Below are 288,358 nucleotides of genomic sequence, written 5' to 3' on the forward strand. Positions count from 1 at the left end.
TCAGAAACATTTTCCTGTATTATCAGTTTTGTCTTAAGAACTATCCATTTCACCATAAACTAGGTTATGTACAAGAACATGTGAACAGAGGGAACAAAACTAGAATATTTGTCCCATTAGGTTTGAAGGGCATAGACTTTATTTTATGGCTTAACCAGAGAGCAACAAATCTAGTTCTAGTCAGGGAATTTAATTTGCATCTCATGAACTAGCTTGGCAGAATTCAACATTAGCCTAGAAAGGCTCATTTGATTAAAGAACTAGTGGACATTACTTCTCACAGGCTAATCAAGTTAATTTTAATGGCTGTAATAATGTCTCCCTGGCAAATTACTGTGAAAATGAGATAAGCTACCTCACATATTCTAGGTGATTTGTAAATTATAAAGTGTTTAAACAAATATAGGCATTTCAGAACTGTTTATTCCTTTGTGACAGTCCCTAGGTTCCATTTTTTTCCCCCGTACATATTCCTAAAGAGATATTACATCACTATTTAACCAAGGGGAACCTAAGCCTGACTTAAAATTAACCATGTTTTCAACTGCTAGGTTATTTCAACAAGTATATTTAGAAAACTATCACAGGCCAGCGATGGCCAGCCATGGCATACGCATTGAGAACACAGTGGGTATGCATGCACATGTACACACACATATGCACACTGATTTTGGCAGACCTGCCTGAGAAGCAGCACAACTATTTAACTCTTGCCACTACTGTGTGCAAAGGTTGGGAGCTGTAGACCATATCTTAAGAGGCTATAAGGCATTCCAATTCCAGAAAAAAAAAAAAGTGGGAGATGCAACTCCCTCTCCCCCTAAATCAAAAGCAAGGCTCCAGGGGAAACAGGATTTAGATGTGAGTTTCTGGACTCACTTTCCCCCTAAACTGAATAAAGGGTAACAAATGGAATGCATCACTACAAAGCAGTGAGCCAGACACAAAATGGGCTATGTTGATACCAGGATCCCACAGTTTGTTAACTGAGATACTGCAAGTCATGCTACAGAAGAGCCAGGATACAGCAGCCTGAGGTCTCTTCCAAAGGGTTGTCTTAGGGTTTCTATTGCTGTGAAGAGATACCATGACCATGGAAACTTTTATAAAGGGAAACATTTAATTGGGGTGGCTCACTTATATTTCAGAGATTCAGTCTATTAAATTATCACCATGGTGGGGAACATGGCAGCATGCAGACAGACATGGTACTGGTAAAGTAGCTGAGAGTCCTACATCTTGCAGGCAACAGGAAATGGTCTATGACACTGGGTGATATCTTGAGCATAGGAAACTTCAAAGCCCGAACCCACAGTGACACACTTCCTCTGACAAGGCCATACCTACTCCAACCAAGCCACACCTCCTAACAGTGCCATTCCCTATGAGCTTATGGGGGCCAATTACATCCAATCTACTACAAGGGTACTCCATTAAAGATCACAGTGACCATGATCAAGCCTATTGAGCCTCCACAATAAAACATGATTGCAGAAAGCACTCATCTGTTTAATTAGTTATCCAGAGATCTCAAAGATGCTGGGTGATTCACAAAATATCTCTGGAAGATTCCACAGCTAGACATGTCTAACTTTTTAGATGGAAGAGACTTCAAGCATGTCACACAGATATACCTGAAGAAATTACTATTGGTATTTATGCTTATCCTGATATTTGATATTAATATGGCCTCCAATAGCCAGGCAGGGTAGACACTGAAAACTAAGAATAGGACTAATTAATTCCATACTAAACTAATATGATATAGTGTTTTTGAAAGATCTTTAAGACTTTTTTGAGATCAAATATATTAATTTCATCTTATGGAACCACCACGGAAAACTGTATAATCATATTAAATTAAAGATAAATGATCCAAAAGTAAGCTTAAGAAATGACAGATCATAGCCTATATAAAAAAAAAAGGAATGTTAACGTCAAAGAAACCAATCCACTGATTAAACCTCTGCTTAATTTCCATTGATATACAGCAGGCCTTTAGAGAGTACAACCATAAGAGGAAAGTCTTTCAACTTAAACCTACTACCCACTGGTAGCCCCCACACCAACACTGTACTCAGTGTACAGCCTGTTCTTCTCATATTGTACACACCTGTCAGAGGCCAGGCCCCACACAGAACTCAAGAACCACAAAAGCTGAATATATACTGTGGTGGCAGGTGACAAACAAAATGGAAGACTTGGAAGCTCGTTTACAAATACGCTGGAGGGAAACTGACTTAGGTATAAGCAGAACTCAGGGCCAGGGTACCAACAGAATGTTCCCTCCACAGTTCCTGTGTGTCAGCTCCTTTCTTTGCATTTACAAAGCAGTAGCGTGCATTCATATGTATGTGTTTATCAGAGGACTGGGTGCTAGTGCCAGATCACATTCTTCCAGCTCCTGGAGAGAAGGCGAATAAAACTCTTTTCTCTCACTGTGTTTGAACATGGGAGAAATAACATGATTGGTACAACTCCTGGACAGAGTGGACAGAGGGGAGCTATAAAGAATGACCCATCTTAGAAACCTGTCCCCTTAATCCCAGTACTTAGGAGGCAGAGGCAGGCAGATCTCTGTGAGTTCGAGGCCAGCCTGGTCTACAGAGTGAGTTCCAGGACAGCAAGCACTATACAGAGAAAACCTGTCTGGAAAAACCAAAAAAAAAAAAAAAAAAAAAAAAAGGAAAGAAGAAAGAAACCCATCCCCAATTCTAGGATTTTGGCTAGGAAGAAAAGACTGTTAGTAGAGAGGCAATGGTTTACAAGAAGACATTTAAAACTGCAATAAAACTCAAAATGCCACTTGATTAATGGAAATGTACCATAAAGGAAAATGTGAGATAAAGCAAAATAAATAGATAAATAACATATGAAGGTTTGTGTAGCCCTAAGTTTTCTCAGGTCCCTCCCAGTCCTGTGGTCCCAAGATCCTCCAGTTCTGCCCAGCTCCAAGGTCCCTCAGCCACTTACAAAATAATCATCCAGAGGCTTAATATTAATTGCCAACTGTATGGCCTATGGCAGACTTCTTGCTAGCTAGTTCTTTCATCTTAAATTAACCCATTTCTATTCATCTGCGTTTTGCCATGTAGCTGTGGCATTACCAGTCTGCTGGCATATTGCTGCTCCTTGGGTGGCAGGGTGGCATCTCTTCTGCCTCTGCCTTTCTTCCCCTCCCTCTGTCTTGGATTTCCCATTTGCCTCTAAGCTGCCTTGCCATAGGCCAATGAAGCTTTATTTATAGTCAATGGGAGCAACACATATTAATAGCATACAGAAATACAACCCACAGCAGGTTTGAAAATCAATTTTCACAGACATGACTGGCTGTGATAGGAAGCAAGGCACAGCAGAATTCATTTAGGTAATGTTTCTTTTGCTCTTCCTAGAATATAAATTTATCTATTTGGTAAGGCAAAAAGAGAAGTTAATGCCAGGCATGGTGGTACATGCCTTTAATGCCAGCATTCAGGAAACAGGCCGGTAGATCTCCATGAGTTCATGGCCAGCCTGTCTACATAATGAGTTCCAGGTCAGCCAGGACTACATAGAGAGACCTTGTTTCACCAACCCCCACCCCCTGAAACAAAGAGGGGAGGGAGAAAGAAACAGTAATGACTTGATTAGAAGTAAAGGCATGCTGACTTAATGTTTGGCCATTCTACCAACCTTTGTTGTAATTCCCCACGTGGAACCATACCATTGCCAAGTGAAAAAAGAAAACAAACACAATGATCTCTGTCAATTTGCAATCTTTATTGTATCACTTAACGGATTTTTAAAAATATCATGGCACTCTGAGCAAGAATCTTAAGTCATCTATTCACGCGTTGACAATGTTTGAAACATTCTTAGAATCCCCTTGTCTTAAAGTAACAGACTGGAATGATAAGCAAGTGCATCTGAAGACATATCAATATCAACAATAATAATATTTTCAAGTGTTGACTCTAACATAGACATATTTACTCTCATGGACCTTGTGCCTTCTAAGAAGGGTTCTTCTTATCAGTCCTGGCAGTGGATGCCTTCAACCATGAAGCCGGACAGAAAAGCAGTACTACAAAGAGAGTAGTAGTATTGGGGGGAAAGCCTGTCTTCTCCTTCACAAACTGTACAGGTTAGCTGTGGCTACACTTGAGGAGAAGTGAGTTTTAATGACAACCACCACCTAAAACATGCATACATTCCTATAACTAGTAACATAAGAACGGTATATTTCACCACATAGACACCAGCTGTCCAGCCTGGCTTCAGGGTGCCTAGACTTTCACACATCTGATACCGAGGGAGCTTCTGAACTGACGCTTCTGGGCAACTGTCTGGTACTGAGGCTACTTCTGAGGAAGCATCCCTTATAAACCCAAGCCACCATGTTCATTCCCCAGCACAAAGAGTTTGCTGACTACTCAGATCTGAGACTCTCCCATCATTTTCCTACTCACATAAGGCTAGAGTAACAGCACTCTGGTAAGAGAAGTAAGTAGCTTAAGTAGAGGACATTCCAGGGTTCTGTAGAAAAAGTCATTCGCGGTTTAGAATCTTTGCTGAGCAGAATGGAGAGCCCAAAAGAGAAATATCTTGGAAGAACTTTTTTTTTGTAAATACTGCTGTCATTGTGATTTAGGACTCATGATAAATTGCCCACCGTTCTTCTTTGCTTAGGTGATGTTGTATAAGTAAACATCAGGGCTTACTAACAGAAATAGAGTCTCCTGAATACAAAGGCATAGCATGTGCTTAAAATAGAAGAACTAGGTTAAGTATGTCAGTATGTTTCTCGACCTCTTCCCATAGTTAGCCTCAGTTGTTAGTGCACATAGGTAGACAGTTGGTTGTCTATAAAGGCAACATCGGGTGGGATGCCAGCACTGGTGGATCCTATGCCTTGTTCTTTCTTCTGCTTACTTCTCCCAAAGACATCCCTGTTTGCCTTCTTGGGTATCTATTTAGATATATTTCACTATAAGAAGTGTGGAGGTAAGGAGGATGTTCTAAAGAGGCAAGCATAATCACCAAATCAGATCTTTCTCTCAAAAAGAAGAGGAAAGTAAAAGATACATAGTTATCAAAAAAGTATTCTGCCTAATCACAAATTCACATGAAACTTTTCTTTCAGGACTACTAAGTCACGGTCTAGTATATACAGCATAAAAGATGAACATACATCCAATGTGAGCACCAATAGTGAAGACAACCTTCTTAGCACTTATGAAACAAGACCACAATGAAATGTTTTCCTTTTCTTTTTCATGGAAATGTTAGCACACACTCAAAAGAACAGTCTAGGGCTGCACAAATCCAGAGATACTAGAAGAAAACTAGTCAAAACTTTTGTTAAATATATAATTTTGATTATGACATCCTTTCAATTAAATCCTATGTGTTCAAAATGAAATCTTAGCATCTTGGGACAAATGTCTCCTCCACATTTCAAGTTGAGATCTGCTGCATTGGCATGAGTTTTGGTGAAACCTGGCGAAAGAAAGAGGAAAAAAATTAAAGTTTATTCTACCACAGGATGTTCAAATGTGGCTTCAATTCATTTTAAATTTTTTTAAATTAAATAATAAAGACTGAAGGAAATATTAAGTTTCAAAAGTGATCAACATATATAGAATAAAGAAATCCTATTTTGCATAAATTAAGTGTTCATTCAGGAAATAAATAAATGAATAATCAATTTAACTTAATATACACTGCAAATGACATTTCAGAGATAATGGACTTTAAATGCTAAGAAATCACTCCCCCCTCCCCACTTTGGCCCATCAAGCACACAATGACTAATACAAGCATAGACAAAATTAAAAGTATCAGTGCAGGAGGTCAAGTCAATCACATTCCCACATGGTTAGGAGAGAAATTCATGAAACTGCACACCTAGCTGAAAAACTATTGGCAATCGATGGCTGTTGGGCAAGGGAAGTCATTTTTCTTTGGGGTTGTGGCCCTTGGTGAGTAGCCCAGGTTAATTACTATTTGATAAATATTTTGAAAAATCCTTCTTTCAAAATGTGAGCATAAGGGGAAAAAAGTAAACAAGACTCTTTAGTCAGGAAAATATTGGGTCATGGTGTCACAAAAATAAGCCACTTACAAACTTATCCAACTTACAAATTTCTATATGTCAAAGACAACAATCAACTAAGTCATGTATCCAAAAAGGGGTTTAATGCTCAGAATATATAAGGATAGCTTATAAGTCAGCAAAGAACAATAACTTTATTTAAAAGTAGGCAGCTGAACAGATGATTCTTCAAAAAAGATACTCAGATGGCCAGTATACAAATGATTCTGTAAGCCAGTGATTTTAAGAGAAATGCAAATGGAAGCCCTGAGAATGGTGGTTGGAATACAGCCATTGTGGAAAGGGTATAGAAGTTCCCACAGAATTAAAAATGGAGTTTGCATATGACCCAGTCATCCTACTCCTGGGGACATGTTCAAAACGTTTCAGAACAGGATCTCCAAGAAACACTGTATGCCAGTGTCTATCACAATAGTCACAGTAGTGAAGAGGTAGAGGTAACCCAATGTCCAAGCAGAGAGGAACACTATAATGCCCTAAAGAAACCGAATATGGTAAAAAGAAATGGGAGGCTAGCATATGCTCATGGATTGGAAGAACAAATATGGTTAAAAATGTATACCCTATTCAATGTAATATAGAGAGCCAATGTAGTGCTTTATAATAAAAACGTTGTATGAGTGTTTTGCCTGCATGTATGTACATGTACCATGTGTGTGTACAATGCCTGTGGAGGCCAGAAGAGGGCAGTGGATCCCCTGGAATTGGAGTTACAGAGGTTGAAGCCACTATGTATGTGGGTGCTAAGACTGAAGTTGTCTTTCTCAAGAGCAGCAAGCGTTCTTAACCACTAAGCCACCCCTCCAGCTATGAAGTTCTTTTTCAAAATACCAGTCACTTTCTTCACAGAACCAGAAGCAACATTGTAATTTAAGTGGAACCACAAAAATTCTTGAATAGTCAAGGTCGTTTGAACTACAGGGGCAAAGTAGGAAGCATTTCAATATTTGAATTTAAAATATGCTGTAAATCGATGGCAACTAAAATATTGTGGTGTTTTTAGAAAGCAGACATAGACCTGTGGAAAAGGACAAAGCCTCGAGTACTAAGTACTCGAGTACTAAGTCCAATCATCATCTAAAGTCACCTGCTTTTGACAAAAGCACTAACAATAACAGCAAACTGAAAACACCGAGGAAAGCCAAGCTTCTCGATACATGGAGCTGTGAGATCTGGATATCCATGTGCAAAATTGAATTAGACCCTCCTCCCCCAGTCTGTCAATCACCAATTACAAAATACAAGACTCTTTAAACTATAATACCACCAGAAGAAAGCAAGGCAAAAGCTTCAGGACTTTGAAATTTGCAAGGATATTTCCTTTTTAATCAAGGAGAAACTAAGGCACAGGAGGAAAAATAAAAACCAAAACCAAATGAGATTGTATCAACTAAAGAGTAGAGGGAACGAACCACAGAGTGAACAAGGTACAGAGAGGCAAGACTCCATGCGGTATGCTCTCACAAAGGATTAACAGCTAACACACATACAACAAAAAGTTAATGTCTAGAATGCATATGTGGAATTTGAACAACTCAATAGCAAAAGCATTTCTCAAATAATCCAATTAAAAGTGAGCAACATGGCTGGGTGTGGGGGCACCATATCTTTAATCAAGAGGCAGAGGCGGGAGGATCACTGAATTCCAGACCAGCCTGGTCTACAGAATACATTTCAGGATAGCCAGGGATACACAGAGAAACCCTGTCTCAAAACAAACCCATGTACAGGCAAACAAAAAGTGTATAATATATCTACATAGACATGAAAGGGAAACATAGAACAAGCTAACAGGTTATGAAAATTCTCAAAATCATTAATCACGAAAGAAATAAAAACCAAAGCCATGATGACAGCAAGCTCAACCAGGTAGATTAGCTATTACCAGAGAGACAAAGATGCTCTGGGTCTGTCTGCTAAGACCAAGCATAGCATCATGAAGGAAAAAGTACTGGCAAGGATACGGCAGGGACACTTGTAGGAACAGAATGGCAAAGCCACTGGGAAGAGCACTGTAAGATTTCCTCAAAAATTAAAAATGGAATCACCCCATGACCTAGCAATCTCACTATGAAGGAGCTAAGACCATCACACCAACGATACAACTACATTCCCTGGTCATAAGAACCAAGAAATCGAAACAACCTGAACGCCTACCACCTAATGAATGGATATAGAAAATGGTATCCATGCACAACGGAATGCTATCTAGTAATAAAAAAAATGAATCACTGAATTTTGGGGCAACGTCCATGAAACTGGCAGTCAATGTTGTAAGCGAAATAAACAGGCAAGCACGTTAAAATGAGTATTGCATGTAGAATAGAAAAAAAGTGTGAAGTCAGAGAAGGTGCCAGTAGAATGAATGAATGGTGGTTCCCAGACGCTGGGAGGAGAACGGAGAGAGGGATCAGCTGGATCAACACTGCGTACTGAGCTATTGTTAGGAGTGAGAATGCAATGTGCCACTGTGCAGGGGCGTGACTGCATATAATTATAACAGCAACGTGCTATGTACGTCCTAACATTGGTAGAAAGGATTTTAAATGTTTCTATCACAAAGACATGCCTGAGGGCAGGAATGTTTATCCTGACTTGAATACAATCCATACAGATATTAAAACATCCAAATATACCTCTTAAAGAAGTCAATTTTCATATCAGTGTAGTAATAGCAAAAGGAAGGGATGATATTGGAAAACAAGGACCATGGAGACGTTTTCCTATCTATGAAGATAGGAAAACTCGCAGAGTGTGCTCAGTTGGCCCTCCTCCCCCATGTGTGTGTAACAAAACAGCAACATTTTCTTTCTGATTTACCCACATGGAAAACAAATAGCTAGATAATGAAGGTCTTGTGCTGTATATTCTTTTGCAGCAGAAACCGAAATTTCTGCGGATCTCTGAAGGTGTTACCTGACAGAGGGTTCCTATTCCACACAGAACGGGGGAAAAAAAAAAAAGAACAGCTGATTAAGAACGGTTGGCTTGTTTCACTGGAGTAAGAAATCTTAAACAGTTCAAGTATAAATAAATCCCCTTTCTTCTCCCTGAGGTTATAAGAAAGCTAATTAAAATTTGCTTTTGAAGCAAGGTATTGCTGGGAGGCTGCTTCTTTTTTCCAAAGGGAAATTCAGAAAAGGTTAGTAAACAAAAGACCTTGGTACAGTACCGGGAGTGGTTACTATGTACATAATGAATTATGCAACAAAGTCCTTTCAAAGAAATTTGTTATGCACTTGCAGATACAAGCCAAGCCTGTGTGCACAGGAAGTTAAGTATGAAATCTATGGGTAGCATATCAAATAATTTTTGTAAAACATGGGCTTTCCTAACTTCATCTCATTATATTTCATTGTAATTAAAAAGGGGTTCTGTCCTTCACTGTTTTCGAGACATATCTATTCCTTTTACCTTCGACTAACTTTAGGTTAATTGCATCCAGCTGTCAACCCCAAGAGGAAGGTGACTGGTGATTTGCAATGCACACAATAAATAAATAAATATAATTTTAAAGTATAAATAAATAAGTGTAAGTACAAAAATTTTAACAGGAACCCTCCTCCCTATATATTTACTGGGTTTCCAACTCTGAGTTTTCTGTGCATTATTATCTTCCTACAAGTAGAATACAACGAGTTTGTACTTTTTACATTCTAATATCTCTAATGGATGGACTATAAGGCACAGAAATGACTCAGTCAAGGAGGATGTCATCGTCAGATGAGTGTAAGAATAAGGAAGTATTGCTTTTCCACAAGTGGCTGACATCAAGATTAGCTACACATCAAGATTAGAGAAAGAACAGATGGCCCCCAGGACTTCACACAAGGCAGATGGGCAGGAGCTTGTCCTCTGTAGCTCCTGCTGTGTCCTCCTGCTCCAATCTCACACCTGACAGCCCTGGCCTGAGTCACACACTTACTGTTCTACCAGCTCTCACAGGAGGCGCCCTTTCCTAGGGCTGCTCAGATCAGCTCCTTACACTCTCAGAAGCGTACGGTTTGTGTCCTGGAACCATTTATTCACCCAGCCTGTGGTTCTGTGGTTCGGCGCCAGGCTGGCTCTGTTCACAGAAACACTTACTGCGAAGTCACAGCCGGTGCTCTTCTTTATGTCGTCAACAGTCAGGCCCTCCCAGAGCTCAATCAGTGTCAGCCCGTTCTTCTTATCCACGTCAAACACACCCTGTGGGAAGTCAAGAAAATGACAAGGACCATTTCCATCGTGAAAACTGTCACACACAAAGAGATGGACTTTCAAGTTCCTAGAAGAGAGGTAAGATCAAGGATCAAAGACTAAAAAGCAACAATGAAAAAAAAATGTCCACTATAACTATTATAAATAATACCAACTCCTTAACCAGCCTTTAGCTGGTAGCTACAGTTGGCATCTTCTAGCACTGTAATCAGTTTGGGGGTTGTTTGTTTGTTTGAGATAGGGTTTCTCTGTATAGTTTTGGTGCCTGCCCTGGATCTTGCTCTGTAGACCAGGCTGACCTTGAACTCACATAGATCCACCTGGCTCTGCCTCCCGAGTGCTGGGATTAAAGGCATGCGTCATCACCGTCCGGCTGTTTGTTTGTTTTTAAGCTGTCTTCCATTAGTTAACTCTAACACATTGGGTGAAGGCCAGAGAGGTGACCAACGATCTGAAGAGGGAAAGGACTGAACAAAGTGGGAACGAGGTAGGGTGGAGTTGGAAAAAGAAAGAATGGGGATGATGGGAAAAGGCTGCTTGGTAAACGACTGAAGGAAACAAAAGAAGACACTATAGTACCCAGGCGTAATTATGAAATAAAAGTTGCCCTGGCCCGGAAAGCCCAGCCAACTTCACAAAGCAGCTGTTCAAATTCTCAGTGGTAAAGCTCTTCTTCAACCTCTAAATTCCCAAGAAAACACATGGGTCTCAAGAGGAGGGCATGAGAACCCACAGCCTTTTGGTGAGCACATCAAATGGTAGTGGTAGTGTCTAAGGCAGACAGGAATGCTCACCCCTGCCTGAACAATCCATCACCAACGTCATGGCCACAGTACCAACTCGTCATGGCACCACCATAGCCTCACGTGACTTCAGTGGAAGGGGTCTACAAAGCATTCACTAGAGCTTCCTACTTGAGAATTCTTCAGAAGTCTTCTCAGACGATTTCTGGGACCTGCTTAGTTCTGGGGTACTTACTTCTTGGGGAAGATTGTCTGCTGGTTAAAAAAAAAAAAAAAAAAGCTTTCGTTGTGAGACCCAACTGCTTCTCTGGTGCTTCAAACCCTGTTCTACAGGTCTCTCTGTAGTAACATGGTCCTCTGCCAGCTCTCATAGGGAGTTTCCTTTCTCAGACTTAAAGGTTTCCCAGGTTTTCTTCCACGGATGTAACTTAAACTTGCCTATCATTTGCAGTCTTTGGTCTTTATTTTCAACTGCCTTTCAAGGCAAACCCTAAACTGCCATGTTTAAGTACACTGTGAGCGAGCAGGCGACATGCAGAGAAACAGCACCAGCTTTTGAGCTGGCCTGTCACACAGCTCTGCTGCGTAACAGCTAAGCGGCCTGGGAACCCTGTCTTTGCAACCGTGGTCAGAGAGCTCGGGAATGCCTCCCTGCGGCTGGGGTGCCAGATACAGGCAGGAGAATAATACATTCTTGGGACCATGTCCGGGCCACAGCATGGGCGTGTTATTATCCCTTAGCAGACTGCCTAAGCCAAGTCAAAGGCCTAAGAGAATTACTGTCTCCAGTGGGTTTAGAATTTTCTTCCAGGAGGAACATCGCAGGACAAAGGGATGCTTACTTTCCACGTTTGTTTGATAACGTGGTCGATGTTACTGAAATTTAAGAGGAATTAGGATTCATTTAGTAGCCTAAGGGGCAAACAAAAATTTGATAAAAATAGAGAGTAGAACCTAAAAGTTAAATTGTTAACTTGGAATCAAAAATGATACTGAAACTACCTTGTCTTACAGATAAGTAAGTTAATTACTTTATTACCACCATAAAGGCTACATTATGGATCCGACAGTTAATTATAGCCAGGTGCTGATGGGGAAGCTATCTTTTATAACCTGATCCATACAACAGGAAACAATTCTAATTACTTTCAAAGGGCAACCTAATGGAATTCTCCTTGGTGCTGATTATGGAATTCTGCTTCCTTAACTGCCATTGCTTTTAGTGGCATTGCATCTTTATCCTCTCATCCAGCAGCAGCATCTATGAAGCACTGCATCCTCATCCTCTCATCCAGCAGCAGCATCTATGAAGCACCACATCCACTCATCCAGCATCTACAGAGCATCTGTTCTCTATGACTCATGGAGGTAAACAGGCAGCTTCCTTCCCTGAGATGCCAAAGATTCGGATTAGCTGCCTTGGGTTTCCTTTCTCACTTGTGTCCCAAGTTCATGTTCTGATTGTGGCCACATGCTGAGGATCCTCAGTAGCTTATTCCAGTACTGACTTCTCCTTTGAACCCTAGATCCAAATCTCCCATTGCCTCTTTTCAAAAACTCAGGAATGTTAACATTGAAGGTGTCAAACTAAACCTCTCTTTTCCCTGCCTCCCATTGCTCTTCCGCCTCCTGCGTTCTCCAGCTTTGCCAGGGACACAGCAGCTCAGACATTCTCTCTTGCTAGAAAATGTAGGGCTCACCTGTCTTACCAGCTGTGCCCTATTCATCCAATTAGGCTGAGTCCCATCTCCTAAATCTCTCTGGACTCTCTCTCTGGTTTGAGATTTGGGATCCTTTGTGTTTCTTATCTAGTCCATTGATGGGCCCTTTTAATTAGATTTGTCTCTTCTTCTCCTCCTCTGTTTTTTAGAAAAAAAACAAAAGTTACAGTGCTCTGACTAATGCAAAATGGTTTCCTAATTAATAAGAGAATTGCTGAAGGGCTCCCTATACCTCTCCTGAGAAGAATCATATTTTTAGGAGAGCATCCACATCCTTCCCTGACCTGATCCCTCACTGTATTTTCTGCTGGAGTTCAGAATACAACTGTACCCTTGCTCTAAGCTGTCCCGTTTGCAGGTTCTTAAACAGGCTGGGCTTTCTTCACCCCTGTGAGACTTCGCCTGGGTTTCTCCTTTGCCTGTGATGTCTTCTTTGATTTTCTTTTCAATCATAAAACTCCCATTTGTCTTTCAAGACTCACTGTTCCACTTATCAGTTTTCTCAGCGGGATAAGTATGACGCCTCTATTTAATGAGATGACTGAGTCCAGATCAGTTACCACTCGAAGTGTTGTAGGAGCAGCAGGCAGGGGTTTGAGGTCATTTCAATACAGCGGTCAGTGTTAAGTTAGGGTAAGCACGGGATTCATGGTAGCACTCACAAGACATGCAGGGAGGGAGAAGAGATACTTGACAGAGAACCAGAAAGATGCATGTCTGAGACAAAAGACAACAGGAAGCAAGGATGGATGGATGGATGGATGGATGGATGGATGGATGGATGGATGGATGGATGGATGGATGGATGGATGGATGGACATACGGATGTACGGATGGACAGACAGAACATTCCAGGGAGGGGTAGAGAATGTGCAGGCCCAGAAGCACATGGTCCAGGGGAGAATGCAACAGAGTTCCTGGCATTTTTAATGCTGCTAAGGCAGGAGAGTCTTAAGTCAGAGAGACTTGACTATAAAAGGTGGCACTTGGGGAATGCTGAGTATGATGCCATCCAAAAGCAGTCCTTAGTTACTGCTGGGTTACCGTATGAGTTCCTAACATGGCATCTGGTGTGTGCCACACCGTGACTTCTCTGGAGTTTGCTATTCTGGCTGCTGGAGATGCTGGATGCCTGCTGTCTCATCCTATGGAATGGGTCTCCTGATGACTGACTGCAACCTTCCCCTCCGTTTTGTAAGTCACTGTTAGAAACGGTCTGGTTCAGAGAAGGTCCTCCAAAGAAAAGTTTACTGAATGAATGAAACAACATGCAAGAACAGAGAAAGTAAGTCCAGAAGGGGTCTGAAGTGTCATTCAGCTTTATCACCCATAAAGGTTATATCATAGGTATCAACATGCCAGAGTGAACAGTGGGGGCAGTGGTCCACTCTGAGGATGTGATCACTGTGTACTAAGAGGATGAGAAGCCCCTTTGTGATGCAGGAGGAAACTGTAGCCAGGCTTCAAGGATGGGTGGAATGCAAGAGAGGAGAATGAGGAGTAGGAGGCTCTGTAGGTAGGAGACCTGGAAAGCCAAGCGCAGGGCAGCAGGGAGAGGCTTACTGGGGTGGGGGATGGTGGGGGGTGGGGATTGGGTCAGAGAACAACAGTGCTAGAAGACTCCTGGTCAGGGCTACCTTGTATTAAAGAAATCAGGATTGAGGACGACTCTGTCTTAACTGCAAAGCAATGGTTCTTCTCAACAGGCCCTGTCCATAGTTTAGAGGAGACTCAAGAAATAACAATGACTTTGGTGCACTTGTTCTCCATAGAGCACGTTTATGGAATTCCACACAATCTCAGGAATGCATGACCAGATGGAACCTGCCTTGAAAATGCAGCTTCTGGGGGTGTTGTATACCTAACCTACCATAGAGCATGCTTTAGGGTGTTTCTTCCCATCCTGTAAAGAAGGCTAGTGAGACAGACACTGTGAGATACTACTGCCATACAACTCTGGTCAAAAAAAAAGAAAGTCATCACTGAGAAGGGGGAAAAACTCAAACAGGCAATTTTGTCCTGTGGCTTCATCAAGAAAAACACTTCCCCAATGACTTGCGGGAATCATGCCATTCCCACTTCCTAAGTTCAAATCTGGGATAGGAATCTGGCTGTGCACAGCTATCACAACTATTTCTCTGATACAAACAGTTTTAACTGTATAGCTGGCCAAAGTTTTCCATTTATGAAACAAAATACAGAAGCATAGAGGTGGTGGGTGTGTTCTGAAGTTCACTTCATAAAAAGATCAGAAACCATGTAAGATGCAAAATGTTTGTCTTGACCTATTGTAGGTCTATACTGTACCTCATGCCCAAGTAACTCAAACTCAATTGTGTGTGAATTTCCTAAAATCAAAACCCAAGAGTGTATTTGTGTGATTTTGGCAGACAAGAAAGAAAGAAAAGAAAGATAAGTACACTCTGAACTTTATATAGATCATCCATCTTGACATCTTAAGAGTCCAAATTTAAGGCTCAATAAAGCTCTTCTCTGATTAGAGCAAACTGTGAAAGCTACCCAGGATAAGAGTTCCCATTTGTGTGTGTAATTCCAGAGAGTTGTACATGAGCAAGTCTACATTTAGATACATTAATTTTCACATTTCATAATTTAGATGATAATTTTTAAAAAGCCTGAAATGTGTCTCTAAATAAAATAAGAAAGACGGCAGTTGATGTGAGTAGAATCAAAAGAGGAAGGTACTTTACCTTTTCTGTAATAATGCGGTTGACACACTGCTTTCCCGTCAGTGGTAATGTACACTTCTCCATGATTTTATGTGCATTTCCCTGTTTCAAAGAACAACAAGAAAACATCAACAACAGTGTTTAAGGAGCAATTCTTACTTAGAATTGGTGACTACAGGAAAACCAGGAACTATCAGAGACATCCACTTTTAAGCATAGACTTCTTTCCAAACCTTTGCACAATCAAGCTCTCCTCTTTCTCAAGGCAGCTTCCATGCCTGGAATAACTTAGAGAGGACCCCTACAACTAACCAAATGCTTAAGAGATTTATTGGGAAGCCCTGTTCCACATATATTAATTCCTCAATTCCTGTACTACCTAATGCACAGTTCCAAGTCTCATATCTTAAAAACATCTGTACTTATTTGCCAAGAGTAGGAAGTATGTATGGAAAATGAACCTGCAACCCAGCCTCCCTCTTCTAAAACAGATTTAATATTATTTGTTAAAAGAGTTACAGATGCACAGAAAATAGCAATGCCTTGCTTCCCTTTTCAATAGGAAAACACCTCAATTTTCTCCTATATTTTCATGCATTTTCTCCTACATTTAAAGCATTATATTTAGCATGCCATTTATTCCTTGATGTCAACTTTAGAGATTATGTACTGGTCTATTTTTGTGGTACATGAGCACCTAATTCTCTTACAAGTTCCATTTGCAGCCCCAAAGTCCCCATCATCATTTTCAGTCCTCCCAGTCACAATTTGTTGTTAATTTCAGCCATCAGAACTGATTTTATTCTCACCTAATGCCCATGCAAAACAGACCACTGCTCAGGCAGCTGGACTCAGTACACTACGTTTACTCTCATGACTTTTTCCCCTTGAGAATGAGCTCTAATTTGCTCATTAATAAAATACATGACCTGGCTTCAATGAACTTTTTCTTTTTCAGATTTCTTTTAGCCACAGTGCCCTTTCTTCAAACATAAAGCAAAAGAGGGATTGCGAACAAAAACCAGGTTTTACCCATTAACTCCCTTCCCCAGCCCCATCGTGACCCCAAAGGTAGAAATGCCTTCCCGGGTGCTTCTGTGGGGCCCAGCTGTAATATCAGCTCTGACCTCTCCCAGTTATGATTCAGCTCCCTTTTAGCTACAGAGCACTAGGAGCATAAATGAATGGGTCGAAGGCTGGTCTAGCACACTGAGGGTCTTTTCTTAAAAACACCAAAATGTTTCAGCTTTCTTTTGGACTTAAACACACCAAATACAATGATGTCACCACCATCATCAGCCATCTGCCTATTTTGTCTGCTTAAACATCCACCTATGAATTGGTTTAGATATCTCCCCACACTGGTATCAAACCAACCACATGTTGAGAGGCAATGAATTTCAGGTATCAGGGTCGAATTATGATTCTACTCTTTGTAGTAACTTGTCAACTTTGCAATGCACCTGTAATTAAGAAGGCTTCAGTATATGCAAGTCAGTGCAAGGCATAAAAGGTCTTCTGTTTCTGAATGGATGAACATATGAATGAATGATTGAATGAATGAATGAATGGGGATGGACAACTTTTATAAATCTTGGATGGGTTGTTCTTTAAAGGACAAACTCTATAAGCTTAACTTAGTCAAAACTAGTGTTGACTACATATTACGTAGCTAGATATTACACCTTCAAGACTAAGTTGTTTCTAGATCTTGCTATGTAAGAAAATTTACAGATGTAGAACGAGAACCTCGTCCTTACTTCTCTTCTACTATCGCCTCCCTTGTGAGAGTTCACATTCTGCATGTCATGGAAGCTAAATTTAACAGCTGAAATTAATGATGAACATTGAACTTCTATAGTTGTCAGGTTTTCTTACATTTAATATAGCTCAAATAAGACATGTCACAATGAATCCCAAGCCTGACTTCAAATGAAGTGAATAGTTTGTAGGCCTCTGAGGAACACAACCTGCAGGGAGCTCTCACTTTGTTCTCGTTATTTGACAAAGAGCTGCATTTGCTGTGAAGGCCACCTCATGGATTGTAATGAACAAGCAGCCCTGTTTTAAGGGAAATGATGAATTTTAACTGACAACTGCTGTGGGATGGTCTGTATGTCAAATTACTCTGATTGGTCAATAAATAAAACACTGATTGGCCAGTGGATGGGCAGGAAGTATAGGCAGGACTAACAGAGAGGAGAAAAGAAAGAACAGGAAGGTGGAGGGAGACACTGCCAGCTGCTGCCATGACAAACAGCATGTGAAGATGCCGGTAAGCCATGAGCCACATGGCAAGGTATAGATTTATGGAAATGGATTAATTTAAGCTATAAGAACAGTTAGCAAGAAGCCTGCCACGGCCATACAGTTTGTAAGCAATATAAGTCTCTGTATTTACTTGGTTGGGTCTGAGCGGCTGTGGGACTGGCGAGTGACAGAGATTTGTCTTGACTGTGGGCAAGGCAGGAAAACTCTAGCTACCGACATTAATAGTACCCTACCAACAGAGACGTTTTATAAACTATTTTCTGCATAAATAATATAACATAGATAGGAAAGGTGTAGACCTCTCACCAAAGAACTTTTATACAAAGCCTGGACCTTCTCACATTGTCTGTGTGAGGTCAGTGTGTCCATACTTTCTTGCCCACCTTACTTCACAGTATTATTAGATTTAAACTAAATATAGCCATCCAACACTTAGTAAGAAGAAATGTTAACTGCAATTGCTTATACAACTTACAATTAAGATTCATATAACCTACCAATAAATTATTTATGAGCTTGTAAGTCCCTACATGAAGTCTGACATAGAAATAAGCCAAAAAAAAAATGGCCTAAATTAATTTCCTAAGACCCACAGGAGAAAACAGTACATATCTGGAGACAAACCATAAGGCTTGCCTAGGAAACCAGCCCCTGGTGTATTTGTGCAGTTAGAACAACATAGCTAGGTGAATCCATTCACATTTAGCTCCAAGACAAAGCAGAGATCAAGGAGAGAGCAAAAACAAAATGCAGACAGATGAAACAATGTCACCGTTGCAATGCAACAATAGGTTATCTCTCCAGCCAAACCATGACTGACTCCCACTTGAGCACGCTTTCCTAAGCACGCCAGGCTGAGCATCAGTGCAGCATGACAGCTGCATACATTAGCGATTCACAGAGCAGGAACAATTGCTGATTTTGAACGTTTAAAAATAAGTTCTAATAAAGACTGTCACTATAGTATGGCAGCATCCAAAACACTAGAGAAGTCCGAAGACCTGGCATTTATTTATTTGGACGTTCAATCTCTTTGGGTTGTTAATCTCCTATTGCCTAGATCTGCTTTCTCGATCATGATAAGAACTAACTGAAATGTTGAAGGTGTACTGAACGAGGAGGGGGGTTAAATTGATGCTTAAAAATAAAAACAGGATTTGGGCATGTGTCCTCATCATTCTGCTTCTTTTCTATGTTCTCCAAAAGGCAGTTCAGAAAAGGCAGAAGCATGGATACAAAGCATAAGAGTTAAAACGTTTGGAGCTAGATGAGTGGTCCACGCTTGCAGACCCAATGTCTCAGGAAGCTGAAGCAAGTGGGTCACTGGAGCAAGGAATTCAGCACTGACCTGAACAACTCAGCAGGCCTCCAAAAAAATGGTTTTGACCAATCCTGAGAGCTCCCAATTTCACTACACTTCTTTACTAATTCCCAAACCTTATTGCTTCCAACTATTTCCCTGACAGCTTTCTCCTCTTCTGTACCTTAGGTACTTCACGTTGTTTTTCAATGACTTGGGCCTCAGAACTTTCCAGTACTTGCTTCCCTGTGAGCTCTGCAATTCTTTAGATCTCTACATGACATCCAAGAACTACACTTTGCAGTAATGAACAACTCTGGTTAAACGATAATATCTCCTGCTATCATGACAGCACATTTCAGGGCATCAAAATGCACTTAGTCTCATGGAACCAGCTCTTTTGGCATACAGCAGAATGTTCTAGGAACTGGTCATTCCCATGCCACCAGCTACCGGGAAAATGAACCAAATCACATCCCATCACCTCAGAGTCAAATGACCACAGCCTTTCTAGTTTTAAGAACAACTTCTCCAATATCCCTTCCATAGTATACACTCCAGTGTCCCCGGGCACCCCCAGTACGATGGCCCTCTTTGTTGCTCTGTGCCTCCTTCTCCCCACTACCCATGGTATGTTGTTCATCTCCTATCAATTCCCAGTAGCTTCTCAGCGTGCTCAAAGTTAAAACCATTCGTCTCTGCATTTCAGGAACAAGAAGAACACTAAGTAAACCACAGTGACCAATATATGCTGTCTGGATATTACCATCTGATTCAGAGAACTCTGACAGAATTGGAGCTATCAAATACCATGTGGCTAAGTACCTGTGGACTGCCTGGGGTGTCTTTCTGGCTCTCAGAAGTACACTTGCACGCACAGTCCCAGTATCTCTGAGCTCAACAGAAGTTCGTCTAACAGAAGCACTTGAAAGGGGATCACAAGATTTAGGGAGCAGAGGGCAAAAGGGGCGGAGCAAAGGCACATCAGGCCTGTAGTGTGAAACAGAACTTCAAAAGGAGAAATGAAACTAGTCTCTGTGCCTTCCACTTGCTCCTTTCTAGCCGCCAAAGCTTGTCATAATCTACCACGGAGGCTGAACTCTGCTTTCCATGTTTAATATTAGAAATTAAATATTCTCTGATATTCAATTTTTAGTACACGGTATCACAGAAGCCTGTTTGTCAGCATGCAGTGCCTTCTCCCTGGTCACCCCTCACCATAATGATGAACGCAAGTAAATAATCTTCTACATGCACATGCACCTCCTTGGGGAATGCTGTGTTTGCTACCAACTACATGACTGTCAGGTTACTAGGATGAGGGATGTGGGGCATGATAAAAATGGATTGCTAAACAAAGAAAATCGGGTACACAGGGTACCACGCCAGGATGAACTTGCTCTCACCAAGTTTATCCTCATGGGGCCTTTTGGTCTTTCCCTGTACCTGCCTGGTGGGTCCTAACCATTTGCAGGGCACTGGTGGAGACTCTCAGTTGGCAGAGAACTTCTGCTACTGTGACTCATCTTTATATAGAGATGCAGTGAGTTTGTGGCCACAGGGACACTCTCAAAGGAGGGAGCAGCTGACTGAGAGGATGGACAATGGCAAGCCATTTCCTGTGAAGAAGTGCTGAGGAAGTTTTGAGGTCTTGGGGTAGAAGGCCCCTCTTCTTCAACCAGATCATCATTGTGGCCAGGCTTTCCTAACTCCGTAAAAGCCAAATCCTTAACATCTGGATAGCGGAGTCCAGGAATAAGTAGGAAAAATTTTTTCCCACTCACAAATAGGAGTGGTAATTTAGTTTTTCTTAGTATTACCTTTTATTTTCCTTTTAAAAAATACAGGGTTTCATTGACAAACTCAAACTTATATAGTTTAAAATTATTAGCTTAATTAAATTCCCTAAGACGTATTTTAAAGCTATACTGGATGTTGGATTGTGTTGTGTCTGTTTTTTCTACATTAAAGTTTTTTGTTTGTTTTTTCAAGGATCTCTGTCACAAGAGAGAAATAAAAGGGCAGAACAATGTAAGCATGTCTATGTTCTTAGTTATATTTTTGGATGGTACCAGGACTTTGTGGGTGCTAAGTGTACATTTCACTACCATGAGCCCCTTATAATTTGTTTTTTTAAAGGTAGACTATTTTTCTTCCAAATTATATAGACAGTCTAGAAAAAAATAGAAACACAAGCATATACTATCATTAATTATGAATTAATCCAAATAAAGGGGTACTTTATTTAATTGGGAGTGCTTTTCAGTGTTGCCAAAGATCACCTTGTTGCTTTTGGTAACACATCTGGTCTAAAATAAATGAGATTAATAAACTTCAGGGGGGGAAAAAGCAAGGAGAAGATAAAATAGGCATCCAAATCGCTACACAAGACCTTGCTACCAGATAGATTAGACTAAATAGGAAAAATCATTCCTGAAGATTTAGTCTCAACGTCATAACAACATATTCTGATTCATCATTCAGAACCCAAATCTCTTACTGTAATAAAAACAAAATATACCTTCCTTAGAAACAGAGCTCTCTTTTGTGTTGTTAAAAAAAAAAAAAAAAAAAAAAAAGATGCTCTGCTTTGCAGGTTTACAGTAAATGTTAAGTGCAACTGAAGTACTTTGCCCCGGCGCCCTGCCCCCAGTTACAGCCCTGGGAATAGATTTCAGCACGCAGTACCGACAAGGAAGCTCGTGGTACACGCTACTAGCTGTGATGGCGTTATCAGAAAAGTTTCTCTCAAGGGCGAAGGAGATTTAGGAGAAGGCTACACGGATTCTGGGCGTGGTCTCACACTCCGAGCTCCAATCGACTTTTACTGGCATATTCAGTTTCTATGGAATATGGTTTGTCTATCTGTGGAAGGGAAATAATAAGGTCTCCAGTAATTAAATGGAAACAATAAACATCAGCTACAGGGAAGGCTTAAGAGAGCTCGACGTGCTCAAAGCATCATGATCCAGCAAGAACTTGTCGTGCTTGATTAATATGGTTTACATTCTAACAGAATGGCACCATCGTGTCCCATGCTCGTAGCACGCGCAGAGTCCTTGCTCTTATGGAGCCTCTCACCTTCTACTGCAGAAGGTGCAGGAAGGTCTGCAGAAGAAAAGCGTCGAGAAAAAGCCTGTCTGGTACCTTGAGCCTGAATGAAGCGTGGGAGTGAGCTGTGAAGGTTATCTAGGGGAAAACATTTAAAGCACAGAGAATACCAAGTGCAAAGGCCTTGAGGCAGGATTCTGCTTGAAATGTTCCAGACTTTCCAGAAGGGAGTACAGTTGGAGTTAAGACAGAGAGAGAGAGAGAGAGAGAGAGAGAGAGAGAGAGAGAGAGAGAGAGAGAGAGAGAGAGAGAACGAGAACACAGTAGCAGTGGGGGAGGGGGTGGAGTCAAGCCGTATACCATGTACGCTCTAAGAAACAACAGTAAGAAACTGAAGTCTTGAGTCTAAAAGAGATGGGAAGTTACTGGAGGGTTTGGATTGAGAACGAGGTAGCATGGCTCTGTGTGTGTGTGTGTGTGTGTGTGTGTGTGTGTGTGTGTGTGTGTGTAATGTATATTTAGAGCCACTGTGTGCGCCTGCTCCTACCTAACTCTTCCATCTTTGCTCTCCGACAAGGACATACTCAATCCCTTGACAAACATTGTCCCAGTCTCACACTGTCTTAATGTCCCTTCTATTATAACACTGAGGTCCCTGTCAAACTCTGCCCCAGCCGTCAGATGTCCCTGAAAATGCTCCATGGGAAGAAGCTTGTTGTTGTCCCTCAAAATGAACTTTCCACTCAGCTGTGCAGCCCATGAAGGAAGAACCACATCTGTTCATTTTTACTTCCTCAGTCCCTATCATTAGTGCCCACCACGTAGTCGTCCCTGATAAAGATTTGACGCCTGCATAAAGAGGTGACCCAACACATCCACATAAGGCTTTCCTACCAAATTCCAAGGCAAAACATCAAAGAACACTCCTTTGGCCATTCATAGAAAATGGTAGACACTCTACCCTCAGACCCATCAAGTCTTATCCCATTCACCCAGAACTCTGTACAGGCGGTTGTAAGCCAAAAGTAAGACCAAAAGGGTGAGGCAGGAGAGTAGGATCACTCAAGGACAGGAGCCACACCATGGAGCAGAACTGAAATCCTGGAAACAAGGATGAGGCAGGGGGATTGGGGACAGGGCAGCGACTGTAAAAAGCAGGCAGGCTATGGTAACCCAGGCAGGGTTGACTGTATCAAGACGTTAAAGAGGAACTCCTTGGTCCATGTACTTGATGACGAGGAGGGTCTCAAGCAGTTGAGGACCTTTTGGACACTTCACCAGGGACCTAAATATGTGTAGAGAAAGGAAAATAGAGAGCAAGAAGATTGTGGAGCACTACAGATCCACGTTTATGGAGATGGGGTACAAAGTGAATGGAACCAGGGTGATGGTTCAGGCAGGGGTGAGGACCACGGTGATGGTTCAGGTAGGGGTGGAGAGGTCAGCATTTCTCTAGCTGAGGCAGAAAGAGGATGAGGCTGTTTAAGGGAAAGGGAGATAATTTCATTTGGGAGCGTGTTGTAACTGAGGTGGCTCTGGAACATCCAGCCAGCATCCTCTAACAGGAATTAGAAATACAATTCTAGCGCTCACCAGAGAATTCCAGTTGGAGACAAAGGCTTTTGGGAACCACTGGGTGAAATACAATGGTTGGTACAAAAAAAAAATGTTTTATATAATACCCAAGAATAGCCTAGGAGATGTAAGGCTCAGGGGACCAGAGATGGAGCTCCATGTCTTGCTGGGAACTCACAAAGGAGAAGACTAGACATCTGTGGGCCCAAGGTGGCAGAGTAGCAATGTAACTCAGCCCAACTTTTAAGGCCTTTAGCAAATAGAATGAAGACAAGGGCAGCATACTGTAACTGGATTTATCTTTAAAATTCTAACTTAAACATCCCAGAAATCATAAATGTTCGAGTAGCACTGAGCCCAGCCTAGTGGCAAACAGGAGAGGTTATAAAATGCCATCTGTCACTGGGGTACTAAAGTATCTAGTGAGGAAAGATCATAACACAGAATCCGAGGAAATAAAAACAGAGAGATTGCTTTCTCAGGTTTTCTTTCAAGGTCTTGATGGCTTTCTCACCAAAGCAAAAGGAACTATGGCCAGGGTAAAGGGGTGCCAAGGAGTTTCTCTGAAACCTGAAAAGACAAATCTGGGTCTGTGAGAGTGAGAAGGACATAGGCTGGCAGAGATGGAATCAAACTACCAGCCCTGCCACTTTCCTATAGTTGCCTGCCTACATTCTGGACTTACTCAGAGGGTCTCTGAGAAAGTGAGACTACGTCCGTGCAATGTTAGGCACATCTCCAGCTGCTAAGGACCCAAACTCTTCCTGCTTCCCTTTCCAGTTGTAAGAGACAGAGGAAGGACTAGGTCCAAAGATGGAAAGAAGAAAGGTGAGCATGTAAGGAATTCTCCACAAGCTAATCTTTTTTTAAAAAAAAATATTATACTTTCAAAAATGAAGAAAGATGGATGGACAACACAAAAGCACTATCTATACAGTGAGATACCATTATGTCTCAGCCTCAACCAAAACCACCTTCCAGTCTGGTGCTTGCACCCACTGTTGGCTCCAGAAATTGCCAGAGGGCAAGGAGCCACTCAGGAGCAGCACCAGCAGGCAGCCAGTTTCGAAAAGTTTCCTTTGTTCTTATTAAAACAATAGAAGCATGCTTTGAAGGTCAGCCAATGCACCTGTAAACCTACAGGTGAGTAAGTAAGAGAAAAGATGAAACTCTGGTGGGCAGGTCCAGACACTTGTGGAAACAAAAGTACCACCCAGGAATATGGGATTACGTTTCTCTCTCGTGTTGGAATCCCTTTGTGAGCTCTGCACCCTGAATCAATAAACCGGGGCGTGGGGCTTAGTTCACTTGGCTGCCCGTGTGTCATATAATACAGCAAGTGCCAGGCAGGCCTGAAAGGACAGGTGGCTGACTGGAGGGGCTACTGGGGATGGGAAACCATTGTAGAATATTAGTTTAAGATGTGTTACTTTTGTTTATGTTGCGATTGTTTAACTCTGTGAACCTGTGTTACTGTGCCTGTCTAAAACACCTGGTGGTCTAATAAAGAACTGAACGGCCAATAGCAAGGCAGGAGAAAGGACAGGTGGGGCTGACAGGCAGAAAGACTATATAGAGGGAGAAATCTGGGAGGGGAGGAAGCAGCCAGAGAAGGAGGAGGCCTCCAGGGGTCAGCCACCCAGCAACATAGCAAACCACAGAGTAAGAGTAAGATTTACAGAAGTAAGAGAATGGAAAAAGCTCAGAGGCAAAAGGTAGCCGGGATAATTTAAGTGAAGGGAAGCTGGCAAGAAACAAGCCAAGCTAGGGCTGGACATTTATAATTAAGAATAAGCCTCTGTGTGTGATTTATTTGGAAGCTGGGTGGAAGGCCCCCCAAAAGAACAAAAACAACCAACAACAGGAAACCCCCACCTGTCCCTTTCCAGCCTTTACCCAAGTAAAGGATTCAGGGAGGAAGGGGTAAGGTTCACATAGTGCCATTCACAGCGAGTTCAGAGTAGCAGCCCCAAGTAGAATCATACATCCTAGGACCACAGATGAAATGTGAGGACAAGTGTTCTATTGATGAGTATTTGGAAGTTATCTAACAGTTGTGTGTGAAGAGTCCTTTATACTTATTTTAATCACACCTGTGTATGGTGGCTCATACCCGTAGTCCCAGTACTCTGAGGCAGGAGGAACTCCACGAGTTTGAGGTTAACATTGGCTACAGGGTGAGTTCCAGGCAAGCCTGGACTACAGAATGAAACTGTCTAACAAGTCAACCCCTTCCTCCAATTGTTTGAAAGAAAAATTAATCACAAATAGATTTTTCTGTTGCTTTGTTCAAATGAAAGTATCTGTGGCAAACACTCCAACTGAAGTGTGAAACAACCCCATGCCTCACTGAGAACAGAAGAAAGGAGGAAGGGAGAGCATGTGATCTTGCATCTGCGGCAAGCTTTCACAGGGCTCCAGGCAGCCACAGGTTTAAAGTACCGTTTATTCTCCTCTACCAGAAATTCCAGCTGAGGAGAAGAAAAGACTTGGGGGAAGAAAAAAAGAGAGAGAGAGAGAGAGAGAGAGAGAGAGAGAGAGAGAGAGAGAGAGAGAGAGAATTTGTTAAACACAGGCCTAATGTTTTGAAAATGAATACACAAAAATAATCCAAAACAAGCCAGACTCCACTGCCTATGCGTCAACATTAAAGTAACAACCAAAGGGGAGCTGGACGGAATTTCCTCCAAAGAGGCATTACGTTCCAGAGGAGACTTGGAAGCTTGGTGTTCTTCCACCTCTGGAATGAACATTTTTGGATGCTGTGCAAAGGCTTCTCACAGCAGTCACCTGTGCTGGTTCCTGCTGTGGGATGTTCTGTATGTCCTGTGGGAGCCCTTCTTGGGTTCTTTGTGGCGTTACCCAGCAGGTCCACATAGAGGATGATTAGGACCATGGGCCTGAGTGCAGGTGTCTGAGATGGTCTGCACTTGGCTGTGCTGGGGGATGGTCTGTATGTCAAGTTGTTCTGATTGATCAATAAATAAAACCTGATCGGCTGTGGCTAGGCAGGGAGGATAGGCGGGACTAACAGAGAGGAGAAATAAAAGGACAGGAAGGCAGAAGGACTGACTGCAGCCGCCGCCATGACCAGCAGCATGTGAAGATGCCGGTAAGCCACCAGCCACGTGGCAAGGTATAGATTTATGGAAATGGACTAATTTAAGCTATAAGCACAGTTAGCAAGAAGCCTGCTACGGCCATACAGTTTGTAAGCAATATAAGTCTCTGTGTTTGCTTGGTTGGGTCTGAGCGGCTGTGGGACTGGCGGGTGACAGAGATTTGTCCTGACTGTGGGCAAGGCAGGAAAACTCAAGCTACAGGTTCCCTTCCTATTATTTCACGTTCACGCCCCACTGCTCACTTCCCACCCACCATTTACCCAAACAACCTATGCAAATCCACTCTTAGGGCAGTCTCCACAAGGACAGCCTTCACAGCAGCACACAGCACCAACAGACACACACACACACACACACACACACACACACACACACACACCCCGCCAGCAAGTGAAGGGCGAATCTAGCCCCATGCTCTTACACGGGGGAGGGGGGGGGTGTGCATCCCTAAATGAAGCCAGGCATGCACACCACCGTTTCACTCAGATTAGTGAGCCTCACGGGGTTAATAAAGCAAAATCGAAGGCCATACCAAGGGAGGAATAGACCACCCGACACCGCCTTCACAAATCACCAGAGATCAATGGGTTCTGGACAGCAAAAAAAAAAAAAAAAACATTAAGAAGAAAGCAAGTTATAACAGCGGCTCCATTTGTTAGAAGACTGGGCTCTGCAGTGAAGGACTTGAAGCAAGTGACTTTACCACTCCAAAGCTCTGCCTCCTGAACCAAAACACAAACAGAAGAGTGGGGAGGGGGGCGGAGAGCAGGGGAAAACTATTCTTAGAGGCCAGTGAGATGGCCCAGTGGGTAAAGATGCTTGATTTCAAGGCGCTTGCTTTCAAGGTCCACAGCCTGAACTTCATCACCAGAACCTGAACCAGCTCCTGCAAGTTGTCCTCTGACCTCTACACACATGTTGTGGCAAGTGGAGGCAGGGGTGCATGCATGTATACGCAAACACACAATGGATCAGAAAACAAATAAATATAATTTAAAAAAAAAAGAGAGACCTGTTATCCACTTTATGGGCACGCACACACACAAACACACCAAAATGGCTGGCATGCAGCGAAAGCTCACTAAATGTTAGCTGCTTTTATTTATTATAGGATGAAAGAGGGTGGAAGGCTGAAAATGAACTCCCTTAGATAGGTGGCTTTGGCTTACGTGGGAGGGGGGGGGGGTCATTGCCAAATCCAAGCTGTGATCACCTAGCATCTTAGTAGGCACTCCATAACTCTGTGGTAATTTGTCAAAAATAACGCTGTTCAGAACGAGAACGTTTGCTATCACCACAGCACAGCCATCATTCTCTCATAACGTTCTGGAAAGGACGCCACCGCCTTGGGTAAGGCCAGACTGTCCAGCTGAAAAGAACTGCTGTTGAAAACCGACATGCAATGCTATTGGGCTTTTCATTCGAACACAGTGAAGCCCAAAACTATAATCACCTTACATCAGGAACCAATACATCTGCCCCAACATCTTTCCACTGACTTCAGAGACGGGAAAGCCTTTACTTCAGATGCGCATGCGAGACAGGTGTTCGAAGAATACCCTGATACCTGGAGGCCCTCGAAGTTGAACAAGCACCTGGCCAGGTAATAAATTACCACCTCTCTGTGTTCCTTCCCACTGAAACCTAAGTGCCATCACCTTCCGTAAGCCAGAGGAAAACTAAAAACCACAGTCACAAGACAGGGCACAATGGGGCTCAATGGCCTGTGAGTTTTTCAGAACGGTGAGGAAAGAGCACGTTACCTTTGCAGAATGCTCCATGGTGACCACCACTTTGGTCTTGGAACTGGACACTAAATCCATAGCTCCTCCCATTCCTTTCACCATTTTCCCCTGTAAAATAGAAACAGAAAATGAGTAGTCACGTGAGCGTTCACTTCCGTCACAAGAGGAAGTATGCCGTCAACTTGCCGGAACAAGCCACTGTGGGAAACACTTCCTGACCATCACTACTCAGTCCTTGAAGCTTTGGAACCTAAAACTTGTAATTCCCTTAGCCTGTGGGTTGAAGGAGAAAGTTAAGAATGATTTTCAAAATATCTTTATTATTGTTGTTGATGTTGTTATTGTTAATCGTGTGCATGGGGGTGAATGACGCGGAGGTAAACGTGACATGGCACGCACGTGCAAGTTAAAGAACAACTCTGTGAAGTGTGTTCTCTCCCTTCCACCTTTTGATGGGTTCTCAGGATCAAGTTCGGCCCACCAGGCTTGTGCAGTAGGCACTTAGCCTGCTGGTTCAACTTACCAGCCCCCAGGATGGATATTATAACCTCATTTAACTACTAAATGCTACTAATACAATTTTTGTGGACAATTTATTAGTAATAAGACAATCCGTGAATAAGAAACCAATGTAAGAACCTTTGTAGAATTCTTGCAAAAATATTTGATTGAAGCCTGACTCCTATGCCCTCCATTTCTTTCTTTTAAACAAGCAGTTGCTATTACTGATTTTTTTTTCCCACTACAGACACTTTCTAAAGCACATCTGGGTTTCCCATGGATTCACATTAGTAGGCTGAGGCACTAAAGACACTCTCTAGTAGTGACTAATCATGAAGGTGGTTCTGTCTGTCTATCTTTCCAGCTCTGGGCTTTCATCTTGAGCTTGGAAAAGAGAGAGAGAGAGAACAAAAGGAAAAAACACATTTCCAGTCAAGCAAAAGCAGAAACTAGAAGCTGCATTCAGAACCATCCTGCCATCGCCCATCTATCCCTCCCCATCCCTTCAGCTCCATTCATTATTCATTTATCAACCACCTTCTCTGTGCCATGATGCACAGGCAAAGACTCCCACTGCCTGCTCGGTCTCCTGGATACAGAGTTTTGGAAAACACAGGTGTTTCCAAAGATGATGAAATAAATCCTCCCACGGCTCAGTGAAGATATGACTTCTAATGTGGAAACGTTTTATTTATTTATTTTTAAGCTCAGTCCTGTTGCTCATTTGTCAGTAAATACTCTCCAATCATCTCAGAGCTCTAAGGAGATTAAGATGGGCACCTGGATTTAAAATAGGACCTCAAATCCAGGACTCGCGAGACATCTCCGAGGTAAACAGCATGACGCCAGCATGAGTTAGATGAACAGCAGGTAGGAAAGGAGGAAGTGGCTGGGCGCTTTGTGGCTTAGAGCCTGCCACCAAAGAGGTGGGGAGCAGCTGGCAACAGTGGAGGGGAGAGGTGTGTGGAGGACGCAGGATCAGGTGGCTTCAGACAGGGAAGTTGGAAACAATGCAAAATAGCCACATGGAAATGTGCAATTTTAACTTCTCCAATCAATGCTGTGACCCTTAGTCAGGGGGAACTTTAACAGACTGGCCATCAGGTCATCACATTTCCACAGAAAAGACCAATGTCCTTACAGCTCAATAAATATGGGAAAGCCACAGACAGAAAACAGAAAACCAGAAATCAAGTTAATGTGCTATAAATCCCTTGAATTAAAAAAAAAAATTCTGGCTTAGAGTACACCACAGGCAAATTTTGAGACACGATGATGACCAAGATTTAAGAACTTATGACAGCCTCTAACAGGAAGCTTGCCCAATTTAACTAAACCTAATGTACATATTTGAAATCACTTCAATTAGTTAAAGACTTACAGAGAACCTCCTGAGTACAGAATACAGAGCTGGCAGACACATAGCATGTTAAACAATTCTAGAAAAGCCACCTGTTTGCTTCTATTAAAAAGAGTCCTCTCTCCACTCACTCACCATAGATGGGGTCCTGCATCGCTCAGCTAAGTGAGCTGATGTTCTCCAGCCCCCAAAGCGCAGGCTGGAAATTTCACAGCACCATTTTTTTTTATTAAGAAATTTTTTATTCATTTTACATACCAATCAGATCCCCCTCTTCCCTCCTTCCACCCCTCCAGCCTTCCCCCTCCAAGCCATCCCCTCATTCCCTCCTATAAGAAGGTGAGGCCTCCCATGAGGAGTCAGCCGAGCCTGGTACACCCAGCACCATTCTTAACCCTGAAATGCCTGCTTCCCAAAGTGAAAAACCGCACAGGACTGAAACAGAACACCTGCATCTGTTCTGTTAACCTCTGTGTGGTACTGACAAAATAGCAAACCTCTCGGAGTTTCAGTTAAGTACCGAGATGCCTAAAATAAGACTGTTTATCTCTGCCATAGAGCTGTGGTTAACCCTGCATAAGACAATGTATGCAAGTGTATGGTAAATAAAGTTTACAAAGGTACTCATGTAGATGATCTTCAGTCAGGCAATTCAACGTGTTGAGTACCTAGTGTAAGCTTGATACTACTCTAGGAATCTTCAAAAATAGGATTCTTTTCTTTGAAATGCTCATTGTCTAGTTAGAGAAGAGAAACTGTGAGTCATTTTTTAAAAAGCTTTAGATGGAGAGCAAGCTTTCTTTCTCGGAAAGTGGCATTCCCCACGTCTCCCTCATCCCCAAGACGCAGCTGAGTGGCCTTTCACTTTGTCCTGTCTGAGTGTAATTCTATGATTACAGGGGTTTCCAGCTTTGTCCTTCCCGCCCTACTGGCTCCTTTCCTCCTAAACCATAAATAACTGGATGAGGGGATTAAAGGAACTCAGACATGTTCAAGTCGTCGCAGAACATGGAGGGTGCACCTGGTAAGTGTGCCTGGAGAAGGGATGGAACGAAGAGACAGCAGCATTCTTACCAAGAGGAGATTTCAGTACACTTATTCACCAGTTGAGGCAAGTAATACTGAAAAATAGTAGAGCGGCGCTCTCAAATCAAAGTGTTTCCAGTAGTAGCAATAAAATGTTCAGGTATCTGGCTTTCTTCCCTTTTAGTATGCTCAACACATTGTAAAAGGAAAATAGAATGTTTCCTACCATCTAAACTCCCCAAAGACTTCTGAAACAGAATCAATTACTGAAGGAAGACAAGTGATTCTATCTAGACTGGCGTGAGAGAAAGAAAAACAGTTATCTAAGGCATACTCATCGTTCCCTTTTAACCCGGCTTATCAGCCTTCATTTAAGACCCAACCACTTGCATTTCCCAGCTCTGCTGCAGTTAAGAGTAGCAGTGAGCCTGCATTCCAGATAATGGAAAAAAAGAAAGGTGATATTTGTGACTTCTAGGTGCTGGCCTATAACAATCCCTGTACACATTCTTCATGTTCTTTCCCCTTCTGCAGTATGGACATGGAGAGGCAACATGACAGAATATGGATGAGCTCTCTTCATCTTGGGCCCTTGCTTGACTGTGTACAACAAAGCCCACTTACTCAGAACCCCATTCCACTATTCAACATCCAAGGAAAAGCAAATGTTTTGGGTGCCAAATCACTGGACCTGGAAGACTTATTTGACACAGCAGCTAGTTAGTATTAACTAATTCAATGAAGTGGTGACCAAGTATGTTGAATGGATAGCAAAGAACTCAAGGTAGATTGACAGTTAATTATATAATGGGGCAAATGCAAGGGGATTAGGAAGGCTCTTCAGAGGCAAGAGGAAGATGACTCTTCCAGACACTATACTGGGTACCGTAATTCACTGCTCTATCCAAAAGTCTGGCACATATTCTTAAGAAGGCACAGTATTCTTTCTCTGTGAGTGAGTGAGTGAGTGAGTGAGTGAGTGAGTGATAAGTGAATAGAATGGATCTGTCAAGAGAACAGCTGAAAAGGAATATAGGTTCTACTTCCACACTCATCTTCCTCCACCAACTCAATATCCTATTCAACATGCAAAACAAAAAGCTGAAAAAAAAAAGGGAATTAAGGCACTAAAAATATAGTTTTTTAAATAACTCATGAGAGAAAATTGACACTTGCAGAAAAATAGGCCTGTAATGAAGAAGAGGTTTGGGGCATGAGTTGAGCATTGGGCAGAGCGACACCAAGCACAGCCTCTTTAAAACTCTCATCAGCAAACGCATATTTCTTGAATGGTGAACTTTAGATCTGTAATGTATCCCCATCTAGCATAATGGGGAGATGATTGCTGGATGTTCAGCTTATAGCCATCTCATCATTTTTTCATTTAAAGGCTGACCCTGATATCAAGCATGAAAAGAATGCAATAAAATGAGCTAGAAATGTGGTATTCTCCATTACGACAGAGTCACACAACACTTCTAAAATGATAATGTTCCAACTATGATCCTTAATCCCTAACTGTTCACCCAGGGTCTGCTATACAAGTACCATGGCAGAAATCAGAAATAAAAGACCATTATTTGCCTCTGTGTGTTTACTTGGGTCTGAGTGGCTGCAGACTGGCTGGGACACAGGAAAACTTTCAGCTACAATTATTATTTTCAATAAAAATCCAGGAGATAGACTTCAATTATAAATCAATATCTTCAATGTATTTCATCTGCTTTGTTTCTATTTACTAATGCTAGAATTTTTTTCTAAAAAGTAAAACTATTAAGGTATTAATATTAAAAATGTTAATGCATCAAACTACAAATATTCAGCTACATGTAAAAAGAAAAATAATAAACTAAGCTCTGAACATGATCATATAATTTTTGATGATTTTTGCAAGGAGTTTGAGTATTTTGGAGAGTACTGCAAAATATGCTTTAAATAAAATTTAAAAAAAACATGCTGAAAATTATTCATGACACCATCTTTTTCATTAGGCCAGAAATAGCAACAGATCAGTTCTAGATTTGTTACTTTTCAGTATTCTGGTCTGAAGTGAGAAACCATTGAATCATATATAGAAACAATTTATAGCATTTTTAAGTGGCGGCATGTGCTGCAGTAGGAAATGTGAAACTCCTTGGAAGTCCAAGGGAAGGATGGCTGTGGGGCGATTTATTAATAAAACTGGCACTTGCTGCTCAATATTAAACACCAGAACATGAAGTACCCACCTCAATCCAAATATAAGCCTCTTTATTTCTGTCTTCCCCATTATTAAACAATGCTCAAGGGAAGAAAAGTTCTCCTTCGCATGCTCCCAGCTAAACAGTAGGAGAGAGGCAAACTATGATGATTAAATAATAACATTTGTTGAAACACAAAGAAAGCAGGCTATAACTGCTTTTCTTTACTGACGATGAGGATTTTCAGTTTGTCTTAGTTTACAATGAAGTTACAGCAGAGTGCTTTCCTCCTTGCATTAGAGTTTTCAAAACCCTAAAAAGACAGCAACTTTCCTTTCGCAGATTTCCTTCTATTTCCCAGGACAGGTGAATTGATCATGTAAATGAACTAGCGTGGGACTGGAAATATAATTATATTCTCCATTGCTAGGTAGGTAAAATTGCTTATGCACCATAAATATCAGTTATCCATCATAAAATGGCCTTTCCAGAAGCAAAATGCAATAAACTTGACATTTCATTTTAATAAGCACTTTTATTCTTGTTCTTGCAGGGACCTGTTTCATCAGTTACAACCCGCCCTGGGGCTCCTCTGGATTTACTCCTCTGAGTTGAAACTTGGGTCCCTCCTGGCCTGTGCCTTTACAAGTGAGAACTGGACTCAGTGAGCTCTCTGGCAGTTGTCCGATTTGAGAGGCCGCTTTGGAGTTCACATCCTCCAGGCATTTTACAGTGTGTTCCACCAACTGCTTGAAACTATTCACTCAAAAGTTTCCATGGCACAAGCCTGGCCTGGTTCTTCAGGCCCCTTTGGGAACTCCGAGGTTCCTTGGCATCCTTTCCCCAAACCATCTTAGTGGGATGGTCAGATTTAAGAGTTCTCTCCTTGGCCAATGGCTCTTGCCTCTACTTTTTCTCCAAGAGTGACTTCATCGGCTCTCCTGAACATAAATTGCCTTTGCCTCTGCTGCTATTTCCAGTTCAGGTCCTCTGAGCTTCAGACTTCAATGTCTAAAATGCTTCAGAGGTCTCTGTGGCAGCCTGATGGCTGATTCCCCAGTTTTTCCCCTAATTCCTTGGCTCATGTGATAGATTTTTCCAGCCTTCATTAAAGTCATACAAGTAAGTTCTGGCCAATGAAAGTGATGTACAGTATTTCAGGGCTGGACCATAAGACTTCCCAAGAATGATCCATGTTCCTGAACCTTCTACAAAGTACAAGCTGGAAATGGCCAAACCTGAATAGAGGAATCCCAATCCTTGAATCATTGTGCATAAGCCAGTAGTTGGCAGTCACAGATACTCATTTTAATTCTACATGCATGAGAAATAGAACATGATTGTTTATAGTGTGTTAATTAACATATGCCTCGGCTCAGTGTGTTCCTAATGAAATTAGGTGTTTTCATTGAGGCAAATCTTGCTTACCTGTTAACTTCCTAGGTCATCCACCTCAGGATCCAAATCAGAAATGTTTTTATCTCCTGCCTCTCCTTTATGTCCCAACCAAATCAGTCATTCAATCACTGAGAACGCAAGCTTTCCCAACACTTCTTAAACTTGACCTTTTCTTGTCCAAGCCAATGTTCTCACAATTTCTCCCGTCATCTGTGTCCAGCCTTGTGCCTCCCAAACATCCTAGCCAATGAAAATGGGAACTGATCTAAGTAGCTGATTACACTCATTCTCTGCTTTAACCCTCTAAGTGGCCGCAAAGTATATCTGGGTAAAGTATAAGCAACTCAGCTTGAAATGCAAGCCAATGAAATCCTGACCCATGCCTTCCTCACTTCCTGATTTCCACATTCTTATCACCATGGCAGGAACCGTAAAGTGATCAGACATTACGTATGGCTGTTGAGTGTACTTTCACAGTCAATCCGCAGGCAAGTGAACCCCAGCACGTCTTATATAGTCAGCCATGATTATTCCTCCAGAAAGTCTTCTCCAGTTCCCATCTTACCTTACTAACAAGAAACGATGAGGGACCGACCACTCATGAGTACCTTCACAGAATCCATGAATACGGACATTTTAGAATTTATCACATTATTTGTAATAATATGGAGCTGGTGGTCCCTGGTGGGTGATGACAAAACCATATAGACACAATTTAAGTCTTTCTTATGAGAAGGGCACTGTCTGGTCAATAATCACACTCTTACAATTCAGCCACCTAAATGGGAAGCCTCCAAGTCCCCATTCAGCTAATATCATGTGCTAAATGCATCAGGGGCCCTGACACCTCATATAGAGAGGATACCATCAGCCACAGATGGAAAGCCTTATCTTGTTAGCTAGAACATAAGCCCCTCATCTTCCTGTTCAGCTCAAGCCCAAAAGTGACCGATACATAGTAGGTTTCATAGTCGGTGTTTAAGCAAAATTGAATTTATATATTTAAAGTAAGCTCTGTTTATAAAATACAGAATTTGAGAAGGAAAGCCAAAGTATAACAAATTAAAATTTGGGGTTTTACCTACAGGAAAAAAAGAACAGCAAGGAGAAAAATCAAAATCCAAAGCCAGGCATGAGAGCTTATGCCTGTAATCCCGGCACTTGGGAGGGTGGGGCAGGAGGATCATTGTAGCTCAAGGCCAGCTTCAAATACATAGTGAGTCCTGGACTAGCGTGGACTACAACAAGAGATCCTATCTCAAAGAAACAAAACCAACTAATAAAAAGCCCAAAGTATTAAGGATATGATAGGAGCTTGAGGAAAGACAGAGGACCGCAAGTTTCTACAGCAAAGAGGAAAGGGAAATACGTACCCACGGATAGGTAAAAACAAGAACTTCTCAGGATGTATGCTCCTTAATGCATTATAGAGGTGATTCAAATTACACACACACACACACACACACACACACACACACACACACACACACACACACCAAGTCATCTGACCACCTGAATTTCCATCACTGTTATCTTACAGGTTTTAGTTTTCCCCAGACACAATCATAGTAGCTGGATCTGATGAAGACATTCAGAGTGTTTCTCATTGCTCCCTAGAGCAAGGAGAGTAATAGGTAAAAACACGGATTAAGGGAAAGAACTGGACCCGTAAGAGGTAATAAAAACAAGATGTGAAACTGACCCTCACTTCAGGCACAACAAAGTTAATGTTCAACGGTTCCTTGAGTGAAAATGGAGGCAGAGACCAAGACATAGCAGAGAATATGGTACTCTGAATTGATCCCAATAAGGGACCATAACTTTTATATAATAACTTTTATATCCTCCTCAGGGTGAAGTGCTAAGTAAATGTTATTTCATAAAAATACAAAATATACTGAATTTGTTGTTTATTTCTCAAAGGGGGAAAATGTCATGTATAAGTTAACCACAGAAAAAGAACTTAAGAAACTTGATAACCTAAGCCATGGTCATGAAGTCAGCCTCTACTTGACATTTATTGGATACCCTCTCCTATCTCTGGCCACGCCAAATTCTTTGCTTTGAACACCTCAGAGTTCCTAAATGTCCTCCTTTGTTCCTGGGGTGGACTAAGACCAACAATGCAAATTCCAAAGCCTAAAACCTAATATTTCCTTTCAAATATTCTCAGAGTAAACTTTATGTCCCCTCAAAGTACAAGGAATAAATTCTGCTATAATTGATAGAATTATAGAACAAGTACTGTGTATCAACTTTAAAATATTCTTGATTACACAGAAAATTTTTCAACCACCTGTAATTTCTAGTTCTGGGACAAATTTCTGAAAATTTATTCTCTATAGAAACTGTTTATGTCACTTTATAAGAGAAACTATGGAGGTAAAGCTACATGTTTAAGATACTATTTATGTCAAGTGAAACTGAATAAACAATTCCTCCTGTAAATGAAAGATGTCTTTTAAAGCCATGATCAGAATCTTCATTGATTTAGTATGGGGTAATCCATAACAACCAGTCATGTATGCTAGAACATGTCAAAAATGGAATAGGCCTGATTCCTAAAAAAAATCAATTAACTTCATATATGAAAAGTGAGTTTTGTTCCTGCTATTAACCACAATGAATCTCTTATATCATAAAAGAGTAAATACCATTCAAGAGTGCTTCTATAGCGTTCTCATGAAACATCACTCCAACAAACAAAACCCCAATACATCTAACATTGGCTGCCATCAATTATATCAAGGCCATTAAACATACCTGGCTATAGGGAGTGAATAAGTACTTCTTAAGTGAACTATGCAACAACATATTGTCCTTTCCTAACGTACAAGGGATGTGAGACCATGTTCCTTTTGCTGATGCCATTACAACGAAAGCACATTATAGAGGTTAACTTCTTTGTCACAAAGATTAGTTGTCTGATCTATTTTCTGGACTAACAAAATGGGCAGTCAGAAAAAAGCCTATTCCTTCCAGCGATGCTCAAAGCTGTACCTTCAGTTTTCACTGAGTCTAATCACAACACGGCAGAGATGAAATCAAACATCACTTGAGCTGCCTTACGTTCACTGTCTTTGCCTGGCCACCTTCAAAGGCATCGGTGGGAGGAATCTGAGCAAGTGTTTCAGAATAGATGTATGAGGTGCTTCTATTTAGAATGATTTAAGTGCTGTGATAATAGTCATTCATTAAACAGAAACAAAAATAGGTACCAACACCACATTCAAAATCCCAAGGATTTATTTTTCTTTCCATTGGATCACCAAGGAGGAATGTGCGTGCACCAAGGAGGAATCCTAGGAAATCATCCACACATGACCAAGTATGACGTACAAACACATACATTCTGTGTGTTGGGTTCAATTATACATTCTAATAGTTTGAGGGTATAGGGGTTAAAAGGTCTCATTCACCACCATACAACTATTTCAAAGCTTATGCCACTTTTAGGAAGTTCCTGGATAATCCATGGGAAATAAGAACTAAACCAAAAACATTTCTATGGACGTGCATGTATGAGGATACATCAATTTTAACAATCCACTGCCATGGAATATTAAATTATTGCTGTCTTTGCTATCTGAAATAGCCAGTCTCGGAAATTTTCCTTTCTGATTCCTCAAAGAGGATGTCAGAGCCTGAGCCACGACAGAGGCACGCTTGCCTCACCATCACCTCCCACCATCTGCAAAGCTCTGAAGAGCACATTACAGAATTATTGTAATTACACTGCCATTTCTGACAGCTGGATGGGACTTTTACAGTGAGAGGCATGGTGACTGAAAGAACATTACTGAGGAATACAGTGAAGCTAGCAACAGCGTTTTTATCCATAGCAGATAAGATAAAAAAAATAGGGTAGAAGATAATTTAAAAGTTTTTTTTTAAGCTCACTAAGAGAAATTATGAAAGAGCATGTTGTAGACACTAAATGGTGTTTCTCTATTAAGCAAGTAAAAGTTTGGATGAAAGAGGACAAAATCATTTTGAATCTATTTTAATTATATGTACTCTGTCTGCACCTCAGCTAATGCCCAGTCTGAGGATGGTGAAGAACCAGCGGGGAGTGGTTGGTTATGAACGTTAGTGGCAAACTGGTCTTGCCCTGGCTTAGTTAGAAAGCCTTGTTTTTTATTTCAGGCTCAACTCTTATTCTATGAAGAGTGCTTCTGACATGAGAGGCAGGTCTAACTCTGGTGACTGAGGAAGTCCCGTTTCTGACACTTGGGGATCCACGGGCCTCCTAAGTACCACTGCATACAGACTCACAGTGGGAAGCCAGAGCTCCTGGAGGTCCACAGAAGAACCATGACCCTTCTGAAATACTAGGAATACGGGAGACCTGAGTTGATGTAGCAAGAGCCAGGGGTCCTGACATCACAAGCAATGGCCACTTTTCAGAAATCAAGAGTTCACTTTCTCATTTGCAGACTTTGGAACCAGGAGTGCTGCTATAAGCTAAAAACGACTCTTCTTCAAACCACACAGAATGAGGTGCCAATAAGGATCTTTTCAAATACCAAGATTGGTTCAAGGGATTGCTTTGAAATTAGAGACATGAACACTCTTCAAGAAGGAGCTGTGTCTTGTTTTTCTTTTCCTTTGTTTTTTTTTTTTCCTCCATGACTAACTAGGTTAAAAATGGAAAGATGTTTGCATTCTTCAAAACGCTGTAAGTGACGCAGTGGGGACCCATCCAGGTCTGTGACCTTAAAGGCCAGGAACAGTGACCACCTTACATAACAGGCACAGCCAGCACCCACATCTTGATGAGAAACCAGACCACCTGAAGGAAGAATTTTCCGCAGTGAGATGAGCATCTTTTGTAGGGCCAGCACATGAGGAAGCACTCAATGAAAACTGATAAACATGGGAGTGTCCCAACGAGATCTAAGTGTGAGCCAGCCAAAAGATCTCCCAGTGAGGATAGGTAGAACACATAGAGCAAGATAATAAGTAGCACCGTGTTGTACCAAAGGAATCAAACCATGAATAAATACGAAAGAAGAAACATTTTCTCTCTAGAACAACTGTTAAAAAAAAGTATACAGCATTTTCTGTTTACACTCAATACTTCTGACAACAAATGTGTAAAAATTTTCTTCACAGGAAAAACTTCTCAATTCTCCTAACACCTGCTGTGTGCTCGCCAATTCAATACAATTCTGACTTCAAACATCTGGTGTTCGTGTAGACCCACAGGAAAAGGACTTGGTCCCACAAGAATGACCTTGTCATACCTCAAAAGACAATTGTAAATATTAACTCTCAACATTTCTGATCATCTATCTATGAAGTCAGCAGCTCCCACAACCCCCTTTTGGGTTTAGCAATTGGCTAAAACAGGTCACTGAAACCTAGAAGGCATCTGACTTCCTGCCGTTTGTTACAAAGGACACGCCCAAAGACCAATCAAGTGAAAGATACCTAGAGCCAGGCACTACCGGACACATGGAGTACAGCGCTTCTGTGTTGGCTATACCACCTTCGGGACTGTATTCTATATCCGGAAGCCTCAGACCCCATCACCTAGGGCTTTTGTAAAAGTCTCTCTATGTAGGCATTGATTAAATCATCAGCATTGGTAACTGAACTGGATCTCCAGGCCTAGTCTTCTCTCCATGGGGAATATAATGACAGTTCTATTGAACTGGTGTCGATCTAATCATGGCTCTGGAGACCCTGAGTCACCTAACTCGGTCATAGATAGAAAGGACTTGCCATCCACAGCTGATGCTCCCATCAGGAAATTCCAAGCAATTTAGAGAGTCAGGGTAGATGTGTGTTTTTCTTACTGTTACAGCTTCGCTTCAATAGGCAGAAACTCATCTCCACTGACCTTTGAAGGGGGCTAAATGCACTGAACTGCCTTCAGAGAATAAAGTAGCATTCTAAGAAAAAGGGAAAGGGAAAAATAATATTTAATTGTGAACAAACCTGGAAAACCAAGTGACAGAGAATAGAATGTGCCATGTGATGCCATTCGCTTTTAAGTCCAAGAAGGACATTTTTACCTATCCAGTATTGTTTCTTCAACCAGTTAAAACTTATTTTTAACTGGTTAAAATCATCCAAGTAATATGGGCATGGTGGCACATGTCTATAGTCTCAGCACTTGGGAGACAAGCAGCAGATGACTACAAGTCTGAGGTCAGCCTCATCTACAAACTGAGTTCCTACAAAGCGAGGACTGTGTAGCAGGACCCTGCCACCAAACGAAACTTGTTGGAGAATATTATTTTAAGGTGTGTTGCATTTGTTTGTGTTGCATTTGTTTAACTCTGTGAAGCTGTGTTACTGTGCCTGTCTAAAACACCTGATGGTCTAATAAAGAACTGAATGGCCAATAGCAAAGCAGGAGAGAGGATAGGTGGGGCTGGCAGGCAGAGGGAAGATATAGAAGGAGAAATCTGGCTGGAAGGAGTAGCCAGATAAGGAGGAGAACATCAGGGACCAGCCATCCAGCTATGCAGCCAGCCATGGAATAAGAAATAATGGAAGGTATAGAGAAATAAAGAACGGTAAAAGCCAGAAGGCAAAAGTTAGACAGAATAATTTTAAGTTAAGTAAAGCTGGCTAGCAACAAGCCAAGCAAAGGCTGGACATTCATAATTAAGAATAAGCCTCTGTGCAATTTATCTGGGAGCTGGGTGGCGGGCCCCCCAAAAGAGCAGAAACAAACAACAACAAAACTAAATACAATAAAGTTATACGTATCAATGGAGGAACACAATATTTAAAAACATGTATATATTATACAATGTTTAAGCCAGTTTGTGGTGGAATATCGTTTGTAATCTAGGAAATAAAGCTTGCCTGAAGATCAGATGACAGAGCGAGCCACAGAGTTAGCCATAGAGGTCAGGCAGTGGTGGCACACACCTTTAATCCTAACCCTCGGAGGCAGAGGCAGAGATTTGTCTGGATTTCTGTAAGTTCAAGGCCACACTAGGCTACATGAGATTAATCCAGTCGAAAAAAGAATCAGAGCCAGGCAGTGATGGCACACACCTTTAATTCCAGCACTTGGAAGCTTAAAACAGGAAGTGATATGGCTGGGCAGAGAAAAGAATATAAGGCTGTAGAAGACAGAATTCGTGCTCTTTCAGGCTGAGGAGTTGGTGAGGTAAGAGGTAGCGGCTATGGCTTGCTCTGCATCTCTGCTTTCACCCTGACATCTGGCTCCTGATTTTTATTATAAAACCAATTAGGATTTATGCAACACCAGTTTAAGCATATCTGTCTTCTCAAACATTTGTCTTTCTTAGGACAAAACCTTTAAAAATCCTTTCTGTGTATATAGTGTGGTACAGAATCAGGGTTCCATGAATAGCATAAGAACGTCTCACTCCAATCTAACTGTAATTTAGCACTCGTTAATCAGACTTTCCCTACCCCACCCCCTAAGAGAAAATCATCAGACAAAGCCTTACTGGAGGACATTTGACAGGCACCTGGTCAATACTTCTCAGGATGGGCAAAGTCATGAAAAATGAGGAATGACAGAAACCGTCACAAATCAGATAACACTAGAGAATAATCGATGAAAATTCTGGGGCATTTACATCTCCTAACTAGACTATTAAAATTGTATAAGAAAGAATACAATATACAACCCTGAACTGGATTTTGAACAGAAAGAAGACATTAATGGAAAGGGAAAACATAGAATCCACACATAGACTATATTTATGTAACAGAAATGTGTCCATGTGTATTTCTCAGTGCTGACAAATATGGCACAAGCCATGGTAATACAGGATTATAATAATGGAAGAAACTCTATTCTATCTGTGATAATTTCCTGTAAATCTAGAGTTACTCTAATTTTTTAATTTCTTAAAAAATAAAGTTCCACTTATTATTTGCCCCTGTGGCTGTTCATTTTTCTGTCAAACTGAAAATAAAACAGATTAGATGCTCAAATTTCCCCCCTCATGGAGGCTGTTTGTTTCTCCATCAAACTGAAATAAAACAGAGATTTGGTGCTCAAATCTCCCCCCTCTGATGTCAGTATTAAAAAATTATGAATTAGACCTTTGTTGCACAATAAACTGTAGCTGAAAGTTTTCCTGTGTCCCAAATGGGACACAGGAAATCTTTCCAACTAGAAAGAACTGCTTCTCTCTTTTGTTATCATGATTTCTTTTTACTGTTGTGATTTATTTTGTTCGTATTGTACATCATTCAATAAACTTCATTTTATGAAGGTAATTCCTTATTAAGGAAGGAGGAAATGTTGTAATTATATTATAATCATAAAAATAATAAATAATAAAACTTGTGGTACTTACATCCTTTATTAAAAACAAAAACATGGAAAAGTTAACTAAATTACCTAAAGTTATAAAACAAGTCAGAGAAAAAAGAATGGGAGGAAACCTCTTTCCACTTCCAGGGAGAAGTAATTGAATCCCCACAGAAGATGTTTCCTATCTTAAAGCACCCATTTGGTTGAACTTATTGCATTATTCTTCTTTCTTATTGTTTCTAATCTGTTGGATGGTGTTAATTAATTTAGTTAGGAGGCAGACAGTAAGCCTGGACATGTCCTATATAGCTTCAGTTTGGACAACTTCTAAAACTACAGATTCTTTGGGATGCAAATTATAAAACTTTTCAAAATCCTTATAAACAAACCAACCTGAAATCTGTGACTTAAGGAAATCAAGTTTCCTCCAAAACAATCCTCATGAGCAGCAGTTATGTTCAGGGTGGTAACCTGCTAGCTGACAACATCTGTCAGCACCAGAATCCACTTCCAATAAAGTTTTGTTGAAAAGGAAAAAAAAAGACAAACATACAAATGTTGTCTTTTCAAGGTAGCTCCTTCTGTTTTATTTATGGATTCAGTTTTCAGTTTCTTATTACTTAGACATGTTCTTCATTGCAATAAGCCAAATGGACAAAGAAGATCTAAAACACGTCAAAAACTAGTATGGCTCCTATGCTCTATGCACAGACGATTGTAACCAAAGTAGGAATCGGGTATTTCACCCAAAACTGTCTTTGGAAATTGGTGCTCAGAATTTCCCTTAGTCACTAACTTGGATAATCGAATATACATGATCTTACTCATTAATAGTTCTCAATAGTTGAAGGGTTGTTAAAATATTTTGAAGACTGGTTTGAGTTGCCAAGTGATAATACGAACAATACTGACTTTTTTGGACACAACAATATTAAAAAAAAAAAAACTATATGCAGAAAATCCCTGCCATAACGGCATACTGTCTGAGGGAGACAAATAGAGAAAGGTAAGTAAAAAAAAAAAAATGGTTATTTTGCCAGTCTGTAAAAAGGTCTGAAGAGAGGACAAATGAGAGATGTTTTGAAAACTCATGCTCACTCTGCTTGCCTTACACATTTAATGTAAAGTCAAAGGAAATCTTGATGGTTTAAAAATTTTATGTCATCATAGCATATGCTCAAATGAAGTAACTGCTATCTCCAATCCTGAAAAATAGCTGTGATCTGACCCAACGCTCCTCTTGGGGGCCATGATCTGACCCAGCACTGCTCCTGGGGGCCATGATCTGAACCAGCACTGCTGCTGAGGCCCATGCAGTGATCTGACCCAGCACTGCTCCTAGGGACTGTGATCTGACCCAGCACTGCTTCTAGGGGCCCATGCACTGATCTAACCCAGAAGTGCTCCTGGGGGCTGTGATCTGACCGAGCACTGCTCCTAGGGGCCCATGCACTGATCTAACCCAGAAGTGCTCCTGGGCGCCCATGCAGTGATCTGACCCAGCAGTGCTCCTGGGGGCCCTACTCATCCACACTGTAGTGTGTGTGTATGACTGTGTGCTAGAAGCCCTTTAACAACAATCTGAACACAGCAGTATAAAATGGTAAGAAGCACAAGCATTTGGAAGCAACCAATGAACCCTTTCTACAAATAATGCCTCATCTTTTCTGGTGTATAATTTTCATTGTATTCCACAAGTTTAAATGTGAAGCTATTTTCATGAGTTTTAAGTAATTTGCGATTTTAGTTATGATTGTTTGTTAAGCAAAAGCCCATGAGGAAGGAATGTGTGATAGATGTTAGGGTTTTCTAACCTTTGATAGAAAAGTAAAACAATAATTATAACATGAATAGTGTGATTTTCACATCTGGGTTGACTTTTAGAGACTGCCCTATATTGAAATGATTCCATATAGCCAAATCCTTGAATTACTATAGGCTCCGCTATGGAATGTGGAAAATTTCTGATTCTCAAAATATTAGAAGTTTGAGCAGAACACCAAGGTTCTGACATTTTACCACATCTTAGTGACTTTTTCCTATCCATTCTGATTTTCTATTATATCAGAACACCTTCAACTTAAATATATAAACTAACAGATTGATAAAGTTAAGATTTTAGAGTTAAGGTCTCTTAAGATTTATTAAATCTGAGACTTAATTTCACAGATTAAATTTGCCTATCTGATCGGGTACAATAGCCATTTGTGGTTGTACAAATCTGGATTATATTATACTAAAAATTCAGTTCTTCAGGTACATAGTCAAAGTTCAAGTGCTCAGCAGCCCTGTGACTAGTAACTACCATATTGGACAAAGTGCATGATGCATTTTCTCCACCACAGTTAGGGGTTTGCACCATACCACACTGGTATAAAGTCACAGTTTGTTTGCAGCAGAGTTAAAGCTAAAATTCAGGTCATAATTTCTATTTTGATCTGCTCCATACTAAGCCAGTGTCTATGAGAACTAATGAGGGATCTGAATGTAGAAAACATCAGGCTAAGTCAAATGTGAGCTTATCTAACTTTCCTGCACAGTTATTTTTAAAATTCCAGTCATGGACTTGACCATCAAGGAAATCTAATAAATTCCAAAAGATGATAAGAATAAGTCCCCAAATACTTGAAATTAGGAAGAAACCTTTTCTAAAAGAAAGCAAAACACATTAAAATCACCCAGAAAGTAACCAAAATGAGAAGTTTATGTCAAGGCTTATGGAATATAATTAGTCACATTCAAGTCAACAGGGGAACCTTAAATGTATTTATAATTTATAATTGAAAACATGATAGATAAAGGAAAATTCAGTTTCCAAATCTAGAGCTAGTAAGTTTCATATGAGAGGAGGGAATTAACAATAATAAAAAAACAAAATTAATAACTCAAATGTTTCCTATTTTAAAAGGCAGAAGATTTATACAATCTAAAGAAAAACCAGAGTATAATTATGAGTTAAAAACAATTTTACAAGCTTAATTAAAAGCGATACGATAAAAAACTGAAAGATAAAGAATGAATGACAGATACAATTGCTTTTGAGAAACGTTAAATTATGCAAGAATACCACACATTCTTTCAGAAAACTGAAAATCTAAAAGTGGATGTTTTCTAAAATATGCTTTAAGAAAATTATCCCAACAAAGGCATTAAAATGTGAGGTCACCAAGCATAAAAGTACTTTATACATTTTGAAAATCTGACTGTTGGAAGAGTAAGAATGGTTTAACATTGATCAACTTAAATTACATTATCAAATCAATGATTTAAAAAAGTATGATCAAAAGATTAAAATGCAGGATAAAATCCAACTGTCATGCAGTTTTTAAATTGTCCAACAATTTATATATGTTGGAATAACTCTAACCAAGCAAGTAAAAGACTTGTATAATAAAAACTTTAAGACACTGAAGAAAGAAATTCAGGAAGACACCGGACAGCAGAAAGATCTCCCGTGCTCATAAATTATTAGGATTAATATCATGAAAATGGCCATCCCACTGAAAAGAATCTATAGCCTCAATGCACAGAAATTGAAAAATCAGTCATTAACCTCACATGGAAACACACACACTCACACACACAAACAAACAAATAAAGACTAAGCAAACAAAACCAAACAGAATAACTTAGGAAAATCCTGAATAATGAAAGAACTGCTGGAGCTACTGCCATCCCAGATTTTAAGTTGTATTACAAAGATATAGTAATGAAAATTACACAAAACAGACATGCTGACCAATGGAATTAACTTGCAGACCCAGCTATATTGTTCATACAGCTAGCTGGACATTTAATGTTTGTGAAGCCAAAAGTACACACTGGAGAAAAGATAGCATTTTCAACAGATGGTGCTGGTCAAACAGGGTAACTATATACAGAAGAATCAATCACCCTACACAAAACTCAACTTCAAATGGATCAAGAAGCTCAATGTAAGACTTGATACACTCAATCTCATAGAAGAGAAAATGCGGACTAGGCTTGAACTCATTGGCACAGGAAAGGACTTTCTGAACAAGACACTGATAGTGAAGGCATTAAGACCAACAATTAATAAATGGAACTTCATGAAGCTAAAAAGGCCTCTATATACAGCAAAGGACACTATCATTCTTTGAGCAAACAATCAGCCTACAGAATGGAAAAAGAACTTTATCAATTAAAGATCTGATAAAGGGCTAGTGACTAGAATACATGAACTAAAAGAAAAACCCTGAAATTCAAGAAAAGAAATAACCCAATTAAAACTTGGGTATAGAATTAAACCGAGAGTTCTCAAAAGATGAAACACAAATAACTGAGAAATACTTTATAAAATGCTCAACATGCTTAGCCATCATGAAATGGAAACCAAAATTACTGGAAGAGAAAAGGAATGGCTGTGGGATGTCTTTCTGTATGCTGTGAATATGTGTTGCTCAGATTGGTTGATACATGAAGCTGCTTTGGCCTATGCCAAGGCAACTTAGAGGCCAGCAGGAAATCCAAGGAGAGAAAAGGGAAAGAGAAAGGCAAAGTCTAGAGGGAGACACCAGCCACCACTGAAGGAGCAGCAAGATGCCAGCAGACCAGTACTGCCATAGAACACGTGGCAAAACACAGATTAATAGAAATGGGTTAAGTTATAAGAGCTAGCTAGCAAGAAGCTTGAGCCATAGGCCATGGCCATACAGTTCACAATTAATATAAGCCTCTGTGTGTTTACTTGGGGCCAAGCAGTTGCAGGACCAGGGGTGGGAAAAGATTCGTCCTGACCTCAGGGCCAGGCAGGACTGGAGAAACTTCCAGCTACAAGGAATCATCAATATCACCCAGCTACAAACCCTGCAACCTATAACATCAACCTGCCTACAAGATACACCAGGGCAACAGTGGCCCAAATGTTATGGAAGTAACATTTGAGATTGGATTTAAGGCCCATACCATGAGATAGGACCCATATCTGACACTGCTAAAGTGGCCAGGAGCCTGAGACTAGATAGGTCATGGGCCCTAAGGGAAAACCTATCACTATTACTCCACTAAAGGAACAAAGCTCCTAATACATATTGCTACACCTAAAAATCAGAGCATCACTCATCTATCATAAAAGTTTATTCTTACATTAGACAGTAATTAACACAAACTCACAACTAAATACTATACAGAGATACTATACAAAGAGTGAGGCACTTTGGAGCACTCAGTCTTAAATAGAACATCTTTACCAAACGCCTTTCCTCAAGGCTCAGGAATCTATGTAGAAGAGGATGTAGAAAAAAATGGTAAGTGCCAGATGTAATAGATGTGATCAAGGAAATAGTATCTTCCAGACACAAGAGAACTGGTACATATATGAACTCAGAGGGACTGTGATAGCACCCGGAAGATCTGCACAGGTTCAAAGCAGACAAAATTCCAGCACAGATAGAAGAAATGAGCACAAAGTCCTACTGCTAACCTCGAAGCTATTTCCCATTGATAACCTGCTGGGAAAGGGAGAATCAGTATCCTCCAATGGAGCGACATTGGGTACATCAACCACACTCAGGGCAGGCTCTATGCCCAGGAGGAGTTGTCCAACACAAATCAGACTCCATTTTTTTGTGTGTGTGTCTATTTTCTATTTTGTTTTTGGTATTTTTTGTCTTATTGGAATTTTTGTTTGATTTTTTTGTTTTTTGTTGTTTGTTTTTTGAAGAAAGAAAGAGAGAAAGGTTGAAGTTAGGTGGGTAAGGAGATGAGGAGGATCTGAGAGGAGTTGGGGAAGGGGAAAGAATATGATCAAAACATATTGCATGAAAAAAAATTATTTTAAAAATTATTTTTAATATTAAAAAGGAAAACATCAAGTATAATACTAAAAGTTAAAATTCTGAATTGTTTCATTAAAATAAAATCTTTAATCATTATGAATCACTTATAGTATCTTAGAAATTATATTAAGTAAAGACAAGAAGATAGCTGGCATGAGAAAACCCTACTTGAAGGGTAACATTGTAGACTAATACAAAAAAAATGTGCATTTTAAGTGAGGTATACGATCAATAGTAAATAATTTCCTTCTATATTATCAAGCCATTTTGAAATTTAAATGCAAGAACTAGCTCAGAATATTGACAAAATCTACAAAATAATGCAATGAAATGAAAGTGTAATGAAAATAAAAGAATACATGAATAAAAGAATAGATTGAACAGTCCTAGGTAATCTCTTGTATGTGACTGCTTCTGGTGTCATGCTTCTGGTCAAGGAGACTATCACAAACGGTTCCTAGTGAACACATGTAATACTTGGTGCTCTGGAGGCACATGGACAGCACTACCCACCCCTCTTTCTTATCTTCATCCTAGAAACAACCCTCGGTAAGGTGGAAGGCCATATTGGTGCTGCTCACAGCTCTCCCATCACTGCTAATAAAATGCATAATACAAAAAGGGAAATGTTCCAGGCCTGGAGATAGCTCAGACATTAAGAGCATTGGCTGCTCTGGAGTGGATCCAGATTTGATTTCCAGCCCCTATGTGGCTACTAGCAACTCCTTATAACTACAGTTCCAGGGGATGTGATGCTCTCTTCTGCCTCTGCCAACACCAGACACACACATGGTGCAGAGACAATGTTCAGGCCCATACTCGTCAAGTAAATATAAGATAAACTTTTTTTTTTTAGGATGCTCTAATGAAATCTACTGGATAAATGTTATTCTTTCCATCACGCGTTAAAAATAGAGAGTTGCAGTCTAGAATCTAGAGATGGAGAGATACTTCCCAATGTGCTTAAAAGAAGATGGAGGTTTCTGTGCAGAGGGAGCACACATTGAATTCTTCCACCCATAATACTAAATGCATCAGCAGCAGACTCAGCCTGGAGAATGAGCTCAAGTGCTGGAATAGCTAAGAAGGAGCTTTCAAACGTGAGTTCAGTCACTTCAGTTCTCTACATTCGGGTTTTTCTGTTGTTCTGCAACTGCATATTAGAGAATAAATTTCTTAATTCCTTACTGGCAGGTGGGATAACAGGACTGTGATCTATAAAACAATCCTTCCCTGAAAAAAAAAACAAATCTGAAAGGATTATTTCAGAGACAATGTGGAAATATTATAGCTATGTGTTTCCACATATAAACACGACTGTATCTAAACTTAAAGTGTTGATCAAAATGGTCTCTAACCCAAAAGGATAAAGTAGGAAGTGACAATTTCATGAAGCGTAAATGTCAAATTCAGTGATTTAATAAAATTTAGTGTTCAACAGTCGTTAGCCTTTGGCTGCAGGGTCACACTGCCATCAGCCCTGCGGTTTCATTCCCGAAGTCATCTCAGCTGCACCATTAGTTGTCATATTACTAATAATGGGCGTCTAGAAGGTCTCATCTATCATTTCTAATGTTTCCTCTCCTTTCAAGTGGGTTGTTTAATGAGAAGGGGCTGCTGCTGCAGTCATGGGGATGCATCATTAGCCAAACATATTATTGCAAACATCACATCCATTGCTCGGTTTCTCTCCATAAAAAGAAGAGGGAGAGGGAGAAGGCAAGTGAATGTGAGAGAGAGAGGGAGGGAGGGAGAGGAGAGAGGAACAGACTTCCCTCTATGCAAGGAGTCTGCCTTCGAACACCAGAAGAGACACAAAGTATTTGAACACATTCTTAAAAGTACTTCCAGAAGGGCTTTAACCTGAATAATACTGACTGTAAATAAGGAACATTTTTTTTCAACATAATATTTTCCAGACATACACAGATAAAATTATTTTTGAATAAACAAGCACTGTATCCAAGTAAAGAGCTATAATAAGTAACTTAAAGGTCTGGCATGATGGCTCGACAGATAAAGTACTAATCATTACAAATGTCAGGATCAGAGTTCAGACCTTCAGCATCCACTCAGGGCCATGTGAGTGTGGTATTGTCTGTAATCCCAGCCCTGGTGAGACAGAGACAGGATACCCAAGGCGTGCTGGCTAGCTGGACCAGTGGGAATGTCAAGCTCTGGTTTCAGTGAGAGATCCTGCCTCAGAAAGTAGAGTATGATCAAGAAAGAAACCCACCCTCAGTCTTGGGCTGCTATACTCACACACTGTGTTGTGTGTGCTCTTGAAAATAATGCAAGCACCAAGTTTCTAATTGGCACAGAAAGTGCATATATATGTACAGTATTAATTTAGGTCTATGCTTCTCAAATGATGAAAAATAGGAGTGGAAAACTAGTATCCAAATGCCCATTTTTCCTCTGCCTTAACAATGCTCATGTCTTTGGTGCATCACGAGGGCCTCTGTCTCCAGTACTGCTCACGTTAGGCAGCCCTGCACTGTGGGCAGCTAGCTATTTCATGCTTTCAACAACCAGCTCTCCTAGATGATCCTCCACATCTGCGTTCCTTCTTAAGTCAATAATCTACGCCAGCTGTTTTCCAAAAATATCCATTAGGAAGGCACCAGAGCAGACCCAAATGTAGGTTCCGTCAGCTGCACATCTTTCCATGTTTTCTTAGCTCATCTGGGGTTTCACCATCACCATGCCGATCAGGGAATAGGAAGGAGTGGAACTACTGTGTTGTCAAAATTTTCCCTTTTTGGATACTCAGAGGAAAATTGTTAAAAATCTGTGTACATGAGAGCAATGCTGCATACTAAGAAGATATTAAAGGATGAGACAAATAGCATCCACACCATTTTCTTGTCTTAAGGTCTCAGCGTTTATTATATTCTGACATAGTAATGATCGATGCAGATGCAATGGTACTGAGAGCTCAAGACTTATACAGCCAATGAAAGATTATTACACTTAGTGGAAAGATAAAGTCAATGAAAAATGATGTAATAAAGCTCAACTTTCTAGCTTCTTGACTGTCAGATTCTGTAATAAAAATGTATCTAAACTTTATAAATCAACATAAATCCTTGAGACAAACAGAAATAGATTGCTTACTAAAACTACACAGAGAGGGCAGAATACATCTTACCTAAAACCAACAAAAGGAAGAAATGACCTGAAAGCATTTAAAGTTTGGCCCTTGAATATAAACTGAGACTAAACAGGTTCTACCGGTTCCCGTGGCCATGTCTTGGATAAGTCAGTTCGGCTTTAAGCAGATAATCTCTATTTGATATTGTGTGGCATAGCATTAATGGAGATGGAAATAATAGCCTCATTCATGGAAGGCATTAGTGCTTTCAAAATTTCCCATCACTCATTCCTAATGAAAACATGTGTTCCAGATCGTATCACTTGTAAAGGGGACATCTGAAGCTCAAACTGATCTCAAAACCAGACGTTATTGTCTTGACTACCACGAGTCATAGAGGATAACAATATGGACCGTGTGTTGCATGCACAGAGGTCATGAAGTGACTGTCAATTCCCAAAACAAACAAACAAACAAACAAACAAAAAAACGTCAAGTACAAACGATGCTGCCAACTTCCATTACCAAAAACATGGGACCAGACCAAAGAACACTTCCTACGCTTAGTTCCTCAGATCACCCAATGTCATTTCATGATGCTCCAGAGTTCCCCATCAACATCCCAACAGGCCCTTTCCTTTGGAACTCATGAACTCCAAAACTGTATGAAGAAAATTATAAAGCAACACATTAAAAGTGATGTTTTAATCATTCATAGCAATCTGAGGAAGACATAAAAATATGACATACATTGGAAAGTTCTTTAAAATGGGAATCTATAACGTATAATTTGCAGTAAAAAAACAATACAAAACAAAACAAAACTTCCAGTCTCACTGCATGTTTAAGCATAATGTAAACAAACAGTGCATGTCTTGACTCTGTTTACAGATGTCCAAGTTCTCCTAAAAAGTGTCTCCTGCTGAACAGGCTCCACCCAGAGGTGCTGTGCGTACCATTTTTCAAGCCACAGAGTGGACAAACAGGAAGGCTCCCTGCTCCTCCTTACTGGAGCCAATGCTGTGATTCCTTCCCTGTCAGGATCCCAACTTCTCTACTAGGATCATCTTCTTAGCTTCTCAAAATAATAGCCCATTTACTTGCCATGTACTGTGAGTCAAGCTCTGTGAAATTTACTCCACATTTTCTTTTTCCTTTACATATAGAGGCCTATATAGCAAGTATCATTATGTCATTCCTATTTTACAGAAAAACAAAAGCAGGAAATTGACCAGTTACAGTGCTCCATAGTGACAACAGATTTCAACTAGGATTTATCTCACCACGGGTTTTTTTTTTTTTTTCTTAACTACTAAATTAGGAGAGCCAGACTCTAGTCTCAAACTCCCGACCATTGCCAGCAGTCTATTTTAATACAAAAATTTTTAGTTGTATGCTCAGGGTCATACCTTAACTAATGAAATTGTCAGTACAAAGCCCAAGGCTTGCTTTTCTAAGTTCCTTCTCCTACTTCACATTGTCTTTTTATAAAATTTGAAGACAGACAGACATTCTCATTTCCTACATGTGGGAGTCCAGCTCCGACCTTCTCCCACCTTTCGAAGGGTTCTTGGTTGGAAGAGAGAGGAATGAAGAAATATTAGGTAGAAAGACCCAGACGATGAGGAGAAAGACAGAGACATAGGATAGCTCCTAGAAAGCTCTGGCTCAATACCCAGCCACCCAGTCTTTTATTCAAAAGGGCTTTTTATAATATGCCAAGGGGAACAGCAAAAGACTTTCCCCTTGCAAGATCAAAGCACACCATAAAGCCAAGAATAGACCCTTCCAAACAACTGGTAAATACATCAATGGCCAAATCATCTCCTTATGCAGCCCTGTTGGGTAAAGCAAGCTCAGATTCTCTGATCCTGAGTAAGGTTTCACTAAGAAGCCTCTGTAGGCCACCACACCTACACAAATACATACCTTGTTACTTGCCAATGTAACTCACTGGATGATAGCTGGGACACCCTCCATGATTTCTTTAGAGCCTCCAAAAGCTGCCATCAGTATGCCTACATCTGACTTAGAATAACTGATCTTTTTACAACTCGAATAACAATATAACCCACCATCTGCTAAGAATTCTCACTAAAGATGGACCCACAGTATTTTCCTATACATTTTAATGATGAATGGTGACAACTATTTAATGTGCTTATTTCCTAACTTAGTTACATCCTCGAATCACTTAGATTACTTTAAGCCACCCCATTCCCAGGCTATGTCACAGATTAATTAAACTGAAAAGATTGGCTGGAGGCAAACTGGACTCAAATTTTTAAAGATTATGTTTGTTTATGTGCAAGTCTGGGTGCATGTATGCCATATGTGTAAATGTAACTGTGGAGGCCAGAGAGGGTGTTAGATCCACTGGAGCAGGAATTACAGGTGCCGGGAACCTGACCTAGGTGCTGGGAACCAAACTCAGGTCCCCTGGAAGAGCAGCAAGTGCTCTAAGCATAGAGCCACCTCTCCAGCCCAAACCTCAATATGCATTAAATTTGACAACCAGAGCTTTAATCCTTATTCAACTTTAATGTTTCAGGTAGTAGTCGATCAACAAGGCTAACCTAACACAACTTCTAACATAGCTATCAATTATGTAAATTGATCGTGTTCAAATTTTTCTTTGAAATAAAACAAAGAGATATCAAAATAAACTACCATAGAACACCAACATTAGTTGCTTAACAAGACTCCTTTTAGCTGGTGCTACAGAGAAACACACAGAAATCCTTACACACATACATACATACACACACACACACACACACACACACACCTGAGTCAGCAGCCACAGTGCACTCACACTCAAGGACACATGTCCACTTCTGTTCCCCTTAATGTAATCTCACAGTCACAGCCTTATCATGGCCAAAGCCAAAGGAAGGAAATCCTGTAAGCCTTTTCCAAAGCTAACCCTGAGACTTCTTCCTTGGTTTGCATCATTAAATGAAAACCAACCAGCTGCCTTTTACACGTATTTAACTACCACAGGTTTGCAATTCCCTAACAGACGACAATGTGATTAGAGTCATACAACCAATCGAGAAAGGATTTTTAATCACTGTACGTAAGAAAAAATAGAATTAACATACACTCATTGAAATTGTCCCTTGTTCTTTTGAGTTATAAATCTTGCTTGTAATAAATGTTTGTCAGTTCTTATAATCATGAGGTTTTATAACCGGCCCAGTTTCTAAATCCTCTAACGCCGTTTCTCCAAGGAAAAGCCTTCTGTGACATTTCTGGTCACTAGTCCCAAAGACATAGTAAACATTAGGCACTTCTGAGGGCTGCTAAATTAAATTTGGGCTAAGTATAGTGGCTCATATCTGTAGTCCCAGCACTTAGGAGGCTAGAGCCATGCTATGGATTCAGAGGCAGCCTGGGCTAAGAGTAAGATCTTGTCTCAAAAAAAAGAAAATCAATTCTACCAAGAAGAGAATATATTTATTCATTTCTGATAATTATATTATACTTCCATAGCAATTCAAGGGTTTTTCTTAGTGTTTTGAAAGTTTTCTAACCCAACATAATTCAGAAGAAGGAAAAATGTCTACTTACAGGTATCATCCAGTTGGCCAGGTCACCATATTTAGAAACCTGCATGGCTCCCAGCATTGTTAGATTGACATGTCCCCTGGCAAAGAAAAAAACAAGTATAAAGCAAACTTCACTGGCTTTATATCCCTTTGCTTTAAAGCATCAGCAATTAAAATAATCTTATGCCCCAAAATGCATCTATTTTCCCACTCCCTGCAATTGATTTCTAAATAGATCAGAGCTCCACGCTGGTACAAAGAAGTAACCATTAAGAGTCCTTTAAAAAAATTATAGCTTATATTGTCTCCCAAAAACAAACTAAACACAGGTGTGCACAGTGAAGTTTGTTTCCTTCGGAGAGGGAGAATGTGACTTGTTTTGAAGACAACCCGTGGCTGGAAAGTGAGCCCACAGTTTGAAGGAAATGTTGGGAATACCTTATAATGTTATTTCAATCAAGCTGGCACAAAGATGCAGACTCCATGTAGGGGGTCTTTGTAAAGTAGTGGGGTGGATATTTCCATGCCCAACCCTCGGTGGGAATAATTTCACAGCTTTCTGCAGCTGAACAAACCGTGATCGTTTAATGGGACTGTGGGAAATGGGACTGTGCCTCAGAGTCTTGCTCACAGGCTCAGGAGATGACTCAGCCCACTCTACACCGTGTGAATATGAGGGGCTCCGTTATTACATACCCTCTAATCATTGCAAATGATTCATCGCTGGAGAAGAAAGAGGCTCCTGGGAGAACAGTAACCGTTTCCTTTCCTAAAGGCACACACAAAAGAACAAAGAAAAGGGATGGGGAGAGAACTATTAGATCTCTGAGATCATCATGATGGACCGAGAGGCCTGCACCATCTGTGCTTCTGAAAGACTCTACGGTCCAATCAAAACGCAGCTGTCCACCCTGAGAAGTGGTGTGTTCTGTCACTGGCACTGTTTAGTTTTTGTCCCTGCAAAGTGGTAACAACCAGCATGTATGGGATTACTGCTTGGAAATTCTCTACAGGCAAAGCATCCTCTAATGTCTATACAATGCCCTTCAGCTTTGCAGCTTTAGACGCTGACAATCTGCAGTTAAAGACTAGAGCTTGCCAAGGATCTAACACGCAACACAGTGGCTACAGGCAACAGCACCACACTGCACATTTGAACTTCAGATGGCAGCTGTGAGGGGATGAATGGTCATTAACTTGATTATGTCAGTCATTTCGCTATGCACACACATATCAAATCAACACACCAAATGTTAAACACTGAATATACACTTCTTTCTTTTGCCAACTGTGTTGGCTAGTTCTATGTCAACTTGACACAAGCTAGAATCACTAGAAAGGAAGGAGCCTCAATGGAGAAAAAGCCTCCATAAGATCTGGCTGTCGGCAAACCTGTGGGGCATTTTCTTAATTAGTGATTGGTGGGTGGTGCCATACCTGGGCTGGTGGTTCTGGGTTCTATAAAAAAGTAGGCTGAGCAAGCCATGGGGAGCAAGCCAGTAAGCAGCACTCCTCCATGGCCTCTGCATCAGCGCCAGCCTCCAGGTTCCTGCCCTGCTTGAGTTCCTGTCCTGACTTCCTCTGATGATGAACTGTGATGGACATGCCTAAGCCAGATAAATCCTCCCCTCCCCAAGTTGCTTTGGTCATGGTGTTTAATAACAGCAATAGAAACCCTAACTAAGACACCAACTGTACCTTAATAATTGTTGGGAGAAAATCTAAAATAAAAATAAATTAACAATATAAAAAGACCCACTTCACCATGCAAGTATATAACACATCCATCTTTATTCTCTAACCCCTATAAACTGTGAGCTTCCGTCAGATCACACTTTCTTGAAATCAGAGAATACTTCTGAACACGTTCAATACTAATTTCTAAGAGATTCTCTTGTTAAGACTTCTAAAAATGACACATTGTTATAAAAGTTCAGAGCTGGAAAAAAAAAACCTTCATATTAAGATGGGTGTGGCACCCACCAATCCCACAACTCGGGAGCCTGAGGCAGAAGGATCACACAGTCTATATAGGGAATTCCACCTAACCAGGATTACAGACTGACTGAGACCCTATTTCAAAAATAAGATAGCTATATAAATAAAATCTCCATGTTTATCCAGTTAGCACTCTAGCTAACAACTACCAGTACCTTGGTCAGACCCAAGCTGCCTGTCTTGTGGGATCTACTTTCTGTGTGTTCCAGAGCTCAGAACATCATATGGTCCCCCCTGAAAAGTGCTTAAATGGCATCTCTCAACTGTCCCAGAACACTCCATCCCTCTGCTCTGATGCATAAGGTAGCTAAGAAGAGGAAGAAAAGCTATGGTTGAGAGGTCAGAATGCAGGAAAAGCTCTCAGATGCCTCAGTACCAGAAGAGGTCTGTCCATCCCCAGCTACGCACCACAGCTACCCTGGCTGGCTTCTCAAGGACTGTTGAAAGCTAACTCTTTCATCAATATCCCCCACTTCAGCTCAAGTATGGGGGGAAAGTAAGCCTATTTATATCATGCTGAAATATTTATTGCCCGAGGGAGTTTGATTCTAAATAATGGAAACATTTTCTCATCTTCCAAAGTACCATAAACCCGAAACGCTTTGGGAAACACTTTCTAGTGTGGTTAGAAGTAGCTTTTAGACAGCACCAAAGACTTAGAGGATTAAGTGAGATAATGCATGTGAAGTCCTCCGTCGGGGCCGGGCACAGAGCAGAAGCTCCATGACAGCAACTGTCACTATTACCACTATTACTACTCTCTCCAAACCACTCAGAAGAAGAGGCAGAGCGGCTTTCCCTCCAGGGATAACTGCATGACTGCATAGGACCACAAACTGGCTTGCTTCTACAGTAGGGCTCCCGGCCAGTCTGCATGAGCCCTAAGCTTCAGGACATGCACACAACAGCTAGATCTCGTCCACACACTTCTCCACCAGATCCTCGCCACTTTTGTGAGGTGGAAAGTCATAGAGGAAAACTGTAGAGAACATGAAAGAGACATAAACATACCAAGTCTTCTGTTTTCTGAGTGTTAAATCACAGTGACTTCCAAAAGACAGTCTCCATTGGTGATATATGGGAAGTGGTTTTTTAAATTAATAATAATTATTATTATTATTATAGTTATTATTACTATTATTATTAGCATTTTGTAGGCAATGCTGAGACCAATGGGAAGCATTTTGGCTCTCTCTACACTGCACAAAGCATAACTGTATTTAAAACCCTGAGAACAACCCTCACGGGAAAGTATCCAGGCTTCTTCCTAGGCAGTCTTACAAATTATATTCTTCTGAAGCAGAGTCAACTGCTCATGTTTTTATTTATTTACACTGTTTATTTCAAGTGTGTATGTGTGTCTTCTAAGGCAGTGTTATATTCTTTTGAAGTAGTTACCTACCCACAATTTTATTTATTTATGTTACTTCTTTTGAGTATGTGTATATGTGTATGTGTGTGAGGTCAGAGTATAATTCTCAGGACTCATTTCTCTCCTGCCACCTTGTGGGATCCAGGCATTGAACTCAGGTCAGGCCTGTACCTAAACACCTCTCTACCCATGAGCCACTTCGCTAGCCTGACTTTTACTCATTCATAATTGCGTAAGCACTCCAACTGGCTATCCAATCCAAAGGTCAGCCCTGAAAACATATATATGAGCAGCATTATTCAGACTAAGCAGGCCATACTTTTATGCTTAGGAATACACACACACACATACATACACACACACACATACATACACACACACACATACACACACACACACACACACACACACACACACACACACACACACACCCCAATTGAAAGGTTTGAAGGGAGGAAAGAGAAGGGGTAAGTGATGATTATTGTCTCAAAAAATAAAAACAATTAAAGCATACATGTTTATGGGTTTATACATAAAGCGACTTTTCAAATCAGAAGAAACATTTCTGCTTTTCCTCTAAAGCTGACCCTTTCTCAACTATGAAAACATGAAACCCCCTTTTAGCTTTTTGGAACACACACACTAGGTCACTGATAACTATGATTACCCTACCATGCAACAGCACATGAGAACTCCTAACTGGTATCTAATCATAACTTACTACCCACTGGTAAGCCTTTCCTCGAACCTGCCTTCTGCCTGCTCTGGTAACCACTGTTTTAGTCTCAACTGCCATGAGACTGATTAATTTTTTTTGGGGGGGGGGGTTCCACGTATTACTAACAATGTACATGACTTGTCGTTCTGCGCCTGATCCATTTCACTTAGCATAATCCACATTGTCTCAAATGCCAAAATATCATTTTTTAACCATTTAATAGTATTCTACTATGTGTTTTATTTACCCATTGATTAGTTGAAAAAAACTCAGCCTCTTTCCATTTTATTAGCTGTGGTAAACAGTATTGCCACAAACACAGTCTAGACAGATGTCTCTGTGATTTGCTGATTTTATTTCTTTTGGCAATATATCTCAAAGTAGAATTACTAGATTATATGATGGTTCTACTTTTGGGTGCCATCATTTTTAAATATCCAATATCTAAATGAATCTAGTATCTAAATATACTATGTTGAATCCACAATTTTCTAATTCAACATCAAGGATTTGGTCAGTAACTATAACAATAAATCATGTAAAGAATAATAGCCTTGCCACTGATCCAAAACACTGTCCAGGCATCCAGCCCACATAGCAGTGATGGCAGGCACCAGTTCAAGCTTCCTGCTTCAGCTCTGTCCTGCTCCATTCTGGGACCCTCTCCAAACAACCACCCCACACAATAGATAGAACCCAACAAATGCTACTCTGAGCTTCTCTCCAGTGAAGGGCAGTAAACACAGAGACTCCTAGCTTCACACAGTGCTGAGAATAAGTGACAGCTGAGTGCTGAGCCCTAAACAAGCCATTTGTAACATCCCTTCTAAGGTTCCAATGATACTGCAGAAGAGGGGGCAGAAAGAATATAAAAGCTAGATGATAGGAAAAAGGGCTGTGATAAAATACCCTATAGATAAGCCACGGCCATTGTGATCATGAGCTCACGGTAACTGCAGGGTCCCATACTAACTCTGAACAAGGATGGCCCTGACAACAGTCAGGTGTGAATGGAGGAGGGGCTGAGCAAGGCCAACCCTCATTACTGAGCAATTTGCTACTAATAGATTCAGAGAGAAAGAGAGTCCCTGCCTTCAGTTGTATACCTACTGCTGACTCCAACAGGCTCCAACGGCTAGCCCAACCCAATGGTCACACAGATGGCCCTGGCTAAATTAAATGGATCATGAAGCGTAAGTCAGGAATCTGGGGTTGGAGGGAGCAGGCAATGAGGGGATGATAGGGATGAAAGGGGTGTGAGAATAAAGTCATCAGGATGCACTAATGCATGTGTGACAATATCAAACAAATAACTCTTTTCTGTGTGTCCATCTATATCTTTTCATACTATTTTGTCAACAGAGTGCATTAATTTTATCCTTACCTACTTGTCCTTTGGTTCATAATTCAATAGTGAGTCAGTAACTATTATGAGCACTGAACATACACTACAAACAAAATTCAACTACCCTATACTATTGGTTCTCAAACGTGAATTCCCACCAGACTCACATGGAGGGCTTCTACATATGCAGGCTGCTACTGCCTCCAACCCTCCCAGTTTCTAATTCAGTACATGGGTGGTAGGGGCTGAGATCTAAGAGTCACTGGTCATGCTGACACTAAGGATATGGAGACTTAAAGAACCAATACCCTAAGAAAAAACTAAGGAGCTTATAATCTAGCAAGAAAGAGATAAAGTTAAAAGACAAAATGATGGGTGCTTAGGAGAAAGACACTCAATATGTTGTAGGTTCCGGGGAGGGGACATTCTTGTCCTGTGGAAGGATTGGAAGTGGCCAAATGGGCCAAAATGGGAAGGACTGTTCTAATACATTCTGATGGTAAATTATGAGCTTAGAGATGGGGATATAAACAAAAAGGAAAATCTGGTGAGCACACAGTAAGCACAAAGGCTACCAGAATGAAGGGATGATCCTGAGCAGAGAACCCTATAGACATTCAGCATAGAGCTGCCTGTACTTCAGTGTGCAGGCCTGTGATTCTCCAGAAGTGGTAGAGCCCTCAAAAGCAGGGTGACCTTTGGGGAGGCTGTTCTAGTCACAGGACGTTGGGCAATGTCTCTGGCCTCTACCTACTAGACGCCAGTAGTACTCGCTCCCAAAAGTAACAGTCAAAAAATGTCTTCAGGCACTGTCAGATGTTCTCAAGAGTCTGTTGACAACAGCCAGTGTGGAAGTTAGGAGGGGCTTTCAGAGGCCACAAGATGCACAAGCTGATTCTTTCTAAAGCAATTTCCACGAGAGGTAAGTCCTTAAAAGCATGGTTTGTGTATTAAAAGAAGAAAACAGCACTGATGGGGAGGCATGCATAGCTCACCCTGGATGAAAAAGCAAACGCATGGGAATTATTAGAAACTTCACAGTTACGCCCGGTTTGCACCCAGGGTTTCACCGCACCTGCCCGCCGCCATCTGCACCTCTCTAGAGCTGGCTTTTCAGCAGGTTTAATTCAGTGCATGGACAGAAAACCACCTAGCAGGAACAAGAGACCGTGGGAGCTCCGATGCTAATGATTTTATCTTGGGCTCCTCACGCTTACAGTGGGATTTGAGAACTTGAAAATTGGTAGCTCCATGGGGACTGAGCTGCTTTGAAGCTCCACGGAGTAGGAAACCCCTCCCATCCAACACTGTGACTGAAAAGATTAGCTATTCTTCCAAGGAAAATAGGTCTTAAAAACTCAAAGCCTGAGAGCTGGGAAATGGAATTATTCATTTTGCAAATAACCAACTAACACAATAAATTAATTAAAGCAAGCAGCAAATATTTTCACAGGCCAGTGAGCTATTGCTAAAGGTTACAGTACAATTCGAGTACAGTGTTGGTTAAATGTCACTGCGTTACCACACTGGGACTTTCAGAGTTGAGTTGTGTTAGCTAATTCAAATATTCAACCTCAATGTGTATCACTTCCCCAAACCCCAAGTACCAGACATCATTCTACTTGACAGCTGGACTTTATGTTCAGCTCGTATTACTTCTGAGAGTTACACATACTATTTTTGAATGCAAAGTAAGAACAATACTTCTGTGGGGGCAGAATGAATAGAGAAAGGCACTGAAAAATCCTCCTAGGACATAAATTATCTTAAGAACAGCTCCACTCCAAGGATGAGCCAAAAGCCAACGGAACAGCAATGTTACCTCAAGCATTGTGGCAATTGCCAAAAGGCCTGATCTGTTCATTCTCTCGGTTGCTAATATAGTTGATGTCCCTGTCAATCAGCAGGCTGATAATAAAAGGCAAAGCACAGGACTCCAGGAGCAGAGGAAACTACAATGTGAGTCCCCAACTCTAAGAAACTCTCTACTTGTGTTCAGTTCACATCCTTGGCAAGAAGTCAGTGGCCTGGTGCAGACTTAAGCAACTCCACCTTTAGAGGATGCTGGCTCATGCTAATAAGACCTACATTACAGAATGATAAGCATTATCTACAATCAAAGCCCCAGTGCACCAGCCTGATACTATGCATCGAGTACCACTTTCTCTATCCACAAAAACCTGACACATTTCCACTTGGGGTTGGCCAATAGAAGGCCCAAGCAGGAGACCCCAGCAGATATCTTAGTCCACCAAGGTCACTGTAATTTGGTGATGGTCTTTTATCAAAATGTCATGGTTTCTCTTGGGAGAAACCTTGAAGACCCCATGGGAATGGGAAGAAGCAAAGTGCTAGAGAGGTCAACAGAAATCCACAGATACCTCCACAATAGACTATTGGCAATGGTCGAGAGAAAGCCCAAACTGACCTTCTCTGGTGATCAGATGGCCAAACACCCTAACTGTCATGGTAGAACTCTCATCCAATGACTGATGGAAGTGGATGCAGAGACCCACAGCCAGGCCCCAGGTGGAGCTCCGGGAGTCCAATCGGCAAGGAAGAGGAGGGATTGTATGAGCAAGAATTGTTGAGTCCATGATTGGAAAAAGCACAGGGGCAAATAGCCAAACTAGTGGAAACACATGAACTAGGAACCAATAGCTGAGGAGCCCCCATGGAACTGGATCAGGCCCTCTGGATAAGTGAGACAGTCGATTAGCTTGAACTTTTTGGGAGGCCCCCAAGCCCTGGGACCGGGACCTGTCCTTAATGCATGAGCTGGCTGTTTGGAACCTGGAGCCTATGCAGGGACAATTTGCTCAGCCTGGGTGAAGGGAGGAGGGGACTGGACCTGACTCAACTAAATCTACCAGGCTGAGCTGAATCCCCAGGGGATTCCTTGCCCTGGAGGAGATGGGGATGGGGGGTGGGCTGGGAGGAAGGTTTTGGGGGCAGGAGGAGGGAGGACAGGGGAATCTGTGGCTGGTATGTAAAATTGAATTAAATTTTAAAAAAAATTTAAAAAAATAATAAAGTAGAATAACTCTCTGTAGGACTTCCTCATCATTTGTGAGTTTCCTTCATGCTGCCCCAACCCTTGTCAATTTCCTTGTCATTGAACTCTTCTCAATACACCATGCAAGGGTGTGTTCTCTATTTACAGGCAGGACCCTGCCTAACCCATTAAAACTCTGCCATTAAAATGTACCTCCATCTGTATTTCTTCCATTATCTCAGCTGAGACAGAATGAGAGCGATCTCAAAGACTAGACAGGTCATTTCCCTCTTTTGTCATAAATAGAGTAAATTCTCTCCAGGAGAAGACAAAGAAACAGGTTCAAATTGTTGCTGGTATTTGACACAGGACTAAACTAGTAGCAACAGAAAAGGTTGAAAAAGCATGCAGTGAACTTACCTGCATTGATGAGGTCAGCATCAGCTTCATGTTGTAGTGGGTATGGCCCCTGTCAAATACAGCACACATCCAGTGAGTTAACAGAATCACATTGCATCCCCCACCCCACATACATCCCAAAACTGTCAATAGCTCCTATGAAGATCTAGAAAGCTAACATCCAAAAGTAACTCCTGAGTCTTCACAACTCTTTTTCTCATTTTGATTATGACTGGGCAGGTGAGAATGAGCTCCTAAAATTACCAGTCTGCTTTAAGAAAAATCATTCTTCAGTGCCTGCTATGTAGGTACCAAGAATGATCAGTCTTTTGACATTGTACCATAACAATGTTGTCTACAAACTTCATGCAAGCATCACACAAACTAGGTGTGAGTGTGCTTCTGTGTGCGTGCATGTGTGCATTTCTAGTACTTTTTCTTTGTGTTCGTTTCATTTTATTATTATTATTATTATTATTATTATTATTATTATTATTTGTTGGGTTTTTTCCTGTTGTTTTCTAAGGGGAGGGAGAAAGGTGGTGTGGAGTTGGAAGGGTAGGGAGGATCTGGAAGGAAAAGGGTGAAGGAGATCAGAATATGTTGCATGAAAGCCCCCATCCCAACCCAGAAGCTATCTCCAATTGACAACTGTTCACAAAGGGAAAATTAGCTTCTCTCCAACTGAGTCTAACCATGTCTACAAACAGTACTTAAGCAAAGGACCCATGCCCAGCAGTAGATGGTCAAAAGAAAATGAACTCAATGGTATTTTTGGAGGGTTTTCATCTCATAACCCTTTTTCTGGGCTTGTTTGTATATCATGGTTTCTGATTTTGTGTTTTCACGGGATCTCTGTGTGAGAGAGTGAGTGTGTGTGTGTCTACATCTGTACGTGTTTCTTGTGCTTTTTCTTCGACTCTTTATCTGTTTGTTTGGTCCTATTTTGGTTTTGGGGGGGTTGTTTGTTTTCTTTTTTTAGTTGCCTGTTTGTTCTCTAATGAGAAAAGGAGAGAGGGGTGAATTTGTATGGGTGGGGAGGTAGGGAAAATCTAGGAAGACTTGGGGGAAGGGAAATCATGATCTGAATATATTGTATAAAAATCTATTCTCAAATAAAAATTAAAATTATTTTTAAAAGTATATGAAAAACAATAACAAAATAATCTCCTGTTTTAAATTTGTAATCTTTTTTGGGTTGAATACCTAGTTTGGTCCACATGGAGCCTATAGGCTCCAGTTAAACCTACCTGCAACCCTTTCTGGAAGGACAGTGAACGCCACCTACACTTGTGTTATTTGGCTACAAAGACTTAGAACAGCCGTTCTTTTGTTTTGGTATACAACACTTGGGAGGTCTGAATTTGAGATTCTAATTTTACCTCTCCCTGTATCTACACGTGGGTATCCTTATGTTCCCTTCGCTCTATTCTTCTCAGTAAGATATTTTAAAAATATAATCGTGTATGTTTGTATATGTATATATATATATATATGCATACATGCACATACAAACATTATATATATATATGTAGGTTTTGGTGGAGATCAAAATGAGGACTTCACATGTTATGCACATGTTTTCTACTACATTTGAGGTATACCCTTGAGCTAATTGTGTACTTGTTTTTACAAAATGAAATGAATGGAGCCAAGCACTTTTATATAATGACATACACTATCAGAAAGGGAGAAAGGGGAAAAGAAAAGATGTATGAGTTAGGAATGAGTGAATAGTGGCTATGCATTTTAATACACTCCCCGAAGAAGGACTGAAAGCTATCCTATACATAGACTGAGCTGACACCTCATGTTTTAGGCCTCTGCCCCTTTCCCTTGCAATGCCCAATGTGGATAATTCACATAAACTTACTTATTCTGTCTTCAAAATGAAAAGCTGACCACTCTAGACAACCTCAGGGGTTCCTCTAAAGTGCGAGTCTTTGACTTCACTAGGAACCTGCCTCTATCAGACAGACACACAGCATTTTTGTGTCCCTGAAAATAGCCAGGAGATGATGACTCAGCAAATCAGTAGCTACTATGTACCTGTGATCATCACACATATTAACCATGCCGGATATATATGTATAATATATATATATATATATATACATTATATATAATATATATAAATTTTTATCACAGTAATAGTAGAAGTCTACTGAGAAGTAATAAAACACTGGAAAGTTATACTGCATAAACTACAAATATCATTTGCTATAGTTCATAGTTAAAGAAAAGTTGAATTGCCGTCTTACCAAACCCAAGACTCCATTCTCACTTTGGAGATGAACAGTCATATTTGGACTGATGAAGTTGCTGGCCAGAAGAGGTATTCCTATACCCAAGTTAGCTGGGAGAAAGACGTTAAGGCACAACACGGCAAAAGCAGAGATGGTGCTGCAAGTCTTCACACATGTAAATCAGAACAAGAATCTTCCTTAGAGGTAAATGGTTACGAATATAATAACTGAATGTATTCTCTGGGCACTCACTGATAATCCTCCAGAAAGAAAAATCTCTAATTAGTCCCTGTCTTCTCAATAACATTAATATGCTTTATCACAAAGATCAAAGAAGTAGCTTCAGAAGATAACCAAGGTCATTTGAACAATTTTTTTACAACATACTTTATTTTTACTAATGTGTTCGGCAAGCTTCGATTAATACATTTAGGACTGACATTATTAAGAATGGTTTGGCCTTTGTTTAAAAACTACTTTCACTATACAAAACCCTCACTAAAAAGAAAGATGATTTAAAATTCCAAAAAGACAGCATCATTTTTTAAATTTAAAGAAAAGAATTCTGATCAGAGCAAATTGTCATTTAAAATCCATCTGTTATGATGGCTGTAGTGATGCTTATTGGTAAGCATATCTGAGACAAAATCATGGAAGTGGACAGGATGCATTTCAGCAAACACTCTGAGGGCATAGGTACCATGAAGGTCCAAGAACAGGAGGGTCCCTTGTCCCTTACATGATCTCAGTAGGTCAACGCTGGTTTGTTCTCCATGGTGTGAGACTAATCCTGTTCTCAATGTGGGCAGAAGAAACAGATCAGAGATCTTTTCTCCATTGTTCTACATGATCACTTCTCAGAGAAGACCTCACCAGAACTAACTTAAAAGAAAAAAAAAATAGTATTCTGAATCACAGCGGGGGGGGGGCGCATTTATGTAGTTTACATATAACATCAAATTACCAACTACCAAGGCCAAAAGTATAATGCAATGGCCCAGGTCACTTCCTGTGGATACAGGAAGTCTGTGAAACTACACTGACAGCTCCTTGGTTCACAGCCTAACCAACCAGTCAGAAGTCAGTGTAATCTGTACTTCATTTCTCAGTCATGATAGAGCACGTTGTGAACTAATTCTGTTATAGACAATTATTTCCAGGTAAGCACAAACCTAGTTGCAAACCCTGACCCTAAGCTCTATCAGCATATTCAATTATTGTATTACTTTTTAAATACTTTAGTAAGAAGCAGGGTGTGGTGATGCACTTGTTTAATCTGGCACTCAGGAGACAGAGGCCAATGGATCTCTGTGAGTTTGAGGCTAGCCTGATCTACATAGTGACTTCAAGGACAGCCAAGCTATTTCTCAAAAAAAAAAAAAAAATAAAGTAAATAAACAAAAACAGAATACTTCAGTAAGACATATACCAGGAAACAAATGGCTATGCACGATTAGTGTTAACTAAGGTAGGTTAGACCTAGACAGAGAAAGACCATGAAGGTGAAATGAGTTACATGCATTTGTCGTAGGCAACGCAGCAACAGTGAACAAAGAACAGCACCTAGGAGCCATCATCATATGGAACGAGCATTGTAGTCTGTGCTTATATATCAATGGTGGGTCAGCTGAGAAGAGCCCGGTGGCTGATACCCACCCGATCCAGGCTGACTCCCTCCCTTGCCCATGCGGAAGACAGACAATGACCAACACGATGCTCTCTCTTCCCCGTGTGAATTCTCACCACAGCGCAAGTGCAAATTGAAAAAAAAAAAAATCAAGAAATAAAGAGGGATAGAGGTGAAAATAAAAGAGGAATGGAAAATTCTCTCAGTCAAGAGACAGTGGAAATGACTGCAACTCATAGGGAAGGGAAACTCGTAGAATGGACAGTTTCTAGAAAGTTCTATCTGCCTCAGGTCTATACGTACAGCTTCACTGGAGTCAAAAGTCCATAAATATCTATCTTGTTATATACTATGTGCAATATAGTTCAACATCTAGTATATAGAAAATTATCAAAATGGTGAACACACACTGAAAATAAGCAAAATGGTAAATAATGAAACTGTTATTTAAGTGCATTCAAACTTCAGGCACTAATTGTACAGAATCATGTCCGCTCTGGTAATTTTTCTTTTACCAAAGATAAAAGGTGGGAAGTACAGAATTTGAATCATTCATTGAGTGCCTTTACAAAATATCAGACAAAAGAGTGCATTCATAGGATCTTTTTCAAAGGAAGCCGCAGCTTGCTAAGCAGTGGGATTTTATGGCTCGTTGAGTAATCAAATGTCAGGACACCAAGAAAATAAATAGCACTGATGACAACAGTGGTTCTAAGATTTAAAGCCCTCATCTTGAGTAGTGAATGGCTCCTCCTCAAACTTCTGGCTAAATGTCAAACTGTCCAAAAAATGTAGTGTACATTCGACAATTCAAGTGTATTTTAGTTGCCATCAAGAAGGCAAACAGATCACAAACATCAACTTCCCATATCTTGCTATCTGGATTACATATCCCATTTTGTAAAGTCTGACGACTCTTAAAGTGAACTAGACAAGAATCATTACTCACAGGCCTAGCAGCCTGTTGATCATAGAAAATCAAGGCCTGCTTATTTGGTAGAGCTCAGGCTGATGAAGGATACCATACATGCCATCCTCAAACTCCAGAGCAGCTCTCTTGATGATCCGCTCCCGGACATCTTCTCCAGGCTTACCAGATTTGGCTTTTCCAGCTCCCTCCTTTCGGAGTGATAGACGCTTCAAAGTAAGGAGAAACAAATGATTCACATTTAAGATCTGCTTTCAAATTTCTCATTGCTTCAATATAAAAATTTGCAGGAAAAAAAATAGCACTTATTCCCAGTAGGAGGTAGGTCTACAATATAATGGAACTTTTTTTTTTTTAAAAGAATGCACGAGTGATATTTCATGACAAAGATCATTCTTTAGGAAGTAAATAAAGCAGGTCAGATTTCTTTGAAAGGGAAGACAGACCTGCTCGCACTATAAAGCAAACAATCCCGTCATTGCCGTTTTGACTAGTGCACTGTTCTACCTACGACTTGACAGCTGAATTCTCCTTAGGTGTTCAGAAAAACTGAGCCTGAATAAAAGAAAAGACACGGGCCCTGGACATCTGTTTCCTGGGGCTGTCAGAATGTGTTTACCAGGTGGTGCTGAGGCCAACTGCCTATTCCCACCTGCAGAGTCTAGACGTGTACATCACAGGATAATGGAAACAGCAAGAAAACGGTTTCCATCACTAAATCTCCTTCAAACAGACTGGTCTGTTTGTAAATATCCTATCGTAGCACCTGATAGCAGCAGTCTGGGATTGCATATCGCCTCTTACTCTGATTCCCAATATTCCCTATTAAATATCTATTGTGGGGCTATTCCCTAGAAACTTTTGAAATCTTGATATCAACTGAGACCTGGTAGCTCAGTCATTGTGGAAAAGCCCCAGTGTGCCTAGTACCCAACCCCTGGACACCTTCATAGCCATCATCTGCCCATAGCTCAGAGCTAGTTAAAAATGAATTCTTTCTTTATTCCATGAAAGTACAGAACTATTCCAAGACACAGAGATACTTCTGAGCAAGCATTAAGACTTCAGACCTAATTATTCACCTCTACCCTCTAGGATAGCTATCCAAAATCAGGGATCATAAACTGCAACCATTAAAGAATCCTGGCAGATACAACAGCCTTCAAAATCACAAGATGTAGAGACACTGTTATGCTGGGCAGAAGCACAATCGGTATCCAGTTCCTCTCCAATGGACACACCACAAGTGTCTACTTGAGACCCAGAGTAACGCTGTTCTGCTCTAACCTTCTATCACTTGGAATGGCCTGAGAGACATGTGTCTCTGGTAACTAGATCCAAATATACTGAAAAAAAAAAAAAGCTCTGCAAATTACCTCAATTCTTTTCTCATATTTTTCTCCCTTTATAAGACGGTGTACATAAATCTTCGGAATGTGGATATCTTCTGGGGCAAATGATCCAATGTCTACAATTTCTTCAACCTAGAGAAAAAGGAAAAAAATGTTAAGTAAGACAGTCATAGCTTAAAATGAACATGTTTATGTTTTTAAAAGTAAAACATATACAAATTCATGTCCCACTTGTGAATACAGTATAAATAATATGCACATGTATCTATATAAAGTCATGTAATACATTACCATACCTTTTAAACCCACAACTGACAAGAACCCCAAATCCATATGTATGAACGCAAAATTCAGGATATAAAGTGACAGATCTTAGTCTTTTCCAAAAGAACTTTGGTTACAAATTCAACCAATTTATCAGGCAGCTGCTTGGACTTTCATAAACTGCAGCTCTGCAATGCAGAGCTCAAAAGCACACTCCTTAAAATTAGTGAGAGATTTATCAGATCAAAGACAAAATGTAACAACATCTGTGTGGTCAATTGAGGAGGTTTTTAAATATGGATGTGAATGCCACTCACGGCCATTTTTCATTTCTCCTGTTGTTCACTTCAGAATCGTGACGAACTGTCATCATTGAAATAATTTTTCTCAAAGATGGATAATTGATTTTAATATGGAAATTTCAAGAAGGAATTATTAAGTAATAACTAGAAATAGTCAAATTAATTCTAATCAGAGTCATTCACAGGCATTTTGCAATAATATAAAAATGTCCCCAAGTTAGTCTGCTATTTTAGGATTCCTTTTTTTTTTTTTTTTTACTGCAAGATAAATGAACTAAGAATGACAAGGAGTCAAGGAAAAACTAATCTCAACATTGAATTCTGGTTAAAGCTAATTTTGGTTAAAGAATTAGCTTTCTCATGACAAATGTATAATCGGCTTAATGGATTTCGTACTCGCGATGGCTCGACTCTTGAATGCTCCCCGGGGTCTATGTGAAGAGATTTGGAGCATCCTCAGGTCGCTTAGGGGAGGTTAACCCTTATGGAACTATATCCCCTTCATCTGTGCATTACGCTCTCTGACCACAGTGAGGCAAGCAGGTTGTTCCATAACACATTCCCCCACAATTACCATCTACCACCCACCAGAGGCCCGAAGGCAGTGGGCCTGTCTTTTCATGAAAGAGCAATTCAAAGCCATAAGCCCCAAACCATCCTTTCCTCTTCATGACATAATTACCAAATCTTTTATTATAGTGACAGAAATCTAATACAACGCCTAAGGCAAATAATTATTTGCTTAAATGAGCTGACTTATTTAAAGGAAAGTTACTCTGAACTTGACATCTAAAATATTAAAGAAACTATCCAGTAGTCTGTGGAGTTCAGTGCTCACTATGTTATTCTGCCATGCTATCTCTCACCAGGTTCCTGCCACAGAGAAGGAACAGATTACAGGAGATATTCAGTTATTACTCAATGCCCCCAAGCAGAAGACCAGGACACGAGGTGAGAACTATTTTTCTGATAAGAAAGATCTGGGCAAAAACTAAAACGTCAGGGAAGAATCATGTGGCATCCACATTGAGTTAGTGTGTGGAGATGAACTTGGGAACAAGCAAGAAGAGAGGACGGGAGGGGCGTGTCCTTCTATAGGGCAAGACAAGAGGACTTCCTGCCCTAGACTCTTGTCTTCCCCACTGAACCTTTCTGGTATTCCCACGGCATATTTATATTCATTATCTCCCTCCCTCTCTCCTTTCCTCCTTCTCCCTCTCTCTTCCCCCTTCTCTCTTCCTCTCTGTGTATGTGGTAAACATACAGGTTTGTAAGGGTGTATGCATGTACATGTGCAGGTGCACATGCACATATGTATACGTGTATGTGGAGGCCAGAAACTGACAGTCTTCCCCTTTTATTTGTTTTAGACAAGATTCTTCACTGAACCTGTAACTCATCACTTTGGCTCCCACTTTTGGTCCCATGAGCTCCAGGGACCCAGGGGGTACGCATGTGGGCTGCCATGCTTGACTTGATCACTTCCCGGGGATCCAAACTCAGGCCCTCATGTTATACAGCAAGCACTTGACTGATTTAGCCATCTGCCCAGTCCCTGTCCTGACATTTTTTTCTGTAGAGTGGGGATCGGGTTAAAAAGACCTAGAAGTAGTTCTGAGCAATTAAGCATTGTTGCTATGTCTGAACCAGATTCCAGCCTTTACTGCTCATTCATAACTTTACATTGTTCTATTTAAGCCTTCAATGAAGTTCTTGACTTTAAAAATGTGTTCCTATTATACTGAGGATATATATGAACCACAGAATTTATTGTAAAGTGAGAAACAACATCAATATTCAACAGTAGGGAATTGATAGAAATGAATACCATGTGTCCTAACACAATGAACCAATAATAATTACGCTTTTGTAATACTGGATAGCATCTCACAATTTAATGTTTCATAAAAATACAAGACATTTTTTACAAGCAAATATATATATATATATACATCAATGCAACTACATTATTTTCCTTTTTTCTTTCTTGATAAACATATTAATTACAAAAATGGTAGATATTTGGACACTCGCATATTGTACTAATCAATCCAGGGTAACTAGCATTTCCTCTCAGCACAATTATATTTAGACCTATGAAAAGCAGAAGCACAATGAAGTGCTAATAACACCTCTCTGGGTAGCTGTACCAGTTATTTCTATGGCAGGGGCTGCTTGCAGAGGCCAGAGGGCAACCTGGGGTACCATTCCTCAGGCACCTCCCATCTTGTTTTTTGAAACAGTCTCTCACTGACCTGGAACTGATCAAGTAGCTAGACTAACAGGCCAACAGATCCAGGAATTGGCTTGTCTTTGCCTTCCAGGGTTGGGATTACAAACATTCATCTTGCCCTGGGGTCTCTAAATATGGGATGTGGATTGTGGGAACTGAGCTTGGATCCTCACACTTACATGCAGGCACTTTCCTGACTGGCATGTGTCTCCAGCTCTGTGAAAGATAATTTTGTCTCCTTTAAGGAGGAAACCTAAGAAAGTTTGGGGATTTGGGTAGAGTGCCCAGGGCCTCACAAGTGCTAAGCACACACTCTGCCACCGAATTCCATCCCCAGATCCTCATAAATGTCATGTATTCAAAAGGCACAAGAGATACTGAATAGATAGCTTCCCAGACCAGGAAATATAAAGAATGGAGCATGTGAGAGAATGCACAGACATATACCTAATGAACAGGGCATGGTAATCAGAAAACAGAAAAGCTGTAAAAATCCATTACAAGACTAGGAAATAAATACAGGACCCTTCTCCCTATTATCTTGATGACCATACCGTGACATGCCTAACATTACTCCAGTGGGTCTGGCCTTTCAGAGCTCTTGCTGGAATTACAATAGCGGCTTCCTGATTTGGATCCCCGAAGTGCTCTTTAGCGAGATCAAGGAAAACATGATGAGGGACAAAGAGAGAGTGGTCCTTACTCAAACTGGAAACCTCAAGAGCAAACAAAAACTATTGACTTCTCTGTTTCCACCAAGTAATTTCTTCAAAACTTACGAGATCGAGGCAAAGTTTTATGACTAAGGGCAATTAAAACTTTCACAACAAAACACAATAAACGCGCCCTAGTTTAAAAATTTTAAAGAGCAAGAATTCAGTTAAACATAAGCAGCCCCACACCTCGTAGTGCAAATTTCCGTATTGTAGAAAATGCATGCGCAGCGTTTGTCAAAACAATACCAACACACGACTGTGCTGAACACTTCTAGACAAACAAACAAGGCTTTCTGGGTGTTGGCTAGCCAAGCTGGTAGCAAATATTTGAAGTACAAACCAAAGGGAGAAGATCTCTTTTCAGACAATCTATAAGGATTCAACGACAACTAAGCAGCAGAGGCCGAAATATCCGTGTGATGTCTGTGCACAGGGCTGAAGATCATCCCCATCTTCTGTGACCTTGAGACACATCCAGAAAGAGCCAACAAGGTGATGAAATGTCCAAGGTGATCAAGTTATAACACAGGCAAGAAAGGAAATCTGACAACAATGACGTGAGCTCTACCTAGGCCCTCAGTAAAGATAGCAGAAGACGCCCCCGGACAGTACCAGAGCAAAATCAAAGGTCAGGGGTCGGGTGGGGGTGGGGAAACGGGCAAATGTAAGCATCCTTGGAGAAGCTCAAGACTAAAGAACAGTAGCTAAGAACAACCCGGCCTTCTCGCTGGCACTATGAATAGTTCGCACACAGCACCATCTGGTACAGCTCAGAATCCAGACACTTGAGGTTGCTCTAATTAGTACCTGTCTTCTTTCAGTCATTAGCAGGAAACTCGAGGCTAGGAAATGCTAATCATTATTGATCCGAACTTTGTTTTTAAAGGTTTACTCTCTGTCTTGTACTGCCCCTACTTTTTAAGTCTGAAATTGTATTTTAAAGCCTTGAGGGGAAAAAAAAAAAAGTAGTCATCCCTGGTGACAACGTATTTCTCTCCATTTGGACAATATCTCAGGGAGAACAGAGCAGCTGGGAGGGAACACTTTACGTGGTAACCTCAGTTTGCAACATCCACAAATACGGGCCTGATCCTAGAATCTGTTAGTGAAAATGGCTGCAGGGCGGCAGTCGGTGGTGGCGGCAGTCGGTGGTGGTGCAAAGTGAGGGTCCCGAGGAGGCAAGGGAACGGCTCCCGTCCGCACTTCCGCTGTCACGGAAGATTAGCGAGAACACTCTTCGTGTGCCAGGAAAATGGTCCAAGCCTGGAGGAGAGGTGCTTTGGATGACAGTTCCGCCCAGAGAAGGAGACGAGGAAGAGGAAGGAAGGAGAAATATTTATCATTTGGAAAAATGCAAAGGGGTAAAAGAAATCCAACAGAGGATGGCTCCCGGCTTAAGCCTCAGGCTAAGATAAGAGTATGGCCAGTTAAAACACGCGGGAAAATAACACGGAGCTTGAAAGACCAAGAACAAAAATGCACATGGACATCTAGACAAAACCAAAGGTCATGAATCTAGGGAAGGGACTGATAGGAATGGAGGTGGGGTCGGTGGGAATGGGAGGGAGGTAAGGGACAGGAGTGGGAGGAGGGGGAGAAATTAGAATACTATATGTATATATATATATACGCATATGTACATATATATGCATATGTACATATATCTGCATGTGTACATATATGCATATGTACATATATATATAAAATTATCAGAAAACAAAATCAATCATTAAAAACAAACATGAGGAACAACGGATTTCTGGGCCCTTCCTGCACATCTCCCTACAGTCTGACCTCATGCCAGCCCCTTGACCTCTGTTCCTCGGTGTCCTCATTTCAATGTGGACTTCTGAAAGAGGGGGTGCAGCGTAGAATCACGGACAGCCTTTGCTGTCACTGAAGGGGCCACCGCAACCCAGCAGGCTGCTGTATTTTTGAGTCTTACCCAGGGATGTTGGCGCATTTTCAAAAAGAGTAAGGTGGAAAGAAAAGGGGGTGCCTAGGAAAATTCCACCAGGATTCAGCAGCAATAATAGTTGTGATTCGCTTAACCAGTGCATTTTCTTTTAGATCCTAGGTACTGTTAGCTCTAATGGCAAGTGCTTAGATTTTTATTTAACATCTCATAGCTCAGTCAAGTTTATCCTTACAGCATCATTCTCTACTCATACCCTACCTCCACTATACAGCCTTTCCTTCTTGTAGCCTACTAGGACCTGGTGCCACCTCACACACTCTCTAGGTATTGTAAGCTGCATTACTTCACATCTGGAACAAAATAAGTAAAAATGAGAGTATGCTTATCACATTGGAGAATGATACAAAGCCAGAAAAAAAAATGGCTAATAAAAATGGTGTCTACTGGTTTAGAAAATAAAAATAAGAATAAGGTTAGGCCATCTGGATAAGCGAGACAGTTGTTTGGCATGAACTGGGACCTGTCCCTGGTACATGAGCTGATTTTCTGGAACCTAGTGCCTATGGTAAGATACTTTGTGCAACCTTGGTGCAGGGAGGAAGGGCCTGGACCTGCCTCAATGGAGTCTACAGGGCTCTGCTGACTCCCCTTGCCTTAGAGGAGGTGGGAATGGGGGGTAGGTTGGGTGGGAAGGCTGGCAGGGTGGGAGGAGGGAGGAGAGGGGAAATCTGTGGTTGATATGTAAAATGAATAGAAACTCTCTTAATAAAAAAAGAATAAGGTTGAAGAATGAAGTTCACAGGAATTAAAGCTAAAACCATAAAATGATGCCTGTGCTTCCTATTCTTAAAATAATAACAGCGTTTGTTGAAAACATAACAAAAGGGCTTAGTGAACCACCAGCATAAAGACAGCAAAGATATCACCATCCAAAAGTACAGATGCTTTCTCTCCACTTGCTAGCCACCTCAAAAGTTTGGGTGGCCACCTTCAGCTTAATGTTTCTCATTACCAAGCAAAAGCAACCCTTCCTCCCACATATGGGTTGTTTCTGAATGTGGGCTGTGTGTGAAAATGACTGGAGCAGTTGGAGCCCCTTTTAGAGTTTTGGTTAAAATAATTCAATCTGCGACAACTGTGCCATACAGCATAATCAATAGAACATATTAACCCAAAAAGGTAAGAATATGATGAGCATGAAACATCCCAATAGCTTTTTTTGTGATTTGGAATTACTGTTTTTTTTAATGCAAAAATAGTTTAAAAACATTCTTTTTCATCTTTGCCATCTCTCATAACAAGTCCAAACAGCCTAGCTTGGCTTATTCTGGTATTCTGCTTATAATTTGTCTAACAAAAAAAATGCCAGTCTTCACTGAATGTGTAATTTTATAATGTATGCTTTCATAACATGTAAACCACATTCCCAATGTCCATCTTTTACTTGCCACTTTTTTTCTAAATGAAAACTTCATTAAGTCTTTAACAAATCCAGAGAAATAATTAAATGGAATACATCTAGCCAAAAGAATAAAATATTTCTAACATTTTCATTCAGAGCATTCGCTGATAATAGTAAAAAGAAATTACACCATTATCACACACTCCAGGAAAATCAGGGAGACACAGTGTAATTAATAGAATGAAAATAAGAAGTTCTCTGTGAGGAGAGTTACAGAAAACGGGAAGATTAAAACCTGTGGAGATTTACAGCCCCAAACTCATGATGTTGACAAATTAAACTTTAAAGGTTGACGCCAAACCTTTCCAAGGTCATTCTCCAAGACGTTCCCTTTCATTTGGGGCTGTTAATCATCCTTGGAGCTCTTTATAACCTAAGAACACAAAGGAGCACATAAACTACTCTGTGGAATTGGGTTAAATACTAATATTTCCAGGACAGTTGATGTTGCTAACTCTAAAGGAGACTGTGACTGGAATTCCGTTTGTCAATGACTCGAAAATCCCCAAACTGAACATCATTTAGTGCTCTCAGGACAGCAGAGCTTCCATCTCACCTTCCTCTTTCAAATAGTCTCCACTCTGGTTCCTACAGAGCGGAAAATATAAAGTGCAGTTCTGTTCATTTCAGTTCGAAAATTAAAATGTTGTATTTGGTTTTCTTGACTTAGTGCGAGGGGGCCACAAAATGCAAAAGTCAACACACCTCAGAACAAAATGCCCCTTTTCTTCCCTGTAGGTTGGTTTCTAAAGCTCTATCATCGAGCCCCACGTCCATCACATTCTCCTCTACAATGTGAGCATCAAGATCAAAACGTCTAGCCAGTAGTATAAACCGAAGAGCCGGACAATGAGCTTTTCCAGCAAACATCGTTTGGGGCCAGATTTTCACAATAAGCAATCACAACACACAGACATCACCAGAGAAAGCAAGGTCTACTCAGCGTCTCCTTGACATGTGGAGCTCATCCCGGAAACTCGGTGCCTATGTAAGTTAACTCATGCTCTTTTTAGAAAAGAATCTGGATTATAATATAGAATTACAACATTCCTCCCTTCCCTTTCTTCCTCCAGTTCCCCCACTAAAGAAAAGCAGATGTGGCTGGCTGAACATAAGTAAATCCGGTGTGGTGGGACCCACATGTAATCCCAGCACTTGAGAGGCTGAGATAAAAGGACTGACAGAAGGTGGTGGCCTGATGAGCTAGTTATACTGTGTATCCCAGGCTAGCCTGAAAACCAACCAACCAGCAAACAACAAAAGTAAATGGTGTTAATACATAAGAAAGACCGTTGTCCACACGATCCTTACACCATGCATTGTAATGACTTCTATGATTTAAAAAAAAAAATAAATAAGACAACAGACTGCTACAAAGAGAATGCAGATGTGGAGTCAAATGTTAAATTCCTACCTCAAGACATCTATGACTGTGTTCTTATGTAACTCACCAAAGGCCAATGTCAAAAATGTGAAAGTCAAAGTGTAAATGATGCCCAATAATCTTTCCAACCCTCCGAGGTTGTACCTTTGCCTTATTTCTGGAATATTCTATAAACAAGTCCATAAAGGATACACATTATTGGACAGCGTCTTTTTTATTATTCTGGGTCATTGATATGCTGGATCAATCTGTTCCCTATTACTGGGCACATGCTGCTAAATGCCACACATGATTTTAATTCTGTGTCATACAGTTTATCTCCCTCCCACTCTCAGAACTTGGCACACCAATTTTCTCCTGACTAACAAGGCTGTTGCACTCACAAGAGCAGATTACATGCCACCATCTATAGCCCTTTACATATCTCATTAACTAACATTATGGCTTGCTCTATTTTAGCCAAATAATAAAGGTCTCCTAAGCGAGATACACTATCTCTTCCAGCCAGCATTAAAAGGCACACTTGAAGATAAAATGATCTCAGAAAAGTGAGAGGAAGCTGGTCACAGTAATAAGGAAAGGAATTTCAGAACTGGGAGCATATTAATACGTCTCAGCTTGGGACCTGGCAATGGCCTGAAATATAAAAGCCACCAGAAAGAATCCCTGAGAAAAACACATTTTTCCTTTCTTACACCGAGGCATGATCATGTTATCAATAAAGCAGAATGGGCAGAGTATTTCTAAGCTTGGGAAGTGATGTTCGTATTGCAAAATGTCTGGCTCAGAGACTCAAACATCACTTAGTGAGCATCTATTATGTGCACGCATCATTCCCCAGGCTGGCAACACAGGTAAGTTATGCCAAGGTCATAGGAGATACTCAAGGCTTTCATGGAGAAGACCAGCAGGCAGAGAATCATAGCAATAAATGGCAATAAATGCTGTGATGGAGGAGAGCCCCATGGAGAGGACAGAAAGGGTACCATGAAAAGGACAGAGAAGACATTCTAGGCATCAGGACTGTCAGGGCGAAGGCATGGAGGAGTCCAAAACAGTTGGAAGCTATTTGTGAAATATGGGAAGATATTATTTGAGAAAGCTTGGGATACATAGGAATGGGAGGGGGTCAGAAAAAAAGGTTCAGAATGTTTAATTACATGCAATAATGAACCTAATTTTAGAAAGAGTATCAAAAGTAACAACTGCTCACTTGAACAACAACAACAAAAAAAGGTAATTTTCTTCATTCTTGAAAAAATTCACAAGTTCCCTGAGCTAATGCCACCAGAGCAGTTTCTTTTGATTATTGTGGCTTCTCTCCAAGAAGAAATTTTTAAAATTGTAGCAATTAACTTCCTTTACTCTTATCAGTTTTTGGCTATACACCTGGACTCTTCTAGAGCACTAGTTTAGTAGAAAAACTAAACTCAAACTACAAGAGGGATGTACGCAAATGGGCTCCTAAGACTTACAACCACTAGCACTGAAGAGCTCCATGAGGAAAGGTTTTTGTTTTTCCTCTCACATATTTCATGCTAAAATCATTTATGAAAGTCATGACTGTAAAACGCTTTCTTCATTCAGAGATATTCATGGACAATAACAACACACCCTGCAGATGAGCCCCTTAAAAAAAGCAGTTAATTTAAAATACTAAACATTGTTGCATAAGCCCTAATTATTGCTTCAGTATTTGTAGAGTCAATCTATATTTGAAGTGAGAAAAAAAAATAACATTTTTGACAAGGTCTCTGGAAGGAGTGAGGAAAGCCAGTATTATTTTTAGTGGGAGTGACTTTAAAATCCCAAGCTAAAGTCTTAACACAAACATGGGATGAATTGATAAGTAGGCCAGAAGTTGTTAGTTAACTAAAAGAGGAAATGGAATTTTTATCCCTTTTGCAGCAAGACAGTTTTGTAAGAGCCTCCTTGGCTGATGTCAGTCACACTACACTTATTTAATAACCATTTCAGAGGATATAATAGGTACAGATTACAAAACCATTATGTCATGTTAAAAATAACACCCTCTGGCCCATCTTTTCGTTGTGTGAACAGAATCTACATTCTCACTTACAACCAGATGATTGTGTGAGAAATTATGACTATGAGATTTCAAGAGCTGGCTCAAAATAAGGACTCAAGAAAGCATTTGACTGGCGTTTTATTTAGGGAACAGGCTCTGTAGGAACAGCTGCTGGCCATGGCCACCTTTCTCCACATTTACTTCAGTAACTGCAGGCACTGCTGTAGGTTCACAATGCTCTTCCTCCTCCAATATGCTACCTACTTGCAGACAGCAAAATTCTTGTTAGGGTCAAGCAGACAGGAAGAGTCTCCAGGTTACTAAGTTCAAACTCCAAGTGTCTTAGACTGTGATAGCCCATAAAGATTTCCTGGTGAGATCTGAGCTTGCTTTTCACAGCAGGGCTGCATTAGGGGATGGCTTGCCCACGTGCAACATCACCAGGTGTTTGGGATGGTCTGCACTTGGCTGTGCTGGGGGGAGGTCTTTTGCTCCACCCCTTGGCATTTCTTTAAAAAGCCCTCTAGCAGAGAGAGAAGGGCCAGGCCAATGGATTAGGATCCAGGCCCTCCCGAGCTATCCTATATTGTCTAACTGTATCTCTCTATATACTTCTATCTACAAATTTCTCACTTCTCCCTCCTCAAGAATATCCTGGGGGAAAAAGAAGGATCATGACTCCCTCATTGGACATGTGTGCCAACCACACTCCAGAACCTTATCATTCTCCCTCTGAAACAGTTCCTCATCTAAGTGGGGTACTTAAGATCATTTGGTCCTAGCTACAGAGATTTCATAGTGATGTAAGCTGATATGGAAGCTACTAGGAGCAGGCTCCTACCCAGGCTACATCTGGAGTACTACAGTACTGTACTGCCAAGGGGCAATAGTGGTATGTCTGTTGCAGGAGGAATGGGGATAACCAGCTGCTTTCTCATTGGGGCATGCTCTACAGGAGGGAAGTCACAGTATAGAATAAACCTGGTCAAAAGCCCATGGCTAGGGAGGTCATGGGCAATAGGAGGAACTTATTATTGTTTTGCCAAATGGTCGTATTATTAAGCTTCCTTCTAAATCGTTATGCTTAGACCATATATTATGCAGCTCTTGGCATTGGTCAGTGAAGCTTGTTCCAGTGGACAACAGTCAATGTAGGACTCTTAGCTAAGCAATGCACTAAGTACAAGTAATGGTGATTGCTTGGCAATAGAGGGGACATTTATATGTCCCTTTGCCCCCAAAGGTTCAGGGAAGATCACAGAAAAAAAAGAAGAGCAGAAAGAAAGAGGATGGGAAGGAGAGCTGTTAAATACAGTCTTCCAAACCCGACATGGCTAGGGTTGCCTGCACAAGAGCAAGCCAGATAGTAGTACTCTAGACACAAATTCATGAAAGACATAAAAAACAAGTCAGCAAGCAAGCATATGACTAATCATCACCTTCGCTTGTCATCAAAGGTACAAAGTTAAAGCTACAAGACAGTGTTTTTACCTAACAATTTATCAAAAGCACGTTTAAAGTATTATATTCATGTTGTCAAGAAGAGCTCAAAATTATACTTTTACATGTCACTGAGGGTATTGCTTTTACAGATAAAAATTAGCAGCATATGTTTGCCAGAACTTTTAAAACTGTACACACACACACACATACACATACACACACACACACACACACACACACACACACACACACACACACACGAAACATGGTGCAGGAGAGGGGTGATCAAAGAAGGGGGTTATGATCAAAAAAAGGTATCTAATAAAGCATCAGAAAAAATAGTAAATATGAAAATGAAACAATAAATTTGGTAATATAAAGTTTACTATAACACTATATCTTTCTTTGGGTAAATTTTTGGAAACACTGCAAAATGCATTTAATGTTTTATATGCTGAAAAAAATATATATATATATACAAAAGTATTAATTTTATGAAAAAGAAAATAAAGATGTGTCTAAATAGGAACTAACAAAATTCAGCCAAAACACGGCTGACCTCACTTTCCCCTACAGGTTCCTTGGATTCAGGCAGTAAGATTCTCCACACTAGTTCTGTTCCATCCTCATCCAATGTCTTTGGACCTTTGAGCCATGAGAAACTGTGTAAAATATCTAGTGAACTACCTTGACTTCCACCATATGCCAACACTTACAGCAATAAGACCAAAACACAAAGAGGGCTCCTGTAGGGTTAGTGCCCCAAACTCTCAACCCAGAACAGCCACTGATCCTATGACAGGTGCCACCATTACCATGTCTTAAGCTCAGCCTACTTTCTTATAGAACCCAGGCTCACCAGCCCAGGGATGGCACCACCCACAATGGGCTAGGCCCTCCCCCATCAATCACAGGCCTGCCTACAACCCAATCTTAGGGAGGCGTTTTCCTGAGGTTCCCTCCTCTCAGATGACTTTAGCTTGTGTCACGTTGATATAAAACTATCTAGCACACTATCCAATTACTAACTTCAAGTCTTCAGGTCAGTCCTATCTTCTACTGTAACGGTCTATGGGCCAAGACAGTGAATATGTCTCTTTCAGAGACGGAAATGCCTTGAAACAGAATGTTCACACTTCTTCCCACCCCTTACAGGTCACAGGAGACAGGCCTGATTATGAAGAGAATAGTGGACATGTATCAAAGCAGTTACTTTTCCCTCTCTTCAGAGAAGCACAAGGAGGGATCCAAGAGTTCAAACGATAGAAATGGATGGTCTCTTCTAAGAATGAAGCACGCTGGTGTTTGTAGCTCTTGGCCTCTTGACATGACCCTCCAACATCACTGCGGCTGACTTCTCCCATCCCAAGGGTGGTTTCCATGGAGGCTTCTGTTCAGGACTCTGGTTCTGTTTGTCACCTCATTTGAGAGCAGTGGTTTGTCCTGTGAGTTCAACCCTCTGAAGGATTAACAATGAATTGATGATTGTTCTTTTTTCAACTCTTTCTTCTAGTGACTACAGGGAATGTTCACCTCCATGTTCTTTGGATGCTGGACCTTCAAGTCGAAGTGCTTGTTTTTAAAGAGCAATCATAACCAAAAGTTGCTACACAGAATACTAAAACTTCCATCTTGAATGTAAACGACTGTTTAAATGTTATATACTTCATTTTTTACAGGAGGGAAAAAAAAAATCTAGCTTTCCAAGCAAGAAGGCTTTCATCTCACAGCTTTTAGCAGATTATATTACTTTATATGTTTTAAAAGTTAACATAACTGGGTGACTTTTAATTTTGTGTTATGAAAGCATCAACATTGTCCCGGAGGTGCATTTAGTTAACTAAAAAATTCAGTTAGGAAAAGCTCTATGACTCTGCTAATTAGGAAGGAAATGATACAAGTGTTAAAACCATGTAAAAAAAAAAAAGTGTAACAAGGTAAAATCTTCATCAGAAAACATGCTCACCATCCCAACTTCTGCTTGTCCTTAACAACAGAAGCTTTGGAAAAAAGCAAAATAAAAGAAAAAATATGAAATACAAAAGTGTGTGTAAATGTGAACATTCCCTCTCGCTGGCTTACATTTTTTTTTTATTTTAAAGCTTTTCTTTATTTCCATGTCTTCCTTCTATCAAATAAGAGTTAATAAAATGTACCTGGGTAGGTTATTTTTTAAAATGACTTCAAGTGCTCTGCCCTAAAGTGCACGGTACAAACAGTCTTGTTGATGCTTGGTTTGCAGTTGGTACTTTCATTGCTATTAGGCTTTAACTCCTTGACTTGCTATTGCCACTGTTGAAAATTCTTCAGTTACAGTGTCTACCACACTGTGCAGAGCAGGATACACGTTAGCTGAATACAGTATACTTCCAGCTTTACTGACCTCCCTGCACTACTGAGATAAATTCCACAATGAAAAAAATTCCATTCCATTATGCCACCTCCTTTAAAAACCTGGTCTCCATCCATTATTACATAAAATGTTACCCTGTACATTAAAAGTATGAATCAACAAAGAAGAAAAATAAACAGCTTTGAATACAAACATTTAGATGTCAAAAGCACTGTGATTAAAAAAAAAAAATCATCAATAAGTTGTTAGCCAAAGGGATCCAATAGGCCCCCACCCCTACCCCAAAATTGCGCAGGCTACTACCATTGCTTTTCATCCCTCTCCAGAGCTTGATGACAAGGTCCTGTTGCTATAGACATCACATACTTGAGTCATATAGGACATGAAGAAAACAGGCTGACCCTGACCTGGCAGCTTCATCCCTACTAGCTAGCTTTCACAGCGCTCAATGGTGTTAATGTGCACACCAACCAGCCAAAAAGGACTCAATGGTCTCACCCAGCTGTGACCTCTGCAGGCTACAGTGACAGTGACTGGGAAGACGGGCCCACTGGTGCCATGACAGATGTTAGAGGAGGAATCATCTAGTTTCTGATTTGATCTGAGGCCTGCTCCACAATATGAAACTCACGCCGGGTACCATTAACTGGGCCAACAAAAAACCCATGGCTGGCCAGGTCAGGGACCCTAGGGGAGAACCTAATCTCTTATTCTGTCAAAGGGACATAAGTAATAAGCCATTCCCTAAGTTTTATTCCCCTAAGTACAGCGCTCAGCCCCCACCAAAAAAGCTTTAACTGGTCAGCTCTGAGAGAATAAGAAGCGGTAGTGTGATCCACTCTGAATGAGACGTCTATGGCACAGCCTTCTCCCCAAGACTCACAGATCATTAAGGAAGAGGTGTGGGGAGGCTGTGGGGCAGAAGTAATAGATGTCCACAGTAAAACAATGTTTGCAAGACCTGACAAGCCTGTTGCACACACATGAACTCACAGTGGCTGTGACTGCATGTATGAGACCCATACAAGACCAAGTCAGCCAAAATTCCAACATGGATAGGGAGGGGCTCAAAAAGTCCTGCCCCTAGCTGGGGACCCCTATTGGCTTTAGATGGCTGCTGGGGGACAAAGAGTCAGTTTTCTTTGGTGATGTGGGCCAAGAAACTCCCCATTCTCTAGTAGGTACCTCTACACCCATGCATACACAGGCAGCAGTAGGTGGACTCAGTGAATTAAACACACACACACACATACACACACACACACACACACACACACACACAGATTACATGACGTTGGGAAGGAAAAGAGATGGGGTGAATAGAAAAGGAATTGAAATATTAGGGAATTTTTTTGATCAAAACACACAAGATACATTATGAAATTCTCAATAAAATGGTTTTTTAAACCCTATAAATGGCTTAGCAGTCAAAAATTCTGTTCTTCCAGAGGACCTAGGTTTAATACCCCAGTACCCATATGGCAGTTCACAAGCATCTCTAACTCCAATTTCTGGCCTATGTAGGCACTGAATGCCTGAAGGCAAAACACCCATACACATAACATAAAATAAAAATAAAGGTTAAAACATTTTAAAACCCCGGCCAAGCAAGGTAATATGTGCCTTTAATCCCTACACTCAGGAGATAGAGGCAGGAATATCTCTGTGAGTTTAAGATCAGCTTGATCAACAAGGTGGGTTCCAGGACAGCCAGGACTATAGATAGAGACCCTGTCTCAAACAACAAAAAAATAAATAAAATTAAAAATGTAAAAGTCTATAAAAAAACAGCACTTAAAATATTCCTTTGTGTAGTAGTGCCTGGGGTTACAGAATTCCCCTGAGGCTTCTATTTAATGCTTCCTTTACTTTGAAAGACTTTAATTCAACTTCTGAAAACCCAGTTCTCAAAATGGATGAGTTTCATAAACTCTTCAAGTTGAGAGAAATTTGCATTAAACTCAAATCTTTCAAGGTCTTTAAACAGATTTAATCCTGCAGCTCTTTAGACAACCTATATATTCCTCTGAATTTAGTAATGGTGAATATTTCTTCCCCAGCTTTTGGTTGGGCCAGCAAAACTTTTCCAAAATTTAAAGTACAATTATAAACGGAATGGAATTTATTTTCTAAACTGAACAAGATATTTTCACACTGCAAAGCAAACCTGCACGCCTTTCCCCACATATTAATGGAACTAAAGCAGACACTCAGATGACCCAGCCTATTTTCAAAGAAAACACAATGTAAGTTAGGGGCTCATCACATTCCCATCTCTCTTCTCTCTTACATGCCATAGATTTAGGATGGGCTTAGTTACCATGTGATCACTGAAGTTCAAAAGCTTCAGAATGCCCACTTTGGCCTCTGTTTCTTTATGGGAAGAACCACAAGGGAGGAAGCCATTACATTCTAACAGTTAATCATTCTTGATTTCTAACCTTTCATTATTTCCCCGCAATGTTGGACTATTTCATTAAAAAGCAAAACAAACTACTGTGACATGGGTCTGTGAAAATCCAACAAGGCAAGGCTTTCAAAAGGAGGTAGAGCTGTTACCTGCTTCCTTGCAGGTAACAGCTATCTGCAACAAAGAGCTCCATCCCAAGGAAATAAATCATTAGTTCTGAGCCTTTGGTCCTGCTGATGTGTGCAGGCTGTTGAGTCCCATCATTGAATATGAGACATTAGTGGGTATAGGAGGCCTTCTTCAGGCATTTGGTTCTCTGGCCCCAAAAGGACTAGCAGGTGTTACTTTCTTTCAAAAATTAAGGTGTATATTCAGTATAAGCAAGGTTTTTCTTTTGTTTGTTTGTTTTTTGTTGTTTGGGTTTTTTTGGTTTATCAAGACAAGGTTTCTCTGTGTAGCTTTGCACCTTTCCTGGATCTCACTCTGTAGCCCAGGCAGGCCTTGAACTCACAGAGATCTGCCTGCTTCTGCCTCCCAAGTGCTGGGATTAAAGGCATGTGCCACCACTACCTGGCTAAAAGCAAGTTTTACCAGAGAATAATCTTCCAATTTCATCCCAAACAAGATCTAAATCTTCTAAACCACAGTGCACACAGTTAACTACAGCCTCACATTCTTCAAGATGCCAGAAACATTCCTCATAAAGACATCCTAGATTTGGCTTGATGCAAGGTATAAATATATTTGGGTTGGTGTTGGTAAGCTTTAATAGATATTAACTGTGTTACTGGAGATAATTTAGGATGGAGTTTTGACCATGTTCTAAGACTTTAGAAAGCAGAGGCAATGTGGGAATTTTATTCACCCAAACCAAACCTGGAAGACAGGGAAAAGATACAGAAGGAATGCCCTGTCAGCAACTACCCATAATACCGTTTAACAGTGGTCATCACCAGTCAGTAAGAACAGTGGTCCTAGGAAGGACCAAGTTGGGGGAAACATTAATACATGAATACCCAACCAATCAATGAGTAGGACCCAACTCCAGTTAGACAGCTATAGGTTACCCCAGAAACAAAAGTGTCACTACTCCACCACTGTGGTTTCTTTGCCAGGCCAGTCCTTTTGAGGGGTTGTAGGCAACTGAGCAGGAGTAGTAAGTGCTCTCTCCCTTGGTAGCTTACATAGCAACTCAGACACTATGAGAGCTGGTCCTCAGAGAGGAGACTTCCAGGTAGGTTCCAGCTAACTTCCTTGAAGCCCTGTGTCTTCATTATGTGTCTTCAGAAGGGGTGTTACCTTCAAGTTCTGGAAGGCCACGAGAGATAATGGCAACAGTCCATATGGTTTGGGGACTCTCCTGGATACCAATAACCTGAAGGGAAGTTTCCTTGGCCTGGCACTGAGGTTCTTCTCAGATAGTCTCTGACTCTTTGAAGGCGCATCATCATCCTGTATGGCATAACTACACAACATACACATGCATGCAAACACATACACACACACACACACACACACACACACACACACACACACACACACGGAGTTGGAAAGGTGGAAATGAGATAAATATTGTACTCATTTATGAAATTATTATTAAATAATAATAATAAATTAAATATTAAAAATGTGAATGCATCCTATGGCAAAAAGGAGGAACTAAGTGAATCAAGCTATAAACTAGCTGATTTTTGTCAAGAGAATTGGTCTAAGACTTTTCTATTATTTAAAAGAGGGAAGCATGTTACTGCACCCTGGTTAACTTCCTGATAAGAGGCTTTCCTATGCCACCAAATAAGAAGGAATACCCAAATACATTTTACAGGCATGTTTCTAACTAAAAGGAAAACAGGCACCCAAATGTCACAGTTTGAAAACCACAGTCCAAGCTCTCACTACACCATCCATCGCTCTTCCCTCTGACTAGGATGTCAGGTGAAAACTTGTCCATGGGGGCCTTTGAAAACTGCAAACACACAAGAAGATGGCAATCCTGAACAGTTGACACAGTTCCTGAAAATGCTACAACCATAAGTCACTGCAGCGCCATGTGGAGCCTGTCAAGGTGGGAAAGTCCTCAGCCCGAATCCCAGGGTTGCTATTCTCATGGCTGTTCATCTGTGTGCATTAGAACCGGCCTACAAATATGAAGTCAGCCAAACAGAAAAAAAGATAGACACTTCTAGGAGAATGGGTCTACCAGCACCTAGTTTAATCTTGGTTAAGTCAGATTTAATGACAGAGGTATTAAAAATATAGAGACTGTGACAACCACAACTGGATAAGCAAGGTACTGTACATAACCACCCTCTCCTGAGGGGTGCCCCCAAACAAGCTACAAATCTTGCAGTCAATCATATACTGGTTTCTTTTCAAATTGGCTATCATTATTTTTTCTCAATTTTAAATTTGTCAGCTTTGAAAGGCATAATACTAACTGATGTTTAACATATTCAGATTGCAAAATGGACAGTAAGCTGTAAATAAGAGTCTTCAAATATTTTGATGTCAACAGTTACTGTCTTTTGTGATCCCCTGTGCACTACACACTACTATTGTGACCGTGTAGTTTTCTTTCTCTTTCTCAAATAACCCTCTAAAACTGAAGAAGCACTTTTGGATCTTAGGTAGTACAAAAATAGGCCACAGGTTACATAAGGTTGTTTTAAATCATAATAATTACACCATATAGAAAATAGTACAGAGAAAAATACAGCTATATACAATATGATTCAGCCATTCCTTTAAAGCAAATCACAGCTCAACAAGCTTTGTTCCTCTGATCTACTGAAGTAGTTACTAAAATAGGAACGCTGTATACTAAAGAAAGGTAAGGGCTACATTCTGACCACTGTTCATAAGATAAAGAATTCTGGCCCCCTTCTCCACATGGTCAAAGACAAAAGATACTTGTAAAGAATCAATGAAGCAGCATATTTATATTAATAACATTTAAATACCTAGATTTATATGTACTAAGAGAAATTTGTAAAGACTAGAAAATTATAAATAGTTACAAAGTAAAAAGCTGAAAATAGCTAGAAGAACTTCACCAATCCATCAAAAAAACAATATATTATTAAAATGACTTTGTCTTTCAGGGACTCTGAACTAACAAAAAGAAACTGAACCAAACTTTTGTGAGGATAATGGCACACAAATCACTTTCTGTGATACGTGTTTCTACCCCACAATGCAACCACGTCCATTGTGCCTGAGATAATGGAACGCTCTTACAAAGTTACTGCATTGTTACCAAGCAACAAGAAATAAAATGCCAAGATTAGCACTTCGTTTAATATATCTTTATCATCAATGAACCTCACTTCTAGTCTGCTGTTCTCCATGCAAATGGACATTAGGCTAAGACTTATATTTAGTAATCTAACGAGTCACTAAAAAAGAAAAGAAGGAACTAGCAGGCATCCACCAAGTCTATATTTTACATTTATTAATATTACAGTAATTTTAGTAATGAGGTTATTTTACCAAGCACAGAACTAGAATATGTCTTCATTAAATACATCTCCATTAGTCTCCAAAATTTTTTTAAAGCAAGCCAACACATCATGAAAATTCAAGGAAATGAACAGTCTTTAAATATTTCAATACCCTAAAACAAACGGCTCATTTAGTGTAGTTATGTTAGGATATTAGCAGGCTTTCTGTCAAAGCATTCTACACCTGGCCAAATTTGAAGCACAGAATTTACTTCTTTTAGAGCAGTTTTGTAAGTGGAAATGAAAATAAAGCATAAATAACTGAAAAATTATGAGGAAAATAAATGCGAGTTGAAGCCGTTATATAATTTAATGGGTCTAAAAGCAAAACAAACTCTATGCATGATTTCTATCACCCCCACATCCATGCCAAAAGAGCCAAGTATGCCAACGGCATTCTGCCTTCAGACCGAAGGTTATCAAGGAGCACGAGTTGTTTAATGACAGAAAGGGTTCTTTCCCTGTTTTGGTCACAGCAAACAGCTCTCTTTCTGTTTCCATCTTCGTGTTTGTTCAACACAGCCAGTCCAAAAAAAAAGTGGATTCAAGAGGATCAGGATCTATTATTTCAGTTCTTTTCTTTCTTTTGTTTTTGAAACAGGGTCTTACTGTGTCATCCAGGCTAGCCCTGAACTCACTGTGTTGTCCAGGCTGGCCTCAAACTGGCAATGCTCCTACCCCTACCTCTTGCGTGCCGGGATTACAGCTGTGTGCCATTATGTCCGGAAGGGTAAACTGTTTCTTTATGGGCCTCACTCTTCTCACAGACTCACTGACACAGAGAGCTCTGTTGGGTCAATACGAAAGTGCACTGAAGGGTGTTCACATACCGAATGTCATTTTGGCACTTTAGCCAAGTTCTCACAAATACTGTGTCTCCACATGTTGGTCATAGATGTTTGTGTGAGTGAATTCTGCTCAGGTGTGAGCAACTGTTGCCTGTGTGTAGTATGAATATTTGAAGTGAATTTTTCTGTCTGGAAAAATTCCTCAGCATGGTTGAAAGTATTTCTCCTATGGGGATCGAAGCTTTACTTTTGGTTGTCGTTGGTCTGTTTATACCATTTTTGTCCTTTACTGGTCCACTAAAGGCAGTCTGAATCCCACTGCTTTTATAACCCCTGTATCAAGTCCTTAGCAATCTCAAGACCTAAAGTAAAAGACATTTGGATGGAGAGATAGCTCAGCAGTCAAGAATACTGCCTCCTCTTCCAGAGGACATGGGTTCAAAGTCCAGCACCCACATGGCAGCTTACAGCCATCTATAACTCCAGTTCCAAGGGATCAGATTCCGCTTTGGCCTCTGAAGATACCAGGTACACAAGTAGTACACAAATCTACGCATAGACAAAACACCCACGTGCATAAAACTGAAAAGAAATAAATAAAAAGGAATTTAAGAGAAAAGGAAAAATGTTTGCCCCTGAGGCATTTCCATTTTCTCTAAAGCAGGTGGGAACACGCTCAGTCTCTAAATGCTGATTCATTAATTGGTGCGCTCCATGAAGATTACAAATCCACACTATCCACTAAAGTCATTCAGCCACCTAGTTAAAAGCCACCATGTTCCCACATTCTACCATAAAGGGGAATAATAACCAGTTTGATCACTTCTATTAAGACAGTTCGAGAGGCTTTATTAACACAAAGTTCTCTAAACAGAGCAAGAAAGGCGTCACAAACCCTAAGATGTTCCCATCACAAAATCACATTCTTCTCTCACCTCGGTCTCACTGCCAGACTTAGGCAGTACTCTGCTGTCTGTTATTATAACAAAGGACTGGGCCCATGTACCTTACAGACAAAAACAATGTGTTCAGTTCATCCGTTTACAGACTGGAAGTCAAGACCAGGTTGCCCCTTCATGACTGCCTTGGCTGAGGGTTCCCAAGACTATAATGAACATAGAGAGAAAGCAAGATGGCGGCCTTGAACAATCCACACTCTAGAGACTAGCTCGCTCCAGAAGACTCATGCTAATCCCTCTGAAGGGAAATGCCCCCATTACCTAATTACCTTCCATTAACTAGCCCTTAGTGGACCTCATAATGAGGAGCAGCTTGCAGAATAGGAGCCTAGGTGGGCCAAATCACATCCAAACCATAGGAAGGCCTAATCATTTCACGGAACTATTATAAAATGTGCTAGAAATAAAAATTACATTTCACCTAGCTCTGAAGAAGATACCACCAGTAGCCTCTCATAAGATTTATGCGCACATAGGACTGTAGCCTAGCACCATGCCCAGAAGAGAATCTGCATCCTCATGTTATAAAACCACAAAGCACTCCCCCTTCTCACAGCTCTCTACATGCTACTCATCCCATGCTCCCTAAGAAGCTGCCCCCTCAGTTAACTGAAAATCCAGCTTCCTTAATTTCTTGAGTTGTTTACTAAGGGGTCTTTGCAGCAAGGCTTTTCACTGAACACCTTGATGACAAGTTCTGTTTCTTTCCTTAACATTTCGTACTTCTTTCCTCCTTAGTATTTAACATGATTATATGCTATCCATTGCACTTATTTACTCTACCTATTGCCCATCTGGATCAGAAGGAAAGTCCCCCCAGGGTAGAGAGCTCCCCCCCACCCCACATCGTGGTCTCCCCCGGATGAATTTGCAGCACCCAGAGAAGTGCCAGCAAGGTTAGAACTTCTGTACATGAGAGAACTCAGGCTAGGACATCACGGAGTCAGAACGTCCAGCACTTGTTTCATAGTAAAATGGGTTGAAAAGGATGGGGATGGAGATGGGGCAGGAAGGGTGATGGGCAGTGACTGCCGCAGTGGTGGGCTCGGAAGGGTGCATCACACCCTCTGCATTCAGAGTCCTTCGTGAAACCATACATCTTGGGCACAACTTTGCAATGCCATTTACACTGCCATCTTCATCTTCCCATACTCTGTACCCAGACACAACCCATGCCAGCCTGGTGGGTGGCAGATGTCCTCCTAATCTTTTCCTCAAGTCCTCAAGTCACCCTCCCAAAAAGAGATGGCTCTGCCTGTCACTGGTACAGAACATGAAGTCACAGTTTCCAAAGTTTTGGTCTTGAAGATGTAACAAAAAGAAACCTTATATTTTCATTTTGGAAAACAGATTTTTATACCTCCTTATGACACAGATTTTTAAAAGAAGGGGACTAAAACTGCAAAATTATCATGATAGTGGTTGGAGGGAGGCTCTCACCTTCAAAGAGATAATTCGCACGTCTTCAATCTCTGTAAGCCATGCAGGTGGCTTGTCCATATTTATGTGCATCTATTATCTTGTTATGCAAACAATTTTTTCATATTGTTATGTCAATATATCATAACATAAATACTATGCGATAGAAATGAGCTTAAGTTGTAAAAATGAATATACTTATTGTAATGAAATTAACCAAAATAGTTGACAGGGCATTGTGTAAATCTTTGCTTTATAAAATCAAACTTAGCACAGGCTGATGGCGCGCGCGCGCGCGCGCGCGCACACACACACACACACACACACCAAAATAAAGAAAGAAAGACCAAAACCAGCCAGGTTATTTCAGTCCCAGGCAGCACTGGCAGCCTTGGGTGGCTGAGTCAGACGACCTTTTACGACAACACGTGCACACAGTTGCATTCTCAACCGCTTCCTGAGTGAAGCACTCTCAGCTCCCCTCCAGATTTATGTTAAAGCATGAAAAAAAAAAAAAAAAAAAAAAAGGCCAGGACTGAGCATGCTGTACACACAGGAGACTGGGAGAAGGTGTTGAGGGGAGTTGGGAGGTTGATGAGAGTCCTCCTGAGACACACTCAAATGAGCCAGCCTAGGAGACTAGACAGCCTTCCCTGATCCTCATTACACACATGTGCAACACCCAGAAGTCAGTCACTCTGGGCTGGTTTTACTTAGGAACTTGTGAAGATCATCAGCAAAGGCTTCTCCCCCTCAGAGAGAGGGAAGTGCAGAAATAACAGTCTGGGCTAAAAAGAGAAACATCTTTCTGGCTTGTGTGCCAACAAATGTACCCACTTTTACTGTTTTTCTCGAATAATTACCCAGTTTCTTCACAGGGGCAGACAGACACTGACTGAGGGGGCTACAGCTTCATAGGGAAATACTCAAATGGCTGCTCCCTTCCAGAAAGATATGCGCGATGATACTCACACATCACTGCTCACCTCTTTGTTTTTATACGTTCTAAGTTTATATAGAATGCACCAAAAAGAGAAAACATATCCTCAAATGCAACACTGTTATTTATACATGGTAGAAATAATTAATATCAAAGGCGATTTGATTTTCTTTTTCATATACAAGCTGGTTTATTTCCTGACATAAAATATTTATCATAAATGAACTGCTATAAAATTGAATAACACGCGTTGGTGCATGATTTACAGAATTCAAACACTTGGTAGATGAAGGCAGGAAGGTCATGTGTTCAAAGCTGGTTTAGTCTATAAACACAGCTAAGACAATTACCTTTGTCTTTGCTATCTGAAATACAGGATCCACCATGGCAATTCTTCCCACTGTGTAAGATACTGTTTGCAGCACTAGAGTGACCTCTAATCACCAGATTTGGGGAAAATGTGAAAAAAAAAAAACACTCAATAGAATGAGCAGAATCCAAGAGAAATGTTGAGTGAATTCAGAGTGAATTCCTACCACTCACAGGATGACAGTTTTCTCGAAGTCATCTTTAAGGTAGACGGTACAGGTGGCAAAGAAAGCTACAGATAGATTGAACAACAACAAAACAAACAAACAACAAACTCTACATTCAGTGCTTGATGCTGATAGCACTGAAATGACCTACACTCCCGGAGGTTCAAGAGTTTGAAACTTTATCCATTTTTGGGGACTTGAAGTATTTACAAAACCTAACAGCAAAGAGTAAATGCTGCCATTCTATTGTGTGGCTCCACCCAGTGGCATAATGAAAAATAACAACTGACAGAAAGAGTGTACAGGGACGGGTACACAATAAACTTTTAATTGTCATCGTGGTCAACATTTAACGTGGGTGCTGGGAATTGAACTCAGGACCTCTGAAAGAGCGGTTAGTGCTCTGAGCCACTGAACCACCTCTCCAACACCACATCTTGATTCAGCTTTTAATTCAGCTTTCTTTAAGAAACCTTCCCATGATGACCATGATATAGATAAACACGGGAATGGCCAGACACAAGAAGCTGGTGGAACTTTATATGGTGACTAGCATAGCCTAAAAATGGAATTAATACTGCATTTAGGGTTTTTGGTGGTTTGGGGGTTTTTGTTGGTTGGTTAGTTGGTTGGTTGGTTGGTCGGTTGGTTTTGGTTTTTTGGTTTTTCAAGACAAGGTCTCTCTGTGTAGTCCTGGCTGTCCTGGAACTCACTCTGTAGACCAGGCTGGCCTCAAACTCACAGAGATCTGCCTGCCTCTGCCTCCCGAGCGCTAGGATTAAAGGCGTGCGCCACCACTGCCTGGCTGCTTTCTGCATTTAGTTTTAATTAATGCAAATATAAAAGCCACAGAGAGCTGGTGGCCAGCCCACCACATAGTGCCATCAGTTGGGAGTGGCTGCCCCACAGCACCACCATCATCAGGATCCTAACACAGTTCTGGGTCGGCCAGTATAGACTGCTCTGACAGAGTGGAGATTTCTGTTCTGGATCAGGGAGGGGCAGACTATCCACAGGCTCAGTTCAACAAATTTTTCTCTTCTTACAACCAAAGAGACCCTCTCTTGCTACCGACATCGTCTCTTGGACATCAAAAAGCTCATTTTTGCTCCTATAAGAAATAAGTGTTGCTGAAAAGAATCAGATTATAGTAGGGTAAAAAATTAAAAGGGAATTCCACCCAAGATAGTGCCAGCTTCTCAGAGCTCTGCAGAAGTGGGTGAAGGCCACTGTTAAGCTATTCATTATGCTAAGCTATGTTGGTAGGCCTCTGGGCTGGCTGGTTTTTGTCAACTTGACACAAAGCTAGACATATCTGGGAAAAGGGAATCTTTTTTAAAAATTATTATTATTTTAAGCATATAGTTGGTTATGCCTATATGTATGTGTACCATATGTGTGCTTGGCACCTGCAGGCTAGAAGCAGGCATTGGATAACCTGAAAGTGGAGTTACAGACCACTGTGGGTCATCATATGGCTCCTGGAAATCGAACTCTGGTCCTCTGGAAGAACAGCCAGTGTTCTTAACTCCAGCATCTAAAGAGGGAATCTCTTTAGAGATACGGTATTATCTTCATTAATGATTGATTGAGGGCCCATCTTGGACAAGTGGTCCTGAGTTGTGTAAGAAAGCAAGATGAACAAACCATGGGGAGCACAAGCCAACAAACACTATTCCTCCATGGCCTGTGCTTCAGTTCCTGCCTCTGGGTTCCTGTCTCAAGTTCCTGTCCTGACTTCCATGGGTGATGGGCGACAAGCTATAAGATGAAATAAACCCTCTTTCATCCTCAAGCTGCTTTTGGTCATGGTGTTTTATCACAGCACTGAAAACCCTAACTTCAGTAATGCTATAGATGTGTGCCACAGTCTTGTCATTAAGATGATTCAATAAATAAGAAACAAGATACACAGACAAAGTAAGCCGCATGATCCATTTTTCGGATACACACAATATACCAAAACCACTGAAAAATAAAAGTGGATGGAAAATGACACATTCCCCCATCACTTGGGGACACATGGTGCTTCTCTTTCTCTGAGAAAGTATTCCTGAAGTGTCACCATGAAGTAGCATCTTAGCCAACTGTGGATGGATTCAACTGTCACATAAAAGATGTCATACAACATGACCATCAGGTGAAAATTTAGGAACATATATTCACATTTCCATGTCCCAAAATAGGCTCCTACAAAGTTCTCCCTAAGGAAGGCTATGCCAAACTTCCACAAACAGTTGGTTCAAAGTGATGCTCAAAGCCAAGTTGAGAATCATTTTGAAGTCTTCTTTGGAGTTCACATATGTATACCCCAAATGGCAGGAGGCTGGTATAAGCAACTATTTCGATTCCAGATCCTTAGTCTAAAAAGGCTCTGGAATGGTCCAAGCCTCTTTCAAATGCTACAACACCCAAAGATGTCAGTCAATGCCTTGATCCAACTGCTCTGAGTGAACATATTACAGTAGTTATTTGTATAACCCTCCTTTTAAAGAATTCTCATCATCCAACTCAGTAAGATAATCAGTTCAAGTGATTTCCTACTTTACCGGAATGTCATATACAGTTGTGCATCCCATATGACTACATATGGAACTATAGTGGTCCTGTAATATCATACAACTAAGTGATACTATACCTAACTTGGTTGGCATAAGTCATTCCATGATATTTGTAAAGCAGCAAAATTATTTCTCAGACAATTTTTTGTCCTTAAGCAGTATGACATGACTATCCACCAATTCATCTTGGGATTTCCATCTTATTTTGTTCAAAGACCAAATGACTTTTATAAGCCAGATAAATTTCCAAAGACAACAGAGCATTCTAGTCAGCCCAGATGACCAGAAAGTTGCCAGCTATTACATATCTAAATTATATATAGCTAAAGAGAATCTCTCTATATGTAAAACATAACAAAACAACGCTCCTTGTTTGTCCTCCTGAAAATCTAATGCCAAAAAAAAAAAAAAAAAAAAAAAAAGAAAAGAAAAATTAACACCATGAATTCACAAGCCTTTTTTCTTACCTCCACCACGGTGGTTCCTGCAGCTTTGCACATTGGCAAGTTGAAGTTTCTTGCACTTTTCCTATATCAGACAAGGAAAAAAGAAGAAGGAGAAAGATCAAAGACAACTTGAAAATGCAGACCAAGAGCGTTTCTACCATGAAGCTATGGACCTAAGAGTGCATGACTTATAACTGTCTTTAAACTTAGAAGCTCTCGGGGCCATTTCATTTGATTTATGTGGTTTTTAGAGTAGGTGGAAGGGAATGCTGTTTTTCATGTTCAATCAATAGCTTTTATACACAGAAAAACAAAATAGATATTCATAAATATCTGAAATTAAATTCTCCTAACCTTTTAACCAAGACTAAACTTTGCTACCATAGTTACATATTTCACTGAGAAACTTTTTAAAAGTAGGAAGAGTCAGGGATGCAGCTCGATGGTAAAGCACTTACTCCGTGTACACCAGGCCCTGGGCTCCAACTCCAGCACCACAAAGGAAGAGAGAAAGGGGAAAGTGTAAAGTGCTTCATGGGAGAAGGTACAGTCTTTCCTACTAAATATTCCGTACTAAACAAAGAGAATCCTCTGCTAGCTGACAGGATACGAAACACTCACAGATGTGTGAGTCCTTGTAACGATTATTTGGGAGAACAATTTTGTGATGTATGGATCAGCTAACCCAGTGACTGTGAATGAAATTTGTATTCTGTGCTGCTGAGAATCTAGACCACCACTCAGTGACCATTGGCACCTACATACGGTCGGCGCTTACAGGCCCAAGGAAAGTCTTCAGAGACCATAGCCAGGCATCGCAACACAGGAAGAAATTCTACAAATATTTTAAGTAACTGATACTTGTTATATAATTTCATTCATCTTTTTTTATAAAGCATCAGAATTTTACAAACATCACATCAATGGTCCAAGAAAGCAGGCAGCATATTAGTCTGCCTAGAATTTCCAAAAGTGGTTGCGTGTCAAAAGCCTACAATTCAAGAAATCAGATCATTATTATCACATTGTCCTTCAGAAATAAACAAAAACAATGCAAGTGCTGCTGAGAATTTGACTGTGACTGAGGCCAAACTACATTTGTTAAGAAAAATAGTTTTTAAATCCTTCATTAAAAGCAGCAAATAAAAAAAAGATTAAGAAGAAAATTATTTTTATAACCGAATAGGTGATGTAGCTCACCTCTTACATATATAGCCAAAGTGGCCCGACTTTTAAAACACAACTATCTAATCCACAAATCCAAGACATTAAATACTTATAATTACTTAGAGTTTAGTATGCAGAGGTTACTCAAAAGACAGGAAAATAGCATAGGCCTGTGGCTACTCATATAATGAAAACAGGAAGAGCTCATCATTTGTGAAGATAATTAGCTCTTCAGATAGAACATTTAGAAGGCTTTCCTGGGAGACATTAGCTGCACAAGAAAAGAACTCACCTAAACTATTATTAGCAATTTTCCCCAAAATATCAGAGCAGTTTTGACATGTTAAGACACTGTATAAAAGATAACATTAAAACAAAAAAATACGTGTTGGCTGCTATCATGTTTACCAAGAAAATAACCACTCTTGGCAATGAAAATACAGATGGAAGAAAATAATTTTATGTATCTATAAACAAGAGTGTATAAATCCAATTCTTTTTAAATGGGGTCTTATATAACCCAAGCTAGCCTCACACTCATTATATGGTGAGGATGACTTTGAACTTCCGTTCTGCCTACCTCCACCTCCCAAGTGCTGGGAATGCCATACTGTAGAATCAAACCCAAGGCTTGAGGCATGCTAGGCAAGCACTCTACCAACTCAGCTACATCCCAGCCCTGGACCCAATTATTTAGCAAGTCATTGGCCAATAGGAACAGACCTACACACGTACAGTATATCAGCAAGATCACCGGGACTGCATGCACTTCTGGACACAAGTCCATACACAGGTGTGCACGACTCTAAGCCCTTTGAAAGGGGTCAGAATACCACAGCAACCCTCTGTGATACTCACTTCTGCTGTCCTGATTTAGGAAACACAGAGCTGGTGACATCCATTGCATTCATTTTGTTTTAGTGCTAAGGATGGAACACAGGACCTTAAGCAAGCACATCGCCTGAGGTATAGCTTCCTTTTTACCCAAGACAGGAGGTAAGGGTGGGGGCTCAACATGCAAGACATAGGCTGGAATGCCTACAGTAGCATCTTTTGTTTTGTTTTGTTTTGTTTTGTTTTGTTTTGTTTTGAACTCCCACAATACCTGAAAATCACGTTTCCTGCCCGGTCTGCTTTCCAGGCTTTCACCAAAGCAAAATCTCCTGTGATGGCTTCCTCCAAAATAAAGTGCTGACCGTTAAACTCCCTCACCTGCAGGAGACAAAGACCGGCTGTCAGATATCTGTGCAGGGCTTGTGTGACTGTACTACGCACTGTGCTCTGAAGAGGCACACACTAGGAACGTGAGTCTAGCAAGGGAGGCTTTCTTGGGGGAGAGGAACCTCAAGAGACTTCCTCAGTAGCATAGGGCCTTCTCAAAATGGTCCAGGGAGGCTTTAGGAAGAGAATGTGCATAGGTCCCATGACGAGTGCAAGTTTAGCACTCTACACGTCTACATGGTAAAGTGTGTCACTATCCACTTGACTGGGTGCCTTGATTACATTTGGGACATAGAATATAGGCCCTCTTTCCTTCTACCCCCCCCCCCAAAATAAAAATATGCACATTACATAAAATGGCTTATCTATTGTTTCTCATTCATCTGTGATCTATAATTACTGTTGAGATAATCGATGATGACAGAAAAAAAGTAAATAAATTGAAAAAGAGCTGGCATTCTCCCGTCTGTATGGGCACGATGCAGGCTTCCTTCTATTAACATCTTCATTTCACTTCTTTGATAGATTTTCTTCACATAAAATCTCAGTGGCTTTCGCATTTACTCATAGGAACGTCTTCCTTTATTTTGCCACTATGAAGGTTGGTTTTAATGTTTTGCACATCTTCAGTCATTACTGATATAACACAATGCTTTTGACTTTTTTTAAATGTTTACTGCCTTTTGGGAGAGAACATAAAATAAAACTCTCCTTTGCCATTATGTTCTTCCTATCGTTTCCCCCTTGGAGATTTGCCTCTGGGAATTAAACAGAGAATTCAAACAACCCCACTGAGGGCTGGATCCCTCCCACACAAACGCAGCCCTGTGACAGCAGAATTCCAATGGCATTCCCACTGCGCCCTCTAGTGGAAAAAAGGCTGGATGCATTTTCTAGAAGGTCCCAACACAAAGTTGGGGTTCAGTTACTTTCTGCTCTGTTTTGTTTGGGGAGGGGATGCTGGGAACTGAACCTGAGGTCTCATGCACATTACCATGTGCTCAGTAATATTCCAACCTTACTTTTGTTTGTTTGCTTGTTTGCTTGTTTGTTTGTTTGTTCCCAAGACAGTGTTTCCCTGTGTAGCCCTGGCTGTCCTGGAACTCACTCTATAGACCAGGCTGGTCTTGAACTCAGAGATCCAACTGCCTCTGCCTCCCGAGTGCTTGGATTAAGGGATGTGCCACCACAACCATCTCCAACCTTACTTTTAAAGTTAAGAGTTTCCAACAGATTGTTTCTTAAAGGAAAGGTTCTCCAAAGATACCCCATTTTCTTGCTAGAAAATATGAGCTAGGAAAACCACTGATGGAGACTGGACTAATATGAAATCATATGAGATGAGTTGCACATCAACACACAAAGTTCTTTTAAAGGTTTGTGTCTTTCAAAAGTCATCACTATGAACATCAATGACAAGGCAAGTAGTGTCACATGCCTATAATCCCAGAGGCAGGGGCAAGAGGACTTCTGGGAGATCAAGAGAAGCCTGGCCTAGAGAGCTTCAAAATCTCCAGAACAAAACTTTCACAAAAGAAACCAAACCAAAAATCCACTGGTGATGATGGCTGAGACATAAAAATCACAAGTATTTTCTAAATGTTCTTTAGTGTGACCTGTTTTAAACTTCAAAGAGGGAAACAACTAACTTTACCGGGCTTACAACTGTGCTCACTTCAGATGGTGCATTTGGCTTCCACTCCATCTTTAGGTTCTTCTTGAATCTATTCCAGTCAGATTTTGCCAGTGACCTCCATTTCTGCACACTACTGTTCAATTCTAGTCCTTACCCTTCCTTTGGCCTAGCTGCTCCCTCTTTTACCTTTCAGATCACCTGGCTCCCCTGGGTTTCCTCCTGGCCTCCCTTCCTATTTTCCATTGTAGCTCTTCTTCTTCTTCTGCCTGGCCATTAACTGTTATAGAGGGGCTCACTATCTGCACAGTGGCCCAGAATACTGTCTAGTCCCAAGGGTTTGAATGCCCGCATATCATGCCTCCTATTCTGTAAATTTTCTGACCAGAGTCACCAAGCACTTCCTCTTGCGACTCCTGAACTTTTTTTTTGTTTTTTGTTTTTGTTTTTGTTTTTGTTTTTTGTTTTTTCGAGACAGGGTTTCTCTGTGTAGCTTTGCGCCTTTCCTGGAACTCACTTGGTAGTCCAGGCTGGCCTCGAACTCACAGAGATCCGCCTGCCAATGCCTCCCAAGTGCTGGGATTAAAGGCGTGCGCCACCACCGCCCCGTGACTCCTGAACTTCTTAAGGACACCTCTTCCCCAACAGACAGAGTTCTTTGATTGCTGCATGTCGCAAGTCTTGCCCATCTCAATAAGCAGCCATCTTGATTCCTGTCTTCTATGTCACATCTGACCTAATTCTAATCACTTTGCACAATCCATTTTACCACTTATCTTAGCTAATGTCTATTTCCCACCAGGATCAATGCATGGCCTCTTGTAGTAGGACAGGCCACAAGGTCAAGGAAATTGGCTCAGACCAGTTGCCAAGGCATGCACACAATGTACTTCTTTATGAGTCAACCTGGAGTCTGCCTGATGGTCTAGCAACAGGCACTGTCAGAGTTCCTGATCACTCTCAGAGTTCCTGATCATACCCAGCCAATGAAGGACAACCACACAATACCACCAGATTGGGACACAGCTTGGGTGCTGGAAGGAGGGTATATAAGACCTTCCCCATTATTAAATATTAAATAAAGGAGTGTGTGGTTGACGCTGTGCCTTCTCACCCACTCCCCCAATGGAGTGGTTAGGATCCAGCAACACCCTCTCTAACTTGGGCTTCTACAAAACAACAAAACCATAAAACTTACCACCCAACATACAGAGTGATCTTTATAAGATGGGACTTAGAACACAGCACACTTATACTCCCACTCAAATCCTCCATTAGCTTCTTACCACACTGAGGGAACTCTAAGCTACACGAGCAGACAGCAGGCAGACTAGAGACAGAAGACAGAGACTGAGGGAGGCAGGGATAGAGGGAGAGAGACAGACAAACAGAATCAGAGAGAGACTGAATTTTATATAAAGGTACTAGATTCACACACCAGGATCCAGGCATAAATAAAAGTCAGAAAAGAGTCTAGCCTTCCACATTCTCTTGGGGCATGTTAAAGTTACACTTTATATTAACTTTCAAAATGTGAACCCAATTTTTCGGGGTCCTTTTATCATATGCTCCTAAGATTCATTTTCATTAGGTTCCTGATTATTCAAGAAACTTTTTAACCTAATTCAGCAGTGGAAAAGCAAGACCAAATATAAAAAATACTAGACTAAACGTGACCTGAATCAATACAAGTCACTCCCAGCCAAGGAGCAAGGCTCCAGATGGTCAGACATGGGCATGATCATCGACTCCTTGTCTCCCCAGAACAGCAACAGAACCAGCAGTATTACATTCCCAATATTGATGGGGCATCCCTTCCTGGACTAGTTCACCTCCCTAGAGGTGCAGCCCAGCATTGCTACAATCACCACTAGCAACTCTCTTCCTTGAGCCATAAGGACAATGAAAATGGAAAGACATCCATTTTTAAGGTCAGAAAAATGTATTGGCCTGTATATCTTTTCAAATTACTTCAAATCTAACTATGTCAAATACTCTATCTAGAGGTCTACTGTTGTCTGATATGAGTGAAGTTGCTCGCTCTAAAGTACCCCTTCCTACGTCGCAGTTTAGATAAACACAGACAGGCCAGTCAGTGAAAAGCTTGGCCTATGTCTAAGATGAAAAATATGGAAGTGATTATATGAACTCTCTATTCCAGAACAGAATTGTAACTGTGCTCCATTCTATAAGATTTCAGATAAACTCAAGATTTCCTTTGTTACTGTATTTTCCTTCCATCATGTTAGGAAGAACCTGAGCACAAGAGGGTAATACAAAACACTGTAAACAACTTCCGTGGGGGTTTTGTTTTGTTTTGTTTTGAATGGAAGCATGATCATCAATGGTAAATGTTCTTACTTTTGTTAGAATCCTTTCAGAAAGTCAGTTAACTAACCCTTGTTGTCATATAATGTATAGTAATTATGGCTTCTTTTTTTCCAATTTATTCTAATTTCCTTGTGTGGTTTTTAAGTATGAACAGATACCCAGGTTTAGCTACAAGTCTTGCCTTTTTTAAAATGAATGACCGTGTATCTCGCTGGGGTAACTATCAGATGAGTCCACAGAGAATCATGAGGAACGTGGTCTCCCGGCGGCACGTGGGTGAGGAGTTTCTTACCTCTCGTGGCTTGCTGGCAATGGCAACACTGCCGTCCTTGTTGTATTTTATAGGCGACCCTCCTTCTTGTACCAGCGTCCCATACCCCGTGCTGGTGTAGAAGGCAGGGACTCCAGCCCCGCCTGCGCGGATCCTCTCTGCCAGCGTGCCCTACGAATAAGCAACCAGCATCCATGAGAAGTCCACAAAGAGCACTTGGGATGGGGAGTACAGATACTGTTAGATACGGTTCCCATTTTCTAGAGGCTCACCATCCTGCAAAGCGTGTGGCGATGTATGCGCTCAAACACCCCCAGGCTAGGGCATCAATTAAAAGACAATAACCATTCCATTCTCAGTCCACATTCAAACATAACTGTCCATTTCTCTAGTCCCTCTTTCAGTTTCTATACCCCACCCCCACTGGTCTCTTGACATCATATTCTACAAATGTCTAATATTTTGAAATCAAATCACAATTTAATGACGTAAATGTAGCTCGATGTATATTTTTAAATGTTAAATTTTGATTTACTGTGTATCATGTGTAATTGTAAACTAAATATGTTTACCCATTAATAGCAACAGGTATGCCAGGCAGGGTGAAAAATATTTGTAATTTTAACACCTGGGAGGCTTGAGGCAAGGAGACTGCTATGAATTTGAGGTCTACATGAGCTACCTAACAAGCGCCAGACCAAATGGGGCTATGTAACAGGACCCCGTCTCAAAAAAAAAAGCTCAAATTTACTTTAGAATTTATTTTAAATCACTTTCATAAATGTTTTATTTAAGCAAGGGAAATTGAAGTGAAACCTGGCATATGGGGAAACTGGTTTTTAAAAGCTGGGAGTAAAACAGCAAGATGGCTCACCAGGTAAACGTGTTTGCTACATGTGGTAGTTTAAATGAGAATGGCCCCCATAGACTCATATACTTGAATCCCAGGTGGTGGAACTATTTGGGAAGGACTAGGAGGTGTGGCCTTGTTGGAGGAGGTATATTATTGGGGTCAGGCACTGAGGTTTCAAAGGGCCAGCCATTCCCAGTGAGCTCTCTCTGCCTCCTACTTGAGGAAGAGGATGTAAGCTCTCAGATACTGCTCTGGCACCATGCCTGCCTGCCTGCCTGCCTGCTGCCATGCTCCCCGCCATGATGGTCATGGACTCTGACCCTCTGCCACCATGCAACCCAAATTAAACACTTCCTTTCTGTAAGTTGCCTTGGTCCTAGCATTTTGTCACAGCAATCGAAAAGTGACCAAGACACCACAGGAGCCTAACAACCTGAGTTCAATCCCCGGAACCCACAATAGAGGGTGGGAAACAACTCTTGAAAGTGTCCTCTGACCTCCACTGGTGCACCACGGCATGCACATGCCTACACACATTCACAAACACACACACATACAATGATGATGATGATGATGATGGTGATGATGATAGTGATAATAATAATGGGAAATTTAAATATATATGTAAAAATCTAGGAGTACTTCCTTTGATATAGGTGAAGGCTCTTTATGTCTCCTTCAGATGGGCTCCCTTCCCTCTCCCAGAGACAGACAATTTCAAACTTCCCATTCGCTAGGTCTCTCCCATCCCCAGCTGACTTTGCACTAATTCTGGCTTTAAATGTGTCCTGACTCCCTCTCTCCCATACTGAAACCACTTCTGGGGTGCTAGTACACCATGCTTGCTAGACAGTCAATTAGCTAATCAGAAGCCAGAATCAACATAGTTATCAATGACACTGTTTACACTGCCCCAGCCAGAGAACTCTGTACTAACTGGGGCCTTTGAATGTGGAACAAAGAGACTAACAGTCAGGATCTCAGACCCTGGGCCACCTGAGTATGTGGGATATTCTGAAGAAAAGGGGACATGAGCCACATGAGCCGAATTCCTCAGCTAACTGCCCTCTGTCCCACCTAATAGACAAATGGCCCTACTCTGCACTGTATTTTAAGCCAATAATAACATTCAAAAAATTAAATCATTAAAATGGTCACAATAACACCCTCTCATTTTAAAATATTTTTTGTTCACCCTTCCCAAACACCCTTCTCCATTTCTCTGCCCACTGGCCAAAAGCCTGAAAGGAGAATATTTATGAAGAGCAGAGCCCTTCAGGTATCACCTTTCCTACCCAAAAGGAGTGTCAGTCAGTCTCTACCACTTCATCAGTGGTCCTCCCATCCCAGCTCTGAAGCTGCACAGGAAGAGGCGAGAAGAATGGGGTACCACGTGGTTGAGGAAAGAAACACTAACTTCTTTTAGTTTAAAGGGAAAAAATCAGCAAGTGTTAAGGAAGTTCCTCTCCCATGTATGTGTTCTCTGGCAAAACAGAGACAATGAGTAAGAGTAACGAGTCATCTTCAATAACTACACAATGGTGCTAACTAACAATGTGAAAGCTGTATGGGATGGTCTGAACTGTGTGTCCTTTAAATACTGAAGTTGACACATTAACCTCCAATGTGACAGGTACAAGGGAATATTTAAGATGGAAATAACCTGTAAATATAGGTCCTGTTCTAGTAGGATCAGTGAAAAGACACTAGAGAGCTCGCTTTGCTCATCTCCGTGCCCCAAGAGGACAGAGCAGGACATCAGCCATCAGAAGCCAGGAAAAGACTCACTAGGAACTACACTGGCTGGCTCCTAATCTTGGACTTTCCAACTATTTTTCACTGTGAGATACAAATTTCTGTTGTTTGAGCTACCCAGTCTACGGAGGGATTTTAGTTCATTGTTTGTTTTATAGAAACCCATGGAGGCTAGAAACGTATATTTGTTCATTCACAAAACTTTAAATGAAAGTTGAGTCATAATGAACATAGCACGGCGCTCTAACAAGTAGAGGTAACAGTGCTCTAGGTGACCAGGTATGACTAAGATACTGTAAAGCCTCAGTCAGAAAGGACAGTCCCTTGGGCATGCCTTCTCTAGACTAGCACAGACCCGATCATTCTTTTTTTTTTTTTTTTTTTTTTTTTAATAAAATCTGGCTACATTCCATGCTTATCAACTTGGCAAAATTCTAAAGCAGCATTCCCCCGAGGCACAATGGTGCACTTGGTTCCAGAGCAAAGGTGGGGTGTGTTGAAGGGGAACCCCGCCACACCGGGCATGCAGAGCCTTGCTTTCCCCAAAGGGCTTCAAATGCTGCCTTCGATGGATTAGGAGAGGCGGAAGACAAGCACGAACTTGCTGCGGAAACTGCACAAATGGCTGGCCCGGTCACACTCTCAGTCCCCTAAAACGCTGGGCTCGGAGCCCAGTCTTCCTCGGTGAAGCACTTTCACTCTCCAACAGGCTTCCCTGTCCTGACGTGAGTCAGCAAGACTTGACCATTCAGAAATTTCCAGCCCTGAGAGTCATTCAAGCCGACTTTTAGGACCATCTCAGACATTCCAGCAAGTCCTTTTGTTGCTTCTGGCACTTATGTACATTGTGGTGTTGTATTAAAAACTATCCGGTAGCGCAGATATTCTTGACTTAGAAATACCCAATCCTCCATAGTCAAAAACATTAATCCTCTAGAATCAACAGGAACAACCCAAACACGAAATCCCTTGGTTTGACGATTGTAGCATCTCTCTGTCTGAAGGACAACAGAATTTCAGGAAGGGGAAAGGGACCTTTCCTACAAACTGGTCCTCTAAGACAATACAGAGGGATCTCCTCACCTGCGGTGTCAGCTCCACTTCTAGTTCACCAGATAAGTACTGTCGCTCAAACTCTGCGTTTTCTCCCACGTAGGACGAAATCATGCGTTTTATCTGCTTGGATCGAAGTAAAAGGCCCAGGCCAAAGTTGTCAACCCTAGATGGAAAGGAAGGGAGTTGGTAACCAGAAGACCATCTACAGAACACTGTTAGCACACGTTCTTTATTTTTTAAGAGGTGAAACTTGAATAATTTAGAGGGAAAGAAATCTCTTCTTCTAAAGAATTTCTATCCACATTTCCCTTCTAGCCCGCATCACTCCAAGAACTTACAAGGTGGCCTGTCTTTTATTTTACAGGTAGGGAAAGTAAAGCTTAAAAGGCTGACATGAATCCCAGTACCTGGGAGGCAGAGGCAGGTGGAGCTCTGGGTTTGAGACCAGCCTGGTCTACATAGTGCGTTCCAGGTCAGCCAGGGCTACCCAGTGAGATCCATCTCAAATCAGCAAGATCTCAGAGAGTAAGGGACACAGCTAGTCAAGTGCCAGTCCACGTTCATCCTGGAGTTCTAGTCCACACATTTTTTTGTTCTTTTTACGACTGCAAAGTGATCTTGGGATAGATTCTAAGCACAGATGGCCTGGCGCTTTGGAGCACCCCCAGACACTCCAGTGCAAATAGAAAGGACCATTCCTGTATTAAGACAAAGGTGAGCACACTCATTGAAATATGAACCCAAATTATATATAAGTCTAGGAACATTGTTCCTGTATCATAGACCTTTCACTTATTTAGATACTTGAGTGTTCTTAATCCCCTTAAATGAAATGACTGCAGGTAGCAAAATGAATCTATATTTGTTACAATACATATATTTTGGTTTAATAATTCCTCTATTTTAAAATGAGGACTCAGTTTATTCTTGGATATGATGCAAGTGCTATCAACTTTTTCTAGATAAAAAATCTCCAGGTGTGTACACTTCTTCTTAATTTCTGTCATATTTTCAAAGAAAAATGCACCTATATTTTTAAGCACTATTCATAGATTAACTACTAAATGGAAGCTTATCCCTTGTCCATCGGTTTATCCCTCCCTGCTCAAAGGTTTTGGAAGTTCTTTACCCAACTAGAGCTAAAAAAAAAAAAAAAAAAACTTTCTTTGTAGGTTCGTTTGTCTGTCTGGGCCAGTCTCATTATGTAATCTAAGTGGTTTGGAACTCAAGATCCCCCGGCCTCAGCTTTCCAAGTGATGGGTTACAGGCCTGGCTTTATAAAACTATTTTCTTATTGTTCTGTTGTTGTTTTTCGAGACAGGGTTTCTCTGTGTAACAGTCTAGCCTCGAACTCACAGAGATCTGCCTCCCTCTGCCTCCCAAGTGCTGGGATTAAAGATGTGTGCCACCACTACTGAGCTTATAAAACTACTTTTAAGGATAAAATATCTTTAGGGGTGAAGATCACAATGAAACAACACAAAGGAATAATTATACAAAAAGGAAAAACCATGCCAATTGGCAAGGACATGAAACAGCAGAATTTTCTTGTGTGCTAAGATGAATGTATACTAATCACTCTAGGGAGTGAAAAAAATAAGAAAGCTGTGAGCATAACCTATTAACATTGAAGAAAATCCAGGTGCTGAGTCAGCAATTCCACTCTTGGGTCTTCACCAAATAAGAATTCATGTTCACCAAAAGACATATATAATATACTCATCAATAGCATTATGACAAAAAAAATGAGAGCCTCTCAAATGCCTATCCTTAGACCAGAAAAGTTAGAGTTTATCCAGACAATGTAATAAGATTCAGCAATGAGACTGCATGATAGACAACCACTAGACACCATGAACAAATTTCAGACAGAATGTTAAATGAAAGAAGCTATACACAAAAGTGGACACGTTGAATCAGTCCTTTTACAAGAGCTTCAGACTTTGACAGGACTGATGAATGAGGTTCAAAGTGCCCATAACGTAGATCGGGCAGGGAGATAAGAGCAGTAACTGGGGGTATGTGGAGGCCCACAGAGGCTCCCTACTAAGGCCTTACTCAAGGTCAGAAAGTCTGAGCTTGCTTTGCCCAGCAGGGCTGCATAATGGGATGATCTGATCACGAGCATGGTTATCAGGTGTTTTGAAGGGTCTACACTTGGTTGTACATTGTGCTTTGATCTTGAAGCGGGGAAGTCTTTTGCCACTCCCCTTGTTAGTGTATAAAAATCCCATTAGAAATAAACAGGGTGGCTGGGTATTGATCAGGGCCCTCCTAAAGCTATCCTGTGTCTCTGTCTTTCTCGTCATCATTGTCTCCTTCTATATTTCTATCTTAATACTTCTTTATTCTTTTCTCCTCCCTCCAAGAACCCTTCAACAGGTCGGAGCTGGCCTCCATCAGAAGCATTGTGAACGGAGCTTTCTGGAGATCTGGTCCTGTCCCATGTCTTTTCAAGGATGTTGGCTACATGGCTGTGTACCTTGTAAAATCGTATCTTTACATCTATGTGTGGTCAGTTTTCTACATCTCTATAATATTATGTATCAACAGATTTTTAAAAGATAAAACTGCAATAAGAACAACCCTGAAATCCTCTTAGATACAGGAGCCTGTATTTCCTCCCTACTGATCACTCTCATGTTCTGAGGGCCCCTCCCATACACAGCTTATGTTGTTTGCATGGCTCATTCATCCAGCAATCCCATACCGAATGCTTACTCTACCCTAGAGATGGGATGTTGGCTTCTGGGGCTACAGCCATGAGAAGGACTGGGCCCGGGCCCTGTGCAGTTCTGAGAGTTCAGAGGAAATAAACAGTAAGTCTGTAATTAGCACAGTGGGATGTGCTGAGTGGTGTCTGTATAATACGTGATGAGAACCCAGAAGATCAAGGACCTGACTGTTGACAGAGAAAGAGGGAAGAGGGAGTCCAGGTGAGGGAAAAAGGTCGCACAGAAGGTGAAAAATAGATGGAAGCAAAAGAAAACAGCGTCTGAGAACACAGTAGGAGATGGGGATCCTGAGGCTAGCGGCATCGTCCTCAGTGCTCAGCATGAACAGGATGTGCATGGGAGGCTGAAGTGGGAGGTGGGCCTTGAAGGACTTCATCCTGAAGGACAGGAGAAGCTTCCGCTGAAAGGTGAAGTCAGGAAGGGACATCAGTGAAAAGGCTTGGCATAGTCCAAACAATGGTGAGCATCTGAACCAAAGTGAAAGCCACAGGAGTGGAGAAGAGGGGGTACATCAAGAGGCACTGGGGGAATGGTTCATCCGTAAGACGTGTTGCCTTGGTGTAGACCCGGACCCAGTGCAGAATTCTAGCTTTGACAATGGAACCTAATGGAAGAGTGAGCTGGGGGAAATGAGTCTAATAGTCAGAAGAGACATCCCGAGTGTTTTGACCAGTGAAGGTGTTAAGTATGGCAGCCTGTGTGACAAACCGCTAACATTGCAACAACCACCTGCCTCCACTCTCTGTTACCAAGCTTACCGGTGCCCATTCCAGCTTACATGGTTTCTTCCTAATTTAAAGCCTCTTACCTCCCCTTCCCACAGCATCCTGCACACCATATCCCTCAAGGTGTATCGATAATCATTCAGTAATCTTTGCCTCCTACCCACCAGAGGCATAAAAATATCTCTATCATTTATATTTAGTATCTGTGGTGGTTTGAAGAAAAATTGTGCTCCCCAAAGGGAGTGGCACTATTAGGAGGTGTGGTTTTGTTAAAGTAGGTGTGTGGAGGAAGTGTGTCACCATGGGGGCAGGCTTTGGGGTCTCTTTTATTCAAGCTTCCCTCAGTGTGACACTCAGTCTACTTCCTGTTGCCTGCAAGATGTCACACTATCAGCTCCAGCACCCTGTCTGCCTGCACACCTCCATGTCCCACCATGATGATAATAAACTGAACCTCTGAAACTGGAAGCTGCCACCTCAATTAAATATTTTCCTTTGTAAGACTTGCCATGGTCATGGTGTCTCTTCAAGGTAATAGAAACCCTAACTAAGACAGTCTTCTTTTTTTCCAAAGGAAAATTAAAGGCTAAGTAACATGTACTTTTCCCGCCTGGTACAGTTTCTAATTAATGGGCTCCAGTAAAGTTTGTGAGTGAGATCACACACAAGATCGACTTCACCTAGCTTAGGACAAAGCGGGAAGTTGGGGGGTCTGTGGCTTCTCATCTGTCCAGTCTTCAGCTAAGTATGGAACACAGTAAGTGAACCACTGCCCAGATGGTATCCTAGTTTGAAAACTGAAGTTAAAAGGCAAACAGACTCACAGGTTAATAATATAGTTGTCCACTAGAGGTCTCCGGATTACCAAAGATAGTGTCTTTCCAGGGAGACATGATTTCTAGTCTTTTTTTTTTTTCCCCTCCTTTTTTCTCCCTCCTCCTCCTCTTCCTCCTCCCCCTCTCCCTCCCCCTCCTCTTTTTCCCACATTGGTCTGCTGCTAACCTGCCCCTAAGGCCCAGGCCCCACTCCAGGATAGCAATTCTCCTCCAAACTCAGCTTCTCTTTCAGCCTGCCCCAGCTGCCTGAGAGCAGCTCCCTCCTCAGAGATGAACAGGACAGAACTAGGAACGTGACCTTTCACTCTCCCCCCACCAAGCCTATCAAGACATGCTGACTCCACAACCTGTTTAAGAACCAAATCATTCCCCACTCCCTCCTCTGCCCTGAACCATCTTTACCTGGGCACCAGAGGACCTTCATCTGCCACTGCTTCTGTCCCTATGATGCAACTTGAAATCATGCCTTGTAAAACATAGAAGTGGAACAGGGCCCCGCTCTGCCCGAAGCCCTGCAGAGGTTATTATTTATTCAGAACAAAGCAAAGAGCTCTAGAGCAGCCTGTAAGGCCCATTATTTGCATGCCTTTTATGTCTCTGGGCTCTCTAGGCTCTTTGCTCACTTCTCTACCTCTCGGGTGCCCTCTTGGCTACCCTAGTCATGCCAGAAATGTTTCCCTAGGGGCCTTTGCACTGGCTCTCGGCTGTCTTTGAAACTCTTCTCTGCATGACTCCTCACCCAGCCCACTTCCTTCATGTGGGCTCAGATGTTACCCCTGTGCCACCCTGACCCACTGATTACGGACAGCCGCCTCTCTACTGGGGGGGGGGTCCCAAATCCTCTTGCTTGCTCTCCCCCCCCCATGTTACAAAACGTCTTAATGTGTCAGAAAATATACCCATTTTTTTTTTTTTTTGCTGTGGAACAATCTTTCTATACTATGAATATATATATATATAACTCTCATTGGCTAATAAAAAACTGTTTGGCTGATAGCTAGGCAGGAAGATATTGAGCACCAGAGCAAGAGTAGGAGAATGCTGGGAAGAGGAGGGGTGGAGTAAGAAGGTTCCTCACAAATGCAGAGAAGCAAGATAAGAACGTCGTACTGAGAAAAGGTACCAAGCCATGTGTCTAAACATAGGTAAGAATTACGGGTTAATTTAAGTGTAAAAGTTACATAGTAAAAAGCCTGAGCTATTGACCAAGCATTTATAAGTAATATTAAGCCTCTGAGTCGGTTACTTGGGACCAGGCAAAAAAAGTCCAATTACACACTTTTATGTTTACCTATTATCTGACTTTCCAAAATAGAACAGAAGGTCTGTGACAAGGGCTCTTAACCTGCTGTCATTTTTTGGTGGTGGTGGTGGTGGTGGTGGTGGTGGTGGTGGTGGTGGTGGTAATGGTGGGTTTTTTTTTGGGGGGGGGGTTCTTTGTTTTTTTCTTTCACTTCTGCATCCCAAGCACCTGTCAGCTATATGGCATATAAAGGGGACTGCAGAAATACTTGGTGAGCACTTGCTAAAAGAATTTACTGCTGAATTCCATTTGCCCCTCCCAGCCAGAACTTCTCTAACAGGAGTGAACTATTCTAGGTTCATTTCTATTGCTGTGATTAAATAGCCCTACAAAAAGCAACTGGAGGACGGGGAGAGAAAGCATTCATTTAGCTTATAACTCCAGGTTATGATCCATTACTGCAGGAAAGACAAGACAGGAAACTGAAGCATCATATCCACAAATCCACAGCTAAGAACAGAAGGGAATAAATGCACCGGTCCTTCCTCCCTCTCAGCTAGCTTTCTTCTAATATGCTTCAGGACCCCTTGCCTAGGAAATGGTACCACCACCATGGGCTCTGTCTTCATCCAATCAAAACAATCCCTCAAAGATACGCTCATAAGCCAAACTGATCTAGATAATTCCTCATGAACATTCTCTCGCCAGGCAGGCTGAGCAGTGGTGGCCCACACCTTTAATCCCAGCCAGCACTGGGGAGGCGAAGGTGAGCAGATCTGAATTTGAGGCCAGCCTGAGTTCCAGGACAGCCAGGACTATACAGAGAAACCCTGTCTCTAAGAAAAAAAAAATAAAAAAATAAAGGAGATTCTCTCCCCAGGTAATTCTAGGTGGTGTCAGGTTGACAGTGGCCATCAAAACTGACAAGCACAATCATTCATTAGTTCCTACTTGTCCCTCTGGATCCACTGTTAGCTTCCAGTCTGTTTGGTATCCAGCCTACACCTTGAACCAAAGAGCTCTCCTGCCACTTCCTTCTGCTTGGGCTGAACCAAGGGGGGGAGGTACGATCAGGGAGCATGAGGTCCAAATAACAGGGATGTCAGGATCTGCAGTCTTCTTCCCTTCTATATACAAAACTTCTAAATACTGTTTCCTTCTCTTAAGGCCTCCCATGTGAGGGCCCGTGACAACAACACCCTGTTTTTATCTCTAGGGTTATTAAACAGTCATGTTGCTTTCCTTCAACTATAATCAATCCTTTTAAAGGAGTCCCTTTGGTAAAGTCCTCAATTACCAGTGATAATATCCATAGCTCTAACTAATAAAATCATAATCATGAAACAATCCATGAAGGTGGATATAGCCCATTTGTTTGTCATAGTTGTAAAGGTCTGAAGCTACCTCCAAGCCTTCCGAGTCCACTCCAAAAACCAGAACATAGTTGGTCACTCATTGACCACTCTTTCATACCTCTCTGTTTATTTTTGCCACACATTGCACATTTTAACGTGGCCCTATTTAAAGATGACCTTCTGTATTTGTTGATCTTGGCTCTGGGGCTGACTCTCTATTTGGCTTTTGTTTTAGACTAGTCATCCCCTGGCATAGCAACCAGGCAATACCTAAGATTCTCAACAACTGGGCCAGACAAAGAGCTCTTAGGCCTTGAAAAATCTACTAGATAGATAGTTAACCGTAAGCGTGTATCTTTCTAGACTGTCTCTAATTCACAAACTCATTGAATACGTTTGCTTATATATAGTATCAACACTGATGATAAAACATAAGTTCACTACATCCCTAACATCGAAGAGCTCACAAAACAAAGACTGAGGATGTGTACCCATTGGCAAATGGGGACCATGCCATTTCTAATAGAGAAGTGAGTATGAAGGACCCTCCACGCTCCTAGACATTGAAGGTGACGATGACAGACTTTCCACCAGAAGCCAACATTTCTCTAGAATACCTGAAGAAAAAAAAAAATCTGGGTTTCATAGGATGTCAGACATTTTAGTGGTTAGAGAACTCTAAAGCCAAAAATCTATAGCGATGTATTAATGTAAACAAAAATTGACATTACACAAAGGGCATCCATCTTCTGAAAATATTTCATTTCTGCATCTGAAATGTAAATTCTTGAAGGCAGGAGGGGTGGCGCACGCCTCTGATCCCAGCACTCGGGAGGCAGAGGCAGGCGGATCTCTGTGAGTTCGAGGCCAGCCTGGTCTACAGAGCGAGTTCTAGGACAGTCAGGACTACATGGAGAAACCCTGTCTCAAACAGAATTAAAAAAAAAAAAAAACTACTTGTACATTTTGGGTTGTAAGCCTAGCCTTTGACGGCTGAGCCATCTCTCCCCCTTACCAGCCTAGGCATTCAGGAAAGCAGGCCATGCTCCTCCCTGGGGCAGCACAGCAGAGCTGACCCTATTCACAAGGATACAGGTGAACTGGCCCGAGAATGTGAGTATGGGAAATTTGGCCCACCCGTCATCTGCCATATGGTGGCGTGAGCAGGGGAGAGATGTCCCCACACCCCTCACTGCCTGTGACAGGTTGGGGAGCTGACGCTGAGGTCACGAGAACAGGAGAGCTGTCCCGGCCCCTCTCCAACTGCAGCACTCGGTGAGCGGCGCCTGTACCTCACCTGGGCAACACAGTAGAGCTGGCCCTGAAGGTCTAGGTGTGAGAATGCCAACTCTGAGGGTAGGGAAGCAGGAGAACCAGCCCCACCCCCCTTGCTCTTTGCTGCAAGGGGTGAACTGAGGGCGGGGGGAGATGCTAGAGAGCTCACCGTGGTGATGAGGACAGGGGAGAACTGGCGGGCGGGCCAACCCTGCAACTACTCAGCCCAGAACCGGGGTTATGAGTTGACCCACCCCAACATCCTCACCATCCGTGATCTGCTGGAGCATGTGAAGGGACCAGTCCTGCAGACCCAAAGCTGCAGGATCTCCATGACACAGGGCAACAACAGGCTATCCAAGAGGAGTCCCAGTGAGGGCCCAACATCGACAGTGTAGCAGAAACTAGAGGCCTTGAACCAGACCAATGACTGTCAGCAATGAACACTTGCAAGTAAAGACCTTTGGACAAAAGGACACACTGTGTGACTCACTGTGTCACACTACAGCTTCCATGAGATTTTTTTTGCCTTTTTCTTTTCTTTTTTTTCTCTTAAATTTCATTTTATTTGGGGAGGGGTTACAAGGGCAAAGGGCAGATACGAAGGGACAGGGAAGTGAATGGGCTCTAGATGGGAAAGACAAAAAGAATAAATAAAAAAAAGGTTAAAAAAACTTAATCAAAAAGGAGCCAACAATAACAACAACAACAAAAAACTCTTGAATATCTATTTTCTAAAATCTCACTAATTGACTAATTATTTTTAAAACATTAAGTACTGGGGAAACTTTATTTCCTTTGCTTTCATTTAGGAACATGTTTTAATCTCAATCATACAATTTGTAACTATTCTGGTAATATCAAAAGTACAAAAATAAAAGAAAATGCTATATTTGGATGTAAGGTTCAGTCATCCCACGGTACAAAGAAAACCTTTCATGAACTAAGCACATAAATGTAAGTACACATCTCAGGACATCATTAGCCCTTTCCAAACAAAATAACCAAACCCTACAGAATGCTCACAGTCAAGACAACGGGGCCAGTATGTGCTCAGTAAGGTCACCAGAGCTATGCTGTAGAAGTAAAAAAGGAATAGGGCATAGCAACAGTCCACTTGCATTTAACTCCAGGTTTGAAGACACTGGCACACAACTAGAATTTTTATTTCAAGTGAGGGACTACTTACTACACCCTTAAAATTATCCTGTACCTGATTAGCATGATGTACAAGAAACCAGAAGTACACATGCTTAAGTATCATCTAATAGTATCGAACCTTCCACATATAAGCAGGAAGTTATTTATATCCCATTCATTTACATCTATAACCCAAAATAATTTTGTCAGAAAGAAAGTAGCACGTATATCATAATACATCCATTTTTCTATTAGCTCTGTAGTTAAATGGTTGACATACAATTTATTGTGAAACTTTTGGGTCGTACCAGTTTATAACTTAAAGTTTATCAAAATTCAATGAATTCGCAGCTTTTTTCAACCTTTTAATCAACAATATCAAATATTCAGAAGTGTGGTCCTAAAGCAGCGTTTATCTCATCAAGGCTAACAGTTAATACCCCATATAAAAGTGTTATGTAGCAATTTCCTCTGAACTGAAATACTTACTCCATGCTGGAAGGAAGCTCATTAAAATGCAGGAAGTTTTAAAGAGAGACTGTTAAGACTCAGGAAACAAACAAACAAACAAACAAAACAAAAACTCACAAGTCTCTGGAAGTTCCTGAAACTTACCAGATTCACAAGGCCCCGCCCACCCCAAGGTTACATAAGTAGTAAGGACTGCTGAGAAGACTCTCCAACCCTTCAGTCTCCCTGAAGTCCCCCAGGGCGTCAACTTTCACAATGTGGTGCCCTTTTGTTGATACAGCTGCCTTTGAATGGTCTATATCTGGTAAGTAACCCCTACCCTGGAAGTAACTCCAATAAGATCACTGGTTCGTGATGTCAGCAGTATCATTAATTCAGTTCCCTATCCAACATGAAGAGGCATTTGTTCACGCCTCCCCATGAAAAGTGTCACACAGCACAAGGTAAGTGTTCTGAAAGACATCGACAGATCCTTACATAAAATGGGCTCTTGCCATCACTCACTTCCAGGATAATCGGCACTGTTTATTCCCAAAACCTTTATAATAATAAGCCAACCTGCTAATGCAAAACACCTTAAGATTGCTAAAGTCTTTCATCCATTTGTTGAAAGGGTGCCAATGACTTAACTGTTTTGCATACAAACAGCTTTTCCTGACATCACTAAATGTACCAACATGTGCATGCGTTTTTAAAACCATAGATTATTATGACCATTTTGATTTACATCCTACTGCTAAGCTGATAGCATGTCCTTCCCATCCCATCAAGACCAGCAACAAATTTTACAATCAACTTATTTCTTTATATAGCATCTGGAGTCATGATAAAACCAAAAGAAAGAACCTGAAACAGATTTCAAATTGATGTCTGCCTTGCTTTATACATGATGGCCTATAATAACAAAGAGCATGAGGGACCATCTTTAAATTTTTTTATTCTGACTTTTTTTTTACATTTATTTTACATATATTTTACATTTTTTTAAAAAAATTAAAGTATACCAGATATAAGCCATTATTTTACATATTTATTTATGATAAATCAAAGCTTATTTACTTATGATTATGAAACATGGCATCAAAGTATAATTTTGCTGGGCCTGATAGCACAAGCCTGCAACACCACCTACTTCAGAGGTTGAGTTGGGAAATTCATTAATTCAAGATCTCATTAATTCAAGAGCTCCCTAGGCTACAGAGGAAGCCCAGGGCTAGGCTGGGCAATTTCGTAAGATCTTGTAATAAAATCAAAAGGGCAAAAAGAAAGGAAACTGGGGCTGTAGCCCAGAGGTAGACCACCTGCCTGGCATGCCCAAGGTTCTAAGTTCAATCACAGTGCTACAAGTTAAGAAACAAAAACATTAACTTCTGCTCTTGGCCTTACTATCGCTTTTCGGTTTTGTGAGTGGACTCTCACTGCTTGGCAACAGATCATGCTGGTATTGAATTTATTATCCTCCCCAGTCTACTTAGTGATGGTATTATAATCATGTGCCACCATATCCAGCTAGCCGCTGTCTTGACTGAATATATTACTCTTAGAAGTGGAGGCAAATTTAATTTCATTGATAGGCTTTTTATGTTTTGATAATTTCATATATGAATCTACTATTTGCGTTATTTCTACCACCACCCCCATTCAGTTTCTCCCTTCCCCTCCCCCTACTCCCTCTTGGATTTATGACTGTTTCTTCTCTAACTGTTATAGATTCAGAGAGAGAGAGAGAAAGAGACCGAGAGACAGACAGAGAGAGAGAGAGAGAGAGAGAGAGAGAGAGAGAGAGAGAGAGAGAGAGAGAAATCCAGAGTTCATTTGGTGTTTCTCGGGTATACATGTGTGTAGGGCTGACCACTTGACACTGCATAATATATCAGGGGTCTAATTCCTGATTACTGATAAACTTTTCAGGTAACATTTTAAAACTGGCCTTTCTTTCTAGCTAATCATTTCAGAAATCTACTCACCCTGCATTGTTGCTGACTGCAGTTAGATCTTTCACTCCAGTCTTCAATAAAGCTCCTATAAGATTTTCTGGAATTCCACACAGCCCAAAACCTACAAAACCCAAAAGGGAAACAATTACCTGTGCAGAGGTAATGTTCTTTCAAGAAACATGTGTTATTATTCTCAATAGAACAGAAAAGGCACAAAGCATTTTGTTAAACGTAATAAGCAAAATAAACAACTATACCTTGTCATCAACTCAATACACAGCCATCAGTCAGATTACTGGATCTCTGTGTTTCAAACCATTATCTATCACCTGACACCATTGTGAAGGCTTTGAATAAGTTAAGGCCAAATGTAATCACTTAGATATGACATGTGTACTATTGCCCCTCTTCATAATATAAACCATATCCAGCTGTTTACTTAAATATACATTTTATACATCTAGGTAGTATATTTTACAGAACTAAAACCCTAAGCTAATAACTTTCATTTCTTATGTCTTTAAAATTCTTCCAAGAGTGTAGGATTTAAGATGGACACTCAGTAACTCCCCAATTTGAATGAATGAATGAATGAATGAATGAATGAAGAACAGCCCCCAAATAAGTCTTGATTCCATATATAAGAATCAGGAAGTTAAGCATAATTAAATCTGAGGCAGAGATTAAAAACGACATCCCAAAGAAGTAGCAGAAACAGAATGTGGGGACTTAACAACAGAAAGGCCCTGTGCTCTTCAGCTCAACAAATAAGGAGCAATACAGACTGGTTAGAGCGGCGGTTCTCAGTCTTCCTAATGCTGAGACCCTTTAACACAATGTCTCATGTTGTGCTGACCCCCAAGCATGAAATTATTTCATTGCTACTTCATAGCTGTAATTTTGCTACTATGAACCGTAATATCATTATCTGTGTTTTCCAGAATGAAAGAGCCATTCAGCCGCCACAAAGGGGTCACAACCCACAGGTTGAAAGCCACTGAGCTAGGGTACCTCATAAGATGAGGCACGTGTTTCAAGTTCACCAGCATTCCCAAGGATTTAGGGATCCATGACAGCTCCTGATAAGACACTAGCACACTAAACCTCCGGCTTTTCAGTTATAATCAGAAGAAAAGGAAAAGTACAGTAGTCAAGTGCTGATCTTCCAGGGAGAGACTGTCTCAGAGCGGCAGGGGTCATGGCGCGTGGTAAGAAAGACTGTAAATGAGGAAGAGCTAAATGACAGAATAACTGGCATTTAGAATCTACGTGGCTTTGTCATACCATTTCCCTAAGGACCTAAGAACATTACCATCGAAAGGAAAACAGGTCCTCTACTTACCACCAACCAGCAAGGTGGCACCATTAGGGATATCTTTGACGGCTTCCACTGGATCTGTGTAAAATTTGGTGTGGTGACGAGTACTGACAGAAAAGTAGCGGACACACCCCTGGAACATTAAAAACATCTCCAGTGAACCATCATTTGCAGCTTCACTTTTCACAAATAGCAAGTGATTCCATATATACATAGATATGTGCGTGCATATATATATACATATATATGTATGTACGTATATATATAGTGGTAAGTTCGTTGTCCCTTTTAACATTTGGCATTTTTAATTGACAAAAACAGTATGTTTACAGTATATACCATCACATTCTGATACATACATACATTGCAAAATGCCTAACTGGAGCTATCTAACACAGCGTCACCTTGCACGTCACTCTTCTGTGGTAAGAACAGTTCACAACTACTCAGAGTTTTCAAATATAGTTACTGCTACTGCTCATCACCAGGACATCTATTCCTAAGTTTATTTCTCCTGTCTAACTGAAATGTGTTCTTTGACCGATATCTTCCCAACTCCTTCAACTTCTAACATCTAGAATGTCATTTGACTCTGTCTCTCTGGTACAATGGTTTATCTTTGCCAGGATGGACATGCTCTATCCAGGATGGACAGGTTCTCACCAGGATCCCTTGTGATCTACATCCAGCTGTGTCACTTGCGACCACCACCCAAAAGAATAAAAGTAGATAACTCACATCATCTACTGGGATGCAGATTTATGATATTAGTGTCATGAGTCTCACCCACTGCTCATAGTAACCTAGCTTTCCAGTCAGTCGACAAGTACTGAGAACCTACCTGAGCCAAGTTCTATGCCATTTGTCGAATCTCTATTACGGTCTGAGTACCGCTCTCTGGGGAATTAAGTACAGTGTGGTCAGTTCCAAGTGCTAGGAGAACTCTAGAGTCACGTGAGGAGCAGCACACCAGAGGACTTACTTCCCTGTGCCGCTACCACAGAAGCTGAAGGGCAAAGCAGCAGACTACGACCACCACAGGGAGGCCTTGGTGGGCCACACCGGAGAACTACCAGGGCACGTACGATCTGGAGACGGTCTGTCACCTCCACAGCCCATGTCAGAACTGGGTCCCCGGGTCAACGGTGTTGAGAAGCGGTAGAACTTTCATGAGGTGTGGGAGCCTGCACAAAGGTATGAAGGCTACTGGGTTCGTTCTTGTAGGAGCGAGCAAGTCCTTGCTCTGGCTGCACTCTGAATTGCTGACTGCCAAAGCTAGGCTTTTCCTAAAGTGAGGCTGCCTGTCCTGCACACCTACTGGTCCCTCTGCTCCTCTGCCATGTCATAAAGCAATACAATGCTCTCGTCAGATGTAGTCACCAACTAGTGGGCTTTTGGTCTCCATCTAACTACAAGCTACATAAACTTCTTTTATAACTACCCAGTGTTTGTTATAGCAAGTGAGATGGGCCGAAATGAGTCACCCAGTGAGCATTCATAAAACCACTTGTAAGTTATTGCCCTGTCTATTCCATCCACAATATGGGCAAGCGAAAAGGAGGAAATGGATTCTATGGTAACTAATTACCCATATTAACAATCCTTCACTTGACTTCCATTATATATTTAACCTGAAGAAAGAGGAAGTGGGGAGAATAACAGCTGAACCCTGATATACTGCCATTTTAACAAGCCCAGCTATAAAGGCACACCCACTTGACTACCCAACAGAAATTCAGACCGCCACAACCTGAGGTGGTCAAGAACTATCATGCTTTCTTCCCTCTAAAAACTCTTTTCATTTTGTAAAGTACCTGTCAATTTGTACCCACAAAAGACCATTTAAGGGGTAAACACTGAGGGAGTCTAATGAGTGATAAAAAAAAAAAAAAAGGTTGAGGTTACACACATGATCACAGGACTTTTGTCCCTCTAAGTTTCTATTTTGGTCAAGGTCAGGTCAAGAGTCTGCACACTGCCCAAAGCCTGGGACGTAAGTAGAGGGAGGGACAAGGACTCTGAAAGGGCTTAACCACAAAGAAGTTTCTGTTCTTCCTGTCCTCAACTAGTGAGGATTCATTTGCTTCTTTTTTTAAAACACACACACACACACACACACACACACAAGTGACAAGTAGAGCTAGTTTTGGTCTCAGGAATAAAAAAATATAATAGATTGAATACAGACATGCTGTAATTCCAGCCAGCACCGGGGAGGCTGAGACAGAATGATTGCTAGCCTGAGCTACATAGCAAGTCCCAGGTTAGCCTGGGAAACAGCATGAGATTCAGTCTCAAAAAACAAGACCAGGGGGCTAGAGGGATGGCTTAATGGTTAAGAGCATCTACTGCTCTTGCCGAGAACCAATGTTGGGCAGCTCAGAATTGCCTGGAACTCCAGCTGCAGAGGATCTGATGCTTCTAGCCTGTGTTGGCACAAACCCCCCCCCACACACACACACACACACACACGCACACACACATCTTTGACTGGTCTCGGGTTTTGGCTTTTCCTGTCACACAGTCTTTCCACCACAGTGTACTCCCGCAAGTTTTCTGAAAGTCCTCTATTGTTCCACCTGTCATTTACACACAACAAATCTTTACGAGAGTCCTGCTCTGTAATGTGTAACTCTGCTGTCAGGATCTCTGCCTCGGAATAAAGAGTCCAGGCCTCAGCAGGATACAAAGGGAAGCAAATGAAAGAATTCATCTACACCCAGACAGGCTGAAAGGTGAGGTCACCTTGAACTGCTTCTCTGTGGAATTCCACAGAGAGTATGCTGGAAGCAGAATCAGTTCCCCGTGGACCCAGAGAGCCTTCGAAGATTCAGAAACAGCCCAAAGCCACACACTTAGCAAGAATCCCACCCCTTTGGAGTAGCTGATAATTAGTGTTGTCATAGCACTAATTACCCTGCAGCTTGTCCCACTCTGAACTTCCCCCCTTCTTGAAAAAGAAAGGAATGAAGGGAGGGAGGGAGGGAGGGAGGGAGGGAGGGAGGGAGGGAGGGAGGGAGGAAGGAAGGAAGGAAGGAAGGAAGGAAGGAAGGAAGGAAGGAAGGAAGGAAGGAAGGAAGGAAGGAAGGAAGGAAGGAAGAAAAAGTAGAAACTGTGCTGGAGATTTGTTCAGTAGCAGAATGACTGCCTAGTAGGCAAAGGGCCCTGGGTTCGAACCGACGTGGGAGGTTGTTATAAATGTACCCACACAACCAAAACTCAAAACCAGCAAGGTTGGCTGGAGAGAGGACTTGCAGAATAGTAGGCTCAGTTCCCCACACCCGCATCAGACTATCAGGTGGCGCTCACAACTGTCTGCAGCTGCAGTTCTGAGGATCCAAGGCCTGCAACTGTAGTTCCCCAGGGATACAATGACGTCCAGCCTCAGCAGGCACACATGCATGCGAGTGGTGCATACACACTCATGAGGTCATACACACACAGACCGAAATAAAAGTAAAGTGACATATTTCCAGGGAATGTAATATGAGCTTACGATAATGAAGAACTTCATAGCCCTTGATTTTTTTTCATTATTCAAACATGTTAATATTTGTTAATGTATGCTTTATTGGCATTTGATATTTATGTACTATGTACTGAGAAACAAACTTTTAGTAAAACATGTTTCGGTATCAGAAAATTAGCCACCTACTTTGGGAGATAGTATGATGTAACACGCCATATACTCCTAGGCTCAAAAGCACCCTTGTATCAAATCTCAGCTCAGCCAAGACTGAACGGATGTGCCAGTACTTAACCACTGACTATGTCTTTGTAGAGAGGTGCTGTTTTGGTCAAAGCCCAGTGAGGAGCCTGCACAGTGCCTAAAGATGACCATTGTGGACCCAAAGATACAGCTAGAAAAGGAGCTCCATGCCAGACTACAAGGAAATTCCTAGCAGATGTCATCTTCCTTTAGGAAATGACACCTTGTTCCCATTCCCAGCTAAGACAGTCAAAGCAAGCTGTCATTTATTGGAGTCCAATTTTTAACCTCACCACTCCCTGCCTGCCCTCCCCCCATCAGTGATTTCATACAGAAAATTTGTAACATGACCATCACCACTGCATCCATATGATATTTCTTCATGATTTCCAAAGCCTAGGTTTTAGCTTTATGATTACTTTTTCCCTCCTTCATGTGTCCAGTCCTGTCATTCTTTCTTCTTGACAATATCTCACTGTGTGGGACTGGCTGGTCTCAAAGCCCTGGCCTTGAGCAATCCTCCTGCCTCAATGCCATGCAGCCGGGACTACAAACACACACCACTATCCGGCCATATGGTCATGCCATTTGCCATCCAGTTTGCCAGTCTGCAAAATGGGAGGTAGCTGGCGAGCCAGGAAGTGAGTGCAGACGGCGGGGCAATGAGGAAACCCAATGCCCGTGGCTAACTGTACCACAGAGGGTCTTCAAAACCCAAAGCCCAGAAAGCACCTTAGGGGCCACACAGGAAGCTTTTGCCTTTGCAGTTTTAACCAGTCTTAACCAGTTTCTCCCCTGCTCCTTTACTTACACTGTGTCTCTGCGGGTCAAGATAGACCCATGTCACTGGCAGTAATTCCTAAGACGAAGCAACTGGGGAAACGTGTATCTCTGCTAACATCTACCTTCTTTCCTCAGACGGGCAAGTTTAAAGACACTCTATTTAAACCACTCCCAATTAACCTTCTCCTTCCAATATATTCTATACATTAAATGATGTTTTGAAAAAACAAACTTGTTGGTGGAGGGCTTGCCTAGCGTGAACAAAGCCCTCGTGGGCCCCAGTGGGCCAGCTGTAATCCCAGTACTAGAAGCTAGAAGGATCAGAAATTGAAGGTCAGCCTTGGCTACATAGCATGTTTGAAGCTAGCCTGGGCTTCATGAGATCATTCCTGGGGGGAAAAAAAGTTCATGTACCAGCTGCTGCCAAATAGATAAATATATAAATAACTTTCACGCTTGCACAGAGTACGTAAAAGAATGTGGGGCACTTACTCTGGGGATAGCTTTTCCTCACAAATATCTCATATTTGTCTACTCTCCTACCTTCAGCAGAACCCCATTTTATTGCTGGTACTCATTTCTGATATGAAAATGGAGTGAGGAGAGTTGGGAGAGATGGCTCAGAGGTTAAGATAACTGGCTGCTCTTCCAGAGGGCCTGAGTTCAATTCCCAGCAACCACATGGTGGCTCACAACCATCTGTAATGAGATCTGGTGACCTCATCTGGCTGGCAGGCATACATGCAGACAGAACACTGTATACATAATAAATAAATCTTTAAAAAAAAAAAAAAGGAGTGAGGAACATAGTGATTAAGTAGCACTTTAATGAAAGAAACAAAGTTCTTAAGAGTGGAAAATATTTTTCTGTTTAATGCTTCTCCCTTCGGCATCATCTCCACTTTGACCTTCAGCTCTTCGACCTGACCTCTGAAGTCTTACTCCATGGTTGAATCTAAATTTCATCTCACGACTTCCTTTCCAGCCATTCACTGCCACTGTTAGTTCTTTCTCCTCCAACTCTTTCCGATGTCATTCAACACTGGAGAACTTGGGGGAAATGTACTTTGGGATGAAAATACACCAAACACATGTTTAAAATACATTTGAGATTTTTGACTTTTTTTTTTTAATTTTTGACTTTTTTTTTTTTAATTTTGTGTGCGTGCGTTTGTATCTGGGTAGGGAAGGGATGTGCCGCAGTGCCCCTGTGGATGTTAGAGGACAACTTGCAGACGTCAGTTCTCTCTTTCTACCGTGTAAGGCGTAGGGCTCGAACTTGGGTCATCAGACTTAGGGAAGTGCCATTATCCACTGCTGGGGGATGATGTCTTTCTGTATGCTGTGAGTATGTGTCGCTCTAATTGGTCGATAAATAAAGTTGCATTGGCCAATGGCAAGGCAGCTTCCAGGCAGGCGGGAAATCCAAGCAGATACACAGAGAGAAGAAAGGAGAGGTGAGGGAGATGCCAGCTGCAGCCAAAGGAGAAGCAAGATGCCAGCAGACCGGTAATGCCACGGCCACTTGGCAAAACATAACCCATTAATAGAAATGGGTTAATTTAAGAAGAAAGAGCTAGCTAGCAAGAAGCCTGCCCTAGGCCATACAGTTTGTAAATAATATTAAGCCTCTGAATGATTATTTTATAAGTGGCTGCGGGACTGCAGGGCTGGGCAAGACCGGAAAAACCTTCAGGCTATAATCCATGATCCATCTCACTGGCCCAAAACACATTTTAAATACATACATATATTACCTTAATGATAGAGAACTACACACCCAAGTGATAACGTTGTCACCTTGCTACTATCAAAGAAATCATGACATGGAAAGGCTGACTTTGCCTACCTTAGTATTGAAGTTTAGTAAACAGAATTAGGGAAGAGAAGTCATGGAAAGAGACAAAAAAAAAAAACTAGTTAGGAGGAAGAGGCAGCAATACTCGGATGAATAGGCGCATACAAGCTTGCCAGGAAGTGTGGCACCTCTGCCAAGAGGAATCGATCCAAGTTCATTGTGAATGAGTCCACTTAAGGCCCACCAAATTAGAAACCTTGGAGTTGGCACAGCAATCAGATTTAAAAGCCTCCAGGTAAACCTGAGTCATGCTAAAGTTTCAGACAATGAACTTGCTCACCATGGGGGGGAAAAAAGAAATAAACACAGAAAACATTTTTTGTTTTGTTTTTGTTTTTGTTTTTTAAGCCACGCATGGTAAATAAGCCCACACCTGTACTTTCAGACCTCTGCAAGCTGAAGCAAAAGGATCATGGCTGCCAGGCCTTCTTGGCCCTCAGAGCAAGAGCCTGTCTCCCAAAACAAAAAGATAAAAGCATCTTTAACAACTATCTCAGTTTACCTGTTGGCTATATTTAGCTGGAAAATGTTCAAGGTCACTTAAGCTGCTAGCAGAGTTCTCTCGTGCACACAGTCAATGAGCATTCTTTTCGAAGCGGTGTGCGATGTTGAGGGGGACAAAGAACTGACCTATATCAGGGTCCCAACATTCAACAAGTACACAAGTTTCACAACTCAAGAGAGGTGGGATGACTTCAGTACTAAGCAAGCAGGAAGACCAATCAATGCGTGAGCCGGGAGAATACTCCAGACAGCAAGAGTTAGGCCTTCTTTTCCATACCCGAGAAGCCTAACTTTGAACTCTGCCACGAACTTTTAATAAGAGACAGAAAACCCATAATTATAGCTCATCCACCTGGAGGTTTGCTGGCTTGGGAAATGGTTTAATGATTATATTGAAAGTGGGGTAGACTAGGGGTGAATAAATTATACTCAGACAAACATGCACTACCAAAAGAATGTTTCGACCTTGGCCCAAGGACATCCCTGTGTCCTGGTTTTGGCACCTGCTCCATCACTTGCAGCAGGCTGACTGATGGTCAAGTTCTCTTTTAATCATGTTTTGTGTACCCAAATCTGTATCTAATTACCAAAATGCCTCCTATGAGGAATTTAACAATGCAATAATTCAGGTCTGAGGCATTCCCTAGGACATGCGGGAGTAGCTTGATGACTTCTCTAGCAAGGGAATGAGCAGCAGAGAAAGAAAGCAGTTCAGAGTACACATGGTGAGCACATGCCCTGTGCAATGCATTCTTAAACTCGGAACTACAATCTGAAACATCACCAAAGAAAACACTTCGTTTTCCTGTTCAAAGAAGAGGTTCCTGAGCAAACTGAACCCACCACAGTGAAGTCACCCTCCTGGAGCTGAACTCTTGTCCAGCACTCAGTTCCTTGGCCCCACAGTGAAATCCAACCGGAATGTGTGCTTACAGGCAAGCTGGTGTACAAGCAAAAACACCCACGACCCGCTGATCCGCTAGGAGGGTGTCTCTGGATACCAATTTAGTGGAGCTGTGGGAGTGTAGTGGGTCAAGGTATATTTTTAAAGGTCTTTGGAAATTGCATGTCTCTAATCCGGATCTGGGGGTGGGGGGGTGGGGGCGGGAGGAGACTACAAGTAAGGGATGGCGGCGGCGTTTGCAGACTGCAGCGGGGAGGCATTGCAACCTGCAGCGGAGCACCGCCAGTCCTCCATCCGCTCCCAACCGCTTGGCAGGCTAGACGCCCCATGACGAGCGCTCCAGTCCGGGTTCCCCTTTCCACCGCCATATAGGGAAGGGGAGGATGGAGCGGCAGTCCGCCCCCCGCCGCACACAGCATCCGCCCACTTGGCGGTGAACTTGAGCCAGCAGCGGTTAACCCGGCCGGGGGTTCTGGGCCTCAGCTGGCGCCGACGCCAAACGCCAGAGGCTCCCTCAGGTGGGGCTGCAAGCCTCGATGCGCCGCCCTTCCCGGCTCTGCTCCTCCAACCCGCCCCTCTCTAGGGCGGCGGCCCCGGGGACCCTTTCCCAAGGGCGTAGGCGGGCAGGCGGGTGGGGGACGCGAGCCCCCGGGGCGCGGGCACCCTCCCCCCCACCCAAAGTCGCTGCTGCGCTGCCCAGAGCCCCGACCGCTTCTCAGCGCTGCACGCACAGCTTGTCTTCATCTCGCCCCATCAAGGAGGCGGATGGAGAAGCAAAGACAGACAAGACAGATAGACGGCCCGTGGCGCGGGCGAGCCTGAAACCCGACCGTCTCCGAGCCCCGGGCACGGCGCGCTGCAGATGCCAGGTCCCCGGCTGGAGATGGTGGGGACGGGCAGGGCAGAGGACGCGCGCGCCGCTCGCGGCTCGTCCGCGCTTTTTTTTTTTTTCTTCCCGCGCGTGGCCTTCCTCTTCCCCCTTCGATTTACCTTGTGCCAGGCGCCCCGCGAGCTGCGGGCCGGGGTGCAGAGGCGAAGCCCGGAGGACAGGAGTTTGAGAGCCGCCATCTTCGGACCCGGGTGCGGGAGGAGCTGGAGGGGCTGGAGGAGCGGGGCGAGCGCGCGGGAGTGTGTGCAAGCGCTGGTTGCTCGGGGCCGCGGCGGCGTCACCGGCTAAGGAGAGAAGGGAAAGGCGAGCCGTGGGGGGCGGGCTGGAGGCTCGACCGCGCGTCCGTGACGTCCTAGGGGACCTCAGGGCGGTGCCGCCCCTTGCAGGCGGCTGGCTTGTCAAGCAGCGAGACAGGGAGGGGCCCACGGCTCCGAGTGGAAGCGAGTCCCGCCGAAGGTCCCCGGGCCGGATGTGCTGGGGTTATCTGCGGGCGCACCCGCAGCCACCTTAAGCCTGGAGGAGGCGCTAGTGTGTGCCTGCCCCCCAGCGCGAGGCTTGCCATTGACTGGGGTTAAAAGTGGGCTGGAGGGGGTCCTCTTGCTGAACTTCTTGGTTACTTTTCCAGGTCAGCCTCTGGAATGTGTACAGGCACCAAGGGTCACTGATAAAAGATCTTCTCCCAGGTCTAGACCGCTCATATTTCTAACATTTCTCATCCACCTCACACACACACACACACACACACACACACACACACACACACACACACACACACACACACAAAGTCTGGCTTTGGCCTTAATTTCCTCAGAAAACCAACTGTGTGCTGACTGACTCTCAGGAGATGTGTCCTGCTTAACCGACAGAGGGACAAAATTAGAACTGGGCCCTTGTTCCCCATCATCCTAGTTTATGTTCCAGGATTTTCCTGGCACCGGAGTCCCAACAATTCCAGAGATCACACAGCAGGTACAAACAGAAGTGTCTGTCCTGTCCTTAGCCAACTTGCGTAACCTGCCTCACCTTGTAGTGTCCTGCCTGTCTTGGTTTTGTATGAGAAAAGCTAGGCAAGGCTTCTGGGACACAGTGAACACGCCAATGTTAGGCACTAAATTTACTTCAGTTTCGGGGTTGGATTAACTTTTTTTGGAGTTTTGTTTGGTTGCTGTTTTTGTTTTGTCTTGTTTGAGAAAGCATTTCTCTATATCGCCCTCACTGAAACTCATGGATGTGTGTCTTAGGCTGACCTCCACCTCTCCATCCCCTTCTGCTGCAGCTTATCCAAGTGTGTGTGTGTGTGTGTGTGTGTGTGTGTGTGTGTGTGTGTATGTGTGTGCAATCGTGCCTGGCTCAAGCCTTATCTTTTGACTGGCACCCATTGGACCTGAACAAATTCGATTTCGTCAGGACCTTCTATGCACATGGCAGGGTGGAAAAAAAAAAAAAACCACCTGGAAGCCCAGGAACACTTTGTATTGGATTAAAGGCTGCCCACATCCTGAGAGACTGATTTAATTTTGAGATAATGCAAAGCCCATGAGAAAATTAAACGACCCTTTAACTTCCTTAGAAAGGACACTAAGGCAGTGAGGGATGAATAATCCGGTTTAATTAAAATCTACCGATCGGCCTGGTAAGATGTTAAGGGCACTTGCCTCCAGGCTTGGTGACCTCAGTTTGACACCCAGGCCCCACATGGTGCCAGGGGAGAACCAGCTCCCACAAGTCATCCTCTAACCTCACGTGTGTTGTGGCATGTGCTTGCGCACATGCATTTGCATATGCACAAAATAAATGGATAAATCCTTCTTAAGTCTGTCCACAAAAGCAACCATCTCAGTATTCTTGTAACTCAAAGATTTTTCCCTGTGAATACTATGGCTTTAATATGGGGAGTAAAACATCAGGTGAAACGATCAAGTCACCTAGAAAAAGTTAACTCAGTATTCCTGGATATTTTCAGGCACATTTTAGTATGCTCCAGGTTGTGAAGAGTTCAAACTGAGGTTCCCTGACTAGCCCCAACACAGTACGTACGTACGTGGCAGCTGTTGTATTGCAGTTTATAGAAGGAACAAAAGCCAGGGTTCCTTTTCCATTTTTTCCCTTCCAGGGCCATGTGAAAAGGGGGGCGGAGGGAAGGGCACTGGCAACTGTGTGTGTAGTCATCTGACGCATTCTTCTTGGCTGGTTCATTTTGTTGCTCCTAGATGAGGAAAACAGGTATTTTAAATCTTGTATTCTGGGGAACTACTGCTCTTGGAAAAAAAAAAAAAATCAGGCTTCCTACTGCATAGCCAGAAGACAGGGTGCTGTGTTGCTGATGCCTCCGTCATCGGCTTCATTTTATACCTGCTCAACAATGTGTAAGGCAAGCTATCAATGCAACTTGAAAAGAGTACTTACTCTGTACAAATCTTTATCCAGGCTCTACGAAGGTCATTTTAATTTTAACTTGCATGTAAAAATCCTGATTCTTTTAAATTTCTGATTAATAGGAACATTTCCCTCTCCCATATGTGTGGGGGCATAGGCTCTGGGGACTGAACCTAAGGCCTCCTGCATGAGCACCCAACCACTGCACTATATCCTCTGCTGTATTTTTAAGTTGCCCAGCTGAGCCTTAAATAAGCTCTGTAGTCCAGGGCTATCCTTGAACTCCTGATCCTTCTTCTGTCTCAACCTCCCGAGTAGCTAGGATTATAGGCCTGCACTAGCAGGACCAGCATCCTCAATACACTTGACAGGCAGTTTGTGACAAATATTTCACATTCATGAAAGTTTCCTCATAAAATATTATACCACTTGATTTTCACACTCTTAAAGACTGGAAAGACTAAACTCAGAGACTATAAATGACAGGTCCCACACAACTAACAGGGAAGTTTGTGTTCTGAGGTTGAGAGTTGAGGTGTCTTTCACCAGGTGAATGCACTCTGTTGGATCGTGAATTAGAGTATAGTCACCGTGTTTCTGCTTGAGAGATTTCATTTTAATTCTCCTGAAATATAGTGTAATAGCTCCTCCTTTTACTGAAAGATAAGACACCCTTCCCTAGTTAACAGCATGTTCCTCCAAGATGAAAGTCAGGGGCTGGGAAGACCGGCTTTCAAATGTTGTCTGACTGGCTTAACTAGTCATAGGAGTTTTATCTATGTGGTGTGAAGCAGTTACAAAAATGCATAAATGCCTCACTTTATATAATGATCCTTTAAGCCGCAGAGAAAAAAAAATCTTTCAAACACTGTGTCTTCCAGTAAGAAAATATACAAAGTCCTCATATAAATTTGCAAACCTAAGTACTGTTTACTCTGTAAATCATTATGCCTTGATTTGCCTATTTTGTTAACCTAATATTTCCATCGTTCCCTTGAAGCAATAATTTTTACTTGATTTTGTTTAATTAATACATTAAAATGAATTGGATTCTGCCAGGCGATGGTGACTCATGCCTTTGTTCCCAGCATTCAAGGCAGAGGCAGGCGATTCTCTGTGAGTTCGAGGCCAGCCTGATCTACAGAGTGAGTTCCAGGACAGCTAGTGTTACACAAAGAAACCATGTCTCAAAAAAAAAAGAAAGAAAGAAAAAAGAATTGACTCTTTCCCTATTCCATTTTTCGTAGAAGAAAATGAAAATATATGCGCTACACGGTCAGAAAGAGCTCACCCCAGGAATGAAAATGAGAGTCATGTTAAGGGGCTAAGAAAGCTTCAGGAGGAAAACCCAGCAATCTAGTGCACTCAACTTCATTCTCAGCCTCTCCAGTGAGAGGGAGAGACTGCCGTGACTGACTTTTATCCCTCTGGAACTGTAGGCCAAAGTAAGTGCTTTCCTAAATAAGTTGCTGCTTTTGGTCATGGTTTTTTGTCACCCCAACAGATAAGTAATTAATACAGATGCTGGTACCAGAGAGTAGGCTATTGCTGTGAAGCATGTGACCATATTGTTTTGAGGGGGAATGTGCAAGACTGGAAATGTGGACGAGAAAAGCAGTTGACTCCTTTAAGTGGTAATCCTAATAAGACCTGAAATACACCAGTGCTGAGAGCAGTGAGGACTCAGGAGGCCCAGCTCAAGAGGTTTCAGAGGGAAACAATATTAGCAATTGGGCGAGAAGCCATTCTTGTGACATTTGGGCAGAGAGTCTGACCACCTTCTGCTTTTATCCTAAGAACTTGCCTGAGGCTAAATATAAAAGTGACAGGCTAATTTATCTGGTGAAGAAAATTTCAGAACTACATAATGTTGAGTCTGTGGCATAGTTTTTATTGATAATGCTTCTTTGGGTCTACAGTGAAAGAGAACACGTAGGATAGAAAGAAAACAAAATATACAGTTTGGCAAGAAAAGGGGCATTCGGAATGTTACAGCCAAGGCATGCACTGAAAGAGAGGCTACAATTGTTAAGGAGTTAAACACCATTAAGGGAAGTCCTAATCAGCACTGGAACAGGGTGAGACCCCACCCAGCTGAGCTTCCAGATTCTGAAAGAAAAAGGACTAAGAGGTTTTTCTGCTCTTGGAAGGTAATGGCAAACAAAGGCAGCTGTTAATGTGGTCCACTGGGGCAGGATCCATCCCGAGTTGATAGCCAGACTTCGCAGGTTTCTCAACATGGTGCTGTCATAGATGCATGAAGGAAAAATCAAGATTGAAAGGGTCGTGAATTCTTCTTTCATGGCTTCAGAGAGCTTCGGAGGCCAGGAAAATTGTGGGAGAGGAGTCCCTGCATGAAGGCTTTGAGAAGGCAAGAGGCTCTGAGAAGTTTTGCATGAAGCTGTGAAAGTGAAGGTTGAATTGCAGCAAAGATACCCAAATTTTGGTGATTCTGTAGCCATGGGATACCTGTTAAGGAGAACTGCATACAGGGGGTGGAATTAGTCCAGGAGAGAGGTGTATATTACAGGCAGCAAAGTCGAGGAGTAGAGACAACTATAAGCCCTTTGACATCAGATGTGGAACTGCAGGATTTTGTGCTTGCCCTGTTGAGTTCTGATATTACTTTGTTATAGTATTCCCATTTGGAAGGGTAGTGTGTATTCTGGGGCAATTATACATTGAATGTAAGTAATTTGTGTTTTGATTTTATAAGGGTTACAATTAAGAGTTTGCCCTGAGTCCCCAAGGAGACTTTGAACTTTTGAGTTTTAAGCAGTATTGAGGCCGTGAAAGACAATGGGGGAGTTTTGAAATTATATTAAATACATTTTGTGTTACAATGCCGTCATGAGCTTCTGGAGGCCAGGGAATGGAATGTGGTGGTTTAATTGAGAAATGTCCCCGATTGACAAAGGAATTTAAACACTTGGTTCCCCAGTTGGTGACATTGTTTGGGGAGGTTTAGGAGGTGTGGTCTTGTTGGAGGAAGTATGTCACGGGGGACAGGATTTGAGAGTATAGAGCCCATCCTACTTCTGCCATGCTCTGCCTCATTTCATGCTCATGGTTGAGATGCAATAACTCTGCTTCTGTTCCTGCAGCCATGCCTGCTACTTGCTGCCATGCCTTTCCACGTGATGGACTCGCATACTCCTGGAACCATATGCCAAAATAAATGCTTCCATCTATAAGTTGCCTTGGTATTTTTTAATCACAACAGTAAAAGGCAGCTAGTCCATATGGCCTCCCCCATGCCTTTGGGAACCAAAATTCCACACTTCTTAGAGACATACAAATGAATCATCTTTCCTAATCTTCTTCTCCTATACACATTTTTATTCCAAATTACATGTGCCTTTGGAATTTTACATGATGAACTCACATAGCTTCAGTAACAACTGAGAGCAAACGAACCAAGACACATGTGAATTCTGGTAGCTGGATTGAGTTCAAAGCAATCCCAACACTGTCGTTCCCTAAACTAGTAGCTCCTGTGGTGTGATAGTTAATGATATCTTTGCAAATTGCTGAGATATGTGAGAATATACCAACCAGTATCTATTTATAATAGAAGGGTGATAAAAACCTATACCTTGTGAATTTATGTATGTCTTAAGTGCTGTCTGCCCATTCTTTTGCTACAACAGTCTACCTTATACTAGGAAACATAATTAGAAATTTATCTCACACAGTTCTGGATGCTAGAGAGCCTAAGATCTGCGTGACAACTAGTTCAGTGCTTTGCATTCCAGTGAAGCAAACTGCAACCTAATTTAAGAATATATTCCTATAACAAATAGCTGAATGGCAGCCAATCTTAGCAGTTATATTTCATCCAATCGTAGGCTGACCAGGCCATTTTCCTATGACTCAAATAACTCGTGATACCATGCACCCAAAAGACAAATGCTGAGCTGTGATTAATCAAGGGATTTCTTTTTGTTTTTCTTAATGTCTGCCCATATTAATGAGTAAAGCTCTCTGAACTACTAGTGACTTGGGATGCTGCCTCATAAATAAATATTTCTCTGTTTAAATAAGCTGCTAGGTTTAATGTTTGCTCTTTTTCTTATAACAGGTTTCTTATACAGGCTTGTTTACCCTCTTTATATCCTTATGGCAGAAAGCTATATTATAACTTTTATACTGGCAATAATCCCATTTCATAGAAACTCCACCCTCATGACTTAATCACTTTCTAAAAAGCCACACCTCCAAATATTATTACATTTGTGATTAGGAATCAAGTTATAAAGTGAAGAAATATAGGGAGTACATTTTTACACCATAACTGATATTTCATCTTTCCTCACACCCTGGAAAATATCAGGCAGGATTCAGACTCTACTTTATGATATTAATTGTTGCTACCCTTGCATCTCCCACTTCCTGAGATGTCTTTGGATTTGACCCCAGTTCTCCAGTTTGACTAAACCTATTTCCAAGTTTCCACTTCTCTTTCATTCAGATTGATTATTGTGAATCCCTCCCAAGTAAGCTTCTCTCTTAAATGTAAGCATTCTTACAACTTCCATTTCAAATGCGTGCCCAGTGTTTTTACAACCTTTCCTAAAATAGTTCAAGAAGTCTTCACATGTACCCATGATGGACACAAGAGGCAAAAAAAAGTCTGTGACCAAGGTGGTGGCTCAGTGTCTCAAAGAACACAAGGATGAACTGGTTGCTGACCCTTATCTTCCAAGATGAAGATATTTCTTAGAAAATAGTAACTGCGGAGATGACTCAGAAGTTAAGAGAACTTGCTACTCTTCCAGAGGACCTAGGTTTGGTTCCCATTACCCACATGGCAGCTTATATTTGTCTATAACTCCATTTCCAGGGAATCTTGTACCCTCTTCTGGCCTCCACAGTTACCAGGCATACACAAAGCACACTTACATACATGTAGGTAAAACAATCATATACATAAAATAAAAATGAAATCTTTTTTTTTCAAAAAAAAAGAAATATAACTGTACAATTACCAGACCGTAGCCCACTCCAGCAATCTCATAAAAATATTATCCTACTTCTGATTCTGAGGTAGTAGACAGATACCTGCTTCTGTCAGTGCTGCTCAGCCCCCTTCTCCACCACTTCTTGAGGAAAAGCTTCCACTGAAGCTTTGTTTCAGTCTTCCTACTATTTGCTTCAGATTTATTTCCAATATCACTGAGTCAGAAGCTCCTGTCAGCATCACAAGGTAAAGTCCAACATCCAGTTATTTACAAGGCAGAATTATACAAGTTATATTCCAAATGCCAGAATTTACAAGGCAGGAAGCTTTAAAAACCCATCTAATCCTAAGGACTCAACAGAGATACTGCTTGACATTTGAAATGGAATTTTTTATATTTTAACTATTATAGCAACTGCAACCCAAATCACTTGTATGTTCAGTTGTGACATATTTTAACATATTAATGATTAGCAGATTGTACATTTTGGAAAGAGACATCAGGATAGTTTTTCTACCATCTCAGTTTCTATAATTTAAACCTAGAAAATAAATCATTCATAGAGTTGTCTATTTGTATTCCCTGTTTTATCCCTTTGCTCTCTGAGTATTCGCTTGTTTAAAATCTGCTTGTTTAAAATACTTGAATGCTCTGGCCAGCATACATACTGTCTGTGATGGTTAATACTGATTATCAACTTGTTAGGCTTGAGAATCACTCAGTGTACCAGCCTTTGGGCCAGCTAGCAAGGGCTTTCTTGACTGGGTTTATTAAGGGGGGGATGACCTACACTAAATGTAGATGACACCACTCCCCGGGGGCACACCATTCCCCGGGGGATGTCCTAGACTGCAAATATAAATAAAAAGGAGAAAGCTTAGCTAAGCACGTGCATTCAGAGCTCTTTTCTTCCAGACTTCAGAGACCATGTGACCAGCTGTCGTGACCTTTCCTGCCATGATGACCTTTACCTGCAAACTGTGAGCCAAAATAAACCCTCTCTCCCTTAAGTGGCTTTAAAAAAATTTTTTTTAATTTTTATTTATTTGTTTATTTAGTGGGGGTGGGGGTGTTTTTCTGGCATATGTGTTTGTGCACCATGTGCATGCAGTGCCAAGGAGGCCAGAAGAGGGTGTCAGATCATCTGGGACTGGAGTTGTGAGCTGCCATGTGAGTGCTGGGACTTGAACCTGGGTCCTTTGGAAGAACAACCAGTGTTCTTAATCATTGAGCCATTTCTCCAGCCACTATGCCCTTTTCAGTTGCTTTTCTCCGCTAGCTCTCACACCCTTAGGGCCAGCTCTCCCACCTTGCCTAGGGGAGGGGTGGGGCCAGCTCTCCTGAGTGGAGTGCCACAGCCAGTGAGGGACAGGGCCGGCTCTGACCCCTTCCACCCCTCACCTACTACAGGTGGGAGAGCTGGCCCTGAGAGCAGGAGAGAAAGCTCCACCCCTTGTCAGGTACAGCACTTGGGAAAGCAGGCTCCACACCTCCCCCAGGACAGCACAGTAGAGCTGGCTCTGGTGGCGTGGACACAGGTGAGTCAGCTCTGAGGACATGAAAGCTAGAGAGCTGGCCCTGCCCGGCTCCTGGGCAGTGTGGGAGAGCTGGTCCTGCCCCGCTCCTGGGCAGTGTGGGAGAGCTGGCCCTGTCCCGTTCCTGGGCAGTGTGGGAGAGCTGGCCCTGTCCCGCTCCTGGGCGGTGTGGGGGAGCTGGTCTTGCCCCGCTCCTGCTCCTGGGCAGTGTGGGAGAGCTGGTCCTGCCCCACTCCCAGGTAGTGTGGGAGAGCTGGCCCTGTCCCATTCCTGGGCAGTGTGGGAGAGCTGGCCCTGCCCCGCTCCTGGGCAGTGTGGGAGAGCTGGTCCTGTCCCGCTCCTGGGCAGTGTGGGAGAGCTGGTCCTGCCCCACTCCCAGGTAGTGTGGGAGAGCTGGCCCTGTCCCGTTCCTGGGCAGTGTGGGAGAGCTGGTCCTGCCCCGCTCCCGGACAGTGTGGGAGAGCTGGCCCTGCTGGCTGTAGCACCCCGCTCTGGTAGAGCCTGTCTCACCCCTTGCCAGCTGCCCCAGGCAGGAGAGCTGGCCCCTCACCTCACCTGTGCAAAAACAGAAAGGCTGACCTTGGTGGCACTGGTGCAGGCGATCAGGCGGGCTGACCAACTCAGCTACCACCCAGTATAGACGAATTTCTAAAATGATCTTATCAAATAAAAAAAAAATGGAGCCAAATATAGGGTTGAAAGCCTTAGATCAGGGAAATAGGGAAGGCCACCAGCCAACCTTACCTCACCAACTCTGCAGCTTCCAAAATGCAAGTTACTTCCTATCTATCCATGACTTCATTGCCTTGCTGTTCTGCCCTCTCTTAGCCCAGCTACCTCACTTCCTCATCCTATACAACCGAGGCCCAGATCCAGGGCTTTGAGTTGGCGGACCCCAACATCTACCCCATCCATGAACTGCTGGAGTGCATGAAGGGGCCGGTCCTGCAGATCCAAGGCTACAGGATCTCCATGGCACAGGGCAACAACAGGATATCCCAGAGGAGTCCTGGCAAGGGCAAGATCCAGTATTGATAGTGTCGGAAGCCAGAGGCCTCAAACCAGACCAATGACTCATTACAGTGAACATTTGCAAGGAAAACCGTGTGACACAAGGTGACACACTGCAGTTTCCACCATGAGATTTTTTTTTTAAAATCTTTTTCTTTTATTCTTTTGTTTTCTTTGGCCGGGGGTGGGGGGGGGGGTGGGGGGTGCAAGGGCAGAGGGTGGATATGGAGAGACAAGGAGATGAGTGGGATTGTGGTGCATGATGTGAAATTCACAAACAATAAAAAGTTAAAAACATGACTGTGCACTATAGTTTCAGAGGCTTTATTTCAATTTGATTGCTTCTTACTTGACATTTCTACATGGCAGCACGAGGTACTGATATTGTAGCTGTCAGCTACTGAAGGAAATGTTTCCTGCTCCTTGCTTCAAGTTTCTCAGATTCTTTAGTTAAAGCATGCACTGAGAGTCAAGGGCAAGCTGTAGTGTGATCAAAATGTTCTTGATATTGTATAGCCAAATACAAAGACAGTAATAATAAGCCACTGGATGTCAACCAGTGGCTGCAGCCATGATCAGATTTGTTGTTCCTATTGGTTTCCATTTACAACAGGACAGTGTTCTTCAAATGAAAGAATGTGATATATGTTATCTTATATACCAATTATCTTATATGTTGGGGTTCTATCTGAATTTATTTGGAAGGATCACTCTTACTTCACAAATCTTTGAACACAATGGCTTTAACTAAATCAGCCTTTCTGTTTCTTTTTTTTTTTTTTTCTTTTTTTGGTTTTTCGAGACAGGGTTTCTCTGTGTAGCTTTGCGCCTTTCCTGGAGCTCACTTGATAGCCCAGGTTGGCCTCGAACTCAGAGATCCGCCTACCTCTGCCTCCCAAGTGCTGGGATTAAAGGCGTGTGCCACCACCGCCCGGCTCAAGCCTTTCTGTTTCTTGCTCGTAACAGAGACCTTATGACATGGAATCTTTGCTAATGACTTTTTACTTTATCAACTGAGCAAGCTCCTGCTCATCTTTGAGGATCAACATCACATATCATGAACCTTGACTACTTACACCAGAGTCCACTTCCAATTTTATTTTCTTTTACTCCATGCTTTCAGGGCCTTTTGTCTCCTGGATTATGATCTGTTCAAGAATGTCATTGTTGATTTTTATATTCGTTGTGTCATGGGATTAATGCTAAGTTCAGAGCAGATGCTCAACATATTTTGGTTTTATTAATTTGAGTTGCCCTTTTCTCTATCCTAACAAAAGCCATGAGCCTTAATCTGTGCCTCTCAGCTCACCTCTTTAGATGGAGCATCTCTTCCTTAATCAAGATGGGAAAGTACTAATTATTTCCACGTGCATTCTCTTTCTTCTGCTGACCACCATGCTCTTAGCCTTTTGTCTGGATCCAGTACCTCTAACTGCCCTTTCCCCACAGATAACTTGCCATTAAAGAACATGAATTCAATAGTTACTCAATGAGCTAGGTATTATTTTACACTTCTTTATTTTCTTACAAAGTCTTCTGTGCTTTTTTTCATTATTATTTCCTACTCTCATTTGAAAAATAAAACATAACTATCCTACTCTTTTTCACAATGAAGAAAGTAAAACCAAAGGTGAATGTTGGCAACCACTTCCTACTGATTATGTACCAAGACAGCTATTAATGCCTGCAGCAATACATTTCAAAAACTGCTGCCAAGATATTATAATGTTCCTTATTTATTTCCATATCCTGTTCCATGTGTATTATCGTAGTGGCCCAGTATAATACAGATCAGAGTCACTTATAAATATCTAGCTCCTGAAACCCTATTTTGCCATATGAAAAAGTAAAAATATTAAATTGTGTGTATGTGGGGGGCATGCCCTCACCTTTCCCCCCAGGGTACTCTTGAGGAGTGAGGGATAAGAGATTTAGCCAAAAATATAGAGGGGAGAGAGACTAATAGAAACACAGGATAGCCTCGGGAGAGCCTGGGTCCTAATGCACCAGCCCCTTCTGTCTTTTCTAAAGGGCCTTTTAAAGGAATGCCAAGGGGTGGAGCAAAAGACCTCTCCCTAGCACAGCCAAGTGCAGACCCTTCCAATCACCTGATAACCACATATGTGGTCAATCCACCCTCTTATGTACCCCTGCTGGGTAAGGCAAGCTCGGATCTCACCAAGAAACCTCTGTGGGCTCCCATGTGTGTAGAAATGATTAGGATAAACATAACAGGCAGGAGTCAAATTCTATTATATAATTTATATAAGACCTCTGTGTTTTAGAGGTATTTGCCACCAAGTCTGCTGATTTGAGTCCACTCCCACATGGTGAAAGGAGAAAATGAACTCCAGCGAGTTGTCTTCTGACTGCCACACATTTACTGTGGTGTACACACACACACACACACACACACACACACACACACACACACACAAAAATTTTTTTCAAAAACAGTCATAAAAAGATATTTGCACTCTCATGTTTATTATAGTATTATATATAGCAGTCAAGATAGAAGAACACCCTAAATATCCATCTCTGTATGGGTGGATAAATAAAACATGGTAATGCATAATAGTTAGATACTTTTACACCTTAAAAAATGATATCCTGAGCCAGGCAGTGGTGGCGCATGCCTTTAATCCCAGCACTCGGGAGGCAGAGCCAGGTGGATCTCTGTGAGTTCGAGACCAGCCTGGGCTACCAAGTGAGTACCAGGACAGGCGCAAAGCTACACAGAGAAACCCTGTCTCGAAAAACCAAAAAAAAAAAAAAAAAATCATGACACGTGTGACAGTGTGAGTGAACCTTGAGGCTAAGCTGTATGAAATAGGACAGCTCTAGAAGATGAGAAACAAAGAATGACCCCTGTGTCGCACAAAGGAACACCAGAACAAAGTGAAGGTAGCCCAGCACAGCCATGTCTTTTGCAAAAAAATGAGGAACAACTCAAACAAGATTGACAAGGGCAGGGAGCTCACTCGTTTTTTCCCAACACAGGCGATGGCTGCTTTTTTCCTCATAGGCTGGAGTCCAACCTCACAGTGGTTTGTGATTGGCTAGTTTGAAAAGAATTGCTGAAAAGGAAATGTAGGAAAGGGGGAGAGGCTCAGCAGCTCCAGGCCCTCGGGTTCCAGGAAGTGGGGGTGGGTGGGTAAGGCCTTCGTGGAAACCAAAGTTTTACAAGGAGGGAGGGGATTTGTAAATATTGGCCCTTGGTGAGTTAGCTAGCATTGTTAGAAAAAAAAAATATTCCTCGAAGAAGGACAAATGCTTTATGATTCCACTAATATTAGGTCCCAACATGGTCAAATTCTGAGAAATGCGGCAAATAATGTTTTCCAGGAGTGTGATGGGTGGGAAATGAGGAACTGTAACAGGGCTGCAGACCTTAGTAGGAGCCCGGACCTTAGCACAACTGACTCCATGATGAAAGTACCATTCAGGTCATAAAACTCAGCATGTAGACAGCACCACCAGCCAAAATGAAAACAAAGACTTAATCCACCAAAGTCCATAGTTCTGGAAAAGTCTTCAAATGTACTAACCTTGCCTTTTGGCTTCTCTGGTTCCATTCTGGTTAACTGTTCTTGTTAACTGAAGTATGTCAACCCAGAACATGGGTTTTGTCTTTAAAAGCTCACCCTGAGAAAGGCTCAAGGCTACACTGGGATCCCAAACACCTAGTGTACTCACTGGACAGCTAATAAAGACTTTCTATTGGATTAAACCCATGTCTGTGGTGTCTACCCTACAATAGAACTGCTATTCAAAGAATATGCCTTTTAGTTATACAAAATAAGTTCTAGAGATATGATTGGCTTTGGATACCACCTCCTGTTTCCCTTGTAACACTAGAAAGGTAAACACCACAAATGCACCGTCTTAGGATTTAAAATGCTGTATGAAAAGATTGAGATACCAGGCCTCTATTGAGAGAGCCATTAAGAGAAATGACTTCCTGGTCGAAGGAACGGATTCTATTTCCAGCCCTAGCTGGAGATACGACATTCTGATCTACTCCAAAAGTTAGATCATTATATACTGTTGTCTTCTGCTTTAAGAGTTCATTCAGCTAGGCTTGTAAAACCGCCTGGCCAGAAGACGGGAGAAATAATCACCCCTTAATGAGATGATGTGCTTAGCTCTCCCAGAAGCCGCTCCTCAGCTGCAGCTGCTTACATTGCTTACCGAGCGTTCATCTTGCACCCTCTGCTCAGCCTGCTTGCCTTTCTTAGTTCTAAATAAACAGAAACAACAACAACAACAACAACAAAGTAACTCACTTTTCCTTCTATCTTCTTCTTTCAGAAACGAGTCCAAAGCCTAACTGTGACTCTTTCTCCCACTCAGGACTTTCTCATGCTTGCTCAGAGGCCTCTCTTCCCCTCCATCATGCGGCTGCTTGCTGACTTCCATTGCTGAGCAAGATGGTTCTTTTTTTAAAGCCCAACTCAAAGGCATGATTTCCTTTTCTTCATTCTGCTCGTCCCACCAGCTGCCAAGATTTACAGCTTGCCTGTTATATTGTTTTTATTCAAACTCAAAATGATCCTTTTGGTCTGTTTTTAAATTATTTTATCAATGAGAGTAAGAACCCAAAAGGCAACTTGGATTTCTTCATTAAGAAGGTAGGTATTGTATGTGTTTCCTGGCCACATTAATAAAAACACTATTTGGTTATCAACTTTTACCTGCTTTATTCTTAACCTGGTAACCCAGGGATAATTTCAGGAGATTAGCTATGCTCCATATTTCACATTAATCTTTCCTTTGTCCATCAGTGCATGGGAAGGAACAATAGGATAATCTTTGTTATGCTTTGGATCTTATATATCCCTCAAAGGCCATGTGTTGGAGATGTGGTCACTAGCCTGTCTCATTACCAGGAATGTTATTGGACATAGGTCTGGCATTTGGAAAGAAGAGGTGATAAGATGGAAACAAGTTCTGCTGAAGAGCTGGAATGTAGGGATGGGGTTACCATTTCCTTCCTGCCCTGACCCCCCACCCCCAAAGTCTTGGGGAACTCAGATAAATGGCAGATGTTAAGAGGGGAGAAAAGAAAGAGGTCCAGGTGCCTGTGTATTGGGTGGGGGTATTCGTCCAGCATATGTGTAACCCTTTTTATTTCTCTTCTCTGGTCATATAATGGTTTCAATATGATGAGTCACCCAAAACAGATCATGCACCAACAGGTTTGCCCTCAGCTTGCAATGCTATTTTGAGAAGTTCTGGAAACATTAGGAGATGGGACAGAGCTAGCTGGAAGAAGTAGGTCATATTCTTGGGATTTGCATCATGACTCAGATCTCTCCCTGTCATCCTCTCTGCTTCTTGACTTCCATGATGTGAGCTGAAGAGCTACAGGTGGCCAGTGGCTCATGAGAGAGGAAGAATCAAGTTCCTCCAGGGAAGAACTCCCTCACACGTTTTTCAATTTCGATTGGTAATCCCCAGACACAAGTACATACAAGTAACATTCATGGGTTGAATATGCATGTGTACACACATGTATGTGTGTATTCATGTATACATATGTACATATGTATAACAATAATAATTAAAGAGGAGAGCATGAATTTCAGAGGGAGGTATCAAACACGGAAGGAGTAGGAGGATGAGTAGCAGAAGTGATGAAGAGGCATTGCTTATTATGTGTGAAATTCACTTGCCTAATTAAAAAAAATTACCAAATAGTCCAAAAAAAAAAAAATAAGTGAAGAAGCCAATCGCAAATAGTCATATATAATATTAATTTTCTGGTAATTTATGAGTACAGGTCATTTCTTTTACCACAGAGATTGTATTAGACAGTGCTTGCCTATCTAGTAGGAATGTAAAGGCTGAGTAGCCTTTAGACCAGTGGTTCTCAACCCGAGGTTTGCAACCCCTTTGGGGCCAAATGATCTTTTCATAGGGGTCACCTAAGACCATCGGAAAACACAGATGTTTACATTATGATTCACAGCAGTAGGAAAATCACAGTTACAAAGTAGTAATGAAAATAATTTTGTGGTTGGGGGTCCCCACAACATGAGGAACTATATTAAAGGGTCGCAGCATTAGGAAGGTTGAGAACCCCTGGCTTAGACATTAGTAGTTTCTGGCCAATCCTCTTAAGAATTGCCAGAAAGGATTAGAAGTTGGATTATTAGATGAGACTCTAACTCTGGAGTATTTGGGGAGTTACGGAGTATTGAACCCAGGACCTGTATGTACTAGGCGAGTACTCTATGACTGAACTAAGTCCCCAGCCTAGCTCTAAGTGAGAATCTAGGATGTCAGTCTTCACTTATAGAGATAGATCTGTAGAGTTCAAAATAAACCAAGGAAAGGAGCTTATTTTCTTTCCACTGTGGTGACGAGCAGTTACGTTTAATGGCTTACGACGACAATTTATGTTCTTGGGGTTCTGTCAGGAATCCAGCAAGGGTGTGCTGAGTTGAAAGAACAATTCCGGGGAGCCTTTTCTTTGAGCAGACACCAAAAGCCCACTGTCACCAGGGGAGGGGATGGCTCACACGTGGCTGAGTGGCCTGGGAGGGAAGGCAGGGTTTGATAAGGTAAAAGGTCCGGGGGGTGGGGGTGGGGGGGTTGGGGGGAGGCTGACAGCACTTGCTCAAATCAACAGTCACGTGCCCCAGGCTACATAAAGAAAGACAAAAATCCAGGAGGGAACTAAAGGGATAACGATCAGTAATCAAGACCAAAAATGTAAAGGAAATATGGAATAAAGTCAGAGATTCCCTTTTGGGGTTTAAGACATTTTCCGGTGTACCATGATGTTGTACTGTGTTCCACTTGTGGCAGAAATTTAGAGTGAAGTAGAATGGTAAAGGAGCGACAGACATTCAGTGTCTTTACTTAGTGTGAGAGTAGGATCCAGAGATTAGTGGGGCGGAGGTGGGGGTGGGGAGAAGCATTAAGGAAGCCTGGCCCCGAGAAGAGGAACCACAAAATAATAGTCAAGTTTGCAGTGAAGTGGAAAATTCGAGGAACGAAGGTTCTGATAGACACAAGAGCAAGAGTCCCCCGGGGGTGCAGTGAAAAGCTGCGGGCAGTCTTTAGGAAATCCTGGGAAAGAAGCTGAGGGTAGAGAGATAAGGGCGTGGATGCAGATTTCAGACTGGAGCGATTCCATCGCCAAGGGCTTGGGAGTGCAGCTGGAGACGACAGGCTTCAGACCACTTACCAGAGCGTACCTTGTTTCAGAGCAGAGAAAGTAAATTGCGTCTCTCAGAGCTGAGTAATTTATTGGAGGCAGTAAAGGCAAAGGAAAGTGCTTTCTGGATGAAGAAAGGAAAGGATATTTATTCAGGCTGCTATCTGACTATATTTTGTGATATATTCAGTTTCTCACTGCGTTGATGGCAAAAATAGAAACTGCTGAGACTTGTGCCTGGCCCAAGTATGCTAAAATGATTTCTGATCTCCAAAATTAACAGGAAAATGACACAGTAGGGAAGTTTAATAGATTAAATGGTGGATTTTTCTCATTGGCAGAAATGTTTGGGGGTGTTTACTTTGTGATATGTTAGTGAGCAATTCTTCCTTATTTTCCCTTTTACTATTTCCCTGCTCATGACTACCTTCTCTTCCACACATACTAATGTCCTAGTTTGAGTCTTACATGCTGTCTTCTCACCAGCTTCGCTCTCTCTACACTTATACCTCCAAATCCCTCCTGCTCACTGCCTGTGTGTCTGCCACAGGTTTTATCTTGCCTTGTGTCTAGCTAAGAGCCATTTCAGATCTTTCCAAGGCCTGTATCTATCTATCCCTTCCCTGACATGGGAAGAATTCCGTAATGTCTCCTCTGCCAACTTTTCAAAGTTTTTTTTTCATTCAGGGTCCCATTTAAATAAATTCCTCTCTCTCTCTCTCTCTCTCTCTCTCGAGAGAGAGAGAGAGAGAGAGAGAGAGAGAGAGAGAGAGAGAGAGAGAGACTGCATTTCTAAAACTTAATCAATACCCATTTAACACGTGTCTGTTCTGTGCTTGACAAATTCTAAGTGTAGCCGCAGAGAAATTGCTCTCGAGTGAAATAGCTCTGACCGCTGAGATATCTGAGGAATTGTGTGAGAATCCATCAGAGCCACAGCCTCTGAATTTGTGAGCCGGCACTGCTATGGAATAAATTTCACGTGCTCAACTTGGACAGTGGTTTTAAAACGTTTTATTGAAATATTGCTTACACACCATAAAATTCATTCGAATATATTAATTTCCACCACTTTTAGGAAAGTCACAGGTAAATACTATTCATCCATCACCAATTCCTCATTACAGTGCTTGAGGAGTCTCTCTATATTCTCACCTACCCTGACTCATTAAATATGCTTTGTCTCTGGGATTTATATAACTTGGACATTTAGTAAAAATACAATCACGTGACTTGTCTCTTGTGTCTGGATTCTGTCGCACAGAATAATTCATTTTGTTGGGGGTCTATTTTCTAGCATGTACACCAACACTATTGCTTCTTATGCCTGAATGATGTTCTATTGTCTGATTAAGACGGATTTCATTAATCAGTTCAAAAGCAGTCAGGTTATTTCTGATTTTTGTTCACTATAAATAATGCAACAGGCCCAGATTGACGGAGCCGAGTAACCAAGGAGTGAGCCTTCTGAAAGGCTGAAGTCAACATAAACCGTTCACATTTACATTGGCTCCTCAAAGGGGCTTTGCTGCCTACAGCAGCAGGCATCTCTCTGCAACAGAATTCCTTACGTGTCCTGGATACTCGCCTCCTATTAGACACGTGCTTCGCAAATGTTTTTTTTTTTTTCCTACGTGTGAATGCATCGAGATTATAAATTTACTTTTCATAACTTAAGGTCTTTGAAAATGTAAACTGGTAAGTGCATATTAAGTCTAAATAACTGTTGCCATTTGTATATAAGATGCCCCCTCCCCAAGGCTCACATGTTAAAGGTTTGGTTCACCCAGTGGCACTACTGAGAGGCAACTGAATTGGTAGCGCTGACTTCATCCAGGGATTAATGCGCAGAGATCTTAATGAGCTGTTAGGAGCAGGGTTTATTTGGAGGAGGTAGGTCTTTGAAGGGTAAAGCTGGAAATGACCTGCCTAGCGACTGACTAACTTTCATGGTACCAGAAGGTGTCAAGCAAGCTTCCAAAGAAGAGAAGCAACCAACAGCCCTACCCAGCTATGATGCCTACAGTGACTAGCATGGGGTGATAACTCTAAGGGTGCAGCAGTGTCAAACATACCTTGTTGATTGCCACTAGCTTTCTAATTGGACTTAAGACCTGCTCAGCATAAGGGAAACCTAGCAAACTACCCAGGGATAGTTAATCCATGGATGTTAGAGTACCTGTAACTGCTACTAAACCAGCATAATCCTTAATTTTAGTCTAAATATCTGTCCTTATACCCACAGATAAGTATAATCCTCATTCTTCACCAAGGAAACTTCTCTTTACAACAGACGGAGACCATTACAGAAACAAAGTTGTGGAGCCCAGTTCCAACTGATGCATCAACACAGCTCTTACTCATGAAGCTCGGGGCTTACTCATTAAGCTCAAGGATCATCATGAAACAGGGGGGGGGGGGGGGGAGAATATTGTAAGAGCCAGAAACAGGGAGTTTGCTGTGAGACTGTGTCTCCTAGGAATGTCAGAAGCTCTACCCATAAAGTCTCACCAACATGACCTCCTAAACATGACCTGAACAAGGACAGCACCAATGGACGTGATAATGTGGATGCAGGAAAGCCTTGGAGGCCTCACCCTACACAAAAATACTACTGTCAACTTTAGAATGCTGAGAGTAAGAGAAGTAGTCTTCCCAAAGGAAGAGCATACCATTTGGTTGTCCAATAGCAAATGGTCAGACCTGAAAACATTCATATACAAGTAATCGAACGGACTGAGCAGATTATGTTATGTATTCAGAAGTACACATACAACAACAACAACAAATAATGAAAGTGGAGGCCATAAGAAAGCAAAGAGGGATATATGGGGGGGCGGAGGAGAGGAGAAAGGGAAGGGAGATATGATGTGATTATATTATAGTCTCAAAAATAAAATAAATAATTAAAATATATGTATGAATGTTTTGCCTACATATATGTATGTGCACTGTGTACATGCCTGGTGCTTGTGGAGGCCTGAAGAGGATACTGGATTCCCTGGAACTGGAAATACAGATGATTGTGAAGCACCATGTGGGTGCTGGAAACTGAATCCCAGTCCTCCCCAATAGCAGAAAGTGCTCTTAATGGCTGACCTACTTAAACAGTGTTTACGTATGGAAGTAAACAGATAAAACATAGGTGTAATCAAAGAATCTATCAAATATTTGACTATTTAATCAAGAAACTTCAAATATCAAATGATTCAAATATCAATTAAAGGTGACTAAAAAATTATGAACAAGTTCTCCTACAGCAAACTCCATGGCTAGAAAATGAATCATCTGATTATGTGCTCTGCCTTATAAAAAAGATATATATATATCATATATATATATATATATATGTTTTGCCTGTGTGTTTGTACATGCACCATGTGAGTGCCTATTGATAGTGCAATATATTCCTGGTATTTTTGCTTTATATCCAGTCTTGTGCTTTCTTATCACCAAGTTTAGTGTTTACTTTGGAAAGGTCTAAAAAATATAGCCATACTTCCTGCTAGAGGGAAAAAGTGGTTTTACAAACTATCTGAGAGAGTTTTGGTGTTCAGCAAATTTGAAAGAGTGCTGATGTCTGAACTCCGTGCTCCTTAAGTAGTTTAAATTTAACCAGAGATGACTAGCTCAGCTCCTTAGGGCCAGAGGAGATGCAACATGGTCCTCAGGGACTGAGAGACGATGGCATGGGAGAAGGAATGGAAGTGAAGATGGCATCGGTAGATTTTGATATTTTAAAGGTTGTGTAAAACTCTGCACTAAATGAATGTAATGACAATTATGAGGTTCCTACACTGGTCCATACCACCAAGTAAGGGAAGAAAACATGAAGGAAAAAAAGAAAAAGGCTAACGAGTGGTTGGAAACACCCTGCATTAAACCTTAATGCCATTTATAGAAGTCAACAGATAAAACATAGGTGTAATCAAAGAATCTATCAAATATTTGACTATCTATTTTATCAAGGAACTCTTCTTTGATTAAAATACCAACCAAAGGTGACTAATAGATCATGAACAAGTTCTCCTACAGGAAACTCCATGGCTAGAAAATGCATTACCCAATTATGTGCACCCTATTATAACTTCTGTAAGGCTCATACATTGAGAATAGTAGAACTCAAAGCTAACTATTTAGTAGAAAGAACCTAGATACCCACAATTTTCCTTTGTCTGTGGGCTACATTGCCAGGCATATTTTAAAGGTCTTGGAAGATAGGCAATTATAAATTTTTAAGGAGAACAAAATTTCTAAGTCAAGTGTTTATTGTTTTTCAAAAGTTATTCTCTGATCAATTAGTTATACGATTTTTAGGTTTTATTGGATTCTAAACTACTGATGATTCAGAAGGCATCTAGTGTAACCCTGTTCTTTCTATTATTAGCTCTGTATCAGCCATTAAAATGTTTCCTTATGAACTTTTCCTCAGACATGATCTCTCTCTTTCCTACCTTCTACACCTGACCCTTACAACAACTGTTGTGACCACCTTCTCTCACTGCAACTTCTAGTTTATATTTAACAACCTGTTAGCATCTCAGGACACTGAACAACTGTGTAGTCTCACAAGCCATACTATAACTCCTTGTCATCTAGAATGTTAGGAAGGTTTCCTGTCTAGGGGTTGACTGAACCTTGGGATTTTCAGACATTGGACAGCTGAGAAGATTGTGACAAATGATGTCCTATTAGGACAGAATGACCCAGTGTCTTATCGGATCACCAGTCTCAGGAGAATGCTTTCTCCTGTGCTCTGATGCCATCACTGTCTGCTTCTCTGGTTTATATTCTTTCCTCGTTCTCCATAGCACTTCCATATTTGTTTTTTAGATTTCCACTAAGCTCAGTCTCAGGTTTTTCCTTAAATATAATCTTCACTTCACCTCCCTGTGTCGTTTTGCTGACTTAAGTTCCTCTTAACACTTCACTTCTGTCTCTGTCATGACCCATTCCAGATGATGCATTATACCACGAGAGTGCTAATGTTTTGTCGTTTTCTGTAGCTAAGCTAAGCTATTTTTAATAGCTGTAGATTCACGTGTGTTTGGAAGAAATAGCAGAAAAATCTCATCACATTTATTCCCGATGCAAAGAAAGATCTTGCAAAACTGTATTACTATATCTCAACAAGGAAATTGACACTGATATTATTATCCAGGGACATTTGGCAGATTTTTACGAACTCCTTGTGACATCAGTTTGCATGTGTCTTTAGTTCTGTGAAACTTGGTCAAGTAGTCTCGTGCCTATTTCCACAGTCAAGAAGGGCAGGACAGTCCCAGCACCTGTTGCTCTTCTGTGACCACGCTCACTCGCTTCTCTCCCCACCCCCACTCCTCTATCTGTGACTCTGATCACCATTAAAATGTTCTTGTTTTCTAGAATTTTGTCACTTTAAGAACAATAGATGGGATTATATAAGCTATAATTTTTCAGGCTTTGTAGTTTTTCTCTTACTCACATTCCCTTGAAATTCAGCCAAGCCGTTGCAAGCATCAAGTCACTTCTTATTGCTAAACCCACAGCCTGAAGGGAAGTCATGAAATTGTTAGGTGTGTTTGTGGGTACAAGAAGAACTTATTAGGGACCTAAAGAAGCATTGCTGACTCCAGTGAGGGTAAAGATCTTAATTTACAGAGAATCCATCTTCTCAGAAGTACTCTTTTGAGAAAAGAGCTTTTCAGCCATGGAATATAACAAGAAAAGATATAACCCCATAGATTATGTCTGAAGTTGACCAGCAGTGAATCACCATTCATTCATTCTTACTCGATGTTACTATATATTGGGTAATACACCTTACAAATACCCATTAATTTAACCCTCACAGCAACTCAATGAGTAAATAGTTTTCTTAACCCCTATTCTATAAATGATGAACTGGAGGCCTAGAAATTTTAATTCACTTTCTGGTTGGCATACAGTAAAAGAGCAGAGATAGTATTTGGATTCGGGTTCATATAAACTGATGCCCCTGTTGGTCCACTAGGATGATGTGAAAGGTCAACAGTCATTAAATATTGAAATTAAGAGTCAGAGGACAATTAACAGCCATGACCGACTTGGGACTTACACACAGACTTTGGGGTCCATCCCTGTGGTTAACGGGAGTCATGTGTTCTAGATGTCACCTCTAGGTGTCCTGCCAGTTCTCCTCTGCTCTTGGCCTTTGCTTGACTTTCCTTTATTCTTTCAACAAGGCACTAAGCTCTTTCCCAGCTCCAGGCCTCATGCATATGTTATCTCCTGCATCTTGTACCTTTTTCCATTCTGTGCCAATCATGGATCTCTGCCTCTCAGCTCTAACGTAACATCCTGGCCAACTTGTGCAAGCATATCTGTGCCCTTTAAATGTTTTACTTGGTCAGCAGAAATGATATTCAACTTTGATTGTAGAGGGAATTATGGAGACACTACAGGAGGCAAAAGGTCTTTCCTGGTTTGAGCGCCCTTTTCTTGGCAGTCTCCTGAAGTGTGAGTGGCTTGCTGGTACCAGGCTCCTGCCATGGGTAACACAAGTTATCTGGGCCAGGAATTGTTATAAAGCACAGCTGCCAGCTTGATCTCACAATCACCCAGGAGGTTTAATACTAGCAAGCCTGATGTGAAATACTTCCCCATGAACAGATTTTCTGGAAGCCTTAGAGCAATGGTTCTCAACCTGTGGGTCATCAAACGGTCCTTTCATAGAATTGTACATTAGATACTTGCATATCAGATATTTACATGATGAGTCATAACAGTAGCAAAATTATAGCTATAAAGTAGGAACAAAGTAATTTTATGGTTGGGGGGGTCACCATAATATAAGGAACTGTGTTAAAGGGTTGCAGCATTAGGAAGATTGAGAACCCCTGCCCTAGAGGATTTCTTTCTCTTTAAAGTAAGTTTCAGAAAACAGAGTTCCAGAACATTTTGCTGAAGTGAACCAGTGACTTACTGCCACCCAGTGAACTATGGGCATAAGCTCTCCAACAAGATCTGAATCTTTGTCCCACTACCACAGCTATTTCTTCTGCCTGTGACTCTCTTACTCGTTAGAGCTTTCTTAATTTTTATTAAACAATACACTGTCATTTGTTACAGGATATTTGTTTATACTGTGTGAAGATGTGCTGTTGTGATTGGTTTAATAAAAAGCTGAATGGCCAATAGCTGGGCAGGAGAGAATAGACAGGATTTCTGGGGAGAGAGAGGAACTCTGGGAAGCAGAGAGGTGGGGAGATACCAGCAAAACACAGAGGAAGTCAGACATACAGAAAGAAAGAGAGGTAAAAAACCACATGACAGAACACAGATTAATAAAAGCAGGTTAATTTAAGTTATTAGAGCTAGTTGGGAACAAGCCTAAGCTAAGGGCAAACTTTCATAATTAATGACATTATTAGCTGGTTGGTGGTCCCAAAAGAAAAACTGGCTACAGTCAATCTAATTGTTATACTTTATAATTCCTTATGTTGAATTTTCCATGTTCATATTACCATGTGGCCTCACCTCCTTCCCAATCCCCCTTTTCTCAATAAGGCCTTACTATTCAACTCAAGATTCTAACTCATCATTGATCTGGATTAGAGGTGAGTATCACCATGCCTGACACCATGTGTTTTCTCTCTCTTGATTGGCTTTTGACTGAGCAATTATTGCTCTTCATTGGACGATTTTATCATCATTTAGGTACTCATATTTTTTTTCCTGAGGAATGCTTTCTTCAGTATCTCACCTTCCACACTTCTAAAATTGCACATTCATTTGTGTATTGTTATTATCTCTATAGTACTTTACTAGATAATAAATTGCAAGAGGGCAGGGATTAAGCTGGAAGTATTTACTGTTATAGTTCCAGTGCCAACAATAGTTCATGACCCAATAAATATGTAACAGATTGTAGTGGAATATTAAAAGGGCCATTGCACCTGGAATTTACTCTGGTCCCCTAGGCCTTGAAATAATCAGTGATTGTTGTCTGTGATTTATGGGGTTGCTCTTTCTTGGGAATTTCGAATAACCTCAGTCATAAGACATTCCTGGCAAACCTGGAATTCTTACAGTGACTGTTTTCTTAGTTAATGGTTCCTTAAGACAACTCCTAGTTCAGATGAGAGATTTTGGTATGAGGGAATCAACTTGATAAAAGGCTAAAAAGAGCTTCTGCAGAGTTCCTATTCAGTCAGCCCATGGAAACTGATTCCCCCTTCTGCTTTTACTAAGCCTAAATTCATTCTGCAGTGTCTCTCTTTCTTTACCTGGCCCATGTAACTCAGAACACTAACATCTGGCACCCAATGTGGTGGGTTGGGAGAAAAGAGGGGTCAGGACACTCCAGGACTGGAGGTAATGACCACTTACTGGTAAGGGAGACTCCAGGATTTGGCAAAGACATGGGGAATTCCCCATCTCAGAAGCAACAATATATGCAGTTGTTAAAATGCTTCCAAAAAGAAAATGGAGTGAAAGTGAAAAACAAAAAAAACAGCTTACCGAACTTTTTAGTATTGATTAAATGTCATTGCTGTTGGTTTCAGGCCTCTCTTCATGTTCAGTTAAAATGGATGGTGTGGAGACTGTTAGGTTCTGTGAGAAGTCCCATAAAAGACCACCAGTCATGATACAATCGGTAAGAGTGTTTATTATACCAGCATGCATGTGGGGTCATTCACCTGTACATACAAAATGGCAAGACCCCAAGAGTTTCAGGTTCAGATAGATAATTTTATCTATGATCGGCTTATGTGAGTGGCAATCATATTAGTACATTTCTAATTGGTTAGGGCTAGCAGGAGTTGGCTAAGGCTTTCCATTCTTGGGCAACTCTAGACAAGTTCCAGGCTTTGTCCTTATTTGATTATTGAGGTGCCCGGGGTTGTGGGGGGAGTTGGTCCAAGCCTAGTACCGTGCAATTCTCCTCATCCTTACTGTCAGGGGTATAGGTGATTGATTTCCCTTTGTTCATGGCTTCCTCAGAAACTGTCTGTCCAGTTTCAAGGGGAAGGAACTGAGGCCTAATTCTTAATTGAGTTATTAGGAGCCTGTCATGGTATTTGCCAGGCTATCTCAATTCCCCTTGAGTAGTGGACTATCTCAAATCCTTCAGATGGATCTGCCCCAGGAACTGATATTGGGATCTTAGTATCATCAGCTTAGTGGTACCCAGACAGGAATTATCAGGAATTTGCCTTTAGTTAAGGCAAAATGATGCAAGAGCCAACAGCAAGGAGCTGCCAAAGCAAGAGGGTCAAAAGCCCTGTGATGGCTGACAGAGTTCCTTATCTAGAAGGAACCTGGAAATGAGAACGGGGGCCAGTTATTATTCTATCTCAGGTTCTGGTTTTGTAATGTTTCTTGAGTATAGCTCAAGATTAGAAATAAATACTGAGAGCTTTGAGATGAGCTTATCAAAAAGGAGAAACTATAACACTAATGATTTGATCTTTATGTTAATTACTTTCCAGTGTCTTGGAGCTGCCGTAGAGTGAAAAGTCAGAAAAAGCTTGGTCAGAGGTCGAACAGGGAAGTGAGAAGGAGGAAATTCTAGCTCAGAATTGTTGGTCAGCAGAGAATGTCAGCTCAGAGATAAAAATGATGTTTTGGAAGAAGATGAAAGTGAGGATGGTCGCAGGGCGGTGGTGGCCTTTAATCCCAGCACTTGGGAGGCAGAGGCAGGTGGATCTCTGTGAGTTCGAGGCCAACCTGGTCTCCAAAGTGAGTTCCAGGAAAGGCGCAAAGCTACAGAGAAACCCTGTCTTGAAAAACAAAAAAACAAAAAACAAACAACAACAACAACAACAAGAAAGTGAGGAAGGTCAAGACACTAATCTACTCCTCTTTTAGATGAAACAGATTTAGAAAAAGGAAAAATTGTAGCACTAGCTTTACAATTGCAAATTTGAAGATACAAATAAAAAGACTCCAGAGATAAAGAGTGGAATAAGAAAAAAGGTTCTTCCCAGTAGAGAAAAAATGGTTAAGCATAATCAAGGACCTATGGAGCCTCCTTATGAAAGAACTGAGGGACTGTTGCCTAAGATTATAAGGACACCACCTCAGGTATTTCCAGTAACTAGCAAATGCCTAGAAATAACCAATATCCTCAAGGTTATATTCAAATTAGTTGGAGACCTACAGAAATGATAGATCTGAAGTGATTTAAAGAGGAAGCAGAGGCATATGGGATGCATTCACCCCATGTAAGACAGATTTTAGATAACTGGGATACTCAGAATAGAATAATCCCACAAGCTTGGAAGGCTTTAGTGGCAGCTATACTAGAAGCTGGTCCTCAATTGCAATGGCTTACTTGATGGAGAGGGGAAGCAGTGGCCATGGAACACTGTAATCAGGCTAGAGAAGCAAATAGGCAGAAAGCAAACCTGGAATTCTTATAATGACTGTGTTTGCTTAGGTAACAGTTCCTTAAGACAATTCCTAGTTCAGATAAGGGATTTTGGTATTGGGGAATTGACTTTCTAAAAGGACTGTTGTATATCAATAAAAAGAGCTTCTGCAGAACTCCTACCCAGTCAGTCCATGGAGACTTTTATGAGAAAATAAGACCCCCACAAAAATACCAAGTAATTAAAGAAGTTTACAGATGAATGTTACAAGTCGTTGGTAAAGATAATTCAGTGACAAGCAAGATTTCTGTTTAAAAATACTTAAAAACTTTAAATCTTTCATAAATAGCTACAGAAATTTATTTCTTCTTTGCCACATGGTTTTTAATTGTATGTCAGTGGAGAGGGAGATGGTTCAAATGTGATTACTTTGCTTCTGGTATATTTTTGGTACATTGTAATTAATATGATATTAAAAATAAATCTAGCATTATCTTTTATTTGTTCTAGTCATGTGGGTTTCCTAAAGTACAATAACTAACTATAAGTTGTAGGAGGGAAATGCTTTTTTTCTAGTGCAGAGGTTCCCTGTGTTTAAATAACTTGTTGTGAATTGTTAAAGGCTGTCTGTTGCCTGTGTATCTCCATGGTGAAACCAGCTTCCTATGGGAACTTACTTTGTTATGATCTTGGATAACCAATGGAATCATGTATTCTATGGTTTGTGGGTTAACAGTTTTGTCCTTTTCATTCTCCTTTTCTGTAAATAAAGGACTAGACTGTTAGGCTCAGATCCCTTCCAACTCTCTTTCTCTGAAAATGAACACACCAAATTATCAGTTGAACAATAATTCCCAGTGTTAAGACTTTTCATTTAGACTACTATGGTTTAGCTGCATCACCATGATTGTAATTAAATTTTTTTTCATTTACTTTTATTTTATGTGTATGGGTATAGTGCCTGCATGTATGTCTGCATACAATGCTCACAAAGGCTAAAAGAGGTCATCAGATCCCATGGGGCTAAAGGTCTAGAAAGTTGTGAGTAGCCATGTGGTTTCCAGGAATCAGGAATTTAATCCAGTTCTCTTAACTGATCATCACTCCAATGAAGCATGATCTTAATTAGTCTTATCAATAAAAACCAGGAGTCAGATGAAAACTGAAAGATCAGAGTAGAGGAGCAGCCACAGTCACTTCTTACCTCTCAGAATCCTCTGGCCAAAGGGCCAAGATCCTGTCTCCACCCTGCCTTATCACTTCCTCTCTCCACCCAGCCTAGTCACTTCCTATCTCCTCTCCGTACAGACCTCCAGACCTCTATGGTTAACTCGTGGCTAGCTCCACCCTCTGATCTCCAAGCAAGATTTATTTGTTAGAGCATATACAAAATATCACCACAAATGTAAATTTCTAGTTCTTGAAAGTTATTATTACAAACTATTTAGGAATAAAAAATGTAGGACAGTAGTCATCTATTACAATCAAACTTGCAGTCATGTTAGGTATGTTTTCAAAGGTCAAACAGACACATTTTAGATAGGTAGGTGGTCTTTGAACACTTCAGAGATCTACAGAATATGGAATTTAAGATATTTTAATAACATAAAGTTCTTTTTTTTTAAATGACAATGAGACATGTATGCTCCTGGCAGCATCAATCTATTATTTCAAAGAAAATGATGGACATTGAAGAAACTCCCTATGGAGTTTACTTTCTTTGTGGCAAAAGTTAGCTGCTGGGCAAGAAATTACCTTTGCCTTGACTACTGACAGTATGCTGGCAGAATGGACAAGCAGGACAGTGAAGAAAGTGACTGCAGAACTTTGCCAAGACAAGGTGGAACAGTCCTTCAAAAATCCTGCTTCACAGATGAGTCTGTCAGATATTCCAAGCCTGTAGGCCAAAGATGGATGCCCCAGTGTTGCAGAGGAGCCTTGGGTGACTATCCAGGCAGCCAGCTGTTTCTGTTTTTCTTAATTTTGGAAGTTGTTTGCTCTGCACTTTCTGTTTACTCAGGTAATTTTATATCCTTCTGGGGTCTTTGATGGAGTTGAAGACTAAATAGTTACAAATATATGTGGTGATATTTTGTTGTACCCCAATAAAATTTGCTGAAAGATCAGAGAGACAAAGGAACAAGCCACAGCTACTTCTCACCTTGCCAACTCCACCAGTCCTCTCACTGAATGTCACTGAGTCCTCAGACAAAAGGAGTCCAGCCCAAAATGCTCTCAGTGGAAAAACCTTAGTTCCTGTCTTCTTATGCCTTATGTTCTCCACCCAGCCATATTATTTCTTTCCTAGTGCTGGGATTAAAGGTGTGTGATTCTCAAGTATTGGGATTAAAAGTGTGTGCCACCAATGCTTGGCTCTGTTTCTCTCCTAGACTGAGTCAATCTCATGTAGCCCAGTCTTTGAACTCATAGAGCTCCAGACAGATCTCTGCCTCCCGACTGCTAGTATTAAAGGTGTTTGCCACTACTGCCTAGCATCTATGTTTAATCTAGTGGCTTATTCTGGTCTCTGATCTTCAGGCAGATTTTATTAGGGTACACAATATATTACCACAATTATAGTTTTTCTTATTTATAATAGAAAGTAAATTAGATACAAAACTTTAGACTCACCAAGATAAGATAAATATTTTCTCTAATTTTGCCAAATATAAATAGGTTAGTATTACTGTAATTCTTACTGAATTACTGTTTTTTTGTATATAATCTTACTATGTTAAAGTCAAAACCTTACTTTTTAATTAGACAAAAAGGGTAAAATGCCATGTAATAATCCTCTTGTACACTGAAAAGATTTGTCACTGGAATTAGTTTAATAAAAAGCTGATTGGCCAGGAGCCAGGCAGAAAGTATAGGTGGGGCAACCAGACAAGGAGAATTCTGGGAAGAGGAAGGGCAGAGTAAGGAGTCACCAAGCCAGATGCAGAGGGAGCAAGATAAGATGTTATACTGAGAAAAGGTACGAAGCCATATGGCTAAACATGGATAGGAATTATGGGTTAAGTGTAAGAGCTAGTTAGTAATAAGCCTGAGCTACTGGCTGAGCATTTATAATTAATATAAGCCTCTGTGTGGTAATTTGGGAAGCAGCTACTGGGAATTTGTGAGTTGCTGGCAGGACAGAAACTTCAGACTACACTCCATCTGGCATCTGTAAATTTTTTATTTAGTGAGGTTTGGCATGTTAGAATAGGGATCCTTTAGTTTCTGTGGGTTGTTTGTTTGTAAACAGGGTCTCATTATGTACAGGCTGCTCTAGAACAGGTAGCATTCCTCTGGCCTCAGCCTCTCAAGTGTTGAGATTACAGGAGTAATGGCATAGGTGTTTGTACGTTTCAATTCACCTTGCTTATACAATGAAATTTTTCTGGCCTTCAGGTTCTTGATTAGAAATTAATTGGAGGATTTTATTGTTTTTTATTAGAAAACATTTTCTGAGTATGAATCTATGTGCCAGGTATACAAGCACCAAGGCACAGAACACGGGATTTTTTGTTCTGTTCATTCAGAGTGAATTGACAAGGAGAAAGAAACTGAAGTTACAAAGGCTAGTTGAAGGAAAGTCACTGTGATTAATCACTCTTAAAAGATCACAGTAGTACTTTTGTACTTTCAATACATTCTATTAGGCAAGAACAAAAACGTTAAAAATAAGATGGAAAGGATAGAGTTATTCAAGACATAGTGTGTCAAACACGTATCAGAAAAACTCACAAAGAGCATTAGATTTCTGTGGCCATAGGCAAAGAATTAGCATTCACGGAATGCAAACCGATTTCACCTCTTACGTGCCTATTAAAATCCAGAAGAACGCTTAACACTTTCAAGGAGGGGCTCAAGGTGAACTAAAACAGATAGTGCTGCAGTTATCACATTCAGGGTGCAAGACTCGTCAGATACATCCAAGCTAAAACAAGCTACAGGGCTAATAATCGGGAAAGCGTCTTTCCAACTAGCACCTCTCGGACGGTCGAACCGTCCGTCTCTGAGCTGGGATGAACCTCACCCGTCCGCAGACTTCCGTGTCTGACCACGGGACAACAATCCTTTTTATTTTTAGGTAACCTCCTCCACGACAGCGCAATCCTCTTTCCAGACCTTCCAATCGGCCCTTTGCCAGACAGCTGCAGGGGCCGCGCTCTCCAGGTCCCCCCCCCCCGCGGAGACAGCCGGCGTCCCATTGGCTCAGCCTGGGGCACGGTCGGCTGCCGATTGGTTGAAAGAAGGAGGCGGGAGGGAGGTGTGCCCTTACATCATCCCGGCCCCTGGAAGCACAGGATTGTGGGAGGGACGGGGCGACTGGGAGGAGGAACCAAATACCCGGAACGACCTCTGCGGGGCCAGGACGGTCGTCGCCCGGAGCCTAGGTCTCCGCCCCCCCAGGCAGAGTGGGCTCCGCCCTCGCTCCGCCCCCTCGGCAGGGTGGGCTCCGCCCTCGCTCCGCCCTCGCTCCGCCAGCGGGGCCGTCAGGTGACCGCAGGCTGGCGCGGTCACGTGGACCGGGGCGGGCGGGGCGCGCCCGAGCTGGCCATGGCGGCCGCGGTGTCCGGTGTGGTGAGGCGGCTGGAAGAGCTCGGGGACCTGGCTCAGGCCCACATACAGCACCTTAGCGAAGCCGCGGGGGAAGACGGTGAGGGAGCGCCGCAGCGGGAGGCGGGAGGATGGGGGTGAGACCCGCGGTGCCGCCGCCGCCGCCGCGCTCGCTGGCCAGAAGGCGCGGCCTGCGGTCCCCAGGCGGGGTCCCTGGCCCTGGCCCACTGAGGGCTGGCGCTTCGGAGCCGGTCCCCATTGGGCCGTCCTTTACCCTCTCCTCTGGAGTCGTGCTGTCCATGCAGCGGTTTTAGGATATCCCTCGAAACCCTTCTTGTTTACCTCCCACCAGATGTGCAGTGTCGAATCTGCGGAAAGGGTAGACTCTGAATAAAAGTACCCTTGGACGGTTCCCTGGATGCTTAATAGTGTGCACAAATGAACGTTTCTTTCTTTCTTTTTATTTTTTTTGCATCCAGTAAATACAAAGGGGCGTGCGTGACAGTTCACTTTCTCATTCCTACCTTGTAAATTTCCCCCTTTGTGTTCAATTCAAAATTCAGTCGCAAATAAACAGTATTTTACACAGTTGCACTGGTGTAGTTTAAATGAGCTTCCCTCCACACTATTTTAGTTCTTTCAAAGTCGTGCATAAACCGAGAAATATCTGAGCTGTTTCCTTAAAGAGAGAAAAAAAAAAGTGGGTTGGGAAATAGATCGTTCTTCTGATATCAGAATCAGTTTGCTTTTTATAATTTCTCAGTTGTAACTGATTGGACAGTACTTTTTTTTTTGAATGTTGTGCCTTTACCGTACACAAGCTTTAAAATTATTATAACTAGATTCATAGAAAAACCATAGTGAAGCATCTTTCCAAGTGATTGAATAGTTGCTATATTTACAGAATTGGTTCTACAATTAAATGAGCCACTTTGAATGAAGAACATTTGCTGGACTGTCTCTTAGGACAGTGTTCCTCAGTGTCCCACATACTACAGTGAGGCTATGGCTTTTGTTTTGTGGCAAGTGGAAGATAGGGTTCAGTAGTGACTGTTACCTGATCTGTATCCGGGTTACTTTTAATTCTAGTTTTATTTGGGTCAGCCCAGAATTCCTGATAATCTTTAGTCATTTATTACTGAACCCAACAGTCATTCATATTTTCTTTTGAAAGGATTCTATGATCCCCTGTAGAAGAAGCCTGGAAAGAGAAGTTCATTGTTACGTGGTCTTGTTTGGAGGCTTTTATACATTTAAATTTTACTAAAATCACAGTGGTAGCTGTCCACTTTATGAGTCAGTATTGAAGTTAATCTTACTAGAGAATTACTAATAGGGCTTACTTAGATTTAATTAAAACAAGATTATGTGTATTTGAATTAAACTTGGCCCCTTTTCATACAACAAAAACAACACACATTGGAAATTTGTCCTTTAGCCTAACAGTTACATGTTTTTATTAAGTTGTCACTATTGATAGTCTATTTTATTCAAAGTAGATTACATAAGGCACATCTTCATTCTACTTAAGAATGCTCTTTGTATTTATGGCCAATTTTTTTTGTTCATCTATTTCTCATTGCTAACAGTATGATAGTGTCTTGTATAGAATTATACCATAAGAAGGACATTTCCCAGAGATGATGTGAGTCACTTTTATCTTTTGCCTTGCTGGTTTGCTTTAAATATTTTTAGTTAAAGGGGATGTATTTTTATGGACTTTTCCATAAAAATTTTTATGGACTTTTCCTATGCCAGGACCGCATCCCCCTGCAGTAATAACGCTACCATCTTTCTTCAGCAGTGACTTGGTTCAGGACAAGTCTTGGCATTTGCAATCATCTTGGAAGTTAAGGGAAAAATATAAACAGCTTCTAAAGCGTGTGGGGAGTGCAGTATTCCATACTATTGGGGTTCACAGGAGAATCTTCTGAGTTGTATAGTTAGTACTTTTGGGGCCAATGAGAGATGGGAAGACTGCTAACTAGGTAGCATTCAGTCCAGGTGAATAGCGATCTTAACAGCAATAAAAAAAAAAAATCCTCTAAAGCTACAGTTTAGTTTTTTTCACAGGAAAACTAAAGGTCATGATGTGACTGCCAGCTGACATACTCGATGGTATTTTTATTCTAAAACTGAACGGATTATCTCTTTATGTAACGGCAGAGGCTGGATCAGATGGGACCACACCAACTCCTGCCTTGCCTGTCCATTGGCAGATGGTTAGGAAAGGTGCTGTATTTCAGAGCAGAGGCTTAGAGACTTTCGTGTCTTGCTTGTGGCATGCTTGTCTACATTTTACTACATGAAGTGATGCAGAGACAGGACGGGATCTTTGGGACCCACGAAGTCTGGAATCAGACGTAATGAAGATGTGGTAGTAAAGGGGAGATGGTGAAGGCTGCAAGGTTGGGTAACTTGTGATAAGAAAGTGCATAGGAAGTATTGGAATTTTTGTTTGTTTGTTGTTGTTTTTCTGTAGGTTTTGAAAGAATGAGGTAATTTGTTCCATAGCAAAGTTTTTTTTTTTTTTTGGTTTTTCGAGACAGGGTTTCTCTGTGTAGCTTTGCGCCTTTCCTGGAGCTCACTTGGTAGCCCAGGCTGGCCTTGAACTCACAGAGATCCGCCTGGCTCTGCCTCCCGAGTGCTGGGATTAAAGGCGTGTGCCACCACCGCCCGGCTCTCCATAGCAAAGTTTTAAAGCCTTTTAAATTGTAATCGTAGTTGTAGCAGCTAGAAATACAAATACAAAAAAGTTTGAGTTGTTTGCAGTCTGATAATTTTACAGATTTGATTTGGTCACTTATTCTTTTAGGCAACATTTGCAGTTACATTTATGAAATTACATGCATTCAGTGGAACTCTTCCCACAGATGTGTAGATTTTGCATTATTCCAATAAAAGTTGTAAATTTATTAAGTTTTTTGAGTGTTTCACCATTGTAAAAAACATTATAATAAATGAGAGCGACGTAGACGGCTCAGCAGGCGAAGCACGTGCTGTGCAAGCGGGATGAACTGTGGTAAATGCCAGGTTGCCGTCGTGGTTCCCATGTCATCCCAAGGCTCCCAGGGCAGGTTGGCTAGCCAGAGTAGCCGAACGGCAGCTCCGTGTTCAATGAGTGACCTTGGCTCAGTATAGACGGTGAGGAGGGATTGAGGAAGACATCTTAATGTCAGTCTTTGCCTTCCACGTGCATACCCACACGTGTGTGAACATGTATACATATGCATATACACTACACCCAAGAAAGAAGTGAGCTGTATACTTAATTCTTTAATAAAGTCGCTTAAGAATGTAGACCGAATTTAAGAAATAGCAACAGTAAATCTAAAAAGCTTTCACTCCTTTGCTTTTGATAATCAATATACTTTATTGTGATTGGGTTTTATGTAAGAAATTGCTATCTTGTCATAATATAGTTTTGTTACATCATTTCTGTTTATAGCTTTTTTGTTTAAAAGGCACTTTGAATTTATGTAAAATAATCATGTTTTTATTATTTACAGATCACTTTTTAATTCGGGCCTCTGCAGCTCTAGAAAAATTGAAACTCTTGTGTGGAGAAGAGAAAGAATGTTCAAATCCATCCAATCTTTTGGAACTGTACACACAGGTACTGAAACAAATGTGAAGTCTGGCTTTCCTGAGGGTATGTGTGATGCACACACATATTCATGAGGATGTGGGTGCTTGTGCACTTGAGTGTATTCATCTGGAGATCAGAGGTTGATGTTAGGTCTTTTCTTCAGTCACTCCATCTTGATTTTTGAGACGGGTCTCTCACTGAACCTGTAGCTTACGGATTCAGCTGGGCTGATGGGCCAACCAGTGAGGGCCAGAGATCCAGCTGTCTTAGCCTCCCCAGTGCTGGGATTACAGGTGCTCACTGCCAGGCCCGACTTCTTCCAGGGATGCTGAGAAACTCAGTTCCTTATGCTTGCGTCAAAGACTGCATTGACTGGGCCATTTTCCTCAGTCCCTGAACTCTGGTGTTTTGATGGCAGATTGATTATTTAAATGGTAGACTCCTAAAGGCTAAATATGTAATAAAGTCAAATTAATCTTAAAGCATTGAATTTTATTAATGAGAAAAAGAAACTGCAGTTTGCAAGGAGGAAGATTCATTAGATGTGTAAATAAAAATACTGCTATTAACACTGTTAATGATAACTAATCCGAATACTAGAAACGAAGGCCTAATTTTCTCCCCTGGAATTGACATTTTCCTAGGATTGTAAATATGATTCCTGTGCTGTCATACACATTCATGACATTTTTCTGTTACTTTTTGCCTTCTGTCTTAGTTAGGGTTACTATTGCTGTGAAGAGACACCAAGACCACGGCAACTCTTACAAGGAAAAATCATTTAATTGGGGTGGCTTACAGTTTCAGAGGTTTAGTCCATTATCATCATGGCAGAACATGGCAGAATGCAGACAGACATAGTGCTAGAGAAGGAGCTGAGAGTCCTATATCTTGACCCGCTGGCAACAGGAAGTACTCTGAGACACTGGGTGTCTTGAGGATATATGAAACCTCAGAGCCCACCCCCATAGTGAAACATTTCTTCCAACAAGGCCATACCTACTCCAACAAAGCCACACTTCCTAATAATGCCACTCCCTATGGGGACCATTTTCTTTTAAACCACCACACCTTCCTTTTGAGTGGTATCTGCTTTCTTGGTCTTCTCAAGTACTTCTGAGGAAAGCTGACATCAAGAACTATAATGCCATCACAGTAATTAATATTTGAATAGCACTTTGTGGTTAGCAAAGTGCTTTCATATGTCCTTTCTTGATTGCTAAGAGATAGTCAAGATGAAGTAGTTATGGAAAGTAGAGGACTTGGTTAAGTTTTGCAAGTGCGTATTTATAGTGTTGACAGGCCCATCACTGTGCTTCCTCATAGGAGGTACATGTTAGTGTTTCTCCCTCTAAGCATGGCTGAATTAACCTATAGTAGCTAAACCCCTAAGAACTAACTTGGAAGGTATCTAGCTCTTCAGAAGACTTTCCACTCTTGTCTGCTATGATGAGGATTATGCTTGGTCTTTCACATGAAGATCCTATAAATATTTGAACTTCCCCCAATACAGCAGAATATTTAGAGATACAAACTTAAATTTCCCATGTCTTGAATTCTGCCCATGGCTCTGAATCCATGGCTTCTTTCTGTAAGATGTTCATGGCTTTCAATCAAGCCTGTAAGATGCTGATCTCTCTCCCCTTGAAGATAAGGCCTTATCACTTAGGTATTATTAATTGTGCTTGTAGTGTTTCACATGTTTTACATATGCATTTTATTCTCAAAGAAAGGAAATTTCAAAGGCACTGCCTTATCCTTGCTTAGTTTTGTGACCAGTAGAAAAACTACCACTACAACCCAGTTTCCTTAGTATTAGTCTAGTTGATTAAAATAAGTAAAAGGGCTAAGGAGTTTTAACATCTTACAGGCTGTTAGGGACTCAGTGTTGGAATTCATACATGAATAGCATGCTTCATTTATGTGGTGGCAGGATGTATGCTCTCAAATACTGGCTGTATATTTGGGAAAAACAAATCTGAAGATTCAATATTGAAAAGTAGAAGTAGACTATAATACTTCAGGCATTTATAAACTTTTCAGGGGTTATACAAATATAAACAGCAAATAATTTAATAATTGATTACATTTCATAATTATGGTAATTGAAACATGAATCTTTATTTACTTCTTGAAACAGTACTATCACTAATCCTGTTTAGCCCTGAACATTTTGCTTACTTTCAAATTTAAATACATGTGTTAACATGGTTGAGTGTCTAATAAAGCTTTATATATGCAAGGCTAAATTCTTGGTTACTCTGTGAAGTTCCATCTCTTACAGATACTTTTCTTCTTTGTCTTAAGGCCATACTGGACATGACATATTTTGAGGAGAATAAACTAGTAGATGAAGATTTTCCTGAAGACTCTTCTCCCCAGAAAGTAAAAGAGCTCCTCAGTTTCCTTTCAGAACCAGAAATTTTAGTTAAAGAAAACAATATGCATCCCAAAGTAAGTTCTGTATGCTTGTGAATGGTAACAGAACATTGTCACATTGTCTTTCTGCTGTCCTGCTCTTTAGACTGTATTTGTGTTGCTTGTGAATGTATCTTTGTTTTAAATTAGGATTAAAAGAAAGAGTTTTGTTGGGCATGGTTTCACATGTTTTAATCCTCGCACTTCAGAGAGGCAAGAGTTCTGAGTTCGGGGCCAACCTGGTCTAAATAGGGAGTTCTAGGCCAGCCTGGTCTACATTAGTAAGTTCCAGGCTAGCCAAGACTGTTTAAAAAGATCCTGTCTCAAAGAGGGTAGGGGTTAAGGGAGAGGAGCTTAACACTCCAGGTCATGACCAGAAAAGTATATATATATATATATATATATATATATATTTTTTTTTTTGGTTTTTCGAGACAGGGTTTCTCTGTATAGCTTTGCGCCTTTTCCTGGAACTCACTTGGTAGCCCAGGCTGGCCTCGAACTCACAAAGATCCACCTGCCTCTGGCTCCCGAGTGCTTGGATTAAAGGCGTGCGCCACCACCGCCCGGCAAGAAAAGTATATTTTATGAACTCCTTTCAAAATATTTATATAATGGAATTTTAACTGTATTACATGCAGAATCCTTTTCTAACGTGGATGCTCCCTTGTCCCTTTTACGTTGCAGGTGCTGTTTCTTGATAGTCATATAATCTCATTTCTACATTTGTCTTTATTGCCTTTTTTTCCTTTAGAGTTTTGAGACAGGGTCTCACTGTGTAATGCTGGCTGCCCTTGAACTCTGTAGGTCAGGCTGGCCTTAGATTTACAGAAATCTACCTGCCTCCTCCTCCTAAGTACTAGAAAGAAAATTCATGTCCCACCACACCCGGTCCTTACTGTTTGTTTAAATCCTGGTCCTGGTGAACATTTGCTGCCTTTTTACTAGCACTGATGGCTTGTCTTCTGTGTGCTCTTTTCTCCTTCACCCTAAGAAGCTTTCCCTTGCTCTTTGCTGGAAATTCCTCTTTTTCATTTTAGAGACAGGCGTTGCCCAAGGATGTCTCCTTCATGCTTTGGTAGTCTCTGTTCTGTCTGGAATGTCCTGTTCACACACTTTGTTGGCCTTAATATATCTAGTCCTGGGTATTCCTTTATTTTTTTTAAACATTTATTTGTGGGTGCATTGTGTACATGCACATGCATGTGCCACAGTACACATGTGGAGGTCAGGACGGCGTACAGGAGTCATTTCTCTTCTTTCGTCATATGGGTTCTGGAATTGAATTCAGGATTTAAGGTTTGACCACAAGCACCATTACCTGCTGAGCCTCCTTACTGGCCCTACTGGATACTATTTCAAGTAAATTACTTCTTGTATTTATGTGCCTGTTGACTGTCTACCTAAATACCTTCTTGGCTCTATATATTTATTAGGACAAGCTTGCTGGAAAAGCAGATTACCCCAAGATTTAAAGGCCATACCACTACAAACATTTTGATTTATTAAAATTATTTTTTTCATATATATCTTTTCATTATTCTAGCAATTTAATTCTTATTCTATTCTCTAGTTCCTATTTCTTTCTAGAAAAATAGATATGATCTTGACAAAGTGTGTTTCTAAAAGGGTGTCATTTTAATGAGATAATGGATTTTTTTCCATTTTCCAAATAATAGTAGGGGGTTTTGCTACTATGGTATTTCAAGTTATTTTATGAAACTATTTGTAAATTACAGTTAGTTTGCTGTGTACATACCAACAGACAACAATTAAGTCTACTTAATTCCAACATAAGCCTTCCTCTGTAGCCTAACCTAGACACATTCTGTGAAATGAGAGTGCTTGAATCGCTTAGTTTTCTTTAGAAGTTTGATTTTTGTAAATGTATGGCTTTTTTGTGTATATGCATTTTATGTTTCTTTTTAGCTATGTGATTTGCTTGGGGATGAGCTACTGGAATGCCTCTCTTGGAGACGAGGAGCCCTGTTATATATGTATTGTCATTCTCTAACTAAGAGAAGGGAGTGGCTCTTGAGAAAATCTAACTTGCTTCAGAAGGTAAGAAACAATTTCATTTTTGATTTTGAATGTTAGCATTTACAGGCTTTAAAACATTTTATAATAACAGTAGTGAAATCAGAGATTCTGGACTAGTAGACCTACATTTTAGGTTCACAGGCTTTAGGTTCTTGGAATTTCTGTGAAGACTAAGATGACACATGAAAGAATATCATCATTTGGAGACTACTACATGTGTCTCTCAAGTTCTTGATTTTTATTTTCATTTGAATATGAGATAAAGCTATTAATTTCTAAATATTTAAAGAGGTTTTGATATGAGTCTCCCTTTGTAGGCAAGGTGATTCTGAGAAGCCTGTATAACTCTGCTCCTAAGACAGTATGACTCTGTGATTTGTATCTGTTCTAACATTATTATTCCAGAGACAAGAATCTTAGTATTGTGTCACTAAGAATTCCAGCTCAGTCTAAATGTACCCATAGTTTACATAGGCTTGGAAACAGGAAGCCATACTTTTAGGTAGAAAATTTTAGATATACTATATCTGAATCATAAAAAGGGCTGAAAATATAGTTTGGTGTTAGAGCACTTGTCTAGCATATGATAACCTAGGTGTAGTTCCCAGGACTGCAGAACAAATAAAACTCCATATATATTAAAGTTGTTTTTTGAATTCACCTTTACAACATTTATCCTTTGATAATATTTTTTTAATAAATGAATTACTGCCCCATGTGTTTGTGGTTGATATTTTCTTCTTGTTCCATACTCTTATTATTTGGGGGGTTTACTTCTATTAGAACAGTCTTAGAGTGGTGAGTTTTTATGCCATTGGAATGTAATGGTAATTATATATACTTGTGTATCAGTCCATTTATTCTTGAGTAAAGAATGAGACAAAAAGTACTTGTTTATAGTTCTGTGTATAATGCTTTTAATTATTTGACTTATTTATTTAGTACCTTGTTGATGGGATCAATTACTTGCTGCAGATGCTAAATTATCGATGCCCTATCCAGTTAAATGAAGGTGTTTCTTTCCAAGACCTAGACACAGCGAAATTACTAAGTACAGGTAAGGTGATTTCTTCTTAAAGTTTCGTAAGTGAAGTTTTTTGTTGTTAAGATTTTAGAAAACTTGCTAACTTTACTCTCATTTGAATTTCGTACTGCATTTAAATTAATTCAAGGACTAAAATCTTTTCATATAATGTAGAAAAACACTTAAAACATATTTAGTTTTGGCTAGATATAGTGGCAAAAATCTTTAATCCCAGTATTTAAGAGACAGAGGCATGAGGAATTGTGAGTTCAAGATCAGCCTGGTCTACATAGTGATTTCCAGGACAATCAGAGGTATATAACGAGATGTGATATATGTGTGTGTGTATGTGTGTACTTTCATTAATGTCTTTGTGTGTGAGTGAATATATGTACATGTATGGGGGTACCTATGGAGGCCAGAAGAGGATGCAGAGATGGAGTTAATTTGGGAGAGTTAATGTATGGTGTTACTTTTTCTTATTTTTGTTTTGACAAGAACTAGAGTTGGCTATTAGTATTATACTGGAAGTAAGTTTTAAATGAAATAGACATGTATGTGCTAATTGTACTTGCTAAGTAGAAATTGCTTTACACATAGACAACATAATGTAGTGTGGTCTCTCATTTTCCAGAATGCACATCCCAGACTCTGCTCTTTGGTGGCTACTTTTTATTGAAGCATGCTTTAGTGAATCAGCTGTTCTGCAAACTCTTACTTCACTTGCTGCTCCTTCTAGGTAGAATTTGAAGATGGCAGCTTATAAGAACAAGTTTGGTGACTTAGGCACATTCAAAACAGCAGAAACTTGCATTCTGCTATAGTCATACTTGTAGTTTTATTGAATTATTTTATGTGAGTGTCTTTGTCACTGTTCTATTGCTGTGAAGAGACATCATGACCAAGGCAATTCTTATGAAAGAAAGCATTCAATTGAGGGCTTGCTTGCAGTTCAGAGGTTTAGGCCATTATCATCATGGTGGGAGCATGATGGCAGGCAGGCAGGCCTGGTGCTGGAGAAGTAGCTGAGAGCTACGTCCTGATCCACATATAGCGGGCAGAGACTGGGCCTGGCAGAGAGCGAGACTCTGGGCTTGTTTGGCATGGGCTTTTGAACCCTCAAAGCCTACCCCTAGTGACACACTTCTCTAACCAGGCCAACCTTTAATTCTTTTAAATAATGTAGCTCCCTGGTGACTAAGTATTCAAATATATGAGCCTCTGGGGCCATTCTTATTTAAACCAACATGGTGAGGTTATCTTGACCATTTATTTGATGTAAATTTGCTTATCACACAAGTACTTGTACATTGGAATAAATCATTTGTTTGTGTCTAAGTGACTGTAAGAAGTTGATCATATATTTTAATAACACCATTTTTTTGTTTTAATTATTCACTTTTTAATCTTATGGGTTTATTTTTTTTTTTGAGATAAGGTTTTACTATGTAGCTTCAGTTAGCCTGGAACTCCTCTGTAGTACAGGAGGCTGGTCTGCAACTGTAATTCTGCTCACCTCCAAGGTTCAAATTACAAATGTTCCTACCACTCCTGGTGTACTCTCTTATTCTAAGTCTAATTTATATTTCTTACAAATTAACATGCTTTTGACCTTAAATATTTAATTACACAATTGCTGGGAATAATGTTAAAGAACTATTCATCTTTTGATGGAAATGGTCCTGGATGTGCTTTTTTCCTAGTGATACGAAGCATCTTGCATATCATTAGCATCTGATAATATAGACTTGTATGGCCCATCAAACACATGATACATAAGATTATTAGTAGACTCAAATATGGGACTGTCATAACAATACAGTTATATCACTGATCCTAGAACATCCTTCAAAATAAACTTGGTGTTCATGGATGCAGTTCAGGGAATTTATGAGAGTTCTGAAGTTGTATACAGAATTTAGGGTACAATCTAGAAGTGTTCCACTAGTGAAATTAATTCTCAAAAAAAGGTCCTAAGGAGGACTTCTAGAAATATTAAGAATACCTAGATGGTTATTAAAAAAAATATTATTTGACAATACTCGGCTTTGTTTGGGGGATGAATTTCTTTTCTGGGTAAAAGGCAAAAGTATTGATTAAGTTAGGATTGTGAGAGTGGTAGTGGGCTTTTCTGAGCATTAATAAGTGGCATGAAAAATGTTTATTGGTGATGACTTTATTAGCTTTTCAATAGCTGATGTTTCTTCTATAAACTTAATTCTAATTTCAAAATGAATGACCTTCCCAGGAATATTTAGTGATATTCATGTGCTGGCTATGATGTACAGTGGAGAAATGTGCTACTGGGGATTAAAGCATTGCCCAGATCCACAGTCAGAAAATCCTGAAGTTGATACTGATGCTTTTGGAGCAAGCTGCACCACACACAAAGAACCTTTGGATTTCCGAGAAGTAGGAGAAAAAATCCTGAAGAAGTATGTGTCGGTGTGTGAAGGACCTCTGAAAGCGCAGGAGTGGAACACAGCCAATGCAAAGCAGATCCTCAGCTTCTTTCAGCAGCGCTGCAGCTAGGTGGTCATCTGTCCTCCCAACTGAGAGAAGTAAAGATGGGTGAACCGGAAAAGAAGGCTTCAGAGAAGGAGCTCGGCTACACTGATCTTGAGAATAGTACACTACGTAAAGATGCCCAATGTGGCCACCCCTCTTTAATGCTATCACCTTTCATTGTATAGTCTTAATCTGTGAAAAAAGTATTCTCTAATTTCTAAAATGGCATATATGTTATTCTAACTGAACTTGAACTACACACAATCCTGCCACTGATAAGGAGGAACCCAATGTAGATTGACAGTTGTTTTCTAATACTTTAGGTTATATTTCATTGTAGTAAAATATATGTAACACAAAATCTCCTTATTTTGAAGTAGGCATACTTCAAAGATGAAAATCAGTTTTCCTCCTTGTTTCAAATATATACTATAAGTATAAATGTAGGCAATTAAAAAATTATAACTAATATTTAGATTTCCTTTCCAGTAAGCTAAATAGCAAAATATTTTAAAAAACGGATCATTGTATTTATTTTGCCATGTATTACTAATAATGCTTAAATTATTGACTTAGCTATTTTATAAATTATTTTCTTATTTTGTTTAAAACAAAAACTGCATGGTGTTTCCAATAATGAAGATAAAAATCAGTGTAGATGATTCTGTCATTAGTTCAGGGCACATCTTTGCCTAATGAACTTCACATATGTTTTGCCTTTATTAGGATTGACATGCTGATGGTCAAAGAGCCTCGTTTGCTGTCTTGCTCACCGTCTTCCTGCCTACCTCAGCTCCTGTTGTCTTGGGATGGTCTGTATGATGAGACCTTCTGACGCGCTAGACTTTTGCCCCAGTGACATCTGTACATCTGGTCATTTCTGTTACTGCTCCTTGAGTATCAGCCATACTCAGTTTCTTTTTCTAAAATCTTAAATTTCATTAACAGATGACAGTTCTCATCTTTTCAGCTTTTAAAATGCTCTTGTTTGTATTGGTTTTTCTCTATTTTCATTCTACAGCTTTCATCCTTTTTGCAGGTTCGTTCTTGACTGTTGTCCTAACTCTTGAGCAGCGAACCTTTTTCATGATTTCTTTGCCCTGCACCTCATGGGGCTTCATCGGAACTACTGTCCCCTGGTCTTCCCTCTTCTCTTCTGTCTTTAGCAGGCTCTCAGCACTGGGTTAATCCTTCCTCCACCATTTATTCTTAGAAGGCTCAGTTCTATGGAAGGCATGTAGTCCTTCCAAGCGTGTTACTACGTGTATGACTTCACTTAGAAGAACCCTAACTGCAAGCGACAAGGTGCCTGTCCTTCCCACTGTGGTAGAGTCCAATTTCATTAGTCACTTCTACCGTGGTTCTTTAACAGGAAGTTTAGATTCTAAGGGAGTCAACTTACATTTACTCACTTTTCTGTTTTAAAAGAAAAAATAGGCTGCTCGCTTTCTGTTGACTACTCTTTGCTATTCCCTTTGTTTCTCTTGTTGTTTCTCATTTTCTGCGTGTCCTCATGAAGGGTATGTTCTTTCTTCTGTCCTTTCTCCTTCTTTCTTTTTATTCCAAATGCTCATATTAAGCAATACCTTTCACGGCCATTTGGCTTGTAATAATGCCTATACCAGGCTGATTTCCATTCCAGGAACTTGAGCTCCATTTCCCTTGCTCTCTGAAGTTTATTTCTAACTGCCTATTAAATGTCTTCACTTGGACAAATACTGACTGCACAGTAATTTTAAGGTCAGTATGAGCAAACATCAAATTTTTAGCCTTTATGGGAAATCCTCTCTGCTTCGTTTCCCCCAGTTGTGTGTATTTTTCAAGTAGGGAAACAGAGGCCTACCTTCCCATCTTCATTTCTACAACACTCTCACTTGTGTTCTAGACCAATGGTTTCACACATCAAAACCCCAGGCTCCTTTTGATAAACAAAATTCTGAATCAGCAGTGGAAGTCAGGGGAGATTACTCCATCCCTGCTGCAACTCCTAGCCTGTCTTTATACAACCAAGATTTTTATCTCACCTAGCATTTTAGCAAGTTTTATTATGAAAATACCTTAGCTTTCTAAAAGTAAATGATCTTTAATGTGCTTTTTAGAAGCACAGGCTTCTTCAGTGGGTCATAATCCATTAATCAAGTGCTTCCAGTACTTTTCCCAAATGCACTTACGTTTCCAACCTCAGTACCTTTGTAGACATCATTATTTCTAGGCCCTTCTTTGTGGCCAGATAATACTTTACTTGTATGATGTACCTTTAGTAATACTATGTCCAAAGGCTTTTCTTCAGCCCTTTCCAGTAGACATTAGACGTTCCTTTATTTTTTCTATCTTCCTTTCCCGTGTGACCACAGTACAATGTGTTGTAATTGTTTTCCTTGTAATTGTTTTACTGAATGAACTCCATATCTTAACATTTTACCTTTGCACATACTGTTCTTTGCATGGTAGGTAGTAATGTTTTTTGAATTAATGAGGCATGATTTGAAATGCCAAATTTTGCACAAAAGGGTTGCTGCTATTGCATTCCAAACTGCCATGCCCTCTATACCAGCAGTTGATACAGCAATGAGGAATATAGATTCCTCAGAGGAGTAAAGTGTTCCTCGGATACTAAACCTGAGAAAATAAGACTTCATTTTCAGAAGCTGAGAGCTTCAAGTTTTGCCTTTATGACCTTTGTGGACTCACTGGATGGTACAATTATGAGGGTATTCCTGGGTGCTTTTTGTGTATTTTACTCCCTCCGCCCAAACAATTGGAGAACAATTTGTAGACCATGATAGTTTCAGTACTTTTTACTGTGGTATTATAAAAGAACAACACATTTTGTATTCATTTAATCTTGAGGAGTAAATTCTTTATTTAGAATGAAGTAACCTCAAAATACAAAATACTCCACATATGGACAGTAATTAAGCCTACAATCAATTCTTTCAACAGCTATTGTATGCCTACTACATGCCATATCTTGTTCTAGGCACTGAGGATATAGCTTTGGAAGCACCCTCCTATTATGGGGCTTTCAGTAGAGGAAGAATATATACAGTATGCCAAGTGACACCACTATAAAGCATTAAGCAGGGTGTAAGGGACAAGTGTGACTTGGAAATGGGTGCTATCTTATAAGGAGTGGTTGGAAAGGCACATCTAAGTACCCATCTTCAATTTCCATCCTGTTGTTTAGATGCCTTGTATATTCAGTACATTCAAAGATTTTCTTACCGAAGTCACCACTTAAAACTTTCTCATTTCTGTTGCATTTAATAGATTTCTGATCAGTGGTGTTCCTAATCTATACTGCCTAAAGGCCTTGGGCTTTTTATTCATTCCAGGTGGTTTTCTTTCTACCTTCCACTTCCCTTTTCTGCCTTCTATAAGGTTACTACTTCTGTCCACAGAAGCCAAAACTGTAGTTTCTTTAATATCACTTCCCTATATATTTTAAACACAATATGAGGTAACATAGTATGGAAATATTATATTAAGAGGTACTTAATATAGTCACGATTAATTTATACATTATATATTCATGCTAGTGTTCAGTTTTTATTTTCCTACTTCTAGTGAAAAATCGCTATCTTCAGTATGAATTCTCTGCTGTTTATTAAGATGTAAAATGTTATAGGATTTTCCATAATCCTTAAATGTTTATCATTCTTTACTCAGTATGAATTTTCTGATGTGGATTAGGCTTTAAGACTTGATTGTGAGTTTGAGGCCAGCCTGGTCTATAAAGAGAGTTTCAGAGCAGCCAGGGCTATTAAACAGAAACCCTGTCTTTAAAAAACAAAATCCCAAAGAAAAAAAGGACTTAAGAGACTGTCTCTTGCTGTGTTTATAGGCTTTCTGGCTACTGTGCATTATCTGATGTTAAGGTACATATCATTGACATTCCCTTATCTTTTGCATACAGTAGAATGAGCTAAGAGTCATGACTAAAAGGCCACCGTAAAGTTATGTTCCTAGCTTTACAGTATGCGGTCAGTGCTTTGATAGTCATTAAAGTGTGAGCGCTGTGAAGGCATTCTTAGAGTTACCTTCCTGACGCTTTAAAAACCCACTGCTACTAACATGGTCTACTTTTAGGTTGCTTGTCTCCTTGGTCCGTCTTCTAGGGCCCCTTTTGTAACTCTATGAATACCCCGTCTGCCACATAATCCAGGATCCCATAGTTCTCTAGTATTACTTACCCTGAGTTCTTTTAATATAAAATGAAATACATTATGGAAGTATTATATTAACATAAGCTTAATATAACAGGAATTAAAAGTATTCATTATGTACTTATGCTGGTGGTTAGTAGTTTTGTTTTACCAACTTTCAGTAACATTTTCCAACTACAGTGTTTTGGAACCTATGATTAATAAAATAAAATCACATTCCCCTACTTGTTTCTTGTTTTATATTTTTTTCTTGCATCGGAGTAAAAATGTTTCCTCTCAGTATGCTTTTCTAATCTCTGAATGCTATTCTGGTCCTGATAACTTGCAGATAGGTTAGCATAATGATTCAGATTGTGAGTTCTGGGGCTAGAAGGCCTGAGTTAAATCACAACCCTGCCACTTCCTAACTGTAACGCTTATGTAAATTAATAAATCTTCCTGACTTTTAATATTCTATTTCTTTTTATTATTTTTAAGCATGTTTAAATGGTGTGTTTCTGTGCATGTGGCCCATGGAGGCTGGAGCTGAAGTTTCAGATGGTTGTAAGTCACCTGATGTGGGTGTTGGAACTCCAGCTTCCATCCTTTGCGGGAGCAGGGGGAGCTCTTAACCATGATCCATCTCTCTAGCCCCTTAATCTTATTTCAACAAGTATTTCCATAATGAATCTGAATTCTTCCTCGTTCAATAGATAATTCACATTTCCTCGAAATGTAGGAGCAGTGGCGTCTCGTTTCTTCAATTTAACTGACTTTGTTTCTCATGCTAATTTTCTTTCTCTGAATATGTAAAATAAAACACAACTTAGGAGGAGAAATGTCATCTAAGTAATTAATTCATAAGTCTTTTCCTGATAAGCCTGTGGTTGGCCTATTCACTATTAGCAATGGCATGTGGAATAATAATCATTTTAAATTCAGATTCTCACAGAGCTTCAGTTGCTCCGGCACCAAGCTTTGTTGAATTTCTACTTGTCATTTAGGTCCTCGGGCACTACTTTTTGAATAAAGGGTTCTATTGAAAAGCATTTAGTGTCTACTACTGAGCCGTGAGTTCTGGTACATGCTGGCTTATATTGTTAAGTATCTGTCACTTCACTGTTCATACACTAGCACCTGTTTCCTGTAGCCTTGTGTGTTCTTTAAAGATTTAATGTTTATAAAGATGTGGGTCTTGCCTTCTACTTTGAAGTTATAAAATGGGATTAATTTTTAAACATTCTATGAACTAGATGTAGGAGAACATTTTGACAATAGAGGTTAAAACAATTATATATGCAAGATCAAAAAATTTAAATATTTTCCAAAAAATATAGCTTCATGTCTTGGAATGGTAAACAGTTACAGGTTGACAAAGATTTTAAACTAAATTATGTGGAATCCACCTATCATGCTTGTTATCAAGAACAGGATTTTACGTACACCTTCAGGTTATTTTGATTGGGATGTAATTTGTCTTACTGTGGTGTAACATGTTTTGGTCCTTACTAAATATTCTTAAAAGATTTTAAATAATTTAACATGAGAATATTAAAGTATCCCATGTAAATAACAAGTCTAGATTTGGAACGGATTTGGGGATTAGATTAATCTACTTGAAAATGACTGACACATGCTACTACACAGGTGTTTGTGTCTTTCCTAAAGAAACTGTATCCAGCGCTGTATAATATTATTTTGTTCTATAGTCTACCTCTGGTTTCTTAAATTTCTTTTAAATTAAGATTAAAGTGAGCAGAACAGACTTGGCTTTTGAAAGATTAAAAATTCACTAGTTACTTTTAAGAATACCACATTCTGTTTTCTCTTCCTATCAAATTTTCTTCCATCCTGTCCTTTTATGATAGATCATTGAACAATTTTTTAGTGTACTTAAATTTTTGTAGTGGGCCTAAACTCGCCGTTTTGGTATAAAGTACCTAATGATTGGGCTTTTTTTTGAGGGAAAATAACAACTCTTATGTAAGCAAGATAAGCGTGACCATGGCCAGAGACTGTATTCAAGTTACCTTGAAGGGCACACTGAGTTGTGGAAGCAGTTACCATGAACCGACAGCCACAGAACAAAGGCCGTACATCAAATACATTTACCACCTACACTGATGGAGGCATTGTGTAGACAACCTAGATAAAATTGGGTAAATCTTTTCTGATTTCAGATGTTACACTGTTTATGTTAAGATAGTTAAAGGGGCTGGCGAGATGGTGGCTCAGCAGGAACCTGCACGTTCATGCAAATACCCACATACATCTAGTTAACCTTAAAACATTTGTAAGGGCTAGATGCTTGCTAAGCTTACTAACCACAAGTTTTACCTAATATTCCTGAAGAGGTTAGTCCTGTAAACACAGAGCTTGCAGGTAAAGGGCTATTTAAAGGACTGTGTGCACTATCTTTACTACAGATGTAGCTTCTTGGAGAACTTTAATTCCACGGACTCCTGATAGTATCCACAGGCTCAGTTTTTTACCAAGCTCTAAGAAAGCGGTAAACTGGTGATTCCAAAACACAGATGCGCACACAGAGCCCACTTACAACTAATTCTTACTATGGGGAAGCAAGTGTCATTAGGCCCGCCCAAGATCACAGAAAAGGGTGGCTACTCAACAAGCCCTCCCCCCTAGGTCCTTGCAGTGAGTAGAGCCCGGGACCGAAAGAAGGTACAGTCTGGGGTAGGGGGTGGGGCGGGAGGGGACAGTCATTCCCGCAGCGGTAAGAGAGTGAGTGGGTGAGCCATGGTTGACGCGGACCTCGGCCCGGAACCGCGCCCAGTAGGCCAGCCCCGGGTCTGCCCAGCGCAGCGAGCGGGCGGGCGCAGGCGGAGACGGAGGCCGAGCGGTCGGGAAGCCGGTGCGTCCGGCTGTGTCGCGCGGCCACGGCCATGGCTGGAAGCGAGCCCCGCGGAGCCGGCTCCCCGCCGCCCGCCAGCGACTGGAGCCGCCTGGAGGCCGCCATCCTGAGCGGCTGGAGGACCTTCTGGCATGCGGTGGGCAAGGAGCGGGCGGCGCGGGCGGCGCCCCGGGAGGAGGCGGCGGAGGAGGCCAGCGCACTGACGCGGCTGCCGGTGAGCCGAGACCGCAGGGCCGCGCACAGCCCCCTCCCCCGGGCCTGGGCCGCAGGGCGGCCACTTCCGGGTGTGTGCTGGCCTGGAAGGAGAGTGGCCAGCGTCGTCCTGACACGGACTCAGCGCGTCCCCCCTCCCGGCCAGCCAAGGCCGCCCCATAACCCACACTAGTGACCAGCACGACTGTCAGTCGGCCCAGTAGGATTTCTGGAAAAGTGGCTAAGGAAAGGGGCGAGCTTGGGAAAGTAGTCTCAGTGTATTCATTCATTCCAGTTAGGGGATCGCCTGGAGCAAGCAAGTCTGCTATGTCCTAAACAACAAAACTGCCACGTAGTTGAAAATAAACGAAACTGAAAATAACCTCAAGTTAGAACAGGTCACAAAGAGAGTGCATGTTATTTGAAGTTTCAGAGAAAGATCAGAAAATGAAGGGATTAGACATTGTTGGTTATAACAGTTCTTTTATCTCAGTTGAATTACTGGTACATCCCACTGACATTCATTCCAAATGAAAACACTCCAAGTTTCTCTCCTGTGTCCTTTGAAATGGATTAATAGACTATATAGAGAAATTCAGATGACAGATTGACACGCTTTCATTTGATCATAGTAGTAAAATCAGAAAAAATTTCCACTAGATACACTTTTTTTTTGAGGAAAAAATTATTGATTAAGTGATATATCAAAATATCTACGGGAAGAAAAATACAGAAGTGATTATCTTGCTTGAAAAGTAGGAACACAGAGTCTTGAGCTTTCAAGAATGTTTCATATGTGTTAGGAATTAAAATGTTGAGTTTTGACTATTCTCTGAAGGAAAGTAAAGTAAAATAAACTTAAGTAGTATAAAGAGTGACTGTTAATAAAGTTGTATTGGGGTCAGAGCTATTAGCAAGCCATAGGAAAGCAGGGCAGTGGTGGCATATGCTTGTAATCCCAGCACTTGGTAGGCAGAGCTAGGTAAGTCTCTGTGTGTTCAGGGATAGAGCCAGAATTGGATACACACGCCTTTAATCTCAATACCAACCATAGAAAACCTGGATGTCTATACAGACAGGCCGTGATGAGGTGGTCATGTAGTTGAGTTTACAACCAATGAGAAGGCAGAACAGAAACTCTATATAAAGACTTTAACACAGGAAGTAGCTCTGGTTCGGAGAGGTAGGACCACCGCAGGAGGAAAGGTAAGGTTTTAGCTCTTAGCTCTGACCTCTTGGCTTTCTTCTTGCATTAGTTCTGTGTTTCTTATTTAATAAGATGGTTGATTACATCTACAAGTGACTCATTTAGTTGACCTTTAGTATAGCAATTCTTTGTGGATTATCTAAGTTATCACCAGTCTTCCAAGACAAATTATTCCTTTTTCTTCTTGTCACGTGTTTCTGTTTCAGATCGATGTACAGCTGTATATTTTGTCATTTCTCTCTCCCCATGATCTGTGCCAGTTGGGAAGTACAGATCGGTACTGGAATAAAACCGTAAGAGACCCAATTCTCTGGAGGTATTTTCTGTTGCGGGACCTCCCTGCTTGGTCTTCCGTTGACTGGAAGTCACTTCCAGATCTAGAGATCTTAAAAAAGCCCATATCTGAGGTCACCGACAGCAAGTGTTTTGATTACATGGAGGTGTAAGTATCAATTTCTGTGAATTAACAAGAGATCCTAAGTTTTACACCAAATAGTCCACATTAGTTTTGATTCTGCTACAAATTTGTTGCATGGAATTTGTCTGAATGGCCCCTGGATAAAATGATGGGTAGAGCTAATTGACTTTTTTCATAAGACCCTTACAGCTTTAACCCTTTGTTATTTTCCTGTTGTGACTGACTAGTTTTCAATTCATTATATGTGGTACAATAGGCAAGAAAGTAGACATATTTCTTAACATTCTCATAACCTTTCTAATATTTCCCATTTTGTTAAATTGTAATGCCTTTTCATAATCAGAAGGAATGTCCAGAGATCAGAAAACAATTCTTTTTGGTAGGGAAACAAACTATTTTTGAGAATCCAAGAAATAAGATCTTGTTATCCCCTCAAAACCTTGTTGTTTCTTGAGTGTCATGCACATGAGAAAGTTATTTTCATTGAACAAATGCTGCATATTGGATTCTATGGGGATCTGTTCTGTGTATGTTAACTCCTGTACTTGTTTAATGTAAAGATTTTATCTTTGTGTTAAGGATGTAGAAGTTCAGAAAGGATATATGATTTTCATATGGCATAGCGTATAAGGGACTGTTCAATACTATCATGTTCCCTCAGAATGTGTCACTGTATGTAGGTAAAACCTACTTTATTGTGAACCCCACATTTAAAGCATAATAAAAAAATCAAGAGAACCTTGATCTTTGGGTAAGAATTGTTGTACTATGCTAGATTCAGTAGCTACATTTATAATTTTTCCACCTGCATTTTATTTGTTACTCAGCCTTTCTAATCCAGATCTTATTACGTCAGGTAATATGGGATGACTAGATCAAAATGTACCATGATCTTTATAGATAATCTCAAAAGACTTTTCTCTTTTTTTAAATTACTCTTACTTATTATTTGTTGTATGTATGTATGGGTGGGCACACACATGCCATGGTACATATGGAGGTCAGAGGACAATCTTTGGGGTCCATTCTCTCCTTCCATCATATGGGTCCCTGGGATCAAACTCATGTCATCAGGCTTGGCCACACTGACCTGCTGAGCCGTCATATTTTCTTCCACGTGGTTTTTATTTTGCTAATTTTCAATGATGTATATTTGGGCCTCCCTGTGTATTTATTTATGTAATAGTTTGAATGAACTGTTGAATTGGAGAGTACTAAAAAAGTATTAAAGAAGTTTGATATTAGTGGCTTTAGTAATATTTTAAATTTCCTGGGATTTAATGCTAAGTATCTGTAGCCTATCTTAATTATGGGGATTCTTAATCTTAACATTATTGACATTTTGGAGCAGTTGTGGGGGACTGTCCTGGAAATTGTAGGATGTACGGTGACATCTCTGGTTCTACTAAGTTGATGCCGGTGGCACAGCCCCTCTTCCCCAGATGTGAAAATAAAATTGTTCAGACGTTGCCACATACTCTAGGATGAGGGGTAAAATCTTTCTCAGAAAGAGAACAGTTACTAGTCTATGCAATTAGTTTCAACTGTTCAAACAAATATTGCTGTTTCATGAGAGAAACTAAATAAAAGATATGAGCATAAAGAACGTCTTCCCTGGGGAGGGTCCTGCAGCTTCATGATCACTCCCACTCTCTATCACTTGGTGGTTTTCCTTGTCATGGCACTCTGCGTACATGTTACAATGGTGTATTTATCAACTGTCTGGGAGGGGCGAAACCATACTCTTTATATTACTGTGTCTTGCAAGGACTCCATAAATGATATATTCTCAAATGAAGAAGTCAAATGTTTTCTATCTTATTGTCTAATTGTGGCAATTTTATGCAGTTATAAAATGTGCTGTCCACATACGAGAAGAGCCCTGAAAGCCAGCCGTCCTATGTACGGAGCTGTCACCTCTTTTTTACACTCATTGATCATTCAGAATGAACCCCGATTTGCTATGTTTGGACCAGGTTTGGAAGAACTGAATACATCTTTGGTGTTGAGTTTGATGTCTTCTGAGGAACTTTGCCCAACTGCTGGTTTGCCTCATAGACAGATTGATGGTAATTTTCATGCTAATATACAATATGTTTTTAAATTAAATCTTGTAGTGAAATACAGAAATTGGTGGATGAACTCCCTGCTCCCACTAAATGGGAAAAAAATTAATATAAGAAGTATGTTTGTTCTTAATTTCTCAAATTTGTATAATTTAGAATTTAATATGCTAAAATACATTATTATATTTTAGCAGTGTATATCATGTTTACCATATGAAAAACTTACCAAGGAAAACCCCTGAACACCTATTTGCAAATTATTTTATATATGTTGGGATTTTTGAAAAAGAATTATATTATTGCATCTCTATAGAAAAAAACAAAAACAACCCACAAGACAGCGTGTGACCTTTTGGTAAGGTGGGAAAGTATCATAAATATGAGTACTGATACACAATGTAAAATGTGCTTTACTCATGATACAGCATAGATACAGAGATGCAGAACAAGTCTTGGTCTTCCATGACGACAATGGCTCTAAGTGAGGATACAGACAGGTATTTAGGTAATTGGAATGTGACCAGTTGGTTTTTGAATAGAAAGATAAGAACCAAAGAAGGCTGCTCATTGAAGATGATGCCTGCTAAGACTCTTGAGTATTAGTAGCTGTATCCCCTTAAAAGGGGAAGGATAAAAGCACAGCGTTCTGGAGTGTCTATAAACCTAGCAAGAGTGGAGCTGGGTAAACATCACCACCACATGGGATGCATGAGTATGTGGGAGCTGTTGAAGAAGTTTCCACAGGGGGTTGAGATGATGAAGATTTCATTTTAGAAAGCTTATTCCAGCTCCTGAGTAAGAACTCTTTAGAGGAGCCTAAAGAAGCTGCTATAATCTATGATTTAAAAACATGAAAGGGGGTCATTGGATGGAAACGAATGAACATCAAGGATGAAAGTTGATGCAATGAATAAGGATTTTGTAATGAGGATAACAGATTTCTGCCTTGTGGTTTCTGTTGGGTTTAAAGTTGTTCACTAGGGTAAGGACTCACCAGAGAAGAATGGCGTTTGTGGTTACTGTTTTTGGTGCCAAGAGCTAGGGGTCTTGTCAGTTTTATTTTTACTAGTGTCTGTAATGCCAGACACATCATAGGTTCCACACTATGGTGGTCTGAATGGGAATGTGCTCCATAGTCTCATATATTTATGTACTTGGCCCCCAGTTGGTAGAACTCTTTGGTAAGGATTAAGAGGCGTGGCCTTTTTAGAGGAGGTGCATCACTAAGGGAGGGCTTTGAGGTTTCAAAAGCTCACATACCATTCCCAGTTAGCCCTCCCTCTGCGTGTTTGTGTCTCAAATGTAAGCTCTCAGCTACTGCTAAGCCTGCCTGCTGCCTGTTGCTATGACCATCTCCAGGATGGTCAAGTGGTCAAGGACTTTAACCCTCTGGAGTCACGAGCTCCAAATTAAGTGCTGTCTTTTATAAGTTGCCTTAGTCATGGCATTTTGTCTCACATACACACACACACACACACACACACACACACACACACACACACACGGTAAATAAATGGATTGTGTGTCCAGGTCAGAAGATCAAGAACCAGAGAAATTAACATTTGGGAGTCATAAGCAGTTCAGGTCCACACGGAGTTGGAAGTTTAGGAGGATGGAGAGAAAGATAGTGAGCGGCATGCTGAAATCTCCGTAGGGGAGGGGATGAGGATGGGTGACAAAGCTGAGGACAGAGAGACCGCTCCCCAGCTGCTTGGTGTGTTTCTTGGATGGAACTATTCCAGATGGTTCTTGAGTAATGGTTTAGACAAGTCATTGGGAGTAGAGAGATCAGCCCACTTCTTCACTGTAGGGTATAAGGAAATAAGCAGTTCTGATAACTGAGAGAAGTATTACCTAAGGCAGGCCAGTTTCAGGCAAGGACTCATAGTAGAAGCAACGATTCAGGACAAGCCAGAAGATATGAGGAAATTTGATAATGACGAAATGGTAATTACGTTCTTCTTACAGAGACTTAAGTGATTACTGGAAAAAGTCTACAAGGTCAGAGAAGAATACGGGTTGCATAATAAGTTGGGCCCAGGTTAGACATGTTTTGAAAGAATAATCTTTGGAAATTAAACTGATCTAAACAAACGGCAGAAACATTTGGTTCTGTTTCCATGTGCTTTCTGTGGACTAACGTAACCGAAGGAGCAGAGGATCATGTGGTTTGGGATAGTTATGGTTTCCGTGCCCACAAGTCCAAATCTACACATGTGATACTTAGAATGGTGACATAAGATGACATGACATAGCTTATTTAAGTAGAATTTGAGAATTAGGGGAATGAAAGACTGGAGTTCTCTCTAATGAGGTAAGTGGGGTCAGACTATATTGATTTGTTTGTATATCTGGAGGTCTATGGCTTTGTAGAGAAGAGAAACACTTAGATATGTATCATTAGGCAGTGTGTCTGCTGCTGCAAGAAAGACTAGTTAAAGCAAGAGGATTTAGAGGACTGGTTAGATTCCAGATTTTTAATTGGTACTCAAAGGAGAATAGCCATGGAGAGAAGTGAACAGATCTGAGGGGACATTTGTATAGCAAGAACTAGAGTGATGGAATCAAGGATGTTTCCTGGAGACCAAAAAAAGACATTAATCATGAACAAAACCACCACCACCACCACCACCACCACCACCACCACCACCAACAACAACAACAACAACAACAACAACAACAAAACAGAAGAGGCCAAGAAAAGGACAGCAGCAGTGTTGGTGACTCAGACACAAAGGAGTAAGAAGCCAATATTAGCAATCTAAGGATATCACAAATTAGATCTCAGGCAATCCTGGAAGCAACCCCTAAGAGGTATAGATTATTTCTTTTTTTGTGTTGAAACAGTCTCACAAATAAGTGACTGTCCTGACAAGCTTAGGATTCTAATCCACATCACTCTAGTTTTTCAAATTTCAGCATCTGCAGTTCTGGCTCCATTTCTAAGGTATTTCTAATGCCGCACCACATGTTTAGGAACAGTTTTTCATAGGGGAAGAAGAGGCCCTCAATAAATATATACATGGATTATAAGACCAGTGGAGGTTGGAAGCATAAAATAAGGAAAGGAGTCAACATTGAGGATAAATAGAAGTAGTTACCATGCCCTGGCTGCTACTGTGATGTTTGTAATGATGACTGAAGACTGATGAGCCAAGCTGTACTTAATTCTCTATCTGTGTTTGTGCTGCCTTGTGAATCAGAGTTCACAAGTCCACACAACTTTTTTGTCCTCATCACAAGTATTGCATTTTATTCCACAGTTGCATGTAACTTGGTTGTTTTTTTTTCTTTGCCCTTTTCGATTGCACTGCATAATTTTTCAGTGGAATTTTTTTTTTTATGTTTTTATGATTGGCTTGTTTGTATAACTGACTTTCTTGTGTAGGTATTGGATCTGGAGTCAATTTCCAGCTGAGCAATCAACATAAATTCAACATCCTTATATTATATTCGACTACCAGGTAAGGCTGCCTGCTCAGTGGACTGCCTGAAATATCAGCAGGGGAACATTTTAGTGGGATGGAACCTGTTTAATGTCTTTTTCTTATGTTTACATTTTTTTCTTGCAGAAAGGAAAGAGACAGGGCAAGGGAAGAGCATACAAGTACAGTTAACAAGATGTTCAGCCTACAGCGTGAAGGAGATGAACACCAAGGAAGCCGCTACAGTGTGATTCCACAAATTCAGAAGGTGTGTGAAGTTGTAGATGGCTTCATCTATGTGGCAAATGCCGAAGCTCACAAACGTAAGCACTCTTTTCTTTCTTCTTCAAGGTGCTATGACTTCATTCTTTGCAAAATAAATAATCCTGTCGTTACAGCACCATAGTAAGAGAAGAGTTAGATTTTACCACTGTGACTTTATGGGTGCTACTGTCACTGGTGTTTTCAAACCTTGTACATGGGGACTACATGGGGACATCCTAGCTTGCCACATTGTGATCCATAGATCTGGCCTTTTATCCTGGCCTTTTTTTTTTTTTTTTTTTTTTTTGTGATATATATTTTTTATTTTACAATACCATTCAGTTCTACATATCAGCCATGGGTTCCCCTATTCTCCCCCCTCCCACGCCCTCCCCTTACCCCCAGCCCACCCTCCATTCCCACCTCCTCCAGGACAAGTCCTCCCCCGAGGACTGTGATCAACTTGGTAGACTCAGTCCAGGGAGGTCCAGTCCCTTCCTCCCAGACTAAGCCAAGTGTCCCTGCATAAGTTCCTGGTTTCAAACAGCCAACTCATGGAATGAGCACAGGACTTGGTCCCACTGCCTAGATGCCTCCCAAACTGATCAAGCCAATCAACTGTCTCACCTATTCAGAGGGCCTGATCCAGCTGGGAGCCCCTCAGCCTTTGGTTCATAGTTCATGTGTTTCCATTCATTTGGCTATTTTTTTTCAATAATTGAGTAAAACTGAAATTTATTATAAGCCACAGTCATCCTAGGGACCTCCATGCTATATATATAGCTCTATGGTTCTATGGGTTGTGGTCTGATTGTTCATTTTATATCTAGAATCCACCAATGAGTGAGTACATACCATAACTGTCTTTCTGGGTTTGGGTTACCTCACTCAGGATGATTTTTTCTAGTTCCATCCATTTGCCTGCAAATTTCATGCTTTCATTGTTTTTCTCTGCTGAGTAGTACTCCATTGTGTATATGTACCACATTTTTTTCATCCATTCTTCCGTTGATGGGCATCTAGGTTGTTTCCAGGTTCTGGCTATTACAAATAGTGCTGCTATGAACATAGCTGAGCATGTATCTTTATGGTATGTATCAGCATTTTTTGGGTATATGCCCAAGAGTGGGATGGCTGGGTCTTGAGATAGTTCGATTCCTAATTTTCTGAGAAACCGCCATACTGATTTCCACAGTGGTTGTACAAGTTTACATTCCCACCAACAGTGGAGGAGTGTTCCCTTTGCTCCACATCCTCTCCAACATTGGTTGTCATTGGTGTTTTTGATCTTAGCCATTCTAACAGGTGTAAGGTGGTATCTCAGAGTCGTTTTGATTTGCATTTCTCTGATGATTAAGGATGTTGAGCATTTCTTTAAATGTCTTTCAGCCATTTGTAGTTCTTGTTTTGTGAATTCTCTGTTTAGCTCTTTAGCCCATTTTTTAATTGGACTGTTCAGTGCTTTGATGTCTAGTTTCTTGAGTTCTTTATATATTGTGGAGATCAATCCTCTGTCAGATGTGGGGTTGGTGAAGATCTTTTCCCAATCTGTTGGCTGTCTTTTTGTCTTATTGACTGTGTCTTTTGCCCTGCAAAAGCTTCTCAGTTTTGAGAGGTCCCATTTATTAATGGTTGTGCTCAGGGTTTGTGCTGTCGGTGTTTTATTTAGGAAATGGTCTCCAGTGCCAATGCGTTCAAGAGTGCTTCCTATCTTCTTTTCTATTAAGTTTAGTGTAACTGGATTTATGTTTAGGTCTTTGATCCACTTGGACTTGAGTTTTGTGCATGGTGACAGATATGGATCTATTTGTAATCTTTTACATATTGACATCCAGTTATGCCAGCACCATTTGTTGAAGATACTTTCTTTGTTCCATTGTATAGTTTTGGCTCCTTTGTCAAAAACCAGGTGTTCATATGTGCATGGATTAATGTCAGGGTCTTCAATTCGATTCCATTGGTCCGTATGTCGGTTTTTATACCAGTACCAAGCTGTTTTTATTACTATAGCTCTATAGTAGAGTTTGAGGTCCGGGGATATCCGGTTTTTATAAGCACCACGGAGTCCTGATATCTATAGCCATATTTTTGTATAGTTCTACATTTTAAAAACTACTGATGCTTTCTCTGTCTCTGATATATTCAAATAATTTATGTAGGTAACTGAAAATGCATTGGTTTGTTCTATCCATACTGGAGAGAGGTGTGGGGATAGGATGTTAGTTGAGTTGGTTAAAGTTAATTAAATCAGTGAATTGATAATATACTCCATATACTCTGAATAATTATCACTGACAATATTGTTTTGGTGGTGACATTGCTATATCATTGGACCATGAACAAGTATTATAATTTCCTCCGAATCCTTTGTGTACAAGGTAGAATATAAATATACGATAAATGATTTATTATGCATATTAAATGATATATTGTGCACGTTGCTTATATATAATATATACAATACATATATCATAGTTATTTAATGTGTTGATTTTAATTTACAATGAATTTATTTTTCTAGCAATCTGTTAAGTCCTGGAGGCAATTACACTTCAAAATCCTGGATAAATTATTCATAAGAAAATAATAAATTATTATGTTATTATAGGACTGTAAAAGGAAAAATTAATAGCAAAATAAAAGGTAGATTGATTTGTTCAACCAGTAGTTGGTGAGTTACCAATAGTTGCAGAGGTCAAACCCTGTATTTGCTGGTGGAGATAAGACTGAGAGCAAAAACTGATAGAGAACTCACTTTCATCTAGTCTCCCATGTTGATCCCAATAGCCCCCTGTAAAATGGGCAGAAAAAGTAGGGTATTAGCCTAGGTCATAACTGAGGCCTCAGACTCAATCCCAAGCATGATGGATAAAAATAAATTAATTAATTAAAACATAGGATACAAAAATAATCTATATGTACTTACGGAATTTTTTCCATGGAACTCTGCTAGGTTTTCATTAAAAGTTTAGTGGTAGGACAGGCGCCCTCTGAGTCCTTTGGGAAAGAGGCATGTGTTAAATGGCTGCTATGCGGGTGAGAGGGGCCCTGTTTTCTATATCATTTTCTCAGATGAAGCCATAGCTTTCTGTCAACAGTGATAGGATGAGAAATCCCTCTGCCTCTTATTCCACCAGAGACCGACTGCTCCTGAGCAAAGGGTAGAAACCAAAGCTCTTTGTCTGAGCACAGAGGTAGGAACAGCAAGTACTCTTTTGTTTTCTGATTCTGTGGAGGGAAGGATGTTTTCACAGAAGACCTTTCTATCAATACAGGGCAGAATTCAGTAGTCATGCTTGGACACCAAGAATGCTTCCACAATTCATGCTTAGGTGTGGTTGATATATTGTGTATCCTAATAAACTTATCTGAGGGTCAGAGAACAGAATAGCCACTAGATTAGACATAGAGGGCAGAAAATGATGGTACGCATGCCCTTAATCCTATCACTTGGGAGGCAGAGGTCCATTTGGATCTCTATGAATTCAAGGACACACTAGGAACAGAGCCAGATGTGGTGGCACACACCTTTAATCCCAGCACTTGAGATCTCCTGTCTTTGCTTGGGAAAGACATACAACTTTAATCCCAGGAAGTGATGGCAGGAAGCAGGTAGATAAGGCGAGAGGATGGGGAACTAGAGGCTTTTTAATCTTTTAGGCTTTTGAGCAGCAATTCAGCTAAGATCCATTCAGGTGAGGACTCAGATGCTTTCAGTTTGAGGAAACAGAATCAGTTGAGGAATTGACGAGGTGAGGTTGGCTGTGGCATGTTCTGTTTCTCTGATCTTTCAGAATTCACCCCAATACCTGGCTCCCCTGAGTTTTTTTTTATTTAATAAGACCGTTTAGAAATTCATGTTACACTTAGGGGCATATCATCCTAAGACTGAAGCTGGTGTGTAAAAACAGCCTGGACCTCACTACATAGCCTGGGCTGGCCTGGAATTCATGGCATATATTCTGCCTCATCCTCCTGATTGCTGGTATGACAAGTGTAATCTATCATACCTAGCTGCAGAGAGAATTTGAATTCTCTGTGTTGGCATTAACTTTAGCAACAGAGGCCAAACCCACCAATGACAGACTACTTTGACTCCAACCAATGTATTAATGGCCCAACAGTCAAAGGAACATGCCTGCTTCTAAAAGTCGGTCCTCTTTACCTCTGTCTCCAATTGCTTTTCTAAATAAAATGCTTAGCATTAAATCTAAAAGTTCTGAGACAGAAAAAGGAACAGTGGCTTATATCTGTAGGCCAAGCTTTTTGGGAGGCTGATATAGGGGAATGGCTTGGGAATTTTGTTTACCACATGCTGTCAGTGATCTGGATCCTCCAGTAAAAAGGCAGAGGTAAAAAAATCTGGATGAAAAAAAATAGAGCCAATTTTATGCTCAGATATTGGAAGTAAGGCCTTTGAAAGAAAGAGTAATCAGACAGTTGATGAATGTGTAAGAGAAAACTATCATGTCATAGAAAGTTACTTTAAACGATCGGGACACCTGAATGTTCTTGTGACTATATTTTTTTATGTCATCATCAAAATTTCTACTTTTGAAAGTGAGTTTAATACAATTTTGTGGGAGATTTAGCAATAAAGGCAGTTTATCGTGTTTAAATCCTGGTAAAAATTTTAATTCCTTTGTGTGCTGTTTTTAACTATAATTATTTTTAGAGTAATTATAAGTAATGTAAATTACAAATTTTAACTTTAAATTCCTTAGGACATGAATGGCAAGATGAATTTTCTCGTATTATGGCCATGACTGATCCAGCTTTTGGATCATCAGGAAGACCAATGCTGGTTTTATCTTGTATTTCTCAAGCAGATGTAAAAAGAATGCCCTGTTTTTATTTAGCTCATGAGCTGCGTCTTAATCTTCTAAACCACCCATGGATGGTAAGGTCCTAACTGCTCTGGTAACAAAGAATTTATTTTAGTGAACTTTCTATTGTATGTATTTATTTATATATGTGCACATGTATGTTTGCATGTATGTGTGTTTGTGAGCTTTCTTTTATGGTAACAAAATACCTAAGACAATAACTTAAAAAGAAAAGAAGGCATATTTTCTCTCAGTTTATGTTTTGGTTCATGATCAGTTGACCCTCTTGATTTTGAGCCTGTGGCAAGGTGGATTATCATACTGTAAACATGATAGAGGAAACTTCTGTCTTGGAACAAAAGGGGAAGAGAAAGAGGAAGGGGCTGAGATCACAAGATGACCTTCAAGGAACATCCCAAGTGACCTCCCAGAAGTCACCACTTCTTGAAAATTTCACCACTCCCTAACAGCAGTGTGGGGTAGGGACCAGGCCTGTGACACACAGAACTTTAGGGAACACTAATTGGAACGACAGCATTTGTTTTCGAAATGAACTACTACCCTAAAGTGAATTTTAAGGGCTTGACTGATGGCTGGGAATTTGGATGGTCATCTGTTCCCTACTCACCCCTCCTATGGTAGGAACAGTAAGACAGTAACTGGGGGTAGTTTTAAGGACCCCACTCTCATGGTTTTCTCATCACCAATGTGTATGCTTTAAGAATCTTAGGATGAGTAGCATTTCCCATGTAAAAATACAGATCATTGGGGCTAAGGATGTTGCTCAGTGGTGAAGTACCTACCCAACAGGCAGGAGACTCAAGGGTTTGGTTTCCAACACCCCTGAAAATGTACATCTCATGGGTTAGTGCTTTAAATTTTATTTGTATAATAAAACCTTTTTCTCAAATGATAGCTGACATGAAACTCCATAGATAAATTGTTTCTAATAGTCTCTATTGGTCTATTGTGTTTTTATTTGCATCTTCCTTCATTGTTATTATTATTATTATTATTATTATTATTACTTTTAGACAGGGCCTCTCTATGTAGCTCTGGCTATCCTGGTATTTGCTATGTAGGTCAGGCTGGTCTTGAACTCACAGATATCTACCTGCCTCTGCCTCCCAAGTGCTGGGGTTAAAGATTTTTCTTTTTTTCCCTATCTACCTAAAGGTTTGTTGATTTTGTTTAAATTTCAGAAAACCAACTGTTTATCTTTTAAATCATTGTTTCATTTATTTCTACTGTTTTCTTGGTTGTTTCTTTCCATCTCATAATATGGTGTTTGTTTTGCTCTAATTTCCCTAAACCCCTGAGATACATCATTAGCATGTTTATTTGAAATCTTATTTATTTACTGGGGCTTGGGCCCAAAATATGCCCCTTCCCCTGTGTGTGTGTGTGTGTGTGTGTGTGTGTAGCTTAAGTTTTTCTGTGTCCCGCCTGGCCCGCAGTCAGGACAAATCTTTCCCACTTGCATCCCCCAAGTAAACACACAGAGGCTTATATTAATTAAAACTGTTTGGCCATTTGCTCAGGCTTATTACTGACTAGCTCTTACACTTAAATTTATCCAAAATTCTTATCTATGTTTAGCCACATGGCTTGGTACCTTTTCTCAGTTCTACCTTGTCATCTTGCTTCCTCTGTGTCTGGCTGGTGACTCCTGACTCAGCCTTCCTGTTCCCAGAATTCTCTTCTCTGCTTGTCCCGCCTATACTTCCTGCCTGGCTACTGGCCAATCAGCATTTTATTTATTTACCAATCACAGCAACACATTCACAGCATACAGAGCAATATCCACAGCATGTGTGTGTGTGTGTGTGTGTGTGTGTGTGTGTGTGTGTGTGTGTGTGTGTGTGTATTTTAATGTAGGTACTTCTTGCTCTGATTTGCCTTTTTGTACTGTGTTTGCTATATCCCATATGTTTGGTGTATTCTTTTGTAGGTAGATGTTTCTCTCCCTCCCGCCAGTTCCCAAATAACCAACACAGAGGCTTACATTAAATATAAGTGTTGGGGTGATAGCTCAGACTTGTTACTAGCTAATATATTTTATTCCTGCTGACAATCTCCCCACCCCCATGGCTAGTCCTGTTCACAGGGCCAGTGATAACAACCTATTTTTTTCTTCTAACAACCAGTCTTCTCCACTTCCTGGAGAAACAGATTCCTGAGGTCTCCAGGATGGCAGTTATCCAAATGCTTCTTCACCCCCACCTTCCACTGAGCATGAGCCCATAGATTTCAACTCCCCCCCCCCACATTGTTCTATGCCAGCAGGAAGTAACTAGACTTGAACCAGGAAGTAGCTAGACTTGAACCCATGCCCATATATCCAAAAAGGTTGGAATGTTTATCTAAGAACTCTGCTTCAGCCCCTCCTCTCTTTCTCCAGACCCTGCCCTCAGAAAGCGGCTCTTCCCCTCGGAGCTACTCAAGACCATGCCTACAGGGTATTTAAACTGCCTCCTGGAGAATGGCCATGTGGTTGTGTCTCCCCCACCTCCCCAACGTTTTTGCCCAATAAGCTTGATCTTTTATTTTTAATTAGGCTTGATTTGGATTACTGCATTGGCAGAGAGACTTAATATCAGGGTACAGAAACCTTTCACTTAAATTCATCCATATTTTTTATCTCTGCTTCGCCACACAGCTCCTGGCTTGTTACCTCATTTTCTACATGTTTTGTTTCCTAGGCAGCTGGCTGGCATCTCTTCATCTGCTCTCCTTCTTCCAAGCATTCTCGGTTTGATTGTCCTGCCTAACTTTCTGCCTAGTTACTGACCTGTCAGCTTTTTTATTAGACAATGAGAAATAAAAGTTTTGCACTCTATGCCAATGTAGCAATCCAAATCAGACCAAATTAGAAAAAAATAACAAAAAACAGTTTAATGTGTAAAGCATTCCCGGGTGATTCTCCAGCCCCCAGGAGAGGAGACAGGGATGAGAGACTGGAAAACCACTTGTCTGTTTTCTGGGATGCAGCTTAAATACCCTGTGGGAGTGGTGCTGAGCATCTCTGGGGAAGGAGTCCTGTTTGGCGGGCTTTGAAGGGGCTGGGTTTGGGGAAAGAGATGGGGGAGGGGAGCTGAGGTGGATCTTCTACCAGAGCATTCCAGACTTTTGGGTATATGGATGCCAGGGTGCCATGGGCTGAGGTGAACCTTCCACCAGAACAGAGAGTAATTCATATTCACAGTGTACAGAAAGATTGTTCCACAGCATTGTTTCCCATTTTTATTTGTCCTTCTAATTTATCCAATGACCCATTGTTTGTTTAGTAGCATGCTACATCTATGTATTTGTCCATTTCTAGTTTGTTGTTGTTGTTATTCCTAGTTTTATTCTACCTTTAATCATAAAAATACATATTTTTTTTAACTTAATTGTTTTTATTGTTGAAGATTTTGTGGTCTAAAATAATGTGTATTCTAGAGAATGTTCCAATATATGATGAAAACCAAGTGTATATTCTGTAGTTTTTAGATAAAAGTTCTCTAAATGTCTGTCAGATCCATGCGACTCTGGTCAGCTCTGCAGTATCTCTCACATTTTTTAGTTGGCCAGTTAGGTTCATTAAAAAGTGTTTTAGTTTTTAAAGTGGATCCTTTGGAGGAATTGTTTTCCAGGATGTACAAGAAGCCTGTTCCTCCCATTTCCAGAGCTGAGTTCTGAGAAATAAGACTAACACTAACATGGTTAGAAGACACAAGAGAAGATCACTTATTTACAGGATTGTGCCCGGTGATAGCACTCGAAAAACGTACTCAGTCTTTGTGCCGGTCATTTTATTTTAGCTAATATTGTTTAGCTCAAAAACAAAATAATGCCTAGAGAAACGTGTCTCTCACTAAGCTTCTGCTTTGAACTGACAGCATCCTCTCTCACCTGCTCACAGGTCCAGGATATAGAGGCTGAAACTCTGACTGGTTTCTTGAATGGCATTGAGTGGATTCTTGAGGAAGTGGAATCTAAACATGCAAAATGATGTTCCTTTTGGACATTCAGAAGCCTCAGGGCATGACGTGGTGTGTGTTTCCCGTCATCCATCCTGTGCCTGCATTTCTGTAGCAGGGCTTACTCAGGACAGCTATAGTTGCCGTGATCCTGACTCTCGACCATAATCAGTTGCAAGTTTCAATCATACTACCTTTCCCCAAAATGAACTCTCACATTTTTGATAACTTTTATAGTTTCTGTCTTTTTGAAAATATTAAATTCTGTGAAACAAAAGTTTGTGATTCTCTCATTCCTTGTGGTTTCTCTTTTTTTGCCAACAAGTTTGCCCTGATGGGAAATAGTCAACCTGCTTAGCTTAGGATATTTTCAGGGGACTCACTAATTGGCTATCAGAAAGGAGTTTTTAATCTGTTCTCAATACTAGTTATACTAGTTATGAAAATTTCAATAGAACTGCATTAATATTATGGCCTAAACCTTTGTTCTTTTTTGAGAGACTAGAAAGAATATTATGTTATATCCGATACTGCTTCAGTGCAAATGAGTTTTTCCTGGAAGTTGTCATGTTCAAATAATTTTGAACATGGAAGTGCTAACTTCTGGGTCATGAAGAAAACATCCCAGAGATTTACATGTGTGATACTACCTCACCAAATGCCCGTGTTTTACAGAGGAAATAACCTAGCACCCCATTGGAACTGGGGAATTTTCAAGTTATAGTGAAAGGAATATAAATAGTGCTGTTTGGTTCTGTAATTTAAATGTATTTTTCTTTTATGGAGAAAGCTGTACCATACATATGATCGTATTCTTTCTTAATAGTCTGCTGATTGTTGTTGCCATTTTGACCTTCTGGTGAAGGTCTTGCTGGTAGAGTTCACAGCTGTGCTGGACCTCACATGTCAAGAGAAACCTATGTGGGACTGACTAACTGGGAGAGGATGTTCCTGAACTAACACATGTGCTCATGAATCTGTTGAGCTCATGAATAGCTTCAACCCACTCAAGAAAGCAGCTCCCAAACTGGCGTTTAAAGATCCCATTTGTTCCTACCTCTTAGTAGTATATATAAGGGATTAAACTCAACATGTGCTTCAGAAAGGACAAATTGTGTAAAATCACAGCCACATATTTTTCTTGGTTTTAGTTGAAGCAACAGAGACACAGAGAAGTGGGGAATTCTATACCATTCCAGGTCCCATATCATGATATGTCTAACTAGGGAGGACATGAGATGGGAACTGCAGATTCCTTCACCTAAGTTAAAGAATGACCAGTTATTACAATGTTAATTGAGAAATCAATTCCCTGGGGCCATTGAGATGACTCAGCAGGAAAAGCCGGCACCCCAGGGTAGGCCCTGTGTTAGTTACTTCCCTGTTGCTATGATAAGACACCCTGACCAAGGCAGCTTATAAAGAAAGCATGTAATTTGGGGGTTCATGATTCCAGAAGGTTAGAGTCCATTCCCATCAAGTCAGGCAACATGCCAGCAGGCAGGCAGGCAGAGTACTGGAGCAGTAGCTGAAACCTCACATCTTGATTCACAAGCATCAGGCAGAAAGAGAGCTAATTGGGAAATGGCATGGAAATCAAAATCCACCCCTAGTGACAAAGCCACACCTCCTAGCCTTTCCTAAATGGTTCCATAAACTGGGGACCAAGCATTCAAACATATGAGTCATTGGGGCCACTCTCATTCAAAACACCACAGACCTCCTGAACCTACATTGGATGGAGAGTATCAGCTCCTAAAAGTTATCCTCTGACCTCTACATACATGCAATAGCATGCATGCATATATGAGCATGTGTGTACACACGTGAAGAAACACACAGTAACAACTTTAAAAGTCAATTTCCTGGACTCTGTTATGGTTCACTAAACTCTCATCAGTGCTGTTTAGGAGATGAAGTAAATAAAACACAGCTGGGCATGGTACCTCTGATGTTGACAATGACCTCATTCAAATCCCAGTGATTCCAATTCTTGTCCACATGACCAAGTAAGTTTCTTAAATTCTGAATTCTTGTTTTCTCCTGTACAGATTAGGGATCACTACATTTGCTTTGAAATTGAGTTATGGCTCTACCAAGAGCTAGATTAACTCTCTGTGGGAAGGTCTTCACTTGGGTGCTAACCTAAGTTTTTTTCTCAGTATCACTCTGAGATGATTATTCTGCTTGGACAGCCACTTAACAGCTATGGATCATATGATTAAAAAGTAAGGACCAATATTTCATCATCCAAACTGCTGAAAAATAACTGGAAAAGTGTGCCCTAGAGATGTTATGTATTTATTTGTAAATGTTGTGAACTAAATTATATCCTTCTAAATTCATGTGTTGAAATCCGCTAGGATACCTCAGTATACCTCAGAATGTGACTATATTCAAATGGAGGGCTTGCTTGTTTGTTTGTTTGTTTTAGACAGGGTTTCTCTGGCTGTCCTGGAATTTGCTCTGTAGATCAGGCTTGCCTCTGCCTCTTGAGTGCTGGGATTAAAGGTGTGTGCTGCCACAGCCAGCTGAGGGACTTTAATTAAGGAGGTAATAATGATCAAATGGGATTATATGATCATACTTAATCTAATAGACCTAATCTAATATAACTACTGTCCTTATAATCAAAGAGGCACATTAATGATGTGGGTGAGCAGAGAAAAAACTCCATGAAGACACAAAAGACTGATATTTGTAATCAAGAAACCTCAAGAAAAGACCAACCTATCAATACTTTCATATACCCTTCAGGAGTGTGACAAAATCACCTTTTATCTTTTTCAACTGTTTGAACTATTTTGCCATGGCATCCAAAGAAAACTAGCTTCACAATTGAATGTTGTTTTGTATTGGTTTTAGGCTGCTGTCTTGCAGAAATCATACAGAAGGTCTCAATATATAATGGTATTCAGTTTTATAACTACAATTAAAATAAGTATATGTTAAAGGACTATTGGCTTTATTTCTACCAAGGAAAAGTATAATTCCCCATAGTATTGTCAAAATTATTTTTCTGAAATCTTGATTCTATTTCATTACTCTTTAGAACCTAGTGGCTCACCATTCCTTTTAATGAGTCCTAACATTTATAGCTTGATCTCACGATACAAAAAGAGCAGTTTTCTCAGTGCTTCATTGCATGGAGTAGGAAGACAGAACTAATGATTTGTGGAAATTGTGATCGTTACCATAGTGATTGACTATCAAATTTGTCATTCTGAAATACATCCAACAAAATAATCAAATCACATAAGCATTAGACATCTTCATTTATGAGATATTTCAGATTTGTAGTAATAGAAAATATAGAAATAATGAAGCTTAAGATTTAGTTCAGGCCTACTGTGTGCCAGGCTTTGTGCCATTTCTGGGGATACAGAAATAAAAACCAGTGCTATAAAGCCCTCAGCACAATGGCTTTTTCAGCAGTCTGGTATCAGCCAAAGTTGGATTAGTTTCCAGTGGTATATAAATTGGTGATAATTATAAATTGACCATGCTAGTATACAAAAAGTGAATTCCTCATCTGATGAGAGAGACAAGATTTAAACTTGAAATTATTGGTTTCTTTTCAGGACATTTTAAACTGATAGCAGAAGTGATGAGCATTAGGGAGACCCAAGTTTTTGAGAAAGGCTTTGACAATGAATGTCAAGTTTATTAAAACCATTAACTGTTTTGACTTAGTAACTTATTTTTTAAAGCATATTGTGGTGTTTGAATGAAAATGGCCCCCAGAGGGAGTGGCCTTGTTGGAGGAAGTGTGTCACTGGGGGTGGGCTGCTGCCTGCTGATCCAGATGTAGAACTCTCTCAGTTACCTCTCCAGTACCATGCCCTCCTGCATGCTACTATGCTTCCTGCCACAATGATAATGAACTAAACCTCTGAACTGTAAGCCAGCCCCAATTAAATCTTTTTTTTTTTTTTTTATAAGAGTTGCCATGGCCATGGTGTTTCTTCTCAGCAATAGAAACCCTAACTAAGACACATATCTTCAAGGAATAGTCACTGATTTGCACAAAGTTACAACTAATTGAAATAAGAAAAAAAAAAGAAAAAGAAAAAGAAAAAGAATTCCACATGATAACCGAGAGAAAGTAAAAAAAAAATCTTCACAACCACACATGCTATATTAACAAGCTTTTCATTACTTTAATAAAATGCCTGGAATATTAAATTTTAAAGAGATGAGGCGAATTTTGCTTCAGGGTTCTGGAGTTTCTAGTCCAAGACAGGGCTGTCCCATTGTTTTGAGCCTTTGGTAAGGACAGCATATGGCAGAAGCATATGGTAGAGAGAACCACTCATGAGCCAAGGAGTAGAAACAGAAAATACCAGATGGTGGGACTGTGTAACCTCTAAAGACTCCCTCGGTTTCTGTATCTTAAAAGGTCCATAGAACTCTAATACTACCATCTGGAGGCCAAGACTTTGTGTCTGGACCTTTAAAGAACAATATATTTCAAAGCAGAGCAAAAAACAAACAAACAAACAAAAAACCCAAATCAAAACCAAAGCAACACTTGATTGAGAAACTTTCAACCACAAAACTATAAAGAGAAATGGCATGTAAGCTTTGTGAATTACTATGTGTTTTACCAGCTTACCATTTGCCACCAACAACAGTGATTAGCACATAGTAGGTGTGTGGTAAATATTTTTAAAATGAATGATGAAAGAATATATGATGAAATGTGGCCTTAAAATGGCTTTAAATTATACCTAAATTCATAAAAATTGATCACAGTATATTTTAAGTAAAAAGGCAGACTGTAAAACAGTGTTAAAATGTTGCTCTTATGTTCATTCAATCTTCTTGTGTTTTACATTTAAAAGGCATAACTTTAGCCAAAAAACACATTGCCCTTTTCAGAAGTCAGGATCTCAAAAATGTAGCCAGGTATGGTGGCATCCTATAATATGAGCTACTCCAAAGGCTGAGGCAGGAGGATTACAAATCCAAGGACAGTGTGGACTAATGAGTGAGTGCCAGGCTAGCTTGCACAAATTAGTGAGACCTGTCTCAAAACAAAAAAGTAGAGAAGAGGGTGGGTGGCATGTCTCATTGGCAGAACCCTTACCTAGTATGTGTGAGGAGGCCCTAAGTGTTAAATCCTCAGGACTACAAACAACAAAATAAGAGAACAAAAAATTAATATCTGGTAGAGAAATATGCCTGAATGTTGCTGTAGAGGTGGAAAAAGAAATGACCTCCTTCTGTCCATTATAAAAGGTCACAGCCAACACCCGTATAATAAATTAACAAGAGAACATAGTCAACTTATATAACCTACTGTTATGTAACATAAGACCCAACTGAAGGCCCAGTTACTTAGGATGCTTTTGTTCTTGGGTTCTGACATGAACTACTAACAGCTGTAGAAAGATGGATTTAGGGAAAAGGATATTACCACATGCTGATCGTCAGAGTGAGAAAATGAAGCACAGTCTATCTGGGGTTTTCTTGGCCTCTCTGTGTAGTACACTTTTTTTTTTTAGATTTTATTAATGCACTTTACATGTATTTGTCACACGTTTGCATGTGTATGTGTGTGCACCCATGTGGAAGTAAGAAGACAACTTGTGGGAGTTGATTGTCTCCTACCATGTGGGACTGAACTCAGGTCATTGAGCCTGATGGCAAGTACCTTTATCCACCGAGCCATCTTGCTGGCCAAAATTGGTTGTTTTGATCTCCATCAGACAAGGTAGGTCCAGATGTTGGTTTACTCAAAACAGTAAGGTATGTGAAAATTACAGTACAAAAATCTTAAACTTCATGGCTGGCTTTGGGGGAGCAGCGGTTCTAGTTTCCATGACCCACTTTGAAGAAGAAGAATTCTATTTCCTGAGGTTTGCTTGGGCAAGGGAGAAAGAGGAAGCAAAGGCAGGAAGACAGAGGGTCAGAAACTTGAATTCTGTGGCTGTTTCTGAAGCTTCTCTCTGGGTATTATTTTCTGAGCCACAACATAGCAGATATCTTTAAGTTTTGGTACTGGAAAGAATACAGCATTCTTCTTGTTGAAAGCACTTGCCTTGGGTAACTTTCCCTTCTAGAAACTACCTGTCTGATGCCTATCAAAAGCTTTTGCCAGCTTTGCCAGCTGGGCCAGGTGGCGCATGCCTTTAGTCCCAGCACTAGGAGGTAGAGGCAGTGGATCTCTATGAGTTCAAGGCCAGCCTGGTCTACAGAGTGAGTTCCAGGTTGGCCGGGGCTATTGCACAGAGAAATTCTGTCTTGAAAAACAAAAACCAAAATAAACAAAGTCTTTGCCATTTGAAAATAAATAGTGAAGCTAAAGACTTTCACATACTGAGTAATATCTGAAACTATTGCAGATTATATGGATCAGCTGCCATCATGATAAACTTCATATAGTTCTTAATTAGCTTTCTGCCAAAACTAACTAAAAAACTAAAACCAGATCTCTAGAAGTCAAGGCAGCTACCAAATAACCCCAGCAAGAATTCTCATTCGAAACAAAAGCTGCCTCCAAAGTATTTGTCCTGATTACAGAGCTTTAGCTGGACTGCTGAACAATGGAAGAAAAGAAGTCACATACACCTGGTACCTTCAAGGCCCCAAACAGAGCCCTGTGATTCACTATAATAGTCATGATTTCAGCTCAGAATAAATGCTTGTAAATACCAGTGCTTACCAGTTCCTAAATAAGAATAACTGCTCAAAGTAAATGGGTGATGGGTACTATATTCCAGCACTCTATGAAGAGGTCTAGAGAAAGTCAAAAGAGAGGAGAGTATTCTTTCATAGGAAATGATAAGTGGATAAGAGTACATAGACTATCAAAAAGAAAACTAAAAATGACAATGTACTTAACCACCTTTATCAATTAAAAAATAAAAACAATCCACTCACAGTGATGGTTTAGTATTAATTGCAAACTTGACAAGATCTGGACTCATTCAGGCGACAGGCCACGGGTCAGGTCAGCTATTATGGGAAGATCCACACTAAATATGGGTGGCAGCATTTCATGGGCTGGGGTGCTTGACTGAGTAAAGTGGCGAGAAGGAGCTAAGTATACGCACTCCTTTCTGCCTGTGGACACAGTGTGACCAGCTGCTTCAGGCTTCTGTACCTTCCCCCACCAGGATTGATTGTGCCTCGAACTGTGAGCCACAATAAACACATCCTTCCTTAAGTTACTTTTGTAATGGTATTTTTATCACAGCAGAGGGAAAAGGAACCCAGGATGACAGGGCAGGTGGGCTTTAGGCTGAAAGACTGAAGAACAACAGACTGTGGTACAGGAGAGCTGCTGGGAGAATTCGACCAGAATACGGAGACAATCTGTTGAGTAGCATCGAAGAACTTCCAGTGTGAATAGAGGAATATGGGAGGAGTAATCAGTGGGACCTTGGTTCAGGAGTCCGGAAGTGAACGTTTTGGGCATATATTTTGTGAAAATTAATGAGTCTTAAGCTATCAAAAAGGGGTGCTTTGGGAATTGTGAAGGATAGAAGAGTAGTGTTCAGGCTATATATAATCAATCTGCTACTTGGTCTGGGGGAGGGTTCAGTATGAATGGGGGTTGCTAAGAAATTAGAAGGACATATTAAGAAAGCTGCCCTTTGTGTAGGAGTAAGGTGGTAAGAGAGGCAATGTGTGTAGATTAGGGTCAAACTTAGAAAGGTTATAGTTTAAGAACCTGAAGACAGCAGTTTTGAGTGATGGTAACCTCCACACTAACACCAGGCAGCTGAGATGGGCATGAAGGTCAATGCTGTAGTTGAGGCTGAGGAACTGAGAATAGATGACAATGAAAACGCTAAAATAAACGTGGTGTTGAGGCAGAAGAGGCATTCTCAGGAAGCCACTCAGTCATCCCATTGCTCTGTGATGCTTTGTGATTCAGAGATTTACTTAGTCTATTGTCTTCGTGGGAAAGTTTTACATGAAAAAATCCAATATATCTAATGAATAAATAAAAGAACATAAGAGTATTCAAATAATCTATTTCTTCTTGAGTGAGTATTGGCTGTACTTTTCAAGTACTTTTTTCCCATCTCATATAAATTGCCCATTTTATTGACATAAGGTTGTCTAAAGATTTTATTAACTTTTCTTAAAATTGCACAACACAGCAATCAATGTATTCCCAATTCTAAGGTTAGTGTAACTCAGTGTTAGATATCTGTAACTATTAAGATAGTCAACATAAGATTATTCCTATCATCTCTAGAAGAAACCCTGCTTTTAGCTATTAATACACCATCTGTTTATCCCTTCCTAACTTTTCTCACCACTAAATACTAATACACTTTCTCTGTAAATTTTCCTATTCTGGGCATTTAATATAAATGGAATAAAAAAAAATAAGTGGTCCTGATTCCTTTCCATGATTGTATTTACATTTTTATTGGCTTTTTTTTTTTTTTTTTTTAGATTCTTCTACATTTCCTCACTACATCTTTTAACTTTTAAGAACTTCAATCAAACTTTTAGGATTTCTTTTTTTATTTGGCTTTTAGCATTTTTTTTTTTGCTAATTGTTTTTTACCTTAGTATTTCTAACTGCCATCCTGTCTACCTTTCATTTGAGACCACATCATTTTCCTATTTTTTTTATATGTCCCCCTTTAAAGGACATTTCAAGAAAGAATAATAAACTTTGAACTACATAAGTTCTGATTTTTCAAGCAGGCTTACCCATGCTCCCCCTTTCATAAGCCATCTGTGGAGAGAGGTAACCATTCCAGTTTCTCGATGGAGCCCGCTCACTTGGAGCTGGACCTCCATTTTGTTTACATGTGGTTCACATTGGCTTAAGTCTTTTCTTTCCTTTGATGTGAGTCTCTAGCATCCAGCAGGGCTGTCAAGAAACGGACTGCTTTGATTCCTTTAGCTGGAGAGACCTTTGTTGCCTATGTGTTTCTGCTCCTGTGTCTTCTGGTAGATCAAAGCCTAAGTCTTGCCAAAGCCATGAGATGTTCCTGGGCTTTTCTATCTCTGAGCAGAATTCCCTTACTGAGGGAGTAGTTGGACTGAGTGATTTGTTTTCACATCCCACGTCTTTTATTTGCTATCCACTAGGGCCATCATATTGTCATTAGAAGAGGCAGTACTATTTTTTTCTCTTCCTGGAGGGGCTTCAGGGGATTGAGTGTCTCTACCCATTTCTGAGGGTTAATATTGCATCCACTAACATACAAATAAGCTATTGCCCCCAAGAAAGCAGCATTGGGTTTTTTACCACCAAGAACTGCTACTTTTCTTTAGAACTCACTTTATTTAGACTTCTTTGCATTTACTGCTTTTCTGGTTTAGAGTAATAGTTTCTATATTTTTTGTTTTGTTTTCTGGATTGTGTTTTGCCTACCACTCTTCCATGGGTTAAAAGAAAAAGGTAGGTTTTCATTTCTTTTGTCTATTATTGTTGCAGCAACAATCTTTTACGACCTTCTCTATCCTATTTGAGCCTCTTGCTGGCTTTTATATTGTCTCTTAGATACCTTATGATCATACCTTATGATTCTCTCATTTATTAAAGCATTTCCTGACATGATGTCTGCATACAGTAGCTTCACTATAATTATTTAAGCAGTGATCACAATTATATATTATGAAACATTTTTCTGCATTCTCATCTTCCCTATAGTCACCATTATTTCATATTGATTCAGCAGTGTGGTGATCCAGAATTCTGTCCTTCTTTCTCTGTGATGGGGCTTATGTTGCCCCTATATTCCTGACTTTCAGAATTAATCCTAAGGAAGTTTGCATAACATATGAGGCCTTACCTTTGCTAAAGCCTCAAAAATTTCTTTTGTTACTCTTCCCACTTTACTATGTACTTATGCTTTCTACATAAGTAACTGTTATTGACACACAGCTTAGTCATTACCATCGTAGACCTTTAAATAAGTTTGGAGTAGTGTATTAGTTACTTTCCGTTGCTGTGATCAAACACCATTACCAAAAGCTACTTATGAAAGAAACAGTTTATTTTGGCTTACTGTTCGAGAGGGGGAGGCTCATGGTTCCATAATGGTAGGGGAGGCGTGGCAACAGGTGGTCAAGGCAAGAAGCTGAGCAATCACATCTCCAACCATAGCCAGAAAGCAAGATGAACTGGAATTGGGACAGGGCTATAAACCCTCAGAGCCCAGGCCCACTGACACTTCCTCCAGCAAGACTAGACATCCTAAAAGATCCATCACCTCCCTAAACAGCATCACTAACAGGATGAAGTGCTCAAATTTATGAGCCTATAGGGGACATTTCCCATTCTAACAGTCACAAGTGGGTTCATATCTTAAAGCCATCATTGTGTGATCTTGGGAAAATTTCATTGCTTCTATGTGTCCACATTTCCTTAAATATAACACAAACAGAAGTAATTACAGCATCTACCGCATCCGGTTCTTAAGAGGTTTAAATAAATATTTTGAAGTACTTAAGACAGTGACGTGAAAAGTCTCTAAAAAAAAGTTTGTTTAGTAAGTGTGAAAGTTTTGGTGATTGGAATACTGATATTATCAAACTAAGCTATTTCTTGTCTCATAGAAAATTCTGCTAAGAGAAATCCCCTTACCCTGCACCATGTAGCCAAATGCACCAACCAGGGCACTGTAGTGGTCTCTTTGTGAGGAGGAAGCATAGGCCAGCACACCACCAGGGCAACTTGAGTGGGACAGGGAGACCTCCATGCAGATCTAGGACTATCCACTTCAGGCTCCAAGAAGAAAACAGGGGCCTACCTGGTACCTTGCAGTACCAGCCAGATGGACACTATTAGTGTGAGCAGAGGTATGGTATGGTGTGGTTCATGGGAGAGAGAGAGAATGGTTCAGGTCCTATGGACAGAGGCATATCTGAAGAGACCAGTAAAGAAGGGAGAAGGCTGAGATGGTGAGGGAGCTGAACCCTGGAATAGCAGCGACACATGGGAAAGCTTGTCCTGCCCTTTGTCTAGGCAGCACAGCAGAGATCACCCTGTTGATGACAGCACAGGTGTGGGTGAGCCAGCCCCGAAGCTGTAAGCATGGGAGAGCTGTCCCTACTTCACATCTGGCAGACCAGCCCTACAGCTGCCCAGGCCCAGACCCAAGGATATGATTTGGCGGGCCCCATCATCCATCCCATCTATGATCTGCTAGAGCACATGAAGGAACCTGACCGGCAGACCCAAAGCTGCAGGATCTCCACAACACAGAGTAACAAAAGGATATCCAGGAGGAGTGCTAATGGAGAGCCTGGCATCAATGGGGTAGTAGAAACCCGAGGCTCCAGACCAGACCAATGACTCTTTGTAACAAACACTTGCATTCAGTTGCCTTTTTTTTTTTTTTAACTCTTTACTCTTTTGTCTCTTTGGAGGGGAACCTGCTACCCAGCTCCCAAATAAATCAGACATAGAGGCTTATTCTTAATTATGAATGCCCAGACTTAGCTTGCCTTGTTTCTTGCCAGCTTTTCTTAACTTTAAATTATCCCATCTACCTTTTGCCTCTGGGCTTTTTCCTCTTCTTACTTCTGTAAATCTTACTTTCTCTCTTACTCTGTGGATGGCTGGCTGGGTGGCTGGCCCGTAGCATCCTCCTCTCCTTGTTCTCTTGCTCTTTCTTTTTTCTTCTTCCAGATTTCCCCTTCTGTTTATTCTCTCTGCCTGCCAGCCCTGCTTATCCTTTTTCCTGTCTCGCTATTGACCATTCAGCTCTTTATTCAGCTCTTTATTAGACCATCGGGTGTTTTACACAGGCACAGTAACACAGCTTCACAGGGTTAAACAAATACAACATAAAAGAATGCAACACACCTTTGCACCATTTAACAAATTTTCTACAGCAGAAACAAATGTAACACATCTTAAAATAGTATTCTACAAAACTTGTAAGTAAAGATATATGGACAAAGAAAGGGGTCTATGGTGTGACTCACTACGTCACACTGCAGCTTACATGAGAATTTTAAGTTTTTCTCTTTTCCTTTTTTTTTAAATTTGTTTCTCCTTTTTTCCCCTTAAATTTTGTTTTATTTGGGGGGGGCAGGTGCAGGGGTGGAGGGCACATGCAAAGGAACAGGGAAATGAATGGGATCAAGATTCATGATGTAAAGGACACATAGAATAAATAAATAAATTTAAAAAATTATTCATTTTAAGAGACAAGTGTCAGGAAGTCATTTGGGGGATTGTCGGTGTCTTGTTTTTCATTAGACCATCATAAATATTATAATTAGAACAGAAAATTTGCCAGCCAAATGGTTGATCTTTTTTATTATGAATTACCTTATCAACTTTGTACTGAAGTACACTGCAGAATCTACCTTCTAATTACTACCTTTCCTTCGTGCTTCTCTGCATCTTAGTTAAAGAAAGTGCAAAGGTGGTATCAAGGTATTGAGTCTGGTTTGACTCACTAATGCAACTCCTACAATTCTCTGGAATATCTTTAATAAGAAAATGTCCATATCGCTACATTTAATAATGACTATTTAGTTGCTACCCTATTTTTGGTTCTGAGAGCTATGTATCATGATACCACATAGCCAGGATGATTTGGATTTGGCTTATCTCATTTTGAAATAAGAAGTGCATGGTGCCACCATTATCAGAAGACTGTTCCTAAGTTCTAAAAACATCCCTCTGCTATCCTTAGACATACAGAAGGTGGTACAGTTGCTATGTATAGGAGATGGAATCAGCGGCAAAAAAAAATATCCCTTTCAATGCAGCTTTTACAGTTTGATCAGATTGAGTTTTCAGTATTTTCTAAAGTATGTTTTGAAGTCTTTTATCTTGGTTATGAACATCATTTGTCTTTTGGTGTGATGGGCTACAGTGTAAATCAAATAAAATGCTTTAGCATGGGGCATTTCTCATACTTACTTCCCCATGAAGTCCCTTTTCAATGAAAATATAGAACAAATGTACAGGAAACATGTTTCAAGAGATTCAAACATCATAGAGTATGACTCAAGTATCCCATCACGACAATCCACAGAAATTTTTTTCAAATAACATATAAGACCAGAGAATTGTGTTGAGAACATATTTAGAACTATGACAAATTAACAGTAAAAATAACCAAATTAGAATGTGTAAAGAATCCGAATAGAGATTTATCTCTCCTAAAATGATACACAATGACCAATAAGCAAAGGAATAAACTCAACACCATCAGCCATTAAAGAAATAAAACTCCAAACCAAGCTTTAGTCGATGATGACAACAAGCCTTACTGAGCAGGTGGGTAATAAAAATCCATCTGTTTATAAGTAAGGATGTAAAATGGTGTAGTCATCTGATAACAGATGAACAGATCTTCAAAATCTTAAAAATAGATTTATTTTTTAAACCAGCAACTCCATGCCTAGGTTTATACCTCAAAAAGAAATGCAAACATATTTATATACAAAAATATCTATGTTAATGATCACAGCAGAATTATCCATAATAGCTAAAAATTAGAAATCCACAAGTCCATTACATGCTATGTGGTTAGACTACTGTATATCTACCCAGTGCAATATTATTTAGAAAAAAAGAGAAGTATTAACGCATGCTGCAATGCACATGAACCCTGAATACAAGAAAGAGAACATAGATGAATCCACATATACAGTGTAGAGTAGGAAAACTTAGGGGAGGAGGAAGTACATCAATCACTGTTGCTTTGATAATGGTAGGGAAGAGAGGGTGGGCTGGTGGCAATAAGAATTCAGCACCTCTCTAGATGTTTGGAGCCCTTTTTGAGGAGTTAAGCTACAAATTACCATGTTTCAGTAGCCATTTTTGGAAGTGTAGAAGGCCAGCTCCAACCTGTCGAAGAGTTCTTGGAGGGAGGAGAGAGGAATGAGGAAGTGTTAGCTAGAAATATAGACGGAGATGAGGAGAAAGACAGAGACACAGGATAGCTTTTGCAGGGCCCTGGGTCAATACCCAGTCGCCTCGAGTTTATTCAAGATGGGCTTTTTATACATCAGCAAGGGGAGGCGCAAAAGACCTCCCCCTTTGAAAGTTGAGGTATAAAGTATCAACAAGTGTAAACCCTTCAAAATGCCTGGTAATAACACCCTTGGCCAAATCATCCCATTATGCAGCCCTGCTGGGCAAAACAAGCTCAGACTTTCTGACCTTGAGTAATGCCTTACTAGGAGCCTCTGTGGGCCCCCACAGGAAGTGTTTGTTTTTCCATTTTGTGTGGAACCTAGATTAATAATTTATTAAATGAAATAGTAAGTAGTAATAAATTTACACTGACTGGATAGAGATTTTCTTCATTGGATTAGATGACAGTGAAATGTTGAAGACAGCCCTCTATGACAGCCTGTATTTCTGTGTGTTTCCCTTGGGTTTTCTGCAGTTGACTTTCGAAGACGGTGTCTGTATTATTGAATGGATATACATATCCATAACCACTCATTTCTGTACACTGGGTCCCTAAGATTTATGAAGTAGAATTTTTGTTTTATTTAATATTTTTAAATTTGAAGTTTTCCTCATGTAAAAATCACTGATGAAATTAGTGGATTCTTCTTTATTTATACCTGGGCCAGCTCTTCTGAATTGAGTTTGTTTAAAATGGGCATGTTAGGTACAGCAGGGCTTGATTTTTGTTGTATAAGCCAATTTGTAGTTTTAAAAATGTCTGGCTAAGTCTGTTTTATTTGCTGATATAATTAGCTCATACTATTTTATTGTATTTACTATGTTTTACATATTTTGCTGTTGCTTTTCTGTTAATCCATGTTCAAGGTTTACTTACTCTCCATTTGTGCTTATAATATGTATTGTATGTTACAAATGTATGAATAGAATGCATAGGACAGTACGCCTTTCTATGTGTCCCATTTGTGGTGTTCTTATGATTATCTGTGTTATTGCCTTCCTCAGCTCTCACTTTCTTGAAGTTTCTTGCTCCTGGTGCCTACTTCTGGGTGTCTTGCTTGCTCACAGGTCCTTTTTGCAACTTTTCTTTACTGTCATCATTTTGGATACTTTACCCTTTGCTTATGATGTGGATTATATTCTCCATCTGACCGGTTCTTTCTTAGATATTTTACAACTTAGTCTTCTTTTCTGAGGTAAATTTTTTTCCTTTTATTTTATTTTACAATACCATTCAGTTCTACATATCAGTCATGGATTCCCTTGTTCTTCCCCGCTCCTGCCCCCCTCCCCTTCCCCCCAGCCCAGCCCCCATTCCCACCTCCTCCATGGCAAAGCCTCCTCCAAGGACTGAGATCAACCTGGTAGACTCAGTCCAGGCAGGTCCAGTCCCCTCCTCCCAGGCCGAGCCAAGTGTCCCTGCATAAGGCCCAGGTTTCAAACAGCCAACTCATGCAATGAGCACAGGACCTGGTACCACTGCCTAGATGCCTCTCAAACAGATCAAGCCAATCAGCTGTCTCACCTATTCAGAGGGCCTGATCCAGTTGGGGGCCCCTTAGCCTTTGGTTCATAGTTCTTATGTTTCCATTTGTTTGGCTATTTGTCCCTGTGCTTTATTCAACCTTGGTTTCAACAATTCTCGCTCATATAAACCCTCCTCTGAGGTAAATTTTTAATCTTTGGCTCCAGAGTCAGTTAAGTCTCACTTTACATGATCTCATGTCCGTTTTTTTTTTTTTTTTATTTCTAGTTTAACTTTTAAGTCCACCTTTTTGAGATTCTCTAAATCCCTGCAAATACTTGTTTAAGGATATTTAATTTAGAGGGCCTGTTTTCTTTCGTTTCTCTCTGCTTTGTGGATTGTTGTGCAATTCTCCTCATCTGAAACATTTTGCCTCTCACTTCATACTTTTGATTATAGTAACTTGTGTGGATGCAGACTTTTATCTTATGTTAGTTTGGGCATGTCTTACTTTCCCAGGCCAGCAATAACTTAACAGAAAGGGAGACCAGATGGCAAAGCAGCTTTCTTAGCTCTGCAGTGCCCTCTTCTGTTTCAATGTTGATGCACAGGTTTTGGATTTTTTTCTTTCTTTCTATGGTTTTGTTTTTATTTTGCTTGTTTGTTTATTTATGAATGTATTTATTTAAGGCAGGATCTCGTTCTATGACCTTCTGGCTGGCATGGAACTCCAGTGTTGCTGAGCCTGGACTTTAACTTGTGGCAATCCTCCTGCCTCAGCTTCTGGAGTGCTAGGCTTTCAGTATGTGCAGTCAATTAAGGTAAACTAGAAGGATAATAAATCGACATAGCTTGGTTCCAGTTTTGCTTCACGTTTCTAGAAAGTTTTCTTTCTGCCGCTTATGTCTTTCTTCCCCTTTACTTCCCTCAACCTTCTCTTTGCAAGTCCTTCCCAGTTCCTGCAGAATAGGTATCGCTTCCACCTCTGGCTGCACGGACTCGGAGGTCCCTCCTTCAGTTCCCCATAGCCAGAACCCATCTTTGCAGAGATGCAGATGTATTCTCAGCATCTCTGCCCACAGGATAGGCCTCATCTACAGGAAGGTGGTTCAGTCTGTGTCCCACCCTGTCTCATGGCTGTCATTTTTTTTTTTTTTTACAAGCCGTCTGTGTCTGGCTCCAGAGAGTCATCTGCTGGAGTCTGGATGTCTGCTTTCCTCATTTCCTGGGAACTGCTTCACAGTCGTGCTATAGGCCCAGGTTGTTGTCGGCTTTGTCCGTCTTTATCACATCATATGGTGTATGCAGACATTTGGAGACCCTTGAGATGGTTACATCACCCCCTAGGATTTCAGCATCAATTTTACTTTCTGAGAACTTGTCATTATACAAGGCCTCCTCTTTTGAGTTGCAAGGTTTTACCCTTTAATTTCTGCATATTAGTCTTAGATATATCTCTTGGGATAGTAAAAAGTAAGTCATTTTTTCTTTCTTGTTGTTCTTCCTTCCTTCCTTCCTTCCTTCCTTCCTTCCTTCCTTCCTTCCTTCCTTCCTTCCTTCTTTCCTTCCTTCCTTCCTTCCTTTCTTTTTTTGAGAAAGGGTCTTCCTATGTAGCTTTTATCAAGCAGACCACACTGGCTTCAAACTCAGAGATCCTCCTGCCTCTGACTCCCAAGTGCTAGAAATAAAGGTGTGCACCATCACGCCTGGCCAAAATTTTCTTTCAAACTAAACACAGTTGCTCAGTCATAAAAATCACCCGCCCCCCCCCCGGAACAACCATCCATACAGATCCTTTGCTCATGACTGATAAGATGGACCCTCGGGTTGCCAGGGGCAGTGGGAGTGGGCGAGACAGCTCAATGCTACCAATCCATGGCAGCCTGAAGAGTTCAGAGACCTCAGTCCAGGTGGAGTGAGAATTCTTGACTTCGACATGGGAAGGAATTTCAGAATAAGTGAGTATGAAACAAAGTTAGAATTTGTTCAGAAAAGATTTTAACCGGATTGAAGCACAAGAATCAGGAGGGGAACTTTTAGGAACAGTCAGGACATGAAGACACAAGTGAAGACTTCTCAAGAGGGATTCACACATATGTGTGAATATGTGATAATAATAGCCATATGTAGAGTTTTGGTGAAGTAGCATTGTCTAAAGGGTTGTCAAAGAACTTTCCTTCTCTCCTATGTCCCTCTCCCCATTTGGGTAACTGAGATCATAAAATGATTCCATAGGTTACAAAGTCTGAAAGAGTCTTTAGTATGCTAGGTTACAAAAAAGTTAAGGCGTATCTTTGGATGGTAAATCTCATAGTCTTATTTGTGAGATTCGCAGAAAGTTACAGGTTTACAGAGGAGAAAGAATAAGGTTAAGCTCAGAGCATATGTGTTTGAGAACATGCGAGGTTATTATTTTAACTTTTTAAAAAATTTACTTGATTATTTTTAATCTATTTCTTTCTATGACTGTCTATGCCCATTTTAATTTTTAAAAAATATTTATTTATTATGTATACAGTATTTTGGCATGTATACCTACATGCCAGAAGAGGCACCAGATCTCATTGTAGATGGGTGTAAGCCATCATGTGGTTGCTGGGAATTGAACTTGGGACCTTTGGAAGAATAGCCAGTGCTCTTAACCTCTGAGCCATCTCTCCAGCCCTATTTTAACATTTTTATTTTAAATATCTCTATTTTATTTTTAAGATTTTAATATTAAATCAGTTATTATTTGTACACACATGTATCTGTGTGTTGCTGCATGATGTTGGCACATGCTGTACTGTGTGCATGGATGTTGGAGATCAACTTTGGGAAGTTGGTTCTCTCCTTCCACTGTGGGATCTGTGGATTGAACTCATGTCATCAGGGTTGCATAAAAAATACTTTGATCTGCTGAGCTACCTCGCTGTCCATGAAATATCTTTCTTTAAACAGAATTCTTTCCCAGGCCAGAGACTCTCTTCATTTGGAATTTACATATGGTGGGTTGATTGAGAATGGCCCCCATAGGCTCATATGTTTGAGAACTTGGTCCCCCAGTTGGTGGAACTGTTGGAAAAGATTAGGAGGTGTGACCCTGTTGTCACTGGGGATGGGCTTTGAGGCTTCAAGAAATGTTCTATCCCCAGTCTGCTCTCTTTCTGCCTACTTTAGGATCAAGATGTGAGCTCTCAGCTTTTCCCTCTGCCATGATTTTGCTCTGCTTTTGTGGACTCCAGCCATCTGAAACCATAAGACCCATTAAATGCTTTCTTTTATAAGTTGCCTTGGCCACGGTGCTTTGTCACAGCAATAGAAAAGAAACTAAGACATTAGGGCTGCAAATATATATAAAACAAAGAGTCCTGCTTCACCCATCCTTATTTATGTGGCATTAGCAAGAATTAGCATTCTTATGCAATGATGTAACAAATCCATGTGTTGCTAAAACTGTACCATGGGGCACAATGTACTTAGGGCATTCAAGTGGGAAGATAAGAAATGAGGGAAATTGCATAAGGAGTGTAAGTTGAGAAAATGGAGTGGATATAACACTGATAAGATTTTTTTTTTAACCTACTTCAGTGTTTAGTGGAAACAAAGTGAGACAGAATGAAGTTGGGTGGTTTCTGCATTGCCACCTCCATAAAGGCTCACATTCCTACTGAAGAGCTAAGAGATAAACCTGAAGCGTCTGCTACAGAAGTCAACATAAACATAAGCATAGAGGAGGAAATGTGGTTTTCAAATCCATCAGTATGAGGCCATAAGAACATTAAAAAAGAAATCTGTATTTCTCCTGCCTCCTTGAGAATTGGAATAGTATGAAAACCCCTTGATAGCTATGACAATTTTTTTTTGCTTTATCCATTTCTCAGACTATCTGTTTATATACTGGACTAATTGTATACATGATGTGAGACTAATTATGATTAAATGATGTGTCCATGAATAACATGTCAGGAAAAACACTGTAATTTTATCTTTAATATTTATGTACTTTGAGACCTCATATTTGTGGCCCTGCAGAAACAGGGAGAAGGGAAACAAAAATGAAGCATGTTCAACACACAGTCATCCGTGTTTACGCTGCCAATTGTTGGGTAACTAATGATATTAGCAGGCTTGAGTAATTGTGGATGAACCACTCCCTCAAAATAAAAAAGTATGTGTACACATTTATACCATGAACCCAAGAAGTGTTCACCATGCAGCTCCTATTAGGTTGAAGCTCTGGAATGATAAGGAAGTGGTTACGTTTGTTAATTGCCATATCTCCAACACCTGGGAGAATTACTGCCATGAATGTTATCAGTACATGTTTTTCAATAAAAAAGTAATCTAGTGTTGTGTTAATTATTGTTTAGAGGTGACATGTATGTTTTCTATATTATGTAAAAATATCATAGACCTAGTCAAGAAAGTCAGCATGCAGCCTGTGAGACATTTAGACACAGGTGAAGGAAGTTGCATACAAGTGTTTGTGCAAACACATCAAAGAGCCCCCAAACAAGCAGATTCTTCACATTCAGGAGTCATGAAACATTCAAGACAGTGGTGGTGTCCTTAATCCAGTTACCCATTGTTGACATCCACTTGGATACAGGGATCCTTGCTACTCAAGAGGTTATCAACAAACTCCTGGCTGAAAGTACTTGCATCTAACAGATCAGCAAGTGTTGGCTGCAGGTAACATCCCTGCACTCATTTGCTGGCTCCTCATTCTTATGACCAACCGGTTCTTGTAATTATCTAAGAAAGAATGATGTATCACAGAAAGGGCAACATAGAGCAAGAGTGAGTGTGCACAGAAGCATCTTGCAACACAGAATTCAAGCACCAAGGTACCTCCATCTTTCTGGGACCTTGTGAAAATTCATTTTACAGAATGAGAGGGTTTTGGTTACAGCCCCCACTGCAATGGCATTCAGGGGCCATGGGATCATAGAGATCTGCTCCAGGAATGATCTGTTAGGTACAAATTAAATAGTAACAAGCTTGGAGTCCTTTGCAGATAGGCCACACTGTAAACGGAGGCTTCCTCTGTCCCACTCCATCCAGCAGCCACTCTCAAATAATCACTCAGAGGCTTAATATAAATTATGAATGCTCAGCCAGTAGCTCAAGCTTATTACTAACTAGCTTTTACACTTAAATTAACACGTAATTCTTACCTATGTTTAACAATTTGGCTTGATATCTTTTCTCAGTATGACATTCTCATCTTACTTCCTCTGCATTTGGCTGGTGACTCCTCTAACTCTGCCCTCTTTCTTCCCACCATTCTGCTGTGGCATGTTTTTCTGTACACTGTGAATATGTGTTGCTCTGATTGGTTGATAAATAAAGCTGCACTGGCCTATGGGAGGGCAGGATGGAGCCAGGTGGGAAAATCCAAGGGAGATAGTGAAAGAAGAAAGGAGAGGCAGGAGATGCCATCCTGCCGTCCAGGGAGCAGCATGTAATGGCACACAAAGAAGAGCCATTGAACATATGGCAACATATAGATTAATAGAAATGGGCTGAGTTTAGTTATAAGATCTAGCTAGCAAGAAGCTTGAGCCATAGACCATGGCCATACAGTTCATAATTAATATAAGTCTCTGTGTGTTTATTTGGGTCTGAGCAGCCAAGAAACCTGGTGGGACACAGGAAAACCTTCTGGCTACATCATTCAGTTTGGCTTTCCCACCTAACTTCCTGCCCAGCTACCAGCCTGTCAGCTTTTTATTGACCAATGAGAGTAATACATATTCACAGTATAGAAAAGAATTTTTCCACAGCACTAGACCCTCATAACCAGCAGCTTGTAAAAGCAAGAACCAAAGCTTTGGGACTCTGATTGTGCCTGTGCCCTGGAGTTCTTATGGCCCACTACCTCTACTGAAGCAAACCATGAGGCAGAGACAGTTGGAGGAGATCTTTTTATTCAAGCCTGGGTTTGCGAAAATGTAGCAGAGACTTTGCATTTCAAATAAAAATTTTCTCTATTTTTCAAAAGGTGAAAGGTCTCAGAAGTTGCATGGGGCTAAGACTGAACTGTTCTTGCATTTGACAGAGTTCTTTGTCCTTTGACCAACAGATCTACTGGGCTCTGTTTTCTCTTTGAACTTATCTTCAAGCCCTACCGTCTTTGTTTCTGTAAACACATTGGCTTTGCAAGTGAAAACCAGTGATGGGTGAAGAGGGGGAAATATTACAAGTGCCACTTTAGAATTAGGAACACCACATTAGGAGGGCTGTTACTGATCCAGGCAGGACCAACTTTGTGACACCGTAACAGGACATCACCCACGATGTATGCACGTGAGAACCACAAGGTCAAATTACTGAAAGAAGTAGAATGACTTTGTGCTGGGCCACATCAATAGCTCTCCTTAGCCACAAGAAGCTGCAAGCAGGCTGTGGACCTCAGGCTGGAGAGAAGGAAGCTGGAAGCAGCAGGGCATAAGTCACTTTGCATTTTGAAACACACCAAAGAAAGGTTGTCTCTTTCTGTTGAAGCATGGCTGTTTTTATGTTTGTTTTCCCATCTGTATAAACCAAACCAAAGCACCAACCAAACAAATGAAAAAACCTAAACCAAATCTACCTACTTTGTTTCATGATTTTTGTTCAAAAGAATGGAATCTAAGTTATCTCAGGAACTGGGTGGAGAGGTGACATTCAGAGCTATCTAAAAACTCTAAAAGATTACTATTTAACCAAATGGCAACATGATATTGTCCTCACTCCTGAGAGTCAGTTCAATCCAAAAGGATTTGTCCATCACACAAACAGAATGTGCCTCTCTCTCAGAAAATCCACTGTTTCTAGAAATTTTAGAAATAGTGTAAAGCTCACCCAACATGCAGGTTGGTACAATGATCCATTTGGCCATTGTCCTCTCTCAGCCTTGAGAGTGCACACCTCTACTCTGTAATAAACTTTGCCTCTCTTATGTACTACAAACTGTACATCTCATTTCCATTCTTTGATAGAGAACATAAGGACCAGGAGACATGTCGAATCCGGAGGGAGATCTTTGTGATCTATTTGGATAATGACCCCTTAAACAAAGACCTTTCATTCAGGATCCAATTTCCAGGTATTATGTAGAAGGTTTTCTTGAAATATTGATTTGATCTTAGTAGAAATTTATGAGGTTTTAATTATGAAATGGTCTTTTCTTCTTTTTAATTTTCATTTGAACTGCAGCATTTCCCATCTTAGACATTCTTTAGCTGTCACACGCTCGCTTTACGCCTTTCCTGGAACTCACTTGGTAGCCCAGGCTGGCCTCGAACTCACAGAGATCTGCCTGGCTCTGCCTCCCGAGTGCTGGGATTATAAGCATGCGCCACCACCGCCCGGCAGCTCTTAAAAGTTTTAACCACCTCCTCTACAAAATTTATTTTCTTCAGTTCTCTCTCTCTGTTTTTTTTTTTTTTTGTTTTTGTTTTTGTTTTTGTTTTTGTTTTAGACAGGATTTCTCTGTGTAGCTTTGGAGCCTGTCCTGGAACTTGCAATGTAGACCAGGGTGGCCTTGAACTCACAGAGATCTTCCTACCTCTGCTTCCCAAGTGCTGGGATTAAAAGCATGTACCACTACCACGACCACCACCACCACCACCCGACTTTTCTCTGGTTCTCACTCAGCTATTGTGGCTAGATATTTCAAACATTTGTCTTAGGGCTAGAGAGATAGCTCAGCAGTTAAGAGCACATGCTCTTCCAGAGGACACAGGTTAAAGTCCAAATACTCACATGGCAGCTCACAACCATGTGTAAATCCAGCTCCAGGGGATCCCACATCCTCTTCTGCCCTCTGTGGGCAGCAGCCATGCATGTAGTGCACAGATAGATGACACACAAGCAAAACACTAGTAAACATTAAAAAAAAAAAGATTTTCTTAAAGACCTAGAAAAACTTGATTCTTTATTCTTGTTTTGTTTTGTTGTATGTGATTTGATCCAAATAACCAAACAATCTCACTAGGTTTTACTGTTTTTAAGTAATGTGTCACCTCATTTACCATACAGATTTTCTTGTGGGTGACCATAATATAAGACACTTGAAAGATCTTTGACATATAGTCCTCTAGTGTCTAATCAAACAAAGGACTTAATTATGCTGACTTTCAGATTTTGTGTTCCATTTCCACAAGAGGAAATGACCACTGTGTTTTTTCTTCACTTTTTGGTAATTGGATGAAAAAAAAATTCTGTTTTTCGTCTAGTTAACTTTTATGTTTCTTGGGAGTGAATTAACTTTTCTCTTCTTAACATGGCTAGATTAATTTAACGTTGTTGACTTTGGCTTTGAGTTTAACTTCTTTACTCTTTAAAGTTTTCTTTTAAACTTAATTTTGCCATCTACTGTGCTTCTGTTTGCAGAAATTTGTGTCGGGTATAAAGTCCTCTTGACACATTTCCTAAGAGCCTTTATTCTGCCAGGGTGAGTGTGTTCATCAATCCTCTTAAGCAGGCATCAACGTTTATTTTTGCAAAAGACATGATAGTAAACATTTTTTGGTTGTAGGCAAGACAGTCTTTTCCTTAACTCCTCAGTTCTGCCGTTGTGGAGTATAAAACCCAGAGATAATTCATGAATGTGGAGAAACATGAAATAAAATTTGAGAGACCCAGGAAGTGCCTGGATTTAGTTCTCAAGTCTTAGTTTGAAGACCAATGCTCTTAACATAAGCTCATTAATTGGTTGAATCTACATAATTGTACCGTCATCTAGACAACTTTGTGTCTTATCTTCTATTTTTATCTTCCCGTCCTTAGTATCCATTACTAACTGACATTGATTGTATTGCTTGAGATAGGATGGTAATTAAATATTCAAACTGTAGAATAAAAATCTGAGTTTATTATTTTTTCTCATTACGTAAGATTGACTTTGAAAAACTATGAAATCCAGATGAATCTCTGTCTGCTTCTGCCTCCCGAGTGCTAGGATTAAAAGTGTGTGCCACCACTGCCTGATGTCTGTGGCTAACTCTGTGGCTGGCTCTGTCCTCTGATCTGGTCTTATTAATAAAAATAAATCTGGAGCAAGGTACTGGGGTGAATGCTGGAAGATCAGAGAAGCAGAACAAGCCACAGCCTCCTCACCTTGCCAGTTCCTCAGCTGATTCTGTTTCCTCAGACTGGAAGCCTCTGTGTCCTCATCCAAATGGATCTTAGCTGAACTGCTGCTCAAAGCCTGAAAGCTTAACCAGCTAGTTCCTGGTTTTCACACCTTATCTACCTTACTGCTTTCTGCCATCACTTCCTGGGATTAAAGGCTCTTGTTACAATGCCTGGCTGTTTCCAGTGTGGCCTTGAACTCACAGAGATCCAAGTGGATCTCCACCTCTGGAATGCTAGGATTAAAGGTGTGAGTGCCACCATTTTCTGGCCTCTATGTCTATCTAATGGCTGTTCTGTTCTCTGACCCCAGGTAAGTTTATTAGGGTGCACAATATTTTGGGGAACACAATATCGCCACAACTCACAATTTAATAACATACATTCATGTTTTCTCTTCTTTTTGGTTTTATAGTTCATTTATTTTTATTGTTCAGAATACAATAGAGAGGTTAGAAGGTTTTAAGGAAGTCAGCCTGGCTCTTCTCATTTCTTGGGAGAATTATCTGACTTCACTGAGAAGTGATTTCTTTAGCCAAGTGAATAGTACCAGTGCTTTCTTACTAGTCTGTTGAAAGAAGAGGCTCAGGTCACTTAGCTAGAAAGTTGAATGTATTCAGCCTTCAGTAAAATTTAGCTTTCATTGGGCTTGCCAGATGACTCAGTGGGTAAAGGCATGAGTCACCAAGCCTGATGACCTCAGCTTGATCCTCTGAATCTACATGATGTGAAGAGAGAAACAATTTCTGACACACACACACACACACACACACACACACACACACACTCACTCAAATGAGTAAATTAACAATTTAGTCATTCTTCTTCTTATTAATCTTATTGGCACAAATAAAAAGAAACACAACATTTTGCAGTAAGAAGGTTCTACAAAAGCCAGCAGGTATTCTTTTTCAGCCAAAGTTCTAGAGTTAAAGCACAAAAGGGAAAAATAACTAGACATTTTTTTTTTACCAGATTCTTAGATTAAAATGTGGAAATCTAATTAATTCATCCTATTCTGTTACTTCAGTCATCCTACTGACATTCCTCTACTCTTATCTCTCCAGACAGAGACTATAATTTGTGTGTGAGTGAATCCAGAAAGCATTGCCTAGGTCTGGAGGAGAGAAATCTCAAGTGTAGTTGTTGTTTTGTTTAAATTTACTCTTTGGGGTACCCACCACCCAGCTCCCAAATAAATACATGGAGACTTATTCTTACTTATGAATTGTTTTTAGCCAGCTTTCTAAATAAAATTACCTCATTTCTCTAAAATTAACTACACTTTGCCCCTGGGCTTTTTACCTTTCTTTATTCAACCTATCTTTCTTCCTTTTTTTGATGGAGTTTCTCTGTGTAGTTTTGGAGCCTTTCCTGGAACTTGCTTTGTAGACCAGGCTGGCCTCGAACTCACAGAGATCTGCCTGGCTCTGCCTCCCGAGTGCTGGGATTAAAGGCGTGTGACAGCACTGCCAGGCTCTTTCTTCCTTTCTTGCTCTGTGGCTGGCTTTGTGGCTATGTGACTGGCCCCTAACATCCTCTTCACCTTCTCCTTTTCTCACTCCTCCCTGGTCTCTTCTCAAGTCTAGATCTCTCCTCCTATTTATTCTCTCTGCCTGGCAGCCCCACCTATTTCTCTCTCTTGCCTAGCTATTGGCCATTCAACTATTTTTTTTAAGATTTATTTATTTATCCTTTATTTATTATGTATACAGTGTTCTGTCTGCATGCCAGAAGAGGGTGTCATATCTCATTACAGATGGCTGTGAGCCACCATGTGGTTGCTGGGAATTGAACTCAGGACCCCTGGAGGAACAGTCAGTGCCCTTAACCACTGAGCCATCTCTCCAGCCCTGGCCATTCAACTCTTTATGAGACCAGTCAGGTGTTTTAGGCAAACAAAGTAAAACAGCTTTACAGAGTTAAACAAATGCAACATAAAAGCATGCAACATATCTTTGTATCATTAATCAAATGTTCCACAGCAGAAACAAATGTAACACATCTTAAACTAATATTCCACAACACTCAAGTGCTCCAGAGAACTCAGAGAAGATTTTAGAGTATGTTCAGCCTTTATTGTAATATAAATTCCTCACTTAGCTTGAACTGCTTTTCCTGGTCTAGCTTTGCTTCCTCTTCTTGCCTTTAGATTCACTATTCACATAACTACCCAAGGCAAGGTATGCACTTCTTTAACAAACAGAAAAAAAATGTAACTGTCATGTAGAGGGACAGGAATAGCAGCAGGGAAAGAAGACACAGAGCAAGGAAGGATGGAGTGGGTGTCAGGGAATTTCTTGAGTTATTTAGGACAGACCTAGGCTACTTTTCATTTCCTTCAATTCTGAAATAAAACTGAATTTCAATGAGTCTATGGAGAGGGAAAGGTGCTATCGATAGTACCCATATTTTAAACATAGAAAGTCCCACAAAGGAATGGTCTCTTTTCTGAAATGGTACCTACTCAAGATTGTGTGAACTGTGAAAACTTCCCCTTCTAATCAAGTGTTAACTGGATGTGAGTGTGTGTGTGTGTGTGTGTGTGTGTGTGTGTGTGTGTGTGTGCTTGCACATGTGTTTCTGTGAATACTATTCTTTTCTATGCCAGTTTCCTGAGACTCTTACTTTTAGAAATTGTAAATGGGTGATGATGTTTTCAAATCTGTAAACAGATGTTTCCTGTCTGGACCATCTAGTCCTAAATAAACACACAGAGGCTTATATGAATTATAAATCCTTGGTCAATAACAAAGGCTTATTACTAGCTAACTCTTACACTTAAATTAACCCATATTTCCATTTATGCTTTGCCATGTGGCCGTACTTTTATTAGCAAGGCACATTCACCTCCTGCTTCCTCTGCTTCTGGCTGGTGACTCCTGACTCCACCCTTCCCATCATTCTTAGTTGGTTCACCCTGCCTATATTCCTGCCTGGCTACTGGCCAATCAGCATTTTATTATGAAAGACCCTAGCCCTTCAGGCTTACACCCCCAAGCCTCAGGAAAGGAGAAACTTCAAGCACCAGGAAATGAGAAACTAAAAATCTAGTTCCAAGGGCAACCTGACTTAGCCATTGTTCAATCTCCCCTGCAACCATATAACAATGTAAAGAGATTTCTTTTAAGAGATGTGCTCAACTGTGACTGGGATAGTTGCAGGTGTTCCAGGAAGGACCACTGTGACCTTTGTGTAAACTCCACTCCTGCCCTGATACCCCCCTTGAGGTTTCAGGAAAAATGTACCTGTTGACATAACTGTACCCCCTCTGTGATCACTCTGTACCTAGACTATGATCTTGTGAAATGAAATTGTATGGGAATTGTAATCTTATGGGTTTTGTGAGTTTTCCCTTTATAAGCCCTTATGGGGCTGCAGTAAGAGGTGGCTCTTGCTCTTAGGAGCAGAGTTTGCCCTTCTATATAGAAGCTTAATAAATCCTCCTGCTATTGCATCAACTGGACAGGAGTCTGGGTTCTTGGGGCACCTACTTGAGACCCTAAACTTTGGGGTCCAACAATTAAACCAATTTGAGTGACAAATATTTACAATGTACAAGAGGATTATTCCACAGCACAAATCCTTTTCCTGAATAAGCTATGATTATGAGATTTTTTTTATTTGACCTGTTGATATGATGGATATATCAGTTGTTTTTGAGTGTTGAGCCAGCCTTGTACTTGGAATAAATTTCATTTGGTTGTAGTATATGTTTCTTTTAAACATTGTTGGCTTGAGCTTGACAATATTTTACTGAGGACTTTTACATCAATATTCATGAGACATATTTGGTCTATAATTTGCTTTTCTTGAAATGTCATTGCAGGGTTTTGGAAAATGCTGGATTATAGAAAGAAGCAGGAAACATTCTGTCTGCTTTTCTATTCTAAAAGAAACTAAGAAAATAAATATAATTTCTTCATTAAATCTTTGAGATAATTCACCACTGGATACAGTCCAGCCTTGTTGTTGTTTCTTCTTCTTCTTCTTCTTCTTCTTCTTCTTCTTCTTCTTCTTCTTCTTCTTCTTCTTCTTCTTCTTCTTCTTCTTGTTTCTTCTTCTTCTTCTTCTTCTTCTTCTTCTTCTTCTTCTTCTTCTTCTTCTTCTTCTTCTGTTCTTCTTCTTCCTCCTCCTTCCTCCTCCTCTTCCTCCTCCTCCTTCTTCTTCTTCCTCCTTCCTCCTCCTCCTCCTCCTCCTCCTCCTCCTCCTCCTCCTCCTCCTTCTTCTTCTTCTTCTTCAACAGAGTTTCTCTGTATCATTTTGGTGCCTGTCCTGTCCTGGATCGTGGCTCTGTAGATCAGGCTGGCCTCAGATTCACAGAGATCTGCCTGACTCTGCCTCCTGAGTGCTGGGATTAAAGGAGTGTGCCACCACCACCTGGCCATACTTCCGTTTTATAAAGTTATTGATTGAATTTTGTTGAGACCTGTGTTGACGAATCTTAAAAGGTCTTATTAAATAAAAAAAAAAACCCTCAGAGCCAGAAATTGGGATTAAAGCCTGAGAGAGATCAGAGGAATAGGAAAAGCCAGAAGCTAACCTCACCTCACCAACACCTCATTCTCCAAAAAAAGAGCTACTTCCTATATACCCATGCCTATATTTCTTTCTGTTCTGCTCATTTGCTTTCTTAGCCCAGCTACATCACTTCTTCTTTCTGCCCAGCTCTGTCACTTCCTGTCTGTCTATACAGACCTCCAAATCTCTATGGTTAGTGCTGGGATTAAAGGCATGTGTTACCGTACTTAGCTCTGTTCTCCAGTGTGGCCTTGAACTCAAAGAGATCCAGACAGATCCCTGCCTCCCAAGTGATAGGATTAAAGGTGCGTGCTACCATTGCTTGACTTCTATGTTAACAAAGTGGCTGGCTTTCCCCTCTGATCCTCAAGTAAATTTTATTGGGAGACACAGTATTTTGGGGGACACAATACATCACAACAGACCTGGGCTTCTAATGTAGTTCAGGATTCAAGCATATGATTACCTACCCACTGTGTACTGAGACTACAGAAATGTAATACCATGTTTTAATTTCTGTTCATTTTTTTCAGTATTTTTTATATGAACTTTGGCATATATGTCTTCTAAGGAATTGGTACACTTCATAGGCTATCTATATATGGACATAGAGTTGTTTATAATGTTTCTCTTATCCTTTCAATGTCCTCAGGGTGTGATTCTGTGATTTTTTTATCCTTTCCTTTCCCCCTTTCTCACTCATTTATTTAGTTTGGTTAAGAAAAATGAAGCAACTAATAGATTTATTGATTTTATTAATTTTTTTCAAAAAATCAGATTTTTGTTCTGTTGGGGTGTGTGTGTGTGAACATTTGTGTCTATTGCATGCATGTTTTATGGCATGTATGTAGTATACAGAGAGAGGACAACCTTGGGCTAGCTGGTTTGTGAGCATCCAGAAATTTTCCTTTCTCTGTCTGAAATCTTGCTGTAGGCACTGGGATTACAGACATGCTCTTCTGTACCCAGGTTTACCTGCAGTCTGTGAACTTGAACATAGGTTCTCACAATAGAAAAGCAAGTATGTGACTCAGTAAGCCATATACCCAGTCTGCATTTTGTCATATCCACTGACTTACAGTCTAATTTATAGTCTTCCTTTAGATTTATTTTTTTTCTATTTCCTAACTTGGAAGCTTAGATGGTTAATTTTTAGACATTCCCCCCTGAAATCTATATCCAATGCTGTGAGTATCACTCCAGACACTGCTTAGATACTCTTTTCAGTGCATCCCACATTTTTGTGTGTTTATAGTGGCTTTGTTCATGATCATCAATGATTCCAAATGCTTCCCAATAGGATATAGAAATACACCCAATATGTTAGAATACTAGCTATCAAAATTTATTGAGTCATAAACATATTCAGTGTATCATACTAAATAGCTGTCTGCTTTTAACAGTCTAGAAAAAGTAACAAACAGGAACTGAAATCCCACCAGTGGTTTCTGGTCCTGACTATAGAACCATCTGAGGGGATTGTGCGGTGATACAGTTCCCCTTTGTGAGACTTTCACAAAGCCATGAATTCTACCTTATGTAAGCTCCAGGACACTCTTATACATCACTTGGTATACAAACTACTACACCATCTGAAGTAGTCTAGGATTCCCTACTAGTCAAAATTTAACAAAATTCAACAAAAAAGCAAGACTTCAAAATTTTCTCTGGACACCTGCTGTGTGCACGTTCTCGGCTGTTTACCACACTATAGAATTATGGTAGGAAGCCAGGGGCCATAGTCCAGAACACTACACTAAACAGCAATAGATATTTGAAAAGGGGTCTTAAGTGGCCCAGGCTGGCCTCAAATTTATTGTCATGGTTAATCTTAATTGCTAATTTGACACAACCTAGAGTCACCTGAGAGGTGACACCTCAATGTAGGAACTGTGTAAATCAGGTTGACCTGTGGTCATACTGTGAGTGACTGTCTCAACTATTAAACCAGGAAAGTGACACGGGACTGTGGGGGAGGCATGTTAGAGAGGGCTAGAGCAGGATACACACGATCTGAAGGGGAAAACTGGAAAAATGGGGGAAGTGTTAATTGGTCAGGAGGAAGGGAGGTCAATACAAAAGAAGAGTAAGGAGGAAGGAAAATATCACTGTCAATGTTTGAAAAGGCCACAAAGCATCATCATTTTCTATTTACTTTCAACTACACACACACACACACACACACACACACACACACACACACACACACACTTCAATGAAGTTATGCCCCTTGGGGTGATAACACCCTCCCCTCAAGAGCCATAGACTATCTGACAAAAACCTCAGTACCAGGAATGAGAATCCTTTGGGTTGGGGAGGGAGGTTCATACAGAAACAGAGGGATACAGAAAGAGAGGGAAGGAGAGAGGATCAAAAGTAATGAAATGGACTTTTGAAATAGCCATAAGGAGTCATGTTACTTTTATTTAGCTAAAATTACATATAATAATACAAGTTAACATATATAAATGTATATAATTTAGATGTATTTGGCTGACACTTGGCCAACAATGCTCCCCACAAGAGCAATTGGACCACCTAACAAAAACTCGTAACACTCACCAGACATAAGAAAGCCTCTTTGAAGGTGTTGGTTAGAGGAGTCCAAGAGACTCTCAAAACAACATAGGCTATTGTAGTTGCCTTCCAAAGGTTGAAGGTAAGTCTATATTTCTGAAGACACCATGCACCTCAGACAAAGAATTCAAGCTGGAACTGACCTGAAAGTCTCCTCTCTGAGGACTAGCTTTCATAGTTCTGGGAGGCATTATGTAAGTTGCCAAGGGCGGGGAAACAACCAATATCTGTACCTATCAGTGACTTCTATGAATCACAACAATGACCAATATGTCAAAATATCCCTAAAAGTGCAATAGTGTGTAGCTGGAGAATTTCTCTGCAGCTCCTGCCAAGCTCTACCAGTCCCTCAGCCACTTTGACCCAACTGAGTAAACATATAGAGACTTATATTGTTTAAACTGTTTGGCCTAATGGCTCAGGCTTCTAGCTATCCAGTTCTTACATCTTAAATTAATCCATTTCTATAAATCTATACCTTGCCACGTGGCTCATGGCTTACCAGCATCTTCACATGCTGCTTGTCATGGCAGCGGCTGGCAGTGTCTGCCTCTGCCTTCCTGTTCTCTCAATTCTCCTCTCTGTTAGTCCCGCCTATACTTCCTGCCTGGCCACTGGCCAATCAGTGTTTTATTTATTGACCAATCAGAGCAATTTGACATACAGACCATCCCACAGCAATAGTGGCTCTCATATCTTTGAGGTAACCAACAGCTGTCTAGTTGGACTTCAGGCTGCTCAGATGTCATTCCTGGTGCTGGAAACCTAGCCATCTACCTGGTTCTAGTCATGTCATGGATCTTGGAGGAGAACCCTCAGCCTTCATTTCATAAATCATAAATTTTTAGCTGCATACTAAATATTTACCCCTCTACCCACAGGTAAGTGTAGTTCTCACTCCTCATCAAAGAAGCCTCTCTTTGCAACAGTCAGAGACCATTACAGAAAGCAAGATCTGATCAAAATATAGAGAGGAACTGATTGTGGGGTGCTCAATGGATACATCTACAACAGAGCTCCTGCATCTAAGGCTCAAGGAACACGGAGGAGATGGGGGAGGGGATTGTAAGAGACAGAGGAGCAGAATGTCTGTTGTGCCGTGGTGTCTCCTGCATATGACAAGGAATCTGCACCTATTGAAAGCTCAACAATATGGTTGCATAAACAAGACCTGAATAATGGCAACATGACCTGAAATAGCAACAGGGATGGGGGAAATGTCATAAGGCTCTACACCTAGATGAAGACCTACAAGCAATTAATGACTGATAAGAGAGGTGGAATTAATTTTCCCCAAAGATGAGAACCTTAATTTGTTATACAATTTCAGTGGTACAAACAACTCTGAACAGACTCCACAGGATTTATGTGTTATATGTAGCAATAACTCAGCAGATTGTATATATATATATATATATATATATATATATATATATATATATATGGCAATAGCAAAGAAGAAGAAGCCATGCAATTTGAGAGGAAGTGGGGGGCATGGAAGGAGTTAGAGGGAGTAAAGGGAAGGGGAGAAATGATGTCATTATACTTTTAATTAAAAAGTAAAAGTAAAATAATGGTATAGAAAGAATAAAAATCGTAATCTGTAACTCAGAAATACTTGCTAAGTAACCATATTAGTTGTGCAATAATATATGCACTCTGGTAAAGTAAACTACATTTTACTATATACAGCATCTGTGGTGATATATTGCATATCCTAATAAAGCTTGCCTGAGGATCAGAGGACAGAGCCAGCCACTAGATTAGACACAGAGGTCAGACAGTGGTGGCACACACCTTTAATCCCAGTACTTGAGATATCATGCCTTTGCTTGGGAAGCACACATGCCTTTAATCCCAAGAAGTAATATGGCAGGGAGGAGAAAGGTATATAAGGCGTGAGGAGACAAGAACTAAAGGCTCTTTTTGGCTGAGGCCTTTCGGGTGAGGACTCAGAGGCTTTCAGTCTGAGGATTCATGGAAACAGGATGGCTGAGGAGTTGACAAGGTGAGGTTGGCTGTGGCTTGTTCTGCTTCTCTGATCTTTCAGCATTCACCCCAATATCTGGCTCAGGGTTTTTTTTTTATTATAAGACCTTTAGAAATTCAAACAACAAACATCCTCCCAAAGTAGAGAGGGAACTTTAAATAACCTAACAATTACTGTTTCCCGGGCAGCAGAAAGCAGTATTAATCTCCTTTAAGATTCCCTGTTAGTTTCTGGTTTAGGAAAAATCTGTAATGACCACACTATTCATCATGTGCAGTATGATTTAGTTTTATTTTTAGACAACATGTTAAGAAGCACCTTAACTAATTCATCTAATTATGAATATTTGAAAATGTTTCTTTTCCAAGCTCTTAGCCTTGGCATGTGAAGATCAGAGAACAACTTGCTGGAGTTGGTTCTTCCTTCTACTGCAGGGATCCAGTGGGTCCAATTCAGATCGTCAGCCTTGGCGGCACCCACCTTACTCACTGAGCTACCCCACCAGTCCTAGCAGTTCATCTTTGTAGTTCTTTGTATATTGTGGCTATTTAATCTTCTGTCTGATGTGTAAGTGGCAACTTCTTTTTCTTATTCTCCTCCTCTTCTTACTTTGGTGGTTATCTCATTTCTGGGCACAAAGATTTAATTTCACAAAATCTCATTGGTCAGTTCTTAGGACTGATACCTTGACTATTGGAGTCTTTTCCAGAAAGTCCTTGCTATGTCTATGTTGTGGAGTATTTTACCCATGTTTTACAGCAGCTCCAAAGTTTGAGGTCTTGTTTTAAGGACTTTGGTCTACTTTAAATTGATTGGTGGAAACTCAAGCAGTTGGGCGCCATTTGTAGCGGGAGTTTTCTCCAGTCCCGCCTGGGCCCACACCGCTCAGACCCAAATAAACACACAGAGGCTTATATTAATTAAAACCGTATGGCCCAATGGCTCAGACTTCTTGCTTGCTAGATCTTACATCTTAAACTAACCCATAATTCTTATTTATGTTTAGCCACGTGGCTTGGTATCTTTTCTGTTTTGCCTTCACATCTTGCTTCCTTTGTGTCTGGCTGGCGACTCCTGACTCAGCCTTCCTCTTCCCAGAATTCTCTTCTCTGTTTATCCTGCCTATATTTCCTGCCTGGCTACTGGTCAATCAGCACTTTATTTATTACCAATCAGAGCAACACATTCACAGCATACAGAGAGATATCCATAGCACTTGAGATCAGATATTGTGATCCCTCCAGCATGGTCTTTTCAGCTTTGGGCTATCCAGAACCAGGGTTATTTTTAGCTTACACTCTCGGCTTCCATTCCCTGAGGATGGATTTCCATGTGAGCCTCGCTGTCTGAGCTGGACTCCATTTCCTGAAGCTTCAGGCTTATTATGAGTGGGCCCTACTGTTCTCCATGACTGCCTCTCAGGGCTGTGTCTCATCCTGGGCTGTAGGAGGAGGAAACCATCCCTCTGTCTTGTAGTTGTTTTCTGTTCAGTTCCTTTTTATTTTGGTGCCTGGTCATAGCCCTCTGATCACATGTAAGGAAACTGAGGATCCTCTTCACTGCTCACTCATCATCTGGAGGAGTCACTGTCTTACCAAAATTAGCAGCTGGATTTGAGAGTTGTAAGGAATGTGGGCTTATCTTTGGGGAGAGAATAGATTGACTCTTCATATAGCCTCTGGAGTTTGCTTCCTGTGTCTAGGCAATGAACTGAAACTACAGACTTATTCAGGTTTATTGTGAGAGCTGATTGAAGTGAAAAGATACCAAGTATTTCAATACCATTTGTAGAATTTTAAGATGTTTTAAAGGAAGCTTTATACTCTTATTTTCCTTCCTTCAGATCCTGACTCTTCTTTAAACATTAGAAAAGAATTTTTTTTTTTCATTCTCAGCCTTCTACCTGATTTTTTATTGCATGCTGGCCATGGTGTAGGGAATAGCACTCCCAATCATTGCATAGCATTGCTTGAATATATTTTGAGGATCATTTCATTTCGAGTAAGCATATCTCTTCCTTTGCTGTATTATCATAGCTGCATAGAAATAGTGATGAAATATTCTTTTCCTCTTGTATCCCTTTTCTTACCAGTAGGGGGCACCTGAGGATTTTAACTGTGTCTTTTAACTCCTTTTTATTTCAAAGAAGCTATACTTAAGTTTTATCTAGATTTTTTGTTAATTCTCTCAGTTTTTGAGATTATAGTTATAGCACCTCCTCTTTCCCTTTGTTCCCTTCAACCCTCTCATATACTCTTTCAAATTCATGGCCTCTTTTTCTTATTATTAGAGGTGTGTGTGTGTGTGTGTGTGTGTGTGTGTGTGTGTGTGTGTGTGCGCGTGCGTGCGCGTGCGTGCACGCATGCACGTGCATTTATATACCAACTTACTTGTGTTATGTGCTTTTAGGTAGTATGATTTCTTATGAGTTTTTCAGACATCCTTATTGCTATTTGACCCTCTCTTCTTTTCCCATATTTATCTGTACTCCCCAGTTACAGGTCCGAATTTTGGATAGTTTGACATTCTTACACCACCCAAGCAAGCTTTTCAGATTACTCGTTCAAAGAGACATCACCAATGCTCCATTATTTATCAGCAAATTCTCTTCCCCTTACCTTGGAACGCAGGGTCCTTAGCTCTAAGTTTCCAGGTGGAGTCTGCCTCTGTACTCCTGTCTTCACATCAATACCATGGCGTAACTGCTCCCAGTTCCTGGAACATTTGTGCTCATGCCCACAGATGCTCCCAGTCTTTTTGAAGTCAGTTTCATAAAATTAGAATCCAATTGTTACCTCGGTGTCATTTAACACTCATGAATCCTGGTTCCTCCTCTGAAAATCAGCAAGGAATTTCTAAAATGCAGAAGCCCTGCATGGAAACCCTGACCTGTAACTTATTTCCTTCTGTCCTAAAGAAATAAAATTATAATGTGTTTTATATCATTCCAAGAACCCCCATCATTTTTCTAAATTTGCTGTAAATGACCAAGTATATAAGCAGATGCGCTACTTGCTACAAAACACTTTAGCCAGATAATCGCATCACATCCAACTATATGTGAAATATCCCCTGACTCAGAATCTTTACAATATGAAATAGAAAAGATGTGACAAAATTTTCTAACAAAGATGAAAAATTACATTGAAACAGTTTTCTATGGTAACACTTATCACAGAAAAATTGAGAAAGAAAAAAAAAACATTGCTGTCACTTGGTAATGGTTGTGGAACGTATAGTAGGCACGCAGAGGGCCATGATGAGAAATCCCAGGGAAACCATCAGGTAAAATAATTGTGATCCTCCTTCGCATCTGCTAGAAATGTCCAAAGAAGGCAGTGTGAGTCAGTTAGTGTCAGAAGACGACACATTTGCAAAATAGACCTCTGCTCACACTCCTGTGCCGCAGGTCAACTTGTGAAATGTGATGTTTGTGGGTTGAATTTCACCTCCTTTACTCTTGTCATGAACTCTTTTCTTCATCATGCCTTAAAAACAAACAAACAAAAACTTCCCAAGAACTGACTTTAGATTTTAAGCTTCCGTCACCTGTGAGAAGCCTCAGCTGAATGTAGAAAGATTAATTAATCAAAGTATACCTTGCCAAATGATAAGCTGAAAAACTACCCAGGATCAGAACTCCATGTTTTTTTTTTTTTTTTTTTTGGATTCCACGGGTGTGTTACTTAATAACTATCTATTAAGTGAATATAATGTATGGATAAGTGTTATACCTGAGAAAACTTTCCTGTGGCAAACAACTTGAGCCCTGATTATTTACCTAGTTCGTGTTCAGACATGGGCAATGTGAAGAGTTTCAATGCAGTCTTCGTTTTCACTCAAGCTATTGGATAGTTGATTCTTTGTTGGTTCAACTCAGGCTTCCATCGCCTTTATAATAGACTTCATTTCTAAAACAAAACTATATTGTGTATAATTTTGCACTTGAAAAGCAAGAGCCCTCTGCTGGTGGAGGGGAACCTACCGGCAACACTAAACTCGAATATTTTTAGAAGTTGGTAGTGATAAAGGGCTGCTCTCTGCTTAGTGCTCATGTAGAAAACAAGATTCAGCCAAGGAAATGCCACTTCTTACTCATCCGTCTGTGTTTTGTACCATGAGAAATTCAAAACTTTAGAGTAGCTATAGAGAAGGGAGAAAACAGCCAGAAGGAATAGAAAAAGAATTAATAATGAACTTGGGTAGAGTCACATGAAGATGACTCTCACTGGCAGACAATGAGACATTGTGGGGTTGCTGCTAAGTTATTGCTAAGAGATTTGGAATCCCAAGAAGCTGGAGTCTAATACATGAATAATAAGAGAGCAATTGGTCACACACTAACTTAGGAATAATTCAGATACTGATTTAACAGAGTCAATAGGTCATGAGAATTCCATTATGTTACATTAGACTGACCTTTTTTTTGATAAAGCTAAGCACTGATACAACCCCATCAAGGCTACCTCTTCTGTCTCTTGCTTGAAGTTCTTAGGGAGTTACACAGAACCACCTAATTTCCTTTTGTAACTCCCCTCACCACCTGCCAATTCCAGAGAAGGCAAGTCTGTGACCACAGCTCCGAAGAGTCAAGTTCAGCAGACTGGTCAAAATGTTTTGAGGTATCTTTTGATTTGCATTGTGGTCAGGCCTGAGACCCTTCCCAGATCTCTGGGCAACAATGGTCTGTCCTGATGTCTTCCACTCTATGATCCTATTCCGATTGCTTAGCTGTGGGAAGTGGTACAGGGTTCTTTTATTCCCATGTCCAGGGAGTTATAACACAAATTGTATCTTGTTAGGAATTAGAATTACATATTAAAACATCTCTGTTTGCATTTTTAATACCTTATACTCAGAAGTTTAGCCACTGCAAATATCTAATTATGTTGTTTTTTGCTACAGAACCAAGCCTATCTGTGTTCCCGTAGCATCTTAGATAGTAAGAAAGCCTGAGCTGGTTCTGGCCAATGGCCAAGCCTGACAGGGGATTTCTTTCTTTCCCATATCACTACAGTTACCCTAATGCTCCTATAAACAGATACAAGAATTTCAGGCACCAAAGGGAAGTTTATTTTACTCATGGTAGAGCATAAGGCAGTTAATCAGTTTTGAAAGCATATAGATTTCATTTGGATGCAGGGTTTTGAGCACAGTAGGACCTTCCTTGATCTAACTGTGCTGGTTCTAAGGACCTAGAGTGTCCATTATGCCTTAGTCACCAAAGATGAACCTGAGGCGGCAGCAGCTCCCATGTTCATGGTCTCATGTCAATGATAATTAAAGGAATGAACTGGCATGAATGTGAGCAAAGCGGAATGCAACCTGTCTTGAAAAATATTAAGGAAATGTGGTAAATGAAGGGAAGCTGAAGTACTGAGAACCAAGAGAAACTGCTGAGAGCAGGGGGGGGGTCCCAGGGGAGGAAAGGGCTGTCACACTCATCTGTCTAGGGGTTTTTTTGTTTTCTGTGTGTGTGTGTGTGTGTGTGTGTGTGTGTGTGTGTGTGTCTGTGTGTCTGTGTGTCTGTGTGTCTGTGTCGTGTTTATCACTGGTAGAAATTAGACAAAGACTGGGGTAATCTCCGAGGTTGGTTAATTGCCAATGGCAGGCCCCCACACTCCACGATTATGTGCCGCTGAGGGGCTGTGGCGCCCACCCAGTTAGGCGTGGTTCAAGGACTACGTCCTCTGCTCCTCACTTCAACCCAGTCTCCATCTCGGACTCCTGCTTTGTTAGTATTGGTTTTGACTGCCTGCTCGCTGTTAGTTCCTTGTTCAGCATTGTTAGCGTCTGACCTTGCAGGGGTTTCAAGTACTGTTAATTGTGCTAAGGTCTTTTTGTTTGCAGTACTGACAAATAGCCATAATAGTTCTCCATCTTAATTAATGCCGTGTCTCCGGGATGGGCCGGGGTCTCTTTCCTGAACTAAATGGAGGCTTTCTTAGAAGTTAGTGTGTTACGATAAGCTGCATTATCAACAAGAATATGTAAAAGAGCAATAGTGTTGAGCATATAGTTCCTGGAAGGACAGGATGATACTTGCCTTTTCTTTTCAGAGCCTGTCTGACTCTTACCAAGTACTCTTGGTTATCTCATACTCAACGGCAAAGCTCCTTGCTTCGGTTCTTACCTCCTTGACTTAATACTAACATTCCCTTTTAACTCTGCCATCTGTTTCTACTGTAACACGTATGAGCGACTTGCATTGTTCACCATGAGCCTTTTCCCCTTACTACCTACACCAACATAGTTCCTGACTCCATTCCTACTGAGTTCCAAGTGGATAACTCGGTGTCTGCCATCAGTGAGGGGGGGGGGAGGAAACTGAGGCAATGCTTCAGGGCGGGAACTGCGCAGCTTACACCAAACAGAGACTAATGCATTTCCAATCACTGTCCTGATCACTTCACTCATTGCTTCTGGCTTCTTTCTAGGCAGCACATCAATCACTGCAATAAAAAAGCCAAGCCAGTGGCCCACTGTCTACGGTTTAGCTTCTATGTTCTGGCCAGTTCCATTCTCATCAAGCCCAATCCTGTGTAACCTCATTTAGCAATTTGTGTGTGTGTGTGTGTGTGTGTGTGTGTGTGTGTGTGTGTGTGTATTGCAAAAGGGAGCTGAGTCTTCTAAATGTTTTCTGACTTTCTTCTGAACAAACTGTTTTCATTTAGCCTAATATTCTGAAGTTTCTTCCATGTTGCAGCATGTGTCCAAACTTCTGACACACTTCTGTTTTTGAGATTGAATAGTATTTCATGGTAAATATAGATCACATCTCATGTATCTACCCATTGCTGGCTTGCTTCTACCTATAGTTTTTGGAAATGGCATTTCAATAAACATAAAGATCTCAGAGGTACTGCCTTCAATTCTTTTGGATATAGACTCAAAGGAAATAATTTTTGAATTGTATTGCAATTCTGTGTTTAGGTTTTATATACAATATATTCTGATTAGTTTCCCCTCCCTCAACTTCTTCCAGCTCCTTCCCACCTCCCCATCCATTCAAATCTCTCTTTATCTCTCATTAGAAAACAAACAGAAAAAAGAAAGTTAAAAAAAGCACAAGAAACACATACAGACACAGAGATAGACACATTTGTGCACACACAGAAACCCCATAAAAACATAAAATTGGAAACTATAATATATAAACAAAAGACCTGTAAATATCCAGATAGAGCATTATGATACAAAAACCCTCCAAAATATCATTGAGGTTGTTTTGTTAGCCATCTACGACCTGCCTTTAAGTGTGCTATATATACAGCGAGATTCTTGGAGAAAACCAATTATTCCTTTGTGAGCAGTTATTAATTGGAGATAGCTTCTGGGTTAGGGATAGGGACTTGAGTCCACCCCTCTGACTGCTAGGACCTCATCTGGTATAGACCCATGCAGGCCCTGTCCAAGTTGCCACAGTCTCTGAATTTATGTGTGAGTCAGCACTGTTATGACTAAAGGGCTTGTTTTATTGGTATCTTTCATCCTCACTGGCTGTTACAATCTTTCTGATTATTTTCTGCAGAGTTCCCACGGGGCAATTTTTGACAGCAGGTGTACCATTATGCATCCTTACCAACAATGCAAGTGTTCCTCCTCTTCTCTTCTCTTCTCCTCTCTTCTCTTCTCTTCTCTTCTCCTCTCCTCTCCTCTCCTCTCCTCTCCTCTCCTCTCCTCTCCTCTCCTCTCCTCTCCTCTCCTCTCCTCTCCTCCCTTCCCCTCCTCTCTTCTCCTCTTTTTATTCACTCCCTTTTCTTTTTATATCCATCCCCTCCTTTCTTCTCATTTGTCCTCTCTTCCCTTCTCCTTCCCCTCCCTTTTCCTTCTCACCTCTCCTCCCTCTTTTCCTTCCTTCCTTTTCTCTCATTTCCTCTTCCCTCCCTTCTCCAATTTATCCCCTTTGATTTCCCCCTCCCCTTGCCTCCCCTCCCCTCCCCTCCTCTCCCCTCCACTTCTATAACATGATTCTAATTGTTTTAATTAAATGTTTCTTACTGAGTTTTAATGCATCTTCATTTTTGTCTGAGTTGGAGCTTCTATTGCTGTGAAGAGACACCATGACCATGGCAACTCTTATAAAGGAAAACTTTCAATTGGGGTGGCTTACACTTCAGAGGTTCAGTTCATTATCATCATGACAGAGCCTGGCAGCCTGCAGGAAGACATGGTGCTGGAGGAGCTGAGAGTTCCACATTTTGATCTGAAGGAAACAGGAAGTGGACTGTATCACCAGATGTGGCTTGAGCATAGGAGACCTCAAAGCCCACCCCCACAGTAACACACTTCCTCCAACAAGGCCACACCTCTTAATAGTGCCATTCCCTTTGGGGGCCATTTTCTTTCAAACCACCACAATTTTCATATCCCAATTACTTGTTGCAGGTGCCTGCCTGACTCATGTAAGAAACCATGATACTAGTTGATTTAGGTAGGTATTTTTGTGGTACGGGAGATTGAACACAGAACTTCATGGATGTAGGACAAGCACTCTATCACTGACCTACATACCCAGCCCTTGAGTTAGGTTCTAGAGACAGAATTCCTGATAACTCCTTCCTTAATGAATGTTCCTTTTCAGGGTCTGCAAAGCAGGAGAAAGTTTAAAGAATGACCCATGTATATAAGAAATCACCAACCCAGGTTTGCCAATGGTTCTGCTACATATAGATTGACATTCTTGTTTTGGGAAATTTGACTCATTTGTGTAGATGAGAAACAATTAGATTTATTAGGACACACATCCCACCCTCAAATTCTCTTATACATTATGCCAGGGAAGAACATACTCACATGGAGCAAGTAAGTTTTCAAAAGAAGACAGGAAGATATTATATTACCTTTTTTCTTGAGGTCCAACGTTATTAGAACCTCAGATGAATTTAAGGGACCCTAAGCAAAGGAATTGTCAATAATTCGTCTCAGGAGACCCCAATGGAAATTCAACATAATGGTTAAAGAAACAGGTGGCCTAGGCTCAACTCCAGGGCCCGATTCTGTGGATTTCTCCTGATAAAACATCTGACTGTGTATGTTTGTGCATGTGCCTCTCTCTCTCTCTCTCTCTCTCTCTCTCTCTCTCTCTCTCTCTCTCTCTCTCTCTCTCTCTGTATACTGAGAGATCCATATTATTCAAGATCTATAACATTAGATACCAAGGCCTAATACAAAGGGTTCCTCTGAGATATTCATGCTATTCCAGTGGGTATGGAAAGTGGAATCTTTTATTAAGCACCGTCTTTAGTGAGTTGGAACTCAAGTAAGCTCTAGGGCTTGTAGATTTTGATGGTAACAAATGCCAAGACACTACAAAACTTCTGGCCCCAGGGGAGCCTGTCTGGAGCCTTTGGAGTATTGAGTTGGGGTCAGACACATCTTAGGCCACCAAACTCCCAATACGCAGCACACGCTCAAGGGTTGCCAGACAGAACTGGTGTTATGAACTTCTGTTTAGCTAGAAGCAAACAGGGATGGATTCTGGAAAACATGAGATAGGTAAGGTTTGCTGTGGCACTTTGCTCTTCTGGTCAGTACTGCACATCAGCAAAGAGTACTCTCCTGAATTTAATATTACTCGACAGCTTTCCACTCAACAGCCCTGAGAAGGCAGAAACCGGAGACAGATCTCTAGGAATCCTTACAAAGAGGACATCAATCATGAAGATAGAGTAGATGGCTGCCTGTTTTCACTGTGGCCCAACTGTGATAGGATGACCACATACAATGACAACAACAACAACAACAACAAAAATACCAAGGCTGCTCATGGTTTTAGGAAGAGATGGCTGGAGTCCGGTGGTTTCTAAACGAAGCAATTGAACGAGAATTTACTCAACGCCACCCTACTTTGCTCTGTCTCTTCACTTCTCCATACTTGGTCTGCTCCTTACAGATTTTGGAGAACTAGAGAAAATTGCTTTTGTCACTTCTCAGCTTGCCATCTCACTTGTGTTGATATTTCACTAATGTTTATATATATATTTTTTTTTTTTTTCTTCGAGACAGGGTTTCTTTGTGTAGCTTTGCGCCTTTCCTGGAACTCACTTGGTAGACCAGGCTGGCCTCGAACTCACAGAGATCCGCCTGGCTCTGCCTCCCGAGTGCTGGGATTAAAGGCGTGCGCCACCACCGCCCGGCTTATATATTAACAGTTAAAAAGCACGTTCACTGATTCTCCCTGTAAAGACAGATATACCTATGCAATTACAGCTTTAGAATGATAAGCCTGTTTTTTTTTTTTCTAAACTTCTGCCTTCCACTCGGCGTGTTTAGATGTGCAGCATGGCTTTAAAGCATACCGTGCAGAGCTGTACAGGTCTGAATTCGAATCCTAGTGTCATTCGCCGACTTTTTTTTTTTTTTTTAAAGATTTATTTATTTATTATGTATACAGCATATATGACTGCAGGCCAGAAGAGGGCACCAGATCTCATTACAGATGGTTGTGGGCCACCATGTGGTTGCTGGGAATTGAACTCAGGACCTCTGGAAGAGCAGTCAGTGCTCTTAACCTCTGAGCCATCTCTCCAGCCCCGTCATTCGCCGACTTTAGGGTTCCTTCGGCACGTTCTTTTAACTTCCTCACCCACTCTGCGACTTGGTATTGGTTTTAACAAATCACACACGCAAGGAACAAAGGTCAACATTAGGCCCACAGAGAGCAAAAGGAAGCTCAACCCATTTCCTCAGAGCAGCTTACCCAGCCTTTCTCTGAATCTGGAATAGGAGTTTGGGGACTGTGGCCTGCCACTCTTAGCCCCTTATGTGTAAGTTGGGGTCTGTAAGAAAACATGAGTTTGGGGCTGTGATGAATGTGAGTTTACACCTCTCCCCTAATAACTTCATAAACTTTAACTTCAGAAAGTTTTCACCAAAAAATTACAGTATCTGGGTGAGAATATGGCTCCACTGGTATAGTGGTCTGATCCCTGCCAGGTAAAATTACCTTGAGAATTTAGAGGGAAAAAATGAAATCAAGTCGCTATCATAACACAACTTCTCATAAATACCATGAATTTGGCACAAATACTGTTGTCTGAAAAAAACATCTCTCGTGAATCATAAGTAGTGTTAGAACACTGTTGAGATTGTGTGTGTTGTGTGGAGGTTAGCTAGAGGAATGTGGGGCCATGTTGAAAGCAAGCTGTGTTACAATGATTCATTTTGTGGGTGAGACAGTACATTGGAAGAGTTTCTACCTTCTTTCTTGTCCATACTCAGATGAGTCCATGCCCTTAGTCAGATGATGATGGTCCTGACATAGTAGATATACCTGCATTTATCTAAATCTAGCTTTAATTTCAACACAAATCTTTGTAAGCATGAATGTGCAAGTGTGACAATCTTGCAAGTCAGTTCTATCACAAACAGAAAAGGCAGACCTTGACTTTCTAACATTGGCAGGGAGTGAGCCCAGGGATTTTGAATTGGACTTTTCTAGGAGCAGAAAGCATGCTGCAGAAACAAGGGAACTAATGTGTGCTTTTGGAAATAATAGGGGGACTGAGATTCTGACCTCATGAACTTCTGATTTGAACTGACTAACTGACAACGTCTCAAGTGTGATAAACTATTTGGACATGATGGCCACTGGGTGTTTGTTTTATAAACAGAGACTGAGACTTGCCCTCAGAGTATTGGCATTAAATAGAGCCAACTGTGTTCAAAGGGAATGGCAAGAATATGCTCAGTGAGTCAGGGATGTCCTTAGAAGAAAAACATTAAAAGTGTCATTGGAAAGAAATGTGAAGTGAGAGCAGATACCAGCTTGGACAAGTATAAAGAAACAGACGGATGAAAGATAAACAGATCAGTAATATGAACAGTAAATGCCATGTCTGGTATTAGAGAAGCACTCTACAGGTACAAAATCACAAATGTGAAGAGATTGGGAAGGAGTACATAGAAGAAAAATGATGTGACTTTCGATCATTTCAGACAAAATTAGCATAAGTTATAACAAAAATGGGAATATAAGTCAACCATGTGCTGATGAATAAGCACACTGCTTTGTGTCCTTCAGGCTCACTAATTTAGCAGGTTCTTTATACTCTTTAAAATGGTATAAAATGGCAATAACATACTTTCCTAAAACGCTTGGAAATAGATGATTAATACTCTGATACATTATTGCATAAAAAAGATACGAATAAGACGAATAGACCATACAAGAAAAACAACAACCACAACGACAACAAAAACAAAACCCAAACCCAAACCCAAACCCAAACCCAAACCAGCCAAGTGACCAACCAACTGAAAACTGTAGATTGAAGGGAAAGGCCGCAAAATGGAGAATGCACAAGAAGAGGTGAAAGACACTGATGAAGCCCCAAAGGTGGTCCTAGTTCCGAATCGAGGGACACCAGAATGTCGAAGCAGGCCAGCAGTGTAAGGGGAAAGCATCAAGACTTGTCTAGTGTACACGCTCACCTCCATCTGGCTCCAATTACAACAGCTGGCCATGGCCTCTGTCCCAGGAAAACATTCCAAGAGCAAGTCTATAACTCAGCCTGGATAAATAATAGTTTCTCCAGGGGAAACTTACTAAGAACTATTGACACGTGGGCCCTCACACCAGACCAAATCACTTTGAATCTGAAAAGCAAAAAAGTGCACATGAGCCCCAGTTTGGATATACAAATAATTTTCCATTTTGGAAAAATGTTCTCCAGGATGTACACCTCCTAAGCGAAACACAAGATATAAGGGTAATGAGTAAAGAAATGATAAAGCTTAGAGGGGATTTCTAGTAATTACTGATAGTCTAGATGGTTTGACATAATCACAAGTAAATAATTACTAAAAGTGATTTTGAAAGTGAAGACAGGTGAGTAACAACTGGGTATTAAAAGTTTAGATTGTTTCCTTCAACCATGGGAAATGGTTGTGGAAGAGGAAGTCAGAGGGAAGTAAAAGTGAAAAGAAGGAAACATACAAGTCTTTCTGCTGTTGAGAAGATAAATACCTGAGGAAGAAGTAACTTTTAGAGAAAATCTATATTTAAACGTTGACAGCAGTATCGTGGGTAAATGCTGGGAGATTCAAACACTGGTAGGGTAACTGAGCCAACTAGGGAGTCTAAAAAGGGAGAGAAGGCATTGTCATTTAATAAAAAGTATGAAACTTAATAAGAAATGATACGTAAAGAAATTTGTCAGGAAGGTTGAAATATATCTGTAATTATTAAATGTAAGTAGGTTGGGTTTTCTTTTAGAAATATAGCTTAAAATAATGGGTAAAAATAGAAATTACAAAAATTCGTCTATAGGAGCTGTTTGTCAGTACTACAGCTTACACAAAAGCAAGAAAGGAAAAAGCGAGTGGGAAAGAGCTGCTTGGTAACTCCAAATCACAGCATGTAAAGTATCAGTACGCACTGTAGAAGGAAAGTACAGTTGTGAAAGAAGATTAAAACCTAAGAATAAAAGGGGGAAAGTTGTCAGGGTCTGGTGTAGTGATGAACATATTTAGTCCTGCACTTCGGAGGCAGAGGCAGGTGGATCTCTGTGAGTTTGAGGCCAGCCTGGGCTACAGAGTGAGTTTCAGGATAGCCAGGGTTATGTAGAGAGATCCTGTGTCAAACAAACAAACAAACAAAAAACCACCTGCCCCCGATTTAAAAAAAAGGCAAAAATTATTAAAAAACAAAACAAAACCTCAAAACAAATAAACAAACAGCAATGACAAAAACAGACCATTTATGGGGGAGTCTTGGGTATTTTAGCTTAAGATGACTAATACATTTTTTAATTAAGGATCTACTTACACACACACATATTTTCTCTCTAAGTAAATCCAGGGTCAAAGAGAAAAATTAAATCAAATATTTCAGAAAGCAACGTATCCTGAACTGGCCATCTCCGGTGACCTGATTGGTGCCTAGCTCGATTGTTATCAAGAGAGGCTTCAGCGAGCAACTGATGGAAACAGATGCAGACCCACAGCCAAACACTAGGTGGAGCTCGGGGAATCCTGCACAAGAAAGGGAGAAAGGATTCTAGGAGCCAGAGGAGTCAAGAACACCACAAGAAAACTCACAGAATCAACTAACCTGGGCTCACAGGGGCTCACAGAGACTGAACCGACAACCAGGGAGCCTGCATGGGACCGACATAGGCCCTTTGCGTGTATGTTACAGTTGTGTAGCTTGGTCCTCTTGTGGGACTCCTAACAGTGGGAACAGGGGCTGTGTCTGACTCGTTTACTGGCTTTTGGGACCCTACTCCTCATAGTGGGTTGCCTTGAACAACTTGAATACATGGGGAGGTGCTTAGTCTTGCTGCAACTTGATATGCCATGCTTTGGTTATACTCATGGGAGGTGGGAACAGGGAGGTGGGGGTGAGGGTGGGGGCTGGGGGAAAGGACTGAGAGGAGAGGTTAGCAAAACTAGTTGTTAGCAAAACCGGAAATAATTACCCGGTTTAACAGCTAAAAGAAAAAAAAATGTCTAAATAGATGTCAAAATGTCTATGAACTTAATTTTTTTGGAGGTTTGTAAATACTTTAAAGAAACTCACCAAGTAAAAGTCGATTCTTCTGTACTTTTGCAATTTCCCGCACATTCACAGCATTTTGCTTACTCCCACATCAACCAGGATTTTGTTTGGTTGAGTATGAAAAACAAGTCTGCTTTTTCCTACTCATCCTTCACCAATCGTTGTTACTGTTGATAGAATTGTACTGTCACAGTTGCAATAACAAAGAGGTCGAACAGATTTTGTACCGAGTCAAGTTATTTTTCTAAACGTAAAACTGGACCCATGGTGGGCATTATTCTTAGGTGACCAAAGAACCACAGCCTCGGTCAGTGCGAGCCACAGCAGGATGGGGAGATTGGCCCAAGCCCAATAATGTGGAGGCCGCGCTGCCAAATACACACTCACATGTGGCTGCCGAGTGCTTGGAATGAGTTTAGCATAATTAAGGAATGGAAACTTTAATTTATTTCCAACTAGCTATAAGTAAACTACAAAAGTAAGTGCACTGAGGACAAATTGAATGTCCGGGTCTACTTTCCCAACTGCACTGCTTTTCATAACCCTTTATCAGACAAAGAATCCTAATTTTATAAATAGAGATATAATATGTTCATGGACTATGTTGTGTTAATTCAGTACATCTACACAAATGTGCTCTAATCTAACCAAGGTAACAGCATTTCCGCTTTTTCAAATATTAGTCATTTTTATGAATTAGGGATTTTGTATTTTCTAGTCATTTAAATTTCATCCTGTACTGTTTTAACCCACTGTTACTCTATTGTCCTAAAGAGAACCAGATGTAAATCCTCCACTCGGTATTGCTGTGCTACTAATTGAAATGTTTCTGTCTCCTCCCCTGTCCCCTTTCCAGTCTCTACCTGAGCAGCACTCCGCCATTCCATCCCATAGTTCTGCAAGACTGAATCACTACTTCCCACAGATGAATGGAAACATGGGATGTTTATCTTTATGTATCTAGCTTATTTCACCCAGTGCACTGGCCTCCAGTTCCATCCACACTACTGAAAATGACAGTTGGAATAATTTCTCCACCCTTATGATTAAACAATGTGTGATTAGGCATTGGCCACACACATTTTCTTCATTCACTAAAAGGATTCTGGGGTGAAGTAATATTTTATTTACTTTAAACAGTACTGCAATAAACATGAGCGTATAAGTTTTTTGTTTGTTTGTTTTGTTTTTGGCATAGCATAATGATTTTACCACGGGTGTCCACCCAGGGGCAGAAATACTAGGTCATATGACAATTCTATCTTTAGTTGTTGAAGAACCATACTGTTTTCCACATGGCTATACTAATAAACATTCCATTCCCTTCAACAGCTTATGACTTGTTATTTGTCAGCATGTGTTATTTTTGTCTTTTTGATAATAGCTAGTCTAATTGAGATGAGATTTTTTTTCTCTCTCTGTCTTTTTTTGTGGCTTGATTTGGATTTTCCTGTTGATTAGTGAGACTGAGTAATTTTTTCATTCATTTGTTGGTTATTTATATGTCTTCTTTTGAGAGATATTTTGGTTCCTTGGCCCATTGTATTGGATTTATTTATTTATTTATTTTTATTTATTGTTTTTTTTTTTTGTGATTGGCTTTTTGAGTTCCTTTACATTTTTTGAGCATTCACCTTTGCCGGATGGTTCACAATGATTTTTCTTATTCTGTGGGTAGTTTTTTAACTCTGTTGACCATTTCTCTTGCTGTGCTCAAGCTTCTTAATTTCATATAATCCCATTTGTTTTTATCTTCGCGGCCTGAGCTTTGGGTCCTCTCTAAAAACCGTCTCTCTCAGCAATGTCTCGAAGTGTTTCTCTCTTTTCTTGAAGTAATTTCATAGTTTACGGCTTAACATTTGCCCCTTGATTTAATGTTGAGTTGAGTTTTGTGAAAGGTGAGAGGGAGAGGCCTATTTTCGTTCTTCTGGATGCGTAGATCCAGTCTTGCCAACACCACTCACTGAAGAGAGCATCTTCTATTCTTGGCATCTTTGTCAAAAATCTGTTGCTTAGATGAGTGTTGGCTAATTTCTATTTTCTCTATTCTGCTCCATTGTTCTGTGTTCTTCTTTCAGCAACACTGTGTCTAGTTTTGTTGTATATTTCCTTGTCAGAACTGTGATGCCTCTAAATTTGCTATTTTTCCCCAGGATCACTTTGGCTATTCTGAGCCTTTTGAGGGATTTTTAAAATTATATTTACAAGAACAAAGTCCTTTGTATTATTTTGTATTTTGATGGGAGTATATCTGTTCTATAGAGTACTTAGACTAATATGGCCAGTTATAAAAATAATTCTTATGATGCATGAACTTAGGGAAACTTTGATTTATTATATCCTCTCTAATTTCTTTCATCCGTATTTTGTTTTTGATTGGAAAGAAGAACTTACTTCCCCAGTTAAAAACTTTGCTAAATATTTGTAGTTTTGTAAATAAGATTGCCTTTTAATTTCATCACCGCTATGTAAAAATGTTAATGTTGGACCAGTGAGAGAGTCAGTGGGCAAAAGTTCATGCCAAGCAAGCGTAACGTGGGCCTGATCACCATTTCCCATGTTCCCATCTTCTCTCTCTCTCTCTCTCTCTCTCTCTCTCTCTCTCTCTCTCTCTCTCTCTCTCTCTCTCTCTCTCTTCTCTGTAGCACAAATCTTTTGTTTTTTTCAAATTTTTCTTTTATTTTTATTTATTTTTTATTGTTTAAAATTAATTTATTTTTCTATTATCAGCTTGATAGAGTATGTATTCTTATCTTAATAGTGAGATGTTTCATTGAGGCTTGCTCAGGAATTGAGTAAAACCAAAATTTATTATAAGCCACAGTTGTCCTAGGGACCTCCATGCTATATATATATAGCCTCCATGGTTCTGTGGGTTGTAGTCGGCTTGTTCTTTATTTTATATCTAGAATCCACTTATGAGTGAGTACATACCATGTTTGTTCTTCTGAGTCTGGGTTACCTCACTCAGAATGATTTTTTCTAGTTCCATACATTTGCCTACAAATTTCATGCTTTCATTGTTTTTCTCTGCTGAGTAGTACTCCATTGTGTTTATGTACCACATTTTCTTAATTCATTCTTCAGTTGATAGGCATCTAGGTTGTTTCCAGGCTTTGGCTATTACAAATAGTGCTGCTATGAACATAGTTGAGCATGTATCTTTATGGTATGAATCAGCATTCCTTGGGTATATGCCCAAGAGTGGTATGGCTGGGTTGGGTCTTGAGGTAGTTCGATTCCTAATTTTCTGAGAAACCGCCATACTTATTTCCACAGTGGTTGTACAAGCTTGCATTCCCACCAACAGTGGAGGAGTGTTCCCTTTGCTCCACATCCTCTCCAACATTGACTATCATTGGTGTTTTTGATCGTAGCCATTCTGACAGGTGTAAGGCGATATCTCAGAGTCGTTTTGATTTGCATTTCTCTGATGATTAAGGATGTTGAGCATTTCTTTAAATGTCTTTCAGACATTTGTGATTCTTGTTTTGTGAATTCTTTGTTTAGCTCTTTCGCCCATTTTTTAATTGGATTGGTTTGGTATTTTGATATCTAGTTTCCTGAGTTCTTTATATACTGTGGAGATCAATCCTCTGTTAGATGTGGGGTTGGTGTAGCACAAATCTTAAAAGGTATTATTAATAAAAACAAACCTGGAGCCAGGTATTGAGGCAAATGCTGAAAGATCAGAGAAACAACAGGCCACATCCAATCTCACCTTGCCAATTCCTCAGCTGATCTTGTTTTTCTCAAACTGGAAGCCTCTCTGTCTTCATCCGAATGGATCTCAGCTGAACTGCTGCTAAAAGCTAAAAGCTTAAAAAGGTTCTAGTTCCTGGTCCTCATGCCTAATATAACTTTCTGCTTCCTGCCATCACTTCCTGGGATTAAAGGCTTGTGTCACCATGCCTGGCTTTTTCCAGTGTGTCTTTGAACTCACAGAGATCTGGATGGATCTCTGCCTCCAGAAGGCTAGGATTAAAGGTATGTATGCCACCATTTTCTGGCCTCTATGTCTGTGGCTGTTCTGTTCTCTGACCCCAGATAAGTTTATTAGGGTGCACAATATATTGGGGGACACAATATCACCACACTTCTCTCTCTCTCTCTCTCTCTCTCTCTCTCTCTCTCTCTCTCTCTCTCTCTCTCTCTCTCTCTCTCACACACACACACACACACACACATCTCATATACACAACAACAATAATAAATAAAGTGTAATAATTAGAACTCCTGACTTAGGTATGTCATCTTTAGATTCTACAACTTAATTTGTTTGTGTTGTAACAGATTTTTTTTAAATGGGGTATTTAGATTTTTTTGGTGTAAAGTTGTGTCATTTGCAAAAAATGGAAAATTTGTCTTCTTTCTTTCCAATTTGGATGACTTCTTTTTCTTTCTCTTGCTGATTGTACTTGCTAAGATTTCAGCATTAGGTATGAGCAGTGAACATGGACATTCTTGTCTTACTGTTTTTCTTTCTTTTTTTTTTTAAATTTATGTGTTTATTTATCTTATAGATGATAGATTTTTCTCTCTCTTCTTGACCAGTTTCCCTTCTCATTGCTTTCCACAGACGAACTCTCCCAGGTCACACTCATTTATTTATTTATTTATTTATTTATTTATTTATTTATTTATTTATTTATTTGGTTTTTCGAGACAGGGTTTCTCTGTGTAGCTTTGCGCCTTTCCTGGAGCTCACTTGGTAGCCCAGGCTGGCCTCAAACTCACAGAGATCCGCCTGCCTCTGCCTCCCAAGTGCTGGGATTAAAGGCGTGCGCCACCACCGCCCGGCTCACACTCCTTCATATTCCTGTGGTATTCCTTCTGATATCCCCACTTCCACCCATGCTGTTATTTAACAGGATCCTGCCTCTTTTGTTCCTCATTAATCTAGATAAAGGTTTTCACATTTTGTTTATTATTTAAAAATATCAAGTCTATTCTTCATTGATTGTTTCATTTTCCTTCATTTCTTCACTGATAATCATTATATCTTTCCTTCTAATGCATCTAACTAAGAGAATAAGGCCAATGATTGGCACATCAACTCCAAGACACAGTTATCTTATTCAGAAAAGATGCAAAGGACTTTGCAATAGCCTTAAGCTCTCAGATATGCTTAACCTGGGGTTGATCAAAATAGAAAGTAGCCTGCTGGGCCTGAGCTAATCAACTGTTACCTTTAAAACAGTGGTTAGTTCTTTCCTGAGCCTAGAAATTAAAAACAAGCAGAATCTATTTCACTGGCTGAGATTTCCATAGTTTTGCCAACAAAATTAACTCCTTGACTGCATCTTAGCATGGTCCAGAGCACAAGACCTGTCTATGCCAAACCTGGATGATGGGTAGGTACATGCTAAATGGCTAAATTTGAGACAATTTGTTTCATGGTAACAGGAAACTAACAGACATCCTTGAGTAAAATGGACCCTACCTACCCACTGGGTTCCATTTTTCTTAATTTGATTTTCTTCATAGCTCAGAAATCTTTTACACTCTAAATTTAATGTGCACATGTGTTTTTATTTTAGTCTCCTCCCTACAGAATAAGACCCTTATGTGCAAATATTTTGGTCCCATTTGTTTACGTTCTATCTCCAGTACTTAGAAGAGAGCCTGGAGCACAAGCATTGATGTATATTTGTTCCACTTAAGAATAATGGCATTCTCTTGATTTCTCTGTTCTCCCTGCTACTCAGCTAACCTTCAGACTTCTCCAAAAAGGAATTTTTGTTTCTCTTCAGTTTCTATCTTAAAAGGAACTTACCTCTCATCAAAAAATAAAATCATAGTAATCAAACTTCAATGGTGGAGGTTCACTAACAATCTCAAAGAATAGACAAGTGTGAGATTGTCAGATGAATCAATCATAAATGGAATATGCATGTGAAGAAGAGAATCAGAGGGTTTATTTTTTATTGTTCTTCTAGAGTGAGTAGAAGACAGAAAAATCCTTCTAGGTACATAAATACACACATACATGAGTAGAAAAGCATGTAGAGTTTGTGATCATTGGTCTAGAAATGCTGAAGCGTTTTCAGGTTAGGATGCAACTTTTATGTCCACTGCATGAACTGAACACCCCTTTCCAGCTATGTTTGCCTCTAGTAATGCATGAACACTAAGAGTTCCCACCTAGATGCAAATCAGGTCCATAAATATTTTTTATCAGATTCTATTGCCTGTGACATGGTTGGCACTAACCCAAGGCTTTTAATAAAAACTGTTGGATTTAATTAATTGGATGTCACTGGTTCTGGTCTTGGAACTTACAGGAAGAAAAGAGAAGTGCTTTGGTAAGATGGACTAGATCTCTATGGTGTCTTACAGCTATCCTCACCCTTCAATGTATAGAAGAATAGCTTCATATTAGGGACTTTGGCAGCTCTTTTCAGGAATCAAGTTGTTAAAAATAGGAGCATGTAGCTGGGCGTGGTGGCGCACGCCTTTAATCCCAGCACTCGGGAGGCAGAGCCAGGCGGATCTTTGTGAGTTCGAGGCCAGCCTGGGCTACCAAGTGAGCTCCAGGAAAGGCGCAAAGCTACACAGAGAAACCCTGTCTCGAAAAAACCAAAAAAAAAAAAAAAAAAAAAATAGGAGCATGTGTTTGAAAATTAATGTGGTAAGCATGCTTTGAGCATTTTCTCTGACATCAGGAAAGAGTGGGAATAATTTGTAATACCTACAAAAAAGGATTGTGCAAATGTGATGATAGACCCTGGATTTTCATGCAAATTGACTGTAAGGGCCTTACATTCACCTTTGTCTTTTTCTTTTCCTACCTTCTCTCTGATTAAACCAGAAGTGAGCCAACGGCACTTATCCATTAAAAAATTAGCATGCCAGGCTAGAGAGATGCTTCAGTGGTTAACAGCACTTGCTACTCTGGCAGAGGACCTGAGTTTCCTTTCCAGAACCTATTTTGGGCTGCTCACAACTATCAGAAACTGCAGCTTCAATGGATCTGATTCTCTTTCTGGCATCCACAGGCACTACACTTATGTGTACAAACACACACACACACACACACACACACACACACACACACACACACATACACACACACACGTTAAACAAAGCATGCTTCCAAATTGTTCCAGCTATAAAAATTGTAGCATATTCATCTGTGAGAGGACTGATTCTTCTGCAAATTTAAAGCAAACAATTCTTAAGTGTTTTATTTTGTTTAACAAGACAATGACATCCACAAAACTGTAGATTTCCTTAAAAATGTATGAAAGAAAATAATTTTATCTTTTTTAACTAAAATATTTGTTGTCAAATTAAATTTTTAAAAGATTAAAATGCATTTAATTACTTGCTTTTGAATTAAAACTTAAAAGATTAATATGCATTTAATTACTTGTTTTTGGTTCTTTCTGTACAGTAAGTAACTCCTTTGAACAATAAGCAATATTGATAATTTACATTTTTTGTTAAGAATCATAATGCAATGCTAGACAATTCAGGAAAAAAATCTCTTAAAGACATGTGACTGATTTTGTTATAATGCATATATATGGATGTCATTAGCTGCTCAGGTTTACCACAAACAAAAAGCACTGAAAGACTTAGAACCTCTGGGTGAAGAATTCTAGGTTTCTTCAGGCACAGTTTGAATATTTAATAAATTTCCTTAAAAATTATCAGAAACGATAAAGCAGTTTTTGTATGCAATTTGACTGTTAGTGCAAAGCGCAGCTCTCACCTTCAAAAGAATGATAATTCTTTATACTGATGTAAATATGTGTTACCATAATTCAGGAACACTGACTCCTGATTGCCTGGATAACATGTGACAATGGATGTGACTATGACTTTTATAGTTACATAACAAAAGTAAGTAATAAACCAGGCAGTTTTCAAATATATCCATGGGAACCACCAGCCAGGCCTGTTTTAGCAAGGCAGGAAAAACTCTGATATATGTTCCAGATACTATTGGAGTACCCTCTTAGCTCCAGAGTAGTTAGCATCTAGTACTCTGATGAGTTAGTACAACCTGAAGATTTTACTTAGTAGCTGAAATGATGTTAGAGCAGGCACAGATGCAGACAGTGAATGGCTTTTAAGGGAAAGAAAGACAGTTCAAGTTAATTTGGCTCTGGATTAGCAACATTCTAACTCTGTAATAACAGAGTTCTAATTACTCAGTCAGACTTGCAGAATATTTAAGGGTGGCCTTTTGTTCTGGAGTTTTTAGTTCACGTGATACATCCAGACTTATTTCTTCCATACCCTCAAGTCTTTCTAATCTTTTACTTCTTACACAGAACAAAGGAAGTATCTTTCCTGTTTTTCTCATTAAGAGAAATAATGCTAGAAAACCAACTGATGGCAAGTAATTCTCTGACCTGAGTGTCAGATATATGTTGAACCCTTTGTGTGTATTTGTTCATGTGAATGTTATAAAAGTCTATGCAGTCAGTGTTATTGCTGTGCCATCTTTACACACAAGTGGAGAAACAGAGATCTGGTGCCATTGCTATGGTTTCAAAGCTGGGAACTGACAAAGCCAGAGGTGGATATTGGCCGTTTAATAAAAAGCTATAGTCTTTACTATGAAAATCACTGTATAATAACTTACCCACTGATTGCATCTGTTATACTAACAACATTTTGAATTTATAGAGTGATATAATGATTTACAAGTGTAATGAATATATTTTATACACACACTATAAAACAATAATCTTACTCTTCCTTTAATTTCAATATTTTTCTAATGTACTCTAATGATTTTTGAAAATATTGTATACTAGTTTACAGAAACTTCCATGGGCTGCTGTGTAGAACATAAACTTTTTGGTATTTGGGTAGAATATTGTATAGATATCTCTTAGGTCCATTTGATGTATACTATTTAATATTGTTTCTCCGTTTATTTTTTGTTCAGATGATCTGTCTATTAGAGAAAGTGGGGTGTTGGAATCACCCACTATTACTAAATTGGATTGAGTCTTTTGTCTTTAAGTCTAATGTATTCTTTTTGTGAAATTGAGTGTACTAGTGTTTGGTTATATAGTTAGAGTATGGTGGGAGGATGTCTAGTGACAGAGAGAGGAGCAGACTGTAGTATTAAAAAGGACAGCCAACAATGGAGTATTATTCAGCTGTTAAAAACAATGACATCATGACATTTGAAGACAAATGGATGGAACTAGAAAAAAATCATCCTGAGTGAGGACAACACGACATACTCCTCATACACTCAAACGGAAGTGACTCTCAGGCTGTTTCCATCAAGTACTTGTATAATCCAACACAACTAACAGAGTCTCTCCAGCCCTGGCTCCTTCGTTTGTAACTTTGGATTAGAACTTACTCCCCAGTGTGGTAGTCCCTGGAGATGAGGTCTTGAAGATGAGTTTGTGGGGGAGCTGATTAGATCATGAGATGACAGCCTCACAAATGAGATTAGTGCCTTTTTGAGAGACACCCCAGAGAGCTCCTTTTTGTGTTCTGCCATGTGAAGTCATCAAAAAGATGGGAACCCACATACCAACACTAGAGCCTTTACCAGATGCCAGATCCTTGACCTTGGATTTCCTAGCCCTCAAAATTTTGAGAAGGGTCACATGCCAAGGACAACTTAAGGGAATTTGCTCTATTGTACCATGTGGGTCTCAGCGTTGACCTCATACCACCAGGCTTGATGACAAGAGCCTTTACCTGCCAAGCCCTATCACCAGCCCTACAATAGGTTTTTATAATAACGTGAGCAGACTAAGACGTGAGCCCTGGTCAAAAGCAGATATTACAAAGTGATTCTTCAGAAGCCAAAATCAACACGTATGCACCTGTTTCCTTTTACCTGATGACTATTTTTTTTTTGTTCCTTCGACATCTTTTAAAGATTTTTGTAAATCGGGATGTATGATAAGTCTGTGATATACATAAATAAGAGATGTATGGCTCAATGGACGGCCATGATGTAAAAACCAGTTCCTTCTTCCTATTCTGAAGGTAAATGCCATCTTGACTTCATACATTATAGATTAATTCTGCCTCCTTTTATATAAGTGTTTATATACAATGTTTATATAAAAATAATCTAGTTCACATTCTGGGTGTATCTCTTTTGCTTAATTATATATTCATGAGATTCATCTATGTTTAAGATATATTTATATAGTTCATTTTCATTACTGAATAGCGATCCATTATATTAGAATATGCTAAAAAAATTTAGCCACACTGTTATTGACAGACATTGGTGTTGTTTCTACTATTTGGCTATGTGAATGATGGTATAATATTTTGTACATCTTTCTAGGTACACATGTAGCTATTTTTGCTTTTGAAGCTAAAGGTTAAAAAAAAATGGGTTATTGGGTACATGCTGCAATTTTAAGATCAGTCCATAAATTCTTCAATCCTCCTCCCTTCAGAAGAAAGAGGATACATCCATAACTCTCACAAGTGAGCTACAATGACTCATGTCTAATGAACAGAATAGGAGAAGTCAGGGTGTGTTGTGTCCAAGAGTAAATCAAATAGGCTTTGTAGCTATGAGAAACCAGCCGTCATTTCAGGAGAACATTGAGCTGGTCTATAGAGAGATCTTTATATGAGGAGAAGCCAAGGCCTTGTGTGGATAGTCATGTGACTGAGTCATTGTGAAAGCAAAGTCTGCAACTAGTCAATTCTGCATAAGAGCTGATATCTACTAATAACTCATGAGAGACCTTCAGACCAAATCAGACAGCTGAGTCTCTTCCACAGTCCTGACATAGAAAAAGCAAGAACACATATGTGTGTATTGTTTCCGGTCACTACGTGGTGGATAGACTATTACCTAGATACTTATTATGCACATGTTCAACCTGAGTGGACATACCAATCTTTTTTTCCCCCTCAAACCAGTGTGTTTGAGATTTGTATTTGTTCCGACTACTTAGGCAACATTCAGAATCAACAGAATTTTCAATTTTAGCTCTACTGAGTGGGTGAGTAGGTTGCACTATGGTTTAGTTTGCATTTCCCTGATGACTAGGGAAGCTGAGTGCTTTTTGTGTGGTAACTGGACTTTTGAACTTTTAGATAGCATTTTTGAGATTTTTGAACATTTAGATACCATTTGCTCCAGTCTTTTCTATTCAGTTTTCTATCTTCCTATAAGGGTTTGTAAGACATCCATACACATAAAAATAAAAAAATAAAAAAAAAAAAAAAAAAAAGGACAGCCAAACAGTATTCATTAAGATGGTTTTTGTGCCGGGCGTTGGTGGCGCACGCCTTTAATCCCAGCACTCGGGAGGCAGAGCCAGGCGGATCTCTGTGAGTTCGAGGCCAGCCTGGGCTACCAAGTGAGCTCCAGGAAAGGCGCAAAGCTACACAGAGAAACCCTGTCTCGAAAAAAAAAACGAAAAAAAAGAAAAAAAAAAAAAGATGGTTTTTGTGCACGAAGGTTGAAGGAGATGAACTTATCCAGCCATCTTTCTGAAGAGAGAGAGTGCTCCAGGGAGGGGACAGATAGTTCATGGCACCAAGTGGGAAAAGCAGGAGTTCAGGTTTGGCCGTGTTATGTTTGACTTGCTGTCAGACAGTGGAGCACAGATAGATATTGGGTTAGCCACTGTGTATATGGCCTGGAGCTTGGAAGTAAGACCTGGACTCAAGATAAGTTAGAAACATTCACACAGAAACGGAGAATCAACCTGAATTTTGGTTGAAATCACCAAGAGAATATAGCTATGAATAGGCTGAAGTCAGCCTTGAGATGATTCAAAATTAAGAGGTTGGGAGAATCTGAAAACAAGAAGGGAGTCTGAGGAGAGAGGGGGCCACTGAAGAACAAAGGAAGAGGAGCACAATTACTTTGCTTCATCTCATTGATACCATTGACCATGCTGGTTAGGAACTTAAGGAAGGAACATGGAGACAGGAACTGAAGCCCAGACAACAGAAGAAGGCTATTTATGGGTTCCATCTCAGGGAATGGGCCTTAAATCTACCCAAAAGTAGTTGGTTCCTCCCCTGTCATCCACGCCACTGTTACGCCAGTGGGTATAATTTGCAGACATGTCATTATTATAACTCACAGCATTCTTAGCTGGGTGAGATTAAAGATTTATTTTCTCCTCTGGTATTATATATAGCACCTTCTAGCACCACAACTGCTAGTCAGCACTCTTCCCAGCTACCCAGCTGTTTGCCTCTAAGAGTTCACTGATGAGTCTTTCTCAGGCTGGCTCTTTGCCTAGAGTTATTATGCACCTATGTGTTGGCAACTGATTTCTAATGACTCATTGAAGTAGATTTAAAGGCCTAAATTGGGACATCTCTAAAAGGCCACCCCAGCTTCAGGGTACCCACGGATTCAATGAAACCTTTATTCTAATTGGATTATAGATTTACTTCTTCCTTTAATGAATAGTTGTCAACTGGGGGAGATTTTGGTCTCATGAGTCATCTGGTAAAGTTTGGACACAATTTTGGTTGACAATCACTACAGCATTGAAGATGGATGACAACTGGAACCTGGTCAGGTAGGCTGTTTAATTTCTCACCATGCATAGGACATTCTTATGAATCAAATTTGTCCAAAATATCCATAGTATTAAAGTTGAGAAGCACAGGAATGGTTATATTCATAGGAATTGTTCCTATTAGCTTCCCACGACAATTCTCTTACACGTCATTCTCAGAATCTGAACCCAACCCACAATAGCAATGTATAGCTGAGAATTCTGAAGCAATTCCAGTATCCTAGTTAGTATTTATATGTTTGCCAACACTGGCATTGTGCATACTAAGCTTATCTGTCTGGAAAGAAATAAATTTGCTCCTGTAATATGTATTATTACTTCATTGAAGCTAAAAAAATATAAACCAAAAGATGAATCAATAAAAAATCCAATGATTTTAAACACGGAGGCATTGTGCACTTTACTAGTTTAAACTCAAGCCTGGGAAGAACAAATCCTGCTCTAGGAGGTATTGGGGTGGAGAGTTCTTTTGAACACTTCCTTCTTTAAAGGTGAAAAATGACATATAGAAGTACATATAGTAAGAAGAGACTCTTTATTATCAATGACATTAGCAACTAAGTAAGTCAACTGAAGAGAAATAGTGAGTAGCTAAATCATCAAAATTATCCACTCCCCACAGAGAAATAAAGGCAAAATTCTATGATGAGGTTCTTCAGAGTAAGGAAATCTTCTGTTTTTCATGTGGAGAACGTGTAACTATCTCATAATTAACATTATGAGAACACTAAGGATGCAGGCTGACAGAATTCCAGGGCAGCATACAGAAGGACACTGAAGAATTTTCTGAAACAATAAACATGCTATTTACCTTTCTCTGTGAACAGATGTTCATTAAGTTGGAAGAGAAATTATTCTTCTTGAGACACCTGAAAATGAAAACAGAATGTACCCAAACCCCTGGGGTGTAACGAGCAGCTAAGAGGGACATCTATAGCAATGGAAGTACACATAAAAAGCTAAGATTTTAAATAAACAGGCTAATAATGAATCCCAAGGACTTAGGCAATGACAATCTAAATCCCAAATCAATAGAAGATCATAGCAGATATAAATAAAACATAGTTTGAATGAAATGCAGGAGATGAGTGAAACCAAGAGGTGTTTTTTTGACAAGTTAGAAATGACCAGATCTTTAGCAAGATTAACTCCATAAACATAGAAGACTCGAAAAATTAAATTAGAATTAAAAAGGACATATTACAATTGAAGTCACAGAAATAAAATGGATTAGGAATTGTTTTGAAGAAGATACATGGTAACAAATTAGAAATCTATAAGAAATGGAGAAATTTCTGGGAACATATAGCCCTACCAAAATTGAACCAACAATACATTTAGAAAAAAAACAACAACTAACTTGACCAATATCAAGTAGAGATACTGAATTAGTAATACAGTCTCCCAAGAAAGAAAAGCTGAAATCCAAGTGGAATTATAGCTGAATTTTTTTTTTTTTTTTTTGGTTTTTCGAGACAGGGTTTCTCTGTGTAGTTTTGCGCCTTTCCTGGAGCTCACTTGGTAGCCCAGGCTGGCCTCGAACTTACAGAGATCCGCCTGGCTCTGCCTCCCGAGTGCTGGGATTAAAGGCGTGCGCCACCACCGCCCGGCTATAGCTGAATTTTAATAGATCTTTTTCAAAGAGTAGTTTTAACTGTGTACTTATCAAACTATTCCATCCTATGGGATTGAAATTGAAGGACTATATCTAAACTCATCCTGTGAAGCCAGCATTGTCATGATACTAAAACCTGGTATGGGAAGCACAAATAAAGAAAACTCTAGATCAACATATTTGATGAATGTGAATTCAAAAATTATCCAAAAAATACTGGAAACAACAACAACAACAAAACAACCTCAAAAGATCATACTTGGTAGGCAGGTTGGGTTTCTATGCAGCACAATAAATGTCATATGACACACAAAGAAAGTAAAAGATAAAAATCAATTATTTCAGCAGACACATAGAAAACATTTGATAAAACTCAACATCCTTCCATGAGACTAGCTCCTAGCAAGTTAGCATAATGTATATCATCATAATATAACTGTACACAGTAAGTCCACAGTTACCATCTCACTGAATGGGAAAAATCTGAAAATATTTCCCATGACAACCAGGAAAAAGACAAGGACGTCCATTCTCAACACTCTCATTCAGTATAATGCTAGAGTCTTCAGACAGCATGATTATATATGAAAAAGAAAAAAAAACCATGAAATTAGAAACAACCCAAAAGGTATTAAAAATAAGAAACAAGCCAAATTATTCTGTTTGTAGATAAGTGTGTCTGTCTGTTTCTATCAAAATCTAAGGAATATTCTAAACGACCTATAGAAAAGATAAATGGATGGAGTGAAGTAGGGGTACAGAGCCAACATAAAAACCCATCTGCTCTTCAGGGCATTCATGATGAGTTTTCTGAGAAAGAAATTGTGATCACAACCCCATTTGCAGCAGCCTCGAAATATACCAAGGAATAAATTTTGCAGAAGAGATGTTAGACCTGAACACATGAAAATCATAAAATATCAATGAGAGAAAATGAAGGAGGCATTAATAGGCAGAAAGACAATTCATGTACATGTTCTGGGAGAACTCTTGTAGTTAAAATGCCCACAAAACCCAATCATGCTACAGAGTCAATGAATTCTCATCAGGAAGCAACATTCTGCACAGAATTAGAAAAAGGAAGCACAAAATCTTCTCACCAGCAGAAGTGATCTTGAGTAAAAAGACCAAAGCAAACGGCGCTGGCAAAAACCAGACACGTCGGCCAGGGCACAGAACAGTAGACTCAGAAAGAGCTGCAATGACCTATATTTAACTAATAATCGACATAGGCTCTGACAACTTGCATTAGAGAAAGGACAACATCTGTAATTAATGGTGCTGGAAAAACTGGGTAACTGTATGCATAAAATTAAAAAATTGAAACTTGATACTGTAGGCAATAATTTTAAGGATAGGTTCCCAAAGGACAAGAAACAAAAGGAAAAGCCGAGAAAAAGAATAGTGCACTGAAGAGTTTCTACAAAGCAAAGAAGCAATAAGCAGAGAAAAAAAAAAGAAGTATGGGGAAGGTATTTTTCAGCTATTCATCTGACAGAGTGTTAGTGCTCAGAATACATAAGGAACTTCAAAAACTAAGCACCTTCTGGCTTTCCTAGGAGACAATCTCACAACAAACTCCCCGGTCATCTGTCTTTTTAATCTTTTTGTGTCCTCTTCTGCAATTATCCTTGAATCTTAGCTGCAGGAATTGTATTGTAGCTCTATCAGTTGGTTTGGAAGGAGGAAAGGTTTAAACCCTCATTTCTAGGATAATAGGAATTGAACCTATATCTAAGAATTCAAAATTCTCCGTGCCACCTAAACACCTTATCCTACCTTAGTAAGGTCAGCTAAGTAAGCTATCAGTCCATACCCTGAAAATGTTGGTTTAAATCCTTCCCATACTAATTAACCCTACCACTCTACTCATCATTTATTTTATAATCTTTTCAGCACCAACCTCTTTCTTATCTGAATTGGCCTAGAGATGAACCTCCTTGCTATTTTCCCCCTAATAATTAATAACTCAAATCCTTGATCTACAGAAACAGCAACAAAATACTTATAACACAAGCAACAGCTTCAATAGTTTTCCTGCTCTCAATTATTCTCAATTTTAAACAACTAGGCATATGAACCTTCCAACCCCAAAGCAAAGACTTTATCCTTACACTAACCTTTATCTCACTAGCAATTAGACTAGGATTATCACTATTCCACTCATGACAACCAGAAGTTAATCAAGGAATCCTAAGCCACATAGGTCCAATTCTCCTTACATGACAAAAAATTGTACCCCCTGCTCAATTGTCTTCCAAATTTAGAAACTCATAAACCCACACATCCTCATCACATCTCCATGTAGATGTAACCAACCGTCTTATTAAATAAGAAACACAGAAACAATGTAAAAGAGAAAGCCAAGAAGTCAGAGCTCAGAGCTAAAATCTCACCCTTCCTCCTGCTGTCCCAGCTTCGCGAAAAGAGACCTACTTCCTGTCGGTTCGTATTTTTAAAGTATGTTGTTCTGCCTTCTCATTGGTTGTAAACCCAAACACATGACTGCCTCGTCACTGTCTGAATGTACAGCCCCCTAGGTCTTAAAGGCATATGTCTCCAATGCTGGCTGTATCCCTGAACACACAGAGATCTTATGGGATTAAAGGCGTGTGCCACCACCGCCACACTCTTGCTATGGCTCTAATAGCTCTGACCCTGAACACACAGATATCTATGGGATTAAAGGCGTGTGCCACCACCGCCACACTCTTGCTATGGCTCTAATAGCTCTGACCCCCAGACAACTTTATTTATTAACATACAATCAAATTAATATTTCAGTACAAATCAAAATAATATTTCAATACAATTAGATTACCACCACATTTCCCCTTTTCTATTTTAATAAAAAAAAAAGCAAAAGGTTATGACTAACAAAAGAAAAACTATATACAAAAGTACAATAACTATATACAATATATACAAGTAATAAATACCTAAACAGGTATTTGACGAATCAGAGAAAATAATTCCATTATCTATCCTATTTTGATAATTCCAAGATGTATCTAATGTACTTTCTATCCTAATTAATTTTCAACTATAACTAACTAATCTTCAACCATAACTAACTAATCTTCAACTCCCTCAGAGACCCAAGAAAGGAATAATATTAGCTAACAAAAATAAAAACAGGAAGTGCATGCAAGCAACTTCCAAAAAAATTTTGTGAGTTGACAGAAACAGCCAGCTGCCTGGGCAGTCACCTGAGGTTTCTCCGCAGTGTTGGGGCATCATCTTCAGCCTATAGGCTTAGTGTATCTGACAGACTCATTTGTGAAGTAGGATGTACACAAGGTCAACAGTTCAACCTCACATTGGGTGAGAGCAGTCCACGTACCAGAAACACCTGAATTCCACTAGTGTCCTGTCATGATTCAGGATTTTAAATTCTGGAAATTGTTGACAGTTTTTTAATTCAGCTGTCCATTCTTCTTGGCTGTGTATATTTGGCTTCATCTCAGCATCCCCTTCTTCTCCACATCCCTCTATTAAATGCCAGTCTACTTTTGAGAGGCATGAGCTTTCAGCTGCTGTTCCATTGTACAACAGAATCCATCGGCCCTCTGCCTGTTAAGCTGCCTTCGAAGAAAAGGGCACCGTACCTTTTCCGGATGCGAAGGCCACTTCAGGGATGGGGCCATATTGTCCTGGCCTCAGAAGATGCCTTTTGATAAAGCCATAACCACACTTGTTTTGGCAAGAATCAGTAGTCCCTTGTTTCGTGATCTGTCTGTCCATTTTGTCCTGTTGATTCGAGGATACTTTGTTGTCCAGTGGCTAACTTTTGCCAGAATGAAAGTTGACTCCATATGCAGTTTCTTCAATGCCCATATTTTCTCTAAAGTAGATTGGTACTGCCAGGAGCCGACATGTCTCAAAAAAGAAAAATTTTCTAAGTTATTAAAACATTTTAAATGCCATATTCTGTAGATCTCTGAAGGGTTTGAAGATGACCTGTCTAAAACATCTCTGCTCAATTTTTAAAACATATCTAATATGACTACAAGTTCTATGATAATGTCTAACTACTAGCTTTCATTTCTTTATATCCTAATAGTTGATAATAATAACATTCAAGGATCAGAAATTTGCATTACATTGTTAAATGGATGGAATAAATACAATTAGAAATATACATATAGCATTTTCTAACAATATCAGTTTCAAATTTGTGTACAATATAAAACAATTCAATCCAATGTAAAGTATTTAAAACTAGTAATTGTCTTTTTCTTTTCTTTCTTTCTCTTTTTTTTTTTAAACAAGAACTTTAAATCTAATCTCCTTTGCTTAGCCTTTTTCCTAACCCTTGACAATAACTTGTAACCAACCCCCCTAAATACTGAAAATTATCCCAGACCCAAAACCCATTAAAAAGACCAAAAAACCACCCGCCCCACACCACCTCTTTGGGAATGTGGGCGTCGTATTCTTAAAATTGCTTCCTGCTGGGTATGGGCGAAGTTTTCTTTATCCTGAAAGAAAAATTTTAGGTTAATTGTCAAATTCTAGGAGAGGTAACTATATCCTTCATTATCCAGTCTGTGTATAATGCCAAAGTTGAGGGTTTATCTCAAGTCCTTATTCAAGTAGTCTTTGAGACTGGATCATCTCAGCTAGTCATCTCAAATTTGCTCTGAGCACCTTGTAGTTCAAAGCTGATCTGTGGATGATGTTTGTCAGCTTAATGATATTATTATTGTCCACGTGGAATTGTTGTTGTGGGGCCCCATCTTCTTTCTGGAGACTTCAGTTGATGTTAGGCCAGGCCGTGATTTCCTGCAGAAAACTGATAAGAGACTCGAACACAAAAACATATATATGCAGCTAGCCTTTTTTCTAGAATTAGTTAGTACTCTATGTGACCATTCATATCTTAACAAAGTTTAAAATGTATATATATATATTAATCTTGTAAATTTTGATATAAAATTTATACTTTGAGAACAGTTTAAAGAATCAGAATAGAATCAAAGAGTTGAGATTAGTAATAGAATAGTCCCTTAATTAATTTTGCTTTTGTCCTGTACCATAGCAGAAATGGCTCTTATTCTGGCATGATACAGGGAGTTTGCATTTTCCTTTTAACAACATGCTTGATTTTAAAGAAGGAGAGAGCCATTCTCCAACTCCAAAGTCAGCTTTAAATTTTAATTGAACTGGGACTGTTAGAAGACCAATAGTGTTAAATCTTTAGAGAAAAGCAGAAACAAACATTTAGGAAGACATAAAATTTTTTTAGATAATATATACCCATACACCGTTTCACTCTGTTTCTTGGGATAGATGATTTGTCCCTTTTCTTCAGTTGTCTCATTTGTCCAGTGTTCTTCAGATTCCTTAACCTTCATTCTCCTAAAAGACAAAAACAAAAACCTTTCCCCAAGACTAATTTTGGGGATGTTTCCTTTTGACAAGTTATTATCTGATTAAATGAAAAGGCATGTGTTATTGATACAAGTTAGTTTAAATTGGATGTTCATGCTGGTTGATGAACTATCACCTCCTCTAATTAAGAGGTCTCTCTTGTTCAAATCGAACCTTTATCAATTTTGATGGTACCCACAGCTTATCTTCTCCTGTAGAAACAAAAGCAAAACCACGTCCCCAATGTAATACATACCCTGGTTTCCATTCTGAGGTCAGCACATCCTTAAAGTATATAGGCTGATTTAATTCTGTAGTTTTTTCTATTATCCAATGTCTCTCTGCAGCTGTTGTTCCTTTCTCATTGGCATTCAGAAAATTCAAAGTTAGAAGAGCATTATGCAGTCTATTTCTGGGGGTTTTTGTTACCCATTTCTGTTTATTTAGCATATCCTTTAGAGTTCTGTTTGATCTTTCTATAACTGCTTGACCTGTAGGATTATGTGGTATGCCTGTAATATGCTTTATATTGTAATAAGCAAAAAACTGTTTCATTTTAACAGAGACATATGATGGAGCATTGTCAGTTTTGATTTGTGCAGGTATACCCATGATGGCCATAACTTCTAGCAAATGAGTGATTACAGAATCAGCTTTTTCAGAACTCAAAGCAGTTGCCCATTGAAATCCTGAATAAGTATCAATAGTGTGGTGTACATATTTCAATTTTCCAAATTCTGCAAAGTGAAACACGTCCATCTGCCAGATTTCATTTCTCTGAGTACCCTTTGGGTTACATCCTGCTGGTAATGGCGTCTGATTGTAGAAGGAACAAGTAGGACATTTCTTTATTATTTCTTTGGCTTGTTGCCAGGTTATGGAAAAATCCTTTTTTAAACCTTTACTATTAACGTGATGTTTTTTATGAAATTCTGAGGCCTCCAGCACATTTCCTATCAATAATTTATCAATCTCTTCATTGCCTTGTGCTAGAGGGCCTGGCAGACCAGTATGGGATCGAATGTGAGTTATATATAAAGGATGATTCCTTTTCCTGATTGTATCTTGTAATTGAATAAATAGTGAAGTTAATTCTGAAGCATCAGGGATAAATTCTGCAGTCTCAATATGTAACACCACTCTTTCAGCATACTGAGAGTCAGTTACTATGTTGAGAGGTTCTGAAAAATCCATTAATACCAACAGAATAGCATACAATTCTGATTTTTGCACTGAATTATACGGACTTTGAACCACTTTACTTAAATTTTCTGATTTGTAACCTGCCTTTCCTTCTTTGTTGGCATCTGTATAAAATGTACGAACTCCAGATATGGGTTTTTGCCGTACAATTCGAGGCAAGATCCATTCAGCTCTCTTTATAAGATCAATTCTATTGCTTTTGGGATATTTGCTGTTAATTTCTCCCAAAAAATTACTGCAAGCTCTTTGCCAAGGTTCACTTTCTGTCCATAATTTTTCAATGTCCTCCTTAGTTAATGGTACGACAATTTCTGCTGGGTCTATGCCTGCTAATTGACGAAGTCTCAATTTTCCTTTGTAAATCAAGTCAGAGATTTTTTCCACATAAGTTTTTAATTTTTTATTTGGTTTATTTGGTAAAAATATCCATTCCAATATAATATCTTCCCTCTGCATTAATATTCCAGTAGGAGAACGCCTAGAAGGTAAGATAACCAAAATGCAATCCAGCTTTGGATCAATACGATTCACGTGTCCTTCATGCACTTTCTTTTCTACCAAGGCTAATTCTTTCTCAGCTTCAGGTGATAATTCTCTTGGACTATTTAAGTCCTTGTCACCTTCTAAGGTTTTGAACAAATTAGTCAGTTCATCATTTTTTACCCCAACAATAGTTCGTAGATGAGAAATATCTCCAAATAATCTTTGAAAGTCATTAAGAGTCTGTAGTCTATCTCTCCGAATTTGCACCTTTTGGGGTCTAATTTTTTGTAGCTCTATTTTATATCCTAAATAATTAATAGAATCTCCTCTTTGTATCTTTTCAGGAGCAATTTGTAATCCCCAGCGAGGCAAAATTTTCTTTACTTCTTCAAACATTATTTCTAAAGTATCTGCATTTGAGTCAGCTAGTAAAATATCGTCCATATAATGATAAATTATAGATTTAGGAAATTTTTTACGTATCACTTCCAATGGCTGTTGTACAAAATATTGGCACAGAGTTGGGCTATTCAACATTCCCTGTGGGAGGACCCTCCATTGAAATCTTTTAACCGGTTGAGAATTATTATAAGTAGGCACTGTAAAAGCAAATCTTTCTCTGTCTTTTTCTTGTAAGGGTATTGAAAAGAAACAGTCTTTTAAATCAATAACTATGAGAGGCCATCCTTTTGGTAACAGAGTAGGCAAAGGCATCCCAGATTGTAGAGAACCCATTGGCTGAATTACTTTGTTAATTGCCCTAAGGTCTGTTACCATTCTCCATTTACCAGATTTCTTTTTAATAACAAATATAGGAGAATTCCAAGGGCTGGTTGATTCTTCAATATGCTGAGCATTTAACTGTTCTTCTACCAGCTCTTCTAAAGCCTGGAGTTTCTCTGTTGTTAAAGGCCATTGCTGGACCCATACAGGCTTGTCTGTTAACCATTTTAAAGGTAGAGCTGTTGGTGTCTTTGGAAGATCATCAGTTATTGTGCCCTGTTCTTGTATAATATGGATGGCTGGTGACCACTCATTAGAACAATATCTTCTAATATTTCTCTCAGTAACATGTGCTAGTTTATGATTTGTTTCTGAGATTGGAGGGATGTTAATCTGAGTATTCCATTGTTGCAACAAGTCTCGACCCCACAAGTTCATAGTTATGTTAGCCACATATGGTTTTAATTTTCCTCTCTGTCCTTCTGGACCTATACATTCGAGCCATCTTGCACTCTGTTTCACCTGAGATAATGTCCCAATTCCTAACAGTTGAACGTTTACCTCCTGAAGAGGCCAAGTTGGATGCCAAAATTCTGGTGCAATTATGGTAACGTCCGCACCTGTGTCTACCAGACCAGACAACAAAACACCATTTATTTTTATCGTTAATTTTGGTCTTTGTTCATTAATAGAAGTTTGCCAAAAAATTTTCTTTATGTTTTCTCCTGAATTTTCTATTCTCTCTGTTTCATCATTCTGACCAGCATGATTTATTCCAATAGGCATTTGGTTATTTAATCGCTCTCCAGAGCAGGCATTTCCTCTATGGCTGCCGGAAAGGTTTGAACTGGATTTGCACTGGGGGCCTGCCTGAGGCCCCTCTGGGAGTTTCCCGAAGACTGAGACAAAGGATTACCCTGTCTGTCCTTTGTTGATCTACATTCGTTGGTCCAGTGTTTTCCCTTACCACACCTTCTGCATACTCCAGAAGGAAGGGGCATTCTGTTGCCATTGTTCCTTGAAGAAACATTGTTTCTGGAAATGACCTGTCTACAGTCCCTTTTCAAATGTCCTTGCTTTCCACATCCAAAACATCTAACACTCCTCAAACCTTTTGAAATTACTTCTCCTACCCATGTATCATCATGCTCATCAGCTTCAACATTAATTGTTTCTCTAATCCAATCTTCCATAGGTGCAGATCTTGCCCTTAATGGCCTGATTATTCTTTTGCATGCTGCATTCGCATTCTCAAAGGCCAAAGATTCAATTATTGCCTTACCAGCTTCTGAATCCGAGACCGTTCTCTTTACTGCTGAAGCCAGTCTTTGTAAAAAATCTGTAAAAGACTCTTTTGGGCCTTGCTTCACCTTTGTAAACGACTCAGATTTTTTTCCTGGTTCCTCAACTTTGTCCCATGCATTCAAGGCTGCCGTTCGACATAAAATTAGGGTTTGGACATCATATAAACATTGTGCTTGTGCTGAAGCATATTGGCCTTCGCCCATAAGCTGATCCTGGCAAACTTGTACTCCTTTATCCCTCCATTGTTTTTCTATGTTTTTAGCCTCCTCCTTAAACCAAGTCAGAAATTGAAGTCTCTGGCTGGGTTCCAGAACACCTTGTGCGAGGTCCTGCCAGTCCTGAGGTACTATCCTATTATATGTTGACCAAGTGTTTAACATTTGCTTTACATATGGGGAATGCATGCCATAAGATACTATTGCCTCCTTAAACCTTTTTAAATCCAACATTTCAATTGGAGCCCAAGTATTTTGTGTAGCCATTTGATCAGGCATCTGCTGTACTGTTACAGGATAAATTAAGGGTGACTGTGTGAAAACAGGCTTTCTTTCTGCAACCTTATGATCCCGACTTGAAACAACTTCACTGTTAATTTCTTCTGTCTGAATTTTTACAGGTTTAACAAGTTCTTCTAACGCTGTTATCCTGGCACTTAAATTGACTATCTTTTTAAATATTAAAATGTGGATTATTATAGTGATGAGGTGCATAATTCCACCAATACTAATATTATATAGTTGTTCCATTGCCAGACTGCCTAAAATTTCGAACAAAAACCAATTTTCTTCCAATGTACACATAAAACCCATTTGTTTTTTAATGTGGAAAAAAATTCTCTTTTAGATAGTTTCCTTTAAAATATCTGATATATTATGACTTACCAAATCTGCGTAGAACAGTAGAAATCCGAGGGGATTTTCAAAGCAGCCACCTAGTGTCCCAGGTGTAAATCCAGAGAGAGAGAGAGAGAGAGAGAGAGAGAGAGAGAGAGAGAGAGAGAGAGAGGAAAGAGAGAACGCACAAGAAAGCGTAGCCGGCTAAAGCTTAAATGCAGCCACGTGTTCCCTCTTGTGCCGAGTCAAGGCTTGGGTCTGGCTTCCTTAAGCTCTGACCACGTGCGTTGGCTTTACAGGCAGGGCCCTGTTCGGCAGGGCAGGTCTGAGTTGTTTGTAGCACCGGCTTTAGGCAAGCTGCTCACAGACCTAGGCCCGGGCTAGAAGTTGCTACCCGGACTAGGACGCCAGCAGCTCGGACTAAGAAGCCGATCGCCGCCGGCCGCCGCGTGCCGCTGCCGCCACCGCCGCCGCCGCGGGCCGCCTGCTGCCCTTGCGGGAAAGCGGACCTGCCGCCAAGCCAAGCAGTTTTTAATGGATTCTTGTCACGTTGGGCGCCAGATGTAGATGTAACCAACCGTCTTATTAAATAAGAAACACAGAAACAATGTAAAAGAGAAAGCCAAGAAGTCAGAGCTCAGAGCTAAAATCTCACCCTTCCTCCTGCTGTCCCAGCTTCGCGAAAAGAGACCTACTTCCTGTCGGTTCGTATTTTTAAAGTATGTTGTTCTGCCTTCTCATTGGTTGTAAACCCAAACACATGACTGCCTCGTCACTGTCTGAATGTACAGCCCCCTAGGTCTTAAAGGCATATGTCTCCAATGCTGGCTGTATCCCTGAACACACAGAGATCTTATGGGATTAAAGGCGTGTGCCACCACCGCCACACTCTTGCTATGGCTCTAATAGCTCTGACCCTGAACACACAGATATCTATGGGATTAAAGGCGTGTGCCACCACCGCCACACTCTTGCTATGGCTCTAATAGCTCTGACCCCCAGACAACTTTATTTATTAACATACAATCAAATTAATATTTCAGTACAAATCAAAATAATATTTCAATACAATTAGATTACCACCACATCTCCAACCCTTTCAGTCCTTATCAGAGCATGAAACAAAATTAACCAAACACAAACACAAACACAAAAAATTATAGCCTACTCATCCATCACCCATATAGGATGAATAATCTCTATTCTCTCCTGTGATGAGAACCTCAGTGGTTCTTATGGGGAACTTATTAAGAGGTTCTATGGGGAACACAGACTTGCTGATACAGGACAAGGTAAATCCAGTTGCAGAGTCCTTAGAAAGTTGGGAACCGATCACACGCTGCTTCACGCTGCCTGATCCTGTCTTCTCTATCCCAGAGAGTGTGACCCCCTTTCTCCTCCCTTTTAAGTGGTCACATAGGCAGATAAGAAGCACTGCCTCTACTAGGCCAGATAGCCCAAGGTCATAGCCAGAGCGAATTCCCACTACATTCCCCTAAAATCCTTCCCTCACACTTCTCAACTTAATAATTTACATCCTCACAATCCCCATATTCATTATTCTCCACACCCATTCACCTACACCAATCAACTCAAATAACTAATATGAAACAAAATACGAATAATACTACCCATTATCTCTCTAATCCTTCTATCTACAGGAGATCTTCCACCACTAATAGGATTCTTACCCAAATGAGCCATTATCACTGAGCTACTAAAAAACAGTAATTTTCCATTAGCCACACTAAGAGCAATTATAGCCTTATCAACCTATTCTTCTACACAGGCCTAATCTATTCTACCACACTTATAACCTTTCCAACAAACAATACTTCAAATAATATCCATCCACCACACCAAACTAAAAACCAACATTGCCCTCCCCCCACTAATAATTCTAAGTACTCTCACCCTACCACTCTCAACCCTACTAATTTTTTTTTTTTTTTTTTTTTTTTTGGTTTTTCGAGACAGGGTTTCTCTGTGTAGCTTTGCGCCTTTCCTGGAACTCACTTGGTAGCCCAGGCTGGCCTCGAACTCACAAAGATCCGCCTGCCTCTGCCTCCCGAGTGCTGGGATTAAAGGCGTGCGCCACCACCGCCCGGCTAACCCTACTAATTTTATAAACAGAAGTTTAGGATAGATAAGTCCAAGAGCCTTCAAAACCATAAGCAAATCCACAAAGTTTAACTTCAGCATAAGGACTGTAAGATTCCATCTTCGATCTAATGAATGCATATAAATTGCTTTAATTAAGCTAAATACTCAACTAGATTGATAGGAATTAAACCTATGAACTTTTAGTTAACTGCTAACCACCCTATACTGGCTTCAATCTACTTCTCCCGACTATCAGAAAAGGGTTGAGATAAACCTTAGTAGTTATCTACACCTTCGAGTTTGCAATTTGACATGATTAGCACCTTAAGGCCTGGTAAAAAGAGGGTTTAACCTCTGTGTTTAGATTCACAATCTAATGCTTCCTCAGCTATTTTGCCCATATTCATTAACCGTTGATTATTCTCTGCTAATGACAAAGACATTGGAACTTTATATCTCCTCTTTGGAGCTTGAGCAGGTATAGTAGAAACAGCCCTAGCGTTCTTATTTGGGATGAACTGGGGCAACCAGGGCCTTTACCAGGCAATGACCAAATTTACAATTGTAATTGTAACTACCTATGCATTCATCATAATTTTCTTTATAGTTATACCAATAACAATAATTGGTAGTTTTGGGAACTGGTTAGTCCCTTTAATAATAGCATTCCCACATATAAATAACATGAGCTTCTGACTTCTACCACAGCCATTTCTACCATTATTAGCATCATCAGTAATAGAAGCCAGAGCAGGAACAGGATGAACTGTTTATCCCCCACTAGCCAGGAATCTGGCTATATATGCTGGGGTATCAGTAGACCTAACCATTTTTTCTCTTCACTTAGCCAGTATCTCCTCAATCTTGGGTACAATCAATTTTATTGCTACTATCATTAATATAAAACCACCAGGCATAACACACTATCAAACCCCTCTATTTGTCTGATCAGTCCTTATTACCCCCACCCTCCTGCTCCTATCCCTCCCAGTCTTAGCCACAGGCATTATTATACTCATTACTGACCGAATGCTCCACCAACACCTATTTTGATTCTTTGGATACCCAGAAGTTTACATTCTTATCCTTCCAGGTTTTGGAATTATTTCCAACCCCCTCCCCCCACAACTGAAATCTACTACCCTTGACAAACCCCCAAAGCAAGGAACTCAAAGACAGGTTTCTCTTCCCCATTCTAGTAATTCACCAAATAAGACTTCAAGTTCAGTATTCAAAAAATTTTCACACTAAATTTTTACTACTCAAATCAAACTCAAAACCACCAAATTTTCTAAGTAGAATTTCAGTATTAATGTTTTTTTTCACCGTTCATGTAGCATATCAATAAAACAAAGCACTGAAAATGCTTAGATAGATACTTCATCCCATAAACACAAAAAGTTTGGTTCCAGCCTTATAATTAACTGGAGGTAAAATCACACATGCAAAACTCCCTAAGCCAGTGTCAAATTCCCAGAATTTCACCAACATTCTAAGGAGATAGCATCAAGCACATCCAAACAGCTTAACACACCTTGCCTAGCCACGCCCCCCCCATGGACTCAGTGATGATAAAAATTAAGCAATGAATGAAAGTTTGGCTAAGTTATGCCTCCCTAAGGGTTGGTAAATTTCATGCCAGGTGCTGCAGTCATACAATTAACCCATGCTAATTACCTCTGGTGTGAAACATGTCCTTAGGAAAAAAATCAATAGAATCAAAACCCAACCAATATGGGAAAATTCATCATTGGACTTAAATCCAGTAATGAAAGTAATTCAAATTTACTTATTAGATGATAACTAAAACAAAACTGGGATTATACTCCCCACAATGCTTAGCCTTAAACTTCAATAATTCTACAACAAAATTGTTGTCTCAGACCTGCTGGCCACAGCTTAAAACTCAAAAGACTTGGCAGTACTTTATATCCATCTAGAGGAGCCTGTTCTTTAATTGATAAACCCCGTTATACCTCACCATCCCTTGCTATATACGGCCATCTTTAGCAAACCTTAAAAAGGAGCAGACGTAAGCAAGAGAATACCCATAAAAACATTAGGTCAAGAAGTAGCCTATGCGATGGGAAGTAATGGGCTACATTTCCTTAGTAAGAACATTCATACTGCTACCCTTCATGGAATCTAAAGGACAAAGGAGGATTTCGTAGTAAATTAAGAACAGAGAGTACAATGAAGTACGCACACACCACCTGCCCTCTTCAAATTAAATGAACGGAACCTAAATTCACAATGGCAACCAACAAGTTTATGAGAGGAGATAAGTCGTAACAAGGTAAGCAAGGTAGCTGTATCAGTTGGTTCAGAGGGAGGCAAGAGAAAGGGGAAAATGATGTCATTATACTGAAACCTCAAAAAAAAATGAAACAATAATTTAAAAAATGCAACAGAAAAAAATCCCCAAATAATACAATTAAAAAGGGATAAAAGATTTCTTTGCATTGTAACTGAGACTGATAATAGTGGTACCTACTTCAGAGGGTTGTGGTCAGGATCAGTTTACCTAGGATCAACTCAAACGGTTCCTGGCATACATGGTTATATGTGGGTAATTGTTATTTGTAGTCTAAGGATTGTCTTGGCACTAAAAAATAATTCCACAAGCAATTATTTCATGAAAAAGAACTTGAAAAGTAATTTGGTTTTATAGTTAGATCATTTTCTGCTTGAAAATATTGCAATGTTCACTTCTTGTGGAGGCAAAGAAGTGCAAATAAACACTCTTGTGGGCTTAGAAGTGTTTTTATTAGAAAAGAAAGATGGTTGTGTTGTTGGATGAACTCTTAAGCAAGGAAATTAGTGGACATTATACAGCGTTTACTTTAAAAAAAAAACATCTGGAAAGAATCTTTTAAGAGAATTGCCTACCTTATTTTCCTTCGAGTTTGTAAACTATATTTAAGTCTTCCTAAGCAAGCAGTCATGTTTCCTGAGGGGAACTGTCACAGCTCTCTTCTCCTTTAGCCAAAGTTAACTCACCGTGACCTACAGATTTATGAAGACTCTCTTTGTCCCATGACCTGAAACTAAAGTTTAATTTAAAGAAAGAAGGCAGTAAATAAATCCAGACTCAAGCTCTTTCTGGATAAGCATGCATGGGAGACGGAAATGAAGGCTCATGCCTCCTTTGTAAGTTCATTGCCCAATGTGCTTATAGTCCACTGAGAGGGGATGATTACTCAAAAATGTAAAAAATGTATCAGATGAGGTTCTAAAAGTAGCAGTATAATATCAGGAGCTATGCTTTGAGGAGGCATTGCATGTTATAGGATGGTTGAAAATGGCCTGAAGGAGATGGCATTGGTATGTTTTTGGACAACAGCATTGGGAGGAATGGTACTTATGGTCCCAAGAAATAAGGGACAGGCATAGGATATGGACAGACACACTAAACACTAGGAGCAGAGAGTATTGAAGAATTCTTCTATTGGAGGGATTAGGTTTTATTAGGAAAGGCAGAAAATAAGTAAGATGACAGCTAGGTACATAAAGAGAGTTGTGAAGTGAATAAGGAAGAGGGAATTAACAAGAACTAGACAGTGATTGGAGTGGTTGGTCTCAGGATTTATTTTTGAAGTAAAAATCACAAATAGGACTGTCGATGCATGTTTTATGTTGGACCCAACCTTGTAAGGATGATTTTGATTTAGTATTTAACATTCATCACAAATTCTTCTAAAGTGTATTAATTTACAACCTGAGCAGAGAAACCAGTATTTTAAAGTTGTGATTTAAGAGGATTGAAGATGGTTGTAAATTTAAAACCTTTTACTAATCTCAATACTTTACAGGCTTCTGGGGTTGTGAATATTAGTTCTCACTGGAAAAATCATGTGATGGCAGATGTAGGGCAAACAGAAGTAAGCAGGGTGAAAGCTAGAGCTGAATGCCAACTTAGTCTCCATCATTGGCTCATTTCCTATGATGAATTTCTGGGCCTGTAAATTAAATATGAGGCTAAATTTCATTTGTTGTATACTCTTCATCATTTTCTGAAAAAAATAGAACACAAACTCTTTGAAGTACAGTATTTGTCTTCCTATGTCATAGCTGTAATAAGTCACCATGGCTTAGGGATTGCAGTTCTCCTCTTTGATTTAATGTGTATTTTTCACACTGCAAGCAACACAGCATCAGTTCATACATCAGACCCAGGCAACGAAACAGAGGGCATAGGTCATCAAGTAAAAATTGAGTAAATTTAGTAAGTCATTAAAGTAAACATTTTATTAGGAATGGCAGAAAATAAGTAAGATGACAACTGGGTACACAAAGAGAGTTGGAAAGTGACTAAGCTGTGATTGACAGAAGACGGTGATGAAGACATTTTCAACTTGAATGGCAGTTTCAGTATGCACTTTCTTCCTTCAAGCTATCTCTATATTTTAATTTTAACATTTTATTCGTTATTTTTCATGGGCAGTGTTGGATCATGAGAGCAGGGTACTAACCAAAGGGCTGTGACTTCATGTAGTTAGTTACAGAATTTCCTGGCAGAGGTTGAGGTTAACTGCAGAGAATCAGCATTAGATCCTGTTCACAAACATCATTTGAGAGATGTGCCAACAGCTTTTTCGCTACCAACTCCCTTAGAAGTCAATGTCATACACAGAATGATTGAGAGTGGTCAAGAAAACATTTGGGAGGCCTCATAATCGTTGTGTTACATTTTATGTAGTGGATATATCTGAAAACTTACATAAAAACCAAACAACATCAACCAAGCAACATATCAAATAGAGATACAATAATGTTCAAACATAAATACTAATAAGTCATTTCTAAAACAATCTCTGGATATTCTGAATTTGTGTAAATCTTGATTTGGATGAAAGTGAAGTATATCTTTAATAAACAGTCAATAATTCCTAGAAATAACCCATGGGAAACTTGAAACTTTAAGTGTTTGATTTATCAGTTGAAAGCACAAAGAAATTAAATAAACCACTTAAGATATTATGCAACTGAACATGTTATATTTAGGAATGCATATATATATATACATATTCATGCAATAACAGTTAGTGAAAATTAGAAGCCATGAATTGAAAGGAAAGTTGGGAGGGGCATATGTGAAGGTTTGGAAGAGGAAGAGGAAGATGAAGGGAGCAATGTAATCAAATTATAATCTCAAAATCTCATATAAAAAGATGTAAAAAAGATTGGGAGTTGTGAGTCCATTCAGAAAAATATGGGGATAGGATGAAGCTATGAGTAGAATAATGCTTTGGTTTTATTTTATTTTATTTTTAAGTTGCTTTAAAAGTTCTCATGGGTACCATGAGATGATAGGACAAGTCTCTCTTAATGTCTGGGTTTAGAAAATGTTGAGGGTTTCCCTGTAAGTTTCGCTTCCTCTGTATCAGCAGTGTGAAGACAGCAGAGGACATACATACCAAGGACTTGTATGAGATTAATTTAAAAACAATTGAACTTTTCTGCTACATCAGATTCTTTTCTGTTTGCCAAAGAAATAACTACTAAAAATCTAACAAGTCTCAGTAGAATTTTAAAACATACCTTGAATTTGGTAGATGTGTATTTCTTGAATGAATACCCATATAAAATATCACTTAATTTTTAATTTTTAAAATCTTTTTAAGTTTATTTTATTTTATGTGTGTGATTGTTTTGTCTGCACGTATGTCTGTGTACCTCATGTGTTCCTGGTGCCTGTGGAGGCCAGAAGAGGGCATAGGATCTCCTGGGACTGGAGTTACAGATGGTTGTGAGCCACCAAATGGGTGCTGGGAACCAAACGTGGGTCCTCTGGAAGAGCAGCCAGTGCTTTTAAACTCTGAGCCATCTCTCCAGGCCCCGATAGGCACTGTTTAAATGATCTTCAAAAGTCACATAAAATCATAATAAGATATATTTTATCAAAATACCTTAGTATTCAAATAACTTTTGTAATTTGCTATGTGCAAAACCTCCCCTTTGAGTGAGGAATTATGTTTGTAATATTTCCAATCTTGTTGAGGTCAAACAAAAATTATCCCAGGAAAAATAATTCTCCTTAAGCTACAGAAGTGTTTTAGTTTGGCAAACTGAAGTAAAAATACTTTCCCGTTTGAACTCCTAGGGATTATTTATAGTGGTATTTGGAAGGGTAGAATAAATTTCCAATTATTATTTTTTTATAGTGCTGGGATAGAACACAGGGCCTTGGGGATCCTAGAGAAACACTCTAGCACTGAGCCACACCCTGGTGCTAACATAAAACTTTCAAAAGATGTTATTTAAGCACTGACAAAAGAATTAAGAAAAATGCAAACATATAAAAGAACACGTAGAGTGTAAGTCTTAGAATTATTAAATGTACATATGATGCAAAGTGCTCTAAGATTTAGAGTGATCTCTATCAAAACCCCAATGATATTTTTTTCAGAGAAATAGGAAGAACCTACTATAGTTCTGTGGACTCACAAAAGACCCTGAGCACCCCCAAAAAATCTTACAAAGAAAAACAAAGAAAGGTATCACATCCTGACTTTGATAGATACCACAATGTTACAATAATTAAAAGGGCATGTTGTCTGCATAAAGATAGACATTTGGACAAATGAAACACAATAGAGATCCCAGAAATAAATCCATGCATTGATGGGGTGTCACATAAGTATAAAAGAAAACACAGTTTCTTCCACAAGTAATGTTAGGAAAACTCAATGTCCACATGTTAATGAATGAAAATAGATCTTTATCTTATACCATATTAAAAAAAATCTCAAAAGTCAGAATGACTTAAACTTTGTGATTTCAAGCTATAAAATTGCTGGAAGGAAACATTGGGAAAGAGCTTCCTGATACTGGTTTTGGAAATAATTTTATGGATATGACATCAAAACTATAGGCAAAAATGTGAAAATGGACCAATGGGATTATGCACAAGAAGAAGATTCTGCAGATCAATTTACTGTACTCTCTGCATTGACTGCCACCCACTGCAGAAAGAAGCATCTCCAAGGGTGACCATAGCCCTAGTCTCTGCATATAAACATCAATATTCAGGAGCTTTGATACATCTGTTAAACAACAGCAACAACAATAACATCATAAACAGCCAACAAAACAAAACAAAACAAAACAAAACAAAACACCCCCAAAACAGTATTGGGTTCCCTGGCATGGCCTATGACTTCACCAGGCATGAGTTTTTAGATCAGGTCTACAGTACTATGTATGAATTCCCTCTTGTAGAGCACGCCTCAAATTCAATCAGGGTTTGGTTCCCCCAAATGTCATGCCAGTGTGCAGGCACATCTTCCCTGGCAGGTCAGTATAGTAGCAAGCAGGGTTCAGAGCTGGGTGAAAAGCTTGATGAGTCTTCACTGCTCCCTCTCCAGAAGACATTGTAGCACCTTCCAGCCCAGGGACAACTCACCAGTGAGGAGGAAGTTTCTATCTCACTTCTGCCTAATTTCCCTTGGTCCTGCAAACAACCTATGTCTGCTAGGGATTTGACGCTCACTCCTGTGGGCATTCAAGAGCAAGGGTGTAGTCTGTATTGTTTTGGAGGACTTCTGGACCAGTAACCCATGGGAAAGTGTCCTATATCAGGGATTTTTGTTTGACAACTCAAGGCTTCTGGGAACAGCATTATCCTCCCTTCAAATCCCTCTGAAAACTGTATTTTAAATTAGCTTACAAAATACTAAGTTTCCATGTAGTTTATCAAACCTCCTAAGTTTTGTTAACCCCTTTCTTTTCTTCTACTTCAATCTCTGCATAACCTTTGCCTTTGCCTTCCATCTCACTCTTCCCATCCCCCGCTTCAAGGCCTCTTCCCCAACCAACCTCCCATGACCCCTTTCTAGCTTCTCAGTCCCCACAAACATTCCAAGTTAAACACACAAATCTAGAAATTTGAAGCTAAGATTCACAAAGGGGAGAGCATGCAGTGTTTGTCTGTTTGGGTCTGGGTCACCTTACTCAAAATAATATTTTCCAGATCCATTCATTTTCCTGCCAATCTCATGATTTCAATGTTCTTTGCAACTGAAAAGAAAAGAATTCCATTGTGTATATGCATCACATTTTCATTATCCATTCATCAGTTGATGGACATCTATGCCGATTCTACTCCCTAGCTAGGTAAATACAGCAGCAACAAACACAGATGTGCTGAAACCTCAGTGATGGGATAGTCTTCTTTGAGTATGTGGCAAGGAATGGTAGATCTGGGTCATGTGATAACTCTAATTTTATCTTAAATATAGTTCTAGTTTTTCCTCCACACTGATTTCTACAGTGACTTTACTAATTTACACCCCCACCAACAGTGGAGCAGTGTTCTTCATTCCCTGCATCCTCACCAGCATTTGTTGACATTGATTTTTGTAGTATAATATAATTTTGTTCTGACTGGGATGACGTAGAGTCTCAGAGTAATATTAATTTTCATTTTCTCAAGGGTTAAAAATGCTGACCACATTAAAAAATATATATATAATCCATATGTATTTCTTTTTTTCAGAACTCTCAGGCCACTCTTTCCCTGGGTGTTAAATGATGTTTCCTTGATGTTAAATCTCTTGAGTTCTTTGTAAGGTCTAGATATTAATTTTCTGTCAGGTGTGTAGCTGGGAAAGATTTTTCTCCCATTCTGTAGGCCTCCTCTTTTATGAAGTCCCATTGTGGGTTGTGGGTCTTCTCTTTGGGTGATCCAAGTCCAGATATTCAGGAAGTCTGTTTGTGCCTGTACCTTGATGCTTCCCCCTTACTTTTTCATCTAGCACTTTCATAGTTTGAGGTCTTCCCATGAGGTTTATGCCCATTTGGCGTTTATTTTTGATCAGGGTGATAAAAGGAGTATAGTTCCAGCCTCCATATTGATGGGCAGTCTTCTTAGCACCATTGGTTGGAGATGCCAATTTTTTTCTAATGTGTAGCTTTTACCAACTAGAGACACTACATTTTGTTAGTGTCAGAAGAGGTCATGTTTCAAAATGAAGGTTTGGTATCCATAGATGCATTTTTTTTGCATCACATCATAGGAAAAAATTATTAAATTAAATTGTAGTAAATCATTAAAGTAAAGCTTGTAGGCTGGAGATTGTTGATAATTAATGGGAGTGTTGGTGATGCTGTGTAGCTCACATTTTAGAAAACCCATAAAGTATTACCAAAATTAGTCAAGTGCAACTTAAAAAAAAAGTGATTCTCAAGCCCCACTCCCACCTCAGATGCGAGTGGGAGAACTGGTCCTGCCCCTCACCAGCTGCAGCCCTCTAAAGAGTGGCTTCTGTACTTCACCTTGGCAACACAGAAGGCCCTGGTGGTGTAGGTGTGGGTGAGCCCACTGGCCAAGGTCATGAGAACAGAACTGATCCAATCCCTTGGGCTTGCTGTATAGGATGAGCTATGCAAGGTAGCAAGGCAGAAGGTAAATGCAAAGGGACAGAGAGATGAATGGGATGGGGATGTGAAATCCAGAGTCAATCAAAAGTTAAAAAGAAATTTCTCACACAATCTCTGGGAACAGCTCTTCTCCTAGCTTACTCCTCATAACAGGCATATTGTGCTGGTACAAAGAGAAGTAAATAAACAAATATTGACCAGCAATAAGACTGAGCATGCTCTTAGGTATCTGGCCATATGGGCTCTAATTTGAAGTGACAAAAAGAATAATAGCTTGATATAATTATAGCTATTACATTAGAAAACAAAACATGAATATCTATTGTTCTCATTGTGAGAAGGAATGCCAAGTTTAATTCCAGCATATTCAAACTTGTTCCATTTAAACTTTGAAAGATAATAAAATTTTCTATTAATACTTTTATAAAGTTATATTGATTTCAATACTAATAATACATAGATCATAATATAGATAATTACCTTTGTACTTTTATTTTAGTAAAATTTCTGAAATGTAAAGCTTCCAGAGGAGAATCTATAATACACGACTGTTATTTTTAAAGATGCATCCCATACTGGATTGGAAAATGCATCCACGGAGAATGAGAATGGCATTTGGATTCACTGGCAAGTGAATAGTGTAGCATGAATCTTAAAGGTACTTATTAATAAAATCAAGCCTGAGGCCAGTTACTGGGGTTAAAGCTGGAAGATCAGAGAAGCAGAACAAGCTACAGCCACCTCACCTCACCAGTTTCTCAGTTGATTCTGTTTCCTCAGATTGGAAGCCTCTGAGTCCTCATCCAAATGGATCTCAGCTGAACTGCTGCTCAAAAGCCTAAAAGCTTAACCAGCCAAATGCTTCTAGTTCCTGGTCCTCACACCTTATATACCTTTCTGCTTCCTGCCATCACTCCCTGGGATTAAAGGCGTGTGCCACCATGCCTGGCTGTTTCCAGTGTGGCCGTGAACTCACAGAGATCCAGACGGATTTCTGCCTCTGGAATGCTAGGATTAAAGGTGTGAGTGCCATCATTTTCTAGCCTCTATATCTAGTGGCTATTCTCTTCTCTGACCCCAGATAAGTTTACTAGGGTGCACAACACTTTGGGGAACACAATACCACCACAGAATAGTGTTTTTCCCCTTTTGTTACATGCTAAGACATAACGTTATGCCTAAAAAACAACTATAACTATGTTAGAACTAGTTAAGAAATTAGCAAGTTTGCAAGATGAGCTGGTTTGAAAGAAAATGGCCCCCAAAGGCAGTGTGGCACTATTAGGAAGTGTGGCCTTGTTGGAGGAGGTGTGGTCTTGTTGGAGGAAGTGTGTCACTCTGGAGGAGGGCTTTGAGATCTCATATATACTCAAGCTATGCCCAGTGTGACAGACCACTTTTCCTGTTGCTTGTGCAAGATATAGAACTCACAGCTATCTCTCCAGCACCATGTCTGCCTGCATACCACCATGTCCTACCATGATGATAATGGACTGAACCTCTGAAAATGTAAGCCAGCTCCAATTAAATGTTGTTTCTTTATAAGAGTTGTGGTGGTCATGGTGTCTCTTCACAGCAATAATAACCCTAATTAAGACACACGATACAACAAATAATAATCAAAAATCAGTTTTTATTTCTATGTTAGTAATGAGCATTTAGTCACCCATGTAGTTCTTTCCCCCATGACACAGGGGGATGGGACACAAAACCCTATGTACTCTTCACTGGCACTCCCTAGATACAGTCCCATCCCTTACAGCATTTGAAACTTTCCTTTTGTCTTTTTTATATAAATTAGTATATTTTTGTTTATTTAACATATTAAAATTGTTTATGGTCATTGTTATTCTTAATGTTGAAATCAGCTCAAACTTGGCTGGTGGGTGTCTCTCTGTGTTGCCTTTGGTCCTGTGGATCAGACCCAGGATTCTTATAGTGTCTTTTTGTCTCTGTCTCCAGAGTGGGATCATTATTTCCTCCAAGGTGCCTCCTTGCTTCCTGTGGGTGGTGATCTGATGAACATGAATACCAGGATGACTGTGGCCTTCTGGGCTGTCATTGAACTTGAAAGTTTTAAATTTATTAATTACTTCATTTACATTTAATATAGTTTCTGTATATATATGCTTATGTTTATAGCTTTAATTTGTACTTGCATGCCAGCTGGTCTTTGTTTTCCTTTTTAACTCTTCAATATTATTGTTTGGAACATTTCTCTTTGTCCAATAGCTTGGAAGCTGTATACTATATTTCTGTCTCACGGCCATCATCCTACAAATCATGACATATGTCTGTGTCTTAGTTACTGTTCCATTGCTGCAAGGAGACAGACACCGTGACCAAGGCAACTTGTTAGAAGAAAGCATTTGACTGGAGGCTTGCTTACAGTTTTAAAGTTTTAAGTTAGTCCATGATCTTTAGGATGGGAAGCAGATAGATGTGGTTCTGGAGCACTAGCTGAGAGGGGGTGGGGACTGGGCCTGGCATGGGCTTTTGAAACCTCAAAGCCCACCCTCAGTGACGCACCTATTCCAACAAGGCCACACCTACTCTAACAAGGCCACATTTCCTAATTCTTCTAATCTTTCACAAACTTTTCCACTTTTCAAGTGTCAATAAATGCCATTGCCTACACTCAGATAATATAATCACTTCAATAATAGTAAAAATTTTTCAAAAAGTAAATTTAAGAAACATTCAGTTTATAATAATATCAAAAAGGTATATGATATATTTTACATAAAAATATCACATAAAAAGATGTGAAAAAGATTGGAGGTTGTGGGTTCATTCATGGAAAAGTGAATGTGTGTGTGTGTGTGTGTGTGTGTGTGTGTGTGTGTGTCCCCTATATGGGGATATAAATTTATATTTATATCCCCTAGGTCCCTGTGCATGTTAGGCAAGCATTTTATCACTGAACTACATGGTAGTTCAAAAAAATTATTAGGAATAAATTTAAGTAAAGTGATGCCATATTAAGATACTGATATCTATACAATATTGTTAAAATAAATCAAAAGTGATATATATTGATGGATATGTAGTATGAATTCATAGAACACATACCTTTATAGTAAATTCTGAACAAAAAAACCACAAGCAACTAAACTAAAGGTGAATATATTAGACTTCATGAAACATTAAAAAATTGTGTACATCAGTTATTCACCTTTAAGCCCATATTACTGAATTATGTCCCCTACCCTTAAAAATCCCCTCCCCCACAGCCTTTATCTAATTCCTTGAACTCTATGGGTATTCCAAATGAAACACACACATTTGGAAAGTCAAAGCTAACATTCACAAATGAGAGCAAAATGTGTGATGTTTGTCTCTGTGGGAATGGGTAACCTTACTTGGAGTAATTGTTCCAGGTCATCTATTTACCTATGAATGTCATAATTTAATTTTTACTCACAGCTGAGTAATATTCAATTGTGTAAACATATCACATTTTAAAATTTTCTATTGATCAGTTGATGAACACAGGCTGCTTCCATTTCTTGGCTATTGTGAAAAGAGGAGCAATGAATATGGATGAGCAAGTATCCCTATAGTAGGAAATAGAGTCCTGTGGGCATATGAATAATAGTGGTATAAATGGATTATTGGTAGAACATGTGAAATCACCACACTCACATCTACAATGGCTTCACAAGTTTGCACTCTTACAAGCCGTGAATATGTGTTCCCTTTATACCATACTCTTCCAGCATCTGCTACCACTTTGTTGTTGTTTTATTTTATCTTAGCCATTCTGACTAATATAAGATGAAATCTCAATTTAGCTTTAATTTTTATTTCCCTTATAGCCAAGGATTTTAGACATTAAAAAAGTGTTTTTCAGTCATTTATATTTTGCCTTTTGAGAACTCTGTTTATTTCCATGCCCCATTTTTTCCTTGGGTTGTTTGTTTTCTTGACGTTTAGTTCTTGTATATTCTAGACACTAACCCTCTTTCAGATGTTCAGCTGGTGAAAATAACCCCTGCTCTGTAGGCTGCCTGTTGACTTCAGTGATGGCGTAGATTTCTGTACAGCTTCATGAGGTCCCATTTATTATTAGTCTTAATGCCTGTGCTCTCAAGTTTCCGGTCAGAGAGTCACTTCCTGTTCCATCTCTCCTACTTCCTCCTTTAATAGATTCAGGGTATCAGGTCTTATGTTGAAGTTCTTGATTCATTTAGAGTTGAGTTTTGTAAGGATTTGTAAGAAGTAAGGATTCAGTTTCATGCTTCTATGTGTAGCTATCCAATTTGACTGAAACCATAGTTGAAGATACATTTAGTGTCTATTTCTGACATTTTATTTGTCAAAAAACAAATGGCTTTGAAATTTCGGCTTGTGTGTGGATCTAAAATTATATTTTTATGCCAGTGTCATGCTGTTTTTATTACTTAGCTCTGTAGTCTAGCTTGAAATCTGGGAATATGAAAGCAGAGTAGAGGAGGGAATATGGAAAGAGATAAATAACACCAAAGAATATTCAAGAAAGATTATTTGGAAAGCTACTACTGTAAAAGCATCCAGTGCTGTTTTTTGTTTGTTTCTTTGTTTGGTCAACTTGATATGAACTAGAGTCAGCTGAAAAAAAGTCTCCATAAAATTAGCCTGTAAGCAAGTCTGTGGGAAGTTTTCATGATTAATGGTTGATGTGGGAAGGAGCAGCCCACTGTGGGCAGTTCCACTCTTGGCCAGGTGGTTCTCAGTTATATAAAAGAGCAGGCTGTACAAACCATGGGGAGCAAGCCAGTAATCAGTATTCCTCCATGGCCTCTGCATCAGCTCCTGCCTCCAGTTCCTGCCCGGCTTGAGTTCATGATATGGCTTCCTTTAGTGATGGGCTGGGATTAGGACATGTAAGCCAAATAAATCCCCTTTTCTTCAAGTTGTTTTTGGTCAGAATGTTTGATCATAGCTATAAAAGAGTTTAAATGGTATTTTTCTCTAATAGGAATCAATGCCCCTACTAGACACCATAGGCTAATAAATAAAAAGCCCAGAAGCAGGAACAGGTTACTTCCTCTAGAGTGGCTGGTCAGTGAGGTTCTATAGACTCATTGTCAATGCTATTGGTTATCATTAAGGACTTAATGGTAAAACCATATTTCTGAGGACACCATATACTTAAATCAGAGAAATGAAAATATCAAGCTGGTCTTGACTTGAAAACTTCATCTCTATTAGCTAGTTTGCATAGTACTATTTACCCAGGTGTTAACTATGAGAGGTACAGTAATGCCTGGAACAGCAAGACATGCCAACTAGTGCAATACTGGCACAAATATCAAGGGAATCATCAACTATCTTCAGATTGGCCCACTCCACAAGATGAAATCCATTTCTGCCATCAATACCAGGGCCAACAACCTGAGCGCAGAAAGGTCATAGGCCCTAAGGGAGAACCTATTACTAGTTTTCTGCTAAGAGGTCATAGAATTAAACTAACGCCTAACAAATCCCCATTATGCCCATAGGTTAGCATGTCTCTCAAACATGATCAGAAAAGCTTCTATTGGCAGTAGATAATGATTAACACATATACCCACAACTGTACTGGTCATAATGTAGAGAATAAAAAACACACATGAAGGAAAACTCCTCATATACATAAAATAAAACAACGATATAGTTTTTTGAAATAGTGTATCTCCTGGTAGTTCAACTTTGTCCAGTGGAAGGCTTCACGTGTGAAAATATATTGCCAGCACAAATTAGACCTGATGGGTTTTTGAAAAAATGAGGGGACAAAGTTGTTTATATAAGGAAGGAAGTTGATCTGTAAGGAGTTGGGCAAGGGAGATGAATATGATACAAAAAACTGTATGAAATTCTCAACTAACTAATAAAATAAAATATACCTATGATAAATTTAAAAATATTGTATGTATCAGAAAACACTCTTGAAATAAAAGTCTGACATTGGAGTACATATCTGTAACCTTGAACTCAGAACCAGTGTGGGGGCCCACAAAGGTTTCCTAGTAACATCTGAGCTTGCTTTAACCAGCAGAGCTGCATTAGAGAATTGCTTGACCATGTGCATGGTTTCTAGGTGATTGGAAGGGTCTACACTTGGTTGAGCTCGGGGGAGGTCTTTTGCTCTGCTCCTTGGCATTCCTATAAATGGCCCTTTAGAAGAGACAGGAGGGGCCAGTGGATAAAGATCCAGGCCCTTCCAAGGCTATCCTGTGTTTCTATCTATTTCTCTCCTCTCCATCCTTCTATTTAAATCTCTTATCCTTCCCTCCTCAAGAGTGCCCTAAGGTAAAATGTGGGATCTGGTTTCCCAGATGGCCTCCCACAAGCCAGAAGTGATAAATAATCTGGGATTTACAACAAAGTCTAGTTTCGGGAGAGCCTGCACTACAGACCAAAACCCTGTATCACCAAAAAGAAATAAGAAATGTTAACTGAACAAAACAAAAGGATGCCTTGAAGAATGAAGGGCAACACTGTAAATCATAACTGATAAGGTCTAATATTCTGAACATATAAGAACTCTTAAAACTCAATAAAAATACAAGAGTCCCAGATTAAAAAAAATAAGTAAAGATCTTAAATAGACATTTCTCCTAAGGAGCTATGCAAAAACCAAAACTCCATTGGGACAGAGCTACACACTTACTTGGATGACTAACAATTATGTTGATGAGGATATGGTGAAACTGACATCCTCTATCACAGATATTGGGAATATAAACTGTTTCGATCTATTTTGGAAAAATTTAAAAATATAGTTACCATATTTCCCAGTTGCCACACATCTAGCTATGCAACTGAGAGAATAGAAAAAGCATCCATGTGAATCCAAGGATAACTATACCAGCATTATTAACAAATGATAAAAGAAAATTTAGCCACGATGGCTATCAATTCCAAATATACAAATAAAATGTACTAGATCACTACAATGGAATATTATTGGGTTACATAATAATGAACCTATCATGTTACACAATCATAAATCTTTTTGTTGTTGGTTGTTTTTTTAAGACAAGGTTTCTTTGTGTAGCTGACTGTCCTGGAACTCACTCTAGACGGGGCTGGCCTTGAACTCAGAAATCCTCTTGCCTCTGCCTCTCAAGTGCTGTTATTAAGAGAGTGCACCACCTCCACCACCCAGCAGCATAGATAGATATTGAAAACATTATATTTAAACAAAGAAACTGGTCACAAGATTAAATGTTGTATCATTTAAGTTAGATAAATTATGCAGAATAGGCAAGTATACAGAAATCTAGAGGAAGAGAAAGATTAGCGATTGCTGAGACAATGGGCAAGGGGCAAGTTCACTATGGAGTTCAGTTTGGTGGGAGAAGAATATTCTAATTTTCTTTTGTGGTGATATTTGGGCAATACTGGGCATGTTCTATACATTAAACTTTACATTTTAAATGCATGAATATTGCATGTAGATATTTCAGTAATTATGGCAGCATCCAAATATTTTGGTATTAAAATATGCCACAAGATCTTCAGTTCCTTGTGAACTTTATTCCACTTTTGACTTTTCCTTTAAAGATAGTAATGCCTTAGCTTTACTCAAATATTATTCTGAAATGCTCTCTCTAATACAACTTGCTTTGCTTCTCATGTTTAAATGCCATTTCCATTCTCCCTGTAGGTAGAAATA

General features: G+C 40.4%; 3 protein-coding genes and 2 long non-coding RNA genes across 6 annotated transcripts; 3 read left to right on the forward strand and 2 right to left on the reverse strand.

Annotated features, from left to right (window-relative positions):
- Positions 1–3,738: 3,738 nt before the first annotated feature.
- Positions 3,739–131,002, reverse strand: Oxct1 (3-oxoacid CoA-transferase 1). Its single transcript, XM_042261494.2, has 17 exons — positions 130,391–131,002; positions 121,667–121,775; positions 120,355–120,445; positions 108,635–108,770; positions 104,965–105,114; positions 100,593–100,699; positions 98,342–98,402; positions 70,682–70,789; positions 69,400–69,514; positions 66,766–66,860; positions 64,526–64,574; positions 56,374–56,446; positions 55,700–55,775; positions 28,531–28,620; positions 15,470–15,550; positions 10,181–10,282; positions 3,739–5,478 (listed from the first exon to the last, which is right to left on the reverse strand). Exons 1-17 carry the CDS (start codon positions 130,466–130,468, stop codon positions 5,437–5,439), a joined length of 1,563 nt encoding a protein of 520 aa, XP_042117428.2. The 5' UTR covers positions 130,469–131,002; the 3' UTR covers positions 3,739–5,436.
- On the forward strand, positions 127,300–140,341 carry LOC121822740 (uncharacterized). The gene is made up of 4 exons (XR_006063941.2): positions 127,300–129,918; positions 133,913–134,110; positions 134,816–138,606; positions 139,990–140,341. It is a non-coding gene; the product is annotated as an uncharacterized LOC121822740 (long non-coding RNA).
- LOC143268665 (uncharacterized) lies at positions 132,161–144,606 on the reverse strand. Its single transcript, XR_013044723.1, has 2 exons — positions 144,462–144,606; positions 132,161–132,495 (listed from the first exon to the last, which is right to left on the reverse strand). It is a non-coding gene; the product is annotated as an uncharacterized LOC143268665 (long non-coding RNA).
- A 17,389-nt stretch (positions 144,607–161,995) lies between these two features.
- Positions 161,996–178,191, forward strand: Rimoc1 (RAB7A interacting MON1-CCZ1 complex subunit 1). 2 transcript variants are annotated; one of them, XM_042261497.2, is made up of 6 exons: positions 161,996–162,322; positions 165,732–165,838; positions 168,119–168,265; positions 170,159–170,290; positions 171,212–171,326; positions 173,542–178,191. In XM_042261497.2, exons 1-6 carry the CDS (start codon positions 162,223–162,225, stop codon positions 173,823–173,825), a joined length of 885 nt encoding a protein of 294 aa, XP_042117431.1. In that variant the 5' UTR covers positions 161,996–162,222; the 3' UTR covers positions 173,826–178,191. The 2 variants fall into 2 exon arrangements, with proteins under 2 accessions (XP_042117431.1, XP_042117432.1); XM_042261498.2 differs by having other exon boundaries at positions 162,165–162,322; positions 171,245–171,326.
- A 2,563-nt stretch (positions 178,192–180,754) lies between these two features.
- On the forward strand, positions 180,755–197,455 carry Fbxo4 (F-box protein 4). Its single transcript, XM_042261496.2, has 7 exons — positions 180,755–181,032; positions 182,424–182,659; positions 184,484–184,704; positions 188,090–188,165; positions 188,274–188,449; positions 193,115–193,290; positions 197,121–197,455. The coding sequence occupies exons 1-7, from the start codon at positions 180,850–180,852 to the stop codon at positions 197,208–197,210; spliced, it is 1,158 nt and encodes a 385-aa protein (XP_042117430.2). The 5' UTR covers positions 180,755–180,849; the 3' UTR covers positions 197,211–197,455.
- The last annotated feature ends 90,903 nt before the right edge of the window (positions 197,456–288,358 follow it).

Source organism: Peromyscus maniculatus, chromosome 15 (genome assembly GCF_049852395.1).
Source record: "Peromyscus maniculatus bairdii isolate BWxNUB_F1_BW_parent chromosome 15, HU_Pman_BW_mat_3.1, whole genome shotgun sequence".
In the NCBI taxonomy this organism is placed as follows: Eukaryota; Metazoa; Chordata; class Mammalia; order Rodentia; family Cricetidae; genus Peromyscus; species Peromyscus maniculatus.

Coding starts and splice junctions, on each gene's coding strand:
- Oxct1 (XM_042261494.2), bottom strand. CDS start 130,468: ATGGCGGCTCTCAAACTCCTGTCCTCCGGGCTTCGCCTCTGCACCCCG. Junction 108,771..120,354: donor GCAGTCAGCAACAATGCAGG/GTGAGTAGATTT, acceptor CTTTCCATCTAG/GGTTGACAACTTTGGCCTGG. Junction 98,403..100,592: donor GCAGGAAACGTGATTTTCAG/GTATTGTGGGAG, acceptor TGTCTGATATAG/GAAAAGTGCAAGAAACTTCA.
- Fbxo4 (XM_042261496.2), top strand. CDS start 180,850: ATGGCTGGAAGCGAGCCCCGCGGAGCCGGCTCCCCGCCGCCCGCCAGC. Junction 184,705..188,089: donor GCCTCATAGACAGATTGATG/GTAATTTTCATG, acceptor TTTCTTGTGTAG/GTATTGGATCTGGAGTCAAT. Junction 188,450..193,114: donor AAATGCCGAAGCTCACAAAC/GTAAGCACTCTT, acceptor TAAATTCCTTAG/GACATGAATGGCAAGATGAA.
- Rimoc1 (XM_042261497.2), top strand. CDS start 162,223: ATGGCGGCCGCGGTGTCCGGTGTGGTGAGGCGGCTGGAAGAGCTCGGG. Junction 165,839..168,118: donor TTTTGGAACTGTACACACAG/GTACTGAAACAA, acceptor CTTTGTCTTAAG/GCCATACTGGACATGACATA. Junction 170,291..171,211: donor AATCTAACTTGCTTCAGAAG/GTAAGAAACAAT, acceptor TTATTTATTTAG/TACCTTGTTGATGGGATCAA.